The following is a 285,817-nucleotide window of genomic DNA, read 5'->3' on the forward strand; positions in this document are numbered from 1 at the left end:
GAGAAAACCCACATTTACGAAGTGAAATGTATGAAGGTTAGACCACCTACTTGCTATGAATCATTTCCCCCGCCACATCAGTCTTTTGAGGTGGAAGTATCAAGTGTAACGTGGTGTTGATCCACCAACACTCGGCATCTAAAAGTGTTTTATTACACGCTTGAGCCAAGACAATGGGCTATCTGTCCCTTGAATACTGTGTTCCATACACAGAAGTTGAAACATTATGAGCCACGGAGGTCAAGCTCGTCACGCCACTTCATAAGAAAAGAACACGGCTGGTTATCTGCGGAGAACACTGACCAATGTCATGAAAATGTGGAATTTCCACCACCGATTGAGCCCCCACCAACGTACACAATTTTTTTGTTTTGACCTAAGCATTAGGTTTTTGAAAACACGTGCGTCTTCAACTGGATGTGATCTAAAGAGGAATCTTCACCCAGCTTCCCACGGTGGCGAGCGAGGAGGGTCGGGACGATGCTACTTGTCGCGATACCACACGACGTCAATTACACGCTGCGACCACGATCGTGATTTCACGCGATGAATATATGGGGGGGGGGGGCGGGTGGGGTGTTCATAGCGTGCGTCGTGAACACGGTGCCGCCACCCTTGTGACCTCCCGCGTCGTTATTGAAGGAGGAATACTACCCACGTTTGCCCCCATCTATTTGTTTGATTTTTTTTTGGTCTTCTATCGTTGTGGAGCCAGGAAGGGGGCACGAGGCCCCGTAACAAACGGCAAGCGGTCAGCAACAAGCAGCACTGTTCGAAAGTAAATCCGGAAGATTCCATTTTTTCATCGACAGGAGTCGAACTGAAATCGCGCTTTTTGCCAGGCCCAGCTATATCATCGCCTGTCCCAATGCCGTGCGCGTTGTAAACTTACATTGTTATTACATATCTATATTTTCATATTTCAAATGTATTCAGCGAGGGCGTGTTTAAAATCCAAAAGGATGTTAGATTAACTTTTTTTTAGAAAGCACTCGGATTGACTACCCACTCCGGAGGTTAAAGTTCAAATCCAGGTCAGGGATTGACTCGGCCCATCACAGTTGTCCCCACTGGACAGCATAAAGTAAGTACCACTTTGTTATAGCTCTTGCCATAGGAATGTGGAATTTCCACTACTGACTACAGACTGCCATCTGTGCCACTGGTATATGTGCACCAATGAAGACGTCTGCCCCTACTCTCACTTGGGCAAGGAGAAACCTTGACTTTTGTAATGAATGGAATACATTTAGACCCCCTAGATTATAATGGAAAAAGTGACCTTAAATTTCCATAATTGAGACGTTTGAATCGCATTTGATCAAGTGAACATCAGAAATTCGGCAGCAGTACATTTACGTGGTTAAGTTTTCAACTTTTGACCACCACTCTGGCTTGCCAAGTCACTAATGAGTTGGGGGGGAAATAAGAAGCGTGCATTATTTATGTATTTGGCTTGCAAAAGAAAATGTAATTTTCCTTTAAAAGACAGCGACCCTGTAATGTTTAACTTTTAATTCCATTGAGAGTGCTTTTGAGGTTGTTTCAGAGGTCTGATGTGCACGCTAGATTATTTGCATAATATAAAAGAAAGTCCTATCTCCCTGGTTGACATTCATCTCCGTTGGTAGCCCTAAGCCAGCGTTGTAAATTCCACATTCCCATGCCAGTGGCCAATTTATTCATAGAGAACCAACCACTTGACTTTCCCACTCGAACCGATAATTCGTTACATCGCACGATCTTGAGAGGTGGCGGTGGCTTTGTGGAGGCCTTCATCCAGCAGTGGATTAACCATGGCTGACGACGACGATGACAACAACGACGATGATGACGACTGATAGTGATGATGATTTCAGCAGCGCAACTCTGCACGTTCGGAGTCTTTCGACTCAAACACGCATTGAGAAGTAGATACAATTCCACATTCATGACCGGCACCACGGTATTCTAAATACAGCTGCTGCTGATTTCTCACAAATTATTATTCTGTAGACATCTGGGGAATCGATGGCCTGAGGTGACCCCTAACCAGGGTTTGAACCCCCGTAACCTTTACAATTGTGAGTCAAGCATTCTGACCACAGTACCACTCAGCTCGATATTGGTGTATGTTTGTGTAAGTATATACAGTATATATATATGAAATGATTTGTATTTTCCCATTCTGGCTAACAGCGACATTTCAAAACCAACCCTTTTTTTTTCCTTTAGCAAACCACACTTCCAGCGTGCGTAGCTGCGCCGTACACAATATGAATATTTTTGTAATTAATTGTATAGGGTTATTGGATTGGCTCAGCGGGCTGAGAGAGTATCGCGGAGAATGTACGGGGGGATATTTCTGTAAAATGTATTGTTTTTTGTTCCCGTCCGCGTGTGCACTGTACGCATGTACAAACCCTCTGTTGAGCTGTGCACCGCGTCACTGGCTAGTGATGTTAGCGAGCACCTGTCATCCTGTTTATCGTGGCCGAGTGGCTGTGCAATGCTTAGCCCATTGCGCCATGGTCCCAGCGAACCCGAGTCCCGATCCATTGTCATGATGTACAATTAATCATCTGTCATTGACCATTGACCTGCGCCCTAGGTGTAGGTTAACCTGGTCTCAATTGAGGAATGCACTTGATGTGGTCTAAATCGGCAAAGGCGGGGAGACAAAGGCAGCCAGGGTCCCCATGGTCTTGGCCACGCCGCTGCAATGCAGCCGGTTTAATAGGTGCTCGCTAACAAGACTTGCCCCGGCAGGCAGAATGCTAAACAAAGGGATCTTGTCACGGATAATAATATATGGATAATATGCAAATGCAATTACTCTCAATTCATTGGCTTTTAAGTCATACATATACCATGTGCGGAGACATGTGTTATAAAGCATTTATATTAAAACTATCAATTCAGATAAATATTTCAAATTAAATGGTCCCCCTGAAGCTAAATACATAAAGGATTATTAGCTTGGTTCCAAAGGGGTTGTGTAGCAATTTACGTTTTATTTTTGCTGCAATTATCATTCAATTGTGCTCCAACTGTAATAAAATGTGATTTACATTCTGGGAAATTGCATGGGGGAAAGTTTGGCTACATATGCTCACGCAATTGGCCAGAAAAGTTTACAAACGGACCATTTATCAACTGAGAAAAACTGCAAAATGTAAAACAAAACCTCCTGAAATATAGTTTAAATTAATAATGACAAATGTCCTACGATATTTAAAAGATAACCACAATATCGCAAGAAGCTGGGAGCACAGCACATTGACTGCTGACCTGTCTGTAGGAATTGAGTTCTTTCTCCCTTCCAATGTGTTTGGGTTTTCTTCAGATAGCGAAACTCAACACATTCTTCAGTCACACGTGATCGGCAACGTTTCAAGCAATGGCCCTTCTTCATAACACAAGAGGAGGGCAATTGCCCATAAAGTCACCGAGTGTATAATTTGCATTTTAAGGCCACGTGGTGTTCTTGACGAATGTGTTGAAGTTGTCTTGTTACGTATTACAATATTTGGCAATAAAAGGCCGTCCAGGTACTCTGGTTTCCTCACTCGTGAAGCCACTCATTCATCACATTGGCCAACGCAGGACCCTCAGGAAATGCAGCCTCGAGATTCTGTGAGGCTTTCCGCTATTAATAAGGCAATGTTAAAACGAATCAGGTCTGTAATAATCCTCTAATTCGCGCAGTTCTATTAATTATCGCAATAGTTTTTGTTTTCTGTTATGGTGAATGCGGTGTATCCACGACTTCCCAAGATTTACGAATCTAAAATAAACCACTCTTCCACGCACGATTCGATGCATGTTGCTGGCGCATTAGCATCGGTGATTCTATGGATCGTCACGCCACGAATATTTAACTCCCAACGAACTGGCAAACAATGGCTAACCTTTGTCTTGTGAATCGCATCGCAGTGCTGTGCGTTGAGAGTGCTTCTGTGGTGTAACGGTTAGCAGACCGGACTTGAAATCCAGGGATCACCAGTTCGATCTTTCTGGCACGGCAGTAGAAACAACACGTTTTTTAACCCCCCACTGCCTGCCTCTGTCAACCCAGCAGCATCAATGGGTGCACTTCAGTTCGTCGATTGTCAGCTTGTGTGTGGTGGGGTAAAGTGTGGGAATACTCACACCTCTTGCAGAACACCTGGCCAGCTTTGAAGAGTAGGCCAAAGTAAAATACCCTCCCAGAGGGGGGGGGGGGGTTCTTCTGCCTACAATGGAGGGCCCCCTGTTTTCCGCCAACAGCGATCTGAAGCAAGCAATTGCAGGTGTTGCACCTTGACCTTTCTAGCGTGCACTTGGCATCCGTGTCGCAACTTTGATGGCAACGCGCACGCTGTGGTAGCCGGCAGATGGTGACCCAAAAAACCTCGCGTGCGGCCTGCCGCCCCCTGTCGAAAGGGGTCGCGCGCTAACCAAGTCCTTAACCTTTCCGAACGATCCCTGGCTGACCGCGGTAATGAACCACCTGGGACCGTTCAATAATTTTTGTACAACTGGTTCAGTGGGACTGGTTCACACTTTAGCCGTGTTTTTTTTTTCTTTTTTAAAGAAGTTTATACTGTGAATTGGTAATGGAGTCTTGCTACTTAACAGCACGCTTTGATGATGATCGTAAGGGCAAATTGAAAGCACTTTAAATGGGCATGGCTTTTCTCGTCGTTTTGACACAAGGGGACAATTTAATTGTCCGTATCGCCACAACGTTTGTGTAATAGGGTTCCCACGAGACACAAATGTGTGGACTCTAGGGTCGGATTTTCAGCGACTCGATTGGAAGCGCTTGTTTTTACGTCGTGCTTGCTTTACGGTTGTCTGCCACTTGCAAGCAAGTGCTGGTTGCATGAAGGGTGTCATTGGGAAAATATGGTCTTGCATAGAAAACGCATCGAGTGAGCCTTTACACGAGGTGCGTGTCGTCCTCCTCCTCCTCCGACGACGACGACGACGGCGTGAACGCAAAGCAACTGGGTGGTACATCGGCGTGCCGAGGTCTTCATTCGCGCCTGGAGGGGGGAGGGGTGGTTGGGCGGGGCGGCGGGATGGGTGGGGGGGGTAACCTTGGGCTTGCACTTCACGTGAGCTGTGTAACAGCACGCATCGCTTTCATTAGCCGTTCAGGAGGACTTTGCTTTCTTTGCACGGTCACCCTTCCTGTGTCGGCACATGTGGAAGGCACTGGGAGCCGCCGTGTCGAGTGAATTGTTTTTTGTTTTGTTTCTCTACACTTTTGTATTTTATACTTTCACCCCCCCCCCTCCCTCTCACACCAAAAACAATCTGTTGTTGTTTTTCTCTCTCAAATTTCATTTTTTCCGGTTAATAATAAAGGTCAATTTAAACCCCTGTAAAAAAAAATCATTAAGGTGTTGATATGATGTTTGGTACTTTTTTTATGTATTATCAGGTCACGGATTTTGTTGTTGTTGACCACTCCTTGTTTGTCAAGCCAAGTGTTAAAATGCAATTCTTTGTGTGCCCGCTACCAATGGCGTGGAATCGACGATGTTTTCGCTGAGACGTGGCCGTTGCATAAATAGGCTTCAGTGGAAACGAGCACGTGGTATATGTTGCAAGTCAAATATGCATTCCAAAATCGCTGTGTTTCTAAGTCAATTGATAAGCTTGAGTCAAGAAACCCTTCCGCAATTTAAAGACATTCGTGTGTTCGTGGCACGACCCTGACTTTTTGTTAATCAGCGTGGCCAAATAACCTGATGGGTGCATACAAAAGGGTATTTTACCCAAACACATTGAGTGAGTCTAAAGAAGTCAAAGTAAATTTTCTGCTCAAATGTGCATTGAGGCGGTGCTCATTTCCCGTTTACAGCCCTGAGAACAGCGGTGGAAAAATTCCACATTCCCAAGTCGGGGTTGAGACTGTCCTGAGGGGTCAGAAACCAAAATAACAAGAAGAGCCATATTTCGATTTAAAGCTTTCGTGACTGCAGGGATTCATCTTCTTGGTTCTTTCGGTAAAGTCACGTAGAATGTAAATAATAAAAGAATAAAAATAAAACATAATACGATAATTCTCACGACGTTTCGGCCACAACGCAAGCAGCCGTCCTCAAATGAAGAACAGGTCTATCGAGACGACAGAGTCTGAATTCAGACTCTGTCGTCTCGACAGACCTGTGAAGAAGAGCCATATTTTCAAATTCGGTAAAATAACAAAAGCCATTTTTCCAGAGGCACAATGCATTTCAATGCGAGAGACGGTGGTCCTTAATAAATAACGTCACGAAGCTCCCCGAGCCGCAGCTTGCCGTGACCCCTGGTCGATCTGAAGGCCGACCGCGGCCGATTTCATTTGAGCGACCCTGGAGGGAATCTGGGCCGAGTCAAGCGCCAGCCAGGATTTGAAGTCGCGACCTTCTGATTGTGAGCCTGCTCCTCTCCTGCCGAGCCAGAATTGGGCATTTTACATCTTCAGTCTGATCGGTAGCTTACAGGGTACCACAGCACATCTGGTTGTCACCTAAATTGTGGCGTCAGATATTAAATATATCTCATAATAATAATGATGATGCCATATTCTCTGGAATATGATATATGATGCACTTTTTCCCCTTCGTATTTGAAAGAAGGGTTGGGGAACGCGTCTCATGATCCAATAGGGGGTGTGTGAGCATAATTGTACACCATGCTGGACACCTGGTACAAGCTTTTGAGGTGCTTAAGTCCCTTTATAATCCAGAAAATATGGTGGTAGTAGTAGTAGTAATACTGGAGCTGCGGTATATTTTAATGCATGGCCAGGTTGTTGCTGTGTTTCTAGGATTTGACTCACAATTGGTGGTCGCATCGACCAACCACAAACCCTCCGGGTTCAATAAAATCATATTCTTAAGATTTTTTGGTAAAATCACATGACTTACCGAAAAAACCTAAGAATATGAATCCTTGCAGTCACGAAAGCTTCACATCTAGAATTCAATAAAATCATTTTGCAGTCATTCCAACAGTCATCGTACTAAAGAGTATCGATTTAACATGACTTTTTTTTTTTACCCTTCCATAGTAATATGGAGTTTCCACCACTGCCTTGGTGGCCACAAAGCAACGCCCCAAACTCATTCGAGCAGGGAAATAGCCGACGTTGGACATGCCGAGTTCAACCCCAAATCATTGTTTGTACACACGAACATAAAGTAGACGCGGTTGCTATTTTTCCAGCAGCATTTCTCTTTCGCATAATGTGCGGTTGTCTGGTAATGGCAACAAATGAAATTGTGAAAAGAATGTATGGCGATTGTGAAGATGTCTGTTTGTTGTTTACCTGCTGCCGTATTATTGAGCAGTCCTGCAAACTATTTATCATTTCGCTCCCATCCCCGTTTCTTTGCCGCGGGGGGTGGGTTGTTTTTTTTGTCACCCCGAGCACGTTGCTTGGCGTTTGTTGCTTTTAAACCCCGGGGCTTTCACATCAGTCACTCTTTCGTCTTGTAAGTGAAATTTGTAGTAGTATTATTAAAATTCCCCCCCCTACACACCATTCCCTGAATGTTTTCAAACGTGAAGGTTGCGGGACACTGCCGTCATAATCAAGGCCTACTTTCCGAGTCAGATGACAGCACCTCATTTGTTTTTTTCCTCACCTCGATGAAAATCACCGGTGACGTTTGCTGAAAACGTGTCTCGCGTTCCGCGTTTACAAAAAAAAACACGCAGCGACGGACTAATGTTGACCTACCACATTCGTGTACCTCCTTCAAAGTTGGCTTCCGCTTAATCCGGCGAAGAGATGCGTTTCAGAAAGCAAAACCCCCTCGTGCGTTACATTTCCATCGTGTGTATGCCCTGAACGTGGAGGTAGATGTTCAGCGTCCTTAATCTGGGCACTCATGTCCACTTTGCAGATTCACTTTCGGTGAAAAATCTTCGAAGGATTTCGTTCTGAACCGAACTGTTGTATACACAATCGAACGTTCACGTAATTGAGCCATATAATGGTGCAACCATTCCTTGACATTTCATTTCATTTAGCGCTTCCATGTGTCTTGAATGGTCTTATAGAGGGTACGTGTGTCTGTGTTATGTCAATAATATGGCTTTTTTTACATAATTGTTCTCATAGAGTATGTGTAACCAAATAACCCCAGTATTATTTAATCTTTGTAGAATGTGTTCCAAATTAATGTTAAGTGTTTCTTAAGTTAAATTGTTCCGTTAGATGATTGTTTAACGTGTGTGAGCGTGTGATAGAGATTGTACGACTGCAATAGTGCAAGCTTATGAATTTTTGCACAGCAAGCTGCCAAATTTGACCAAAGCACAGCACAGCGAATAGGAAAAAATATATATAAAATTGTCACTTGCGTTGTGCTTACAGATTTAAAAAAATACTATTTATATACGATATATTTATAGTGTTGTGAATGCTAATGATAATATTGTATTTTTCAGTTATACTTTGTGTTACAAATTACCTTTACTTAACATATACCGTATTCTCTGGAGTAAAATCACTTTTCCCCCCATTCCTCGATTTGAAAGCAAAAGATTGGGATGAGGGGGTGCATCTTATAATCTGTTAGGTGCGTGTCTGTGTGTGTGTGTCTTTGTGTGTCTCTCTGTCTGTGGGGAGTGGTAGTGTAGCGGTTAGCGCGCTGCGCTACAAACCCGGAAACCTGGGTTCGATTCCCGCTCACGGCCAACATCGGTGACGAATATCTGAACCGGTCCTGGGCCTCCCCTAAGTAGATTCAGCCTCTAATGAGTACCTGGTGCGGTGTGTAAACATCGTCACTTGGGAGACAAAGGCGGTCGGGCGTGGTGCTGGCCACCCACACCCTCGTGTACCGTTCTGGCCTTCATAGGTGCTCGCTAACAGCACTTACCCTAACAGTCTGTTAAGGCTACACGGGGATCTTTGTGTGTGTGTGTTTGCGCGCGTGCGTTACAGACCAGATTTGTTCAACTTTATAGAAACCGGGGAGAGGTGAGGAGTGCTGCTTATTTTTCGGAGGCTCTAGTAATCCAGAGAATACGGTATGCGTGTCAGTTGAGCTTGGCGCGGTACCGCTTGCATTTGCCCCATGCGATGAAACGCAGGGCACAAGCGAACGCTGATGGAACGCAGCACATTTTCTTTCTTTCTTACAGTCGAGAAGTTTCTGGCCCGTAGATCGACGTCTTGTCTAGAAAGGCACCTCCACATAGGCTGTGTGAATTTACACCGGTTGCGCGTTTGCTACTATGACGAATTAAATGAAAGTCGAATTCTGCACAAACATGATATATTTACTTAAAACATTTGAATAAAAATTACGTATTGAGTTTGTGGTTGTGCGCGTGTTTTCTGCAAAGCATCTGCATCTCGGAGTGTGGGTGTTTGGCACTATCGGTGTCAAGATCGGCCTCTGTGGAGGAGGCTCGTGAAGGACGCTACCTGGAAATTGGAGGCAGTCCCCCTCCAAAAGCAACGGAGGGCAGAGGAGCAACGCTCAGAGGAGCGACGCTCACAGCAACGAGCGGAGCGTCGGGCGGCAAAAATGCAGCAAGTTGTCACAATCGGGGGTACAGCTGTTGCATCTGCGCGTCATCTCAGTCAGCCAACCCATGTCACCTGGGTCTGTCCCGTGACCTCTTCCTGTCAGCGAGCCTTCGACACTTCACGTGGCCTCAAAGTGCACCTGGCCTGGCACGGGCGCCGTGGTGATGTCACCGTCACTGAGTGGCGAATGGTGCCGATTGGTATTGGTGAGCTTTTGATGGGGAGTAGTGGCGCAGTGGTTAGCCCGCTGCACGAAGAATCCAGCGACCTGCATTTTAATCTCAGCCCGCTACTGATGTCGGTGGCAAACGATATCCCATCTGGCTTTGGGACTCATCCTCATTGTGGAAACACCAGCACTGGTGAGACAAAGTGGGGTCGAGCGTTGGTGCTGGACACACAGCGCCTTGTGAAAGCTGACTTCGTGATTGAGAAACAACGTATCAACGTATCTTGAAGGAGAACATTGTAATGAATGTGTACACCCCGTTATGTATGTTGAATTTCGCAGGCGCCGTGCGTATTCGGAGGTGCGGGGAAGGACCACAAACTAAACACAAAGACCCAAAGAGTACAAAAAAGTAGTTCTAAAGAAATGAGTTTCCAATCTAAATTTAAAAGCGCATCGCTCTAGTGGTGTCCTCATCAGAAGGAAGAGCGTTCCAGACGGCCGCAGAAGTGCCATCTGAAAGCACGCGATGCGGTGTTTGATGACCAGGCAGTGGAACGAAGTTCAACACAACCGTAACAAAGTGGTGCATTGACAAGAGAAAGCCTCTTCTCATCCTCAAATGAGACCAACACAAGTGGTTGATTTTTTTTCTAATGGCTACGTACGGCGCGAAAGAAGTTGAACGTACACGCGTAAGGTTTACATACACAGCAAAAGCGCATTTTGTGACACTTTTGTGGTAGATGTGTACGACATCCAGTGGGGCCCCGTTCCTTAACAATTTTTTCCCGTTAATGCCACGAGAAATGCGCTAAATCCCCTCTCTCAGGCTTGCGCTATGTGTTTAATCTGTCTCAGAAGACTGAGCTCTTTATAATCACGAGCACAAGGAAGGGGATACAACTGCACACATCGCACATCGGCCGGCAAAAAAACAAAACCCTGTACTCGGAAACTTCAAAAACAAATTGGACGCACGTGACGTCGCGATTTTAATTGTTCTGCGCTGTAAATTTCCACGCCGCGAGTTAATCCGGGCAGAGGGGGACGCGGGGTGGGTGGGTGAGGGGGGGAACGTGAATAAATAAATGATTGGACTCTTAATAAAATAATAAAAACTAAGCCCAAGAAAGAAGTAAATCTCGAGCGGCGACGCTGCCAAAGCCGACACCCCCCCCCCCCTCTCTCCAATCTTCTGCGCGCACGAAATGCATTCCTCGTGCCGCTCCGTCGCGGCAAAGGAGGCGTCGGGAACGATGAGCAAAGGCGCCGCGGGGACCGCCGTGTCCTGGGGCGCACTCTTCAGGATGTGCTCCAAGCCCGGGGCCCGTCTGTTCGGAGCGGGAAGGCAGTCGCGGGCAGCCGCTGGCGGCGGCGGCGGCGGCGACGATGGCAGCCCGCACCGAGACGAGGTGAGGAGAAGTTGCGTCATCTCGGGGGGCCCCCCTCCCCAATGTGTTTTTTTTGTTGTTGCGATAAAGTTGCGTTGGTACCCAATCGGGCACGGCTTGGAGGGCCTCCCGAACCACTGCACGAGTTGTGGAGTGTGTTCATCTGCCCAGGTGGGAACTCGAGGGACCCCCCCCAGGATAGTCGCAAGAATGGCCTGGGTCTTGGGTCACCAAAATGTGTCCAAATTTAGCACGGTGCGAAAGAGGTTCAACACGCGTACAGACAACGTGCGCGGTGGAGAGTGACCGGCGCCTCTCCACTCGAGCATTTTCACAGGCCTCGGCCTCGTGACGTTGTCTGCGATATCCTGTTCGGTACTGGACAAATACTCTAATGGTTATTATTATGATTATTTGAGTATTGTTATTAGAATAGAAAGCAGAGCAACGTCGACCGATTGATTAGAAATCAAAGTTTGTTGTCCTTACACCAGCACCTACGGTTAACACGGTTTGCTAAGCACGCGTGTGAAATAACTGCTACGTACAAAGAAAATTAAACCGTGTTACAGGATAAATCTAAAAGTGCTGCTCGAACATAGGTCAATGTAAGAAACACATTTCCCTGCAGCGGACGCTGTCTGCGACAAATTACTTTTAAACCGTCCGGCGTACAATTAAGTAGGATGAACATTATGCCGACGTTTCCATAAACGCGTAGAACAGACGAGGATGTATGCCACATCCGTTCGCGGTGGTAGGAAACACTTGTTTCCATTGGCCGCCCACAACCGGTGATGGAATTCGCTTGATTTGTTGATTCGCGACACGCTCCGGTCCAGGTATCGGTGAACTCCATTGCCTGTGCCGGGCATTCGGAAACAGCGGTCAGAGCCAGTGGTGGAAGTTTCTTATTCCATAGGATGACCGCTACGGTGGCGAGATGTTAACTACCTCGCCCAGTATACAGGAGGTCATGGGTTCCATCACAACCCTGGCGAGGCCTGTTGTATATTTCGAGTTTGCATGTACTCCCCGTGGTCGCGTGGATTTTTCTCAGGGACCTCCAGCTTTTTCCCTCCACATTTAGAATCAACAACGTGCTTTTAGAATATTTGGCTGCTATAAATGTTCACGTCATGATAAGCCACTTCGTTGGGCTATCATTTGTGGTCAGGTCTCCTATGAAAAAGGGGCTCTACAGCTCCCTGGGTCTTTGCCTAGAAAAATAAAATTAGGTCGACGTCTCAAAATCAGATGATACTTTTTTTTTGTCCCACCGCCACCCAAGTCTGCCTGTCAAACCGGGATTTAAACGTTCAACCTTCCAATTGCGAGTCGAGCGCTCTGAACTCTCACAACGTCCTCGCCAGGTGTCGCATTCGGGTGGCTCCATCCCGGAGCTTCATGAAGCCAGCAAGCACGGCTGAGAGATAACGGAGCTCGCATCCAGGAAAGATGCCTGCCTACGTTACGGACGAGGATTTTTGATATTGTGGGGCGAGTGGCAATGACGGAGCTCGACTCGCAATCGGAAGGGTACAAAGGTGCAGCCCTGCAATTGCTTTGCTCAAACCTCTGCTGGTGGAAGGGCCTCCGGTAGACAGAGCTTCTAGATGGGCCTTCTGGAGGAAAGTTATCGAGTAAACACAACGAGTGGCTGTCAACTCAGACCCATCATTACTCCCGAGTGGCTTAAGCAGTGCACTTTGTACCAGATGAAACGGTGGTCACAGAGGGTGGTTAGCACTTACCATAGGAATGTGGAATTTCCGTCAATGGCTTGGGACAATCGATGGAAGTGAGCAACCACCTCATGCTCAGTGGAGCAAGGAGACCCAACTTTTGTTGCAAAGAAAAGTTGGGACCATTCATTACTATATGCATTTCATGCTGACGGTTTTGATATACATTTACATTTGTAAGGCGTATTTCATCCAAGTTATCCCAATGCGCCACCGTGTATGGAAAGCAGGGAAATAAGACCGAGCTTGCAGCGTAAACGACCAAAACTATTGGGAGAAGGCCATTTTACAGAGGTCAGTTTTCAGGGGTCAGATTTAATAGCACGAGAGATTATAATCGTCTTATTGTCAGAGGCAACGCGTTCCAAAGTCTTGGAGCTGCACTGGAAACAAGTATAACCCGTAAAAACAAAGTTTTTCATTATAAATCCTTTATATGCGTGGCGGCTAGAGTCTTCTCGTCCTCTGGCTTGAGATGGCTGCCACCTATGGGTCAGATGATTGTCTGCCAGTATTAAGCAATTGGTGATTAAATATTTAATTAGTTTTCCCTAAACAGTGTAAAATTTTGGGAATTTTTTTTCACAAACATTAATTGTCTCGCACAACGAGTCTGTGTGGAAAATGTCAGCTCGATTGGATCACGGGAAGTGGGTTAAAAAACGACCGAAAGATTTGCACGGTCGTAAGCAAGCAAGCACGCAAGCAAGCACGCAAGCAAGCAAGCAAGCGAACTTAATATAAGTATAACCCGTAAAAACAAAGTTTTTCACTATAAATCCTTTATATGCGTGGCAGCGAACTTAATATAAAGGATTTAAAAATATATTCGCCTGTGGAGGACGCGGGGATCGATCCCGCGACCTTTGGCATGGGAAGCGAGGGCACTACCAACTGCGCTACTCCGCCACGGCCTGTGGAGGCGTTACGCTCTGGGCTCTTAGACTGTTACGTTCAGCCAAAGCCAGGAATGAGTTATATTTTAATATATGTAAAATACATTTTTTTTTGCCTAAAAAGTGTAAAATTTTGGGAATTTTTTTTCACGAACATTAATTGTCACGCACAACGAGTCTGTGTGGAAAATGTCAACTCGATTGGATCACGGGAAGTGGGTTAAAAAACGACCAAAAGATTTACACGGTCGTAAGCAAGCAAGCAAGCACGCAAGCACGCAAGCAAGCAAGCGAACTTAATATAAAGGATTTAATAAAGGATTTAATAAAGGATTTTTAAAAACCCGATCACCCCAGGAACGGAATTTTGACCTGTGATGATGATGGTGCTAATTGTGATTAAACACAATCTTAATGGTGATGCTGCATTTTTGCAAATGTGCAATCTCTGCCCCGTCCTCCCATTTGTTCTGTTCTGCAGGCTTACGATGCCCTCTTGCCAATGGACCGAGACTCCCAGGACTCTGAAACCACGGCAACCGTAATTCCGGCCGAACAAGACAGCCTTGGCATGTATCTCTCCGGGACTACTGAGACGGAATCCGACTGCTAACGAAGCCTCCGTATGGACCCTTCACCGAAGGCCAACTGAGAGCCACCGCAATGCCAAGATGGACATTATCTGAGGTGGTTGAGTGGCTACCCAGGGGGCTCTGATAATGGCTCTGTCAATGCCACGGAGCCAGCACTACTGAGATCCGTGATGCAAAGGGCACCGATTCAACTTAAGATAGAAGATAGAGGTCTTGTTAGTATGTGTGTGTACACTGGTGCTTTCACGAGCCAGCATTTGCTGCTTGCCTGCTACGCCTCAATAGCCTGTGAGGTTACGCAGGGAATCTTTGCCCAAGCATGTGTGTATGTGCGTGTGTGTGCGTGTGTGTGCGTGTGTGTGCATATGGGGAGCGGTCGTGTAGCGGTTCGCGCACTGCGCTCTGAACCTGGCAACCCGGGTTCGATTCCCGCTCACGGCCAACCCCGGTGACGATTATCTGAACCGGTCCTGGGCCTCCCCTAGGTCGACTCGGCTTCAAATGAGTACCTGGTGCGACTTGTAAACATCGTCACTGGGGAGACAAAGGCGGCCGGGCGTAGTGTTGGCCACCCACCCTCTCGTGTGCCGTGCCGGCCTTTATAGGTGCTCGATAACGGAACTTGCCCCTACAGTCTGTTAAGGCTACACGGGGGATCTTTGTCTTATCTTTATCTTTGTCTTTGATAGGGAGCAGTAGGGCAGTGTCGTGGTTAGGGCCTCGCGCTATGAACCCGTCGAACCGAGTTCGATTCCCGTTCACGACCAATAACAGTGGCGAATATTTGAACTGGTGCTGGACCAGTTCAAATATTCAGGTCCATTCAGAGTACCTGGTGCAGTGTGTAAACGTTAGCACCGGGGAGACAAAGGTGGCTGTGCGTGGCGTTGTTCAACCACCCCCTCGTGTGCCGTGCTGGCCTTCTATAGGTACTCCTCGCGAACAGCACTTGGCCGAACAGTCTGTTAAATGCTACAACGGGGGGGGGGGGGGTCTTTCTATTTGTGTATGTTTGTGTGTGTATGTGTGTGTGTTGGAAGTGGTGGCGTAGAGGTTGGCGCACACTGCCACAGATGAACCAAGACACGTCGCTGATCTCGTCAAGGAGCATAAACCATCATTTGAACTCCGGTCGTCTTTGCAGCAGCAGCTTTTGTATAACCATCGAACATAGACGGTCACTACATCACGCACTCTTCTCAGATGCTCTTCCACGGCCGTCTGGAACGCTCTTCCGTCTGATATTAAGAAGCTACCGGAGCTATGCACTTATAAATGTAGATTGAAAACTAAATTTATTCAGAACTCATTTTTTCGTGTGTCGTCGTTCCCTCGCACCTCCGATGCGCACGGTTGGCTACGTACGGTGCGAAAGAAGTTCAACGTACATATGCACACGTTGCTGCGAACTTCTGTTCAAGGCTCCACGGGGGGAAGGTGGGGGGGGAGAAGTGAGAGCGGTGATCTTGTGCCTCGGTGCGTGCGTGGCAAAAGATGCCACGGCGCAGTGGGTCCCGTCGGCTTTGACGTCTCTAACGCCGAGCTCCGCTCTAAAGTCGCCTCGTGCTCAATGGGCGGGGGAGAAGGGGGGGGGGCATTGAGGACATTTTCACGTGTCGCCACATTCGGCGCACCGCTGCTCGGCGGATCGTTGCGCCCCGCGATGCCGGACCCCGCGCAGATTGTTTGTCCGCGAGGGCCTGGCTTGGAGGGGGGGGGGACTCGTAGGGGCGCTGTTGAAACGGCGCCCCCCCCCCCCGAACCCCCCACCCCCCCCCCCACTGACGACGTTCTAGCGCAGTGCGTCTTAACCTTTACTGCAGCAGCCTTGCAACCAATTTGATTCTCGATCGTAAAAACATGTTAATACACACACTAGGCTTTGATGAAACCAATCCGTTGTACGTACTGTACGTGCGCGTGCTTCATTTGTCTTTCGATGATTTACCTTCCAAACGCGTCTGGCCATGTCTCGCATCCACAGAGAGGGCATCTCGCACCCCTGGGAGGTTGCGTGCACCCCAGGTGAAGAACCACCGACTCGAGCCACTCTTGACTACCACCACTACTCTCGGTTGCTTCTGCTCAGAATGAGAGCTGACTGTGTTCGATGAATAAAAGAATAGATGTTTACCCTCTCCGGCAATAATACATGAGGCGTTAAGATGTCCAAACAGCCAATAGGCATAGGACAATAGGTTGTACTCTTTCTGGCAATAAGAAAAGGTGTTAAGATGATGACACACGGAAAAAAATCATTTTGGTGAACATGCAAAAAAAAACATCCTCTGATTTTATATACATTGTCTTAGGCTCAAAAGAAAGCTGTCTTTGGTGTGGACCAATAATTGATTTTATTATCAGAGCATGTTTTTTGTATGCATGTTCACCACGAGTACGTGTGTGTTACTGGGGACAGGATTCCTTGAAAAGGGATCCTGTTCGGTGATTTTAACACCTTCACACAACTGATTTCCTGCCAGAAAGGGTAACACCTATTGTTTTATTTTGATACTGGCAAGAAATGTCCTATATTGTAAGCTGCTCACCAAAGAGGCAACGCCTATTGTTGCAAGGCGTCAAGTCTGCATGAACCACACATGCCCTTGGCAAAACATGCACACGCACGTGCTCTGATTGTGTGCGTTCTCTTTCACACTGATTGGCCTAGAGCAGAGGCCTCGTCTCACCTGTGTTAGACCAGAGATCGCCAAAAGGGCGAACAGCGTTTTCTGACTGTGCTCGATAACAATTTTCCCGACAAGCAAACGCTGCGGCAGACAGATGTGTCAAATTGTAGTCGCTATTCATAAGTAGGTTCTCACCCGAGAAAGTACATCATTATTATCGTGTAAATCCACGTGATTTCATATTTCCCTTTTTACTGCTGCGATAGTGTCACCAAATTGATTGTTTCCCCCTCTATATCACACGGACACCTCTGCATATAATTTTTTATAAAAAATAAAATAACATGTTCACGTAATTCCAAAGTGCGAGAATCCAGGGGTTGGTTCGCTGCATCCCAATTTTTTCTAGATTTGAAGTTTTCGTGACTGCAAGGATCCATACTCTTTGGTTCTTTCGGAAAAGTCACGTAGGTTAAAAAATAAAACAAATAAATTAAATCACGACGTTTCGGAGGAAACACAAGCTTCCGTTTTCAGGTGGAACCGTCACAGCAAAATTACTGTTGATACAGCAAAATTGCTGTTGATACCGTCACAGCAAAATTGCTGTGACGGTTCCACCTGAAGACGGAAGCTTGTGTTGCCTCCGAAACTTCGTGATTTAATTTGTTTTATTTTTTAACCTACGTGACTTTACCGAAAAAAACAAAGAGTATAGTGCTTCATTTCTCGGGGCATATTCCTGCACCGCTCCAGCTGAGACAAAGCCCCATGGGGTAAAGCATTGCACAGCACAACTCCATTCGCACGCCCTTCTCTCGGCTGTAACTCATACTGCGGCCTCCAATCGATTCGCGAAAACTTACCAATAGTTTGCCCTTTTGCGGATCAGACGAGTGTCGTGGCAAATCAATATCTGTTTAATCCACGGATAAGAGGCGCAACCCTGGATGTGATCGCCACGGTGGCGTTAAATTGACCATTTTTGTTTGGGAGGGTTTCACGGATAAGGGGGAGGGTCGTCCTTTATCCGATTTTTAGCGAATAATTGTGGGTCGTACGATCTGCCCACACCGCCCCGGACGATGCGGATAAGATGCCCGTTGTGGTTTTCCCGAGGAGTTTCACCGCCATTGCAGGGACGTTTCGCAATGGACAAAAATAAATGAAACTTACCAAGCGGTGCCTATGTTCCACGGTGTTCGCTGGGAGAGAACGAGTCAGAAGTCCGAGGAATCGCAGACGAGCAGGAGTGCAGTCACGAGGTGAGCCGCTGGCAACGATTGCCCAAGTTCTGCAGTAATCTAAACATTAAGGTGTTTTTGGCAAATAATCAGCGCTTACATGTGGGAGGATACCGCAGCACCTGGTGAAGAGCCACGCATGCGAGGGGGAAACACTCTATCCCATACATATAGAACGGGTGGATTCCACATTTTGGCTGCAACGTCCCAATTCGTTACTAGTACAGCACACCGGTGTGTTGGATAGTAAACCCACAACGTTCACGATTCGAGCGAGACGTTTCTCCAGCAATTACAAGGAGCATCATTAGCCGACGGGAAGATGTGTGGAGAAATCTTCCTGTTTCGGTCTTAAATAGAGGGATGTGATGTCGTCACTTGTGAGCCAATCAGGTGCGAAGGCCCGGGGGGGGGGGTTATTATTTACGCGATCTAACCCCCCCCCCCAAAAAAAAACTCTTATGGATAATATTGCTCGCGAAAGCCTACGTGTTAAACTACACACAAAAAGCAGTTCTGCAGAAATTAGTTTCCAATCCAGATTTAAAAGTGCATAGCTCCAGTGGCTTTCTATGATATTTGAAGAGCGTTCCAGACGGCCGCAGAAGAGCATCTGGGGTATGGCACACCACCTCGAGGCCCAAGTGGAAGGAGTTTCGCAACAATTGTGCGCGATCCACATCACCCCCCGCTGCCTCCACAGCTCTGGATCACCACCGCTGGGCGGCTGGGAATAAAAGACGTACTCTCGTACAAAAAAAGAGATGCCTTTAATTAGATATTTTGTTACAGATAAGTGTCGGCAGCGAGTTTGCTATTTATTCGCACGTCAATTTATTAATGACAATCGGTCAAGCAACAACACGTGGGGCATACACAAGACAAATGACACCAGACCCAGTTGCATAGTTCAATTAGAACAGATTTGCACAGCGGTTCATATGTACACTACAAATCAGAGAGCTTTGCATTGGTGTTCAGAAATTGAAAGTCACGTACAATTCGAGTGTGTGCGATTTTAGTCACTGGTGAACCTTCACACAAACACCATTCTCTCCCTTCCTAGCGGCGTTTCCTTATTCGCTTTCATCCATGGATGAAGAGTGCTATATGAATCCAATGTATTATTACTTTTTTTCTTTTCTCGAGTAGCAGTAGTGATGTATCGAATGCATTTGCTTCGAAATAAACGGACGGCTACAGTTGGCTCAAGAATTTCCTCAGCTGCTGTTATTGATATCATTCATAGTCACGACACACCAACTTGAAATCGTGGTCGATTATAGATTGCCCACATTCTCTAACGCTGTCAAAACAAACCACTTGAATGTAGAATGTTGACGGTAAAATAACGTGTTTCTTGTAAGGTGCGTATAATTGTTTTTCAATCGCGGTGCTTCTCACAACGTTGCTTGCATGTGTATGGCATGAAAATAACAACAACAAAAAAGCTGTACGTTTGCTTGGAAATATACTTGTCAAGAGCAGTGGTCGTAACGGTTTGACGAATGTTACAACAACAACTTAAGTGAAATGGTAAAAAAATAATAATCAAAATCGCAATGAACCCCCCCCCCCCACTCCTGGACAACGTTTCAGGACACAGCGTTAGTATTGGTCGTGATTGCGATAAAGAATAACAATAGATGAAAAACGTGAGAAAAGTCACCAGAAAAGTAGTTGTTTGGACTTTGGATAACACTTGAATACTGTTGCATGGTGTTACAGATTACGCAATGCATAGTGCAGACAAAGATTTTAAAACAAACGTGTTTTATTTATTTTACCAGGTAAGGCCCACTGAGTTATCTCGCTCTTTGATAGAAGCGACATGGCCACAAATGATAGCTCAATGAAGTGGCTGATCACGTGGAAACTTATAGCAGCCAACTACTCGAAACGCACGTTGATTCTAAATGTGGAGGGAAAACCCGGAGGACCCGTAGAAAAATCCACGCGTCCACGGGGAGAACATGCACACTCCAAATATACAGCAGGCGTCAGGGTCGGGATCCAACCCACGACCTCCTGTATACCAGGCGAGGTATGTAACATCTCGCCACGGCGGCATCCTTCTATTAGAAGCCACGTTTGTTGTGTTGGATTCAAGACCCACAGCTTTGACGGGGAATTGTGGCGTCGGTCAAAGTGGGGCTAGGCATGTGGAGATCACGTGCTCTCTTCCTGTTGGGTGTTCAGCCAGACCTATCTCTGTAATGAATAAGACTACATCGATGAGTCGCATGAATGAGACTACACAGGTCAGCTTGGACTATCCCACGCAGACCTGTGTGTCATTGCTGTTAGTAACTTTCTCACCCAGCCCATAAAGGAACATCTGTGAAAAAGAGCGTCATAGTTAATCGGATTCCTCCAGTCCAAATAGACTCTGATTCTGTCTTATTCTCACGTAATGTAATCCCTTGTCTCTACCCTAAATTGATTTTTCTCAAATTAAATAGGCCCCCCCCCCCATATCATTCTCTCTAATTGAACTCGCTTTTTTTGTTTATTTAACAAGACAAGATAAACCCAATCAAATGTAATAACGAAAACCCAAAGATGATCAACTCTATACGTAACAAATGCATTTTTTTCTTCTTTGAAGTTTCATTTTCTCACAGATCTATTTATAGTTGGTGCACTCATTTGAGGAAAACTGCAAGGGCCATATATTTTCTGTCGACCTATTAAGCGGCAAAATAAAATTTGGTAGCACTCAAATTTACAATCGCAGCCCGAATACTCTGGTGTTGGCTTCCACACGCACACCACCGTTCGGGAAAAAAAGAGACAGGCATAGCCCATGGGCCAGTGCAGACATTGGTGCCAAGTCAGGTGGCAAAACTTTAGTTGTACGGATTTAAACTTGATTGTTGTGCGGATGTATTCACGTGTCCAGTGAGAGAGTGCGTTACTTGATAACTCCGCTCATTTCCAGTGGCTATCGCACGGTTCGCTGCGTTTGGCCACATTCGGAACCACTGAAGTTTCGCCAACTCGGGCGGTAGCAGGAATGGAAAGTAAAACATTGCTGGGAATGTTTTTGACAATTTGAGCTCGGATCAACGCATCACGAGCTCAAAGCCAGACGTGTGAACGTGGTGCAGCCTCAACAAACACATTGCAACACGAAGCCAGCTCCTCCAGAGGCACTGGATTAAAAATCAGGGGGTTTCAACTCTCCGTGAATGTTTTTTGTCACTTGCTCAGATTTCAGTATCATGGTTCATTCAGCATTGATGCCAAATAAAAAGGAACATAAATCCCCATTGTCTCTTTTTGCAATTGATGCAGCCAAGGAATAATATACAATCGTCTGCCACAGATCTTCAAGGTTGGGCTAATTAACTCACGCATCTAACAAGAGGTTTAATTTACAGCTCACAATGGCATTCTGCTCCGTCTCCGTGCCGCCGGAAAAAGGAGCATTAACAATGACAGTCCAAAGGTTTCGTTCTGTAATCAAATAAAACAATAATTGCTTTACAATGTAAATAATTAAGGAGAGGGGGAGGGAGAAGCTGATTTAATTATATGAAACACATCACAGTACAGCACTTTGAATAACGGCGCTTAATGCAAATGTTGTTGTGTGTGTGTGTGTTCGCAAAGTGATTTTTCATACGATATCGCCATTAGCTGTTTGGAAAAGCAAAGAAACCAGGTAATAATCCACGTAAAATAATGTTTTAAAAATGATTTTTTCCTACGCACCACGACTGTTATGGCACTAAATCACACAACCGCATGGATGCTTTCCAGACAAATGGAGTCACGTGATTTTTGATAATTATATCAGCGAATCTTGAAACGTGCGAGTCTGACAGAGATTCAAAAAGTTCTCGACTTTTTACACCAGATACATTCTCTGAAGTCGGCGGACTCCGTTTTGCAATGTGTTCACTTAATAACGTTGTCGTTAAATACATTTTGAACTCCACTCCTCTCTTACAATCGTTTCTACTCACCCCCCATCAGGGTGAATACAGAACTGTCCACATACGTGTAGGAACGTTGGAGCGTTCCATTTTCATTCAAAAGTGAGGGGGTTGGGGTTGTAATTAGGTTGGTGAGTATTTTAAAGCGTGGTGTTTGACAAGTATTTTGTATTTTTAGACAAAGCAAGCGGAACAATCGATCGTTAGATTCTCTCCGATTCCCTCTGTCGGAAACTTTTATCTCCAAATCACTGCATGCATACACACACGATATCGATGAGATGCTAATCAAATGCAATGGAATCGTCAACATCATTATTATTATTATTGTACTTGACTCAGCACGAGTGATATTTGTGTGCCCTATAATGAGCACGGATATTTATTGTCAACTCCTATTTGTATTATTTTTTGTATTCCGTGTCCTAAGGTTAGTCAATTTAAAACCAGTGGTGACAGTGTTTTTCATGTTAGTGTCTATTTGTCCTAGGGTCTTATGGGCCTAAGAGAAAATGCTGCTAGCGAGCCGAAATTCGACTGGCATGCACACGAGAGGGTGGTGTGGTATGCATAATGCCCAGGGCCGCCTTTTTCTCTCCAGTGCGTACATTTATACTCTACGCCAGATCTTCAAAATTAAGGCGAAGAATGAACCTGGGTGAGGCCAGGGCAGGTTCAGACACGTGCATGGCCAGGAATGAAACCCAGGTAACTGGGATGATTGTAACACAGTATGTGAACCGCTGCACCACTACTCCCCAAGCTATTAAAAAAAACATGCATCTCTCTTCACATTCTGTACTTGAGCACGTGTGATGTGGTGTGTATGAGATGAATAACAGATTGTGGGGGAGATGACATGGGATCTGATAAGATATCTAAACAACACAAAAATACAATTACCATTGTAATCGTTCCCTGCTTTGTAGAAAATGGCAATAACAGCTGGCTTAAAGCATTTTACAACGTACGTACACTATTGTATCTTGTACACATTGTGATGATGCCGATGTGTGCTATAAATTACCAGCTGGCCAAGCTTTATTTGCAAATTTTATCATAGATGTGTCTGTATTCTGTGATTTGCGAGTTGATGGTAGGTACAGAAAGTAGGTTGACGGCATTCCTATAGGCGTTGAGGATCATTGCCTCGTGTGTTCTCGAAGACGCGAAATATTCTCCGAGGAATTTGACCAAATATCCCAAAGCGGGAGCCTCGTGCAAAGAGTATTGAGAGTCAGCGAGGCTTCTTCTCTTTGGCCATAAAAGAAGTAAAACAAAAATGAACAGCGTGAAGGCAATTAATCTTATCAGATCCCAGAATACAATTACCTAATTCAAAATTGCATTGGGTTTCGTTCCATAGATATTAGCTGCACTGAATGTTGTAAATTCTAAAACCCATTAAAACTTCATTTGTTGATGCCGTTCTGCTTTCAAATCCTCGTTCCATGGAAGTTGATGAATGTCCAATGCGCACTATTGCACGTGTCTTTCAATATCCCAACACAACAGTCGGATCATATTTACCGTTTTGCTCTAGACGCAGCTGATCGTACAAGTCCACCTGCAAATAAGGTACAACAACAGTATTGCTTGTAGAGGAATCGATTGTAGATGTTGTCATCCTTTTTTTGTAAAATTTAATTTGCCTTTCCCGTTTATAATTATCACAAAAACACGGTAAGTGTACTGTAGAAAATGTGGCAGAATGCTTTGCTCACAATCGAAAGGCTGAGTTTGAAACCTAGATTAGGTCAACTCAGCCCATCGTTATCATCTCCGCAGGGTGCACAAAATGGGCACCACATTGTGGAAAGCCAACAGTGATTACTCAATGAAAAGACTGCTCCCTACCAGAGGAATGTGGTATTCCCACAACTGGTTACAAGATGAGAATGATTGTGAGAGGTTCACCTTTTGATTTCTGATTACGATGATGATACTGATGATGATTATTATTGTATAGCGCCAGTAAGTATTGAAGTACTTGGTTCTCATATCTTCTGCAATATGATTTCTTTGTAACAAAAAAGGAAACTGACTTCGAAGTACGCACATTTATATTACGGACACGAATACATTCCTTGAGTTAGGAGTACATAAAACAAGATATTGGTGACTTATTTTTTGTTTAACTGGATGGAACGCAACACTTTGGACAGACGATCATGCTTATTTCTCCGGGACGAACAGACGACGGAAACATAAAATATTATTTTTCAAGCAACGCACAAAGACCAAAGAAACGTCGGACAACGTGCAAAGGGGGGTGAACGGTCGACGTTGGGTTTCGATGATGGACTTGGGGGAAGGGGAGAAGGAGGGGGGGATCCGCGTACAATCGGTTAGACGTGCAAAAGTTCTGCTCATACTATAGAGATATATACGTGGCGATGTCACAACGATTGCAGTTATATATTTTTTTCTTCGAAGTTCCAAAAGCTTTCATTCATGTAAGTAATCATTCCTCATCCCGTCTAAATGCATTACTTTTACAGTAAAGCTTTAATTCTTTTTTTTATGTTCGATTCATTTTTTTTCATGTGTTTTTTTTGTATGTTTTTTTTTATTATTATTTATGTATTTAATATTTAAACGCCTCTGTATTTTCAACACGCACTTTCAGACATGCAGAAAAAGAGCATTATAGAATAGATATTGTTTTTTTTGTTAATCATGCAGCAAACGATATTTACCTTCTTCAGCAACAGGTAACAAAAACAAAGAAGACACGCAGACACACTTTATATTTTCAAGTTGTGTTCTCTCGTAGGCCCTAACATCCCTTAATTTAAGCCGCCTTAATTTCCCGTCCTCTCCTGACGCGGAACCATTCTTCCTTTTTTTGCTGCAACAACAGAAAACCTCGCACGGCAGATTCACGCTTAGCAGCAACAATACTGACAATGTGGCAGCGTCTCAAGACCCTGACCGGGGCAGATTTCCGAGCGCTGATTTTGGGCCAGCTCTGCAAAACGCGGCACAATAATTTATTATTTGACTTTATTTGACTTTCTTTTATTGTCGATGTCCTCTGAATTTGGCGATGTGTAATCTCGCCACGGCGAGGATTTTGTCCATTTCCAACATGGTGTGGCAAGCCCACAACAAGAAGGACCTCGCCCTCATTCCACAAAGAATGAGTATTGCTTTGTCTTGTTAATAAATAATGATTACAGCCGCTGTAATATATCACAAATTGTTGACCTGTTCGTTTCTTCTTCTTCTGTGGGACTATGAGACATGTTGCTTCCAGGATGCAATACTAAGAAAAAGCAGCTCCTTTTGTGTTTAAACCCAATATGCTGACGTTCGACCAGTGAGCGTGCAATTGCTTTTGCTGAATATGTGTGCATTATGCAGTTAAAAGTGAGAGCTGCCCTCCTTTGCTGCGTAGAAACCCAAAAAGTGCACGTGGTGACCGTCATTCAGGACAATTTTTACGCTAAAAAAAATCCACATAACGTAAAATTCCCCGTAGATTTCAAATTGATTTTTTTCAATGACTTAAATAGTTAAGAATAAATACTTGCAATGAATCAGTTTCCATGTTAAAATGTTATCTTTCAATTAAGACTGTAATAGGATTGCACTTGAGGCCTTGAAAGATTTTGTAATCGTAACAAATGGATTCACTGGGGATTTTTGTGTGTTTGTTTCTCTATAAGACGCACACTTTTGCATATGGTAAAACAGCATTGCGTTTGCATGGTTGTGTGCTCACGCACGCGTGTGTGTGTGTGTATACACGCGTGGACACGCGCGTTCAATTGTGTATCGCATAGCTGTTCGGCAACCAGGCAAGAATGCTAATATTAGCTAATCCAGCGTCAAAACCCATACAAATCTCAACCTTGCTGGATTCATGCCAACCAAAGAAAACCAGCGCTCCATTACAATTCCTATAATACATTTTAAATTGAACAAGTCATTCATGTCATCAAAGTGCACGGACAACGTAACTTTAAATAACTGTGTTACACTGATCAGGGAGAATCCATGATGCTAAGAATTAAAAGCGTCCGAATAAGATGCAACTGGGCAAAATTATCTACATACCCTGTGAACAAACAAATAAAATTATAGGTTCAACTTTGTAAATGCACCGCTTTGAAACAAGGCATATATCTATAAAGCATTCAAAAATTATCCGCAAGGTGCTCTGTTATTCTCCGGCCAGTAAACAATCGTAATTTTAAATCAAATTAACGTAGACGTGTATTGGTGCGTTTGTGTCTTTGCCTTTGTGTACATGTAAAGAATTCTACATTAGTTTCTCAGGTAATGATTATACGTACAAGAATAACATTTTGTAGGGAACAATGTCAGAAATGTATGTTTGGTCAGTTCCAATGTTTTCATAAGCGAAGCCCATCAACGTTAACGTCAATTTCCATGTTCAGCATTCATTTGTATTATGAACGGTTTGTTTTTATTAGTATTTACAATATATGCATATATTCGAAGTGTATCTATTCGCTGTGTATCTAAATTTATTCATCAACTAACACTTAGAAGTTTACGAGTTCTCTTTGAAGAGCCAAATATTATGCTACCATACAATGAAATTGGCCCCCTGCCATAGCAATGTGGAATTTCCACCATATGTTCAGGGGCTTTTGATAACGACGTGAATAGGCTTAACATTACGTTGGGTTGTTGTTAAAAAAATATAATAAACATGTCTACCCAATTGCATTCACACACACACACACAGGCGTGTGTATGTGTGTGGATACACCCAGGACCTCGGATTAGCACGGTTTGGCTGCGCACGGTGCAAAAAGAAGTTCTACATATTTGCACGCAAGGTGGTGCATATACCTACGTGTATGTGTGCTTGTGTGTGTGCGTTTGTGGTAGAGTGTGTGTGCGTTTGTAGTAGAGTGTGTGTGCGTTTGTAGTAGAGTGTGTGTGTTTGTAGTAGAGTGTGTGTGCGTTTGTGGTAGAGTGTGGGGTGACGGCCAAACCACCCCCCCCTCGTGTGCCGTGCTGACAGCACTTTCCCCAACAGCCTCTGCAGGCTACACGCGCGGGGGGGGGGGTGGAATCTTTGTCTTTGTGTTCATAGAAGCCCCCAAACCAAACATGAAACATAACCTCTGATGGAGAACCAAAGGGTGAACCGCGTCTATACTGAACGACCACACTATGGCAATCGAATATTTCGCCAATGTTCTCCCGTCTCAAGTTTGCTCGCGAGCGCCGCAATCGTTACGCCAGAGATCACGAACATTCCACCCGTTGTCACCGGGCGAACCTTGTTGACCACTCGATGAACTGCCCTGCCCGAAGGAAGCGTCTACTACTACGACGACGACTACCACACATGCGCCTTCGACTCCGACGTCTCGAAGATCAAGAGTCATCCGGATTGCGTCCTCCCCCAAGGGGGCGAGGCCGAATTGATCGCACGCGAGAGACGCGGGCGTGCGGGCGAGTTTCCTCCTCCGTCTCTTCCGCGAATGTTTGCCTCCAAAAGTGTCCCGGTCACTCACATGCCCCGGCAGTCACGCGGGAACGTCCGGGTGCCGGAACGTCGCGGACAAAGCAGAGAGCGCGAGCCGCCGATGCGAACGTCGCGCGGTCCCCGTCGCTCTGATTTCGACACGTGCCACGAATCGTCGAAAAATTAAACCAAAGCCATTGCTTTTTTTTCCTTACCCCCCCGCCCGCCACGTGTAACACGATACAGTATATACATACACACGCGCGCACGCGCGCACACACACACCTGTAAATGTTTATACGGGCAGTTGCACGGCAATATAATTACAAGGACAATTCGGGGCATATTAGAGACGGTAATGACGCGGGCTCATTTAAGTATCATCGTGCCGCTCGCGCGCCCGCTGTGAATTGAGAACATTTAAGAAGATTAAAAAAAAGATGTTTACGTTGGACGTTGTGATTACCAGGCTCTCTGTGCCATGCCGAAATGTCTTTGCCGTGAAATAGGCGATACGCAGACGCAGAGACATCGACAAAAGGAGTTTATGCGGGAGACATCAGGATAGTAACTTCTGGGTGTTCTTTAGAAGCAGAAAACGGCAGCCGAAAACCAGCGCTTCAATTGACTTTGCCAGTTTCTCCCTTTTGAATGATTTAGTTGTTGTTGTTGTTACCAGCCCCGCCGCATTCATCGCTAGCCCAGAGCTGCAATAACACGGAAAGGGGCTCGAACTGCGTCAATCAACGCGGGGGCCGCTACGCTCCGTGTGAGCCAATCGGAGTCATGTTCTGCCCCTTGAGTGAAGGCGGCAAGGCTTGAACGAAATCATTCTTAATTATAGGATAAAAAAAACCTATATGGGGGTCTAAATGAAGCCGCATCTCAAAACGTGGTTCCAAAAACCATTTTTGAGAGATTTGTATTTTGCAGAAAGAGGGACAGTCGTGGGCCGATGTTAAAAGCGAAGTCTTGAGCCTCCACGTGAATAGTGGCATGAATTCAACAGGACAGACGGCTGGGGGGAGGGGAATTCCAGACAGTGGGGGAAGCAGAGGAGAGTGAGCAACCCCCCATAGAGTGAAGGTTGACTGGGAGGTATTCACAGCAATCATCGGTTGCTGTAGCAGAGAGTGCCACATTGCAGGAACTAATCAGTAAAGGAAGCCTGGTGCTGGCATTTTCTCTTCTGCAGTAATCCAGAATCAACTCCGATTATGTACAAACATGTAAATGGGACATACATTAGGCACATAATCGTTCATTCTAGATTTGAAGCTTTTGTGACTGCAAGGATTCATACTCATAGGTTTTTTCGGTAAAGTCAAGTAGGTAAAAAATAATAAAAAATAATAATAGAAATAAAAATAAACGTCGTGATTTATTATTTTATTTATATTATTTGTATTATTTATTTTTACCTACGTGACTTTACCGAAAAAACCTAAGAGTACATAATCGTTCACTACCCGCCCCATGCCGCTTGTTATCAAATGTGATACCCTCTTTATAATAAAAAAATAACAACCTTAGGACACAAGTAAGGGTTTCCTGGAATAATGGACATTCGTTGAAGTCGTGTCTCATTATTACTGTCTTAGGTTTAACTCTCGTCTTGTATGGTATGGTGATTGTTAGTGTCCTGTATGGTTTCAGTTGCTCCGCAAGCCCATAGTATTGGGATAGATTGACTTAAATTGGATACATTCTTACGCACACAATTTGACGCATGTGTCTCATGCAAAGGATTCTATTTTAATCGAGTAGCCATTTCATGCCGAACATACATGTCTGTATATGTAAATACTGCATCCATGTATCGATAAATACAGCACCTTGTATGTTTGCATGCACACACATGCAAACACACATGCACATACAAGCCTGTATACTTATATATGTGTGTATACATAACATACTGCATATACATATCTATAAATATTCTGCAGGTGTGTACACGTGTGTACTTGCACACCCACATTTTAGACACACGTCCAAGCCTCGTTCAATCGCTCGCTCACTCACTCGCAAGAGGTGGACGTAATATTATTTTCAACGCATTATATTTTTTAAAGGTTGTACCAACCTGATGTTAGGCTTATCTATCGGTGCCTTTTTGACGCTTTGAATGTGGTAGCAGAGTAAAGCGCATTGATTTTAAGGATTGTGGGAAAATGCAGTGTAGAGTGAGAAAGTTGAAAGGGTGCCGTGCATTGAATATTGCATCAAAACACATCTCCACCGCCACTTACGTGTGCGCGCGTGATTGTGGCTCAGATTCAGAACATCAGACGCAACATCGAAAAACATTTTATCTCAAATTTCTAGGCCACGTTTTGCCCCACTCGTGGCAACAAGACTCCATCAAAATGCCACTCTCCCGTCGATGCTTCATGTTGTGCAGAAAGTCACGTGAGCACGCGCACGCACAAAGAGTCACTGCTCTTGACACTTTGATGCACTTTTTTCTTTCCGGGTCCACGGATGTGCATCGCCTCTGCCGACACGTGAATGTTTGCACGTATGTACGTAATGAATAGAGCTGCGGTTCTGCGTTCAATGAATTCAGCGGGCACCAACTTTTCTGATAGATGGATCGTTGATGACTTTGTAAAAACAGAAACACCACAACTATATCTGTGTGCGTGTGTACTGTTGCTATATCGGTATACATGCACACACACGGGGAGATGTGGTGCAGTGGTTAGTACACTGCGCCACGAACCCGCCCACCTAAGTTCAATTCCCACTCAAGACCAATAACAGTGGTGAATATTAGAACCGGTCCTGAGCCTTCCGTAGGTTGATTCAGCCTTAAATGGGTAACCTGGTGCAGTGTGTCAATATTAGCACTGGGGAGACAAAGGCGGTCAGATGTGGTGTTGACCACACTCCCTCTTGCACTGTGCAGGCCTCACAAAGGTGCTAACAGCACTTGCCCCAACAGTCTGTTAAGGCTGTCTTTGTAGACCATATCTCCCAGGTAATTGTCCCCTTTATATATATATGTACCTTTAAAAATTACTGAAACATTATTTTTATCGTAATATTGCGAGCTATTTTGTTGTTCGCGGACCTGCGAGTGATGGTCATAGATTCACCCAGAGTCTGAATCAATACGAGCGTAAAAAATAAATCAGAAATTGGAAACACTGAAAGCTTAAATTAGTTCAACATTATTGGCATTTGGCGATAATCGTGGCCATTCTTGATCGATGCGGTAGGCTTCCTAAGTCAAAAATTTTTTCCTTAAATGTACCCCATTACAAACATTTTATTGCCACTAAAAATCATTATAGGCGCTTCACTTATGAAACTTGGAAAGAAACGTGCTTATAGATTAAAGCGCTTACATTTCAACATTGGGTGTTACCTGGGTAATGGAAGCTATTATAGTTACTTGTGTTGTGGTAAGGAATCATTAATGGATGATTAAAGAGTGCTTGCAGTCTTATAAAAAACAAATTGAACATTAAACTTGTTTTAAAGTCTAATACATTATTTTTGCACATTTAATTGTACGCTTTTGGTTACAATAACGTCCCCCCCCCCTACAAACCGCTATTGTAATGTCAACAGCAATAAACGAATAAAAACGGCGTTCAATGGAATTGGCCAGGCTGGATTCTACAAAAAAGGTTAATAGCAAAATTTTTACTAAATTGCAACCATGATAATAAGATCCCAATTAAATTCACACGTCTGTAACAGATTTTTGCTGTTGTTAAAATCGAACATTTTCTTCGAGTGGAATTGCAAAAAATAACGATACAAACAGGAGACGAAATATCATTTTCTGAAACAAAGAAATAAAAATGGTGATGCAGATCCCCGATCTGTGATTACTAAAACATAAACTACCGTTCATGAAATGTTACGAAAGAAAAGGTTTAAACAAAATCGACGAATGCGTTGTCACCCTTCTCTTATGCTGAATCTCTCGAAACAAAAAATGATTGACAGAGCCTGGATAATCATTCTCTTTCTGCTTGTTGATTAAAGAAGCGCTCTCATGGGCGGCACGGCTAAATAAATATTAGCTCAAACGATAAATCCGCTTGTCGTGATCACTGCACTAAATTCTACCTACACTTGACTTGAGAGCAAACAAGCCGATATTTGACTTGAGATTTTTCAATTGGTCATTCCTCGCTCATCTCCATCCCCCCCCACACCTCTCCCCCGCCCTCCCCCGCCCCGTATTCTTCTGATTGAAATACCGATGGCCATCATCTCCTCCTGCCGGTGACGACGACGACGGCGATGACGACGGTGCCGCGATGGAGCGAAGCTCTTCCCGATTGCCACCGCCACACCCCCAGTAACGTATTCCGATTAATTTTTTGTCACACTTTGACGATCCTCGGCCGCTCCCCCTCCCCCCAAAAAAAATCCAAAAGCGCCCCCCCCTGCCCCCCCCCGTCACCCACCGCGCCTCTCCCTGTCTAAAGCGCCGTCTCCAGGCTGTTTTGGGGGCTCGCGGGCGCAGAAGAGAGCGACGTGTTGGTGAGCGCCACGCCGCTGTCCGTGTTCCGGTTGGTCGGCGGCGAAGACGAGGACGAGGACAGATTGGACCTCCCGGTCGCCGCGTTGGCTTTCAGGGCCGCGTTGGGGCTGGGGTTGGGGCTCGGGTAGGGGTTGGGGCAGGGGTTGGAGCAGGGGTTCACGGCCAGGCACGGCTCGGACGCAGCGGAGTCGGCGATCGGCGGAGCGACGCAGGAATTCAGAGGCGTCACTGTGGTGGTAGTTGTGGTGGTGGTGGCGGTGGCAGGCTTGAGGTGAGATTTACTGCTGCCCGTGGGACTGGCCCTGGATTTGATGTCCACGTCGCTCGCGCCGCTGTCCGACGCCGCTCCTCCATGTCCCAAAGAGGCCAGCTGCGTCTGGGAGTCGTCCATGTTGAAGCCGGGGTCGTTCATGAAGTTGTGGATGGAGGTGCGCGAATCGGGTTTTTCGAAGCCCTCGTACAGCGAGCTACGGAACGCATCCACCACTCGGAGCTGTCGAGGGGGGAGGGCAGTGGGGGTGGGTGACGGAGACAGAGAGACAAAGAGAGAGAGGCAGAGGAGGGCAGGGAGAGGGAAAGACAGGGAGACGCAGAGAAGCAAAGAGACGGGCAGAGAAACAGGCAGAGAGGCAAGGCGGGCAGATGGGGAGGGCTAGGAGATGAGGTACAGTGGGAGTGCAACGGGGATGTGGGACAGAGAGAAAGACAGAGAGGGCGAGAGTAACAACGGTCATGGGGAGAGAGAAAGACGGAGAAACGAGGGTGACAAGCGGATATGGAGATGGTTAGAGATGTAGGAGGCACAGTGACAGAGGACGAGAGCGATGGGGTGGAGATAGATCGAGAAAAGCAGAGACGGGAAGACAAACAGAGAGGGGGGATACAGAGAGACAGAGAACTCGAGAGGCAGACAGAGCAGCAGACGGCAAACACAAGCACGTGCTCGTGTTGCGTGTGTGTTGAATGTTGCACGCACACACGCGTCAGCATTTGATGTCGGTGTGTGTGTGTGTGTGCGGAGGTGTGTGTCGAAGTATGTAATGTGCGTATTTAAATACGTGTACATATTCGCGTGTATGTAAATTTAGGTTATGTTTGTAAATATGAATGTGCAAGAGTCCCAACAGTGCGAATGAGATGTGGTGGTGGTGTTAGTTGGTGGGTAAATTTACGTATATATGTGTATGTATGAATGTACATGCGCAGGTATACACACAAACAGCGAAACAAATAAGCACATATCCATGTAGTTGCAGTGATAGAGAAAGAGAAAAGGGAGAGACAGAAAGAACATTGGACATTAGTTCCGCGTGCTTTGTTGGTTCGAATATTTTAAGAAATTCCATCACACGCTCATCAAATTTAAAGAAGATGAAAATCAAAAATAATTTACCCGAGGTTAGGATCACTGCCTGCAATTGCAAAGGGGGGAAAACTGATCAAATCTTTTTTTACTGTCAAACAGTGCTTGGTGCTGTCAATTTAGCGAACGGTCCTGGAAGATGACACTGCAGAACTAATTCTGGAGTCAATTCAAGAAGCCGCTCTCATCAAACAACAGACGGCAATCCTTCGTGCTTTGTGAAGATCGGTTTCACCGTATGTGGGTCACGTGACATATTTATAAAAAAGCATAGGCAAGGATGAATTAAAATAAAAAACGAATTCCTTACAGAGTGCAGTCATTGGTGACAATTAAGTGATTAGAATTACGAATCCAGTTTAATTGTGGGCAGCTCAAACTTAAACCCAGGAGCCCGTCATTGGCGGCTCAGTGTTTCAGTCAGAGCCATTCTCAATCTCTCCTGGGAATTTTCCGGCCACAATTCGAGGGATAGGCTTTTTTTGTGCCTAAATGAATTCTCATTTTGTGTTGTTTTTTTACTAGACATTTCAATTCCCCTTTGCAATTGTCATTTTGCCGATTTCAGGTTAGTTTGCTATTAACACTGCGATGACAAATTAGGCGTCTCATCGCTCGTTCCGAAATCTCCGAACGTCATAATTTTTTACGTAGATTGATTTGCAGGTGAAACTTTCGGTATTGTTTTAAGCATATCACGTGTGTCGCAAGCTGAAGAGTGAAGGTGCGTTTGCAAATGGTCATCGATGAAAAATAATGTATTCATGTTCATGTTATAAAACGGAACCCTAATGGTTCAAATGGCACCATTTCTGCCAATGGTAAAATTATATTCAGTCATTTGAAAGGCATCTTAATAGTATGTGGCTCATGAGCAAATATTCACGACATTATTTGTATTAATAGTGTAACTTATTAAGGGTGGTTAAATTTGACACTGGCATAAAAATATATGTTCTCGTAACTGATGTCAAAAGTATTTGTGTTAAATATATGGACTGGATGGCTCTGTTCCAGCCTACGAACCCTTGCAAAAGTGTTCCATTTGCTAAACAAGAATATGGGATTAAAACTTGTGATTAAAACTGATGACATTATTGAAATTTCTGACACTTCGAAGCAAACAAATGTTTCATTTATTCTAAGACGGTGAATATTTATCAGATTTAAATGACTACAACGTTAATTTCAAACATGTTTTTAAAATAAACAAATATAAAGATACATTGGTTTGAGACCATTTGCAGCTCAATTCACGTGGAAGTAGAGGCATTTTCACCGTCAGTTGATGGAGAAAAAAAAAGGTCAAATCTTTGCCATTATCACCAAATTGACCACTTTTATTCTCCACTGAACATTTTTGGAAAGCTGCCATTAATTTCTGGTGCAGGGCCGGCCCGAGGCATAAGCGAACTAAGCGGCTGCTTGGGGCCCCCTGGCCACCTTCTAGCACAGATGAGTCTGCGTGGTGGGAGGGGGGCCCCCAAATCAAATTCTGCTTAGGGCCCCCAAGAGGCTCGGGCCGGCACTGTTCTGGTGTCTGACCATCACAGGTTGCCTCGCCACGCTAGACTCGGGCTGTGGTGGCGCGGGTCTGATGGGAGGGATATTTGCGTAAAAAAATAAAACAAAAAGCGACCCTCCTGATCGTCCATTCAAATCAAAGTTCAGCAACAGCAGCTGTGCTTTTACGGAGGCCACGCAGCGAGAGAAACGTGAGGGGGGTGGGTGTGGGGTGTGTGTTGTGCTCTGGATAAACTGTGTCGCAGAAGCTGCCTCCGCTGCTGCTAAGGCGCAGAGATTTGTGGAGGGTCGCACTGCGCTGTCCGGAGTAGCAGGGGTATCATTACGACAGCCGGTCGGCTCGAACCGGCAAGAACAAAGTAGGGGCTTAGAATATGCGTGCGGTTGCTGAGCGTGGTTGTTGTTGTTGTTGTTGATCGTTTATGAGTGCCAAATAAATGCCAAAATAATCCGGCCGGGTGGCACGATCGTATTCTTGCGTATGGCAGCGATATTTTGAGGCGACGAATGGCAATGTCGAGGTCTGCTAGCCACGAAAAGAGAGCGGGCTTCAGGAGAGAGTTTGTGTAGTTTTGCTATCCCTCCATGGATGAAGTGCAGACTACAGTGGTTTATTATATGGCCCACGGTTTGGGTTGCATGGTTCTGTAGCATCGGGTCGAGCCCTTCATCAGGTTATGAGTTAAAATAATGACTGTGGATCTGCTCAGCCCATCATCTATACTCTGGGGTCAGTAAAATTAGTCTCGCTTTGTAGGAATCCAATTTTACAATGAAGCTTGCCATGGGAATGTGAAATGTTCTCTACCAGTCCAGTGCCGACAAGGGAGGTGGAAACATCCCAATGCACGATTGAGTCGTGGACAGCAAAGAACACCGATGACTTACAAAAAGGCAATCCGGTATTTACACACCGATATTTTTGTATTCCTGTCCATTTGTGAGCAAGCATTGTGGCACTTGCCATGAATTCAAATTATTCGGTGCTCGGGTGAGTGTATCACAAAGAGATTGCCTCGTGCTTGAGACTCAAAACCACCTTTAGAAATCTTCGAGTCCATCAGCTTTCCAGATCAGCAAGGTCAAAATCGGCAGAAAGTCTGCCGCTTAAATAAATGCTGTCGAACAATAGGCCAATTGGGTGACTGCCTAAACACATTTTAGTAATATGTGGAGGCACAACACGGAGTTCTGCGTATGTTTGTTTTATGGCAAAATACTCCACGGCAATGCATAATGCGTATGAGTAAGTAAAGGTCTCAGGTTTATCCCCATGCGTACGGAGTCTCTCCAGGCAACTCTGCTATTATTTTCACACGCGCAGCATACTCAATGAGAGGCTCCCAAGCAGGTCCTTTTGATCACGTGTTTTTGGATTTCCAGGCACGTAACTAACCGTGTTGAGCTGATGATTATGTACACATAGCTTCTGTTGTGGGGATGCAATCCAAACGATGTATCATATTGTAAGCCACGTCTAATCTACGCCCCTTTAAACGGAGAAGGAACAGCAACACGACAAGAACTCTCTCCTGAAGCCCTCTCGACATTGGCCTTGACCTCCTGAAAATATCACCGTTGTGCGCAAGAATATCACCTGGCATCATTACTTAATACAATGAGTACACGACCATGATATTTGTGGGTAAACAAATCTCTGAAAATAAATAGGGCGTGCCTACAACCGTGTGTTTAAATGTTGAAATGCAAAAAAGGTCTCAACGTTTTGTTAAAAATCCCAGAAATAATTCGTGTTTCACAAAAATGGAACTGAAATGGGTGAAATCGAATAAGAACAAAGTTAAAAGAAAAGAAAAAAACGATCTTACAAATGTGTAAACAGGATAGCCTTGCTTTGAAGCCAAAATGTCCCATTTATTAACAGAGGCTGCGTGCGTGCCAAATGGTTCGTTAACTTTAAATCGACTCTGATGCCGGGGGCCCTCGAGTGTGTGGGGGTTCCGGTATCGGCAGTGAATGCGAAATGAGGCGACCAATGTGCGATCTGCGCATTCCGAATTGTTTCAAAAGAATCCGGCGCGAGACAAACAAAGAAAACCGTAAACCGCTTGGGCGGCGCGAATGGTAAAGCGTGTGCAATGCGTAAAGCAACATTGGCAGGGAAACGAAACCTGCAATAAAAAATAGGCATTATCGGGGTGTAATTCGAGCAGAGATCAGCGTGCGATAGTGTTCCGCCTTTGTGGAGTCGATTGGCTTAGTCAAAATATCGACGTAAAAAAAAATGCAATCAACGTATGATCTGGAGCGCTAATTTATGCACGTACACACACACGCAATGAAAATCATTATGATGGTTAATATCCCCCCTTTGTTTTTAGAGGTCTACTCGGGCAAGTGCTGATAGCGAGCGTCTCTGAAGGGCGGCACTGCACACGCGTGAGTAGTGTGACCAGTGCTAAGCATTCCTAGCTGCCTTTGTCTCCCCAGCGGTGATGTTCATCACCACGCCAGCTAGCCCCGGAACTGAATTATAGTCTCTCGTGAAATTCATTTGAGCTATTTAGTTCCATTAAAATGTTACTTGGTATTTGAATATATATATAATTGAGAGCGTCATGTCAACCTGTGGCTAGACGGTCTCCCCATGTGGGGTTGGCTTGACCAGACTTTACCACGCTGGTCAATGCAGCTTGGTGAAGAGAGGCCCCCATAACCAGTTGAGGTGTCACCCGCCACTGATGTGTGCCGTGATTGTTAATCAAAATCTCGTTTTCTGGATTCCTCGCGCAATTGCACTAATCACCGCCCCCGCTTAACACTTGTTCATTTCATGAAAACATTTTGCGCGGATTCACCTTTGAGTCTCACGTTCCCCTTGCCATGACCCTTGACAAACTCAATTGTGAACTGAATAACTCACATGTAAAACAAAACCAATCGAGGAAACGAATTAAACACTGGCGCCACATTTGGATGATGTCCAGGTTGTTTGTGAGAGGCTGCTGGAAAAATAAAACTAACGCTTAATCACGGGAAAAAAATATTAGTAAAAAAAAATGTTAGGTTGTTGAGCACTTCATGAAATAAAAGTGTGATATTTAATTTGTTTTGTTTCAAGGAAAAACTATTAAACGTAAACTGAAGTCCAATAATGTGAAATAGTCTCGCGCTGCATTTAAAGATAATCAATAATTCAATAAAGTGTCCCCCTGTTTTGGCCGAGATGCCTGCACATGCACATTGGGATAAAGTGTCTTCCTTTGTGGAGATGATGATGTGAACCAAAGAACAACATCATGAATCTGAATGTTATGGTCACAAAGGCACCACACTGAACGTAATTACCAAAGTCCATGAGGCTACATGTGCGTAGGGTACACCAAACTGCCTGAGTGCTTTCGTGTTGATCGGTGGGCGTAAGTATTGCCACTTGTACCCACGCGAAAGGCGCTGCAGAGCGGGTCGTAAACACGTCGGCCCAATGTGGACGTCTCTTTCAAGCGGAACGCTGCGATCGAATCTCTCGCAAAAAGTTGTCGATGCAACGCAATCGATTTCTCGCCGAAACTGCGCGCCGTGAATCACGCGTTGAAGCTCAAGTCGGGAAAATTGGGTCGAGTGGATGCAAGGGCGACGAACGCGCACGTGATTACATCTATAAATGCACATCTCGCATGGCCCAGGGTTATCTCGGGTGAACGAGAGACGCGGTGAAGTTCATTTGGAGGCGCGTGATTGGCGGTCGCGACGCGCGTGACTAGGAGCTCTGCTGTGACGGTGTCACGACCGCTGAATTGTGTCACGAGTTTCGATTTAAAGCTTTCGTGACTGCAGGGATTCATCTTCTTGGTTCTTTCGGTAAAGTCACGTAGAAGGGAGATAATAAAATAATATTATTTTATTATGTTTTATTTATATTATTTTATTATCTCCCTTCTACGTGACTTTACCGAAAGAACCAAGAAGATGTGTCACGAGTATTGGAGGTCACATGGCCGAGTGACAATAGCATCGCCCCAATAATGTGCTCTGTTAGGTAGGTGTCTACCTTCAACATGGAAATAGACTTTGATAAATACTCGTTGTGGGCCCATCATATGGCAGCATGCTCTTGCCCATGGCGTCACGGGGTGTTGGATATCACTAACCTTAGAAACATGCGTTTGGATGATTTTAATCGTTTTGCTGCTATACGTTTCCACATGATAAGCCACGTAGTTGAGCTATCAATTGTGGCCAGGTCGCTTCTGAAAAATAAGCTAATAGCTCAGTGGGCTTTACGTGGTAAAATAAAGCAATGTATATTTAGTTTAGTTTCATTTAGGTCTTTTAAAAGTAATTTATTTACCTTTCCTATACTTTGCACTCCTGTCGTGTTTTATATTGTGTGTTGTTGTAACGTTCTGATCTGGAATTAAAGCTTTATAGCTCATCGGATTCCTCCAATATAAGTCAATATTCTGATGTCTGATGACAGCGAACTGCATGCCAGGTGTTTGAATGGGAGATGAGGCCAACCGCAGGATATCTCGCCACTGTGCCTAAAGTAAAATAATGTACATTTAAATAAACATTGCACATGTGCATTCAATTTATTTAAGGATTTTAAAAAAATATATCAAATCTGTCAGTGCAATAACAACCCAACATTTAGTTGTGGTTATCAAGTAGAGCGATTGAAATGATCAATAATCATGAACAGTGCTCCAGATAAGCCTCATTCACCCCGCAGTCTACGCATAAAAAAAAAATTGACTACCTTTGAAGATTGGATTTAACGCATAAATTTTTTTTTTACGACAGTAGTCGAATCGGTTTTGTTTCGGTTGTTGCGCCACTCGAGGTCACGGGACGGGGGCAAAAAAACAATGGGGGGGGGGGAGGCCGCACGAGCGGTCAGGTGACCTTCAGGGCCCATTCGAGGGCATTTGGTGGCGTTGACGGCTAAACTACGATGTGTAGCTTTTGTTTGTTTTAGATTAGAATAAATGATTGGTGCGTGAAAACAGATTTGAAAATTTGTAATTTGCAACGTTTGTTGGGGCTCGTAAGACCATTTGTTTTTCTTTGCAGGAGCACCAGGTATTTCTACAATTTAAAATTGCAGTTAAAATATACTGCTTTAGCTATGAATGCACACCCCTCCCCCCCCACACGTTTGCATTAATTTATTGCGCAGTATTTATCGAAAGTACTCCTTGACGTCACGGCAACGTTGCGTTTCGACTGCGGCCATGCAACCCAAACTAAGGATCCGGTAGTACACCACAGTTAGTGTGCGCTACATCAACGGAGGAAGAATATCAAAGTCGCACACAACTCTCGTGAAGCTCTCTGGTGGCAAGCAGACCTCAACTTTGCCACTCATCCCCTGCACGTATTTCCATGCACAAGAATGTTGCATTTTTACCATCTCTCAAACATTGGAGAGCACATTTGAAAAAAACACCCCCCCGAAAAAACTTATTTGGAGCGCTGATCACAGATGTACCATTGGGTTGACATCGAACGGCGTTCTAATAGGATTAGCAGCGGTCTCGACAGACTAATGATGTGTCGGACAAAAAACAAAAACGAGCTGGCTCCCTCAGACACCGTTCACTAACCAGCAGGCTCCTCTCTCCTTCTCGATAAAAACAAAAAAAACACCAACTGCGTGATAGAAACCAAACAACACAGACGATGAAAGAAAAACACGCACACACAAAAAATGACAACTTTTTTTGCATTGGGCCCTCACCGCCCCTTTGCAACGCTTTGGTCGGAGTGCTCTGCTCGCTATCAGATCACGTGGTCGAATCCCCGTTGAGGTTCCATTGAGGCCCGGCCCATCAACATCCGAGCATCTATTATAGGTACCATCGCTACGCTGTGAGCTCCCGGTTGGCTGCCCCCATCATAGGAATGTGGAATGTACACCACTGGCTCACGGCTGCTCATGGGGATATGTCCGCAGCCCAACGCTCACTGGATGGAAGGAGTGGCGAACAACTTTTTTGTATCACTTGCAAAAATAATATAAGTGCCCTCTTAGCAATTATTTAACCCGTTACACAACAAGCACACACGTAAATGGCATAAAACAATAATGACATGATGACGAAAAAGCAATTAAAAGTAGACGAACAAAAAAAATGCAGCATACAACGGCTCGAATGTTGAATTCACTCCTCCACCCCGACTGATCTCGGTGTTTGGCCGTGGCTGAGAAGAGTTTCGTCATTTTCGCTGTTGCCTGCCCTTAACCGCGGGACGAGCCTCAACGCTTTAACTCCCACGGAACCTCCCCCAAGTGTCCGGCTTTCGAGCCCATTCAAGTGTCTCGTTGCACCGCCTATTAGAAATCAATCAATCGAGCGTTTTAATGCGCAACTGTAAAACGTTAGAGCAGTGCACTTTGCGAACACGTGGAGAATTAGTCCTCTGTTCTGAACTGCTCAATAAAAAAAAACTCGAATCGCGTTTTTTTTGGCGATAAATATAATTAACCGATGGACAATCACGCTTTACTTTAAATCCTGAATCACCTTGTGAACGACGAATGGTTTGCGCACTGAAGCTCTCCAAATCGAGACTTGAAATTAGACTTAGTTACTTCATTTGTTCATTCTCTCAATTCCTACTTGAGCTAAAACTGCATTGGGTAATACGTCGCGCCGAGTACTGTCTACGGTAACTGAAGGTACGCGATTGCTCTAAAGAAGGGTCATGATCCGAAACGTCAGTCAATAAAATGAGCAAAGTTACAGACCACTTTGTGGGCGGTCGGCAGTGGTTCGCATTTCGATTAATTTCCTGCCAAAGGGGATGATGAAATATCGTCTTGAGATAATACGATTGTTTTAAATTGTAAACTTTCGATGTACGGTGAACAGAATTTAAGATGTGGTTTCACGAACCCGCCATCGTTTCTATCACCGCGGCACCGAGTCTGCTGCGATACGGGGTCACGTAAGCCACCACTGGTGTTCCAGCTCATCCCGACCGTGTAGGGTTCAAATAGTTCGTGAAAATATTTAGACATAAATAGACTGACAAAATGAAAAATACAAAAAGAGTCCTGTTAATTTCATTTTGTGTTTACATTTGTTCTCAACATTAACGACCGTCAACCAATGGGCTTGCTTTGTATTGCAGCAAGTAAGGTCAAGAATGTAACTACACTGTTGCTACGTGTGAATGGAACGTGGAAATAATGAGTGGTTGAATAAAGGAGAACTTGACTGACGGTACATGCAATGTCTTGTAGTTTCACAACATTTAAATTCATATTCATGACTATTAATATAATTGTGTGTGGGGGGGGGGTGATATAAGTGGGCAAATGCAGTTTGAAAATGTAGTATGACGAGACTGAGCGAGGGAGCAGTTCATGAAAATGTTCATGACTTACTTTGAAATGTACTGATCAACGGAGATTAAAGCAGATGGCAAAGTGGTTATAATTTATCACCCACAAGCTTTAACTTTGAATCATCATGAGTGAAATCTATAATCTGTAACACGTACACTTAATGGTGGCATTTGGGTGAAAGTTACCAAATCACATCCCGATTGGGTGTTTTGCCTCGGGCACAATCTCTCCGGCATCGATGGATTGAGAACCATTCTGTGGGAAGCCAACGTGGGATATGCCATGGGTAGACTGAGCCCCGCCATAGTAATGTGGAATTTCCATCACCGATAAAAGAGACGAGAAACATCCCATGTTCATTCGAGCAGGGACATGACTTCGACTTGACTTCATCTAAACAATAGTATCGTGTGTGCGTGCGTGTATATTAAGTATTTTTATATGTATATATATATTGTTTTCATGTGAAATGAACACACCTGAAAGGGCAAAACATTTCTTTTCAAAGTATAATAATGAAACCTTGGTGCTGGTGAACCACTTACGGCAGAAAGTGGTGGTGTTTTTGTTTTAAATGTCAAGAGTAAAGCAGGAAAAATGCATTTCAAGAGGCAAATTCAAGGGACATATTGCAGCATTGACATTATAATGGCCAGGAGTGAATACACAAGAGGTGTTCGAAAATGTTTTTGAAACAAATATATCTCAGTGTTTTTTTTTAAAATATAATGGCCTGGCACCTCAGCGGTAGGGCAAGCGGCTCGCACTTGGAAGGTTGCCAGTTCAAATACTGGTTGAGGATTGACTCAGCCCATCATCCATCGGGGGCAGGGTGGGTCGATAAAATAGGTACCACTTTGTAAGGGAAGTCAACAACAGTGGTTGTCTCGAATGAAATGAGTTTGACACAGCTCAACTGCTTTCTTGTTGTTGTTGTTATTGTTGTTAAGATGTAATTTTCAAAACATTTTTGAAGCTCCCCCTCTTGTTTGATCTGCCATGCATGGAGAAAAAACATCTGTGTCATGGATGCTGTCTTGCTTATCCAGATGCAGGGAACTTGCACAGCCGTAAGAATAAAAGGGGAGAAAATGATGTTAGAGGGGTGGAACAGCAGTTGCAATGGAGAGAGAGAGAGGGGTTAGTTTGTATGTTTGTGCGAGGATGCAATGCCTTAACACCACGCTGAGACGCTCTTAAAAAAATGTTGAAGACTCGCACAATGTCGTGTTAATGATGCAGTCAGGTAAAAATAAAGACGATGATTTCCTTTTCAACATCTGTGGAGCTTGTCGAGAGGCGAGGGTTCAAGACCACCGGCGTTGCATGCACGTGCTGTGTTGTCCGTAATGGCCATGACACAATGGCAATGAGATAGAATGTGATCAACTAGCATGAGAATGGGCCGAGAATTTGCGCAATAGATACATCCAAGCTGCGGTTGTGACAGTGGGTAATGTTTCGGTTCAAAATGCACACTTGAATTTAAAGCCCGGTGGATCTGAAGGAGAGTTAAAAAAAAATTCACGCAACGTGATTTTGAATTTGGCCAATTGTTATGTTGGTTACAAAATGTCATTTGTCAAGTAATACAAATCTGTTTAAAAAAAACGAACTCGCCAAACGTCCAAACCACACTTGTCAACTCTCATCCGTGCCCCCGAGCTAAAGCAAATGTGACAAGCTTTGAAGTGATTTCAATTGGTTGAACATTAAATAAAGTTCGGTAATTGATATATCGCTTATTAAAACATGAAAGCAGTGGCCGCCTGTGTAAACCAATTTCACAAACGGCCGTGGAACTCTCTCGCAGTTGTTCGCTTGCAAACGTCGCAAGTGCAAAAGGGAACTTTTAAAACTATCTGAAATTAAAAACGGTGTGCATTGTGCGCAGCATACGTGAATTGTGCTGTAACAAGCTCGCGTGTCAAACGTGTAACGAATCAGAACTTATATCTGTAGGAGATTAAATAGCGGTACAAAAAACATTATGAAAGTGTATTTTCTGAAAGGGAATAAGAAGAATAATAAGAATAATCAGGCTTCTGACGCAACACGCCTTGGAGGGGCGTGGGTGGGAGATGCATAACGCTGGATCCAACAGAGGGACAGGGCACCGGGGGTGCCTTCGTGAGGTGGTAGAGCAAGTAGCATGCTGACCTACGTGGGTTTTGTCGGAATGTAAGCATTATCCCTTCATAGGCGTGGGGTTTTTTTATCCTGAAAACTTTGGTTTCGTCCAATTCAACAAGGAAGTGGCCGAGCATCCCATGGCAGAACCCTCCTGAAATGAGCCTCAGTGAGGCTTTTCTGGGTGGACAGAAACCGATATTAGGCATTATTGTAATAATGTTTTAATTGGCAGTTATGGAGCATGCGTCAGATTCATAATTTAAGCATTCGTTAGCAACGTTTTCAGTGCATAATGGCTGGCCGATTTTGTCTGTTTACGACAGTATCTTGGAATAGCAATCAACGATGGGCTTGCTGATGAATGCTTATAAGTGTGAAACGTGGTTTCAGTCCAGCTGTCGTGATCGATCACCTTCCAGTGGTAAATGTTCACCCTCGCAATGTGACGGCCGAAAAGCTGAGTCACTATTCCCTTCAGTGATGAACAAATTTTCATCGTCGTTATTTCTTTCATACACTCACTCACTCCCTCTTGTCAATAAAAGAATAGGGAAAAACGAACACATTTATAAAGGGGACACTTTGCACATCGTTAGCAATCAAAGGGTTAAAAAGTGAGAATCAAGTCTGGTCCGCACTTAGAGATCCTTACGGAGAGACGCATCGGGGGAGACCTCGGGGCGACAATCGCCAATACCGTCGCTCGCTGGGGGTCAGTAAATTGCCCTCGCCGTGACCTACGGTGGCATCGGCCGGGTGCTTCTGTGTGGCGTCAGGAGCTCAGCAAGTCGTGATGACTACGAGGAGGGGCTCGCCTCGTGTTTCTCTTGCACGAGGGCAATGCAGGAGGACGCTTGGAGACAGCTGCTGCCCCACAATGCCAATTCCAATGATGACATTCAACAAGTGTGCGTCAATAGCACTGTGTGGCAGTAAAAAAAAGAAACGTTTCAGCCAACGGACCTTCTTCATGGCACATCAAGTAGAGCCATTGGCCCGATTTTTTTTTCCTTTTAAGGCCACGTGGTGTTTTTGGCGAACGCGTTGGGCTTTTCGTTGTTTGCCTTCCACTGCCGACGGAGCAACAACGCCAAGCGATTAGTTTGAACTCCGATGTTCGTTTCGCTTGGTTTTATTAAGGATACAGGAACAAAGCTACGTGTCGGCGAATGTCCATTTTCGCCTCAACGTTGGTAATGCGCAGACAGATATCTCCATTACCAACAGCGGGGTGAAAATATCCACGGCGACTTGCATTGTGCCGTGCCTCTGGTGACTGCAATTGAACTGCACAGTCGACAGTGTGTGAGTTCGGGCTAAATGCCTTGGGTTGGATGGCACTTTGCGATAAGTCAATCGTGGTTCTTCGGGTAATTCTGCACCGCAAAGGGCAACTCCCAATCGATGCTTCAATAGGGGGAGGTACTCTCCGACTTTAACTTTGGCTCTTCTCAATTTACACCGTGAATATGATTAATTAAATTATCGTTTTTGGCGACGTTATTCTTCTGCCGCACTCGCCGGCACCGCAGTCAATTTGTGTGGCACTTTTCGACGATGTTGCCCGTCCTGGCTATCTTCGCTTTACAACAGCGTGGGAAGCGTGCACCAAAGACACCGTCAAAGATCTCTCTCTGGATCTCTTTCGTGCGAAAGCCCCTTCTGCCAGCAGTGGCAATGAGCAAGAAATGTCAGTGGCTGCACTTTTGCCTTTACAATTAAATGACCAATCGCCGTTGGCCACGATGTCACCTCCTGATTAAAAAAAACAAAAACCCCTCTTACAAATGTGTGCGTGGCGTGGGAACGTGTAGCACTCAACTCTGATTGGCCATTCGACAAGACCACGCCTCCGCTATCTCAGCTGTTGTGAGCCCCCCCCCCCCCTAAACCAACAGCAGAATCAGAATATTTATTCATACTGGAGGAATCCGATGAGCTGTAAAGCTCTTTTTCACATTTCTCCAGTAGGGGCCGAAACTAAATGACGCGGGTTAAACAGTTGGATGCAACTCGGTTGCATGCAATTCAATTGATCGTGCGAGGAGAAAAAATAAACCTGGCTCTAGGGCGGACCGAGAGGGCGGATTGGCCACCCTGCAAAAGCGAATCGCTAAGTGCGGACCGTTTGCTTGGAGGTAGTAGTGGCAGCGAAGGCGTGGGGGGGGGGGGTGAGGGGGGGGTCTCTTTCCGTCGGACGAAACGCCATGCAACGCGCGGAGGAGCTCTCACTCACGGGACAAGCTTGCGCTGGGTAGGGGAAGAGCCAGCGGTCAAATAGCTGCAGAGAGCGGCCGGGCAGGGCTACACATCGCTGGCGCCAAAGGCATTCTGACTACGACATGCGCAGGGGTGCAGGAGGAAGGCGCATTCATTGCCGCTGCTGATGCTGCTGCTGTTGCTGCTGCTGCTGCTGAAGCACTGATGGTTGCGGCTGCTATTACATCTTGTTGCTGTTGCTGCTGCTGCTGTTGTTGTTGCTGCTGCTGTTGCTGCTGCTGCTGCTGTGAATTTATCTGCTGCAGTTGCTGGCTTAGCACGGATGCCTGTCTGCGTAGGGTCGGGGGAGGGGGTGCTGAGCTGCCTTGAAAGGCATTTACTACGTCCATCTGTAGGGCGTCCGGAGTGGGGGCAGGGAGGGAGGGGGTGGAAGGGGGAGGGAGGAAGGACACAAAGGGGCTCCCCAACACAAGGAGAATGAAGAGAGACGGACAGACAAGGCAGGGGGACGTGCGTGCGAGGAAGATGAACGAACGCACGTGGAGCGAGAGAGACGCCAACGGAAGAACAGCGGATGGAGAAATGATTGACAAAGACGGATGGACATGGGCTCGCATGTGGAGTTAAATAAAAGACATAGGAGGAGGGCTAGACACGGGGCAACCGACAGGCACAGGGAAACAGGAGGTTGGACCGGCGTTCAGAATAAAGATTGACTTAAGCAGACAAGCACACACAGAGAGAGATCGATCGTAGAATGAAAGCAGCAGCAGAAAAGCGAGAAAACGGAAGAGGAATTATGACGCCGGCAGTGCAGGTTGCGGTCGGGCATGCCGGGAGAGATCGGAATGGACCAGGGGGTGAGAGTAAAAAACGAAAATGAAAACGGCACACACAGACGCACAAAGTCAGGACGAGCTCGACGCTGAGACGTTACATCGGGGCAGAATTCATTCGACAAAGAAACGCGCCAGAAACGGTCGAGGGTTGAATGGTGCAGTGCGGCGGTAGGATTTAAGAATTTAACTTCGAGCAAAGAGGGATCTCGTTTTTTCTTTTTTAAACCGCCCTCTCCGCTCAACTCCACAACAAACGGCGCGACCGTGAGCGTCGCGGCTCGGCGTTGCGGTGGAGGAGGAAGCCCATTTCCCCCACGGGAGCGCAACGATGCGGCGGCGGCGGTGGCATCGTCCATCTCTCAATTAAAACGCGTCAAGTGACGCGGATCGTGGTGCCATTCGGCGGGTGAAGATCCGGCGTACACGGCCATCGAGGTGTTGGCGGTGGGGACGGGTCAACACTTTGGCTGGCGTGTAAATACATAAAGGCTCAGCTTATTTTTTATTTCTCGTGCATAATCTCCGCAAATGTGTCGCAGCGAACGCGGGAGCGTGTGGTTGGGCCTATGCCGAGACCGCAGGGATTCGCCCAAAGGCGGCGGGCGCAGTGTCTCTCAGTTGCAGACTCGGCAACTCGCTGGGATGGTCGCTGCTTTCGCGGAAACGCTGGACAGCGACACGCGTTGTTGCGCTTCGCTGGGTGGCGTGTGGGGGTGTAAATTCACGAGAATGTTAAAAGAATTGACTCGTGAATCGAATCGCGATCCTGATTCGAGACAAGCCATCAGATTGAGTGTTAAGAGTACAGGACTCAGATGTGTCCTTGACCGCTGTCTGGCGTCTGCTAAGCCACCGTGGTTGGGACCGGTGAGTTGTTCGAATCCCGTTTGAGTAGTCGACTCAGACCACCACCCATTTGGGGCCGATAAAAAAATTAGGAACCGCTTTGTGAAGAATTCACCGGCGGTTTTGTCCTCTGCGGTGACTGAACCCTTGCCATATCAACGTCGAATTTCCACAACGCGCGGTGTGCTATGCACTTCTGAGCAGTGGGAAGACAACCTCGGCTTTGACCTAGCGTGTGCCCGCGTGCTACCAACTTCACCGAGCTCCGCCTAAACGTGTGAGTTTGTGCACCATTCAACCCTAAGCCCCGCGATGGCAGCGAGCGAACGTCAACGCATGGAGACATTTAGGACGCAGCGACAGTAAACGGCGTGGTTAGAAAACGCACACATGAAACGGGGTGCCCAAGGAGCGGTCAACGCGGCTAACGACCGGGCAAGATTGACCGTGCCGCTGATAAGGAGAACGCGTGAAAAGCGCACACGCGCGTGTGCATGCAACTCGGCCGTTGTTACGCTGCAAGAGAGAAGTGAACGGTTAAGAGTGACTGTGAGCTCTGCATTTAATGGGATGCACAATGCGATTACGTTAGCCCTCGTTTACATGACCAGATGTTCGTTTTTGTCGCTCAAACGACGACCCTTTAAGGGGCTCACCGCAATTGTGGTGAGTGCGAAGGGGCAGCCCCCGTAACTGCTTGTTCAAGCCACTGCTACTGGCCGAAGGGCCTACATTTTTTATGGAGATCTATAACACCTCTGAATAGAGCATTTCAGGCCTCCTCTTGCAAGCTGACCAGACGGCCTGGAAGGGGTATGATTGTCCACTCTTTTCTCTGCCACAGGCAACGACCTGCCCATTGATGAAAATCTATTCAGTACCAATTTATACAGAGGCGGGGGTGGAGGGGTATTTATGTAACTTAAACTATAACACATTTTTTACCAGGTAAGGCCCACTGAGCTTATATAGCTCTTTTTCAGAAGCGACCCGGTCGCAAATGATATCTCAACGAAGTGGCTTATGACGTGCGTGGAACTGTATAGTAACCAAATACGCGTGTTTGGAAATGTGGTGGGGAAAAATCGGAGGACCAGGGGAAAAATTAACGCGACCACGGGGAGAACACGCAAACTCCAAATATACAGCAGGCGTCAGGGTCAGGGTCAGGGTCGAACCCACGACCTCCCGTATACCAGTCGAGGTAGTTAACGTCTCACCACCGTGGCGCCCCATTGTTTTAACTGCCACGCCGGGAGATCTCTGCTTGAACCTCTGGATTGCAAGCCCGGTGGGATAGCTGTGGGGTAACCGTAACACAACGATACCATTCCAGGCATATGCAGCAAATCCTTCACTCTGGACACTTAAACGGAGATGAGTGACAGAAACTCCATTCGGCTTTTGAAATCAATATAGCCTGATGGAAAATAAATAATCATATAAACTAAATAAGGGTACGTTAAACACGAACTGGGTGCTGAAGAATACTTTTTAATCGGTCGGTCTAAATCGAGAGTGATGATAATGTTGATAAAATCGAAATGTTATATCGCTTGCTGTGGCAGTCATTTTCCAAAGGCATTAAATACAATTGGATTTGGTAGCATCTAAATGCGATAAAATAAAAAAAACAGTGGCACATGTCTAAAGATAATTTGCATCTTAAACTGCATCGAAAATAAACCGTTGTCATAAGGGCAATTTCTGTATCCAAATTGTGTCAAGAATACATTTTTGATCTATATTCAAATTTGTTTTTTTTCATCCCACAGTTTAGGGACTTTTAAATTCCAATTTGATCATGTAAATAAAAAGGGCTAAAGTATTTCATCACTGAAAATAAAATGTGGTTAACATAAAACGACAACACCGTTTATATTCACGTTCATCGTAGTTTCACACCTAAACACAAAACCGCAGTTCTTCATTAGCGAAAGTTGAGACTGTAAAACTTTACTTTCTGGAACTGTGTTTTGTTTTCAATTAAAAAGAACCAGCAAGTTATTTAAACATCCAGATAGCCAATTAAAACTTCCGGGCATACAAAAATATGTGAAGTTAAAGGCGCAGCCCTGCAATTTCATGCTCACGCCACTTGCTGACAGAAGGGGTTCAGCTCGAGGGAGCATCTAACCAACCGCTTCTAGAGGGTATTTGGCCTACTCTTCCACGCTGGTCAGATGTCTTGGAAGAGGTGGGGGTACCCAGACTTGACCCCCACCGCACGAGACCTGCTGATCGACTCACTGCGGTATACTCAGTTAGACAGCTGGGTGGACAGAGGCAAAGATGCATAAGAAACTTGCACCATCGGCCAGAGCTTAATAATTATTACAGCACTACAGCATCCATAAACACGTTTTTATTTGTCAATGGGATCCGCAGACAGAAATTTGATGTGCGATGGATGGTCACCGATTTCATAACCTCCAACCTAAAATCCTCAAATCATGCAATTTGGGAATTAAAATGCTAAATTTGGGGCTCAGTTCTTTTTTTTCAAACGCTCATGCAAACATAAAAAACAGCGGAGCGCATCTTGACGGAAAGAATGTGCAGCTTCAAAAGTGTGAGTCAGAGGTGAACACAAAAAACACACATTTAATTAGTCACTGACGCTGGGTCTGTAATGAAGAGAAATTGCAATTGTTAGTTGAATTATTTCATCCCTCCGAGATTAAAAAATAATCAGGCACGCCTCCTGTGGGCATGAGTTAATCGCCATTCACGCCCACGGCATTAATTACGAGGAATCAAAGCCTCGGTTAAAATTCCCTCAACGTTGTTGCACAGCTTCGGAGATGTGAACATCGGGCTGTAGATGACCACGGCTGGGCTGATACGCGTCTAATAGCCCCTGTCTGGAAGGAGGCTTTGAAAGGTTCACACCCTTGGTGCCCCTCTGCTCTGCTAGCGAGCACGCGGCTTAGGGCAAATGAGGCTTGATCCACACTTTATCCACACCTTGCGAGATGCCCGCCAATTATTAATCAGCTGCCTCAGCGTATGGGTTTGACGTTGGTTGTTTCGATGCAATGGCCCAGATGGAGGCAAACTGCGGATGACGAAGCGTGGGTGCGGCGTCACGCGCGCGCCGTCACAATGGATCGCCAAACGATGCGGTACAGATTTCGATTTAAAGCTTTCGTGACTGCAGGGATTCATCTTCTTGGTTCTTTCGGTAAAGTCACGTAGAAGGGAAATAATAAAATAAGAAAAATATTATTATATTATTTTATTATGATTTATTTTTATTATTTTATTATTTCCCTTCTACGTGACTTTACCGAAAGAACCAAGAAGATGGATGCGGTACAGAGTCTACGAACCTTAGCTCGCAATTTTTTGGAACTTTCGGCAAAGGCTTTGAACCGCGTGGCGCGTGTCAAGAGATGAACGTCGCGCTAAAATTCCTCGATTTATCCACTGGTGCTCTCACGCGAAATGGAAGATTTGCAGAAATGATTTAACGCGACCTCCTGTTTTTTTACGACGGATATTTGCAATGGTTTCCGTGGCAGCTAGAATTGGTGCTCGCAAGAAATATTCTAATGAGCAAATAAAAAAACGGATTAAACTTTTGCGTGTGTTCAGAACACGTAAATTTTGTTAAGTTAACAGTGACAGGGCAGCTGTAATTTTTTTGTATGCAGAGGGTAATTCAATTTCTTATTATTCGAATGACTGTTACCATCTGTTAGAACGGAAGCACCATTCTATTGTTAAACGTCGATGGTGATGATGCAATTCTACTGCTGCTGCTGATGAAGATCGTCAAGATGATGGCGATTTTTGATGGTGATGTGTGTCCGCCTGGAATCTAGGGATTTGGAGGCAGCATTTGGTGCGCGTAGCACCCAACTCAAACAGGTGGCCAGTAGATGCCAGTTTCATGAAGTGAGTCGGTGGTTCCCGTCTCTACATCTCACTGAAGTTGGGCATTTCGAATCTTATAAAAATGGTTTGTATGGTCACCACTTGCTATTCGGAGCATGCGCGCAAATGCGCACATACACAGCGGCGCACGCAGACCAACATTTCATGAGGGACCGAACTGTTTCGCTGTTAATACGAAGTTAAACGAGATTGATCGCGTACCAATTAGGCTTTCGTTACGTAACGCTGAACGCACCGACGATGGCATGCTCATCGGTGGCCACTTGCCGATGTGTTCTGGGGGTTGCGCCGCGTTAATTCGGGGACCGAATTTCAGGAACTGTTAATCGACGACTCGGTTCCTGAAAGCAGCTCCCGGGGCATGAGCGAAACGTCGGACATTAGGCCGAGCAGCGGCAAACCCCCCGAAAATACAGCGGAGAGCCAGAAAGCGCCACCGCTAAAACCTACACGGCAAAAGAGAATGGGTCAATAATGGTTCATTTGTTCAGTGTTACATTAACAAAAAATATATATTGAGCAGAAAATTGCCCATGACATACAACATTCATGTAAATATTTCAGGGTGGAGGGAGGGGGTGGGTGGGAGGGGGGCGATGGGCAGCCACCCATCACCTCTGCACGCACACAAACACAACAAAGAAAGACAAAGCTCCCCCATGTAGCCTTTCACAGACTTCTAGAGCAAGTGCTGTTAGCGAGTAGCACCGATGCAGGGCGGCACGGCAGACGAGGCGGTGGGTGGCCAGCGCCACGCCCGACCGCCTTCGCCTCCCCAGTGGCGACATTTACACCTTGCACCAGGTACACATGTCAGGCTGAGTCGACCTAGGGGAGGCCCAAGTGTTGGCCGCGAGCAGGAATTGAACCGGGGTCACGGCCGCGGCTCGTCGCGCATCACGCCAACAACCGCTATACTACCGCTCCCCACACGTGACACACATGCACGCACTCACACACGCACGGACCTGCGTCTGGATGCGGTTGAGCCCCCGGAACCAGAGGATCTGCCCGCGTCGCAGCTCGCGCTCCGCGTGGTCGATCTCGTCCACGTCGGGCGACGTGACGTCTTCGTTCAGCTCGTGCTCGGCCGGCCCGTGCCCGGCCTCCTTCAAGAACTTGAGGTGGCTCGTCGGGATGGTGACGATGAGCTGGGGGGGCGGGGGGTTGGGGGGGCGTCCCGAGATGGCAAGGGATAGGTTTGTGCCGGGACGGGGGACACACGGGCCAAAAAACAGTTCTCTCTCCCCAAACTCGTATAATCATAATAATAACCTTGCTCAATTAAAGAAACGTGTTACACTCTTTATCGATGACAACTCTAATACGAGTGCTGTTTGTTGCTGCCCGCTTGGTTATTTTGGGCCTGTGCTCGGCACAAAACAAAGGCGATAACAACGTGAGATAGAATTACAAAGTGACATCGCGATAGTTGTCCCATCATGAAATCTAATCTGGCATTGTCAAGAAAACAGACCAGGCAGCAACCCCTCGTGGCAACATCGAATGATCTCTTAGCACAAGTGCACCATCTGCTGGGGAAATTATGGGAACTACAAAATGAGCACAGGAGCATGTGCCAAGTGACCTGTGTGGGGCCAGACATTGCGCACCTTAACAAATGAATCGCTTGTTGACTATACAACGCCAGGCTTCGGGGGTGGGGGGGGGGGGGTCGCTAAAATATGTACCACTTTGTGGGGAGATGATTGTCGTGGCAACGAAAGCCTCAACAATTAATTAGCCATAAAATCAAAATAAACTCAACTAAAACTATTACTTCACCGGGTAAGGCCCACTGAGCTGTATGGCTCTTTTTCAGAAGCGACCTGGCCACAAATGATAGCTCAGCGAAGTGGCTTATCACGTGGACATTTATAGCGGCCAAATACTCTAAATGAACGCACGTTGATTCTAAATGTGAAGGGAAAAACCGGAGGACCCAGAGAAAAATCCGCGCGACCACGGCAAGAGAGAACATACAGACTCCAAATATACAACAGGCAGACGACGGATAACGTCCAGAAAGGATTTTTCGACGTCGCTGTACCTGTCCCCAGAGCAGCTCCCCGAATCCCAGGACGACGCACCACAGCCACTGGCCGATGTTGAGGCCCGAGCAACTGAAGGGTCTTCCTCCGAACTGGACGATGACAATCTATCGGAGACACAGCTCGGCGTCACGTGGCCGGACCGACGGTCCGTTATCGTTTGCATTCACAGTCGTTTCACTTTGCTGTCGCGCCTTGCGCGTCATTCGCGTGGCTAAGTGAGCTGCGCCCGAGCGGCCAGCGGATGTCGTTCATGATGACGACGTCGTGTCGAAATCCTCCACCTTCGTTTTTTTTACTTTGCTCATTTTAAATGCAATCTGGCCGTCCCATTATCTGCGGGGTCATCCATCGCGGATAACCCGAAGATGATAGGATCTCGGCCTTTTGCTTGCCCGGTTGTATGCCCCCCCCACCCCCCCACTGCGTTTCTTGTTCTGTGATCGGTGCTTTGTAGCGGGCACGTGTTTGGTTGAAATAGAAAAAATAACACCACCTACCGCATGCAACAACAACAATCGCCATTTGCCGCTAAGTCGCGGTGACGTCACCACGGCGATTGTGCCAGGCTACGTGCACTTCGAGGCCACGTGGTTGTCACGGGGGCAGAACCCAGCCGGTGCCGCGGGTCGACCGACTGAGATGACTCGGCCGATGCGGCACACGCAGAGAGGGCAACTGGGTGGAGCGCCACACCTGGATTGCGAAGGTGCCCAGGACAATGGAGCAGAAGATGGGGTTTCGGAACACGGCCTCGAAGACGTTGCGCTCGCCGTGGATCTTGCGCGCGTTGATCTCGTTGAAGAGCTGCATGAGCACGAACGTGTTGAAGATGATGGTGTAGTGCTCCGACGGCGGCGCGTGCAGGGGGACGTTGCGGCCGTTGTCGATGTCGAAGATCTGCTCACCTGCATGGGGCACGGTCGGAGAAAAGGATTCTCATTTACTTGATACAGCTATCGTGCTGTGACGGTTCCACCTGAAGACGGATGCTTGTGTTGCCTCCGAAACGTCGTGATTTTTTTTTACTTTTATTAATTGTAATTTTAATTTTTTACCTACGTGACTTTACCGAAAAAACCCAAGAATATGAATCCTTGCAGTCACGAAAGCTTCAAATCTAGAAGAAAAGGATGTTCAGTCCAGTCTTATTATTGTTGTTGTCATTATTATTAAAACAGACAGGCCAGTGGTGACCAGTGTTACCAATCAGACACACGTGTGTAGCAAGGTGAAGCACTGCAATTCCTCTCTCCTGCCATTGCTGGCAGATGTAGATTGAAAACTCAATTATTGAGAACTGTTTTTCCTGTGTTTAGTTTGTTGTCTTTCCCCCGCACCGCCGATTAGCGCGGTCGGCTACGTACGGTGAGTAAGAACTTCAACATACATACATACACACTCGTCGTCACTGTCGTTAGCCATGGCCGATAATGATCTAACTCACAGGCCGCCTGGTTTCGTATCAAAAGTGCCCTAACCACTAACCCACCACTCCCCTACACCCAGATACGACAAAGCGTGTACGCATAGAGCTCCAAGTGACGGTGAACTTCTTCTTTCGTACGGCAGCTCGTTCACATTACTTTAGCCCCGAGATGAACCTTGAGCACCATTGCTTTTCGGGCCCGGTATACCTTTGTGGGGCATTCGGCCGGCATTGTGACGTAGCCGTGAAGACCACGAGCAGGCTATCATCTTCTCCCCCACTGACATTCATTGCGCTTCCGACATACATGCATGCATACATACACATACGCACAGGCCACGTGCAAAAAAGACCGACCGGCCGACCGCGGAAGTCACTTTACCGCAGAACAAGAGCGTGAAGATGACGGTGAGCTGGTAGACGGTGTGGCCCAGGATGTTCTTCATCATGGTGCGCGAGATGAGCGGCTTGTTGCGCCCGTACGGCCGCCGCAGCAGCAGCGCCTCGGTGGGCGGTTCGGTGGCGAGCGCCAGCGACGCGAACGTGTCCATGATGAGGTTCACCCACAGCATCTGCACGGCCTTGAGCGGGGAGTCCTGGGAGGGCGGCACGTGCGGAGGAGGGGGGGTGGGTTGGAATCGTCGGTGCGTCGACTCGTCAACAGCGGAGGCAGCAGTGACCACAAAACTTTGTTTGCCCCCCCCCCCCACCGCGCTACCGGTGTCACAAGACAAAAGGATACATTTGGATCCCTCGCAGAGCAGTAGCTGCAACCCTTCGCGTTAGGAGAATGGCCCACGCAAGTGGGATATCGAGGAGCTGCTGCTGCTGCTGCCATCGAGAAATGCCTTCGAGTGACCCCTGGCCCCGCGCACAGCAAAGGGCAGCGCTTTCCACGGCTGCCCTGCACGCGAGTGCGATTGTTCACAGAATGACAGCGAAACCGTGATTTTAATTCTCAGGACTCGAATTTCGCCGCACAAAGTGCGGAACAAGATAGAATGCATTGGCCTTTTTTGTTTGTGTGTGTGTATGTATGTTGAACATCTTTCACGCAGTACGTAGCCAACCGTGTGTGCGTGTGCAGTCATTGTGACCGTGTTGAGACCATCGATGGCCCTGCGGTTGAGGACTCAGTTCTCATCTCACGCGGCCGCCTGGATTCGGAGCCCGGGATCTCGGCGGAGCCAGCTCCTGGCCGCCCGGCCACCTCTCGACCCGAAACTCTTCGTTAACCGTGGACTGGCGCGAAGGGACACGGTCGAACGAGCGAGCCGGCGACCGATCGAGTTGTGGGCTGCCCGGCAGCTCGGGCTCAGGGCACCTGCGTGATGCAGGCGCCGGTGAAGGCGACGATGACGGCCACCACGTTGACCGTGAGCTGGAACTGCAGGAACTTGGAGATGCTGTCGTAGACGTTGCGCCCCCACATCACCGCCTTGACGATGCTGCTGAAGTTGTCGTCGGTGAGGATGATGTCCGAAGCCTCCTTTGCCACGTCCGTGCCAGCAATGCCCTGAGTGCAATCGCAATGGAGGGGAGAGAGAAGATGAGAGGCGATGAGTTGTCGAGATATCAATGTGAGCGTGTTTGTGTGTGTGCGTTTGGGTCTACCGAGGCAATCGCCCATCAAGCAACAATAGAGGGCGGAGAAGCGACGCTCGCAGTGAGCAAAAGCGGCAGGCAGCTAAAAGAACGCGGCGAGTTCCCACGGTGAGGAGCCCAGGTGCTTCATTTACCCCTCATCCCAGTCACTGAACCCATCACACCTGGGTCTCTCCCGTGACCGCCTGCCAGTGAGCCTTCCACACTTCGCGTGGCCTCAAGTGCATCTAGCCTGGCAAAGTACTGTGGTGACATCCAACGTCACCAGGGGAGAAGATGATAGCCTGCTCGCGGTCTTCAGTGCCGGATGAAGCTAGTGCGGGGCCTGCTGCATATGTTATAAAGGGGCCCGAAATAAATAATAAAAACGCTTAAATATTAAAACACAAATTCTTTACTTGCATAGTAAAGTAATTGTATAATTTAATTTGCTATACAGCCAGATAATACGATAAATCGCTCACCTTAAACACCCAGTCGTTCATAATAGCTCAAGGCAGAATTGTACTATAGTAATAGAGCAAGTGCAGAATCACTGAACCGGAATTGATAGCTTGAAAGCATTTAGCGCGGGGCCCTTGAAAGTGCGGGGCCCTTGAATGTGCCGGGACCCGTAGCGACATATGTAGCTACTTTTGCTGCTAGGATAATCCGGCACTGGCGGTCTTCTCTGTGACATCAAATTCCCCCACGAAGGAATCCCGGCCTGAATAGCAACGGTGCTCAAGGTCTTTCTCAGGGCAAACGTAATGTGAACGCGCTGCCATACGAAACAAGGAGATCCCCGTCACTTGGAGCTCTACGGCGGTTTGTGTTATGCTCATCAGGTGCGGTGCTGGTCACAGACCGTGTCGGCACTCGCCCCAACAGGGTGTACACGCTATACGGGGAATATTCTTTATTCGTATCTGGGTGTAGGGGAGTGTTGGTTTAGTGCTTAGGATAGGGCACTTTTGATACGAATCAGGCCACGTGTGAGTTCGATTTTCGGCCATAGCTAACATCAGTGACGAGTATGTATATATGTATGTTGAACTTCTTTCGCACTGTACGTAGCCAACCATGCTAATCGGAGGTGCGGGGGGGAAGGACAACAAACTAAACACAAAAGGAGTTTCACAATGAATTCGTTTTCTATCTAGATTTAAAAGTTGCGCAGCTCCAGCGGCTTCCTAACATCGAAGAACTTTCCAGACGGCCACAGAAGCGCATCTGAAAACGTGCGACGCTGCGACCGCCTTTGTTCCATGACAGCCAAAAGCCGCAGCAAGGATGACCGGACTTCGCCTCGTGGTTCATGCTCCCTGACGAGCTCAGCAGCAATGCATCGTCGTTCATTTGTGGCAAGCACTTTGCGAAGTGATATCTGAACCGGTCCGAGTGCTCCCCTCGCTCCAACTTTGGCGTGCAGTCAGTGCCTGGTGCGGCGTGCCAAGACATCAAGGAATGGGATGAAAGAGGCGACCCCGAGTTTGAAGCTGGCTACCCCTGCCTCATCGTGGGCCATGCCAAACCCCAACAGCCGATAGAGTCAACCCGCACCTCCGACTAGCACGGTTGACTACGTACGGTGCGAAAGAAGTTCAACATACGTACGTACAATATCGGGGGATATTTGCCCGCTTGCGGGTGTCACGCCGAGTGTACGCATTCAGACTGGCCGTTCGACAATCCATCCTGGGCAGCTGTTAATGCATTGTTGCTGTTGGCACTGTTGTTGTTGTTGTTGTTAAGCGTTGATGAGAATACCGCAGGCGTCGGCTGCCAAGCGGCACGCCGGGACGTGCCGCTTTGTGCGACGGCGCTCACCATCGCGAATCCGACGTCCGCCTTCTTGAGAGCTGGGCCGTCGTTGGTTCCGTCGCCCGTCACGGCCACCACCTGCCGTTGTGCGCAGACGGTGCTGTCGATGATCCCTGCACGCGCGCGCGGGGACGGCGCACACACAGCCAACACGGAGATTCCACCCGTGTCGCCTTGGCAGAGTTGTTGGCGTTATAAAAAATGTGTTCCGTCATACATTCATCGCATTGTATCCAATTCACGTTATGAAAACAACACGTGGGGTTATAGCAGAACGGAGTGTATTCGACAATCAGCCAAATGCACATACAACAACAACCGTCATTCGCCATTAAGTGGCGGTTTACATCACCACGACGCTTGTGCCAGGCTATGTGCACGTTAAGGCCACGTGAAGTGTTGAACGCTCGCTGGCAGGAGGTCACAGGGTGGACCCAGTATGTGCCATGGGTCGACTGACACACGCACATAGACACATTCGTACCTTTCACGAGCGTGTGTTTGTCCGTCGGAGATGATCGTGCGAGCACCCTCAGCTTGGGCCAGATCTTGTCTATCCTCTCCTGCTCAATCTGCCAACGCAAGCACGCGTGATAGTAAGTTAGTAAAACTCAGTTTCACTTCGTGCCATTCACACGAGGCCTCGCAAGCGCTGTACAACGAACATTCCAGGAAAGACCCTTGACACTAAAACCAAGAGGAATACCCACCTCTTACGCAGACGGATACACAAGAGAGAATAAACGTGTTTTCAGACGAGCCCCAAAAAGCTCGACTGACTGAGCGCACCTCACGGTCTGGGGCCAAGGCGTTCCACAAACGGGGCGCCTGCCTTTATTTAGCGAATGCTTCTACACGTGAATGTCATACGGTTAGAGCGCCAGCTTTACAAGAAAATAAAGAACTATGCCTGTCAATGTTATATGTTGTGTGAGTGGACGTCAGCCCACGTAGCCACTGAGCCACGTGACAGCCTCCTCCTCCTCTAGCACGTGCAGGGCAACAACAACAACAACCAACACAACCACCACCACAACCACCAGTACCGCCTGGCAGGTCCTGGCGGATTTCACAGCCACAGACGATGCGAGGCGCCCGACTACTGGACACTTTATCGCCCATTGAATGCAGATCTGTCCCCCGACTGGACATCTGTGAAAAGGAGCTTCCTAGCTCAACGAACTCCTCCTGTGTAAATATTCTACACTGACTGCCAGAAAGAGTTAAAGCCTTTTCTTTGTTTGTCTCACAGTGAACTGAATTTCACGTTCAAGGGACCGCATTGGCAGGAGAGCAAGCACATGTTATGAAGGGATAAAAAACTCACCATCTCCATTATTAGCAATTCCGTATGAAGGAAAATTACATCATAAGCCCATTCTTTTGGCATTAGTCCTCTATTCTATTTCGCGGATTTATCTAGCGCCCTTTGCAGTATCCTAGAAAAGTATCCCTCGAGAAAGGCTTATATACAAAGAGTTTACCATGTATAATGTTCTGTTATAAGGCAATGCGATGGTGGCAGAAAATCACTTGACATGATACGGTCCAGACGAACAAAACCTCTCGCATTGCTCTACAGCCTGCATCGCCCACTCGCCTCTCCCTGCTCGTTGCGAATCCGTCGGTTGAAGTCTTTGCCCTCGAGACACAGAAAGTCCTCTCCCGGGTGCAGGATGCCGCACTTGACCGCGATGGCACGCGCCGTGTTGATGTTGTCTCCCGTCACCATCCGCACCGTGATGCCTGCACGCTGGCACTTGCGAATCGCTTCTGGGACCTGGTGGACGCACGCGCGGGGTGATCGCGCGATGGCGAGGCGGTTCAGGGGGCAAGCCGTGCGACCAAGTGTCACTCTCGAAAAAACAATCGCACGACTTGACCGTCGCCATCGGACTGCTTTGTCCACGTCTGAGCGGGTAGTTGTGCAGAGAGAATTAAACGGGGGGGGAGAGAGATCGTAACCACCGATCGCAGTTCGTAAATACGGCACGTGATGGCAGACGTCGCTACGAATCGCTGAGCGGGTCGCCTGAAAGCCGAGTCTGTGAAATCGGTTGCGTGCAACCGATCACTCACGTTTTGGAACCCGGCTTTAGCAGGTGTGATAGTCCACCATATATGCAGTTTTACGCGGACTTTGTAACTCAACACTTTAGATGAAAGGCCGGTCAAGCAAGGAATGACTACGAATGTAAGATGAATGTTTGGGTTGTTTTATTGGCTAATGACAGCTCGATATTGGCTTTATGATAATTAGGTGTAACATTGCCATAATTTTCGTCAACATCATCCTGTGTTGTTGTTATCTAAATCCAATCGTGACTGACATCATCTAAAATACATTCACTGTCATTCATCAATTATCGCATACGTATGTAAACCATAGTTCATCATTAAATATCCATCCATCAATCATTGTCATCAATACCCATCGTCGACCATCATCATCATCTGGTCCAACATCATCATCGTTAAACATTCAGCGGAATTATCATTCATTAGTCATCGACAACCACCCATAAATATTTTTTTCATCGTCATGAATCAATTGCGAGCCATCATTCATCATCAACATTAGTTAATCAGTCATCAACAATAACCCTTTGTTTTTGGGCAAACAATACGAACACGGCTTGCAGAGGCTGCGATTAGTAGGGTAAAAGAGGGGCAGATGCTCAATAATATTTCTACACGACGTAGCCATCTCGTTATTTAACGCAATGCTTGCATTGTGATTCATGTCATTAATGTAATTTATGTACATTTAATCAAAGCTGTCGCTCTCTGTGATTAATTTTATTTCTCAGTCCCTTGAAAATGCTCCACTGCGTTTAATCAAGAGTGGGGGGAGGTGGGGGTGGAGTCTGCAAATGCACAATGATGCAATTAGTTTTCCCCATAATTTCAAGCAAATTCCACCATCTGCGATGTCACTATTCATAAAGATTTATTTACGACACGACACAGTGTGCACCATCTGCGATTGGAAATTCAATCAGTGTCACACCCCCCGCCCCCCCCAGATAATAAAATGCCCAACACGAGCAAGCCTTTGAAAAGGGTCGGGGATGAAACGAAATCAATGTTCATTCCCAAGTTTGCCAGTGCAGCAAATTCAAAACTTTTTAACGCATTGTGAGGACCCTTTGATGTTGCGTAACGCTTAAGTATTAAAAAAAAAGAATGAGACAGATGACGTTGATTATAGCATAGATTACATTTTACATTAAAAACTCATCAAATATGTCTGGAAAATCAGTGGGCTGATGGATTTTACAAAAAAATAGTGTTATTTAAATGTGGACAGACAGATTGGCGTAATGTAAAAAAAAAACGTGCAATGCATTTTGGATGCAAAATTTATTTTTGTGCTGAACATGGCACTATTGTTCAGACAGAGTGCTCGAGACAATAACATCTGGCAACGCATCATTTTGTTTAACAAGCCTCACTGCTGATGAGACCCATAATATCGAAACCCAGTCCAGTATTCTTGTTGCTTCAACAGATTACACTGGACAACAACCAAAAACAAATTTCTGGCCTGGACTTTTGCAGCTGTTTTAGACTAAATTCAGGGTGCTGATTCCAAATCTGATCTCAGATTTGCTCTATCACATCTCATTTTAATGCTATCGGCATACCCTATTTTCATTGATTTTACCCGAAATTAATTCTGTCACTTATGATTGCGTGTTGTTGCGAGTCAGTGACTGCTTTAGTGTTAAAATATTGTGCTGTATTTTTAGGATAGTGTGTTTATAATATCATTTAATTTAGATATCCACATTTATTTAATATTTTTCTTCTGCAGTTTTTATTGAAAATGCAATATTTTATATCTCAAAAACCTGATGTGATAGACAAAAACTGATGCCAGATTTGGAATCAGCACCCCATAATTACATTAGAACCGTTGGAATACCTTATGCCAGAAAAAGTGTGTTGACCAGTGTTATTATCCTGGTAGCCCAGTTTGTTGACGGACAAGGTTTTTTTTTATGCTCATGTATTTTTTTATTTTATCATTTGAGACCTGGGGATAAGCATTGCAGCTGTACACATCTGTGGCTGTTTTATTTTAATGTTTACTAATGTATCTACTTTTTATTAAGTGTACATTTAATTGTAATATTTTAACGGTATGTTTACTTTGTGCTCTGTGACAATGTTACTTGTGAAGGGCGCTATATTAAGTAAAGTTTGATTGACTGCATCCTCATGGTACAAATCTCTATCCAGCAGTGAATAGAGAGCGGCAGACAATGGTGCCCGCAATAAAATACATCTGACACGTTTAGGGAAATGTGTTTACAGTGCAACATGGTGCAGTATCGTGTTTATCCAGTAATGGATACAAAAAACATTGCCATCCGGAGAGTCAGGCATAATTGGCATCTGTTTTTGGTGGGCATGAATCGATTTTGTACCGAGATCTGATGGCATTGTGTGAAACTTCATCACAGTCCACTGCACAGTGTTGATAGATCTAGGCCAGGGGTCGGCAACCTACGGCTCCGGAGCCGCATGCGGCTCTTTACGGGCTGCTTCTTGACGATATGTACGTATGTACATAGATGCATTGCGGCTCTTGAAATACTGAATTTTGTACCGAATTGGAAAGAAATGGCTCTTCTTGTTATTTTGGTTGCCGAGCCCTGATCTAGGCTGACTGAGAAATATTTCTCGGTCGGGTCTGATGAAAAACGATGGCTACCCGAGTGGATATACTACATCATCGTTATAAGATGTGAAACAAGGTCACCCAGGAGTTATATAGAACATGAGGATTTTTATAAAACATAGATATGTTTTTTTTCTCTCTCTCTCTCCCCCAGTGCTGTGCGCTGTGCAAAGGCACAGAGTGTAGATTGTTGTACTTGCTCGCTGAGTCAGGACAAACTGGTTTGCCATGGGGAAGTGTGACTCAAGGTGTGGCTATTGTGTTTTTGAATAATTGGAACCCAGTGGGGGAAGCTAGCTAATTGACCAGGACCCATTATTAAGGGCGCTTACCGCATTAGATGGTTTAGCGTGCCTGGATAAGTGACGGCCCCGTGTGATTGGCTAATGCCTGGGCCAGACATTATCTATAAGGTCGCAAAAACTCCTTTAAATCAATCTCTGTGTGCTCGGCTAGCATGGAGTCCACTAGGGGAGAGCCAGATGATGCCTCAGTAGGCAGATGCTTTGGTTATTCTGCCAGTGTGTCAAATAGTTGTAAGTAGGATGCTATGGTAACGGTAGAGAGATAAAATACTCTTTAAGGGCTCCAACTCCCAAAACTAAACCATTGTGGTTTGAATGAACGAGTGGACGTTGAATTTATTTGGCACCATATGTAGCCAACCGTGGTAATCGGGGGAAGGACAACAGACTAAACACAAAAATTAGTTTAAAATCTAGATTTAAAAGTGCATAGCTCCGGTGGCTTCCTAACATTGGAAGGAAGAGCGTTCCAGACGGCCGCAGAAGCGCATCTGAAAGTGCGCGACGCGGTGACGAACTTTAAAGCTCTCTCCTTACGATTGCGAACTTTCAATACGAAACTACTCCGACAGATGTAGTTTTTTCAACATGACGTCATGTACGTTCATGAACGCACATACGCGTGCGTCCGTTATAGACCACGTAACGGTCACGCTGCCCATGAAATGAAATAGGTGGTGGTGCATGGGTGAATGGGTAGTTGAGTGACTGGTTGGGTGTATCTAAAACAATAAAAAAATTACCCAACAGGACCCATTGAGCTAAACTGTATCGCTTTTTTTTCAGAAGCAACCTGACCACAAATAATACCTCGACGAAGTTGCTGATCATGTGAACATTTATAGCAGCCAAATACTATAAACGCATGTTTCCAAATGTGGAGGGTAAAACCGGAGGACCCGGAGGCAAAACCACGCGATTACGGAGTAAACATGCAAACTCAAAATATACAGGCATCGGGGTCTGGTGTGAACCCACGACCTCCTGGATACATCTTACCACCATGGCGCCCCAATTCTGCAATTCACCAATGCTGACAAAAGTAACCGATTTCGATTTTAAACTTTCGTGACTGCAGGGATTCATCTTCTTGGTTCTTTCGGTAAAGTCACGTAGAAGGGAAATAATAAAATAATAAAAATAAAACATAATACAATACAATTCTCACGACGTTTCGGCCACAATGCAAGCAGCCGTCCTCAGGTGAAGAACAGGGCTGTCGGAAAGACAGCGTCTGAATGAACACCACCAAGCTTGGCAGCGTATATTTAAGCTGGGTTAGAGGAGGAGGGCACCTTGCGTTGTGGCCGAAACGTCGTGAGAATTGTATTTTATTATGTTTTATTTTTATTATTTTATTATTTCCCTTCTACTTAACTTTACCGAAAGAACCAAGAAGAAGAAAAGTAACCGAATGGCTAAATCACTCAGAAGTGAATCCCTAATACACGATTCTCTCACAAAGCGAACCCGCATGGGATAGCTGCGTGCCGAGTAACGCGTAGGGTCCACAATGTTTTCCCACGTCCCACCGCACAGCCGCGTACGAGTGAATTCGAACCGCGTAGAGCGAATTTTGAGTGGCAAAAAGTTATCCGAAGATACAGGGTGCTTCAAAAAATGTTAACACGTACATGGGACTATCGTTTTTAATGGGAAAAAACGGATAACACACTGTAACATGATAACAAATGTACGTTGTTAATAGCTTCAAAAAGTCAGAGTCTCCACTTGTTCACCATCGTTGTCAACACGTGGCTGGAATCTTCTCCAGGTGGTCTCCAGAGCCCGGAGGGGCACATTTATTGCGGTACCATTGTTTTGAAGCGCCCTGTACGGCGTGTGAAACCGCGCAAACCGAACCGGAGTTTAACCTGTAAGTGGCTTTCCATTAGAATAATAAGAATAAGAAGACCCAAATAAAGCGGTCGGGGGGGGGGGGGTGCGTCCTTGGCTCAAAAGTGGCCAAGGAACGCCGCCATCGAGGGTCGGCAACGGGTGGCGAACCGGGCGGGCGTGACGGCAACGGGTGGCTCACCTCAGGCCGCACTGGGTCCTCGATGCCGACGACGGTGATGCAGGTGAGGTCTGTGACGATGTTGGCCTCGTCCTCCCAGTCGGGCTCGCCGGAGCTCCCCGCCGGGAAGTCGCGGTAGGCGAGGCAGATCGTGCGCAGGCCGTCGCACGCCATGGGCTCGATCACTTTGCGCACCATCTCGTCGCGGTCGCGTGGCTTGAAGGCGCGCGCCTTGCCAGACGCGTCCAGGATGTGTGAGCACCTGCGTGTGCGTGCGTGCGCGTGCGTGTGTGTTTTGTGTGTTGTTTGGTGTGTGTGTGTGGTTTGAGTGGAGTTTTCGACGTGGGTTTGACGTACGTGTGATGTTCACATGTACGTGCGTGAATTGTGTTGCGTGTATTTTTTTACGTGTTTGTGTCATTTTTTTTGTGGGTTTTGCATACGTGTAATTTTCACGTGTGGGATTTTGTGCATATATTTACGTGTGCGTGTGTTTGTGTGTGGTTGTGTGTGTGTTAAATTCGTGTGTGTAAGTTCACGTGAGTGTTGTAATTGTGTGTGCGCATTGGCATGTGTTTGTTTTGTGTAAGTTTACGCGTGTTCACACGATTGTTTGCAGTGCGTTTGTGTGATCCCGTGTATTTGTGTGTTATAATTATAATTTTGCATGAGTTTTAGCGTGTGTGTGTTTTGTGTAATTATGTGTGTGTTTACATGAGTGTTTGCATGTTTGTGCCATTGTGTTTGGGTTTTATGTTCGTGGTGGAATAAAAATTTGCTTTGAATGTGTGTGTTTTGTGTTTGCAGTTTATGTACATTTGCATATGTGCGTGTGTGTGTATAGTTTAGTTTTTGTTTGTGGCTGAATGCAAGTTGAATTGTATTTGGTGTTTGCAATGCGGTAGTTGTTTGCATGTGTTGGTGATTAAATAGTGCATGGGATTCGTGTATGTATTAAGCAATATAGGTGCGCACAATGAATTGCATTGAGTTTGTGGATACATTTATGTTCACAGATCATTTATATTAGATTTTTTAACATTTGAATTGAATGCACAATTACGTTTGCAAATGCGTCGATAATTGCGTTATATTTTTTTCGTTGAATTGTTGTTTGGGAATTTGTTGGCAAGTTGTGTTTGTGTTTTGTGTTGTTTGTGTTGAGTTTTGTCAGGAGTGAAGAGACGCGCTTTGTGCGAGTGTGCAGAAGGGCCCAAAACATCACGTTCACCATTATAATTTGTACCAAACCCTCCACGCGCAAGACCTCGCGACGCACCAAATCGGCAGACCGGTGTCCGTTTTTCGCCGCGCCATGGTGGCTGTGCAGGCAGGGATTGGTGGATCGCACAAATCTCGTGGGTTTGGCATCGAGGTCTCCATATCGTGGCTTTCCACGAGAAGGTGGTACAGCAAATTGATTCCCCTCCATCCGTTCCCATCCTTCCACATGTATAAACGCTAAATAAATAGCCGAAAACTTATTTATATATAGAGGACAACATATCTTGAAGGGGGGGCGGGGGTGGAATTTGGCACCGAAAGAAGGAATGAGCAACAAGAAGACGACAAAACTATTGATTTCCTGAATTATTGTCAAGCCACAAATACCCTCTGGAGCAGGGCTACAAAAAAACTCCCTCTCGTAGAGGCCCTTCTGCCTAATGTGGTTCTGAAAATTGTTCAATTTGTCGGCGTGCTGAAAGAACAACAACATATCATGATGTTTGCCTGTGTTGGGCGGCGGAGGCGTTCATGACGAGAAAAATAAAATTTGGTCAAAGTATTAATTTGGCACGACCCAACAAAAGCTATTGCGAACTTATACAGTTCACTTAACGGTAGTGAAATCACCGCTGGTGACATTTGCAACTAAACGGGCCCGTGGCAATTGGTGTGCGAGGCCTTGGAGCAAACAAAAGCCACTTTTTCGCCCGCCACTCTGAGTGGGCCCTGCCACTCCGCCCCCACCCCCATCCCTCATCTGCTCATGACCACAGCTGTCGTGGCTGTGACGGTTCCACCTGAAGACGGAAGCTTGTGTTGCCTCCGAAACGTCGTGATTTTTATTTTATTTTACTTTTATTAATTTTAATGTTTTACCTACGTGATTTTACCGAAAAAAAACCTAAGAATATCATGACCACCAGTTCCCCGGTGGCCCGCTTCCCATACTTCTTGAGGACGATCTCCGACGCCCCCTTGGTGTAGAGGCGGAAGCTTCCGCCCGGCTCGCTGAGCACCGTGCTCATGGACTTGCGCGTCGAGTTGAAGGTGTAGACCTTGTAGAGGGCCTCCTCAGGGAGCCGGTCGCGCACCGCCTGGTAGCTTCTCTTCATATCCAGCACGAGGCCCAGCAGGGAGCACTCCGTCTTGTTGCCCACTTGCTTGGGGAGGCCGCCCTCCTTGTCGGGTGGCTGCGTGGTGCCCGTCGACGAGACAGACGAATGGGGTAATTGATGAAGGAGTGTATGTGCGAGAGGTGCGGGGGTGGTGGGGGGGGTGATAGAATGAAATGGATTGATGGTCACATGAAGTACGTATGGCATTAGACCGGCGGTAGTTTTGTCAGGCCAAAAATACCGTCAAATAGAGGGCCCTACAGTATGGCCCGCTAGCACAGGCCCTTGCAACAACAGTGGTGCGAGTAAGTAGTTGCAGGGCTGCGTTTGTGTATTTGACACAACAGTGCAGTCCATTGTCGACTGGACTGAGACGATCAATTCACTTGCAGGCAGCTGCCTGGGTTGGAACCCAGGATTTCGGTGGTGCCAGGACTGTGATAGCTCTGAGCCACCTCATCAAACGTGATATTTCAAGGGGTTGGATATCACAAGGCGTCAGAGGAGGCCAGGAAGCTAAGACACGATGAACGGAGGTCGGCTCCAACTACAAAGAATAATATTTCTTTATGCAACGTTTGTAAAGGACGGGCCGCAATTGAATTACCAACGGGCGAACAGGCGGGCAGTAATTGCTTATTTTTAAAGGTCTCTGTGTTAAAAGTTAAAGAGAACACTGGTACTTTTATATTATTATTTTTGTGACACGCTAATTAAAAATTGAAATGTATAAATCTCTCATGACATTTTTAATCTTTGTTCATTTATGAGGAAGGCACGTTTTTGCGGTGCAGGGAAATTAAACATCACGCGCACTTTTCGACGGCATTTCCCAGGAGCCCTTGACACGACAATCTTGCCTGAGAGCAGATCACCCCAAATGCTCCCAATCTCATCACACCTCAGAAGCTCAGCAAGCGTTAAGCCTGGTTTGCAGTTAGATCCATGACAACAATGGTGACCACGATGTCACGATACGATCCACAACAATCGTATTGTCCATGATAATCTCGTCGTCTATTTTGCAATAATTAAGCATGTCTGCTGGGGCGTATGCCCTGCGGTGGCTGGGTACGCCTGCAATGCAACACTGTGGCGGCAAGGGTTGGTGGACCACACAAACATTGTGAAACTCTCCACCCGTGGACATCGAGGTGCCATACCCTGGCACGCCAGGAGAAGGTGGTACAGCAACTGTGGAATAATATCCATCTGTTCCATCTGCATGGAGTGTTGCTCCCTCGCATGCGTAGGTTTTCTCCCAGGTGTCCTCTCGTATGGGTATAAAAATACTAAAATCTTTGAAAACATCTTAATATATAGAGGACCACAGAGCATGGGCAATTGTTGGCATCGGCTCAGCACATGGCTGCTACCTTTTCGCTCGTCTGTAGAACCTCCTTGTGCCTCCGTGGATTATAAATCATATATTGTTGCTATATACAATCAACACGATTGACGCTATCTAAAAATAAACATCATTATTATTATTCCCTTGCGTATCGTTTCTCATTTAATTGTTGTGAATATTTCATTTGCTGGCACAATATTTATTAAACAACATTTTAAGTGGAAAAAATTGCATCCATTCAATTACTTCGTTGCAATTTTTTTTAATACAACTGACGAAGTTTCGAGCACATACCATAATAATCGTCTGGGTTGGCCAAATATCTTTTTATTGGAGGCCCTTCTGCCACCAGTGGAGGGAGCAGGTTAATAACTGGGTCGCATATTTACTATTTATCTTTACTGCACATAAGCCGACACAAACCAGCAAGCTCAGAAAAAAATCATAGCATTTGAGCTCATAGGGCCTCAAAAATATCTGCTTCTAGATTTGAAGTTTTCGTGACTGCAATATTCACTACAGTGATTTTGCTGTGGCTGTTCCACCTGATGACGAAGCTTGTGTTGCCTCCGAAACGTCGTGATTTAATTTAGTTATTTTAATTTTTTTTTCATCTACGTGACTTTACCGAAAGAACCAAAGAGTAAATATCTGCTTGTTTAAATATGTCTCAAACCGTGAACAAACAATATTCTTAGGTTTTTTCGGTAAAGTTACGTGACTTTACCGAAAAAAAAACCAGAAGAAAAAAAAACCTAAGAAAAAACCTAAAAAAAAATCCTAAGAATATGATGCCTTGCAGTCACGAAAGCTTCAAACCGTGAACAAACAAACCAAAAAGTAAAATCGGCTTGCCATATATTGCGGAACGAACTTTGCTCAATGACTTCATGAGATGGAAAGCGCCACAAACGCCCAGCAGTGTTTATTTGCTGTTCATACTATCGCTACTTGGGAGAAACTAACAGTCTTCTTGAGTGCCTGTCATGTTAGCGAAATATAAATACAGTTAACGCCTCCTCCCCGTATTTGTTTCTCCACATATATATATTTGTAAAAATGCAGTACTTTTCACACGTCCCATTGGCCGCATGGCCTTCTGGAAGCACATCTCATCAACGGTGTTGGATCTATACAAGCGCACTCCATACCGCTTTTGACAAAACGTATTTTATCAGCAGAGTCCAGCTACCTTGAAGCCATGCCGGTGAACTGCCCGATGTTTATAGGTGAGGAACCCTGTGTGTAAGAAATGAATCCTCGCAGTTGGGCTGGGCTCTGTACTCAAATGGCAACACTGTAAACATAATTTGATCGTTTGTGGAATAAGCTGTTGTATTGGGTCGCTTGCCTAACAAAACACCTGCTGGTTTCTGTTTTAGGTTTGTACACGATACAAATACAAAGAGCCCCCATACAGCCTAAACATACTTTTGGGGCAAGTGCTGCTAGCGAGCTGCTATGAAGGCCAGCACGGCACACAAGGGGATGCGTGACCAGCACCACGCTCGGTCCCCTTTATCTCCCCAGTGGTGATGTTTACACATCGCACGGGGTACTCATTTGAGCCCGAGTGGACCTAGGGGAGCCCCATGACCGGTTGAGATTATCGTTAGTGGTGTTGGCCCGGAGCGGGAATCGAACTCGGGTGACCCGGAGCGGGAATCGAACTCGGGTGACCCGGAGCGGGAATCGAACTCGGGTGACCCGGAGCGGGAATCGAACTCGGGTGACCCGGTTCGTGGCGCAGCGCCCTAAGCTGCTGCTCCCCACTGTGGGCTCGTACACCACCAGCGCACGCGAACACGCGCACACGCGCGCACACACACGCGCACGCGCGCACACACACACACGCGCACACACACGCGCACACGCGCGCACACACACAGACACACGCGCGCACGTGCGCACACACACACGCGCACACACACGCGCACAAACACACGCGCACGCGCGCACAAACACGCGCGCACACACACACGCACGCGCACACACACGCACACACGCACGCGGCTGCAATTACGCGGCCAATGAATAAGGTGCAAATTAACAAGTGTAAATGCTGCAATCTTTAGACGATCCATAAATCACGCGAAAAAAATGCAATCCATAACACGGTGCCAAGGAAGATAAATTGTGTTCGCTATAACGACATTTTACATTTGAATTACTCTGTCTGTTAGGCTGCATGTAGAAGTGCCTGCAAGAAGAAGGCCACCCACTATGAATAGTGTGGATCTGCCCTCTCCCAATGCTGGCCCCCATATCCCGTTCAATGGTGAAACCTCTACCGGACACACAGACCTCGACGCATGCGAGTCCTATGTTGAACTTCTTTTGCAACGTGCGTAAGCTTCAGCTTGTTTCGGGCCGGGTTAGTGCTTGGATGCGCGGCTACCCAGGGCTTACCAGGCAATTGGCTGGCGAAGGCTGTGACTGACCGCCAGATGGCAGTACACGTGCACCCCAGGAAAGCCACCGGTGTGCTATGCTAGTGACGAATTGGCACGTTCTGTTCAAGTGACAACCTTTACTAGTTGGCTGTGTCGGGTGGTGGTGGGTTTTAACGGCACAAATTTACGCGATCTAACCCAAAAAAAACTCTATTATGGATGGTATTGGTCGCGAAAGCCTGCTACGTGTTAAACTGTTAAAAATAAGTAAGTGTGTTTGGGCAGGACGATGGGAAATGGTCAATACTAATAATGGGCTGCCAGCCAAGGTATGGAACGCGTTCGCGAAAATGTCCACAGAGGAGATGGAGCGATGGGATCAGTAACATGTGCAGCTGCCAGATGGATTGTTGCATCGCAGGATCGTGAGTGGTTGCGGGTGCTTAGCGAGGCCTTCATCCAGCAGTGGACGGGTCTTGGCTGACGATGGTGATGTTCTATGTAATTGGGTCACGTGACTCCTGCATATTCAATAACCCAGACTCAATCCATTGAGCGGATGGAAACCACTGCTGTGGTCCAGAGATGGATTTGGCCCACGCGCTTTATTGACTGTGGATTTAATCCATCTGTGCAAGAACTTTGAGTGTCATCATCAGCACGGCTGGCCTCTCGGTGCTCTGGTTTACTCCCACTATCAGAGCACTCAAAGCATATCAATGCAGGATCCCACCAGAAATAAATAAATACAAATATTAAGACTCCGTGAGGCTTTCTTGGGAAAAATATTTACGCACAGTATATGTTCATGTATAATCTGTATATGGGGGCAGTGGTGGTGTCTTGGTCAGAATTCTCGGCTGTGAACTCGGTGACCTAAGTTCGATGCCCAGTCAAGGGTACCTATCGGTAGCGAGTGGTATCTGAAACTACCTCGAGTCGCCCCTCTTCACCAAACTCGCTCTGACCGGGATGGTGAAGTATGGGGAAAACAGATCCCAATAACTCACCCGGTGTGGGGAGCCTTTTATCCAGCAGAGGATCAATGTAGGGCCACGCCGTTTTATTCTTCTTATTATTGTTCATTGCACTATAAACCCAGACAACTGGGTTAAATCCCTGGCCACAGAAAAAAAAAAACATCGGTGGCGAAGTGGCGTCTGAAAACTCCAGTGGGTCTCCCCTACACCGACTCAGCCTTAACTTGGCACTTGGAGCAAATTTTCTTCGGCCTTTCATCTCACAGAAGAGGGGGTGGGGGTGGGTGGGGAGGGAGTGGCCCAGGACCAGCTCAGACATCGATCTCCACTGTCGTTAGCTCTGGCCAGGAATCGAACTTAGGTGGCCGGGTTTCATAGCACGGTGCGTTAACCAATGTCCCCGTTGCTCCCGTCGCCTGTACTGTATACTATTCGTAAACATGTGCATATGCGTGCGTGCCATTTATATGCAAGCCTCGAAAGCAATTAGTGAATATTGACAAATATGGCTTCTTTAGAGCCAGAGTGACTGTTGCAAGGGCATAGGGCAACGATATTGGTGGGTTGACCTATAGGCCTTTGAGGTATAGGGCTTGTGTTTTTTTTCCTTTCGAATGATGCATGCAAGAAACCAACTTCAAAGTGTACAGCAAACCTATTGGTACCTCAGAGCCTTGCAATTTGAAAGCGTTTTTAAATATCCGCTCGATTAACGACTCGTTTTCCATTCGGGGGTGGGGGTGTCTATTTCCGCCCCCCCATCCATCCACTCTTCGTCCATGCACAACAGCAATGCGAAATTACCCGCCTCTAAAAATAATCGAACGCATTCTGAGCTTTACCTCGACATGAAAAGTCAATGTTTCCCAAATGGCGACGACTCGAGCGAGTTTTCCTCGGCGTAGGACCGCAGCTCATGAAGATCCTCAGATCGTGCCTTGCTCACCGTCGCCACGGTCTCGGCTTCACACTTGGGGTGGGGGTGAGGGCGCCTTTTGCAAATTGGGGCACCTGAACTCTGGAACTCCGAGACACTTTAGAAATCTTCACATCTCCACTAAGAACGTGTCTGTTGTTTAAATCGGAGTTTCTCTCTCGTTATTTTCAAACGTCTTTCTCGCTTCTACTTTACCTGCTTGTTGTTAACCATGTTCCGGATTTCCATGCGTAGCGCCCTGAGAACGATTGTTTAAGGGCGCTATATGAATGATTATTATATTATTACTAGCTTGTTTGCCCTTTCAATGTCGGGTGTTTATCGCAGTTAATCTGAAATATTCAATAGAAAAATTGTTCAGCTCATGATTATTAATGAGGGAGGGGGGGTTGCCCCATGTGGAGTGACGTCACCCGCTAATGGTTATTGGGGAGGGGTGCGGGCATGTGCAGTGACGTCATCCCCTCATGGTTATTGTGGAGGGGTGCGGCATGTGGAGCGACGTCACCCGCTCATGATTATTAATGAGGGCAGGGGTGCGGCATGTGGAGTGCGCGAACTTCTTGTGCGTTAGTGGAAATTTCCACGCGTGCATGAATATTAATGAAGGGGGGGGAGCCTCTTTTGCAGTGACGTCACGTACGGATATAGCACTGTGCTGCGTAGATACATTTTTTTACCGTCACTTTCTGTAAAGAAACGTCATATTTGAAGCGACTTTGCTTAATAAATTATTTAATTAAGTTCGACCTTCCTCTGCGTTAGTGTAAAAATCCACTCACTCATGAAAATTAATGATGGGGGGGGAGTGGGCCTCATGTGGAGTGACGTCACGCGGGGTGACGGGGGCACCGAGCGGGAGGGGGCACTTGGCAGAAGTTGACAGTTCGCAGCCCAGTGGCCACCCTGGTTAATATGGCGACTTGCATAAACCGCAAGTATGCACTGTCTGCTTCACACTGTTTGAGGGTGCTTTATAAATATTAATTATTTTTAAAAGATCGCGTAACAGTACGCAAATGACAGTGGGCCTTGTGTACCTGCATCGTGGTTTTTCTTTTTAAATAAAATTTGCCATAGTTTCTAAACGACTCGCAAATTATCTCAGCAGGTAAAGCCAAAAGCAACATTTTCTCCCCACCCCCACCTCCGCCCCCACCACCGTCCCCTACTGTGACTATAATCGTCTGTGACACATGGTGTGGTCCTGAGAGCTTTGTTGTTATGATAGCGTGGATACCAAATACGCTCGTGGTTTTATTTGGTAATTCTGCTGAACGAGACGGTCGGATAAATCCAGCACTCAACTCGCAATCGCGAGCTCCAAGTTGGGCTTGACTCAGCCCATCGTTCATCCGCGGTCGATAAACGAGTACCACTCTGCACGAGCGGGGAGTTTTCATCTCTAGAACTTCCTTTCGCCGAGGCCCTTAACGCAAGCGGTGGCATCGGCTGGGCAATTGCAGGGCCGCACCTTTACCTTTCAACAGAATAAAGAAACCGCCATGCAAAGGTTTTTTTCTCTTCCGCCGGGCGCTGAACTCGTTTGCTGGACATGTGGGAAGCAAATAAAAGAGCTTTAGAGCTCATCGGATTCCTGCAGTATATCGCAAATATCCCGATTCTGTTTACCCCGGGAGGCTTTGTCGTGGTGCGTGTGTGGCAAGAGGCGGCAATCGGTGGGGGGCCGAACCGGGCAGACGAAGGGGACTCGACTAAATCACGCTGGGGCGGGGGGGGGGGTCCGTTCGGCGAACGCAAACGGGTGGGCGGCTTGGAAAAAGAGGGGCTGCTACATAAATTGCGTCGGTTCGTTCGGCTGTGTTTTTATTAAAAGCACGATGGGAGTGACACGCAGAGGGCGCTTCTGCTCCCTGATTGTGTCCGAGAGCATTGACGTGACTTCAAACCGGAAAACTGGCACTCATTCGGACACGCGTGTAGGATGGACAACAACAGCGCAATGTGAAAGTCGTCTTGTTGTTTCGGGGGTTAAAAATAGAAGGAACCGGAAAGAGAGGAAGCCCTAACAGAGGGTGTCGTGACGACGACGACGTCACAAGAGATTCGGTGCCAGAAAGATGTGGCCACGACTCGAGCGCATTGGCACAGGGCATAGGAAACGTGGAAAATAAATCACGAAATGTGCAGCGGACACCCACGGGGCTATCTGCCCCATGGATCGTGATGTAGATGATGATGAATGTCGGCGGGATGGAACGCATTCGCTGATGTGGGCAATATCGGCCTCCGGGGTGGGGGGGGGGGCATTAACGTTGGTGGGAGAGGGGGGGGAAGTCAATCGGCACAGCAAGCCAACAAACACTCGCTGGGTCCACGCCGGAGATGCAGATTCTAAGAGAGCAAATCGGCGCTTAGCCGGTCAGCTGGGCTTGGAAGGAGAGCGAGCGGCTCCCCATTGTTTTTGGCGAGTTTAAAAAAAAACTGTTTGCCAGGTCGACTGGGCCCATCATCCTTCCGGGGGCCGACAAATATAGGTACCGCTTTGTGTGGGAAGTTGTCCTAATGGACCACTGGTTGTCGGGACTGTTAAACGGGAGATGAGTGCCAATAATTGGTCATATGAGCCTTCATCCATCAGTGGATTGACCATGGCTGATGATGAAAACGATGGTGGTGATGAATTATCTTTGACCTGTGTAAGATAACGACGCCCGTGAATTCAATTCCGCAAGTCTTTTTAAATGTAATCTGTTTTTTTTTTTGTATGCGGCCTCTGCGTGTGAATGCGTGTAGGTGTGTGTGTGTGTGTGCGTGGCGCAGTGGTTAGCGCTACGCTGCGCTACCAACCCGGCGACCCGAGTTCAATTCCCGCTCATGGCCACCACCATCGGTGATGGTTTTCTGAACCGGGCCTGAGCACCTGATGCGGTGAACATCGCCACTGGGGGAGACAAAGGCGGCCGGGCGTGGTGCTGGCCACCCACCCCCTTCGTGCTCCATGCCGGCCTTCATCGGTGCTCGCTAACAGCACTTGCCCCAACAGTCTGTTGAAGGCTGTATGGGTGATCTTTGTCTCCGTGAGTTTGCATCACAGCGGGTGGGGATTGCTTCAAGTCACTCAGAACGTCGATTTGCACAAATTAAGAATTTGCGTCCGAGTTGCAAACTGGGATAACCTCCGTGCCATTTCGAACACGAGCCGCGATTGGCGGGCGGATTGGGACTCCTGTCTGGGATTCAGACGTTCTTCTGACAGCGTTGCGCCCGCCGGAGGATGAATCCCAAGAGGAATAATAATTATAATAAAGACGGAATCGCTTTTCAAACCGGAAGGTGCGATTGTGCTCATCCGTGCGTCCCGCTACAAACGAGAACGAGCCGTTCATCGTTAACGAGGCCTGCGCGAATTCTCTCCAACGCCCGCACCTCGCGGGGTTAAGCAAAAACACTGAAAAGTCAGTCGCTGCAATTAAACTCGGCGAGGATTCGCAGCAATTATCAAGTCTTGTCAGCGGGTGAGCTGATGGGACTGAGGAGGGGAGGCAAGCAGCAATCAATAAAAGCATCGGTCGGCACTCATTGCTCGTGCCGGCGCGTAAGTTCCGGCGTGTCTGTTGGAATATTATATTTTGGAGTCATCTTATTTAAAGGCTCCCTTCATCATCCAAGCGTCGCTAAATCGACACGCGCAGAGAGCTGAACGCGAGCGGCGATTATTACTATGACTCTTTATTTGTTATTTTACCAGGTAAGGTCCGCTGAGCTCTATAGCTCTTTTTCAGAATCGACCTGGCCACAAATGATTGCTTAACGAAGTGTCTTATCATCACATGGACGTTTATAGCAGCCAAATGCTCTAAAACGCCGACAATTCTAAATGTGGAGGGAAAACCCCGGAGGACCTGGAGAAAAATCCACGCGGCCACGGGGAGAGAGAGAGACGTGCAAACTCCAAATATAAACTTGGTGTCAGGGTCGGGATCGAACCCACGGCCTCCTGTGTCCCAGGCGCGGGAGTTAACATCTCCTAGCCACCGTGATTAGTGCTCGCGTTCAGCGAAACAACCCTGTACCTACGATGGGTGTTGTAGGTAGCAGGGTTGTGGTGTGTGGCCAAGAGGATGTCCTTGCCGTGTCCTGCATGAAGCCACACTCCTCAGATTAGCACGGCTGGCTACGTATGGTGCGAAAGAAGTTAAAAATACTAAAAAAAATGGAATTGGCCAAATATCTCAATGCAGGAACCTGCTTTGAGATTGTTCTAAATCAGTGGTGTTTAACCTTTACCGCAGCCTCCAATCGTTAAACACATGTATCATGTTAATACATGCATAGGTTTCATGAAACAAAGTTGTACTTACATGCCCTTGCTTAATTTGTGTTTTCGATTATCAACCTTCAAAAAAAATATGGCAATGTCTCGCACCAACAGATAGGGCATCTTGCAACCCCAGGGAGTGGCGTGCACCCCAGATGAAGAACCGCTGGCTTAGACCAAATCGGAAATAATTTGTTCGATCTCGGCCATTCTCGGACCTGGGTCCAGCATTTGCGGGAGTTACGTGGAGGGCGCCAGAGGGCAGTGCAGCGAAAGAAACAACATTCCACCTCCACGTTCCCATGGTCCCTGCCTTTGCTAACCCACATTGACCGGCGTGGTTCAAGTACGGTCATGTGACACGTGCGACCCGCACGGCATGGTTGAGGGCTTCATCCAGCAGTGGATTGACACGGGGTAGGGCTGTGCAGACCTAGGGAGTGGGTGGTGGGAGGTTTCGGGTAACACTGCCACTATTTTGTGAGTTCGTCACGGTCAGGAATTGAGAGCCTTGAATTTCAAGGATTGCGTTCGCCGGCAACAACATAGCAACTCCCTTCAACTGACGCAGACGTAATTATGTTTTTGTGCGGCTATATATATTTATTTCTACAGAATGCTAACGACCCGTACTAAATTGGTTTTAATTAATTTGCTCCTGGTATCAGCATGGGGGGGGGAGGCATTAACCAATATGCTGATCTGTGCGCGCTGCCGATCGCTGGCGCAGCCCCAGCGGAGTTGTCTAAAAAAAGTCAATTAAGTCCAAAGAAACGGTAAACGGCACACTTCAACATCTACATCAAGCTCTAGGGAATATCATAATGAATTGTAACGACCTCAAAGCCTCATGTGAGTAGGTGTTAGAGTTGCCACGGTAGTATCTCCCCTCCCCCCACCGCCCCGACTCGCGCCTCCACCTCGCGCCCACATCCCAAGTTTATTTAACGCTTTGAACTTTTTACCATCAACTTTGGAACACTGGAAACGAACGCGGCAGGTAAGCCTTGTTGCTATAGTCGCCACGTACAGAGACTCCTCTACTTACGAACATTCGCCTTACGAACTTTCAGAGATACGAACAAATCTGTCCGTATATCCAGTTGCCTGCTCAGAACGAGAGTCGTAAGTTCCTACGGAAAACCGATATTTGCAATTGCATCTTCGTACGTACAGTATGTATGTACGTATGTCATGTACGTGTATCTGTATCCTCTAGATTGACAATTCCTTTCTTGAGAACTGCTTTTTGTGTTTAGTGTGTTGTCCTTCCCCGCATTTTCAATTAGCACGATTGGCTACGTACGGTGAAAAGGAAGTTGAACATGAAAACGCGTATCCTGTATTTAACCAGGAGATGATATAAACCCAATGAGACGCATGCAAACAAAAAAAACGTAACCCATTTTCGCAAGGGATCCCCCCTGGGTACAAACTTTGACATGGCGAGACTCATCGTAACTTGCTGAGACACCTCTACTAGACATCTGCGAACAAAAGGAAGCTCCAAGGCTCATCGCATTCCTCCGGAGCGGGGCTAAATAAAGATTCGGATTCGATCGCGGCAGCACCCGCCCCGCCTGCCCCACCCCTCCCCACCCCGCCCCACCATGCCTGCATCAACCCCACCCCACTCACCCCACCCCGCCCCACCCTACCCCACTCACCCCGCCCAACCCTACCCACCCCACTCACCCCGCCCCACCCTACCCACCCCACTCACCCCACCCCACCCTACCCACCCCACTCACCCCACCCCACCCTACCCACCCCAGTCACCCCACCCCACCCTACCCACCCCACTCACCCCACCCCACCCTACCCACCCCACTCACCCCACCCCACCCTACCCGCCTTGCCCACCCGCCCCACCCCACTATGCTCGCCCCGCCCCGTCTACCGCCCCTTCCCACCTAGACGCGAGCGACCCGTGGGAGCGATCCTCACCAGGATCTTGGTGGTGTAGGCGCAGTTGACGGCGATTCCGTTGATGAGGGTTTCCACCGTGCTGGACGCCACGGAGTCGGGCTTCGGGATTCCGCGGTGGTGCACGTCGCCGATGTACACCTGCACCACCGTCATGCGGTTCGTGGTGAGCGTGCCCGTCTTGTCGGAGCAGATGGCCGTGGCGTTGCCCATCGTCTCGCACGCATCCAGGTGCCGCACCAGGTTGTTGTCCTTCATCATTTTCTGTCGAAGGGGGAGGTGGGGTGGGGGTGGCGCTATTCGTTGATGATGATCGAGAGCAATCGAGAATGCGTAAGGGCAACAGCGTTCTCTTGGTTCTTTCGGTAAAGTCACGTAGAATGGAAATAATAAAATAATAAAAATAAAACATAAACGTCGTGAGAATTATTTTATTATGTTTAATTTTTATTATTTTATTATTTCCATTCTACGTGACTTTACCGAAAGAACCAAGCAGATGAATCCCTGCAGTCACGAAAGCTTTAAATTGAAAAAGGCAACAGCGTTGTCGTTCGATCCTTGAGAGAGAGTAGAGGGAGATTCTATGGTTTTGGGAAAACCACAAAGTGGGATGGCAGCCACAGAGTCGGTGCCAACAATTGCCTACGCTCTGTGCTCCTGCATTCATTCTTTGGCCAACTCTGTCATTGCGTGAGCACCATTAGCGAGGACCTATTAAGGCCGGGACAGCACAGGAGGAGGTGGGTGGCCAGCACCACGCCCGGCAGCCTTTGTCTCCCCAATGCTGATGTTTACACACTGCACCAGGTACTCATTTACGACTGGGTCCACCTAGGGGAGGCCCAAGATCAGTCCGAAAATCGTCAACTGGTGCTGGACGTGAGAGCGAATCGAACTCAGGTTGTTGGGTTCGAAGTGCTGCTTGCTAACCTCTGAACTCCCACGCACCACACGTGACACAGACATGTTGGGTCCATGGGCATCACAACCTCTCATGCAAAGGTCACAGTTGAAGCCCAATGACATTCGACTCAGTTAGAATATGTAATAAAGTTTACAAAGGGATGGCCATTGATTTCAGTGCCGTAAGTAAAAGCCCTCGAGGGAAAAGGTAGTGCAGTTTAATCGATACGCAATCGCAGGTCCAGCAGGTGCACAGGCTTCAAAGCAACCCTGACCACAGCAGCAATCACGCTGTGGAGTGTGACTGCTACAGGGGCCATCCGAGTGCACAGCAGGACATTCGACGGCGATGTGGATACCGATGGACTCCCAAGCAAAGGTGGATTTTTACAACGCGCAAACCCTGGTGCAGAATTGCACGTGCCAGCTTGAAATAAGTGAAGGCGGGGTGTGCGATCATTTGGTCGTTTTTGAGACCACACCGACTGGGAAGAATTGAGAAAACATGGACACATCCTCACAAGAAGTGGTGAAACATGGGCACAGCTGTGGGCCGCTTTCATCACCCCCACCATTGGAACAGTGGAGTCGTCACACTCGCACCTCCGAATTAGCACGGTTGGCTACGTATGGTGCGAACAAATAGGTACACTCTGTGCTTACACAATAATGGTCCTTTACAAATCCCATTATGCCGTTGACCAACGCACTCGGAATTCACCCAAACTCATTGGATTTCGGAAGCTGTGCAGAATTAGGCCTCTGACGGTCCTTCGCTGGGCGACCACCGTGCATGACGACAGGCTATAGACTGTGGAGGTTTGTGCGGTGGTGGACAGCGGTGGCGTTGTGGTTCGCGTGCTACGAACTGGCGACCGGAGTTTGATTCCCACTCACGGCCAGCAGCAATGACGATTATCTATATCGGTTCTGTGCTCTCCCCTAGGTCGACCCAGCCTCAAATGAGTAGCTGGTGTGTTGTGCAAAGATCGCCAATGGGGAACCAAAGCGGCCGGGCGTGGTGCTGGCCAACCACTCCCTCGTGTGTTGTGCCGGCCTTCATAGGTCCTCGCTAACAGCACATGCCCCAACAGTCTCTCACTTACACACACGTGCGTGCGGGTGCACACACACGCACAAACACTCCCAGCGCGAGGGTGACTCATTTTATCTCGCGGAGGATCACTGCTGAACAAAATAGGTCCGCCGTTCTGTTTGCAAGTACGTGTTCGCGTTTTAAATCAATGTAAAATGTTTTTAATGGAAGCTGGTTCGTAAGTACGGGTGTTCGTAAGTTGGATGTGTTCATCAGTTGGATGTGTTCATAAGTACGGGTGTTCGCAAGTCGGGTGTGTTCGTAAGTCGGGTGTTCCTAAGTCTAGAACTCCACGTACACACAGACCCAGGATCCGCCATTGTTGCACGCACGCACGTGGCACACACGCGGCACGCACACGGCACGCGCGCACGAACCTTCACGGAGTAGGCGAGTGAGATGGTGACGGCCAGAGGGAGTCCCTCTGGCACAGCCACGACGAGCACGGTGACGCCGATGATGAAGAACTTTACGAAGTACTGAACGTAGACCGGCGTGCACTCGGCCAGCCAGGGCCGGCCCTCCACCCAGAACGTCTGGATGACGAAGTAGAGAATGAGGATGAGGACCGTGATGGAGGACATGACCAGGCCTGTGTGTGGACAGACGGGGTTGGGGGGGGGTTTAAGGGACACGGGTAGAGAAGGGTGAGGGTAAGAGCAACACAGTGAGCTAGTAGGCGCGTGTGCGTGAATGTAGGAGGCAGGTATAGATCTTGAGGGCACAACGAGAGGCAGAGCAAGGTGCTGAGAGGTTATTGAAGGTGAACACAGCAGACGGCAGGTATCTGTGTGGGCGATCAACAATGTCTGGAACTTCCTTCCCCTAGTCATCTGAGCTGTAGAATCCCTACCACCCGTTCAATAACAAGTTCAAGACCTTGTACTATCCTTCTGCCTATAAGTGTCTCTTTCTCTTCTATAATGTGATATCAGTATTCCTACGTTATACACTGGATGCACATGTCTGTTTAACGCGTAGGCTTTTGTGACCGGGTAAACGTCGCGTGATGGTCGCCTCCCCGTTCGTGGTCCTGAGATGTCCATGATCCTGATGAATGGACTCGGCAACCACTCACGATGGAAAGCTTCTTGACTCCCTCCAAAAGTGGTGCTCGTTTTTAAAGACCAACAGAAAAGTGATCGTAAAAGTTGTGACCCCCCCCCTCCGCCTGGGATTTGAACTCGCAACCTTCCAACCGTGAGGCTTTCATTTGGCAAAGGTCAAACCCATTGGGAAATAAAACGCTCATGTTCCATGGGGACTTGGTTGCATCGTAGAAACCTGGTCACTACAGCAACAAAACATGAACGATCCTAAAACGTGGTTCATTTACGAACGGCAAGGTCATGCATCAAGGATGGTATACCTAATACTAAAAAATACAAGGCTAATAGAACGCCAATTTAACACGGAGGCTTTAAAGCACATCGCATACAAAATCAATAACTCAAATTCTGAAAAGCAGAGCAATCGATTGCACAACTTGAACATACATCTGAGGGCCAAAAGTTATTTGAAAGTAGGACGAGCATAGTAAGGTTTTTATCAAAAAAATAGATGGTACCACGTGGTCAGATAAGTGGCCACCGTCACTGCTCTCTGCCATATGAATGTGCAATTGCCACCATCGGTTCGGGGCCACCGATGAACGGCGCCAGGTGCCACCCCACGCACATTTCACACTTTGACACTTTCAATCCTTTCTTCCCACCTTCGCATTATGTGCCATCGGCTTGACCTGCCGGCTGCTTCGCATCACAAGGCTTGAGGGGCTATCTGCGTCTCCCCTCACCCGCAGGTTACTCACCGGCTTTCCCGATCTGCACCGCGAGCTTGGTGAGCTTCCCCTGCAGCACCGATTTCTCCTTCTTGGACACGTTGGGCTTCTTTTTGACCTCCTTGTTCTCGTCACCAGCGCCGCCGTCGGCGCAGGCGACGCCTCCCTCGCCGCCGACCACGCCACCCGTGGCGGCCGGCATCGGGGATGAGGGCACTGCCCCAAAGCCGCCGATACCGCCGCCGCCACCACCGCCAGCCGTGCCACCTCCAACCACCATCACCTCCGGAGTCTTCAGCGGTTGCATTTCCATGGCCGCTCCACCTGAGGCTTTAACTAGGAGAAGGGGGGCAGCAAGCACAAGTTGAGGACATTACATTGTAGTTTTCATTAGATCCAACTAACATGGTTGTCATTTTAACACGTAGGCTTTCGCGAACCAACACACCGGTGGGCTAAAGAAGTGAATTATTTTGTCCTTTGGAAAACGTGACACATTTTTTACTGTTTGGCCGTGTCGGGTGGTGGAGGGTTGCGACACATTTATAAATAACGCGATCTGACCCAAACACCTATATTATGAATGGTTGTCATTGGTAAGGATGTTTTGCCGTAGCGCCATGGATAGCACACTGGACTTGCAATCCAGAAGCCACCGGTCCGATTCCATCTCCTGGCATGGCAGTGGAAACAATGGGGCAAGGATATATACATCGCCACACCACAATTTGTTTGGCAGGTCCCGTGTGGTGGGGTACAGTGTGAAGTTCTCCCACCTCTTCCAAGATGTCTGGTGGGCGTGGAAGAGTAGGCAAATGACCTTCTAGAGGGGTTATTTTTGAGTTCCTTCTACGAGAGGCCCCTCCTGCGAGGAGCAGCATGAGCAAGTGATTGCAGGGCTGCACCATCACCAAGAGCTCGAATTATTCGGCAGTTTGAGCTACGCCCATGAATCCACACCGACGCAGACTTGGCATTGAGAACGTTTCTCTAAAGCCTCCACGTGCAGGCCACGCCGTTGCTGGCGACAGAGCGCGTTCGCACCGAGGGGAGAAAGCGGCGGTCGCCAATGTCCCGAGTGCGATCGTCTCGAACGCTTCTACTGCGTAGGCTTTGGCGGACGTGCTGCCGCCGCTGCTGCTACTGCAACTCTGACGTGGTTGTGGGTCATGCCCCGCGTCGTTCGGAACGACGACCGACGTTTCGCTTGCCCTTGCTGGAAGAGCCTCTCACGGAACGATTCGCGGTTCCCACTGTCCTGAAGAAGCTCTCCGGTACTCGAAGCAAAACGTCGGACATATTGCGCCCAACGGCTTTGCTGTTAAACCTGGAAAACGCTGCAGAGAGCTGGACGTATTTTGTTTTGTGTATGTTTGCGTAGTTTTATGAACTGATTAACTGAGCTCAAACTGCGTTTTTATCATAATTCCTTCATAGTGGATGATACCTGATAGATGCCCTGTCAACTCAGAAAATATGGCAAAGGAAGACGCAACCCAAAAGAAAACAGATATTATTTTCTCACAAATTCAGGTGCGACAGAAAAAAAAACACATTCACAATTAATTACAATATAAATGCAACCATATCTCAAGACGCCCTACAAAATACTGGCCCATGCGTTTTATTTGGAAAGGTCAGGTGTTTAAGATAATGTTCATGTTTTCATCGTCGGTGAAAGGGAACGGAGAAGGGGGTGGGGGGGGGGGGTCACGTGTTCGCATTTGGGAAGGGAGTCCACAGCACGGATAGCTGGGGGAGCGGGAGGATGAGTGAACAATTCCAGACTACATGAGCAGCAGATGAGATGGAGCGACCTCCCACAACGAGAAGGTTGACCTTGGGGATTTTGCAGGAGACCTTGGCGGAGAAAGTGGAGAGGACACGAAGTCGACAAACGCTGCGGGATGAGCGGTGGGAGCGGTAGGTGGGGGGGGGGCGAAATCCGTGGAGGATTTTGAAGATGGCAAAGGCATGTTTGTAGTTGATCTTAGTCACTGCATTGGGAGCCGGTGGAGGGGAGAGAGCTTAGAGAGAGTCTGTTGGAGTGATGTGGCCTCGTTTTACTCGCGAGCGAGGAGTCTGGCAACTGGATCTTCAACCGTGTCTGAGCAATCGGACGTGTGGGGGGGGGGGGAGTGGAAATGCGGCAAAAAAAGTCAACCGCATTACGCGCTTGACTCTTTTTTGGGTCCTTCAGACCTCCGGGTGAAGAAATGCGTCTTGTCGCTCCGTCGCCGAGACGGCAAACGACGAGATGTCGCAGCGCAGCTTGCCGACGATGCGCGTCCTGGGCTATCTGACGTGACTCGAAAGCTTAGTGAGAAGATGCTTGAGGAGATGCTCACAAAGCTGGCTGTCACCTGATGAAGCTGGTTGTAATTACTGGCGAAACGTCGTTCTCAGATTGTAAATGTTGTGGCTTGGCTTCTCCGACACACCGGTTAGTGCTGTACGAGTGACGAATTGGCACGTTCTGTTTACGTGACAAACCTTACTAGTTGGCTGTGTCGGGTGGTGGCGGGTTTAACGACGCATTTATATATTTACGCGATTTAAGCCGAAAAAACCTCTATTATGGAGAAGATGCTTATAGCTGCTGTTGTTATGAAAATGTGACTTTCAGATGCGCACTGCCTTGGTGCCTTGTATATCAGCTTGACGTTAACGTGACTGCACTAGCACAATACAATCATCATCAGCCACGATCTGTTCACTGCTGGGTCAACTGAGACCCCAAGCCCTCATATCTCACAGCCTCGTGAAGCAGGCTATCCCATCTAGCTCCTCCACACGATCCCATTCCATCGCTCCATCTCCAAGCTGCGCGTCCTGTCGTGCGCCGCGTTCCCACCTTTGCCTGCCCACTCCATCGTTAGCCTAAACCGTCAGCCAACATCCCTTCAGACGACGTCTCCTTACCTAGCCCACTTACTTTTATTCACAACAACAAAACAAATTAAACGAGGGATTACAACGGCAAAAAAAAACATTGTTTCTTTATAACTGCTTGCTGGCCACGCACGGTGCGAAATAAGTTCAACATAGGTACTGGGCTCCCATTTTCTACGTACGCTCACGATCGTCTACCCTCGCCACCTTCAACTACCATCATCAACCAGCGTGATGAAATACGATCAAGCAAGCCCCGTGACCCGCGCACGGCATGGGGAAGGTCCTCATCCAGCAGTGGTTTGGCACAGTGCCGTGCGTGTAATTGCTTTGGTGGGGCTGTGGGTGTGCCGTGGTCGATTTGATAGGGCAATGAAATACACGTTTATAGCATGGGCGGTGTGAACGTTTTACTTATGTGCCAACATCGCAAATACACCTTTTGGGTCATACATTTTTACAAACTGCATTTTACTGTGCTTTCAGTTAAAATGTAAAAAATAACGAATATCGTTTAAAATGCAATGACATCACGAAACATGTATAACCATTCTGGTTAAATGTATGAGCAGTTTTATATCTTAATATCATGAATTAAGAATTGTACAAGCACTAGTTACAGTTTATACTGAATGTATTGACATTGAATCCAGGTTCGTAAAGCGCTGAACGCATTACTGTAACCAGACTACCAAAGGATTACCTGTAATCCGGTATTTTTACCTTACTACTGATGTAATAAAGTAATATATTACTACGAACTAGTATTTGCTAGATGAATACTCTTCATGTTTGCTTTCGTATTATCATTTTAAATTCCAAAACAATTACTCGACAATTAATTTGGGAGAATAAGCATAACCCGTAAAAACAAAGTTTTTCACTATAAATCCTTTCGTCCTCTGGCTTGAGATGGCTGCCACCTATGGGTCAGATGATTGCATTGCACCATTAAGCAATTGGTAATTAAATATAAAAAACAATTCCTAAAAAATTTAAAGTTATGGAAAACATTTTTCACGAAAATTCATTGTCACGCACAACGAGTCTGTGTGCTAAATGTCAGCTCGATTGGATCACGGGAAGTTGGTTAAAAAACGACCGAAAGATTTGCACGGTCCTAAGCAAGCAAGTGAACTTAATATAAAGGATTAAAAAATAATGGCGTCATTTTCCCTACGCGGGTTATTCCAGGACCAAGGCTTCACGTTTTGTATGCACCTGGCAGTGGTGGCGCATGCCTCCTATCCAGCACTGGAGGAAGCGTGTGTTGGTGGATCGCACAAATGTTGTGAAACTCCCCTTCCCTTGGGTCTCGAGGTGCCATAACCTGGACAGCGAGTCGACTAATCGCCATCTGTTTCCATCTGTACGGGCGATCGAGCGTTGCCCCCCCCCCCCCCCATGCGCAAGGCGTGGGGTTTTCTCCGGATGCTCCAGTTTCCTCCCACGTGGTACAATAAACACAGCTCATCATTCATTGCCAAGGACAACATCTTGACAAATAAAAGCCCCAACGTAGCAGGACCCTCCTGAAGAAGAGTCATCCAGCTCGGTGTGGCTTTCATGGATAAAATAATTAAATCAGAGGTAGTGAGATACAGCCTACAGTCGTAGCAGCGTGCCGCTATTCTGGAGGCTAGATCGATCAAAATGTTTCATTTCATTACACGTTAAGTTTGCCCCCCGTCATGAGATTATGGAATTGCCACCAAAATGTATATTTTAGCCAAGGGGGCACTTTGAGATTGTTTCATAAAAGTGTTGTCAGATTGTGAATTTTCAAATATCACGTACAGTTAAATGATATTTAAATGATATGTAACTGCACGTATTTAAAATGATGTAATCGGAGACTATTTATAAGTAAGCCTAACCCCCATTGCCGGGGAGTTTAACCTGTGTTTCCGAGATTGCCGGCTCATTGCTGAAAGTGAAGAACGGACAAACCCTGCTTTTGAATGGAGCGTTACTTTCCAATATCCTGCACAAAGTATTATTGTTATATAACCTCGATATATAAAGTGGCAGTCGTTTAGAGAAATATAACACAACTTTTTTAGTTTCTGGTTTATATGTTTTTTTCTCATTACCTTTGCCAGTCTCCACAGTTGCGTCTTGGTTTTTTCCTGAAGGCATACAAATGCATTTTGCACAACAACAAAAGGGATGGGTTTTAAATGGAAAAAGGACCGCGACTCCGATGGTGGTTAAAACAAAGTTGGAAGACGCATGCGCGAGAACATCTGAATATGTTTCGGTGCGTTATGCGACCTTTAGCAATTACCCAGACATAGCGTGCTGCAAAATACAACACAGTGATACATGCCGCCTGATACCCAATGCAAAAATTAAAGTAATATTATTGAGCACCCCCTTGCACTCAACGGGCGATGCTAATATTTGCATTTAATGGTCACCGTGTTAGATTGTGCATTGTAATGTGGTCAATGATTTAGTGTGCATATTACACGGCACTGTGTGTGTATACACTTCACTGGGGAGCGGTGGTGTAGCGGTTAGCGCGCTGCGCTACGAATCTGGCGACCCAGGTTTGATTACCGCTCACGACCAACACCGGTGACGATTATCTGAACCAGTCCTGGGCCTCTCCTAGGTCGACTCAGTCTCACATGAGTACCTGGTGCGATATGTAAATATCGCCACGAGGGAGACAAAGGCGGCCGGGCATGGTGCTGGCTACCCACCCCCTCGTGTGCCGTGCCGGCCTTCATAGGTGCTACTCGCTAACAGCACTTGCTCCTACAGTCTGTTAAGGCTATACGGGGATCTTTGGCTGCACTATCCCCTTTGTGCTGTGCTTGCCTTAATAGGTGCTCACCAACAGCACATGCACAGGGATTTTTTAAGGCCAGACATTTACCATTTATATGAGATTCATTATTTATAATGGAGCTAAACTGGTATACAATAATTGACCCAGCCAATTTATAATTGGGCTGGGATTCCATAAATAACCAAGCAGGAATTTACCATACATAATTGAAATGGCAAAATATTTGTACGTAAGACATTTTTACGTATCATCGATAGGGGAAAATTACAAAATATAAATATGCTTCAAAAAAAACAATTGAGATGTTTAAGTGCAGCACAACAATTCAACAATTAGTGCAATACATTTCATTTTGATAGCTCAAGGATAAGCAGGATAATATAGATTTCCAAGCAGTGTTCATTTGGCCAGAATTTTTTTTATTGCATTTTAGTCAAGCGTCCTAGTCTAGCCGATGACCAACACTGGCTTTGTAGTCAAGTCTGTGGCTGTGGATTTCACGTTTCATGTCGTCATTCTCTCTCGATCTCGCCGACTCGAGCAGTCAAACGCCTGTGCTACTCCTCGTTGTTAAAAGTTGGCGAGAACTATGTGTAAGTTTCAGCCTCCCCCCCCCACCGCGCTCCCCTAATACTTTCACGTCGACCTGCCCATTAACTCAGTGAATCTCTTCCTATGCAGTTGGAGCCAATCACCACGTTTGTTGTTTTTTTTTTGTTTTCTTGGCGCATTGTAGGGGTGCCACGATGGCTAGGAGATGTTAACTACCTCGCTTGGTATACAGGAGGTCGTGGGTTCGATCCCGACCCTGATGCCTGCTGTATATTTGCAGTTTGTGTGTTCTCCCTGTGGTCACGTGCATTTTTCTGCGGGTCCTCCAGTTTTTCCCTCCACATTTAGAATCAACATGCTTTTAGAGTATTTGGCTGCAATACATTTCCACGTGATAAGCCACTTCGTTGAGCTATTATTTGTGGAAATAAAACTATATTGCTCAGTGGGCCTTACCTGATGAAATAAAATAAAAAGTTTGGTTTAGCTTGGCTCTAAGAGGGCTTCTAGATCCGCCTGCATCGTTAATTTAGGCTCATCGTGGCCACGCTTGGATCGACAGTGGGCGGTCGTGGTCATCGTCATTTGCACTCCGTAGTCATCGTTGAAATAAATAAGAATCGACCTTTCGACAAATATTTTTGTCACTAGTTTCATTCACATAATTAGCACTTTAACATTTTACGAAGAAGGCTTTTGTGACCGATATTATGATTTGGTCATTGATTTTTTTTGGGGGTTGGGTCGCGTAAATAAAACTTTGTGTCGTGCACCTTTCTCCACCTGACACGGCCAATGAATAAAGTTGTCACGTGATGAACAAACGTGCCAGTTTACCGCTGCTACAGCAGCAGCACCACCGGTCTGTGTTGGAGAGAATTCTCACAACATTGAAATGGGTACGCCATTTCGCTGACAGTTACATCAAGCATCATCAGGCAGTTTCTAGAGTGATGTCGTTTTATATTATTGTAATCCCAGCACGGTGAATCACGAATCCACATGTCACACGTTCAACACGACACCTTGGATTGAAGCGAAGCGGGAGTGGAATTTGCGGGGAAGACATTCAGAGTTGGCAAAGCTTGGCATAGTTTATAACGCCTGGGCCTTTCCAGCAATAAGACGTCAACATAGGACCAAGAATGAGGAAAATCGGACTGCGAATAATGCTGACAGAAAAGTAGACAAGAGCGAAGCAGATTTTACTAAATGTGCACTACTCTACGCCACAGATCCCGGCGAATTAACAAAACCATGTCAACTCCACTGAAATTGGCCCCTTCTAATAACTTATTTACCCAGGAGAGCCTCGGGCGGAGGGAGGCCGAATGCACATTTTCAGGACGGTCCTGAATTGGGATGTTTGGCCAATTGCTCCTTGGTAAGTGTGCTTACACGTGGGCTGACATTGCAGCACCCAGGGTATGAAGAGATACAGTTTGTGTGCACCACTTCGTGGGAAGTCAACAGTGGTCATCCTATTGATAAACTAGCCTCGTCACAGGATTGTAGATATGAGTGCCATCTCATTTGCCCATTACAACAGGGAAACTCCGATTCAGATTGTCATACACACATCCCCAGTGAAACGCACTCGTCACGTGTCTTTGCTTAAAGGCAACGAGACAAACTCCCATGTTAAAGTGGCACGCGTGTGCACGTTGTATCCCGTTCCGAAGTTCACGAATTACTGGTCGGTATTTACATCGTGGGCTCATCTTTTATTTCCCAGACCCGGATTTACTTTTGAGAAAAAAATTATTCAACTTTGATTTATGTATTGCGCTGCCAACAATAATGGGCTGAGACGATCCAATCGCCATACTTGGGAACTCTGTTTGTTCAAGGGCAGCTGCAGCTCCCGATCGGAACCGCGCATTCGTCAGTGCTGACTCTCGTTTAGCCCAGACACGGCCAAATGATGAGCCTCTTTGTGCAGCTCGGCGAACTTGGGAAGGCGCGAGTGAGTTCAAGTGGCCCAGGGTGGAGTGCGGTCCCTGTGGCGATTTCCAGCGGAGTTGGCATTAATTTCGCCGGGGAGATGGGCGGAACGGCGGTGGCACGTACCGTTGGAGACACCCGGGGTTGGGTTCGCGGCGGAATTAGCGTGGCCCTGGGCACGAGGCCCGGGGCCCGGAACGCGGGCCGCTGGGGACGAACCCCTGGGGGGTTGTCCCTCCTCCAGACCATCTGGCTTTCCTGAGCGCAGGCAGTGGCGTTGGCGGTTTGGGACGGAGGTGGCGGCGAAAGGTTGTGAAGGCGACGGAGGTGATGATGGATGTGGTGACAGATTTTTGAATTCACGTGGAGTTGTTGGTGGTGATGGATTTGACAATGCAGGTAATGGTGGTTGTAGTGGTAATGGTGAAGTTAATGAGTGGCGGCGGTGGTCGTGATAGAAATGAGGCAGGTGTGGTGGAGGTCGTGGATGTGCGAACGCAGGGTGGTGGTGGAAGTTATGGAGGTGGTGAAGGTGGGGTAAGTGGGAATATGAGTGGTGAAAAAGAGGTGCGAATGGGGGTGGTGTAAATAAAGATGGCATTTGAGGTGGTTGTTATAGCGGTGAAGGTGATGGTATTCAGCATAGAGTTGGTGGTGGTGGTGGTGAGTATTGTGGTCGTGGTGGCAGGAGTTGGTAATGATGTAGCGGTGATGATTTTTAGATTAATCATTGTTGCGTAGTTAATGATGATGATGGAACAGTGGCCACAAATGATACGACAAAGGTGGTGGTGGTGATGAAGATGTTATTGAAAAATATGATGCGAGTCAAAGTATAAAATGAGCATATGCATAATTTTAACGACATGCAGTAACTTCAACTTGATAGCAACCAAACATTCCACGCCTAATTAAAGACAAATCACACGCACAATCTTTTAACAAAAGTAAAACCATGACACGGACAAATGCGAACGAGTCTAAGAGGTCCGCGGCAAAGGGGAACACTCGGAATCCAGACGGTGGCCATGGCGAGATTGAAGCGGCCTTACGGGCCTGGGTATCAGGTGCAAAACAACAGCTCAGAGATCTAGCAGAAGGAAGGCAGCAATGGCGACGGATAGGAGTACCACAGATGTTGGCCCTGATGACCTCTTGTGTATTATGTCGAGCTTCTTTCGCACCGTACGTAGCCAACCGTGCCACTTTGAACGAAAAAAATAATATAGGTCCTCTCATGTGCAAGAATAGTCTCCCCGACCACCCCTATCTACCTGCAAATTCCTCACCCGCGGAATATAATACCTCTTTCTGCTACATTACACCTTAAAGTGGATGAATATTCATCCTATTACCGGGTTGTCCACGGCACACCAATGACGCTGCTGCAGCTGCTACTGGCAACTCCTGTTTTCTGTGGCAATTTCACTGACAGGAGGAGAGTCATGCGGCAGATTCCTCTGACAATAACCGCATTCATCTACATTTCAACTTGCTGTCTTCTGAATCTAGCATTCTCATCGTGCTGCTACCGAACCTAGATTATTGATATTATTGGTGCAATTACATGATACATGTTTGTATTAAATCGGAGTACATATTTCGAATGTGTAAAAAACGTATACATTAATATTAAACTGTTCAATTTTCGCGGAATTTATATCATGTATGTTGAACTCCATTTACCTGACATGCACAGGCCAATCACCTCTTTGAGATCATCGCACCCAATCCTGATATTTTAAAATGGCAAAATAGCTTCTGAGGATTTCCATGAAGACAGTGTGGAACTTCGCGGATTGCCTGGCAGGCCTGGCCCTTTACAGAGAGAAGCAGTGCACTGAGAACATGTGCTGTCATAGGGGCTACGGGATCACGGCCTGAGCCACACTGCTGAGCTTCTCGCCTGCGATGGACGGATTGCCGAGCGTGAGTGTCTGCGACCGAGACTCACGGCGCCCGCCACCAAAAAGCCGAGAAAGCGAATCCCTCGCCACGTGACCTTCAGATGCCCTACACTGCCGAGATGGCTGACAGCGACGTGTGGTTGGTGTGAGAGTGGTGGTTTTGGGGAGCGGTGGTGCAGCAGCGGTCAGCGCGCTGCGCTACGAACCCGGCAGCCCGAGTTCGTCCCCGCTCACGGCCAACACCGGTGACGATTATTTGAACCGGTCCTGGGCCTCCACTAGGTCGACTCGGCCTCAAATGAGTAGCTTGTGCGACATGCAAATATCGCCACTAGGCAGACAAAGGCGGTCGGGGCCTGGTTCTGGCCACCCACTCCCTCGTGTGCCATTCTGGCCCATCATAGGTGCTGTCTGACAGCACTTGCCCCAACAGTCTATTCAGGCTTGAGAAGGATGTGGGTTTAAATCCCCGTTGAGGGTTGATTCAGCCCATCATCGTCGTCAGCATCCGTCGTCATCTCGAGCCTCCAATTAGCTTCGTGCAGTGTGAAAGAAGTGGGATATACATACATCATGCCTGCTGTGCATGATGATGGTGATGATGATGATGTTGTTGATGATGATGTTGATGATGATGTTGTTGATGATGATGTTGATGATGATGTTGTTGATGATGATGTTGATGTTGTTGATGATGTTGATGATGATGATGATGATAGCCACGGCTAACATCGGTGTCGAGTGACATCTGAACTGGTCCTGGGGCACCGTCCAACCCTTCACCAACCCGCACGGGATCAGCATGGTGAAGTGTGGACAAACAACCCCCATGACCGACACGATGTCGGTAAGTCCTTTATCCAATAGGGGATCGATAAAAAACATGCAAATGTAAACCATTAAGGCACCCAGGTACTTGGGATTACTCTGATGATAAAGTACCTTGATACAGCTGTCGTGGCTGTGACGGTACCACCTGAAGACGGAAGCTTGTGTTGCCTCCGAAACGTCGTGATTTTTATTTTATTTTACTTTTTAATGTTTTTTACCTACGTGACTTTACCGAAAAAACCTAAGAATATGAATCATTGCAGTCACGAAAGCTTCAAATCTAGAAATAAAGTACCAAATTCTGGTATGTGCGCACAAGAAATGTAATCAAGAGATTTCTAGCCCATGAGCATTGAGGTAAGTTCTCATCACGTATTTACAGGCCTGAGCCAGTGGTAGAAATTACATGTTCCTGTGGCAGAGGTGAGTACATCCATCTACTACTACTATATCATGGTTCCTTTTTTTACCAGTATCAAAGTATGAACTATAACAATAACAATAGGTTTCACCCGAACTGGCAATACAACAGATATTTTATTAGATATTAAGTTGTATCCATATACGTTGACTTCTGCACAAAGTTGTACCAATTTTATCGACCACCCCCCCACTCCGAAGAGATGATGGACTGCGTCAAGCCCCCTCCCCCTTCCCCAAAAAAGGATTTGATCTCACCACCTTGAGATTGCGAGCCTTTCGCCCTCCTCAAGCCCCTGGCAAGTTGTATACTCAAACAGCCCCAAGTAATCGGCATTTGGAGACTTGTGATGTATCAAAACATACCCCTTCTCAGCACCCCCTATTGATATAAAATGTTGCGTCACTTACCCACTCGGTTGTTGGGTGTAAGATGACGCTTGTTGGCATTGTTTATCAAGGCACGAGGGAGCTGAAATAAATCGCATTAACGGATTTTTAATTTGCACTCATTTACACTTCTGTTTCGAAAATAAGGAGCCAGGGACCTTGGCAGCATTTTTTCCACAATTAGTTTAAACGGAGACAGATCGCGGCTCGCAAATTGTTTTCTACTGCCTTTGTTTATTCACGCATCTCGTAAATTTTTGGCTGATTTCAAAACAAGCTATCACCCCGAGGAGCGAAGTCAAAGAGAAGACATAAAACATGCACGTTTTCTTGACACAGTCCATCCACTGCACAGCCTTCTGGGAGCTCCTAATTTCGGCAGCCATCGATGCCACACAGGCAAACTCTGGACCGGTCGTCACATCCAGCGTCTCATCGGCAGAGTCAGACTTGCTTCCACCGCCGCTGGTGAACTCCCAGGTGCTGAAGGCAAGGGCCCTCTCTTTAAGATTGTGGTTCCGAGCTCACCGAAGATGTTGAAATACATCACTCAAAATCATCACGAGCGTCACTCTGCAGACTGTAACAATGCAACGTTCCACTTGTAAAACGCATCGCACAGCGATCGCTCGCTCGCTCTCGAGAACAGGGAACGAGTCGGAGGCGCCAGGAGGAACCGGAGACGAGCGGGAAGGCAGCCACGTGGTGAACCAAAACAAAATCCACCCCTCCCCCCAAGCGCTGTGGTCCTCTGTATATGAACGTGTTTACGGCAAATGAATGAGTGCTTACATATGTGAGGAAACACATGTGTGCAAGGGGGCAACACTATATCCCATACAGAGGGAACAGATGGAGATTAGTCCACACTTGCTGTGCACCGCCTTCTCCCGACGAGCCAGGGTTATGGCACCTCGATGCCCACGGCATGAGGGTTTCGCATCGCTCGTGCGATCCACCAACGCTCGCCTCCGAAGCGATTGATTCCGGCCGTGCGCAGCCGCCACCGCCGTCCCGGCAATTGCAAGATAGGAGCGGCAAAAAATCGACGAGCGGACAGAATACTGCCTCCTCCCCTTCGTCGTCGAGCTATTTCACCGCTCCTATGCCCTCGGAGCAACGCTTGGCGGGCAGAGAGAGAGTGCGCGTCTCGAGTGGATGCGGAGAGAATCCCCAGCGTGGCATCCACGTAAACTAAACAAAGACGAAGATCCCCCCCCGCCCCGGTAAAGCCTTGACAGACTGTTGGGGCAAGTGCTATCAGCTGCCGGCACGGCACACGAGCGGGTGTGTGGCCGGTCGACGTGCAGATCAATGACCCCTTAGAACATTGAGATCGTGCACTGATAACTTCATGCACTTTGTTCGGACTGAGATCACGGGAGCCGTCTAGTTCCACTCGTGAGCGCTGACCATTAGGTCCACCCTCACAGTAGTGCAAGCAGAAAAGGATTGCATGGGTATGAGTGCACAGACACGCACGAAAGACAAAGATCCCCCATACAGCCTTAACAGACTGTTGGGGCAAGTGCCGTTTACTGGGCACTATGTAAGCCGGCACGGCACGCGATGGGGCGAGTGGCGAGCACCACGCCCGGCCGCCTTTGTCTCTCCAGTAGCGATGTTTACACACCGCACCAGGTGCTCATTTGAGGTTGAGTCGACCTCAGGGAGGCCCAGGGCCGGTTCAAAAAACCCGTCACTAGCTAGCTGTCGCAGAGCCACAACTCAGAGCCCTACGAGGGATATTTTCATTCACAAACCAGGGGGCACTGCACTTACCCCACGCGCCCCGCTTGGCATTAATTAGTCATGTTTTTTAAATGTTTTCACAGTTCGGACTGTGCTGTCACCTGTGACACCGACAACTACGGAATCCATACTCTTTGATTCTTTCGGTAAAGTAACGTAGGTTTAAAAGAAAATAAATCACGACGTTTCGATTGCAACACAAGCAATCATCATCAGGTGGGAAAACTACGGCAAGAAATTTTTTTGCTGAAGTGCAATATTTGTTTTTCTTGCTGTGGTTTTTCCCACCTGATGAAATGTCGTGATTTATTTTATTTTGTACCTACGTGACTTTACCAAAAGAACCAAAGAGTATGGATTCCTGCAGTCACGAAAGCTTCAAATCTACGTAAAATATTCCGTATCCATGACCCAGACAAGAGGAGAGGGCTGGCGCTGGTCAGCGTAATAGCTGACGGCAAAAAGATGCCAGCCTTACCCTTCATGCCTCGGTGACGGATCACTGGAATGAGCTGATCTCATTTGATGGCATCAGTCTCATCGTTATCCTGGCATGAGTTCACTCGTCACTTTTGATGTGGATTTGGTTTTTTTTTTCCCTAGACCTTTTTCTTATCACAAATTATATCAAATCATGTCACAAGAAGAAGTAGAAAAGGAAGGGCCCCGGTAGAGCCCTCGCAGTTTGCAGAGGCAAACGTTCGTCAGGCAAAATGGCCCTGCAAGGCGATGCCATGGAAACGCATCTGCAGTCAAATAAACATGCCTCTTATTCTTGGTTCTTTCGGTCAAGTCACGTAGAAGGGAAATAATAAAAGAATACAAATATAAAAAATACACATTTTTTTAATATTTGTATTATTTTATTATTTCCCTTCTACGTGACTTTACCGAAAAAACCAAGAATATGAATCCCTGCAGTCACGAAAGCTTTAAATCAAAATTTAACATTCCTCTTGATAAAAATAATAATACATATCCTTCATTTAAACCTGCAAGGTGATGCCACAGAACTGCAACTGCAGTCAATTAAATACGCATCCTTGATGATGATGATGATAATAATAACAATCATGTTCTTGCACCATTGGAACCTCCTTTACCAGTAGCAAAATATGATAATTGGCTTTTTACCCTTTTATCTGGCAACAAAACTGACACCTTTTTTTTACAAGGAGTCATGTTTGCATTGGACCAGATGACGCCAAAAGGCGCCTTTTGGCGTCATCTGGTCCAACACCATGTGAGACTAGGCTCTAAGAAAAGCTGTCTCGGGTGTGGACCAATCAAGTTCAAGGACAGTGCATACATTATCAGAGTTGTGTTTTTTGTTTGCATTCCGACCGCAGGTATTGTGGTCAGTTTTGTTGCCAGATAAAAGGGTAAAAAAACAATTATAATAATGTTCTTTATTTAAACCAGGAAAGTCTCCTTGAGTCTTAATCATCCTTTTTCAGGATGGGTCCAGCACTGGCATGCGACCACAACTCCACAGGCGACAACACTTATCGTTCTGCCGCTTTACCTCTGTGGCTGCTTCCACTGGGAAATTCCCTCCCGTCTCTCCCCTTTTCTACCCCCCGCCCCCAAGCGCCCCCCCCCCCCCCGTGTATGGCCTTACTCGGTGCAGGAAACGCGTGACGTTCATAACGCCTTTAAGAGTGCTGTTTGTCGCTGGCACCTTGGCAAATTTTAATTGCGGCCACTTGGCATGTTGGACCTTTGGGTCGACTGCAGTGCTCAGCAACTGTGATTAATAATTAAAAAAAAATTGCCCCAGTTTCATTTCAAGGGTGTGTTAGATATTAGCACGGTTGGCTACGATAAAAGTTCAACATACAGACATACGTAGGAGTGAATAAGAGTTATTGCACTCTAAGTGACTAGCATTGTGGCACAGTGGTGACATCGTAAGACATCACTCCCACGTGTTTCGACGCAACATCGGTGGGGAGGTTCCACCGCATCACGTTGACGGAGCATCCTGACCTCGACTTTGAAGTCTCTCTGCTCGTCGGCGATTGCGACGACACAGAATCATCAGAGGTTGTTTAGCGAAGCTGTCGTTTAACCCCAAGTCACGCCTCGAATTCGTCGGTGAACTATCCAAGGCTCGCGGAGTCCCGCCGCAGCATTGATAGTCGTCGTCAATTAAAAATGTAGGTGCAACTCGATTTTTTGCCATCTCGGGTGGCTCAAATTTACCAAGTCTCAGAAATGACCCGCAAATGACTGCATTTTAATTACACTGATCAACCATCGTCCCCTCCTGGCAGCCGCATGCTCACTTGGAGCCCAGTGCTGAGAGCTGTCTTGTGCCGCAGAGGAAGAAGTTGCCAGTGGAGGGTCCCCTAGGCTAAAATAACAGGCTGTGAGATAACGCATTCCATAATAGTCAAAATTTAAAACTATGAACAACTTTTTATTCTGCCAGGTAAGGCCCACGAAGCTATAGAGCTATTTTTCAGAAGCGACCTGGCCACAAATGGTAGCTCAACGAAGTGGCTTATCACGTGGGAATCTATGGCTGCCAAATGCTCTCAACGCATGTTGCTAAATGTGGAGGGGAAACCGACGGACCCGAAGAGAAATCCACGCGACCACAGGGAGATCAAGCAAACGTCAAATATACAGCAGCAGGCGTCAAGGTCAGGATCGACCCCACGACCTCCTGTATACCAGATGAGGTAGTTAACATCTTGCCACCGTGGCGAGATGAATGCAAGTGTTACATTATTTCATACACCGTCAGGGTCCCATTCTATGTACGTTTGTTGAACTTCTTTCGTACCATACGTAGCTATAGGAGGTGCAGTCCTGCAAACTCTTAACCACTCTTTGTCTCTCTGGCATCTCTCGTCATGTGCTATGGAGAAGGGACATTTCTCGAAAGGACGCTGGCTACATATTCTCACTTTCAAGGCCACAATGTTCTTGACGAACTTGTTGACTTCATTGTATCGTTCATCCCCGCGGTGACCTTTCCGACACCTCTTGCCCTCTCCTCGTGAACGAAGCTTTGAGGTCCGTGTGGGAGAGGCTGGGACACACAGCCGAGTTATTAATCTGTTTGTTTGTTTGTTTTTCGGGACGCATCTACCCGGAAGTGAGGGGATAAATTGCGCACGGAGGCTTTAGTGTTCTCATTTGGTGACCTGGTTGATGAATCCGTTCGCGACGGAACTTTTTCTTTTAAAAACTTCCAGGTGACCTCACGAGATTTTCGAGCGCTTGCTTTGTAACTTGGATATTATTGGGGGGGGGGGGGGGTGATCAATCTCCTCCGACTCTCTCAAAGCAGCAGTGCGTGTGAGATTGCTCTGACCACAGCTCACGGTTATATACATCTCAAACATTCCCTTCCATTTGGGACACTATTCAAATACAGCCCGCGAGAAAGCCAGTTCCATCACGGATGGCTGAGACCCAGGATTGAAGTCGGTGATTTAAACCGCGCTTTTTCTTTGCCCCCTGACCTGCTCATCACGAGTTCCCTGAGCCCGGCGCACCCTGGCCATGAAAGTATTGTCGAAGGCCAGCTTGTGAGGTGGCACAAACAACAATGCCATAGACAAGCAAACACTTGCTATGGTGACACAATGTGCAGCGCCTGTTCATTCATGGACGCATTGTTGCAAAATATCTAAACAAGACGAAAGAGTTGCTGCTACTAAGTTGTGGGAGTCATGAACTATTGATTCATCGATTAATATAAATTATTACGCTAATGATAGGCGCATTAAATCACGTATGTAACAATCGATATCATCTGGTTTTCATCATCGACAATTATGGTCTATTCGCTACTGGGTGAAGGCCTCTCTAAGTCGTCACCGTCTCCACATCGCCTCGCGTCGCAAATATCCATCTAAGCGCCTACACGGAGGGGGGGGGGGACCGGGTGATTCATCATCTTCTCGCGTCTGTTGCCTCCCTCGGCTCTGTGATTGATGCAAATTGTATGCACGTGATGTGAAGACATCTCGCGTGGGTTAATTAATGATGCGAACAAAACTGTGCAAACGAGACGGAACATTTTGAAATGGGAATGAGATTCTACAAACGAGACCGATCGTAATTGCTTCGTGCATTGAACAGTGGCCCTCAGTACAGAAGATTCATCCCTGGGTGGGAGGGGGGAGGAGAGAGAGGGGGGGAGCTGGATGAATACCAGCAAGTCTGGCCCATCATCTTCATCCTCGTGTCAGATTCTGCAAGTGTTTCACTGCCATGAACAAGACCTCTAAGGTCTGATTTTGCAGTGTCTATCATCATCGTGGCAGACGTCAAAGGACTACTTTTACAATCTCCATCATCACAGATCTCGGTCTGATTTTGCAGTCTCATCACCATCTTCATCACCACCATCGGGCTCTGTATATTCTACTTGTTAACCAAGTCAATAATCTAATTTGAGGACCATAGTTGCAGTCTCATCGTCACCACCACGTGGCTTCAGCTCTCCCCCCCCCCCGCCCCCCTTGGCTGCCAGCCTCTGGGTGCCACTCCGCTATTCGTCTCGGTCACCTACCCCCGTCCGCCCTGCGCCACCACCTCCTTCCCGATTTTATGTCCTCAATTCTTTCTTGCCGTTATTCTATTCCAAGCTTGCGAGCTGTTTATTCTCCCTTAACACATCACACTGTGGGTGTGTGTATATATAAAGTATAACAAAAACACACCAGACCTACATAATCTAGTGAGCAGATTAATTATAAGAGGCACGTAAAATCCCCATGGGTGTAACATTCCACATTTAGTTTAGCCCGAAGGCAAAGATATGAGATTGCTATGTGCGCGCGCTGTGTATACGCGCGCGCGTGCGCGTGTGTGGAGTTGCAGCAGTGTGGTGATTTAGGTCAACTGCGCTGCAAACCCAGCGACCCGAGTTCGATGCCCACTGTCGACCAATAACAGGGACGAATATTTCAACTGGTGTTGGGTCTCTCCAAGGTCCACTCGGCCTTAAATGTGTATCTGGCACGGTGTGTAACAATCAGCACTGAAGAGACGAAGACAGACAGACGTGGTGCTGGCCACCCGCCCCCTCGTGCGCCGCTACCGGCCTTGACAAGTGCTCGCTAACACCACTTGCCCCAAGAGCCCGTAACGGCTAGACGGGGGTCCTTTGTCTTTGTTTGCGTGTGCGGGTGAGCGCGTCTCTTTTTCATTTGATATTTGCGGTGATGAAAAGGACTGTCGCACTGTTCAAGGTGAGAACAAGCCACCCAAATTAATTTTTCACAACAGCGTTTCATTGCAGCTCAAAGGAAAAGCTATTAATGTTTTGTTGTTCGTGTTTTTTTATATATATATATAAATTATACACACCGCACCTTGGCTTAAAGCAGTCGTAGAGGTTTGAACGATGTAGAGGTCAGAACAAGTGCGATTAAAAATGGGTGTAAACACATTTGTAGTAGCGTTTATTGGTCGTGTTTTTTTCGTTGTGGTTCATTCGAGATTAATACCACGGTTTCCCAAGCGTACCGACACGTCACGACGGTTCTAAACGGGTATGTGCTATCACATGTACGTGCATTCTGGAAGTGAAATGTGGACACTGCCGCAGTGGTGGTGTAAGAGTAAGCCGACTGGATTTACAATCCAGAGGTCGCCGGATAGATCTTGCCTGTTGAAACAATGGGGTAAGTGTTTTCATATTATTGTGGCCTTGTTATGTCCTAAATGCAACATCCATAACAATAGCACACTTGTGGCCTGATCGTAACATAATTATGGTCTAATTGTGTCCTGATTGTAACATAACTGCGGACTGATTGTGTCCTGATTGTAACATAACTGCGGCCTGATGGTGTCCATGACTGTACTCATGATTGAGGATTCACTGTGACCTGCTTGTGACCAAGCGGTAACTAGACCGCGCCTTGATTGTGGCCTGGCTATTGGCTGATTTGTGGGCCCGGTGAAGGCCCTCTTACTTTGGTCTTTGTCGCCTTCTTCGGCCGCTCCCAGGAGCGTGAAGATGATTCCCGTTTGGGAGTTGACGCCAACAGCCGTCACCACCATTCGGCCCGAGCCCTCCATCACATGGGTACCTGCAGCATCATCATCGCCATGGTCAATCGCCATTAGCATTGCCACGGTCATCAACATCATCGTCATCGCCACCAGCAGCGGTATCAACAGCAGCAGTTTCACCATCATTGTCACCATCATCATAATCCTCAACAGCAATCAAAGTCACGGCGATGATGATGATGAAGATAACATTGCTGCAAAATGATTGTTGTTGATGAATACGGAATATGAAATGCAGGCGAATAATCAAAAAGTGCAAATATAATGAGAGCAAAAAAGGTGCCTGAAACAATTAGATACAAGTGCAATAACCTCTATAATTTACTATAACAGTGACATAAAGAGTTTGGGGGGGGGAGAGTGGTGCATCTATTAATCGTGCGCACGTGACCAGATTTGTATAAGTCTATCGAGCGTCTTACAATCCCGGAGAATGCGGCACTGTAGTAATTTCATCGGTTCCCGGCGGCGATGGTGAACTTAGTCCACCCCTTTCCCAGCCGTCGAGATTGTGATGGAAGTACTTGCACCTCATCACCGCAACCACCCAGCCGCATTGATGGCGAAGCATTACAACTCGTAAATAAATTAATAGGTCTGTAAATAAATAATTCAAGCGCGTTCCGACAGGAGAAATGATACGGACTGCAAACAAAAATCAATAGGGCACTCAGTCGTAATGAAAAGAAATTCTAAAATGAATGTATTATTAATCTGCGAGAAGCATATTGTGTTGTTGTTGTTGTTAAAATATGTTGCTTTTGTGCACAAAATACAAACAAAATGAGCAAAGGTGGCCATTGTGAATCGGTGATTGTGGGAGGGTTGTGATTTTATTGCACTTAGTTTACGCTTTATTTAGTTATTTATCTGGTGATAGCTCAAGTGATATTCTGGGAACCCAAAAGCCACTCGGCGACAGATTTAGTTTGTTCTTAAATGCAATATAAAATCGAAAATCAACGAGATTCTTAGTTACGCGGGAATAATACCAATTATTTGTCCAATAGAGAATCGCTGAGACTCAATAATTTTTTTTATGCAGGTCCTCCTTTGGGATGTTTGGCTTGATGGATAAAATCAGAGAAAACCCAGGAGGGGTAAGATATCCTGAAGGCTTTTGAGACGGCTAGGCCAAGCCCTGACAGTGAACACCTCACCAACAACGATCGTTAGGGCAAGAACTCCTTCTAACCGTCTCGGTCTCCCCAAAGACCTTTCTGTTGCGAATCGAGGCACAGGATCTCTCGTGCACAGTGGCTTTGGTGTTAAGGGTTGGTGTGCCACGGTGGTGGGATGTGAACTACATCGCCAGGTATACAGGAGGTCTTGGATTTAATGCCGACCCTGTCGCCTATATATTTGGAGTTTGCATGTCTCTCTCCCTGTGGTCATGTGGATTTTTCTCAGGGCCATCTTGGGTTTTCCCTTCACATTTAGAATCAATGTGCGTTTAGAGTATTTGGCAGCAACATATTTACACATGATGGGGGCAACTTCCTCGAGCTATCATTTGTGGCCAGGTCGCTTCTGAAAAAACAGCTACACAACTCAGTGGGCCTTACCTAGTAAAACAACATATATACAGTTTTAACTAGTTTGGTGCTGCGAGACTTCCAACCGACTGGGCTGCAAGGTGGCCAGTACTACAGCGAGTAGGTTCCTAACTCGTCTGCGTAAAGCTTTGAGTGTCTTCTCCCCTGACATGGATGATGCCCCCTTGCTATCCGTCCACATGGTGCCACGCGCCCATTGAAAAGGGAATTGGACAAAACGTTCTCAAAGAAAGAAACAAAACGTCTTGAGACTTGGTGAGGCTTTCCTGAACAAAAGGACACGGTTGCCTGTGGTAGTGTTTACAATAGTTATTGACAACACTTACAGAGGTTGGTAACATCTGGAAGAAAAATACTCTTGTAATTTATTAGAATACAAAATACTGTACTGTATAAGCAAACTCTATTTGCGGCCTCCAAATATATTTATCATGTATTTTAGTTGTCAGCCTATCGACTTATTTGGACCAACATTTTCAAGCAGCAATTGTTTAAGCAAGCAAACTCTGGACCAGTTTCAACATTCTGGGTCTCGTTAACAGTCTGGCTTGTTTAACAATTGCTGCTTGATAACCAGGAGTTATAGCCCATAGCACTCCATATAAAATATGGGACCCCCGTTGAAAGAAAAAAAATCGATCCTGAACCATGTACTTATTAGGTTCCATTCATATCTGTTCCGGCCACAAGGCTCCTTATTTATAAAAATGCAAATTCTGTAAATAATTTTCTACATTCCCTTTTTCATTCTGTCTTGTTCCATTAAGCTGTTGTAGTTTCACCTTTCGTCGATCCCCCCCCCCCACTAACTCCATGTCCAAACAATCCTGATTGGAGCGCAATGACAGCTCGCTGTAATGAGCTGTCACGCTATTTTTATACACGTGCATTAGAGGCGATGGGATAATTTTTTGATGGGCCATGTGTGTGTGTGCATGCATGCATACATTCATGCGTTCATGAATGTGTGTGTGTGTGAGTTTGTGTGGCTCGTGAAGGACGCTACTGGGCAGTTGGAGGCAGTCGCCCTCCCGCAAAAACGGAGGGCAGAGGAGTGATGCTCACAACAATGAGCGGAGGGCTGGGTGGCTAAAACACAGCAAGTTGGCACAGTAGGGGGCACAGATGGTGCATCGGCCAGTCATCTCGGTCAGTCAACCCATGGCACCTGGGTCTGTCCCGTGATCTGCCAGCGGGCGGTCGACACTTCAAGTGGCCTTAATGTGCACATAGCCTGGCACAAGCGCCGTGGTTACGTCACCGCCACTTTATGGCAAATGGCGGTTGTTGTGTGTGTCTGTCTTAATGGCATCCTCCAAGGGACAGAGTGGTAATCCAATCTCTGACGCCCCCCCGGCCCGAGGAACAGGTTTGCAGATTTGATGAGCATTTCTGTGAGGTCTTGGGGTCAGGAACAAAAAAAAGCCTTCGGCTCAGATGGCGCAATATGAGGTTGACTCTGCCGGGACTGTTGTTCCTCAAATATTGGTGCAGGAATCAGCCACTCACACAATGGCCTCGACATTCACCTAGCCCGGTACAAGCGCTGTGGTGACGTCACCTCTACTCTGTGGTGAATAACAGCTGTTGTTGTTGTTGCTGTTGTCGTATCTAGTTATACGCATAATGTAGTGACCTGTTAGAAGCCTACACACTGCGTCACACTGCACTAGAATTGTAGAAAACTGGGTTAAAGTCCTTTCCACGATGCACAACTGCGGTGGAAGTTTGTGTCTGAGAAAGTCATTGCCTACCCCGAAAATTGCAGGCTAACTGGCAATAATGATGACAGGGCATTTGATTCGACTGTCAGTGAGAAGAGAGGAAGACCTTGAAATGTTCTATTCTGGCCACCTTCAGAGTGTTTCCCCTAGGTGAACTCGGCCTCAAAACGAGTGCCCAATGTGGTGTGGGCCAAGAACGTGAGCACCGGGCGAGACAAAGGCATGCGTGGTCCTGTCAATAATGAGCCTCACTGGGCTCTCACATTGCTTACGTAAGAGATATCCAATGTAATAATTTGCATATTTAAACAACAGCGCGAAAGATGTAAGACCCCCCCCCCACCCCCAAGGAATGGCAGTCAAGTTATTTTTAAAACCGCAGCAGCTAAAAGTAGCGATGACACGAAATGTGACATTGGAGATATCCTTGTTGAAGTTTTAAACAAGATTTAGCCATGATTAGAACAAGTCCTCAAGTCCGGACAGATTATGGCCTCAACCCCAGTCAACAATGATTACGCCATGAACCATCACGTGAAATTAGTTTCTTTCACTTAAATTTGCTAAATTGCAACTCTGAGAAGTAAAGTATCGATTGCACTGTCATCCCACAATATGAGAGCACAGTGTGTGGGAAAATGTGACCCTTCCTAACTGCGTCAAAAGAGAATAAGGACACACCGCATGGTCGAAATAAAATGTCAATTTACGGAACTGGAGCAATTAGCAATACATTTAATTATCGAAAGTTAAAGTGGGTTTTCACTAAAACAAGTCTAGAGCAGTGCTCCTCCACTGTTTAAAAGCCTTCATTCATGGATGGAAACTCCACATTTCTCTGACAGGGATTAGTTGTGTTTTTTCACAAGGGAACACCATGCTCTCAAGTAGTATGCATTTTATTGGCCCGACTGGGTATGAAGTGCCGAGTCGATCCCTTTCACCTGGATTCGAACCTCTGCCAGCCACTGGTTTTTACAAATGAAACAAGTTGGCGATGCTGCGTTGGCAGCGGCGCGCGACCCACATGTTAACAATGAACGATTCATAATCTTGGTTCTTTCGGGAAAAGTCACGTAGAAGGGAAATAATAAAATTAAAAAAATTGAAACATAATAAAATAAAAATATAATAAAATTAAAGGACCAAGAATATGAACCCCTGCAGTCACGAAATATTTAAATCGAAAAATGAACGATTCATGTGCTGCGAAAACAAGTGCCATTGCCCGGACCGTCGACCGCCGTTACATTTTTCATTTTTAAGGCCGCAGTGTTTGTCGAGGGGTTTGTTTTTGGGGAGGGGGGAGGGAAAGGGGGTTGGGGGGCTTCTCACAAAAATCGTTTCGAAGTTTGAAGAGGGAAAAAAATCTAGTTCACCTTCACCAAGTCTTTCTCCGCCAACAATGTGTCAAAGAAACAACTTTGCCAACGCTATATATATATTTTTTTTGTTCTCACTGTTACAATCAGGCCTGTGTTTTACAAGACTTAATTAAGGTTATTTTTCCATAATTTTTCGAGAGCAATGTACTTGAAAAAATTACTTCCGCGAAATTCCGCAGACCCGTGTTGAAAGATCGGGGGTTTCAAGAAATGTAAATGCCTGCCGATGATTTATTAGGGGGATTTGCCATTCTTTACCACGTAAATAAATAGTTTATTTTAAAAGGACGGCTTTAGCGTACAGCATGTCATCGACCTCTGTTGGTTACACCTGTTAAAACAACGTTATTTATTGCAAATGAAAATTATGCTGTGGCTGGAGCCAATGACCAGATTGCAAAGAATGTTCATATTTAAGTGTATAATCTTCATATTTACGTGTATAATTTTCATACATGCATGTATAATAATCATTCACATTTATAATTTTCATATATACATGCATCATGTTCATATACACATGCATAATGTATGATCATATGCATGTGTGTGTGTGTGCCTAGGAAAGCTTTAAAATACAAATGACAAATTGATGACTTAATTGTACCAAAAGAAACGAGAACCTTTTCAGAAAACCACGCTTGGATATTAAAAGTTCCACTGAAGCATTCATGATGTCAAAAAATAATAATAACAGAGCTATTATAATTTCGCATCAAAAATGAGTTGTTGAATTTTTTTAACGTAAAAATACATTTGGGAGAAGAATAAAAAACTTAACCCCGATTTATAGAGCTGTCATTCCCCCAACGATCTTCCATTCATATCCGACGCGCGGTGCTTTTTATTACTCCTGTAATTGTTCTCTTATTTCTGCACAATTTAATGATTGCCGAGGTGTAATTATGGATGAGGGCCTGGGTTGTGGGTAAGGGTGAAGGCCTGGGGTTGTGGGTTAGGGTTTGGGGTTGTGGGTTAGGGTTTGGGGTTGTGGGTTAGGGTTTGGGGTTGTGGGTTGGGGTCTGGGGTTGAGGGTTAGGGTCTGGGGTTGTGGGTGAGGGCCTGGGGTTGTGGGTTAGGGTCTGGGGTTGTGGGTTAGGGTTTGGGGTTGTGGGTTGGGGTCTGGGGTTGAGGGTTAGGGCCTGGGGTTGTGGGTTAGGGTCTGGGGTTGTGGGTGAGGGTTAGGGTTTGGGGTTATGGTTAGGATCTGGAGTTGTGGGTTAGGGTTCGGGTCTGGGGTTGTGGGTTAGGGTCTGGGGTTGAGGTATAGGATTAGGACCTGGGATTGTGGTATAGGATCAGGGCCTAGAGTTGTGGGTTATCGTTGGGGCATGGGGTTGTGGGGTTTGTCAGATTCGTAGCACAATGCGGTAATCCACTAATCCACTTCAAATTTAGAATAAAATATGATTATCATCATCGCCATCATGATAACACCATCATCATGTTACTGCTGATGACGATGATGATAGCTGCTGTTCCTGCTGCTTCTACTGCTGGATTTTCTCCTGCTGATGATGATTTTATCTGCTGATGATGATTATATATGCTGCTGATGCTGCTGAAATGTATCCTCCTGATGATCATAGTTACTGCTGCTGCTATGATGATGATGATACTGCCTATAATTGCTTCTGATATTTCTGCTGTAACTGAGATTACTCCAGCTGTTGCTGGTGATGATTGCTGCTACCAATGATGAAGATGATCATTGCTGCTGCTGCTGCTGCTAATGAGATTTCTTCCACTGATAACGAGAGCGCCTTCTGCTTCAATCACAATCATTATGACACAATCTGCTGCTCCTGCTGCGTGGATGACGACGGCGACGACGATGATGATGATGATGATGACATCATCAGCTGATGAAGATTTTTTAAAGCCTCACCCGAGAGCAGCATTGGATCCCTGTCGATGCTTTTGCGCACGTGGTCCGATTCTCCGGTGAGAGAGCTCTCGTCGATCTTGAGATCGTTGCTCTGTATGAGCATCCCGTCGGCAGGCAAGAGGTCACCTGGGCAGAGGAGTGGGGGGGGGGGTGGGGGAGTAGTGGTGAACGAGGGCAGGAGGTCAGCGGAGGCGTCGAATCGTTACGACATTACTCTTGACAGCAACGGCCGTTTCCACTGTGAGATGAGCGCGTGCCAATGTGGGGCCCCGTGTGCTCACCGGTGTTATTTTGTCTCGTGCCGCAATTTTATTCCAGCATCGTGACGCCGAGAGATCGAAGTGGTGGCCAATTGGGACTCTCATGGGGTGGCGCATCGTGCCGTGTTCGAAAAAAAAGCCCATCCGTTGAAGGAGATGTCGGAGGAGATGCCTTTGAGTTGAGCTCTTATCAACACTTGGTGGGCGGAGCTGTTTTTCCTAAGTGCCCTGATATGAATAAGTTCGGCGCATGGAAATCAAACTATATGTATATTGTTTTCGTGCTCAAAGCTGGAATTTAGACAAATTAAATTGCAGAAAATGTAACATTATGCCGGTGGTGGTTGTGCAGTCATCGGCGGTGACCGAACCGTGACCATCAACTCACTCCACTTGAGAATTTTTTTTTTACGTATAATGGGGTGAAATCTGGATTCGAAAAACGTAAAGAAACCACGGAACTTTTCGCCGGCTCCAAACGCAACAGTTTTGCGTTTCCTCCTGCGTTGCGATTTAGAACAGAAACACGACGCCACGGTGAAGCCGTTTGCGTAGCAGCATCACTGATGGTGGATGTGGTGGTCCCGACGTTTCCGCGCAAGCCCGAAAAAAAAACACGTCGGAGAACTTTTTTTTTCTCAAGAAAAGTTCAACGGGTTCCGAAAAAAATATGTTTAACGACCTGAATAGGGCCAGGGGTTTCGAAATCACGATAAATGATGGTAATTAACGTCAGTTCGTAATTAGCATCGCTGCTCTTAGCACAATAAGTCGAGTCAATCGAGCGCAAGATCTTTTTTTATCGCAAGAGGTGCGCAAGTAATTATGAAACAGAATAAAACATTTAAATAACTCTTCTGACTAATTCAGTAATAATGGGGACTGAGGAGGGAACGAATGGAATTGTCTGTCTCTGTGCATGTCTGTCTGTTCATTTAACTGTCGGTCTCCCTACCATGTATTTGTCTGGCCTTGTCTTATCTGTCGCATGTCATCTACACATCTATCTGAATTCTCTGTTTGTCTGTCTATCAATCTGTCCATCTGTCTGTCCGTAGGTCACTCTGTCTACACGTTCATTTATGTATCCATCTGTTCTTCTGTCTGTCCATCCGTATCGATCTGCCTGACCTTGATCAGTCTGTCCACTTTTGTGTGTGTATTTGTGGTGCTGTGGTGGCATCACCGTCACTTAGTGGCGAATGGCGGGTATTGGTATTGGTGTGTTTGACTCAACAACTGTCCTTCTATACGTCTGTCCATCCATCATCGGTGGCAGTCTCTCCGTGACTCCCCCCTCCAACCGGCATTGGCGATCATTCATCGCTAATGCTGGCAGGGCGATGTCATCGGAGGTAGGGCGGTTGACGGAGCGGGCAATCGTCGGCATTGCCAGACGACATCCCGGTGTCTTGCAACAACAAATTAAGGAAGCCTCTAATGGAATGCGTTTCAGCCCATGCCAAGGTTCCACAAACTTTGTTCAAATTCAAGATATCTGCTCCAATAACCGTAGCCTTGGCCATGACCACTCACTCCACTTCTGTGGAAGGTCTCTCTCCAAGCCGCTGCGGCCTCATTGTACAATACGATGCTGCCATTGTAGCAACACAAGCAAGGATCCACAGCCGATATCACAGCCCCTTCTTCTGCGGTGCTACGGCATTTACCCATCACCGGTTGCTGCTCCATCACCAGTCTCAACCATTGGCCGAGGTTCCCTTGCCAAGCACATTCCTTTTTGTATGTTAAGAATGAAGTCTATCAATGTAAGTTGAACTTTCTTCGCACCGTACACCGCCGACTCACCATACTTGACCTGCGCGATGTCTCCCACCACGATGTCGGCCACCGGCAGCTGCAGCAGCTGCCCGGCGCGGATCACGGAGAAGCGCTGCTCCTGCTCGATGCGGCTCTGTAGGCCGCGGAACTGGCGCTCCTTGCTCCAGTCGTTGAAGGCCGTGACGAGCACCACGCACGCCACAGACAGGAGGATGGCGGCGCCCTCGATCCACCCGGCGGCCGACTCGCCCTCGTCCTCCGCCCCTCCGCTCACGTTGCCGCACACTGCGCACGCGGGCGAGTGCAAGAGGGGGCGGGCGAGCGTCGGTCGAGCGGGCGAGTGCTGGCGGATGATCGTCAGGGGACGGTGGGCGAATTGGACGGTCGACAGTTTTGATGGACGGTGGTGGTCGTTGTTGGTGAACGATGGTCAGCGATGGTGGTTGAGCGGGTGACCACCAGCGTTTGCGGATGATCGTCACGGCTTGGTGGCCGAATGGGTTCTCATCATTGTTGATGGAAGATGGTCGTCGCTGGTGGTCAATCCTCAGCGTTGGTGTACGATGGTTCAGTGTTGTGGTTGAGGCGGCAAACCAGCAGTGCTTGTGGACAATCGTCCACCAACAAGGCTGATGATCATCAATGTTGGTGGACGATCATCAGTATGGGTGGATGTTCGTTGATGGTGGTGGACGACAACGATCGGTGTTGTGGAGTGTCACATGTCGAGTTGCGTGTTCATGAAATCAGATCGCCAGTGGCCGGTACTGAGCCGGCAATCTTTTGTAATGTGATGGTCCGGTGATGGACCTCTCCTAGGTCGACTCAGCCTCAAATTAGTACCTGGTGCAGTGTGTTTCAACGTCGCCAATAGGGAGACAAAATCTGCCGTGCCGGCCTTCATAGGTCCTCACTTGCAGCACTTGCCCCAGCAGTATGTGAAGGCTATACGGGGGATCTTTGTCTTTGTTTCGGAGCAGCGGCACAGTGTCTCACATGCACTGGGCCACGGCCGTCGTCACCCAAGTTGGATTCCTGGCCACGGATCACATCAGTGGCGAGTGCTCTCTGATGCGGTTCTGGGCCCTCCCCTAGGTTGACTCAGACTTTACTGTTTATCTGGCGCATTGTATACAAATCAGAAATGATGAGACAGTGCTGATGTTGAGTGTGTTGCTCATCACAACCGCCCCCCCCCCCCCAACACCAACATTGTCCACGATTCGATCCTTAATAGGTGCTCGCTACGTTTTCAACAACAGGGCACAGGTCAAGGCTTGGAGTTCCAAACCCAAGACCGAGTTTTGTGAATTCGAAAAGCTTTGTATTAAAATTGGAATGTCTGAGGCAAGGTCATGTACATGTCCCCCCCCCCCCCAATCGCATATATTATATAAAGGTAATAAATATTACAACTGTCCCTCAGAATAATTTTTCCTATTAAATATTAATTGCAATGTCACTCTCAGCTCAGTGGTGACACAGACGTAGCGATGGCCAACTGAGCCACACATTAGCTGCTGCGTGCCAGTGGGGGGCTTTCTTTTTGTTGGGTCCTTTCTCCCGTCAGATGAATTTGATGAATTGTTGCCATTTCTCGGCTCCGACTTCCACGGCGTCTTCGCCTCAACTGGCACTGCTCAAGCGAGGTGGGTCAGCCGGCCTAACTCGGCTTCAGCCATCGCATCGTGCGTTCCGTCTCGTAGCCTCCAAACGGGCGCGAGCGGCCTCCTCCCCCCTTCTCCCTCCTACTCCTTCCCCCCTCCTCCTCGTCAAGCCCGATCGTCTGTCGAACCCTACGAGGGGAACGTTGCTTCTCTGTCGCAGCTCCGGTCGTCTGGAATTCCACTCCGCCCATAGACCAATACCCACAGAGACCCATAGACTCACAAGGAGAGCCATATACTGCCAAAGAGAACCATATACTCACACAGAGACCCATAGACTCGCACAGAGACCCATAGACTCGCACAGAGACCCATAGACTCGCACAGAGACCCATAGACTCGCACAGAGACCCATAGACTCACACAGAGACCCATAGACTCACACAGAGACCCACAGACTCACACAGAGACCCATAGACTCACACAGACACCCATAGACTAACTCGGAGACCCATATACTAACACAGAAACCCATAGACTCACACAGACACCCATAGACTAACTCAGAGACCCATATACTAACACAGAAACTCATAGACTCACACAGAGACGCATATACTCGTACAGAGGCCCATAGACTAACTCAGAGACCCTATTATAGCTGCAGTCGTCTTGAATAAATTTCCACCTCTCTCACTCCACCGCACATGGGCGTCAGTGTTGTCCTCCTTTCAGAATCTCCGGGCTTTTCTCTTCCATTAATTGATCCTCCCACGTCTCCGTCCCTTCAAAGTCCAAATTGCGCCTGCTACTAACCGTATTAATGAATGTGTAAATGGACAATATTCAGGGGGACGTGGGTCTCGCCAGAAAATTGAGGAGTGGCTGAAGTTGACGAATAATTGGAAAAGTAAAAAAAAATCGCAATGCAGCAAAACGCAGAAACAGCTTACCCAATAGATAACCTCGCGCGTAGAATTTCCCAATCTGGGATTAAAGACGAGATTAAGTCACAGACACACACAGGGGATCGTGTTACCGTATTGACACTGGGATAAAATAAGTCCGGTGTAAATTGCCGACTGCCAGCGCTCTCGTGATGAGTAACACCCACGGCGTCTGCATGCGTTGCGGGATGAGGCCGGCTAGCCAGTGCGTTAAGCGAGGATCTGTTTGGGATCTTCAAGCTTTTGCGAGAGAATTAAGCCGGATCGATCCGTGCTCTCTGTGGCTTCCTTATTAAATGTCACCGTTTATGCAAGACTACAAAGATACATGGGGTCCATTCCTAAACCTTAGAACACTCTTACATACCTGAACCTTAGACCAGTCTTAAACACCTAAACCTTAGAACACTCTTACATACCTGAACCTTAGACCAGTCTTAAACACCTAAACCTTAGAACACTCTTTAATACCTGAGCCCAGAATGGCAATTACCTGCCCCATTCCCCCAAGGAAAAGGATGAGAAATAACACATTTTGTATTTTAAAAAAAATCACCGGTTATGGAGTCAGTATCCTCCCCTCCCTCCCTCTAAGCCCCTCCTCTTCCCCCTCCCCACTCCCAACCTGAACCTTGCACACTGACCAGCGTGGTGAAGTATGGTCAATCAGTCTCTCCTGACTGGTAACGTGGGGGAAGCCTTCATCCAGCAGTCCCATGAATTATTATATTTAATCTATATGAAAAATATTCAAGGCATCTATCCGTAATTTTAATAGCGAAGTTCCTGCATCAATTAATTTCAAAAATGTTTCTTCATACAATATACATAACGGCTCAACCAGAGCTATTAATGCTTCGATATTTGCATCGCTTTTGTGCTGTTCGCCTTTGGCGTTCTCTGGTCTAACACCGCTGATGCGACAAGGCCATGATAGGAAAATGTCTCTGGTGTAGGCCAATCAAGTTTAACGAACAATGCATAATCAGAATATATATTAGTTTTGACACTGGAGGAATCTGACGAGCTATGAAGATATTTTCCACAGACGTTCGATGAGAACAATGGCCCTATTCTTGGACGCGTTTCCTCATTTGTTGAAGGCAAAGCTTTGCCGTAAGATTTCTCTTCTTTAGCCAAACAGTTGCAAAGCGTTTATTGGACGGGCGCGCTGATTGAATGAGCATCTCGGATGTAATTTTTTATCCCCCCCCTCCCCCATTTAGTTTAGCCGCATGTATTTATTTATTTATTGCATTGCCCCTTTACCCCTACCTTCCACCACCACCCCCCACCTCGCCCCTCTAACGTTCTCCCTAACCAACAACCGATTGCGCAAACAAATCACGAGAGAAGCACAAAGAAGACGGGGGGGGGGTCTATGTGCGTGTGGGAGATCGATAGCGGGGAATGAGAAAACCCGCTCCGTGCGAGATGTTTAATTTGAAAGCTGTCCCCACCGCCGCCGCCACCACCACCAAAAGATAACCCGTGCCGGCCACTGAGTTGCTGAGGGCTGGTGGGGGGGGGAGTGGTGGGGGGGGTGGGGTGTGTGGGGGTGGTGGGGGGGTAGTGAGAGGTGGTGTGGGGGTGGTTTTGGGGTGGTGTGGGGATGGTGTGGGGGTGGTGTGGGGATGGTGTGGGGGTGGTGTGGAGGTGGTGGGGGGGTGGTGGTGTGGGGGTGTGGGGAGGGTGGTGTGGGGGGTGGTGTGGGGATGGTGGCGGTGGTGTGGAGGTGGTGGGGGGGGGGGGGCTCATAATGGCCGTGTCAAAGACATGGAGGATGGCGTCACTCACATCCCAGGGTTCGAATCCCGAGTTTTGGACACTCCCGTGATTTATTTAGAGCTGCTGTTTTTGGTTTGTTGTCCTTACCCCCGCACCTCCGATGAGCACGGTTGTCTACGTACGGTGTGATAGAAGTTCACCATACATACACACGTACGGGCGTGTGGCGACGAGGCCGAGCGGTCGTGCGTTCGCCGCTTGTTGTGGAGGTTTGTGGTTCGAACCACGCGTCTCTCCCTGGTTAATACTGCCCCCCGATCTACCAACCGTAAGATGCGCCAGCATCTGCTTCACAGTGGAAATTTAAAAGGGTGTCAGAATCAGAATATGTATTTATACTGGAGGAATCCGATGAGGTTATAAAGCTCACAGACAGATGTCCAGTAGTTTCACAGACGTCCAGTTAGGGTTCTTCAAGCGTAGCAAGGAGCTGAGGGTCTTGGGCCGGTCTCCAAGTCTGTTACTTGAGTCTTATCCAACCGTGAGGTTCAGGTACTGGTAACAGTGCGGGCCCTGCAAAATATACTAGCTCATGTCAACGCTGGTGAAATGGCGTGGAGAGAGCCCCTCTGGATGGTACTTGGCCCGATTTATCCGCATCGGTTAGCCATCTGGGAAGAGGTGGGAGTTCCCACGCTACACCCCACCGCATGGGGCCTCCTGACGATCGACATAACTGTGGTGCTTGGGTGGACAGAGGCGGCGGCGGCGGCGGGAGATCCGACGGGTGACCTCTGGTGTGGTGACCTTTACGCCACCATGGCAGCGTTGAGCCTTGGAGTGCGTAAGCGCATGGCATTGCTGACACACGGCATTCCGAAGTTTTGAGGGCACGAAGGAGCGCCGCTCTCATGTCGGGGGTCAGGTACAAGTTTATTTCATTCATCGGGAAAAAACAAGGAAGAGCTTCTCGTTTTGCCCAAAGTGACCTGGCTCGCCAAAAGGGGCCGCGGTGGCGAGATGTCAACTTCCTCGCTTGATGTACAGGACGCCGTGGGCTCCATCCTGACCCTGACGACTATATTTGGAATTTGCATGTCTCTCTCTCTCCGTGGTAACGTGGGTTTTTCTCCTGGTCCTCCGGTTTTTCCCTCCACATTTAGAATCACGCGGTTAGAGTATTTGGCTGCTATAAATGTCCGCATGATAAGCCACTTTGTTGAACAATCATTTGTGGCCAGGCTGCATCTGAAAAATAGATATATAACTCAGTGGGTCTTACCTGGTAAAATAAAAAATGTTGTTTTTCATGGAATTGAAATGTAGCAAATAATCTAATGAGAAATCTAAAAATATCGCGTTGGAAATAAATCGATGTGAAATAATATTACTTCTATACTGGTGGTAGTACAATTACAAATTAAGTTTCAGAAAATAAACAACTGATTAATGCATCGCTATTGCATTCATATGTAAAAAGACAAGGAAAGTCACCCTGAATCTCAGACAGAGATTGAGGTGGCTTCCTATTGAAGTCGTTCTGTGGTGACTTTGTCTTGCGGGGCAGTTTCTCCGATGCACGTGTGTACGTCAGACTTCTTTCGCGCCGTACGTAGCCAATGACACAAGACGGAGCGCCAGGCCCCCGCGGACCGAGACGAGCCCACGAGAGGATTTCTTCACATCGCCGCAAACTGGTCGTGAACGTAGCAGCCGGGGTGAGAGGGTGGCGCCGGGGGGGGTGTTCCCCGTCGATGTAAAGCCACGCAAAAAAAAGTATCCACGCAACGTGCTCATTATTAAACAGGTTGTAGTTGTTGTTGTCGTCGTTTAAATTCCACGGCTTGTTTGTGAGCGCGGAGACCCGACGGGTGCCAACGCTTCGGCCTTCTCAAAGAGCAGGGCGTGTAATCAAGTCGTGCATCATCACGGCTGACGTTAATGTAAGTGCTCGAGGCGGACTGCATTTACGGGGGGTGGGTGGGCTAGAGGACTTCTTACCGGAATACGCATGAGGCGATGAATGACCCGCGGCCGCTCAAGGCGCCCTAGGACGGCGGGCGTCTCAACCGGCCGATAGCCAACAGCTGCTATGAAGAAGCTCTTTTAGCCACAGCCACGTGCAGCCACCCATAAGTCAATGTGGGGGGAAAACGAATGGCAGCGAATGGAGCGATTGAAACGATTTCTTCATTCATGTGTAAGTCGCGGTGTGTGGCTTGTGTGGTGTGTGAACTCCGCATTATACACTGGAGCACTCTAGGACCCGATTACTGTTGGGAAGATTGCCGTTTCGATTTACAATCGCTTGCTTTACCTTTATTAACTCGTGGCAATGGTGGTGATTGTGGTGATGATGATAATGATGGTGATGACAACAACATTAATGATGATCACCATGATGATACTCACGACAATGACGACGATGATGACACTGGTGATGGTCACCACGATGACGATGGTGATTACGACGACTGATGGCGATGATGACCGTGTAAATGATTTCAACTTGTCATGCACCACAGAGTATCCCCCCATTCTGAAAGAAAGAGAACAGCCTGGAGGCGTCAGGAACCACGGCCAAACCGGGAAGGCTGACATATGGTGAACCCGCGACAGATTCCCCACCAAGCTCTGTGGTCCTCTATCTGTTAAGATGTTATTCGCCAATTCATGACTGTTTTACTTGTGGGAGGAAACCGGAGCACTCCCGCAAAGAACCCACGCGCGCGAGGGGGCAACGCTCTATCCCATACAGCTGGAACAGGTGGAGTCCACATTTGTTATACTCCTGGCAAACACGGGCACTTCGAGGCCCACGGGAAAGGCAGTGTGACGACATCTGCGCGTGATCCACCACCCTCACTGCCTCCACGGTGCTGGATCAGAGGCCGCGTATTAGAGCCGCCACCGCCCGGCTAATGACCATGATGAAGATGATCATGATGACTCTTATGATGATGATGATGATGCCGATGACTGCGATGACGACGGTGTTTTCACGGCGCGTTAGGAAAGCTAACGGAGGGAGATCTTACTCTCGGTGTTCTGCCCGGGTGGCTGGTAGAAGGACAGGCCCAGAGAGACGATGGCAGCGATTTCTAGGATGATGAGAGTCACGTCCTGCAGGGCCTCCCACACGAGCTCCAGAAACGTCTTCGGTTTCTTCGGGGGAATGAAGTTTTGCCCGAACACCAAGCGCCGTTTCTCCAGGTCAGCCGCTGTGCCTGGCAGGCCTGCACACGCACACACACACAGGCACCACGCAATAAGACACAGATTTCCCCCCGTGTAGCATTTAACGCACACCGCACCGGGTACTCATTTGAGGCCGAATCTACCAAGGGGAGGCCCAGGATCGGTTCAGATATTCGCCTTGTTATTGGTCGTGAGAGGGAATCGAACTCGGGTCGCCGGGTTCGTAGCGCAGTGCGTAAACTACTGCAAACAGCGCTCCCCCGACACACACACAGACACACGCACATTTATACTTACACATATGCATGCTGGGATTTCCACCTCTGAGGTACATCAACTGGGACATGTCACGGCATAAAGAATATCTCAAAATACTGGAAGAGGGGAGAACTGCATTTGAATGATTTGTCTTGGGCGAGTGGCGTACTGCTAAGCATTTGACAAAAACTGGGACTTTTGATGTCACAGGAACATTTACAGATTTCCCAGGACAGCAGCTGCCTCAACAAGAAGACGTTCCTGGGAAAACCAGGACAGGTGGCAACCCGAGTTTATGCACAAGGACACTTGCGGCTGGCTGGTGTTGGCTGTGGTTAGAGAATTCTACTCGGAAGGTTGTGAGTTCAAGTCCCGGTCGTGCGGTTGATGGGGGTCTATAACACGAGGACCACTTTGCGTGAATTCAACGGGAGAAATCAACGGGAGTTATCCTCAGAAAGGACTTATTCCTGCCGCGGGGATGTGGAGTTTCCACCCAGAACCGGCCCTAGACCTTTGGGGGCCCTAAGCAAAATTTGGTTGGAGGCCCCTTTGATGTATGATTTTTTTCACCCACTAGCTAGCAGTGACTCTAGGGGGCCCTCTGCTGGCCACGGGGCCCTTTGCAATTGCAACGGTCGCTTAGTGGCTGGGCCGGCTCTGTTTCCACCCCTGCTCTTCCCAATGAAGAGATGCTCTTCCCATGAGCAATGGGGAGATGCTCTTCCCAATAGGGAGATGCTCTTCATCGGTGGCCCTGAGCCAGTGGTTGAGGGCTAGTCGACTGTTCCCTCGTAGCACGAATTGGTAAATTCCACATTCTCATGGCAGGAGTCAGACCGCCCCATTACGATACAGCCAGTTCGTTTCACTGCAAAGTGGCAGCACGCGTCAAGAGCACGAACGAGTCTTTTGTCAGGCTTTCCGCCGGCAGACGTTTTTGATTTTATATTATGTATGTATTCTCTTTTATCTAACTGATTTATTTATACTGAAGATTTTGGCTAATGTGCCCTTTGGGATTATACAACGGATTCAGCAATTCTCTCTGAATTAGTGCAATTAAGTGATTCCTGCTGTGATCTATTACAGACTCGTTCTACAACAGGGCCAACATTTGAATGTAAGTGCCTTCCGCCGCGATTTGATTACCATATACAATACCTACCGACAATACGGGGAGACATTATATTTTAGCATGCCCGTTGCATTCCAGCCTTTGCTTCTCTTTTCCTCTGCTCAGTGTAATTTCCATGATTAAGTTTGCCATCGTTCCTGTTTATTATGTTCTCAATGTAAAACATGCAAAAAAAATTGTTGTTTACGTACAAAACACAATGTCAGAGCCAAATCGCGTCCACCCCTACGAAATGCATATTTATAATCGTGACGTTCCGTTAATTACATGCCCGGAGCGGTCTCGCCGAGTCTCAGGACACTTTAACAGGGGAGGTTCCTCGAACTGCGGACGCTTGGCCAATTCCATTTCAATGAATGCCAGACAAACCTGGGAGAAAACCCGGAGAAGCCGGAGCAAACCCGTCGTGCGTGAGGGGGATAACACTCGAAGCTCTGCGCAAATGGATTCACGAAATTTAATTCCTTACTGCCGTGTCTTGAGTGTGGGGACTCCCACGTCTGGGCCGCTATGGAAGAACAGGACAACATAAATCCCCCTCCAGAGAGCTCCTTCTCGAGAGGGAGCCCTTCCTCCGGCAGTGGAGTGAGCAAGCAATTCCAAGGCTGCGCTTTTACCTCGTTTTGTTAATTTTACGATCAGCCCCGAGTTAAACTCCTGTAAGAAGCTTCAACCAAGCAGTGGATAATGGCCCTAGGGTAAATCGCCGTGCTAAATTATCACTGTGTTTCAACAACGGTGCCCATACATCCTGATAACCTCGGCACCTATCCTAACTGTTAACAAAAAAAAGGTATTAAAGAAAATGCATTCAACTATTACATCACATTCATAATCAACGTTTTTTGGTTAGATCGCGTTATTTATAAATGTGTCGTAACCCTCCACCACCCGACACGGCCAATCAGCCAAATTTACAATTTCTGAGTACACAAAAACTGTAAATGTTGTGGATTCACTCTTCAACACACCGGTGGGCTAAAGTAGTGAACTATTTGTCTTTTGTCAACGTGACACTTTTTTGCTGATTGGCCGTGTCGGGTGGTGGAGGGTTACGACACATTTATAAATAACGCGATCTAACCCAAAAACGTTGATTATGAATAATATTGGTCGCGAAAGCCTGCTACGTGTTAAACTATTACTTCGCATTTTTGTTGTTGTTGTTGTTGTATTTTACCAGGTAAGGCGCGACCTGGTCATCACGAATGAAAACTCAACGAGGTGGCCTATGATGGCGTGGGAATTTCTCGCAACCGAATAAATTACGTGAATGCCGCCTAACAATGTATGGCTGTCTTAAGGACGTCGCGAAAATGAGTAACGGACCTCCCCCCCATCCCCTCCCCCCAAACAACAACAACAACAACACGGTCTGACGTGACAACCTACTTCTCCAATCTGCTGCAAGCAAGATCCAGGCTTGTCGGGGTTGTTTTTTGAAAATAAAAAGTGGCCTTGAAATGCTCCAGACTTTTGACGTACGCTTCACGGAAGAAAAACACAATGTCCCTGCTCAATGGTGGGGGGGGGGGGCTTTGTTTCCCGATTTAACCTATGCAAGAGCGGGCCGAAATCAATCAGCGGTCCTTTCTTTCAGCAGGTGAAAGCTGTTCCCCCCCAGCCCCCAATGAGATGCATTATCTGTTTGCAACGCAGCCCTGTCATGATTTTTGTATTCAATTTACATACGGGGGGGGAGGGGGGAACTTGGTGTCCTTCTGGCAATTATCATCAACCCAATAGAGGGAAGACAATTAAGACTAATTTGTGGGAAGAATGTTTGTGCTGCATGATGACCAAGGGATAAAAACGTGCGGCGATGGATTCTTTAATCCATCCGTGCAGAGCTCCGTTGTCCTCCCTCGTGCGCACGCGGCTGCCAGTTGAATACGGGAATTATGAAGATTATAATAATAATGATAAACATTATTAACAGAAAATGTTAATGAATGCAGATAAAGCGTCCCCCTTCCATGGGAACTTGGCGTTTCCACCAGCGGCTGGCAGGCTTGCAAAACAGAGATCAGGAATAGAATCTTGATTTACCCCAGAAGAATCCGATGAGCTACAAAGCTCTATTTTTTTTAACGGATGGTCCAGAATGACCAGAAGAGCACGGCGAGCATGCGCAGTGGTCCAAGAGAGAGAGAGAGAGAGACTCTGTGGACACACTTTGAAATGTGACCCCAAGTGAAATTGGCACCGGCTCGCCGACCAACGCTAGCGAGTTTGTGTTATTTGCAGCAAAAAAAAATTAAGAGCAATAATTAACTACGCTTCGTCGATCCACTGCTGGATGAATGGCTCCCCGCGCCGGTTTCGTCACCGGCTGGGGGGGGGAGGGGGTGGAAGGTTGTTTGACTGTGCGTGGCCATGCTGCCAGGTGTCTGCGGTACACCCTTGGCCGGCAATCAAATTCGTGGTCGACGGCTTGAAATACTCACTGCGCACACCGCTGCACCACCGCTCAAGCCATCGATCGCCATTCGGTCGGAATTGGGGGTTGGTGGTACGGGTTGAAGGGTGGGTGGGGGAAAGACGCCGGAGTTTCGGTGCTGCAGAAGGGCGGGGACAGCGTGGCGGAGAAGAAACCGTCCGCTGCATATGGGGGGGAAGGGGGGGGATTGCCATCTTCTCCCATCAATTAACTAAAATCAATGCTGCCATCCCCAGAGGAGGAGAGAAAAACAATTATGGAAAATTGCAATGGCTCCAAGATGTGGTTAGAGGTTTTTTTGTTTGTTCTTTCTTTCTCAGGGAGCAGCCGAGCCGGTTGGATAGGAGGGCAAGTACATTCATAGCACGGGATGGTTTACCGGCTAATGCACTGAGTTTGATGAAGGCACAGCAGAGTGCCCAGCCTGGATGTTGTGGCTCGTTGATGGAGCGGAGCGGTGATCGTGTGAACGAATGGCGCGTTGCTCGACACTGGTGCACAGAAATGACAAACTCTCTGCTGTGAATGTCCACGTGATGATAAGCCACTGCGTTGAGTGACCATTTGCGGCCAGCTCGCTTCTGAAAAAGAACGAAATGGCTCAGTGGGCATTACCTGCAAAAATAAAAAAAGAATATTGGTTCAGTTTATAGTTTTGTCTGATTGTTTGTGAAAGCTGTTCTTATGGAATTTCATAGGTTGCCCGCTCGTATGCATGTTGGGTTTTCTCCGGTCATTCATCCCACGCTCATTAAAATGCAATTGACAAAACATCCACAACGCAGGACCCTCTGGAAAAAAATTGCCTAGAGACTCTGTGAGGCTTTCCTGGATAAATAAATTACAACCGTATTCTATATATATATTTTATTATTTACTGCCATGGGACATTTTGCATTCAGGTTCAGTGTTGTTCTCCAACAATCGCCGTATATACTTTAGTAAAAGCGTGTACCTATACACCGCGGGCATCCATGTCCATGCGCTCTTAGAGGAATGAAAACAACATATTTGAAGAACGCGGTCTCAATGGAATAAGCAGCGGGATATTAGAGGCCAACCCCTAGACAATCAAATAATACAACTTTTGCATGCCATTGTATTGAGTAAACCAATTTCAAAGATTACAAAAACACGATCATATGTTCCGAGCACTGTTTTGTTTCAAAGCTCAAGGAAAGTCCGACTATATTCTTGGTTCTTTCGGTAAAGTCACGTAGAAGGGAAATAATAAACTAATGAAAATAAAACATAATAAAATTCTCACGACGTTTCAGCCACAATGCAAGCAGCCGTCCTCAGGTGAAGAAACAGAGCTGTCGGAAAGACAGCATCCTCATTAGGACGCTGTCTTTAACCTGATGACGGCTGCTTGCGTTGTGGCCGAAACGTAGTGAGAATTGTATTTTATTATGTTTTATTTTTATTATTTTATTATTTCCCTTCTACGTGACTTTACCGAAAAAAACAAGAATATGTAATCCTTGCAGTCACGAAAGCTTTAAATCGAAAAGTCCTACTCGTGGAGGGGGGGGGGGAATGTTGCTATTTGGTTTAACCCAATAAAGTAATTTTCTAATATATACTATTTATAGTTGGTAAATTTGGACCGTGACGCCGGGGACACGTGGCTTACTCTTTGTTTTTATTAATGTCAGGGGACCTTTAAACGTCCACTGTGAAGCAGACGGTGCTCATCTTATGGTTGGTACACCGCGCGCAGTATTAACCAGGGAGAGACGCGTGGCTCGAACCACAAACCTCCACAACAAGCGGCGAACGCACGACCGCTCGGCCGCATCACCGCACTCCCGTACTTGTGTATGTATGCCGAACTTCTTTCACGCCGTACGTAGCCAACCGTGCCCATCGGAGGTTCGGAGGAAGGACAGTGAGCTGAACACTGAGCGCTTAGAAAATGCACTGCGCGGCAAGGAAGAGGAACACATGGATGAAGAAATAAACCCGTACCAGAGGAGAGTGCTCTTTGGGCTTGGGTGGGACACAACATCGCCAGGAGAGACGATGATGTATGTTGAACCTTTTTTGCACCGTGTACGTAGCCAACACAAAAAAAATCAGTTCCAAAGAAATGAGTTTTCAATCTGGATTTAAAAGTGCATAGCTCCAGTGGCTTCCTAATATCGGAAGCAAGAGCGTTCCAGACGGCCGCCGAAGGGCACCTGAGGGCGCGCGACGATGACGATGGCAAGGGTGAGAACCGCAGCCGAAGGAGGGAACATCGCCTAAGCAGACGACGACGACGACCATCATGGACAATGAGTGGCGAGATCAGTTAACGTGCGGAGGCGAGGCAGCGGTTTAGGGCACCGCAGGACCACGAGGGATGGGGATGGCCGCTTGCGGACGCTTTCATCTAGCGGTGGATAGACATTGGCTGATGACGATGATGACAATGATGATGAGAATAGGGAGTTGCTGCTTATGCTGCTGCTGATGATGATGAGTTTGCTTCTGGTGATGATGACAGCCACTGCTATGGCTAATGCTGCTGCAGATATAGCTGCTGCAGCTAATGATGTTACCTTGTCACGACTTTAATGCCTGAAGAGAGCATCGCTAAGCAGACTCCCAAGACATGTTAATATTATCATTAAATATGAGAGCGCATCGCAACTCCATAATCCGATAAACACAGTGGAGCGTGTGCAAGGAGCAAAGTGCAATGTACACGCGCGCAAGGCGCTGCGTGCCATTTGCATTCCGCTGACGAACAGAACGAGGCAGCCCGGTTTCCCAAAACCAATTTGTCAGTCATACTTCAGGAGAAATGGCCGGAAGAACTGCATTGTGGGATTTTACGACTGTGCCCATAAAGGAGAGTGGCAATAACTCACTGGCGGGCAGGGGTGGGAGGGGGCAGCGCAGGGCGTGCGTGGTACGGGAGAGGAGGCGCCGGAGGATGAGGTGAGTTGACCAATGATCTAAGGGCGGTGTGTTGCAATGGTTAAGAAACTGGGAATAATATGAAAAGGTGTTTTTTTTGCTGTATTCAATTTTTCTTTTTTACTTTATGTATCACAGCCACGGTGGTGAGAGATGGACGAGCTAGGGATTGATGGAGATAAGGCAATATCGACATAGATTCAATGTGAGAATTAAAATATATATATATACATTCTACTCTATTTTGCAATCCCCTCGCTCGGTTTAATCCGTATATACATATTGGTAAAGAACCCGTTACAGATTGGGCAAAAAAAAAATCAGCTTTCAGATGATACCGAACAATGAACGAGGAATGCATTTATTAAATCTGCTGATTCGCTTGCGATCGTGACACTCGCTGGTTTCATCGCAGAGTCACACCGTGAATTCTCACGCAACTTCAATTCCTTGGTGTCGAACAATCGATGACATTTCACGATATCGCCTTCTGGTGGCCCTTTTGCTCTCAACAGTGAAACTTACAAAGTATCGGCGGGTTTTTTTTCCTTAATTTTCGTACGAGTAGAATCATCGTTTGCGGTAATGATGGAAAGTTGAGCCAGCATCGAGGCAACGTTTGTCCAACAATCCCAACGTTTGACCAACGTTGGTATTGTTTTACTGGGTTAAACGCTCGTGTTCTATGATCGTGATCACGGTGGTCGTGATCCCTTTGGCGACGACCAACCCAATGGCATTTCACCATCATGATGCAGATGAAAGGTCAGGAAATGCATCGCTACAAGCAGCAGCAGCAGCAACAAGCATCATCAGCAGCAACAACATTATATTAATCGTCTATCAGACGTCAAACATTCATCTTCACCGTTACGATCATTGCCATCAATCAGCCATCAGGTAATCATCATCACCGTCAACAATGAACCATCACTGATGTTATCATCGTCACCACAATCATTATCCTCGCAAGCGTTAGTTGGCCATCAAGGAGCAGCAGCGTTAATTTAAACTCCTAAGGAACCCCTTCACCATCACAAACAAGCATCCGACCATCAGGATGATTATTTTATTGCTCCTGCTGCTGCTGCTCCTGCTGTTGCTGATGATGATGATCGCGGTTTGGCAATTACCAAAACGCACGCGCGCAATAAAATGACATCTCCTCCTTCCGTGCGCAATGCACCGTGGCAAGCTGCCTCCCGTAGTAGCTGACACGATTGCAAACGAAACTAATGAACAAAACGTACACGCAATTTCAACGTTTTAATTAAAATTAGGGACAAATTTGAACCAATTCAGGCTCCAGCCGAAATCATTGCATTTGTAATGTTCACCAATGCACGGCGAGATCTGCGCCCATCCCCCAACACGCAGCCAACAAATTAGTAAAACAAATAAATGAAATAAACATTTCATTACGATACAGTTCGAATTCATATCACGTGCTTGTTTATCATCATCATCACCATCACGATTATGGAAGGATTTTTTTTCTTCCTAAAACCCTTTGATCGGATCACGCGCCCCATCTGATGGCATCCCAAGAAACGTGGCCAAGGGTTCAGCCCGCGGCAGCGCTGGGATGGGGGGCGGCCGCCAAGCGTGAAACGGGGGGGTGCTCTAGCCTGATGCTGGGTGGGGGGGGGGGTCTCTATGGGGGGCTACTCTATGGGGGGGCTACTCTATGGGGGGGGGGCTACTCTTCTTAGAATGACGCCACGTGATCTTTAACGGCCAGTGCGTAGCAGGCACAGGGCGCGTGTACTTTTTTTTTTACGATGAAAAACACAAACCCGCCCTAATGACCAGGGTGGCCGCTGGGCTCGAACCTCTGCAACGAGCTGGCAAGCGCGCCCGGTCAGCCGGCCACGCCCACGGTGGCCCGAGCCGCAACTGGGACACCACCTCCGAGTCGGGCGGTGCTGGGATGCCACTGCGGGTGTCACCACGCGTCGTCACTCGCTCGCGATTCGAGCCTGAGCGCGAGGCGTCCCCGTGGATGTAATTGTAATCTATTTTGTTTGTATTATTCATTGGAAATGCAGCCCAGGGCGTTGGTGGAGGGGGGGACTTTGGAAGAGGAAAAAAAAAGCAAGACCTGTGAAATGAACCCATAAACAAGCCGGAGGTTTTTTCTTTTTATTACGGCCCCTTCTCGATAGCCTTGTAAACGTATTTGACGAATAGCTCGCTGGGACAATCAAAACCTTCCTACCAGCTGCCCCCCCCCCCCCCTTCAGAAAAGATTGGATTGGTCTGCTATCATTGCTAGCGTATGCCTGTTCACAGATATGGAACGTACCATTTATCATTTGTGATGGTGGTGGGTGGGGGGCGTAACAGGGGTGTATGATACTGGCCTAACGATGTAAATACATGTATCGAATTTGATGCGAGAATTCTTGGTTATTTTTATCAATTGAATTGTTTTGCATAATGAGTTCACGTGATCCCACCCTTCAGCCACTAGAGGCCGCTACATTCACCGCATTGTCGCAAGAAAAATATTGATTCTGGAATGGAATTTGACCTCAGGTCGTGACAATTCATCACATCACCGGGCGAATGGGGCTGGATTATTTTTTCAATCGGTATATCTCTCTCAATCATTAACACCAATCAATCAATCAATGGCCTCTTTTACAACCATTTTAATTGAAAGCGCTCGGCGTATTAAGATCAGCTCTAGGTTTAAACGAGTACATCAAAATCAGCACATTAAAAACGCATAAACTGTCTTCTTGGTTCTTTCGGTAAAGTCACGTAGAAGGGAAGTAATAAAAGAATACAAATAAAACATAATAAAATAATTCTCACGACGTTTCGGCCACAACGCAAGCAGCCGTCCTCAGGTGAAGACCAGGTCTGTCGGGGAGACAGCGTCTGTATCAAGACCAGGTCTGTCGGGGAGACAGCGTCTGAATCATTCAGACGCTGTCTTCCCTTCTACGTGACTTTACCGAAAGAACCAAGAAGATGAATCCCTGCAGTCACGAAAGCTTTAAATCGAAATTTTAGCATAAACTGGTTTACAATGAAACATGCAGCATTTGACTGCCAGCAAATTGGACAACTCCCGACTTCTCTGCGTTCTAAGACGGAGCTACGAAAGGTGAGACGCAGTCCAACTTGTGCCCGGTGTCAATAAAGTTAGACACAAGCACCTGCCGGAGTATAGGATGCACCAAATGAATGTTGTTTAAAAATAATAATGTTGTTTTAAAATACACACGGCGGAGGTGTGGGCAGGAATACGTAATACGTTATAATCCAGAGCATACGGTAGTTGCAAAAGTTTCCTGCTTGATTATTATTCTATATTTATGACACTCACGTTTTGATCGCCAAATCCTAAATATGTACAATGGCATTGGCTGGGTTGATGAGGATGGTGAATCCTCGTAATTGAGGAGACCATCATACCCTCCAGCAGACGTATCTCGCTTTAAAATAGTTAAGATCAAATTTTGAGCTCGCTAAAAAAGATCTTCCAACTCTTTGTTCCATCAGCTAAAAAAAAACTAGATGTTTCTGCCCAGTAGAAATAGATGCTCTATAATTCAAAAGAGTAGAGCTTTCCTTTGGTGTCACGATCCAGTCCTGTTAACCGTCTCATTGCTGTCAGAAACTCTGGATTGGTTGCAAGTTCGCAAATGTCCTGAATTTCATTTTTGTGCTTTTGATATAAATTTGTATATATACGCGTGTACACCGTATTGAGTATACTTCTTTTCACAAGCGTTTATGTCAACGAAATTGTAACAACAACAAAGTTGGAACTTCAAATTAGCGAGAAAACTCATGACTTGGAAAAGATAAACATTTTGTGTCGAATAGCGCCTCTATAAATCGTAATTGAATGTCTTATTACCAAGAGCTTCCCGAAGCAATACATTAAATCTTCTAGGAACGTGTCCTGGGCCAATGTTTCAAGTCACATAATATTCGCTCAAACAAGCAATTGGGTGGCCCGGACTTGAGTGGCTTCTCATGAAAATTCCACATTTCCAAGGAACGGGGCCAGCGTTGATTGTCAAGCCCTTAAATGGTAGTGATTTTACCAGCCTCAGAGTGGTGATGAGCTAAGATGACCCCCCCCCTCCCTCCACCCATTCAGGATTCAAACTCCAACTGTAAGCCAGTCGCTCTAACCACGACATAACTCTAGCAGTGTTTGTATGAGATCCGCTTATTAAAACTTACAGGGCGAGGAATGTATTTCATAATCTAAAAGAAAATGTAATATAACAGGATTAAATAAACACGTTTTTTTTAGGTGAAATTACATTTTCCCGCACACTTGCGGTTTCAAGCGCACCCCGCAAAAAATACCGTTCTTCTCCATATCGGTGTAACTTTAAGGCACCCGTGCGTCATTTTGTGTGGCGCCTAAGATTTGAAACTCCCTTCTGCCAGCCCTCAGATTGCCTCCAAGCATCAAACATTTCAGAGAACACTGCAAGACTCATTTTTGTTTCTAGATTTGAAGCTTTCGTGACTGCAAGGATTCATACTCTTAGGTTTTTTCGGTAAAGTCACGTAGGTAAAAAAATAAATAATAGAAATAAAAATCACGACGTTTCGGAGGCAACACAAGTGTCCATCATCAGGTGGGACCGTCACAGCTAAATTTTTCTATTTCTATTATTTATTTTTTATCTACGTGACTTTACCGAAAAAACCTACGAGTATTAATTTTTGCCTTTCAGCTTTTCTTCGAGTATGACCTTTTTTAAAAATCCTTTTTTTATACGCGTCTTGAATTCATAGGGAGGACCACATTAGTTTAAATTATACTGCAAAGCATTGCGATGCCCTCTTAGGCGATTCTTCGATAAAGTAAATTTAACGAATGAATCTTGTGTCGCACGTGGCAGACGATGTTTTTGTTTGTTGGCTGGTAACGCGGAATTCCGGCGTCCACTCTTTATTTACGTTTTAAAACCGCGGGCGTCGATCGACGAAGGGTGGGTTGCGGTTTGGAATTGGATGTACGTGGAGGATGAGAACAAAGGGAGTCGAAGTCGTGTTTAGAGCAATGCAGTGACCCCTGTTGAAGGGTGCGAGAAAGACAGAGAAAAATTTAACCCGTAAAAACAAAGTTTTTCACTATAAATCCTTTATATGCGTGGCGGCTAGAGTCCTCTCGTCCTCTGGCTTGAAATGGCTGCCACCTATGGGTCAGATGATTGCCTGCCACCATTAAGCAATTGGTAATTAAATATAAAAAATGTTTTCCTAAAATGTGTAAAATTTAGGAAAAAAAAATTCACGAAAATAAATTGTCACGCACAACGAGTCTATGTGGAAAATGTCAGCTCGATTGGATCACGGGAAGTGGGTTAAAAAACGACCGAAAGATTTGCACGGTCGTAAGCGCGCAAGCAAGCGAGTGAACTTAATATAAAGGATTAAAAAATCAGTCCACTGGCCACGTGACCGTCACAGTGCCTCCGGGAATGAGCTCGAGGGAGGAATGGCTCCGTCGTGAATGCGTTAATAAAATTAAATTTACGTTCATATTCCCGACACAATCGGTTCACACGAGGTGCATCTTGCGAGCTGCGTGCTCTCCGCCGCGTTAAGCCTCGACGGAACTCGACGTTTTGTTCACGCGTTTCCTTTACAAAAAGCAGAGCGTGTCCCCCACACGTGTGAGTGCATGTGTGCTTGTACGTGGTGGGGAGCGGTGGTGTAGCGGTTAGTGCGCTGCGCTACGAACCCGGCGACCCGGTGTTCGATTCCCGCTCACAGCCGATACCGGTGACGATTATCTGAACCGGTCCTGGCCCTCCCGTAGGTCGACTCAACCTCAAATGAGTGCCTTGTGCGATGTGTAAACATCGCCACAAGGGAGACAAAGGCGGCCGGGCGTGATGTTGGCCACCCACCCCCTCGTGTGCCGTGCCGGCCTTAATAGGTGCTCGCTAACAGCACTTGTCCCTACAGTCTGTTAAGGCTATACGGGGGATATTTTTTGTATCGAACTTCTTTCGCACCGTACGTAGCCCACCGTGCTCGTCGGAGGTGCGGGGAGATGGGGGTAGGACAACAAACTAAACACACACACAAAACAGTGAGAAATAAATGAGTTTTCAAGCTTGGTGATTTAAAAGTGCACAGCACACAGTGACTTCCTAAGAGCGTGTCCAGAGGGCCGCAAAAAGCGCATCTGAAAGCGCGCGACGCGGTGACCCCCCCAGTCTTTTGTTCGACGGCCAGCCAACATCCGCTGCTGCTGCTACTGCTGCTACGAGGAAGATGACCCTATTTCGCGCGATGATGCGTTCAGTTCCTTGACGAGGTTGTGTGCTGCGGTTCATATTCTTTGGGTCTTTCGGTAAAGTCACGTAGATAGGTTTTCTTTGAACCGATCTATCGGTGAAGTCACCTAGATCGGTTTTCTTTGAACCTACCTACGTGACTTTACCGAAAGACCCAATTAATATGAATTCCTGCAGTCACGAAGGCTTTAAGTCAAGATTTGAGTTGCGGTTTGTTTGTGCATGCACGTGACCTGGGGAGAGGGGGGGGGGGCAGCGTCACAGTGGGCGCCATTGCGCCCTTAGCAGGCGAGGTTCAACTGCTGGCCATGCAAAAATAAATACAAGTGGCAATTGGAAGCTGAACCTGCTGTGTTCCTCCACTGGGTCAACTCTGCCTAAAATATGTGTTTTGTAAGTTGTTATCGTCAGGGGCAGCGCTGGTGAGACTCGGGCAGCCGAGCAGGAGCATCGCTGCGCCAACAAGATGTTACTGATCAAAGGAGGGTTGAGGCGGTGTTCATCTCCCGTTCACTGCCCTGAGCCGGTGATGGACATTCCACATTCACATGGAGAGGGCGAGTCAATCCACAAGACGACAGCTCTCGACTTCCCCGCAAAGTGGTACTTGTTTGATCAACCACAGGGGGACGATGGGCTGAGTCAACCCCCCCAACCACCTCCAATCCGCACCACCGATGAGCATGGTTGGCTACGTACGGTGTGAAAGAAGTCACACGTGCATAGCGCCCCTATCATTGCCACTGACAACGACGGTCACTGTACCACGCGCTTTCATCATCTTCCTCACTGAACGCCGTCGGTTTGCATTTTAAAAATAAATCCGAAATAGAATTTAAACAAATGTATAGTTCATGTGAACTAGTATATGATTTGACTTGGTCATATCAAACAACATGAAGTTGAAGGTTTATAAATGGGCCTTTTGAAGTAAAGGTTACATGCACGAAAATGATGAATGATGTGGACTGAGTAATCCTCACAGGAATTCATGTTCACGGGACAATATTTTGATTTATACAGCATCGAAATGCGACCACATCTCAATATGCCGTACGAAACATTGCCGCGTGGGTATCCTGGGAATATAAGGCGTTGTTATTATTTATCGAGAGGAGACAATTAGATGCAGAGGAAGACGGGTAGGTCTTGAGCCAGGCCCTGGAAGTGGGCAGGGGGTCAATACCTCAGTCGGTGTGGGAAATGCGGTTTTAGACTACCAGGCCATACGTTTGTGTTTTTTTTTCACAAATCCTGCAGCAATATATCACAGTGTCGGTGCATCACGCAGGATGATATTACAGAACAGGCTAGCAGAGTGGCAGAGTGGTAACGCCTGTGTATGTTCTCCTCCTGTTCCAAGATTCTTGAAGTTCCACTCCCCATAACTCACTTGTTAACACCGTCCCCTGCTGGACATCTGTGAAAAAGTGCTTCACAGGTCATCAGATTCCTCCGGTATGGATAAAGATTCCGATTCTGAACTAAAACAAAATCAACGCAGTTTCAAATTTGGACAAGAAATAATTACAGTCTGCCCCTTTAACGCCGTTTCGCAAATACGTCGTCGCTTAATTAATACCACGTCCGGATTTACGTCGCCCTCAACCCCACACGCTTACGTCACTGACGGCATCATCTGCCTTCCTTTTACACGCTTTCTATTAACTCACTCTGTCTCTGTTGTTGTTGTCGTATCCTCAAATCGTGTAACTCAATTTTAACCCACTTCCCAATGTGGCATCGACTGCAAACTTGGTATACTTATGTCATACTGATGACAATACTATATTCTATCATAAAAAAAATATATTTTTAAACAATCTTTTTTATATGTTATGTTTCGCCTTGGGTCTAATTGTCCACGCTCAACTGACGTTGGCCGTAAATCACCACGGTCCCTTACGTTATGGCAAGCTTCGAGGCCACTTCCTGGAGTCGCGGAGTTATTCCATTACTAGTAGGGTACATTTCATTAAAGCGTGTTTAAAAAAAAGTTTTTAAAAAATATTACTTATTTCGTTGTCCCTAACCTCTCAGCCTCCACACCACCTACCATCCTCTGCATCGCTTTGTGATTTGGACCGTCTCGATATTCTCCGTCGCGAACCAGCAACTTTGGTCGCAATGACCTCTCCCCCCTCCTGGCAGATGAATGCGCGTCGTGAGTCAGGTGCCGAGTCACATTTTTTTTTGCCGCACAGAGACAGCTGCCAATGGGCGGGTGGATTTTCGCTCCCAGAACGTTTCGTTGTGCGATGGGCAGCACGAAATATGAATGCGAAGTTCATTAATTAATCCCTTGAAGTGGCCTTTTCGCGAGCTGTACTTTCCCCACGCACCCTGACATCGAGGTTTCTGTCACATTCAGACACAAGCCGCGCTCACTGCATGCAAAAGCGCTCGCCACAAATGAACCACGATGCCTCGCTGACCTCATACTCTTAGGTTTTTTCGGTAAAGTCACGTAGGTAAAAAATAAAAGTAATAATAGAAATAAAATCAAATAATAAACCACGACGTTTCGGAGCCAACACTAGTCTCCGTCATCAGGTGGGACCGTCACAGCTAGATTTACTGTATTAATCTAGCTGTGACGGTCCCACCTGATGACGGAGACTTGTGTTGCCTCCGAAACGTCGTGATTTATTATTTTATTTTATTTATATTATTACTTTTATTAATTTAAAAAAAAATACCTACGTGACTTTACCGAAAAAACCTAAGAGTATGAATCCTTGCAGTCACGAAAGCTTCAAATCTCGCTCATCTCAAGGAGCATCGACCGCCACGCAAACTCCGGTCACGCTCGCAGTGCCGTTTGGCTGGCCGTCGAACAAAGACGGCCACAGCGTCGCACGCTTTTATACGCGCTTCTGCGGCCTTCTGGAACGCTCTTCCTTCGAATATTAGGAAGCCATTGGGAGCTATGCACTTTTGCATCATCCAGATTGAAAATGCACTTCTTCAGAACTGCTCATTGTGTTTAGTTTGTTGTCCTTCTCCCACACATCCGATTAGCACGGTTGGCTACGTACGGTACGAAAGAAGTTCAACATACGTACGTACGCTCTCCGCAGCGACAGCATGTTTTGTCGCCCAACTTCGCGACGTTTCTCATTATCCAGGCCACCGCTCCTACGGTTACCCCGGCGGAGAAGTTCACTGCACGGCACTCGATAGCCCCATCGTACAAAGCTCCGGGCTGCCACGGCCGATGATCCTGGGTTCGAATCCAGGTTTCAGCCCCCTGTGATTAAACCGGGTTCCAATGACTGCTCTGAGACTTAAATGTTTTGGTTTGTGTTTGATTGGCATGTGGCAATTTCTTGTTGGTTGTACTGTAAGTACTCGAAAATGTGCCAAATGCAGTGAATAAAAAACCACAAATATACATGGTGGCCATTATTTTTCTGTGCACTAATGTTTAATATGAGGCCCATTAAACGCGTCGTCTTCCAGTTAATAACGTGGAAGGACCATCCGAGTGTGTCCTATCTCCTTCCAAGAGGAGACCTGAATGTTCACAATTGCATTTGCGACGGTCGTTGAGATACAAAAGGAAAATTGTGCCCCCGAAGGAAGGGCTATATTTCCTGAAGCTACGGCTTATTATTTCGAACGTGTCGGCTAGAGAGCCGTATGTGGCGTGAGTGAGCAGGGTGGTCAAATTTGTTTTATCTGAAATGTCAATCTCTCCACCATCTACACTGAAGGGCCCTTCGCATGCAATATCGCCCCATTGTATATTCTCCTCTAACCGGGCAGCACTAATGGCGAATGTGGCAAGTCGAAAAAAAACGCATTTCATTGCAGTTTGATAGCAGCCGATATTTAATTCATGCGCAAATGCTGTTCATCATCATCAGCAGCAGCAGCTTCATGGATGACGCCTGATGTACAGAAAGTTGTGGATTCGATCCCGGCCCTGACGCCTGTATACTGGATTTCGCGTGTTCTCCCCGATTTTGCTCCGGGTCCGCCGGTTTTTCCCGCCACATTTAGGATCAACGTCACGCGTTTTTTGGTATTTGGCTGCTAGACATTTCGTTGAGCTCTCATTTGTGATAGCCAGGTCGCGTCTGAAAAAGAGATGTACAGCCTTACCCGGTAAAATAATAAAAATAGTTTAGTTTTAGTTTACCAGCCATAGTTAATCTTCTGCTGGATGAAAGCCTCCCCATAGCCAGTTCTGATAGTTCCCACTGAAGCTAGCCGTGGCTAAGGAATTGAACTAAGTTTGCTGAGTTCATAGTGCAGTGCCCTAACCAAAGCACTACCACCCACCTTCCCACCCCACTACACATACGCACGTTCACACACACACACACCTCAGCACTTGCAACTACCGTGGTCACGTAGAGGGTACTCATGTATAAAGGATGTATCGTTTAAAAATTTAAGCACCTGGGTGCTTGTCCTCAAGAGAACTGCGGGGTTCATTTAAACAGATATGGGTTCTTTTGTTTCTCGGTCGAATTAGATCCTGAACGCTATCGCGGGAACCCATCTCTCTTAACAGACGCAGCAACAAAACAAACCCCCCAAAGAATCCCGGTATCAAAACTCTTCGAGGACGTCCAAGGACAAGTTTCCGCCGGTCGCCACTCGATTCTCACTTTGCAAGTGTGCGCCGTGCGGCTGTAATGCCTCACTAGTGGGGCAGCGGGGAGCGCAGCGGTCAGCCCGCTGTGCTACGAACCTGAAGGGACCCGAGTTCAATTCCCGCCCCAGGCACCAACGACATGGGCAAATGTCTGAAGGGTTTCTGGGCCTCCCCTGGGGCGACTCGGCCTCAAATGAGTAGCTGAAGGCGGCCGGGCGTGGTGCTACCCACACCACCCACAGGTGCACGCTGCGCCTGCCTTATGATGGGTTTGCTAACGCCTCCCGAAATCGCTTGAATGGCAAATGCATCTACACTCGGGGCACACCAACTCATGCCCTTGCGTGGTTGCCGCGTGCCAATCAAAGCGAAAGCAAAACATGTCAGTCTCGGAGGCAAAATTTGACATGAAGCTGTTGTGCACAGTCACTGGTGACCGGGCTGAGACCATGAACTCGCTGCACGTGATCATTCTGTTTAATCGCTGGTGGCTGTAACCTGGAATAGAACCCAGGGTCATCAGCAGCGGCAGCCCTATGCTTTGTGGCACGGTTGCTATCGAGTGCTGTGCAGTGAACTTTTACCGGGGTAACCGTCGGAGCGGTGGCCTGGATAATGAAAAACGCAGCAAAGTTTGGCTACAAAAGCATTCTGTCACGTACGTGTGTTGAACTTCTTTCACACCCTACGTGGCCAACCGTGCTAATCGGAGGCGCAGTCCTGCAACTATTTCTCTCTCTGGCCTCTCTAGTCATGTGCTATAGAGAAGGGCCGTTGTCCGAAACGCCACTTACTAAATTTTCTAACTTTCAAGGCCACAATTTTCTCGACAAACTTGTTGACTTCATTGTATCGTTTATCCCCTTGGTGGAATTTCCGATACCTCTTGCCCCGTCCCCATTAACGGAAAAGGACAACACACTTAACCACAGAAAGCAGTCATAAAGAAGCGAGTTGTCAATTGAGATGATTTAAAAGTGAATAGCTCCAGTGGCTTCCCAATATCGGGAAGGAAGAGCGGTCCAGACGTGTGCCGAAGCGCATCCGAGAGCGCGCGATGCGGTGAAACCGTCTTTTGGGGGCAAAGTCGTAGAAAACGTCGTCCGTTTCCAGCGCTGCTCAAAATGTATCGGTTCACGTGCCGACACACACACACATGGTCAGGTCACCTGACCACCAAGCGACCTATCCCGATGAGTGAGGAGCAGCTACATAATTCAATCTTCACGATGCACACTGGGTTTTGTTTCATTTTCTTTCCGCAAGCATAGTTAAAATCCGCAACCGGGCGAATCCACCCACGGATGATTACGCCGGAGGCAGCGACGGACGGACAGACGGACGACCGCGGTACGGACAGCCGTGCAAGCGTGAACGTTACGTTGTGAACACAAAGCCGCAAAGGCATCGCCATCCTCGTCATGAAGTACAGGGCGATATCTGGGTGGCCCGAAGGTGAGGACGCATGGGATATTTTCATCTGTTTTAACGCTGACATTAAAACTTTTACATTGTTTAATCTGTTTAACACGTGGGCTTTCTCGACCAATGCTATCCATAAGAGAGGTTTTTTAGGGTAGATCACGTAAATATAAACGTGACGTTAAACTCACCACAGCCAATTAGAAAGGTTTGTCAATTGTAGATGATGTGGGTTTACTCTCCAACACACAACCGGTGTGCTGAACTAGTAACGATGTGACACGTTTTGTTTACGTGACAAACCTTACTAATTAGCTGTGTCGAGTGGTGGCGGGTTTATTTATATTTACGCAATCTAACCCAAAAGCCTCTATTATGGTTTGCTCTTTCTTTAAGTTCATATTTTTTCTGTTCATACTTATTAATAATCTACTATTTTTCTGTAGGGGCAGAGGGGGGGGGGGGTAGCCCAAAAATCCATCGTTTACAAAACTCGACCGAAAATTCTGAAAGACTCAAGACGAAACTGAACTGATGAACGTTCGAGGATTACATCTTTGCAATCCTTAAACGACAAAAAAGTCCCGAATTGATTTCAAAGAAAGATTTCGTGCATCACGAATGACTGTTAATGGAGGTACGCTTGAGCATTTGTTAAGATAAATTAAATAACATATGCATTTGTTCAAATAATTTAAATAACTTTCGATTTAATGCTTTCGTGACTGCAGGGATTCATCTTCTTGGTTCTTTCGGTAAAGTCACGTAGAAGGGAAATAATAAAATAATAATAATAAAACATAATAAAATAATATAATAAAATAAAATAATATATAATTGTAGTATGTTTTAAAGCCTCGTAGAAGGGAAATAATAAAATACTCAAATAAAACATCATACAATTATATAATAAAATAACGTAATATATTATTTTACTTTATTATGTTTTATTTTTATTATTTTATTATTTCCCTTCTACGTGACTTTACCGAAAGAACCAAGAAGTGAAATTAAATAACCATATGCATTTGTTCAAATAAATATCAGAACCCTCCGTGTCCTGACTTTTGGGCCACCCTGCATATATAGAGATACTATATCTACACAAAAACCCACCCAACCCCGCCCGCAGAGAGTGGCTCATCAAGAAGCTGGATGTTGGCAAGGCGTGAAATTGCGACTCGCTGATATTTTACAGAGCGCCGTTAATTCGAAGAGGCATCGTCTTCGAGTTGAAACGAGTTGAGATTGGGGTTTTTAATTCATTTCTTTCTTTCTGCTAATCTGCACGTCGCCGCGATCCTTCCCGTTGCGCGATCAAACGGCGCCGTGCCGTGCGTGACAGTTTTTAAGTGACGTGTTCCGCGAGGGTTTGATCCTTGAAACATTTGTAGTAAAAAAAAAAATTGGTGGCGCGCTTTTCGCTTTTGGATGCAACGAGAAAATTCACGGCAGACGAGGTCCCGGGGCCAAAGAGATTCTCTGCGCTAAAAGAGAGTAGCCAATGGAGGAAATTCCACATTACCATGACGGGGTCGTTAAGCCCACACGACAAACATTGTGATCGGTGTAATCTTATAATATTAAGCCGCTGATCTCTTGTATACTGATATGTGTGTGTGTGTGGCAGTCACACAGTGTTTGGTACACTGTGTTATGAACCCGGTGAACTCGACTTCGATTGCCGGCCATGGCTAATATTACAGACGAGTAAAATCTAAACCAGTCTTGGGCCACTCTTAGGTAGACTCAGCCTTAAATGAGTAACTGGCGCAAGTGTGCAACTATCAGCATTGAAGAGCCAACGGTGACCGGGTGTGGTTTTGACCACATCACTCCCTCATGTACCGTTCTGGCCTGAATAAGTGTTCGCTAACAGCACGTGTCCACATGATAGAGACAGGATATGGCAAAAATGGAAAAAAATACGTTGTGTGTGTGCAAATTGCGGGGAGCGGTAGTGCAACGGTTAGCGCGCTGCGCTACGAACCCAGCGACCCGAGCTGGATTCCCGCTCACGGCCAACACCAATGACGATTTTCGGAATCGGTTCTCGACTTCTCCTAGGTCGACTCAACCTAAAATGAGTACCTGGTGCGACGCGTAAATATCGCCACTAGGGAGACAAAGGCGGCCGTGCGTGGTGCTGGTCACCCACCTCCTCGCGTGCCGTTGCAGCTTTCATAGGTGTTCGCTCACAACACTTGCCCCAACAGTCTGTTGCAGGCTATACCAGAATATTTGTCTTTGTTTGTTGTAAAATGTGTAAATAGTCTCTTGAAACCCAGGCCGGGCCTTCCCGATGTTCATCTGAGGACTAAATGACTGCACGGTGCAACGCAAATCCGCGCAGGAATTCCAAACGAGGAGCCGGTTAGATACGCAGCTGGCTAGAGCGGCAAGCGGGCCCCCACATTCTCTGCTGTCTCTGCACTCACTCACACATCATACACTGGGATTGCCATGCTGCCAGCTATGGCTGCAAGTTTGGTCGTATGTGTTATGTATATCGTTAATCATTACATTTGAATCACACTTCCTATGATTACTGTTGTTATATTGTTTTTATAGCTTTATTTTGGTGATTCGAAAACATATGGTTCATCTAAATTGTCGTATGGTTTTTTTATTGTTGACTTGCACCACATTGGGATTTTTGCACACAGCGTCTTAATACTTTTTGTAATATTTGCTGGTTTATTCCAGGATGTTTCTGTTGTGCGTCGTCACTTTAACATGTTCTGTGTTCATATTTTGTTTGTCGCGGTTGCACCCGACTTAAGAGCCGCATGGCTCACAGGGCTATACCAAATAAATGAAACTTGAAAAAAAACCGGGCAGGTCTGCGAGTGGACTGTAAGTTCCTGCTGTTGGGGGCTCTTGATGGGTCAGCCCTACAATATGTCCTGGAACCGATCCATGTATATTCTCCAACGAGGTCCCTGCGATCTTAAGATTCGCCTTCCTCTAAGGACACCAAGGTCGAGGCTCTGCCCCTGGGGTGATTGAACCGTTGCCAGTGCAGCTCCCAGACAATGTATCGTTTATGCCTTTTGCTAATCAGGCGATTAGAGTCACTGGAGGTATTTAAATCTTGAAACCTCACCTCTTTAAATTGGCCTTCACCCCACAGTTCTGGCCATTTGCCCTGGCTGTGTTTCATTTAATGATTTCTATTCATGGCACATTGGGATCTGTGGATGAAATGTGCCTTGCAAATTCAAATCATGATTATAATTGCAGTGAAATGGTGTCAGGACTTGGGAGACAATGGCAGGTTGCCTTGCCAGCCTTAATAGGTGCTCGCTAACAATATGCATTCGTATAATCTGAGGCTACGCGGGGCATATTTTGTCTTTGTGTTCGTAGGGAGTGTTTTTAGCATGCAAATATATGCGCATAAATTAGATCTCAATTTGAATAAAACAGTCGTAAAATTATGCAGAATTTATCCGATTTTGCTGAATATTGTAAAATTACAAAATTCCATTGCTCCCGTGCCACCCATTTACATTACACCTTGACATTTTTTAAATCTGATTTTGCTAAATTGTTCTTATAAATATATAGCGTTCATTTTAGGCGTTCTCTTAAACATGTCAAACTGGGCATTTTCTGAGTCATATGTCATCTGTTGCGCGTAGAATATGATACTCGGTGTAAATATTACCGAATTATATGAACGTTCTCAAGGCATTTCACCTGCTCGAGTGATCAGGTCCGTGTGCTTCTGAATAATCAAATCTGTCTCCTTACCTGCCTTTCCATGACCACTCTTTAAACAAGTGGCATTTGGCGAGGGCCTAATAAGGCCACAGCAGCACACGTGTGACCGGGCGTGGTGTCTCCCAGGTGCTGAAGTTCATGTTACACACTGTGATATGCATTCATTTTAGGCTGAGTCGACTTAGGTCAGGACGAAGCCAGGTACAGAAGCGTGAGTGCCGATGGTGAAGGGTTTGCGTCATGGACAGGAATCAAACCCGGCTCTCCGGGAGAGGGATTTCTTCCCGCCACAGGAACGTGGAATTTCCAGTAGCTGGTTTTGGACCACGAGGGCAGATGAGCACTGCCTCACGCTTACATGTGTGTGGGTGCCTTGACTTTTTAAAATATGTTTAATTAGATGGTAAATAATCATTTGGATGTCATAAACGTAGCTGGGTAGCGCTGTGATTAGAGCTCTCAATTTGTGCTTGATAGGTTGTAAGTTCAAGTCGTGGTCTGGGGACAATTCATCTCCATCATTCTATCATCATCATCATCATCATCCCTCTGGGTAATATAAAACAAACTCCACTTTGCGGGAAATTAACAGTTGTCAATCTATGAAGAGACCGGCTTCCTCCATAGAAATGCGGAATACCCCCACTGACTCGGTTACAAGTGAAGTTGACTGCTGCCTTAACATTCACTTAAACATCAATCCATTACATTTGAATACACCTTCCCGTGACTAAGACCAAATGACACAGATTGTGTACGATGGTGGCAGATCTGAAAAGCTGATCAGTGTTGAGCCGAGATGTGTGCGAACACCAAACATAACAGGTGCTATATGCTGCTACGGGGACAGCGTAGCAAAATCCAATGTTGTACTGTACTTTCTATGCTCCCGCGTTCATGCACCCACAGTGACCAGCATGGTGATGTATGGTCAAATAACTCCTACGGCCCATGTGGTGTGTGTGTGTGTGTGGGGAGGCCTGCATCCAACTGTGGATTGAGAGAGGGGCTGTAAATTGTAACGCGTTACGTATTGTTCCCTGCGTTCGTGTGCGATGTGGGTTCTCACTTTTTTTCCAGGACACCATCACAGTTTATCCCCGCACGGACACTTATAACTATTTATTAAACAATTTGTTTTATTTCACCAAGTTACTTACATTGAGTTACGAGTGGAACTCTCAGAAGCCACACGCCAATTAACTACTCACCCATGTCCCCCTCCTCTCCCCCTCCCCTTGTGTGTGCGTGTACGTATGTTGAACTTCTTTCGCACCGTACGTAGCCAACCGTGCTAATTGGAGGCGCCGGGGAAGGACAACAAACTAAGCATTAAAAGTAGTTCCAAAGAAATTAGTTTTCAATCCAGGTTTAAAAGTGCATAGCTCCCAGTGGCTTACTAATATCGGAAGGGAGAACGTTCCAGACGGCCACGGAAGCGTGCTCGCGCGATGCGGTGTGACCATCTTTGTTCGATGGCCATTCAATTGTTTATTTGTAATACCACACTCCTGATCGTTGCCTCCCCCCTCCTACGAGAGGAGTAGAGCAGTGAGCCCAGTCACCTTTTGCCGGTCCCTATCCCCCAAGGCCCCTGGCTCCTCGGCTTTGTTGCTCGCGAGGTGCCTCGTGTTCCCTTTGCCCGGCGTGCGCCGTCTGTATAGCTGCGGAAGGATGCTGCTGCAACTCTAAGCTGGACCCAAAAGAGTGAGCGATATAGAAGTACAGACAAAAAGGTTGCACCCAAAAGAAGACCTGATGATGTGGCCAGTGATGAGAAGGAAACTGACACTATTTGGACACGTATGTAGGATGGACAACAGCGCTGGAAAGCGACGGCGCTCACCGTCATTGGGCGACGTGTGCAGTCGCAGGCAGACTCCCTCCTTGCCCCCGTACACCTCCTGCACCATGGCGATCGCTTCCGGCCCCCGTAGTTCCATGAGGGCCCTGAGTTCATCCACGGAGAGGCCAAAGTCGCTCTCCGGGCTGCCTCCGGACGGCCCTGCGCCCTTCGGCCCATGTCCGACGTTGGCCGTGCTGTTGGCCATTTCTCCCATGCTTGGGCGGCTGGCCTTAGCGGAGGCTTGTGGTGGGAGCGGCCAGTTCTACGGCAATGTCAGCTTTTAATTATAATTTTTTCGCCAACGATTGTATACGTCCTGGATGTTAACGCCAGTTGAACTGAACAGACGGTAAACGCAATTTTTGTTTGCCTGTTTCGTTCGACCGAACAACAGCCGCTGTTTGAGATTTTACTCGTTTCTAATTTTTTGGATTTACTTTGTTTTTCTATCTTATTTTTTTACGGACACTATAATCTATTATTTCTGAAATTCTTATTGGCCAAGGCAGAAATTCAATTTATTATCAGTTAGCAGTCTTATAGTCGTCGTTGTTGAGACGTGTACAGCACTCGTTCAAAAAAACGTCCGTTGTCCATGCAGCACCGAAATAAAATACTCATAGCAAACAAAAACTTGATTTTTATGACTTTCGACGGCCCGACTTGACGAATGCGCAGCTGTGTATTTCTTGATGTGAGCGGTGACGTGGCTTCTGCCTCGATGGCTGTGGAAGTGGCCCCTTTCCGTCGTGTGAGGAGATGGTGGCTGTCCCTTGGCTCTCTATGACTCGAAGAATTCAGCTGCCCATGGCCGCGCAGATTCGCCCGAACTCCTTCCGTCTCTCGCTTCTCCTCGGCGCCTGAAACGGCAAACAGGTGGATTCGTCAGCAGCAGACAAAGCCTGAGCACAGGGCCCAAATGTCCACAATGCCAAGTGGCCAACAACAGACGGCCCTCTTAAAGTTATTGGTTCTTTCGGTAAAGTCACATAGAATGGAAATAATAAAATAATAAAAATAAAACATAATAAAATAATATAATAAAATAATATGATATAATAATATTTTCATTATTTTATTATTTCCATTCTACGTGACTTTACCGAAATAACCAAGAAGATGAATCCCTGCAGTCACGAAAGCTTTAAATCGAAACTGTTAAAGTTGTGTTTGCTCATTTGGTTGTTTGAGCAATCTGTCACAGGATTGGGCAAAACTTTTCCCACTTTTCACCCAGGCAACTCAAGAACAGCACAGAGTAAGTATCTAAATCACAAGAAACATGTTTAAGAATCACAGTTACGAGACAAGCAACATGTATACTTTGAAAAATAATGTAAATATATTAAAATAATAACTTTAAATCTCATCAATGTTTCCTTATACTATCCGCGACACTGTTCATGTACAAGGAGGTGAGAACTCTATAGATCCAGGATGAAAGTGTAATTTAGAAAGGGTGAACCAGGGGCATTCGTCTGTCAGTATGGGCCACATATCTACGTGCACATATAGATGCGTATGATTTACTAAACCAGGAGAACAGTGGCGAGTCATATCTGAACCAGTTCTTTCGCCCCCCACTTAAAAAAAACGTCTGCGCTGACCAGCGTGGTGAAGTATGGTGTCGCCATCACAATGAGGATCAATTCATTCAGCAGTGGATTAACAAAGGCCTGTGCAACATTGTATAATCATTATTATTATTTGCGATATCACTGTAAATGTATGCGTGCACGACATTTGCCAAACATCAACGTGAATGTCTTGAGGCTGATTATGGCTTTCCTTCATAAAAAAAATACAATAATTATTATTTATATATATATAAAACATGCATATGCCCCACACACACACGCATGTAAAAAAACAAAGACCCCCCATATACCCTTTAACAGATTATTGGAACAAGTTATGTTTGCGAGAACCCATTGAGGCCAGCACGGCACACGAGGTGGTCGTGTGGTAGCTAGCACACCCGACCACCCTTTGTCTCCCCAGTGGCGATGTCTACACACCGCACCAGGTACCCATTCAAAGCTGAGTCAACGTTATTGTCGGAACGAGCCCGTGACCCGTTCCGGCAATAACCGCTGACGTTAGCCAGGACTCGGACTCGAACTCAGCTGTTGCAGGTTCGCAGCACTCGCCACTATGCTACCACTCGCCCCTCACATTTCAAACACACACACACACGCGCGTTGCAATTATTATTAAATTGTATAATACAAACCCCCACGTCATCCATCATCTCCGCCAATCGCCCACGCTCGTGCCACGCTTCCAGGGGGCTGGCACGTAGCCAGCCCCGTGCTCCCGTGTACCATCACCCCCCCCCCCCATCACTGCCCCCCCCCCCACACACACATACACTGCAGGCTGCTGGCTATTTTACGCGCGCACGCCCACACACAGCAGCAGCACAATGTCAGAGAACGGCGGCGATCGGGGGCGGTTAAAAGTAATGGCTTTGTGTAATGAGTTTTTCCAAATGCAAGTTCCATTCAGGTTATGGCCAAGGTCAAGAGGTCATCGCGGCTAAAATGTGTCGCAGCTCTTGGCCTTCTGCGTCCTTCCTTGCTGCCTCGTGCCCCAACTGTAGCCGCAGTTGACATCCGAATCCCCACAAGGTCTTGCTCTCGAGTCGATCACGTGCTCATTATTAACATCGCCGCCTCCGCCGTCGAGCGAGAGGTCATCTTGCCCTTGGTCTCCGGAAAAAAAAAACCTGGGTTACCACTCCACTGCCCGTGCCGGTGGCCTGCCCTCCACCACCCTGCGAAACGTGTTGCCCTCATCGTGGCAACCAAACTGTGGAACGCCTTGCCACTCGGAATCAGCCAATCGGAGTCGGTAGATATAGAGGGTTATTCAAAAAAATGTGAAGACTTATATGGGACTATCGTTTTTAATGTAAAAAGAACGGATAATACACTGCAACACGATAACAAATGTATGTTAATAGCTTCAAAAAGTCAAAGAGTTTCCTCTTGTTCACCATCATTGTCGACACACGCCTGGAATCTTCTCCAGGTGGTCTCCAGAGCCCGGGGGCGCATTTTTTGTGGTATTTTTGCAAATTCTCAGAAGTGTTCACATTTTTTTGAAGCACCCTGTCTTCAAGTGTGCTTTGAAAACCCATCTCTTTAAATTTACCCTCCTTCTTAAGTTTGGTCGGTTGCCCTGGTTCTGTTATTGTTTCCTGATTTTCATGCATTGTGATCCTATGATGGGATGCACATTATCCATTTTAATTATTATGATTAATCTTGTTCACCTCATGAGATCTACAATAGCTCATTTCCGGCAAGTTGCTTGACAACAATGTCCTTCAATTAAATACCTACCATATTATTGGTTCTTTCGCTAAAGTCACGTAGAAGGGAAACAATAAAATAATAAAATATAAAACAATAAAATAATAAAATATAAAACAATACAATTCTCACGATGTCCCGATTGCAACACAAGCAATCATCATCAGGTGTGAAAACCACAGCAAGAAATTTAGAAAAAAGAAAGTGGCAGTTTTTTTCTTAACGTCAGCACCACGGACAGCGATTTGGCAGTTGGTCAGATGGACGAGTCCATCTATGTTCGGAAAAGAGGAGGGGGGAGAGGAAGAGAATGGAATGTGGTCTGAAAGTCACCGTAAGCGTGAACACAATCAATTAAGACCCGAAATGGTTGATCAAATCCTTCCAATGATTGAGAAGATTAATTCTGGATTAGCAATCAATTTCGGTTAAAGAATAACATACGACTGCTATCCCTTACATATGAAGGCACGTGATTTACAATTATTTCGTTTCCGTATTAAAAAAAATTCAACTTGCTTACCCTGTTTTGCCAGAACATTCCGGGTACCCTCTCCCCATGCACTGGTATTCAAACAAGAAGCGAACATTTGAAACCGACGGTAATGCTATAATGAAACTATTTTTTGGTGTGTAATCACATTCATCATTTTTACTTCATAACACGCATAGTTTCAGTTCACTCCCACAGAGAGAACGATTCAGAGGTGCGGGAAACCACACACAGACAACATCTGAATATGTATTTATACTGGAGGAATCTGATGAGCTATAAAGCTCTTCCACAGCTGTCCAGTAGGGGCGGGTCAGAACGTTACAACAACACGATACAAAAACACGATCGGAGTGCAAAGTATAGGAAAGGTCAGCAAATCACAAGCACATACAAATACAACGAAATTATTTTATTTTACCAGATAAAACCCACTGAGATATTAGCTTCTTTTTCAGAATCGACCTGACCACAAATGGCACTTCAACGAAGTGGCTTATCACGTGGGAATTCATCGCAGCCAAATACTCTAAACTTGGGAAGGCCAGCCAGAAAGCAGCACAATAACTGTTGTCCTATATTGCGATGCTTGGCCAACTCCCAATGAGGTTACCAAGTACCAGTTTAAGACTTTTTATTGACGTGAACGACAGTGAAAAGTCAGTGTGACTCCGCTCAAATGTTTTCCAATCCATTGCCAGTGGTACGTGAGCGGTGGAATTCCACATTCCCATGGCATGAGCCAGTCCCTCCAAAGGGTTGACCACTGTCAGTGGTGGGAATTCCTCGTTTCTATTTGCAGGGGGAAAATTCCTCTCGAGGACATCGAGTGGTAACTTCTGCAATGCGGTACTCGATTTATCAACCATGGAGAGATGATGGTACGAGTTGACCCCAATGACGATTTTGAACTCGAGATCTATCGATTCCTGATCGAGGTTAAATTATTATATTATACGCATTTGTTTTCACAAATTAGTTCATTAATTAAAAAATCAATTAAACGCAGAGAATGCCTGGTGTCAGCAGCATGGATCAACGTGATGACAGCAGCAGCCAATGTGAAAAGATCACGACAACAAAGCCCACAACCTTGGCACGTGCGGCTGCTATTTCCATTGCTGAATCAACCTAATGTGTATTGATTTCGAGAAAATAATCGTTAAGTCAAAATGTCAGGGCGGAAGTATCTCCCTGTTCGAAAGAGTGAGGAGCACTGCTCAACTCCGCTCGTGGGCAGAGTGCAAGGGAAAAAGGAGCGGCCCTGCAGTGACTTGATCGCGCCAATGCTGGCAGAAGGGTCTTCATTAGGAGGAGGGTACTTGGCCTACTCTTCCATGCTGGCCAGATCTCTTCGAAGAGTTGAGATGAACTTACACTTTACCCCACCACACGCGAACTGCCGATTGACTGTTTAGTTTGTTGTACCCCACCCACCTCCGCCACACCTCCGATTAGTACGGTTGGCTACGCACGGTAGGAAATGAGTTCAGCATGCATGCTGCGGTGATCGATACTGCCTCAGGGGTGAAGAAACTTGCCCCATTGTTGAAGCTGCCGCGCTGAGAAATCGAACCCGGCGACCTCGTCATTGCAAAATCCCGTGGCCATTCATGGAATCATCTGGGGGAGGTGAACAGTTGAAAACGCCTCCTGGTTTTGATAAAAAAGTGAGCATCCCACCTATGTAATCTACACCCCCTTCAAGCCACCAACACCCATGCTGGGTAAAGTCCACAGGGAGCACAACAGGGAATGTTCCGTGCTCTCCCTCCTCGTGTTCACTCGCGAGGAAGGATTCAGAATATTAATTGATTTATACTGGAGGAATCCGGTGAGCTGTAGAGCACTTTTTTACAAACGTCCAGTGCCCACTCCCCCTCCAATCCCCACCCACCCTCCCCTATTCTTAAACTCTTTTTTTTCACCAGGTAAGGCCCAATGAGCTACTTAGCTAATTTTCAGAAGCCAGTTGGCCACAAATGATAGCTCACTCGAGGTGGCATACCTTGAGGAAATTTATAGCAGCCAAATACTCTAAACGCATGTTGATTCCAAACGTGCAATTAACATGCGTAATTCATCATAAAGGTTTTTGGGTTAGATCGCTGTAAGTATAAATGTGTCGTAACCCTCCACCACCTGACACAGCCAGTAAGGTTAGTCACGTTATCAACGAGAAAATTAGTTACTACTTCAGTCCACCGGTGTTTACGTGACAAACCCTGCTGGCTGTGTCGGGTGGTGGAGGGTTACGACACATTTATAATCACGCAATGTAATGCAAAAGCCTTCATAAAAATTATATTCTTAGATTTTTTTCGGAAAAGTCACGTAGGTAAAATCCACCTGCAGACGGACGCTTGTGTTGCCTCCGAAACGTCGTGATTTTTATTTTATTTTTTTATTAATAAATTGTATTTTTTACCTACGTGACTTTACCGAAAAAAACCTAAGAATATGAATCCTTGCAGTCACGAAAGCATCAAATCATGAAAATGATATTAGTCACAAAAGCCTAGGTGTTAAACTAACATGCTTAAAACGCTCATTAATCGGCCGCTAACATCTTCGTACGTAGAGGACCGCAGAGCTTGGGCCATTGTTAGTGCCGGCTCATCGCGTGGCTGCCTCCCTGCTTGTCTGCAGTTCCTGCTCGCACCTCCGAGTTGTTCTCTCTCTCTCTGCCTCTACGACAGCGAGCGGACGCAGTGCGGCGACGGCGCGTTACAACTTGACTTGGTTTATATGTTTCGATTTAAAGCTTTGGTGACTGCAGGGATTCATCTTCTTGGTTCTTTCGGTAAAGTCACGTAGAATGGAAATAATAAAATAATAAAAATAAAACATAATAAAATAATTCTCACGACGTTTCGGCCACAACGCAAGCAGCCGTCATCAGGTGAAGACCAGGTCTGTCGGGGAGACGCTGGCCGAAACGTCGTGAGAATTATTTTAATATGTTTTATTTTTATTGGTTTATATGCTTAAGATCAAGAAAATGCAGACGAATTATTAAGAGTGACGATCCGTCCCATCCCAATTCTGGACGAATGCGATGGGCAAAATTGCACTCACAAAACCGCACCCCACGGAGAAACGCGTTTAATTGGTTAAAGGTTACGGGAGGGAATATGTTCGGGTGGTGTGACGCTGATGGGAAAGGGTGGGTGGCTCGTGGGGTGAAGGGTAGGTTAAACGTAATGGCTTACACTCTTCAGACCCATCTTGACGCAGGGATTAATTTTTTTCATTTTCACTCTCTCCTCTCCTGGCTTTCCTTCCACCATGCCAATCAATCAGTTTCTATGACCCGTTCTCATTTGCTATTCCTCTCTCTCTCTCTCTTTGTGTCATTCCTCACTCAGTGAACCACATAAACCTACGCTATCTCTAATATGCTCACGCTGGCTGGTGAAATGCAAGGACTTTACTCGCGGCTGCTGTGACCAGGGCTGCAAAAGCAGCAAAAAAAAAAAACAACGAAAACGACATTTTTAATTTAGCACGTAGCTTTTCATAGCCAATATTATGATTCATAATCTAGTTTTGGGTTAGGCCGAGTAATTTACAGATCAAATTCGTGTCAATAGGACCGTCAACCACCTGACACAGCCAAAACTAATACAATGTCACATGTACAAACATTCATCATGTCAAGAACATATATTATGAATCGTGTTTTTACCCCGTTCCTGATCACGTGACGCCGTTCGAGTCAATGCCGCTTGGATTTATGAAAGCTTAAAAATGCACACGGATCTCTAAAAAGCTACGCAGATTTAGCGGAGTGCTTGTGCTTTTGAGATTTTAAGGGAGAATTGTCTCTTTGTAATATTAGTGTGGTGTGACCAACTGAGGTCTACGGGACCGCTACTCGGCAGGAAGGGAGACGCTATCGAAGCAATGTGAAGCAAAGACATTCATTGGACAAGTGGGAAGTGTTAAAATCCATAATGATCATCAGCTGGGATCTATCGCTGGTCTGATGAAGGCCTCCCCCAAGCCCTCTTCACCTCACTCACTCTCTCTCACCGTCGTATGATTCTACAATCCGTCCAGCTGCTCACACAACAGTTGATTTAATCTCCCCAAGCTCTCCGGCGGATGTCCTCTCGGGCATATTCTCTATCCATAATAACAATCCATTATTTCGCGTTATTTATCTGGCCAGAGGCCACTGTGGTGATGGCACTCAAATCAAAATCGGCGGGTTACGACTCCGCATCGAAGTTGGGGGGTCAACTCATCCCATCAGCATCGCCGTGAGATGGATAATATCAGAAGCACTTCGTGTGATGTTAGCAGCGGTGGTCGCAAGGAAGAACTCGCCTCTGTCATGGGAATGTGGACTTTGTACGATTGGATCAGGGTTGTAAACGGAATTGGTGGCTGCCCAATGCTTGTTTGAGCAGAGAGAGAGAGCCTTTGCAATTAAACCTTTCATATAGAGACATCCATGTACGGGATGTTGAAGTTCTTTCGCACCGTATGAAGCCGACCCGTGCTAATCGTTTGTGTGGCCCCTTCAACATGTGCACTATTTTGACGTTTTCTTGGATCCTTCGGTGAAGTCACATAGAAGGGAAATAATAGAATAATAATAAAATAATTATAATAACATTTCCTTTCTTCGTGACTTTACCGAAAGATACAAGAATATGAATCCCTGCAGTCACGAAAGCTTTAAATCGAAATATTTAAACGTTGTTCCCAGGCTTGACAAACATTGTTTGTAGACGTATGAAAAGATGTTGAACCCCAACGTAGGATATCACTTTTTTGCTAAGCCAAAAACAATATTCAATTTAGGGCCCCTCTCCACAATAGTGGGATAAAAACATTAAATTGTAACTCAATTGTGAAGCTACGAAAGTTTGTAACGGGATGATTTGGAATGCGTACTGCATAAAAAAAAATTGCATGAAAGAATGTTTGTTGACATAAATGTATCATCCCATGAGCAATGGGCCAGGTAATTTGTATCTCGTGTTGCGACGCTCGACATGACAGAACGTTGGGAAAATTCCACTCTGTAGGCTGCTCGTGAACAATATTCACGCAGGACACTGACAAAGCGTTATGCACACACACACACACACGATTTACCTTGCTTTACATTAACTTCTTCAATCTAGAAAAGCAGAGTTTGATACCCAGCCTCAGCATCAACGGCGAGTGATGACTCAATAGTCCCTGGGTCCCCCCCCTCCCAACTTCACCGATCCACACTGCCCAGTGCGGTGAAGTATGGTCAAACAACCCATGGGAATTGAAAAGAGGGCTGAAAATAGATTTTACGGGAATTATGTTTTTGTATACGTACTCTGCAAAACCCCAGGCTTTCAGCGGGTTTGAATAAAGAGATTGATTTCACGAATTGACCGGCGCTCAATAGGCAATCACTTGCTCGTAAACAAATGCTGGATAGATTTTATCCACCAATTAATGTATGAGTTGACGACGTTGCTCATTTCGAGTTGTGATTTCCCTTTCGAGGCGTGGTGGTGGAAGGAGAAGGAGGAGAGGGAACCTGAAACAGAACTTGTTGTTCATAATAAAGGTTTTTGGGTGAGATCACGTTAAGTATAAATGTGTCGTAAGCAGCCACCACCCGACACAGCCACTAAGGTTTGTCACGTAAAGAACGCGCCAATTAGTGACTACTTCAGCCAACCGGTGTGTCGGAGAGTAAATCCACAACATTTACAATTTGAGTAACTGATGGGCATGTTTTCTTAACGCGATCAACCTTACTGACTGTGTCGGGTGGTGGAGGGTTAGGGGCCGTCCATAAATGACGTCACGCGATTTTGGACGATTTTTACCCCCCCCCCCCCCCGACTCGTCACACGGCGTCACAAAAAGTCAGACCCCCCCTAAAATATGACGTCACAAAGCCAGATTTGCTGCAAATCTGGCTGTGACGGTCCCACCTGATGACGGAGACTTGCGTTGCCTCCGAAACGTCGTGATTTTTATTTTATTTTAATTAAATTTTATTTCATTTTTTACCTACGTGACTTTACCGAAAGAACTAAGAGTATGACACATTATACTTTATGCGATCTAACCCAAAAACCTTTATTATGAATAAAGTTTGTCGCCAAAGCCTGCTACGTGTTAAACAGAAGTTGCATTTATTTCTCCAGGAAATATTGGTTGACTTCACAGGAATTGACTGCCCCTGGGTGCTCAGGTTTCCTCCCGCATTCAAAGCACTCAAGAATTGGCCGATAACACCTTCATATACAGAGAACAGCAGAGCTTGGGGAAGAATATAGTGCTGGCTCACTGTGTGGCAGCCTCTCCCTCCCGCCCGTGGTTTCTGGCACTGCCGAGTTATCTCTCATTTTCTTTAAGAGCGAGGGAATACTGCGTGGTGTAAGATGAAATCATCACCGGATCCCATCAGCCTGATTAGTGCTTGAATGGGTAAGCACAACAATAAAACTATAATATATATTTTACCAGGTAAGGCTTATCGTCCTGTGGAAATGTACAGCAGCCAAATACTCTGAAACGCCCGTTGATTATAATTGTGGAGGGGAAACCCAGAAGACCCGGAGAAAAATCCACACGACCACGGGGAGAGAGAGAGACACACAAACTCTAAATACACAGCAGCAGGCGTCAGGGTCGGGATTGAACGCCATCGCTGATCTAGTATCAGCCACGAGCGGGAATTTTACTTAGGCCGCCGGGTTCATAGTGGTGTGTGTTTAACACAGCAACATGAGTCCACCCTGAGTCGTTTTCTTAAAAACGCAAACATAAAAAAAACCACGTTGTTTTGAATTTCAGCCCCCGAAAATACATTGTCGGATGTTTTCACTGTTTCGCTGATTGCACAGCCACCTAACCATTGCACCACCACTACTTCCTCGTGTTGCATATGTGTGTATGTTTAATATATGCATGTGTACCTATGCAGGCGCTCACTTGCGCTGTGTTTGCGTGGGCGCTTTAATCTGTCACCTCCTCCTAATTTGATTGATTCGTTAAAGGGAGTCGTGCACGCGAGCGAGCGCACACGCGCGCGTGAGTGTGCGCGCGCGAGTGTGTGCGCGCGCTCATTAATTTCTACTGCGTCGGGGCGAAACATATGTTTATAGGAGGTGTCCCCCCCCCCCTTCGCCGCCCCCCTCCCTCCGAATTCGCAGAGAGTGCGCGCGGATGTATCGGCCACGTAATGGGAGCTCTCTCGCTCATTAAACTTTCAAAGGCCGCCCCGCAGTTTCCATCTGAAGAGCCCCACCCCTCTTAATTATTCAGCAGATGGCTTGCCTGGCTTGAGACCGCGCGGGATCGGGAGGGGAGGAGAGGGGAGGGGGGGGAGGGGATGGGAGAGGGGGTGAATTTTGCACGGGGCAAGCGAAGTCGACCGAAGGCGAGGCAGGAGAGGCAGCATCCTGCAACTGACCCTTGCAAATGTTTGATTTTTTTTTCATCGGCCGGTGTTGGTCGACTTTGGGTGCATTGAATGCATTGCCGCTACTGTAGCTGCTGCTGCTGCTGTTGCTGCTGCTGTTGTTGTTGTTGTTCCCCGTGGTAACTATAATTAGCAGTTGCGTTAGCATGGAAGGTGGGAGAAGTGTCATCAGATGCGAAAGCATCGGCAGCAGTCGAGGTGTTACCTCCATCATCATCATCAGCAGCAATAACAGGAGCAATAGCAGTCTCATTATCGGAATGTATTATCATCGTCGGCAGGCAGCAGTAGTAGCATCATCGTGATTAGCTTATTAATCATAAGTAGAATCTTCAACCGTGCCCACCATAACCCACCACCACTTGTGCTTTCGAGACCAATATGATCCATAATATGAGTTTTTGGGTTAGATCGCATGAACATAAATGTGTCGTTAAACCCGCCACCAACCTACACAGCCAATGAGTAAGGTGTGTTACTAGTACGGCACACCGGTGTGTTGGAGAGTAAACCCACAACATTTACAATTCGAGAACGACGTTTCGCCAGTACTGTAATTACAACGGGCATCATCAGGCGAAAGCCAGAACTAAACAGGAGGATGTATCGGTAACTCTGGCTGTCGCGTGATGGTGCCAGTTGTAATTACTGGCGAAACGCTATCCTCGAATTATAAATGTTGTGGATTTACTCTCCACCACACCGGTGTGCTGTACTAGTAACGAATTGGCACGTTTTGTTTACGTGTCAAACCTTACTCATTGGCTGTGCCGGGTGGTGGCGGGTTTTAACGACACATTCACATTTACGTGATCTAACCCAAAATCATCGATTTTGAAGAACTATCCTGTTGCTGCTACCGCTGCTTATGATGTTGATGATGACAACGACGACGACTATGATGACATGTACGGCTCATGATGATGGGGTCACCTACTGCACCCACAGCTGCTGCTCGCGAATAAGCTTCTCTCGCCGCTCAGTGATGACGGTGGCGTTGACGCTCATGACATGAACGTTCTACGTGCCGTTTAACACGTAGGCTGTCGCGACCAATATTATCCACAACAAAGGTGTTTTTGTCGTTGCAGTTGTTGTTGTTGGGTTACATCGCGTGAATATAAATGTGTCGTTAACCCCGCCACCACCCGGCACAGCCAATTATTCAGGTTTAGTGTCAGGTAAACTATTTGAGACGGAAACAGGAAGACTTCTTTGCAATGCTGGCTAATCACCTGATGAAGCTGGTTATTATACTCACCAGCGAACCGTCGCACTCGAATCGCAAATGTCGTGGGTTTACTCTCAGACACACCGGAGTGCTGAAATTGTCACTCATTCGCACGTTTTGTCTACCTGACAACCCTTAATAATTGGCGGGTCTAACGCCACATTTGTATTTTACGCGATCTCACCCAAGACACGTCGATTGTGGATTCTACACACTCAAAAATAAATTAAGCCAGCCACCACCACCACCACCACCACGCGCCACACGGGTCATAATTCTCGGTGAGGTCCCACGCACGCCGCGCCGAAATCCATGCGTGCGTAATTTTAAAGCACACGTGCGCGCGACTCGTGGGCACGTGTGCATGGGTGGGTGTGAGAGCCCGTGTCCGTGGGTCCAACCATGGTTGGCGTGCCACGTTGCCGTGGGCGGCGTTTCACACCCACTGTCCTGTGCGTGATGGAATTGCGATAATGTCCGAGGTGGCTTTGACCGCGTGGTACATTCCGGGAAACAAAAACCCGCGATCACAATCGGTATTTATACGGGAGGAATCCGATGAGCTATCAAGCTATCTTTCACAGATGTCCAGTAACACACCACCACCACCACCAGTTCCACCATCAGCCACTAACACACCAGCACAATCACCACCAAGTCTTGCACTGTCACGATCACCATCAAAGACAAAGATCCCCCGGTATAGCCTCAACAGACTGTTGGGGCAAGTGCCGTCAGCGAGTAGCACCTACGAAGGTCGGCACTGCACACGAGGGGGTGGGTGGCCAGCTCCACGCCCGACCGCCTTTATCTCCCGAGTGGCGATGTTTGCGCACCGCACCAGGTACTCATTTGAGGCCGAGTCGACCTAGGGGAGGCCCAGGACCGGTTCAGATAATCGTCACCGGTGTTGGTGGTCGTGAGCGGGAATCGAACTCAGATACACGGGTTCGCAGCGCAGCGTAGCGCTAACCGCTACAACACCGCTCCCCACGACCACTAACAGAACCACTTCCACCGACGCTATGAGCACAACCACCCAAGACAAAGGCACCCCGTATAGCCTTAAGAGCCCCCAGGACCGGTTCAAATGTTAGCCGTGAGTGAAAAACGAAGATCGGGTGAGCGGGTTCGCAGCGCAGCGTAGCGCTCACCACGACACCACGGCACAGCATGAAGCGCGCGCACATTGACACACCCCTGCGCTTGCGTCAAGTAATGCGAGAACATCATAACGCACTGCAATGTGTGCGTTAAACACAAACTTTGTTTATATTCTCAGTTTTCCGATTTGTTCTTTTTTATATATAAACAAGGCTCTATCTCTCTCAAATTACACAATGATATGTATACCACTGCAACAGTTTATTGGCTTTTGTTACACGTTAAAACAGCAGCATCTGTAGATGCACAACAGCGAGATGTAAAATGTTGGCCCGTGGGTTTTCTCACCTACATCCATGAAAGGGAAATCACGCGTTTCGCTCACTTGATTTAGCTGCACACACTCAAGACTGAAACATGCACGCACACGATACCAACACACACACACGCGCGTGCTTACATACACCAAGACAAAAATCCTCCGTATAGCCTGAGGTTGGTGCAAGTGCTGTTATGTTAGCGAGCACCTATGAAGGCCGGAACGGCACACGAGGGGGTGGGTGGCCAGCACCACGCCCGACGCCTTTGTCTCCCCAGTGGTTATGTTTACACACCACCATTTGAGGCTGAGTCGACCTAGGGGAGGACCAGAACCGGTTCAGATAAGCGTCACTGGTGTTGGCCGTGAGCGGGAATCGAACCCGGGTCGCCAAGTTCATAGCGCAGTGCGCTAAACGCTACACTACCGCTCCGCACACAGACACACACAGAGACACACACAGAGACACACACACAGACACACACACAGACACACACAGAGACACACACAGACACACACACAGACACACACAGAGACACACACAGACACACACACAAAGATCCCCCTTCGTGCTGTCGGCTAGCACATGCCGAAGGTTGGCACAGCTCACTAGCAGGAGGTGCCGACATCGCTAGGCCCAGATGACTTTATCTCCCAAGTACTCACATTGCAATCGGTACTCATTTAAGGCTGAGTCGACATAAGAGAGGCTCACGACAAGTTTACGGGTTCCCGAAAGGGGCGCTCAGGGAGAGACCGACTGAAGTGTAAGCGGTGAGTTGAGCCGTAGCCAAGAATCAAGCTAAGGTCTCAGCGTCATCGCAGCCGATGGCATTAACCAACTTAGCCACGACTACAAATGCACTTTCACACAGTTGTGCTCGCGAAGCCAAATATCAGCATTCAATCCCCGTAAACGGAGCAAACGCCGAACAAATAACTTTGCACGCGATTTCAGTCGCTGATATTCCACGGAGGGGGGGGGGGTGGAATTGGCCCCTACCATAGCAATGTGGAATTTCCACCACGAGCTCAAGGAACCTCAAACAGAAAACAAAAATGAGCACCGTCATAGAATCATTTGAGCGGGGAGACACTTCGATTTCATGAATGAAGGGGGAAAAAAACGACGCCAAGATCAATCGCCCTGAACCCTTGCTCCGATTCCGCCTTCATCCCCTAAAGGACATTGCTGCGATGCATCTTGGCCACCGGGGGGAAATTGGTGTACAGGAATATCCTGGGTAGACAGACCCCGCGTGCTTCTGCCGAGGCAGAGTGCTGCACTGTTCATTCTCCGCGAGTGGGTTTATGGATTTCCTGCTAAGAGTGCATTTGCGAATGGAAGCGCCCGCATTGCTGATTGGTATGGAGGCTGGGTGGAGTCCTTTTCTGGCCCGCTTGGTCTCCATCGAGTGGGCACGTTCTTCATCGGCGTCCAACAGTTCAGTCTGCGATGCTTCAAAATAGCACCGATAATGACAATAATAGAACTTTAAACATACAATGTACTCTAATATCCAAGCAACTTGGCAGAGTGGTGGTGTAGTTGTTAGTGCACTGCACCGTGAACGTAGTTACCAGAGTTATTTGGCTGCTATAAGTTCCCACGTGATAAGACACTTCGTTGAGCTATCGTTCGTGGCCAGGTTGTTTCTGAAAAAGAGCCGTATAGCTCAGTGGGCTTTACCTGGTAAAATAAAAATGTTCGTGTGACTTCCTTACCTTTCCTATACTCTGCACTCCTGTCGTGTTTTCGTATTGTTTGTTGCTGTAAGTCTGAGACCAGTATAAATAAAGATTCTGATTCTGAGAGTTCGATTCCCGGCCATGACTGGTATCACGACTGAAACGAGTGGCGTATCAAATTCTCCTGCCCCCCCCCCCCCACTCACCGTTCACCAACGCACACCGACCAGCGTGGTGAAGTATGGTCAAACACCCCCCCCCCCCCCCACACACACACCACCCCATTGCCAAGGCTGCCCAGAAGTTTCCAAGAAGTTCCTAAGATGTCCAGGGTAAAAAAAAAGCCAACGTCCAGGCCCCCTTTATTCATGAACAACAAACAAAACAGGCACGCTGGAAGGGCTCTTCTATCACGTGAAGTCCAGAGGCAAATGTCCTCTTTGTTGGCTGCTCGCTTCTGCGAAGCCCTGCCCATGACCAACATAGAATGGGGAGGGTTTGGTGCAGCAGTGAGTTACCAGAGAACCCTTGGATTTTAACGATAAATCACCGATCGTGAACACTTCCGAGAATTTGCAACAATACCACGAGAAATGTTCCCCCGGGCTCAAGATTCCAGGCATGTGTTTACGATGACAGCGAACAAGTGGAGACTCTTTAACTCTTTGAAGCTGAAACGTCCTTCCTTTATAACAATTTCCAAAGAGATAGCTTGATGTCTCAATGATAAAACAATGGCTGTCCTGCCACTCTTTCTGCCAGCGTGTGCACTCGGAGAGAGAGAGAGAGAGAAAAAGAGACAGGAGGGAGAGACGGCCAGGGTGTGTATGTGTGAAAGAGAGAGGCACACACAGAAAGAAAGGGGCCGCGACGTTGCTTGTGAGAATGCTAACGAGCCCCAATAGACGAAGCTGTCATCATTGTTATCATCAGAGTCGTCATCTCCCGTTGCCGTCTTTGTTAAAAATAGGACTTCAAGCTGTACAGTGCAAGTGCTTTGTAAAAGCAGCCATCTGGCCTCTCAGTGATGATACCAGCCAGATTCACGCACAGACAAACACGCACAAACGCAGATATATATTTCTGTACTCTTGTCAAAGACCCTCAAAAGTCATGGTAATAAATGACCGTAAAACCAACACAGCAGCAGTTATAGCTTTGTTTATTTTGAATTATCCAGCCTTGTGGCGCTGTGGTTAGGGCAATCGACTAAGCGATTGGAAGGTTATGAATTCAAAATGCTGATTGAGTGTTGACGCAGTACGTCATCATTCTCAGCACATTAGGGTCATTGAAAAGAGAAACACTTTGGGGGGAAAATCAACAGTGTTTTTTCTTGATTTAAAGCTTTCGTGACTGCAGGGATTCATCTTCTTGGTGCTTTCGGTAAAGTCACGTAGAATGGAAATAATAAAATAATAAAAAATAATAAATTAATTCTCACGACATGTTCTTCACCTGAGGACGGCTGCTTGCGTTGTGGCCGAAACGTCGTGAGAATTATTTTATTATTTTTTATTTTTATTTTATTACTTCCATTCTACGTGACTTTACCGAAAGAACCAAGAAGATGAGTGTTTTTTCTATGGAGAAACTGATCTTGCCTCCTCCTCATTATCAAATGATTATCATCGTCATCAGATTGGGGAGAATGTGTGAGCAGGATGAACGACGAAATGAGGTTATGCGGAGAGGCATTGAAGTGAACACCCCGTGGTTTGGCATCCAATGAGAAGATGATTCGACCCTGTGCGAGGCGTCGACTGCGAAACGAGGGGAAGACTCAAAGCCAGATGGCGACGACGATGATGGTGGTGATGCTGAGACTGCTGGAGCCGAGTTTGGAAGTCAAATGCCGACTATCACACAACATACTCTTTTGGTCTACCGAAAGACAAAAAAATGTAAATTCCTGCAGTCATGAAAGCTTTAAGTCACGATTTATCACACAACAGTTGTGGGATCTTGCGCAAGGAAGAAAGCGATGACGAAATGGGGAAACCTCAACAGCAATGGGTGGTGACCTCTTTGACCTTGCCGCTGACCTCGACCTCAATGCAATTTTTTGCTATGTACGTTGAACGCCTTTCGCGCCGTACGCAGCCAACCGTGACAATCGGAGGCGCGGCATCGAAGCAGCGGCTTGTGAGACGCCCCGCGCTCGAATCTCCCGGCAGGCGCGAACGTTGAATCTGGGGCAGGAGCAGTGCCGGCCCGAGCCTCTTGGGGGCCCTAAGCAGAATTTGATTTGGGGGCCCCCCTCCCACCATCATTTATTCATTCATTCATTAATTCATTTATATCACTTGTTTAAGTTATTTAATTGTAAAAAAAAAAACGATTCGGGGGCCCCCTGGTGGCCAGGGGGCCCCAAGCAGCCGCTTAGTTCGCTTATGCCTCGGGCCGGCCCTGGGCAGGAGAGGCACGGCGAGACTCCCGATTGAAAATGTGGGCCCGGCCGAAACCCCCAGAGGCGTTTCTTTCCCGCACTGCGCAGGGGTTAAACTGAGGGTTAAGTTCCAACATCTAATCCTTGTGCCCTTGCGAGTTCACCCGGGTCTAATTTGAGCCCCTGTGAACAAGCACAAAGTGTATCCGCAGCTCGCGAGCAGAACACTCAGCAAAGGGGGGAAATGCACTGCTATGCACTAAAGAGGGCCCGTAGAGGGTATTTTGGCCTACTCTTCCACCCTGGCCAGATGTCTTGGAAGAGGTGGGGAGCACCCACGTTTTAGCACACCGGTGGTGTATACATTCGCCCGATTGGGTGGGCAGTGGAAGGGCGATTTGAGAAACGTGTCCCATTGTTTTAGCTGTCGCGCCGCGATATGGAATCGAACCGCAACCTCTCGATTGTAAGTCCAGAGTGTGCGAACCATTGCATGAATGTGAACCCATCGACGTTCGGTTGATGGGTTTACAGTTCTCCCTCATAGTTATTTATTTTACTCATCCAAATTCAGAGCGCAGGCTCGTGTCCCGTTACGCGTGGCCGCTTGGCACGAAGGTCGGAGGGTCAACCCCGCAAATCGAAAGTCGTAAGTTCAATTCCCGAGTGTGGGTGAACGAATCCCACAAAATGTACCGTGCCTCTGGGGACGTTAAAGTAATTCAGTTCCTGCGCGATGCAATGAGCCGTCACAATGTGATTTAATGATCGATGGTTGTTGTGCTATTGTTGTTTTTTAGTCGAAGCGACTTTGCTCACTGTTTCTATACAGCACAACTCCAAATGTCATTACACTGCCCACGCACAATCGGCGTAGAGGGTGGGGGCCACGGCAGGGGGGCGTGACGTCACCGCGACGTACGAACCCGGCCCAACGCTGCCTGGGATGCAGGGGTGACGTCATCACGCAGATCTGCGCAGTGACGTCACTGCCGCGTGTCAGCCAGCCAGCAAAACTATTTTAAATTGATATATATACGTGTAGTATGACAGCTTGCGAAATCCCCGTGGAGGTTGCAAAGTTTCCATCAACCTATCATGTAGAATGTGCATTGTTCGTCACACGCACAATGGGATGAATGTTGTCATGGATTTTTAGGCTAACGATGAGATGCAGACAATTGCATGGTTAATACTATAATTCAATATTGCCGATGTACCACAAATATATTGCCGATGTTACATTTAGGCTGACGAAGCGATACAAAAACAAATTGGACAAACAAGATGGAGAAAAACAATAATTGTGACGGGAGAAATTTCATAGATTTTGCTAGATAGGGTTGGAGGCAAACGATGCCCACCCATTTTTCGATTTAAAGCTTTCGTGACTGCAAGGATTCATCGTCTTGGTTCTTTCGGTAAAGTCACGTAGAAGGGAAATGATGAAAATAAAACATATAAAATCCTCACGACGTTTCGGCCACGACGCAAGCAGCCGTCCTCAGGTGAATAAGACGCTGTCTTTCCGACAGACCTGTTCTTTACCTGAGGACGGCTGCTTGCGTTGTAGCCGAAACGTCGTGAGAATTATTTTATTTTATTATGTTTTATTGTTATTATTGTATTACTTCCCTTCTACGTGACTTTACCGAAAGAACCAAGAAGATGAATTATTTTATTGTTTTATTTTTATTATTTTATCATTTCCCTTCTACGTGACTTTACCGAAAGAACCAAGAAGATGACGCCCACCCACTTATATAAAAAAAAAACATGTGGGCAGTACTGGCTTCTGCCGTATGAATGTGGAATGTCAAACCACTGGCTTAGGATCACTAACAAGGGACGAGCGGCAAAGATTTCTCGTTTGAGAATGGGGACTGATTGTATTTCTCTTTGTTTAATTGTAATGCCATTTTGAACACGTGGGGTAGTTTCATTCATTGAGTGGAGTGTGTACCCCTGAGAGCTGCATTAAAGGATGCTCTGTCCCTTCATTAACGTTCGTTGTTGCCTGGGCTCTCCCACAGCGCTCATGTGCAGGTGGTTAATCACGAGGACAGGGGGGGGGGGTCCCTGCGGTGAGAGGCCTCGACTCGCAGTGGGAAGGTGGCGATTTAAATTCCCGGCCGGGGTGAGATGGTGGGTAGATTCATTCCACCACTCTACCACCACCGCTCCAAGTGTGTCCGAGTGGCTATCAACTTTGGGAAGCAAACGCTGCGCGTCGTATCGGACAGATATTGTCCCTGTCACCGGAATGTGGAGTTTCCACTGCTGACAATGGAGATGAGATTGCGTAAATGTTTCGTTGAGGGGGGGAGGGGAAAGTATAACACGTCGGCTGTCACGACCAATATTCATAATAAAGGTGTTTGGGTTAGATCGCATAAGTATAAATGTGTCGTTACCCTCCACCACCCGACACAGCCAATTAGTAAGGGATTTGTCACGTAAACAAAACGCCAATTAGTTTACTACTTCAGCCCACCGGTGAGTTGGAGAGTAAATCCACAACATGTACAATCTGAGTAGTAGAGCGACGTTTCGCTGGTAATACATCAACCAGCATCATCGGACGATTCGCCAGAATAGTGAAGCAATCCACCTGCTTCCGGTTTTAAATCGAGCAGCAGCAGGACAACGTTGTCACTGAACCCATCAGTGATGACGTCGAGGGGGGGGATAAGCTGCGACTTTTAAAATAATTGATCCTCATGGCAGTACCCCGGTGTACCAAATGATACAAAATGGCCGAGGCAATTAAATATTTTATTTCTGGGACACTATTTTTTCCAGGGGTGTACTTAACTCCGCGACTGGGGTACCAATCAATCCAAAATCAGTGCCACACTCCGCGATGTCGAAACGCAGCGAGGGCGATTGCACCGTAGTGGTGCATCGTGTACAGCTCGTCGAGATGAGTCGATTGGCGCATCGCCGACCATCAACAGACTCAAAATGATTGCACCACGGACATTATGCGAGAGCCGGGGTACGATGGTACACCGGGGTACCACCACAAAGTTCAAATGTCGAAGAGGTTGGTGGCTGTGCACCTCAGGCGTCAGAGCGATGAACCAGCGCTGCTAAGATCTCGGGTTCGAGTCCAGGTTTCAGCCATCAGTGCTGAAACCGCGTGGTCCCGAATATTATTTTAAACACATTGTTTTTATTTTACCAGGTAATGCCCACTGAGATATATAGTTCATTTTTTTCAGAAGCGATCTGGCCACAAATGATCGCGACCACGGGGAGAGAGGCATGGAAAATGTGTCAGGGTCGGGTTCGAACTCACGGCCTCCTGCATACCAGGCAAGGTCGTGAACATCTCGCCAATTAATGTGTACAACATTTGAAATTCAGGAATTGTATTTGACTGCCGTGCAATGCACGGTGGGCGGTCGTTGCACAACAGGAGTGTATAAAGAGGGTCACTTGAAGGCGTCTCAGAAATAGTTCTGTGAAATCTGCTTCCGCAGGCCGTTCTCTAACTCGAGGTGATGCACAACTCTCTGCGAGAGTTTCAAACGGACACTTCATGCAATGGTAGGAAAAAATTGGCAAAAAAATACAATATATTGTTGTTATTATTACCATCGTTTATATTCCAAATGGCATTCAGAGCATGTCTTGATGTGAGACTCAGGCTAGCTTCAGATACCAGTTGCCACTGGTGTTGTGCATTGTCGTTAGGAATTGTACTTGAGTTGCCATGATCACAGAACAGTGAGTTACCGTCAATACCACTATATTCCACAAAAACATAAAAATACCAGAATCGCCTTATTAGCGAGCACCTATGAAGGCTGGCACGGCACACGAAGGGGTGGGAGGGCCAGCACCACGCTCGACCACCTTTGTCTCCCCAGTGGCGAGGTCTACACACCGCATCAGGTACTCATTTACGGTTGAGTCGACCTAGAGGAGGCCCAGGACCGGTTCAGATAACTAATCGTCATTGGTGGTGGCTGTGAGCGGGAACTGAACTCGCGTCACCAGGTTCGTAGCGCAGCATGCTAACCGCTACACTACCGTTCCCCATATCTAAACACACACACACATACAATAATCATCCCCTATTTTATTCCTTATAGACCATAGGGGAAAGTGCTGTTCGCGAGCACCTATTAAGGCTGGCATGGCACACGAGGGAGTGGAGTGACAAGCTCTATTCCAAAAACACAATTGTCTCCCCAGTGTCGATGCTAACACATTGCACCATGTACTAATTTAAGGCTGAGTTGGCCTCTGGGAGGTCCAACAAATATAATTCAGGTTGCTGTGATTGAAACACAGTGCGCGATCCACTACAATTCACTTGGTCACTGCTCCAAAGACAAAGATTACCCGTATAGCTATTAACAGACCGTTGGGGCAAGTGCCGATTGCGAGCACCTATGAAGGCCGGCACGGCACACGAGCGGGTGTGTGGCCAGCACCACACCCGGCCGCCTTTGCCTCCCCAGTGATGTTTGCACACCGCACCAGCCACTCGTTTGAGGCTGAGTCGACCTAGGGGAGGCCCAGGAACCGATTCAAATAATGGTGATAGCGACCGTGAGCGGGAATCGAACCCGGGTCACCGGGCTCATAGCGCAGCGCACTCGCCGCTGTGCTGCCGCTCCAAACAAAGACAAAGACCCCCCGTGTAGCCTTAACAGACGGTTGGGGCAAGTGCTGCTAGCGAGCACCAATGAAGGCCAGCACGGCACACGAGGGGATGGGTGGCCATCACCACGCCCGGCCGCAATTGTCTTTCCCTAGTGGCGATGTTTACACACCGCACCAGGTACTCATTTCAGGCTGAGTCGACCTACGGAAGGCCCAAGACCGGTTCAGATAATCGTCAATGGTGTTGGCCGTGAGCTGGAATTGAACTTGGGTCACTGGGTTGGTAGCGCAGCGCACAAACCGCTACACTACCGCTCTCCACGTACGCACACACACATTTTTGTCGCGAGCCGGGCATTATACCACCTTGCAATAAACGAGCAAAGCATGTAAACAAAGTGGACCTCTAACCTCGTGCGATTCATTGCACGAGACCGGGAGGCTCGGCTCCTTACGCCGCCGTTGTTTAGCTCGCAGACAGGATGCACTCGCCACCATGACGATGGCCCAATTTCAGCGGGCCCCTTTGAAACGCTCGAGTGCGGACGCGACTTTGAAATTTCACGGGGGATGCCCTTTTAAGAACGCACCCTAAACGAGCTCATTCCCATATTTATTCCGGAGCTTACTTCATGGCTGCAGGAAAAGGCAAATAACGACGTCCCTTCTTCACATTGAGAGCTATCTAAATGTGTTTTTTTCCTCCAAGCAACACTGTCTTTTTTCTTCTTGGTTCTTTCGGTAAAGTCACGTAGAAGGGAAGTAATAAAATAATAAAAATAAAACATAATAAAATACAATTCGCACGACGTTTCGGCCACAACGCAAGCAGCCGTCCTCAGGCGAAGAAAATTCTTCGCCTGAGGACGGCTGCTTGCGTTGTGGCCGAAACGTCGTGCGAATTGTATTTTATTATGTTTTATTTTTATTATTTTATTACTTCCCTTCTACGTGACTTTACCGAAAGAACCAAGAAGATGAATCCCTGCAGTCACGAAAGCTTTAAATCGAAATCTTTCGGTAAAGTAACGTAGAAGGAAAAAATAATGTTTTATTTTGATCAATTTCATTAATTCCCTTCTACGTGACTTTACCGAAAGAACCAAGAAGATGAATCCCTGCAGTCACGAAAGCTTTAAATCGAAATCTTTCGGTAAAGTAACGTAGAAGGAAAAAAAGAATGTTTTATTTTAATCAATTTCATTAATTCCCTTCTACGTGACTTTACCGAAAGAACCAAGAAGATCAATCCCTGCAGTCACGAAAGCTGTAAATTGAAAAATAAAACACTGTCTTTGTTTGTGCGACGATCACCACCACGACCACCACAGCATCCGCCAGGTGGTCATTATTGTTCATTCAATTTGTGGTCAGAGGTTCTCGTTTTTTTATTTATAAGAGAGCAGATTCGCCTACTTTTTTTACGCCTGGGAAATATGTCTGTCCCGTTCGTCCGTCCGTCCATCCATCCCTCCCTCCCCCATCAAAAGACACTTCGTGTGCTTTGATGAAAGCTGGCAAAACGACTCCGGCCATTTGCAATGCCACTCAATAACACAGCTTTGCAATGCTGTTTGTTGCCTGGGTCTGTATAGCTTTCGGGCAAGTTGGGCAATGATACACTTTCAAGTTAAATGCTGGCTTCAAAACTGCGCTGTTCGTGAGCCGAGCACCGGTGTCATCGGTGACAGCTCAAGCGCATCGGCGTTTAGGCATCTCCGGAGTAGTTCTGTGGTAGCTTATTCCGCGAGCCGTTTCCTCACGCTGACAGGAGGCACTGCCCTGCGAGAGTTTACGAATGCAGTCTCATGATGCCATACATTCTGTAAGTTATAGAACAAAAGACAAAGTAGGTTGTTGAATCACGATTCGTGTTGTTACATTCTGCCGACCTTGTTTGAACATGCGTTCATCCTTAATTGTTTTAGTTAAGATTGTTAGCATCTTAAGTGAATCACTTTCGATTGGGAACAAAACACACCTGAGACAAACATAAAAAAACACGCTCATTCGCACAACTTGAACATAGCGTGGGATTCTCCTAGATCAACTCAGCCTAAAATGAGCAGCGCCTGTGTGTTTGTGGCTCACAACGAGCGCTACGAGAAAGAGGCGGGTTGGCACGTTCCTTGCTGACCTTAATGGGTGCTCGCTAACCACGCATTATATATGTGTGTGTGTAAAGAAAATACGTGGCACGCATGTCAACCAAATCACTGACACAGACTCCCGACTGAACCACACACACACCGTGGTGGGGGCGGGGGCTCCAAGAGACTGCAGCTGAACCTCAAGAAACCGAGGCACAGAAGCCTTCAGCCATCGCGCAAAGGCAAAGGGTTGAGTCTCGTAGCGGTGAACCCACACGGGTCACGCCGTATTCGTGTACAGGGACATTGAGTTTCCAGGTCCATACGGCGTACAGCCGTCTCGATCCGGGCCAAAACATTATCATACTTTTGTCTATTTGTTTTGGTTTCTCCCTTGCGATGGGACTTGATGAACGTTGAGATGTTTAAGGGCACGGGGTGACCATTAAGGTCTGAATTGGTCTGTAATAAGGTAGGGCACTGACAAGGGGTTGACACGTGTGCTATTCCAGAAAGGTGGGTTAGCTCCCACAAGCCGCAGAAGTGCAATTGTGCCCGTGAGACCAAAACTATGAACCGAATACTTAACCACTAACGCCTGCGCTCCTTCCGTGGAGGAGGAAGAACAAAACTATATCATCAGCTCTCTCTCTCTCTCTCCATCTCCTGAAGCATTGGCACTTAGCTCCTGAACACATTGCTGTTGCCACCGTGCACAAGAATAGAACCGGGCATACAACTTGTAAGCGTGAGCCATCATAAAATCCTGGCACAGAACTCACGGTTATTGGAGGGGGGGGGAGGGTTTGTTTTTGGTGCTTTCGTCCAATCGACGCGGCACACGGTGATCCGACTGCGCCCCGAGAGGGAAAAAAATAATCACTCGGAAAATTACCGGCTTGAAAGGATGCCGTGTGTCCCAATGGGTTTATAATGGCCGTGTCGGAGGCAATGAGCCGGCACCGCCAATACCCTGGGTCCGGTTCCGGGTCTCGGTTAAATTCCGCTTAAACCGGGGTTTTTTTTTTTTTTCAAGCGTATAGCGAGATTATGGTCACAGCTCGGTCGATAAGTGGCGCACGTACATTTTTTACGCGCGCTAAAGTTTCAATTTAATATAACATTCCTTTGAGAAGTGGGACAGCAAGTAAGTTTCTGAGCTTATGTACGGGCTATGAAGAAGGGTCAGTGCACATGACGTTGCCTATTATTAAAAAAATGTCCCTTCTCTTTTTATAGAGTCAACGTCGACTTCTGACAAAGTGGTGCTCATCGCTCTGAACGCGCTCAGTCTCGTCAGATATTAGAAGCTAAGCAGGCATTTGAGCCTGGCCAATGCTTGAATGGTTTCCCATCATGGATTTCCAAGTCAGCGTACAGCTGTGAATTAGCCGTGAGATGGCGGTATTGAGTGTCACCGCCACCACCACCACCTCGTACGCATGGGGTTTTCTCCAGGTTCTCCGGTGCCCTACCACGCGAAGTCAAACGCTTATTAAAGGGAAGGAATCTCTTGGAAATCAGGAGTGATACTCAGCGAGGCTATTTCTTAGACGATTGATATTATTATAATTATCATTGTTGATAATCCGGGAGGGCTGAGCCAACTCACGACTAGGATTTTAACCGGATGATGACCATATTTTTTTAAACGATATCTCTCGCCAACGTAAACAGTGCCGTGGAGGTCCAAGTTGCCACATACCCTTGAGTTTAAATGCTGTGCAAGATTACCGGCATGGAATTATTATTTTTACTTTCTGCCGATGTGATGGAATGGTGGGTTTGAGCAAAACACAGCGTTCCTTTATCCATTGTTCCACCTACGGTATAATCTCTGCCTGGTAATCCACGCCGGCATTTAATTTTTGTTTTTTTTGTTTTTAATGAACGGAGATTTTTTAAGCCACGTTTAAGCGCGCTTGGCGCAGTCGGGGAAAATCCCGATAGGGCAAATTCTGCCAAATGGCAGCAAACAAAAATGCCAGCCTCAACATCCCAACTGACCATACTCTTAGGTTTTTTCAGTAAAGTCACGTAGGTAAAAATATTTTTCTAAAAGTAATAATAGAAATAAAATGTAAAAAATATATTATTTTCTTTTATTTCTATTATTACTTGTAGTCAATTATAATTTATTTATTTTTACCTACGTGACTTCACCGAAAAAACCTAAGAGTATGAATCCTTGCAGTCACGAAAGCTTAAAATCTAGAATTCCAACTGACTGTTGATTCTCCCCACGATTCCCCAGCATCGCTGAAATTGTGACCAACAAAAGATCAAGGATGGGTGCATTAGCAGCAGTGCGCAAGTGCTGAAGAAGAGCCATTGCCTAAAACGTCAGTCTGTCATATATGTTTACATTTTTTTTATCATTGTTAGCCACAATATATCCGTCATCACGATCTCTCACAGTCGCGTCCAGCCACAGTCCATGCAGCTCCTGCACCCCAGGCCGATTTAATTGCTCCACCTCTGCGGTAGAAACGCTCTCGGGCGGGTTCCCTTCTCTAACTACCTCCCTGGTATTAGTTTCGATCACCGGGCATCACCCGTTCAAGTCCTTAAAGGTGTCTTTAACTTGTGTTGTATGTATGTATGTTGCATTTCTTTCGCACCATACGTAGCCAACCGTGCTAATTGGAGGTGTGGGGTAAGGACAACAAACTGAAAACAAAAAGCAGTTCTTAAGAAAGGAGTTTTGAATCTAGATTTAAAAGTGTATAGATCACAGCGGCTTCCTAATATCGGAAGGGAGAACGTTCCAGACGGCCACGGAAGCGCATCTGAACGCGTGCTATGCGGTGACCGTCTTTGTTCGGTGGCGAGCCTAAAAGCCGCTGCTGCTGCGAGGTTGTTGAAGGCGTGGTGCATTTAACAAACCTGTGCCCCCTCTAATCCACGCGCTTCACTTCAATAAGGCCCTGCGTTTTAACAACACCAGCGACGGCGAGGCAAAGGTGGTGGCCAGACCTGCGAATCGTTGGCCCCACCACCCTCTTGACACATTGGTCCTCATTAACCCGCAGTTCACGCCACCCGCTGGGAGTGCGAGATGCCCTTCATGGGGATGTGTCAGACCTGGCCAGATTTTTTTTGGAAAGTAAATAATCGAAAAAACAAATTAAGCCCGGGCACGTAAGTACAACTTACTTTGTTTCATCAAACCTTTCGTATTTGTTAACATTATAACATTTTTTAACGATTGAGAACCAAAGGCTGCATGTAAAGGTTTAAGAACCACTGCTCGAGCACATTCGCCATGCCAGCCTTGACGAATCCGCACTTTGTTAACAGTCGCTAACGGCGCTTGCCACTGTGGTCGCAAACCAAAATTGAAGGTCTGCCATGGCAGGTTGTTTTGCCGTGCATGTGCGTGTGTGTCTGTGCGTGCGTGCGTGCAGTCGATGTCACACAAACACACAAGCAGATCGGTATTGCATTTCATTGTTATTGCTCTACGTTTTAAAATAAGACGCGGAGTATCGCAGCAGTAGCGCGACACGAGATGCCGCACAACGCTTTACAACGGGGATCTCTCTCCCCTGCAGAGAGGTTGCGCAAGAGCCGTCGATAAAATGACGATACTGAAGCCTCCACTGCGGAGGAGTCCCACACGTGCTCGGACGCTTGGCCATGTCCACTCCCGGGCGTTTGACCTCACGCGGAAGGTCAACCGGAGCGCGGCGCCCAGAGAAGCCCCCACCGTGTGCACGAGAAGATAAAGCGGCGCAAAACGCCACACAGATAGATTCTAGAATCTATTGAGTACCGAAATCCACTGGCGGTCTCGCAGTCCAGGCCCACACCCAGTATTCCCTGGTGGGCCGCCGTTCAATGGCTGAACAGGCTCAAGAAATGCTTAGCTTTCATTTGATGCTCTCACATCCGGTGCATTCAGGGTGATATCATCGTGTGCATAACGTACCCCTACAGAAGTGCGCGTGCAATGTGAGGTATGATCACCTTGTGTTTGTAATACGGTAATGTATGGACTTAAAACGTACGGACTGAACACGAATTTGGTGAATTAATATTGCCAGTTTGGTGTCTATAGAGCCACCAAGAAGCATCATCATATCTATCGATCTGCAATCATGTCTATATCACCAATATTACAATGATCATCATCATCATCCATTCATTCTCACCTTTATCCATGTCCATCTATACCATAATAAACGTTGACTCCATAATCAGCTCGTATTAATTTCCGCATTGTAATCTCCATCATCATTTATCATCTTCAACATCATCACTGCTCATACTCGTGCATTAGCAATCATGGTCATCATTATCACCATCTCCATAATAGCCATTGATCTTCATCTCCATATCACCATCATCACCATCATCATCATCACCTTCATCAACATATATCTGGTGTCCATAAAATGATATTCCACTTCGTGGCAGTCAACAGTGCCTTGATGGAGATGGACAGGCTCCCGGTATAGGAATGTGGATTTTCCACCACCAGCTCAGCAGCACCGGGATGGGAATGGGCGTGGCCAAAATGCGTGTTTACCCATGTGCACCTCTCATTAGCACGGTCGGCTACGTACGGTGCGAAAGAAGTTCAACATACATGCCTGCTGTGACATGCAATTCGGACACAGCAAAACAGACAGAACAAAAGCTGAAAAGTGTTTTGGGTTCGATCGCGTGAATAGGAATGTGTCGTAGACCCACCTCCACCCGACGCAGCCACTCAGTGAGGTTCGCCACGAGAACAAACGCGTGCCAGTTGGTTACTATTTCAGCACACCGGTGTGTTGGAGAGTAAACCCACAACGTTTACAATTCGAGTTAAAGACGTTTCGCTGATGATTACAACCAGTTTCATGAGGCGAGATGGGTTCATGACTCAACAAAAAAAGTTATTAACAATAATATTGGTCGCGAACGCCTGCGTGGTAAAAGAAAACAATGAAAATTGCACAAAGAACCGGAGAGAGAGATGCATGTTTGGAATTACAATGATACAGAAAGAGTAACACGTGGCATTAGAGAGCACACGCAGGTCAATGGCATCATCCGAACTGTTAAGTGAAGGAAGTGGGCTTGAGAAGACGCGTCGCTAGAAACAATAGAAGCAATCACGGCCGATGCTCACGAATAACAATAATGATGAGAGCAGCAGCCAATGAATGGTAGGCGTGCGAGAGGACATGCACCCGGGAGATGGAGTAACGAAATTAGTTTATGCGGATGATGACATCGCGGAATCACGCGAGGTGGAAGTTGACGGTTTGGGGTCACCTTCATCCAGCAGTGGATTGACCCTGGCTGACGATGATAATTCTGACGGCTGCCACAGAACTGCATTGTGGGTGTTCCTTCCCATGCACCCGTGCAAGGCGACTTGAGCCGCCGTCCGCGTTGTTAGCCGCGGAGAGTTTTGTGATGCGTCCCCGTGCGCGTTCGAGTTACGACAGCAGCGTGCGGGCAAGCCGGTGGAAGAGCTCGACTCATCCCTGTATCACGTGACCGGCAAGCCAAGGGGTTCCAGGGTCACGAGCTGGCACGCGCACGTGCGGTGAGTCACAACGTTGGGGGTGGAAAGTTGCACCGAATACGCACCGCGAACCCCCTCCTACCCCCCCCCCCCCCCCGTTCATTTAACGGTAACACAAAACCTGCGAAACCAATGAGTTGGCGAGCCAGGAGATACAGAAAAAACGAGCCTCTACTTTAATCTCGGAGGGGAGGGGAGACGACACACAGCAACGCACCTCCTTTAACAAGCCTAGAGGTGTCTTGTGTCTTGGACGGGTAATATTGGACACCTCGAATTCCAATGGTGTCTTGGTCCGCCCGTCTGAGCTCTTGAGAATTCACACTGAACGCCAAAAATAATAATCACGCGTGCCTTGGATCTATGCACCTTAGACACAAGCCCCAAGAATACCGAGATATGCCCAAGTCTCGTGTGATGTGACACTGAAGCCAAATGATTAGTGCTGGGCGTCACCACTGAACCGTAATCATGCTATTGGTGCCGTATTCTGACACTCTAAACCTCGGAGTGCCAGACAATAAATATCACTGAAACTGTAAAGGATCCTAAAGATAATTGTCTGTCTGAGGGGGTCAGCATTTAGACTGAACCCTAAAAATCTTCACGATCTCAATTTAGTTATATGAGACTAAAACCCACTGTAGGAATGAGAGTACAATTGCATGCACAATAAATGTTTCTGAAAGACTTCATACAACCCTTAATGCAAATTACATCATTGTTTCGAACAAAACAAGGACATGTCTTAAGGATAAATATTAGCACCGTGTATTGGAGAGCCTCATTGACAACAATAATTCAAACAATAGTTCACAATGTTGGCGGGGGGGGGGGGCTTGCAGGGGGCTTGCGCTGTACTTGGCGATGTCGCGAGAAGGGGTCATGGACTCGTGGGTGAGAAAGCACTGAGAGAACAAAAAACTAAACTATGTTTTTATTTTACCAGGTAAGGCCCCACTGAGTTACGTAACTCTTTTATCAGAAGCGACCTGGCTATCACAAATGATAGCTCAACGAAGTGGCTTATCGTCACGTGGACATGTATAGCATCCAAATACTCTAAACGAACGTTGATTCTAAATGTGGAGGGGGGGGGGGGGGGAACCGGAGGACCGAGAGAAAAATCCACGCGGCTACAGGGAGAGAGACACACAAACTCCAAATATCCAGGCGTCAGGTTCGAGATCGAACTTACAACCTCCTGTATACCAGGCGAGGTAATTAACATCTCCTAGCCATCGTGATGATGATTATGATGAGAGAGACACACAAACTCCAAATATTCAGCAGGCGTCAGGGTCTGGATCTAACCCATGACCTCCTGTAGACCAGGCGAAGTAGTTAACGTCTCACCTCCGTGGCGCCCAAGTACGGCCACACTTGGGCCATGAGATAATTTTATGCCCAGGACTGAGATGGATCGTGGCATTGAACAATCGAAGGGGGTGGCATGGGGAGGCCTTTATCCAACGGTGGCTAGACAATGGCTGATGGTAATAATGATTGGGCAAGACTATGCCGACATTTAAGACGCGATTGAAGACTCGCATGCAGCGCAACAAAACACCCCAACACAGGACCCTCATGGAAAGTCTTGAGACTGATATTCTTAGGTTTGTTCGGTAAAGTCACGTAGGTAAAAAATTAAAATTAATAAAAGTAAAATAAAAATAAAATAAAAATCACGACGTTTCGTAGGCAACACAAGCCTCCGTCTTCAGGTGGAACCGTCACAGCACGATTGCTGTATCGTTTATCGTCACGTGAACATGTACAGCATCCTAATGCTCTAAACGCATCCGAAACGTCGTGATTTTAATTTTATTTTAATTTTACTTTTATTAATTTAAATTTAAAATTTTTACCTACGTGACTTTACCGAAAAAACCTAAGAACATGAATCCTTACAGTCACGAATGCTTCAAATCTTGAGACTGAGTGAGGTTTTCCGGGGGAAATTATTTGTGATAATTATTATTCTTACGCAATGTATTACGGCTGATTTTTTTCACATGTAAAAGGAGCTTGAAAGTGACAAATATTTCCAAAATCAGATGCATACCTACCTTATGCATTTATTGAGTGGATTTATTCTAACATAAAACAGCAATTCTCTTTAGAGGCGGTCAGCAACTTTGGATAACCTTACCCTGAATACAAATTAATTCATGCGTAAGGTTATAGCTTTTAAAGAGTTTGTGACTAAATAGCCACGAATAGGATAACTGTTCCTATGCCAACATGAGCTTGTTTATCAAAAGATTCAAAACAATACGGTTTTGGCCAGGCCCTCGATCTCACTGGCGCCTCCATCTCCCTGCTGTGAAGAAGGGCAATTGCCCGAAACGTCGCCTATTATCTTGTGGTGGTAGGGTTTTTTTACCTTTAAAGCCACTGTGCTATTGACAAATGTGCTGATTTTTTGTTGTTATTTTTTCTTCAACACAAAATGTTCAAACGCTCCCTCTTGTAAAAAAAAAACTCATTTGCTATTTTATATAAAATAAATAAGTGGACATAATGCCTCACTCACATACACTATTTGTCTCTACACATACATTTAAACAAAATGTTTTATAGATTACTTTTTGACAAATGTATCTTTCGAGCAAAAAAAATATATCAAGTTTTATAAATTTGTTCAACTGTGTTTCTTAAATATATATATGGAAGAGATGCACATGAGGCATAATGTCTCTTTTTAGTTATTTTTATTGCTTACCATCTACACAATGATGCTAGGTGATTATTATATGTTCTGTATTATTTTTCCCAACAGTTTCAAATGACACCTACACATGATTCATGTTGTTGCCCAACTCCGGCAATGAGTACAGAGGTCTGAATTTAGGACCCTCAATACTAAACCATTAACAACACCTCGACTTATAACTTTCGTGATTGCAGAAATTCATATTCTTGGTTCTTTCAGCAAAGTCACGTAGAGAGAAAACCAAAATCTAAATTAAAAGCAAAAAATCCACGACGTTTCTATCGCTTGTGTTGCGATCGAAACGTTGTGGGGTTTTTTGCTTTTAATTTAGATTTTGGTTTTCTATCTACGTGCCTTTACCGAAAGAACCAAGAACATTGACAGCACCTAAAACAAATGTGTTTACGTACACACATTTGTTCTGCTACAATAGTGGTAGTATTTATTACATACTAGTTTATGAAGCCTGTCTTCGCCAGGCAAAAGTTTTCTATAAATATAATAATTAACATGATATTATTTTTGTTACAATTTTTATCTATGATCAGACGCTAACAACTAATCCAAAAAAATATTCTTCCGAAAAAAAATGTCGTTGACGACTTGATTCAACTTGTTATATTTAAAGACCTACCCATCGCAAACCGCTCAATTTAAACATTCCATTCTTATTAGAAAAAACAAAAATGTATTAACGTAATACTCTATGAGGGGAAGCTCCTATCTTTTACCATTTTCGAATTATTCAGATTTGAACATCATAAAATGCGTATTTTGTTGTTGAAAACCGCTTGAATAACAAATATCTCAAAAACATTAAAATATAGACTGGTTCTCGCTTTAATTGTATTTGCTGTTTAACGCTCTTCCAAAGGGAATAAACGCAATCTTATATTTTGAAAGGTTTCTGAATGACACCCACAAACATGTTGATGGGGCACTTAATATCCAGATTTGCGGGCCTTAAAATGAAAAATATCAGATTTTCAGATTTATCCTATTATTTGTGTTCTAAAAGCTACATATGTACTAAATGTCAACTTAAAGTCTCGTCGGGAAGTACCCTATAAGTGTTTCAGACGTACAAATCAAGGTGTTTATTTATATTTAAAAAATGCCCTCGTGGTATATTACAATCATTTCACTCAACTAGATCACTTTAGTTGTTTTATTGCTGATCGAACAACAACGTTTGAGCATTCCCTTAATATGACGTTTTTATTATGTTTATCAAGTGGAGGTGGAGCGATGGCATGGTGGTTAGCAGACTCTACAGGGACTCCTCTACTTACGAACACTCGACTTACGAACTTTCAGAGATACGAACAAACCTGTCCGTATGTCCAGTTGCCTGTTCGGACCGAGAGTCGTAAGTTCAACCGCGCGCAATTGATGGTGGTGGTGGCATCTACATCTGCAGAACGTGAAGAACCAGTGGCATCCATGTCTACAGGACATTACACAACTTTAAAGACATTCCCCGTGTTTCGTGTACATTCCGTACAACTATTTGTAATCGACAGGAGTAAAGTTGAACTTACGAACAAATCGACTTACGAACAAACCTCTGGAACCTAACTCCTTCATAAGTAAAGGAGTCCCTGTACTTTGAACCCTGTGATCGAAGTATTGTTCCTGGCCAAGGCAAACACCATTGGTGAGTAATATCTGAACCATTCCTGGGCTGTCATTTTCACCAACTTGCACTGGCAAGTGTTTTGAAATATCGTTAAACAACCACCATGACTGACGTGGCATGTTGAAGCCTTCATCCAGCAGGATGAAGAAAGTATTTTTTTAAACAACACATCAACCGCATGGCCTTCTGGGAGAGTGCAATTTCAGCAGCATTGATTAAAAACACGCAAACCGGACCGGTTTTGACACGGGGTTTATTTTTACCAGTAAATAACTTAAACCGACATGGGCTCTTCTACAAGCTCGACTGGGTCGAGATGCCCTTACAAGTAAAATGGAGAGATATCACAATCAAACAAGTCTTGCGCGTGATCACAAAACATGCCTCAAAATAATCATTAGCATTGTTGCGGAGAATTTAAGTGACAAAATAAGTGGGCAGAAAGTGTATATCCATCTCTCCACATGAAGAAGAACGTATTTTTTTAAACAACACATCAGCCGCATGGCCTTCTGGGAGAGTGCAATTTCAGCAGCATTGATTAAAAACACGCAAACCGGACCGGTTTTGACATGCAGTGTCTCGTCAGCAGAGACAAGATTGTCTGAATGTAGATGCATGGCACAAAAGGCAAATTAAACAAATTCATTACAACGAACGATGCCGTGAGAAGAAATATAATGACGGGACAAAAGCAGCCGATGGATTGCAATAGACGGGCATACAACATCGGGTTGTAATAATTATAATATTATGTTGGACGCTTGTCGCCACTGAACTTTGTTACACTAACCAGAGATGCCACTGCGTGTATGAACCACCCCGAGCGATATTTGCAGCGGCGTCCACGCCCTGCGGTGTAAATCAACGACGTAGAACAAACCGATGAAGGGTTCTTTAAATCTTTTCGTAATGCGTACGAGTTGTACCAGAGACATTTTACTGAACAAATCTGAATTATATGTATATTTTAAGATGAACAAATTTATCTCAAGAAATGGGATTCGATAAATGAAAGCGGGTCGTTTATTATCCTCGTAGGGCGTTTTTGAGAACGGTTTTCTCCTGAGACCCGCAACTACGATCTCCCTTCTTCCTCGGCTGCCTTACCATCCAAAATTCCCTCCTGCCGCAGTAGCAAGATGTTAACTACCTCGCCTGGTATGCAGGAGGTGGTCGGTTTGATCCCAACCCTGACGCCTGTATATTTGTTTGTGTGTTCTCCCCTTGGTCGTTGGGATTTTTATCCAGATACTCCTGTTTTTTCATCCACGTTTATAATCAAAGTACGTTTAGAGTATTTGGCTGCTATACATTTCCACGCGATAAGCCACTTCATTGTGCTGTCATTTGTGGCCATGTCGCTTTTGAAAAATAACTCTATAGCTCAGTGGGCCTTACCCGGTAAAATGAATAGTTGATGTTTAAATTTTGATTTAAAGCTTTCGTGACTGCAGGGATTCATATTCTTGGTTCTTTCGGTAAAGTCACGTACAAGGCGAGGTATATTTATATAGATTTTGTATTATTTTATTATTTCCCTTCTATGTGACTTTACCGAAAGAACCAAGAATTTGATATGTTTAGTTTATAGTTTACTCCAGCCGTCTGTGCTGTCGACTCCATGCCACTGTTAAAAAGCAGGGCTCAAGTCCTTCACCGTCTACTCTGCCCCTGACTTACATCTTCTTTTTAAGACAAAAAATCGACAATATTCTACTTGCAAGTCTCCACATCCTGCAGATTTGCTGAGCTTCTTGATATGCGGTGGCATTGACATGCTATATATCTCTAAATTGCATTGCAATGTAGCACAGATTTAACGTTTTTGTTGTCGATGTCTGTGCGCGCGTGTGTGTGTGTCTAAATGTGCAATTCAACTTCGCATATCCCGCTCCCTGGATACTGAGATACTAGGAGTGTTTGTGAACATCGAGAAAACGCCAACATATTATTTCTGGGATGAACGTAGGGAAATGCTTCACTATCGCCTGTGAAGTGAGCAAATGCACGCGTGGATAAAGACCACACTACTGCTTGATGAGGTCAGATTTGTGAACTTCCATTAGAAAACTACAGTAACACCATCATGCATTTTCGCACTGGCGAGATGTTAACTCCGTCGCCTGGTTTACAGGAGATCGTGGGTTCGATTCCGACCTTAACAATGGCTGCTGCATAGTTGGAGTTGGCGTGTCTCCCCCCCCCCCCCCCCCCCCCCCGTGTTCGCGTGGATTTTTCTACCGGGTCCTCAGGTTTATCTATCCACATTTAGAATCAAAGTGCGTTTAGAGTACTTGGCCGCTATACATTTCCACGTAGAAAGTCAGTTCGTTGAGCTTTCATTTGTGGCCAGGTCGCTTCTAAAAAAGAGCTGTGTTGCTCAGCGGGCCTTATCTGGGAAAAAAAATAGTAATCGTAATTGGCCAGGGCGGATATTTGATGGTCAGTATGCAGCGTTGCACGGTATGAGTGACGTGGAGTGAATGTACCTCTATGCATCCGCGGGGGCCGTTTCATAATGAGCACCAGACTGGACTCCAATGTCACTCGCCTTGGTTCGATCCCTGGCCATGATGTGCATCGTCACCAGTGGCCAATTCGTATCTAAGCCTGGCCTGGGCCTCCTTGAGGCCGACTCAGCATGAACTGCCTACCTTGCACAGAGCCATTGTTACATTGTCTTCCTGCCCAAACGGGCATCTGCTGAGCCGACTGTGGGAATTCAAGGCTCCTCTGGTAAAAGCCAGTCGTTCCCTACAATGACTCCTCCGTGTTGACTTCCCACAAAGCCATGACTCGTGCTCTAGACTCCATGGCGATGATCGGTTGACATTTTGTCAATGTAACCGCGTGTTTTGCGTACGACCAAATCGGCCGGGACGCGACCGCCACCTGTTCGGACCTTGGAAGCCAAGCAGAGTTGAGAGCCTCGAACGGTGACGGGACGTTGAGGCCACCATGCATAACAACGTTGCTGTAGGCCGTGGGGATGGATACGCGGTGGGCGGTAGTGGAGGGGGCATCGCAGGTGAATCCCTTGGACTCATGGCCTTCACCAGCCCTCACTAAAGGAGCTGGACGAAGTTCCAAGTCTAATAACCCCCATGATCCAAACGGCATGGGGAGGTCGTCATCCAGCATTGGATTGACAGAAGGCCCAGTACGCGTGCGTCTAACTGCACGGTGGTAACAAGTGCGCCCACAGCGGCTGGATTTAAATATAAAAAAAACAGCGACTGCCATTGTCGACGCTTATTTGGAGAGCGCACAGCACGGATGTTCATCACACAAGGCACCGTGACGCAAAGCAGCCAGTCTCTTTCCTCTGGGTCTCGGGTCCGTTCATCCAAATGCAATCTCAGATGGGACGGCATTAATTACCAAAACCAGCGTGTCTAATTTGCATGGTCAGTTATTTATTTTTTATCATCATATCACGCTATTTTGTTACTTGTTAGATGCCAGATTTGCTGTAAATCTGCAGCGTTTTTTGTATAGCGGTGCGCACGCCAAATGTTATTTAGATGTATATTTTGTATATATATATCTCTCTGTGGGTAAATGTCTTCTTATTCAGAGCTAAAGTTTCTCCCTCTTCAAGCGCCAGTTGGTTGGTGGCCATCTTTGTGACTTTGAGATACTGGGTGACAACTCCACATTCACGTGGCAGAGGCCAGTCTCTCCATGGAGACATACCTTAGTAATGTGTGCTAATATAACCCAGTAGGTAGCCCACTATCATCATCATTTGCAGTCATAATGGCAGCACCATCATCAGCAGTGGCAACATCATCACCAGCGGCAGCAACAGCTGCAGCAGGAGCAACAGTGCCAAAATCAGCAGCAGCAGTATCATCAGTAGCATCTGTAACAGCTGTAGCAGTGCCAATATCAGCAGCAGCAGTATCATCAGCAGCAGTATCATCATCAGCAGCAGCAGCAACAACTGCAGCAGGAGCAGCAGTGCCAAAATCAGCAGCAGCAGTATCATAAGCAGCATCTGTAACAGCTGCAGCAGCATGATCATCATCTGCATCATCACATCATTAATAGTAAAAGCAGCAGTGGCATCATAATCCTCAACAGCAGTAGCATCATCATCACATCTTCCGCAACAGCATCAGTGTCATCATCACCATCAACGGCAGCAGGAGGATCAAACATCAGCGACAGTAACAGCAGCAGCTGTAGCAGCAGTAGTGTGTGGTTATTATTGTGAGCATCAGTAGCAGCGGTGTGATTATGAAAATCAGCGGCAGCAGTGTCGTTGTTATTATCAGCTGCAGTAGCATTGCAGTTATTATGCATTAGCAGCAGCAGTAGCAGCAGTGTAGTTATTGTGTATTAGTAGCTGTAGCAGCAGCAGTGTAGTTATTGTGTATTAGCAGCTGTAGCAGCAGCAGTGTAGTTATTGTGTATTAGCAGCTGTAGCAGCAGCAGTGTAGTTATTATGCATTAGCAGCAGCAGTAGCAGCAGTGTAGTTATTGTGTATTAGTAGCTGTAGCAGCAGCAGTGTAGTTATTGTGTATTAGCAGCTGTAGCAGCAGCAGTGTAGTTATTGTGTATTAGCAGCTGTAGCAGCAGCAGTGTAGTTATTGTGTATTAGTAGCTGTAGCAGCAGCAGTGTAGTTATTGTGTATTAGTAGCTGTAGCAGCAGCAGTGTAGTTATTGTGTATTAGCAGCTGTAGCAGCAGCAGTGTAGTTATTGTGTATTAGTAGCTGTAGCAGCAGCAGTGTAGTTATTGTGTATTAGCAGCTGTAGCAGCAGCAGTGTAGTTATTGTGTATTAGCAGCTGTAGCAGCAGCAGTGTAGTTATTGTGTATTAGCAGCTGTAGCAGCAGCAGTGTAGTTATTGTGTATTAGTAGCTGTAGCAGCAGCAGTGTAGTTATTGTGTATTAGCAGCAGCAGTAGCAGCAGTGTAGTTATTGTGTATTAGTAGCTGTAGCAGCAGCAGTGTAGTTATTGTGTATTAGTAGCTGTAGCAGCAGCAGTGTAGTTATTGTGTATTAGTAGCTGTAGCAGCAGCAGTGTAGTTATTGTGTATTAGTAGCTGTAGCAGCAGCAGTGTAGTTATTGTGTATTAGTAGCTGTAGCAGCAGCAGTGTAGTTATTGTGTATTAGTAGCTGTAGCAGCAGCAGTGTAGTTATTGTGTATTAGCAGCTGTAGCAGCAGCAGTGTAGTTATTGTGTATTAGCAGCTGTAGCAGCAGCAGTGTAGTTATTGTGTATTAGCAGCTGTAGCAGCAGCAGTGTAGTTATTGTGTATTAGCAGCTGTAGCAGCAGCAGTGTAGTTATTGTGTATTAGCAGCTGTAGCAGCAGCAGTTGAGTTATTGTGTATTAACAGCTGTAGCAGCAGCAGTTGAGTTATTGTGTATTAACAGCTGTAGCAGCAGCAGTGTAGTTATTGTGTATTAATCTTAATTTTAGAACTTTCGTGACTGCAGGAATTATTATTTGTTTCTTTCGGTTAAGTCACGTCTAAAGATAAAATAATAAATTAAATTAAATAATAGAATACGACGTTTCGATTGCAACACAAGCAATCGTCATCAGGTATAATGAAATAGCGACATAAAATCTAACCAGAAAACTATAGACAGACATATTAGCAGACAGATATCACCAAGATACATAGCGAGAGCAACACAGGTAACAGAGAGGGGTGATCGTCTCTGTGTGGTGGCCTTAAATAGACAGAGGGGGGGGGGCGGAGGCAGAGAGAGGGCGGAGGGTTAGAGAAAAAAATTAGCATATCAATGAGTGGTCAACAGATTGCTTGTGTTGCAATCGAAACGTCGTATTCTATTATTTAATTTAATTTATTATTTTATCTTTAGACGTGACTTAACCGAAAGAAACAAATAATTATTGTGTATTAGTAACTGTAGCAGCAGCAGTGTCATTATTATCAGCAGCAGCTGTAGCAACAGCATCAGCGGTAGCAGCAGCAACAGGAGAGGCAAGTGACGACTGGCATGGCATGCGCCCTACTTTGGGACGATCCTTGCCAAAAGCTTCCGCTTGTTGTCTCGGCAGTGACTCGCATTAAACACGTTGGTAGCGCAGCGATTGCACGAATATTTTGCTCACAACCCATTGAATCATCCGGCTGCTTAGAATTATGTTAAAGCATATGCTGTGTGTGTGTGTATGTATACACCGTGGCCTCCATTTTCAGCACAATTGCACAGCACATTGCCAACGGGATCGTGTGCACAAGTTCTCGTTTTAAAATGTCACCGGGCCTGCAGGCATTGTTCTATGCATTGTTATGTAATTGTTATTTCAGATTACATGCTTTTATGGTTTAATTATCAGCGGGATTTGATAGAATTCTTTCAGAATCAGTGCCTCGGGCTCAGAGTTGTTGTACTTTGTCATTCTAAACAGCAGGCCCAGATAATAATCCCTCCGTTTGCATTCGAATGACGTACACACAGTGTAAGGAGTTCCCGTGGTGCAATATGTAGGTGCTGTGTGTATGATGAACTTCTTTCGCACCGTACGTAGCCAACCGTGCTGATCGGACGTACGGAGGAAGGACAGCGAACTTCACACAACAGTTCGAGAGAAATTCGTTTTGAATCAAGATTAAAAAAACAAAATCCCTCTGGAACTGCATTTCAAAAGTCACCAGTTCGATTCAAACGCCTTGTCTCAGTCTACCCGGCAGTATAGAGGGGTGCACGGCAACCAGCCGGTAGGCACGTCATGAGCGGTGGGGCAAAGTGTGGGTGCTCACACCTCTTGCAACACGATTTGATCGACGAGGAAGAGTAGACCAAATGCCTTCGAGAAGTCGCTCCAGTGGGAAGCTCTTCTGCCCGTAACGGCGTGAGCAAGCGATTGCAGCAACGCATCTTCAGCGTTTTCGAAAGCAGAGGTGCAATGCAATTCTGCTGGCAATGCCGTGGCAGGAGGGGTAACACTGTGGCGAGATGTTAACTACCTCGCTTGGTATACAGGAGGTCGTGGGTTCGATCCCGGCCCTGACGCCTGCTGTATATTTGGAGTTTGCGTGTCTCTCTCTCCTCGTGGTCGTGTGGATTTGTCTCTGGGTTCTCCGGTTTTCTCCTCCACATTTATAATCAACGTGCGTTTTGAGTATTTGGCTGCTAGAAATTTCCACCCTGTAAGCCACTTCATTGGGCTATTATTTGTGGCCAGGTTGCTTCTGAAAAAGAGCAACGAAGTTTAGTGGGCCTTACTTGTTAAAATAAAAAAAATAGTTGAGTTTAGTTTAGATCCACCCCTTCCAGCGATTCCATGAATTTCACAGGCGTCAGGGTCAGGATCAAACCCACGATATCCTGCATACCAGGCGAGGTAGTAAACACCTCGCCACCGCGGCGACATAGCGACATGGCTCAGGCTACACACTTGTACATGTGCATACGTGCAAATGTATACAAGGTTTTTTCAATGATTAAAGGGGAATTTTTATAATAATTTTCGGTGCGATTTAAGTGCGCGTTTCGATTTGCGCGGATAGCTATGTACGGCGTGAAAGCAGTTCAACATACAGTGCATACACTTCATCGTGAACTGGGGCGTAATAATGTAATTCGTGTGCTGTAATATATTTTTTCCAATGGAAGAGCAGCCAACCGTAATTTTTTTATCCTTTAAGGGTGTAAAAACGAGCAAAATATATGGAAGGTTAAAGCTGCAATATGGTGACAATCGCAATGAATCAAAGGCAGCTTTTTACAAATAGGTGGAATGGCTTTGGACGCATAGAAACCAAAAGTTGCATTGCTTTCGTGTGAGAATGTCCGATAAGGTGTGACCCAAAGTGACTTCTGCTCGCTCTGTGGTCATTCGTACCAATATTTTTGGCACTCTTTCAGAAATCCAACTCATTGCGGGCTATTGAATGAACTGCTCCCACGCGTATCCCCGCGGCTACAGATATTCTGCGTAATTCCTTCTCGCCTGTCATCCACAATGATCGCTCTCAACGCGAGTGACGTCGGTTGGAGTTAAAACGTAAACTCACTTTGCACTTGCGTGGCCATCACAGACGCCTCACCCCCTGTGGATGCAATCGCCCCACCAGTTTGTAAACACTGTTGATACAAATTTCGTTTCATTCAAAGTGTAGACAAATATTATTTGCTATATTCTCCGGGTTAAAAGATGCTTCTTTTTTCTCCCACGTAATTTTTAAAACAAAAATACGGGGGTGTATTCTATCATCCAGTACACATACAAAGACAAAGGTCCCCCGTGTAGCCTTCACCAGACTGTTGGGGCAAGTGCTGTTAGCGAGCACCCATGAAGGACAGCACAGCGTTTGAGGGGGGTGGCTGACCAGTACCATGCCCGGCCACCTTTGTCTCCCCAATGCTGATGTTTACACACCGCACCAAGTACTCATTTTAAGGCTGAGTCAACCTCGTGGAGACCAAGGACCGGTTCAAATATTCGCCACCGATATTGCCGTGAGCGGAAATCGAACTCTGGTGGCACCTACATGTCAAATGAACATACTTATAAAAAAAGATCAATGATCATAGGAATGAACTCGGTCACAATCACGACGATGATCATGATGATGATCACGATGAGGGTGATGATTAAAATCGGTGACGGTCATAACGACAGTCAACGTCACATTGGCAGTGTCAACAGTGACTGACAGACGGAGAGAGAGAGAGACAAAGACGGCAAGCCTCGATACAGGCAATTTCTCCACCTCGCCGTATCATCTCGCGGCAGCATTATAATTTTCTCTATTGAATGATTGCGAGGTTAAACGCTAAAATTACAAGGACCTTGCGCTCTGCCGACACCCTCTAGATACGGCGTTGTGGGGAGGGGGGATTTCCGCAGAGAGAGCGAGCGAGCGAGCGAGGGGGCGAGGAACGGAGGGGAGAAGGGAAGGGATTGGAGATAGAGGCAGCAACAGCACAAATCGTTCGGTGTCATCATCGCCAGACTCTTCCCGGTGCACCCGGTGAACTCGGTGGTGTTAATGGACAAAGAAAAACACAACAACAACAACAATCTCCCGCACAGCCTTCACAGACTGCTGGGGCAAGCACCCACGAAGGCCGACATGGTACACGAGGGGTGGGGGTGGCCAGCACCACGCGCGGTCGCCTTTGTCTCCCCAGCGGCGATGTTTAACACACCACACCAGGCGCTCATTTGAGGTTGAGTAGACCTAGGGGAGGCCCAGGACCGGTTCGAATATAGTCGTTGTCACCAGGACCGGATTAAGATTTTGTAGGCCCCTGGGCTACAGGCACTGTGAGGCCCCCAGTAATATTTTCTACAGGAAAACAAAGTTCAAGAAAAATAAAATGTATTTTTACAAGGCTAACAACAAATAAAATGCAGCAATTCACGAACGAAATAACTGTTCACTTCATCTCTGGAGGGCCCCCTCCAGCTGGCGGAGTCGCCTGGGCTTGCAGCCCCTAAAGCCCCGTGCCTGAATCCGGCCCTGGGTGTCACTGGTGGTGGCCGTGAGCTGGAATCACGGACTCCGCACGGACGCCGAGAGCAGCGACGGAGGCAACGCGTACCGTCCACACCTCTGCAGTGCGCTTAATACGGCACGCGCGTTTCGATTGTAAATGGAATTAATTGCTTCGTCATAATAGTTTGCAGCTACTTGTCAAATGCAGTGCCGGTGGAAAGCCTCCCAATGTCGTTCCTGTCACGAGGGGGGAGTTGTTTAGCCATGCAGGAGAACTCATCCTTTCCGCGGCGCTGTGACCCGCGTCTCCTACTACACGTGGCAGCTGTAGGCTGTGACAAAACCCCGATTACCCGTGACCCTATTTCTTCCTATTATCCGCGATCTGTTTTACTCCGCTGATAACAAGAGTAGAATCGCGAATAACCCCCGCGGACAATATGATCCGTGATATTGGTGTCCCCCATATCATCGCGGGGACCGGGACCGGGTTTCAGACATGGTGTTAGCCATGACAGAGTGTCATGTAGCGAGACAACCATACGGAGACAGAGACCCTGGAAGCCTTGATCTGGGAATGTAACTCCGCGTGCTGGGTTTATACCGCATTGCACGAGCCACTAAGGGGCCATCCATTTGGTACGTTCGCAAAAAATCTGTCAAAACTTGACCCCTCCACCCTCTCCCTGTACACACGCGGACTTTTTACACCCCCGCACCCACCTGCGTACGTATGCCTGACGCACCCCCCGCACCCCCCGAATCCGATAGAACGGCCGATATTTAATCCACGCAGAAACGATCAAGGATTAATAATATGAATGTGTTCAAGCAAACAGATAGTCCACCGACCGGCTGCATTGTTATTATCGAGGCTTCAACCCCCCCCCCCCCCGTTTCCCTATACGTACATTGTCAGTAGACACCCCATACGAATTTGGGTTACCCCCTTCCCCCCTCCATGCGTACGGACTCAATGGATGGCCCCTAAGCCTCCACTTGAGTGTATATTGCTCTGCGTCCCTCTGTGTCTGTCCATTGCCTTGTCTCAATCTTTGCCCCGCGGTGTCTCTGTTCCTTTTCGGTGCTGGTCGGGTTTCTCTCCACCACGTCTCTCTGGCAGTAGTTCTCAAGCAATGCATCGAAATGGATAAAGTTGTCACGTCATATTAGCTTAGACATTACATTAATTTAAGCTTTCGTCACATAGTTTTTTTCCAAGCAAGCTTTTTAAATCTCAAGTCTGTATCTTAGGCCTGTATTCCAGGTTATCCTAATTATGAGACTAATCTAAAATTACAAAAGAGTATTTTACTGTTGCCCATAGCAACAGAGAAGATGTCTACATCATGGCCAACAGGGCTTCTCTGAGGAATAATTTGGTTATTTTAAGGCTCTCGTCATGAAGCCCCCCCCCCCCCCTGTTGTCAGAACAAGGCCCTATTTTTCAGGCCCGTTTGCTCATACCTCTTGGTAACAGTCAGGCTCTACAGTATTCCATGGCTTAACATCAGCGGTGAGTCATTTCGAAGCCAGTCCTGGTGAGAAAGCCTGGAGACATCAACTCTCTTTTGCAACCAACGCACAGTGCAATGGAGCCGTGACGTAACTGTTGATTAACGGCTGCCACCTGCCCTGGTTTTACCAGGAATCGCCCTCTTTCTGAGTTAGCATTCTGAGGAAATCTGTCAATTTTCCTGGGACATTAAAATTCCATTTTATTTTTGTTTGTCGGCTGCTAAATCATAATAACGTGAATACACCTCTCAAGACAACTGTAACTGTAGCTCTTTCCCCTTTTGGTCCTGTGAGATATTCTTCCCGTGATGGTAAACCCTGGGTTTAAACCATATACAGCCCTTTGCACGCAAATCTCCGTGATCCAGATCTTTGTCGGCAAGGGTTGGTGGATCATGCAGATGTGGGCTGTGTATGTATGTATGTATAAACCTCTTGCCCACCGTACGTAGGCAACCCGTGCTAATGGCGAGGTGCCAGACGTGTCCAGCCGAGGAGTGTTCGGTATCAAGCAGCACCCAGGCAAGCGTTTTGCGACAGCCGCCATTCACCACCGAGTTGCGGCGATTGTCGCCACAACGCTCGTGTCAGGCCAGGTGCACTTTGAGGCCACGTCAAGTGTCGAACGCTCACCAGCAAGAGGTCAACACGGCAGGCTCACCAGCAATAGGTCAACACGACAGCCCCAGGTACTGGCACATCGGCTAACTGGGTCTGTTCCAGGGGGATGGGCGCGGTGAATGTAGTTTTCACACAATCAATAAATCTAACTTTATTTCTCTGAAGGGGCCTTTCTTAAACCAATGCCCCCGATCTCTCTCTCTCTCTCACACACACACTCCTTATGCATTGGAAATGTCCAGTGATTAATCTGAAGTTTGGGCTCATCAGCCCAGGGGCATAATGTGACGGACTTTATCCAAGTGCTCACGAACCGGTGCCAGCAGTGGCCGCCGTAATTGCTTGATTAATGAATCCCCGTGCCATTCGTGCGCTGAAGCCCCGGGCGTCCAGAGGCCCTTTACATTTGCAAGTGCGACCGCGTCCACTGGCCGGTGCTGATGTTTCATCGCCACTGCCTTCTTCATCTGCTTCGTCTCATCTCTCCGCTGTGCGCAATTCTAACGCTGCCTTTACCACGTGACGTGCGTTATCTGAGCAGTGTCTCGGTTGGACTGCCTTCTTCGTGTGTGTTCTGTCTTACCTGTAGCTGCCTGTCTCGCCGAAACTGTGTTCTTGGTGATCGTTTTCGTCTGTAACGTGCATCTTGTTTAAACCGTCTGACATCATCATCATTATCAGTACTGCATGCCTCCTTTGTCATATTTACGTTGCACGTACTGTCTTTCTCATTTTTTACTTTGTGTTGCGTGTACAAGGTTCAACTGTACGGTCTAATATGTACTGCCTCATTATCCCAGGCTTCATCCCAACAACAACAACAACAAATGCATACCACTTTGCAAGGATCGTACACAATGGATTTCTTAGCGGCATTAATTCGATGCATGCAAACGAGGTGTAAGGATCGATTGTAGTCGCGAAAGCGTTACATTCCAAGTCCCTTGCATTCCACAAAGGGAATGTTGAGGCTCATTTAGAAGACACCTCTTGTCAAACTGCCAAAATGGATTGATTCCAGTTTAATAAGTGCATGCCAGATTTAGTTTTTTGACCACATTAGCGTGACGACGTCTGGCGCAGGTAGATGCTGGCCAGAGTAACGCAACTGATCGACGCATCTGGCTGTCGCCTGATGATGCTAGTTCTAATTGCTGGCGAAATGTCGGACTCAGATTGTAAATGTTGTGGATTTACTCTCCAACACACCGGTGTGCTGTATTAGTGACGAATTGGCATGTTCTGTTTACGTGACAAACCGTATTAATTGGCTGTGTCGGGTGGTGGCAGGTTTACCGACACATTTATATTCATGCCATCTAACCCAAAAAAACCTCTATTATGGATATTGGTCGTGAAAGCCGACTACGTGTTAAACTGTAATCAGATTACAAAGCTGCATCGTAATGATCATCAGTTGTCATCAACCAATAATCAATCAAATGCTGGATGAAGACGTCCCCAAGTCGTTTCTATGATCGTGTAATGATAACTCTATTGTCAGCGTTCAATCGGATTACCTGTTAGGTGTTGCTTAGCATGGGCCGGTTGATTACTTTTCTTCATTACGCTCATTATTACAACTGTGAACGTGGTCCCAAAAGGAATTAAGCAAAGGGACACGATGGTGGCAACAGCTTCGAGAACTCTGGGGGTGGGGGGGGGGGGCAGTCAAAGCATTCACATCACGGTGCACAGCCTGCAATCATAGCATAGCGCTGTGATTTCTGAGGTTAAATCAAGCAAATGTACATTCGTTCAAAATAATAAAGACATCAAATCTGCCGTCCAACCAAGGTGGTGTTGAGGTCAGAGCTCTCGACTCACAATCAGAAGTAAGACTGTCACCTCACCACTCAACTGCCACCACTACCACCACCCATATTCACCAACCACTATACTACCACGACCAACAACAAGCGCCATTCGCCACTAAGTGGCGGTGACGTCACCACGGCGCTTGTGCCAGGCTATGTGCACGTTGAGGCCACGTCAAGTGTTGAGTACCACTAAACCACTACCAAGACAACAACCACCCACACCCACCAACCACTATACTACCATTACAACCACCAACCACTACCACCACTACCACCTCTCACACCCACCAACTACTCTACTACCACGACCACCACTCACACCCACCAACCACTATACTACCACAACCACCACTAGCACCACCCACCAACTACTGTACTACCAGTACAACTACAACCACCAACCACTACCACCACGACCACCACTCACACCCACCAACCACTACCACCACTACCACCTCTCACACCCACCAACCACTATACTACCACGACCACCACTCACACCCACCAACCACTATACTACCACTACAACCACCAACCACTACCACCACTACCACCTCTCACACCCACCAACCACTATACTACCACGACCGCCACCCACTAACCCCTACCACCCACACACCCACCAACTTTCACCATCGCTACCACAGACGACCAGTTTCGGGTTGCCATCTGTCCTGGGTTTTTTTTATTTTTAAAGCAGTCATTCTAGGAAATCTGTACGTCTTCTCAGGAGAGATGTGTAGCACTACACCACACTCAGGTCGATGCATTGAACAAGTAGTTCTGCCCAGTGCCCGTATTGTGAGAGACGTTCTCTTTGGCGAAGTGTCCAGATGTTATTTGTACTCCCCCAGGGGGCGACAACTCCGATTGGAAGGCAGCGAGTTCAAATCCCGGTTGGGTTATCGACTCGGCCAATAATTATCACCCCTCTGGGGCAGATAAAATAGGTACCGCATTGTCGAAGACAACAGAATTACCCCCCCTCCCACCTTAGCCCTGAGCGATTAGGAAACGATGGTGGCCGGTGGCCGATGGACAAGACTGGCGACGGAATGGCAGCCGAAGGTGGAGCGCAATGCCTGCCCGGGAGGACGACTACCATGGAGGTGGTGGCGGCGACATCGCCTCCCGCGCAGGCGGAGAGGGTGTGATGGGTGGTGACGGACGGCAACGGCACGAGGAGGCCTTGATCTCGGCAGCGGATAGACACAAAGGGGCCGACGGTGACGGACAGACGCGAGCGACGGTGACGGACAGACGCGAGCGACGGTGACGGACAGTCGCGAGCGAATCAAGTGATGTCACGTTGAGGCTCCGCCGCACCGCTCGCCTCTGTCCACCCGGCAGTCTCGACGGGGTCACAGCGCAGTCGGTCGCTGGGTTGGCGCGGTAAAGTGTGGGCACTCCGGCATGTTCTAGGGCAGTGTTTCTCGACTGGGGGATACGCGGACCCCCTGGAATGGAGGGGGGGGGGGTGTACGTGGAAATGTCCCAGGGGGGTATGTGAGCTGATTTTATAAATGTGCGACATTATATGTTGCATGAGAGTCGTTGGTCAATAATGATTGTATGATTCTGTCAAATATACAATAACCACGATACAATTTAAATCCACGTGGTAACCTCGAGGGATATAAAATCCCTTCTTAACCGCGTTGATCGTCAACAATGTTGGTTTCCAAGCGTAACCAGCGATCGCGAACAAAATGGCATCACGCGTTACAGAGCGTCAATTTCAATGTTTTCTCTTCGCTTGCTGTTACTCTGCGAGTTGTGATGCCTCACAGAAATGGACAATTGGTTAACATATTGATGCTCATTATTCGTACATTCATTTCTCAGAACCACGTTGGGTCAGGCAAGTGGGGGGGGTGGGGTGCAGTAGTAGTCAAACAAATATTGAGAACCACTGCTGTAGGACATCTGCTGGCATGGAAGAAGAGGCCAAAATGCCACTTAGAGCAGTGGCTTCTTAACCTTCGCTGCAGCTTTGCTCCCCTCTGGTTCTCAATCATTAAACAAATGTATAATGTGAATAAATACACATCGGGGTTTGATGACACAAAGTGGTTGTACTTACGTGCTTGATTAGTGTTTCGATTATTTACCTTCGAAAAAAAGTCTGGCCATGTCTCGCACCCCCTGATTTAGAGAGACTCCATAGAGCTTCCTCTGGCGGAGACCCATTCACCAACAGTGACATTGGCCGGCAATTGCAAGGCTGCACCTTTACCTTTGACACGGCAAACACGAACTCATATTATACTCCTAAAACCTCGAGTAATCGGTCATTGGCGAATAATTACTTTTACACAATTAAGCTCCCGCTAGAGGATTGGTAATTGAACGGCGATGGAATTGTAACACTAAAGCAGTGTTCCTTGTGTATGTGTGCGTTGTCTGTGGGGAGCGGTGGTGCAGCGGTTATCGCGCTCCGATACTAACCCGGCGGACCTGAGTTTGATTCTCATTCACGTCCAACACCAGCGATGATTATCTGAATGAGTTCTGGGCCTCCTCGAGGGCGACACAACGTCAAACGAGTGCCTGATAGCGATGTGTAAAACATCATCAATAGGAAAATAAAAGCAGCCGGGCGTGGTGCTGGCCACCCACCGCCCCGTGTGCCTTCATAGGTGCTCGCTAACGGCACTTGCCCCAACAGTCTGTTGAGACTATACGGGGGGGGGGGGATCTTTGTCTATGTTGTCTGTACGGTGGTGGCAAGGGGTGGGTGGCTTGTGGCAGGTGGAGAGGGTAACCTTCCGGTTGTCTCTGCGTTCGTCCCGTGTGTTGTATATTCCAGCTGCATGTCCCGCCGAATTGGATGTTTAGCCCACGCAATAATTCGAGATGTTTTTGTTATGAGATCTTGCGCCGTCGGTGTAACGTTGCGTCGTCACATTACTTGGTGCGGTATTGATAGCTCGCGGCTGAGGCTTGACGGTTGGTGCCAGCCGATGGGGCAGACCCAAGAAGGGACTCAAAATTGCCACGAAATTCCAGTCTAGGACCATCCATCCTAGCTGAACTGGTCATGGCCACTATTACAAGGTAGAACAGAAGACCCTTGCGCATGAGTGTTTGTGTGTGTGCATACTTGCGTGTGTCCACACATGTGTGTGCATGTATGTGTTAATGCGTGTAGTGTAGAGTGGTGGTGCAGTGGTTTGCAAATTGCACAACAATACTGTACTTACTACTATTACTAATACTGTACTAGTAACATGGGTTTGGGTCTCGCTGGTATCTGAACCGGTCCTGGGCCTCCCCTAGGTCGAATCAGCCTCAAATGTATAGCTGGCGCGGTGTATAAAACATCACCACTAGGGAGACAAAAGCGACCGGACGATTTGCTAGCCACCCACCCCCTCGTGTGCCGTGCCGGCCTTCAAAGGTGCTTGCTTAACAGCACTTGCCCCAGCAGTCTGTCAAGGCTACACGGGGATCTTTGTATTTGTATAATTGTATGCGATGAGCAGGCCCGCGTATCCTCCAAAAAAATATTTATAAATTATAACATGTTACATTTTTCTAAATCTCTATGTGATTCAGTTTGTGCCAAGCAGTCAATCGTATAGATTTTTTTTTAAATAAAAATGTGTACGCCTGTAATGTTAAGTCAATGGCCACGGTGCCCTGACACTGTGTTAATGGTGCAATTAAACAGCCACTATATCGGTCGGAGTCCTGTAGCCAATACCAATGCAAATATCGGCAACTGCAAGTGGTCTCAAAGCCATCAAAACTCACCGAAATACGAATGTCGCGTTCGTTCAGATGCTCGGGTATTACGTCGCTTACCGCACACCACGTGCTGCATTGCTATTGTTTCGTGTCCAAGTGGCCATCTATAATCTGGTAACACCTCTCTGACAAAAGAACCATTCTGAAAACGAGTCGTGAATCTCGGAAAGGATTTCATGGATTAAAAAAATGTTATGAGGCCTGTAATGATTCACTTCCAGTCCCAAGTGATGGTATGAATTGTCATGGCGCAGGGTAATGAGTAGGGGGGGGGCGGGTTGGCGCCTTTGTTGAGAATTTTAATAACGAAATAAATAACGCCACCGTCCCTTATTTGTCTCCAACACGTAAAATGAGACGCTTCATTCTTACTTTGTTATGCGTTGTGTAGTTTTTTTTGTCGATCTACGTCTCATTTTTTCGAGACATTACCCTTGACCGGAGTATCAACATCATGCACTTCACCGGCATTTGTTCAAGCAAATCTGACTCCACTGATGAGACACTAAATGTTAAAACCGGTCCAGAGCTTTTTTATTATTATTATTGAACCAACACTACCGATTATTGACCAGACCATCAACTCGCTCCACTGGATAGCCACGTTTTAATCAAGGGCTGCTGGAAGGTGGATTCGAACCCAGGGACTCAATGGTGCAGGTTCAGTGTCCTGACGAAGCCATTATCAACCCCCCCTGAAGCCACCGTGGACACATCGCTGCACCGGACTGACGATCGTCATAATAAGCGTACACTAATTTTCAGAGAAGCACAGGATTAGGGTAAATATCAATATATATTTACATCGCGTTCCGTGAACAACCCCAATCGCCTCAAATCAGCTGAAGCTCATATGGACCACACCAAGGCGTTGCCGAAACAGAGCCAACGCAATTCAGTGAGGATCATTGACAGAACGAGATTCCTTCTTTTTTAAATCGAATTAACCACAGGGAAGTTGTTGGTCCATTCAAACCGAAATAGTGAAAAAGTTGTGACGGGGCACTTGTGATTCGTTGTGGCCTTTTGAAGGGCGAGCGATTCTGTGATTCGCTCGTCACTGGTGCGACAGAGATTGTGCGTCAAAATCCAGCCTGTATGCAACAGTAAGGTAGCACATCGGCCCGTGTCAGAACATGATTTGCCATCATGTTTTGCCAAACTCACGCCCTTCATTTTCGCTGGCCGCACTTACCAAACACTTAATTCATAAAAAAAAAAAGATATGGAAGGGTATCTCCCCCTCCTTCACTCCCCCGCAAAGTTTATTTACATCACGCTGTTGGTTTCATTTCATGAGACAGAGCCTCCATTTGGAAATCCAGTATTGTTCCAAGAATGTCAGTGGAATACATTGTTCACGGGCCATCAACGTCGTTAGCCTCTGAGTGGTAGTTTTAGGCTTCACACAGTAGGGGTCACACTTCCCCGCATACACTGCTACGAGATCGCTTGTCACGTGCGAATCAAAGTGATATTTGTAATTCTTCAGAGCTGGAATTTAGCCAAATTAAGTGACACCTTCATTTGAATCCAGATTTGTGACGAATTAATCTACATTTAAATTAGGGTTTTTTCTGCTAGATTCTGCAGCTGTTTATTATTTTGATTATGAGTGTATTTATTTGTTTTATTTACGTGTGTACTCTACGCGGTGTATACTGTATTCAAAAAGTCAAAGTATCATCCTGATAAAACTCTCAATGGGATGGCAATCCCTCCCATTGGTGGTACCGAGCAAGTGATGAAGATCAGCGACAAGGAGCAGGCGTAGCAGACAATCACCACTCTGCATTGCCTTCAACGTGATACTCCACCGAAGGTCACTTAGTCGGTTTACTAATAAAAGATAATCAGAACATTAAAGTTTTTAGCAAGGGATTTGAAGACAAATTGTGCACCCTGGGCTGGGCCCTACCTTGTATATATTTAAATTGTGCGTGGCTAACCAAGCTCTGAATCTCTTTCCTCTTCCCAGCCCCCTGTGAAAACACACACCGCTCCTCTCTCACGTCAGTCCGCCCATTTCTTCTCTCTCGCTCTCCTCCCTGCCATCTCATCCCCGACATCTTTGCCCGGTCATTCCTTCCCCCCCCCCTACTCCTCCGCCTTCCCGCCCCGGCACTCCTCCTTTCTCCCTGCTGCTCATCGTGAGCCGTGCCCTCCTGCTCTTTGTCCGTCTTGGGGACATCCGTGCTGGCATCCGTTCCCTTTTTCGCTACTTTCTCTATTTCCATTCCTTCCCTCCTTGACTCCACTCCCATTCCTGTGATGCGTCATGGGTAATAATGCTTTACGAGTGAAACTAAGCAACCTTCAGGATGTCATTTTTGGGGGTTTGGTTTTCAGGTTTTGTTGGTTATGAGCACGGGCGCGACTATGTCTGTGCCAAATTTCAGCTCTCTTGTCATTCTGCAACATTTTAACATGTAGGCTTTCGCGACCAATATTATCATACATTAATCTGGCTGTCGCCTGATGATGCTGGTTGTCATTACTGGCAAAACGTCGTACTTGAATCGTAAATATTGTGGGTTTACTCTCCAACACACCGGTGGGCTGGACTAGTAACAAATTGGCACGTTTTCTTTAGGTGGTGGCGGGTTTAACGTCACATTTATATTTACGCGATAAAACCCAAAAAACTTATCTTGTGGATTCTATAACATCATTAGAATGTACATCATTCAGTTCGTCACGATTATCTGTGCTAAGATACACACACTGGTATAATGCCCACTTTGTGTTCTCTTTTAATGAAATGTTTGCAAGTAATAAAAAAAAAATGCTATCAGACAGTGCCATGAAATGCACTTCAGAGCCAATATATTTCATCCGAAGGGAGCGAACATGCATTGGCGCGCACGTATGTGTACTACGATACCTACGCACATTGATTGAGCTCTTTATTTAACTCGCGTGCAAGCCCATTGAGAGTCATGATCTATTTCGCAACGAATACCTGCGTGACTAGAGTTACACGGGGAGAGTTATTTATGTTTTTACACTTACTTGCAAGTCAAAGTCAAAGTCTCTCCCCGCTCCAGCGAGCACGGAGTGGTGGCCACCTCCGCTCGTGGCCCTGAGCCAATGGTGGAAATTCCTCATTCCTAAGACGGAGACGAGTTCGTCCAAAAGACAACCGCCGTTTACTTCCAACGATGTGGTGTTACATTTCCACAACCTCTTAGGTATGATGATGGACTGAGTTAACTCCTGACCTGGGTTTGAACTACCGACCTGCCGCTTGTGAGTCCTGTGCTTTACCAGCAAAGTCAGCTGTTTCCCACTCAAGTGATCATCTCTAGCTAACAGCCCTGAGCAGTGGAGAAAATTCCACACGTCTATGGCAGTAATCCGTCTGTCCATAGGACAGCGAACATTGACAAACATCAAGTACACTCAGTGGTAGGGGTGGAATGATTGAGACTGCACCATTGCACGGGCGACTTAATTCATGTTCATGTAATCGGGAGTCATGGCTCGATTCAACAAAAACGAGGTTGACAATTAGCATGAACCCTCAAACAGCATTTGAACTTTTAATCTCACAGTGTCGAGTCAACCGCTCTAGCCATAACGCCAACTGGCTGGATTTTGATAATAATAGAGGTCGTCTTTTTTCTAATTTTAGTACATGAGCTATGACCAGTACATAACTTCATCCAGAACAGTCTGGAATGCGATTGCAGGAATTATTGTGGACGCACCACATCGATCTCGCCATTACAAAATCCGCACTCACAACAAGGATGAGGCCATATGCGTTTCATTTCCATAACCCTACTCATAGGATTATAATAATATCGGGTACAATACAGGATTATTATGCATAGGCATGCTTTGTCCTGTAGTGGTAGTGCCTTGTGCCGATAATCCCTACTCAGAGCCAGCCTTGCAGCATTCTGGAAAATATCGAGCGAGAGATTCAGCCCTGGCTATGACTCTTGTGAACGCATTCTCTCTTGCAAGCCATGTCACACGATCCGGCACACCGACTTTTATGTAAAAGATGTCTCATCCAGAAATTCTGTGCGGAATATTACCGAGCGGATTGCGAAGGGCAAACCGAACCATGGCCTTCTCGCGAACTGGCTCGGCATAGAGTAACACTCAGCCTAATCAGTCGCAGCCAATCTGGTTATAAACGGTGAGAATATCTACGGGCCCTGCAAGCAGCATAATCTACGGGTGGGGGTGACCTCTGATTTTGCTTAGACGGATAGCAAGGTATGCATTCTTGGAACATGTCAAACGTTACATACAAATTGGACATCGAGCCCTGAGCCAAGTATATAATGCCACATAATAGCATTAGTGTACCTGCCCGGCTATAATTAGTGCCTGAATTTCAGAATACAGTAAAGCCTTCTTTAGTAATGGCGATGCGTGCACGTGCACGCGTACATCTGCACGTGCGTCTGTACGTGCGTCTGTACGTTCCCACAACAAACACGACGGCCACCGTTCGCCGCCAAGAGGGTGGCGACGTCACCAGAGCGCTTGCGCCAGGCTAGGTGCACATGCATGCGTGCTCAATAGCGACGCGTGACAAGAACGGCAGTGTGTGTGTGTGTGTAGCGGTTAGCGCGCTGCGCTACGAACCTGACCAACCGAGTTCAATTCCCGCTCACGGCCAACACCGGTGACGAATATCTGAACCGGGCCTCAAATGAGTACCTGGTGCGGTGCGTAAACATCGCCACTGGGGAGACAAAGGCGGTCGTGCGTGGTGCTGGCCACCCACCCCCTCGTGTGCCGTTGAGGCCTTCATAGGTGCTCGCTAACAGCACTTGCCCCTACAGTCTGTTACAGGCTATACGGGGGATCTTTGTCGTTTGTTGACATAGATTCATCTACATGCGATCGCATCTCAAGAAGGTGTACAGAAACACAGGAGAATTTCCGAAATTCCTCTTTCAGCCTTACAGACAGTTGGGTCAAGCGCTGTTAGCAACCGCCGTTCAAGGTCAGCACCGGTGCTGACCTGTGACCATCGGCAGCACGTGCCCATGGCCGCCTTTGTCTCTCCAGCGCTGATGTTCACGCCCGCCATCGCCACACCAGGCGCACATTGCAGGGCGGAATGATCCCAGAGGGAGGTCCGGGGTTGGCCCCCGATACGATTTGGCGCTCGGTGATAATGTGCATCACGGCAAGGAGTTGAACGCGGGTGGATTAGATTGCAATTGTGGCACGAGCGTGTATTATAGGAGATTAATAATAACATGACCTGCCCCTTTTCGACCCTTTACAAGACTAATTCATTTATAATTAATTGGCAATGGCTATAATTTATTGCTGGCAGTGTGCGGGTCCTGCCAGGTAGTCGGCATCGAAATATCACTGCATGAAAGCAATGTGCAGAGTGTGCTGCACCTGATCAGTAATCTGAACATACATATATTTCTCGTTACAGACACATTCAATACATGTATGGCATCTTAAGTGGACCATCCCTCGTAATTCTCAGTCACGCCACACATTGCATTGCACTAATAAATGCATCGCCGGTTGGCAAATGGTCACAGAGACAAAGGCAAATATCTCCCCCATATAGCCTTCACAGACTGTTGGGGCAAGTGCTGTCAGCAAGCACCCATGAAGGCCGGCACGGCACACAAAGTGGTGCGTGGCCAGCACCATGCCCGGCCGCCTTTGTCTCCCCAGTAGGGATGTTTACACACCGAACCAGGTGTTTATATGAAGCCGAGTGGACCTAGGGGAGGCCCAGGACGAGTTCAGATAATCGTTACTGGTGTTGGCCGTGAGCAGGAATCGAACTCTGGTCGCCGGGTTCGGAGTGTCATCCGCTAACCAGTGCGCCACCGCTCCCCATGGTCACCCATGGTCACACACACTCGGACGCAAATACACAATTTCCATTGTAGCATTCAGCGAGCAACCGGTGCAATGTCCCCGTTGAACAGTTGCTTGGATGCAGCCGGTGATGTTGTGCATTTGCACGGTGCGCAATCGTCGCGGTAAAAAGTGTGCGTTCAGAAAACACGAACGGCTATATATAAAACCATATTTATAGTCATGTGTTCACTGTGTCTGTGAATACAATGATGTGCCATTCATTACGAACATGGGTAAAGGTGCAGCCCTGCAATAGGTTGCTCACGTCACTGCTGGCGGAAGGAGCCTCCACTAGAGGGAGCTCTTAGAGGCTATTTGTGGCCTATCCTTCCATGCCAGCAAGACATTTGGGAAGTGGTGGGACTACCCACACTTTACCCCACCACACAACCTGCCAATGGACTAACTGTGGTCGCACCCAATTATTTTACTTCAGAGGACAGAGGTGGGGTGTGGGGCGGGAGAGGGTATTTAAGGAGCTTGCACCATCGTTTTAAACTGCAATGCCAGGAGTTTGAACCGGTGACCTCTGCATTGCAAGGTCACTGTGCTCACCATTACACCGTGGCAGCCATCACCATTCATTACGACTCGTTTTAATTTGAATGAAAAAGCCTGGGCTGGGCTGAGTCTGAAGACTCTCTTTCAGGAGGTTCCTGCCTGGTTTGTGAGGCTTCATTCCGTAGACACAGGAGTGTTTTATGGTGTGTGGGAGGATATTGGGGAGTGCCTAAAGGAAACCCCATGAGCAGATAAGTGAGAACACTCAAACTGAAGCGCGTATAATTTTTGCAACCTACTTTCTGTACTGCATCCTACGAGTAACGTATCTTCCCTGTTGATGGATGCCATTTGTTTGAAGTCTCCATCTCTCTGTGAGCCACTAACCCCCCCCCCCCCCACACCACCACTCGTAGTCACTAGATACAGACAGATTCAACCACACATTACTTATCTTGGCGTGGGGAAGGCTTCATCCAGTCGTGGATTGAGAAAGGGCCGGACATTATTATTTTTAAATAGTTACAGTATAATCCGACCGGATGCTGCTCCCAAACGATCGAGCGCCCATCTAACATGGCCAGGAGTCACCTAATCACATCATCCATTTTGCCTTCGTCAAAAACAAGTACACTATTGCAGTTGTACCACTTTGTGAAAAATCAAAAGTGGTTGTCTATGATTACTGTCGCCTGTGGAACTTCCAATAACGGCCCCATGGCTGGCAATAGAGGTGAGCACTGCCTCGATGAGATGGTTTGTTAAGACCGTACGTAAAAAAAAAACGAATTGAAACGAAACAGAATGTCTGCATGCATATGTACAAGTCAATTTTTTTTTACATGCAAAGTATCTCCACGTTCGAATGGCGCATTGGGCAGTGCCGATCTCTCTGTCGGTTTGGTCCGTCCCACGTGCCTGGAGTGGGAATGTCACGTTTCTATGACAAGTGCCCGCCATCCAGTGCACGTGACCATACCGTGCACGTGACCATACCGTGCACGTCTTGCCAGTGACAGACCTGGCTGCCAATCTAAGGCCATTTCCAAGTCGCCGTCCCCACACAGCCCATTCTTGGAAACTGTTGATGGATAATCTGCCTTAGGGCTGGATGAAATGCTCAATTCAAACCGCGTGCAACTGTGCCAGCCGTAAGGCAAGCTGATAAATGTCCATTAGAAAGCCGCACTTGCCCAGTTGCATGTGTACGTACGCTTGGTAGAGCAAAGTTGATGTCGTAAATATTATCGCTATTTTGTGAAATGGAACTGTAATTGTTCGCGTACGGATTTATACGCCAGTACGCGTGTGCAGTGTTTGTGTGTCACGGTATGTTGTATTTCAAGCCATATAAAATAATCTGCAGGCATTACATTTACAAGGTACTGATTTGTCCCTGACTTTAAATGTTTTTTTTTATGTGGATGTGACATACAGACAATTTGCTTTTGCAAATTGATGCTGCGTGTTATATTTATCCTTTTTTGTGAAAGGATATTGTTTTTTTGTTGTTTCATTTCCGATGTTTAATTATTTAAGTTGAATGCATCATTGTTAAGTTGTACTCGTGTCGCACGTTCGTGGAGTGTTTAACGTATCTGTATGTTCTCAAATTACCAGTGCCTGAATTGTAACCCTTGTTATTCTCCCAACGAAGACGCTGTGGCACGTGATCTTGTCATCGCTGGAGGAACTGACTTACACGCGCATTTAAAAAATATAAAAAAAACATTTGTATCATCTTATCACGCGTTCTGTACTGTATTCTACTATTCTCACGACTCTACACACACACAAAACGCTCGCACAATGCTACGTGTACACACGTGTACAAAATTGTACAACCCTTAAGACAGTACCAGTAGTGATATGCAACCGACTATGCAAGGTAGGTAGATTCCACAGCGATCTATGCAGCGAAGATTGTGGCAGAGAGAGAATGTCACTCGCGAGGAGGCGCAGTTTACAGAATGACCTTGAAAATCCATACCCAATCCAACCGATCCCAAATCTTACAGGCGTACATGCCTTCCACACACTCACACACGTGTGTGAGTATGTAACACATACACACGCACGCGAGTGTGTATATTCAGTAAACCGTGCACATGCAATCCTCACGGCAATGTCGTTTCACAGGGCTTCATTTTTCCGTTGATATCAACTGGCTAGCAACCAATCCCTGCAGACATGCCGCTAAAAGCACTGCAGTTACACACACGCGCGCGCGCGTACGTACGCATTTCACATGTCAAATGTACACGTGTGTGTGCATGTGCTTTCATGAATGGAAAATGCGTTTTGTCTTCATTAAATGTTCGCTAACGTGGAATTGTATACGCATTGTATAGGACCTACGTGTACTGCGCCAACATGGATTCATTACTGCAGTGTATGGAAAGTGGTGTTTGCATTTGTGTGTGTGGGTGTATGTGTATTTCAGTCCGACGATATACACACACACAAAATAGCATGCAGAAAAAAATATAAAATACAACCGAAAAGCCAGGCAATTGTATCCGAGTGTTAAAAAATTGCTTAAGTAAGAATCTGTGCATGTGCAATTAATATGAGTTGATATGCTGCAATTGAAGAAATGTTATATTGCTTAATAATACAGTACCATTTTTGTCGTTCAATAGTTAACGCCCCCTTTCATACATAATATACACTATGTAAATACAGCTACTAAAGTGTACGCATATGTACTGTGGTACAATGTAATAGTAAAATTATATTATTATGTAATTCTATAAAATAGTGGTATAGAGGTGATGACACAGGTGATAATTGGGAGGTGGTGTGTGTGTACGTCTGTGATGTGTGTATGTACGTAACAACGGTTTTGTATATACTACACACCGTGTGTTGTCGAATGCAATTATTTATATAACCTGTGGCTACACACGTGAATACATGTAAGCAACATGTGTGTTGAGTGAAGGTGTGTGAATCCATAACATTGCATTTACAGCTCTTGGTAACAGATGGGCGGGTGTGTGTGTGTTATGAAACGCAGGTTAGTGTGTATAATGCGTGTGTGTGTGTACGCTTGTCACACACGCTGTGTGTGAACGCATGCAGCACGCATTACACACTCATTTACGTTACGCAATATCAGTATGCAATGCATGCGTCACAGTGTATCAGCATGTGCAACGTGTACCTACGCCTGTGAATATGTGTGTGTGCACGTGTGTCCATCCAGCAATCGCACACGTGCAGGTGACACACCTGCATGCACGCGGACCACACGCAATCCGCGTGTATCAGAGATGTGTGTGCGCCTTATCCTGTGTATGGCAGGGCCCCGCGCGTGTCCACTGTGTGACCATGTGGGGGCAACTGTCTATGTGCACACGTACGGCCGTGTACAACGAACAACACGCGTGCATTGCCGCCTATCAATGTCGCGTCTCACAATGTACGTTCACCTGTGCGTGTGACTGTGTCTGTGTGTGTGCGTGCCCTACATGATACCCGTGGCAATGTCGATGTGTGGTGTATGCGCGCGTGTGCGCGTGTCCGCATACACGATATGCTACGGCTCGTCTTACCGCAGTCAAGATGCAGACTGCTGCCACCTCTTGCCAGCTGCAGCGGTGGCCAAGAGCGGACGATCAAGGATGGATCAGGCAGCCGCAGCAGCTCCCTCCAAAGCGAGCCAGCCCTCTCTCCTGCGCGGCACACTGCGGCTCAGAAACACAGCTCTTGCTGGGAGCGGTGCAGGGCGCAAAGGGGAGTGGGGTTGGCGATGGAGAGAGTGGGTGGAGAGACGCGCGCACACGCGCACAAAACACGCGCACACGCGCGCGCACAGGGGATGGAGGGAAGCAAGCAAAGCGAGCAGGCGGTGGTGATGGAGAGAGAGTTTGTCGGAGGCTGACGGGGGTTGCGTTGGATGCTCTAGATGGGAAGAGCTCCTACAGGGGCTGTCCTGCACATGCAGTGAAACGCGGTGCAGCTTCGCAGCCGGAGCGTTGGCTCGTACCACTCCCGCTCTTTGGTGGAGGGGGGTGGTGGTGGGGACACGATGGCGATGCTGTAGTGGGATATTCGTGGCTTTAGTGGCTGGGGGAGCGGTGGCGGTTTAATGTGGTTGCTGCACGTTTAGTCATTCAGTGCAGCTGGGCTGGGCTGTACCACTCGAGCCAAGCGGGGGAGGAGAATAATGTCAGTGAGGTCGTCTTCGCAAGGTGGCTTGTGTGTGGGGCAATGGTTCGGTGGTGCCTTAGCTCGTTGGGGACCCTAAGCAAAATAAAAAAAATTGCTTCGGTTTCCACACTTTCAATTCATGACCGCCCAGCGAGGTGAAAGGTGTACAATTCTAGAAATGCAGTGAGATTAGATAAGGATGGGGGGGAGGGGGGGATTCATCAGAAGTGTAGTGAAATGAGAGAGATGCAGACAAGAGATGGCGTGAGCTGAGAGATATGCGGACAAGATCGGCGCGTGGAGATGATACAGGAAATGCATGTAGCGCTAAAAGAGAGTAAGATAACGTTGACATGGATATATTTGCAAAAAATAAAAATGAGAATTTCGGGAGATGTCTTCAATTGAGATTCGAGAAAGATGGTAGAACACGCATGGAGATGAACGAATAGGCGTGGGAGATATATTTTTATTATTCAGAGATAGACATGAGATATAACTTGCATTCAGATGGGTTAGAAGGGGGATATGGAAGACGATGTATAATAAATTAGAAATGTTTGTATGATATATAAGCGATGATATATGAAATAGGAAACGGATACATTCGCAATTAATAGGTAAATTTGACATTTATTCAGATTAGATATTGAAGAGAGACGCATTCATCCGTTTAGAAGGGAGAACGATTGTAGGAGAGATGCACTAAGATGACACACATCCTGATAGAAGGAGATTACTGAGAAGAAGAGTTACAGGAGCGACAGAACAGGGGGCAGGAGAGAGATGCAATGAGAAGATGGGAGATAGGAGAGACAGGAGAGAGATGCAATGAAAAGATGTGAGACGGGGGACAGCCGTGTTCAGAAGAGATGCAGCCGGAGGGGGCAGGAGAGAGATGCAATGAGAAGATGGGAGATAGGAGAGACAGGAGAGAGATGCAATGAGAAGATGTGAGACGGGGGACAGCCGTGTTCAGAAGAGATGCAGCCGGAGGGGGCAGGAGAGAGATGTTGCTCATCGTGCTGTCCGATGTTGTTGCCGTGACGAGCATTAAGCCCCCCCCCACCCCAGCCCACCACCCTCACTGATGTCACCGCCAGTGTTACGTGACCACCGGACACGTGACGTAACTTAATTACATCACACGGTTGTGTCGAATAACTTCGTCGAGCGACTCCCTGCAAATGTACCACTTCAAAAGTGTCATTTGCAATCGACGTATAATAATGCCCTCTGAATGCGGAGATGATTTTTTTTGGTTCACTCCTAATGGCCTTTTTATTTTCGCCCTCGACCCAAGGGGCTCCTTTAACCACTTGGGGGGTGGAGGGGGGTGAGGAGGAAGGGGGGGGGGCACCCCTAAGCTTTTGGGCCTAGCACCGCCACTTGGCGTGGGGCGACTTTGACGGTGGTTTCGGGCTACAATGCCCAACGCTGCGCCGTGTCGTGATGCTGCTGAGCTGCTGAGCTGGGATGTGCCACTCCTCCTCTTTCGGGGGGGGGGGGGGGGTGGTAGGCGAACGATGGGGATGTTGGTGATTGTGGGATTATCCCAGGCAGATGGCTGTGTTGGTTGGGATGGGGCTTGAGGAAGGGAGCGCGTGAGGGGGGGGGGCATAATTCCGCAACTCCGATTAGCACGGTTGGTAATACGTACGGTGCGAAAGAAGTTCAGCATGCATCATGCGGTTCTGCACTCGAAGCAGTATCATGCAGCTTGGCTGGATTGTACCACTCTGAAGTTTGAATGTGGGTGGGGGGGGGGGGTTATAGGGATAAATGTGTGAGTTCAATAGGCTGTGTGCAGTGGTGCAGTGCACGAGTGTGGTGCATTGCAGTGCCCTGAAACAAGTGACAGTGGTGGTGATGATAACAACTGTTGACATTCCGCAAAGTAGTATTATTGTTATCGCATCATGGCGAGTATCGTCTGCACTCATGCTGGTCAAGCCGTTATCAGTCCGCACTGAACCGGAATGGTGAAGTATGGTCAAGCAACCTCCACATGCAACACGACGTGCTGAAGTCTTCACACCAGCAGTGGATTGAGATCGGAGCTGTAAATTGTTACTCATACGAGAATTATAAATGCATTAGAGTGTTATTCCGCACCTCCGATTAGCGAAACAAGTTCGACATATCGTACACTCGGTAAAGTCACGTAGGTAGAAAAATAAAATAAAATAAAACAAAAAACAATACATCACGACGTTTCGATCGCAACACAAGCGGTGGAACTGCTGAATTATTTTTTCCGCCTGAGGACGACCGCTTGTGTTTGCGATCGAAACGTCGTGATGTATTATTTTTTGATTTATTTTATTTTTCTACCTACGTGACTTCACCGAAAGAACCAAAAAGTATGGATTCCTGCAGTCACGAAAGCTTCAAATCAAGATTGGCCATAATGAGTATCGTGAACAATAGCGGACAAATGTACGGCACGTGTAACACAATACAACGGAGACACGTTAAGTGATCAGGAAACAGGTGACATCATCGCATTTGTAAGCTGCCTGTGGCCAACCTACGCCGAGAACTCGGCACTCGACTCGCATTTGAAGTCCAAATTCTGGTCGGAAGTTGGCTCGGTTCATCACTCCTCTGGGGTAGATAAAATACCGTACCGGTTTTTTTTACTTTCTGGATGAGTTTAACAACAACAACCGTAATTCGCCACTAAGTGGCGGTGACTTCACCACGGCGCTTGTGCACGTTGAGGCCACGTGAAGTGTCGAACGCCCGCTGGCAGGAGGTCACGGGGCAGACCCAGGTGCCACGGGTCGACTGACTGAGATGACTGGCACCACCTGTGCCCCCTACTGTGCCAACTTGCTGTGCTTTAGCCACCCGGCGCTCCGCTCGTTGTTAACATGTAGTTTAACACACACACAAAACCTCTTTCTGAATGAGTTTGGTGTGTTTTCCTCTCAGTGTATTCCAATCGTGCAATTGCCGTCAAGTTGTGAGACAAATCCATTCGGGAAATATCGCGTACTTTGAAGAAGGGCTGTGGAAGAGATTTCGTTTTTCATCGGGGAATTGAAAAAAATCCTCCAAGTCGACTTTTCGACGTAGGGGGGCGCAATATCATCCGCACGCTACTATGGATTATTTCAATTTAACAAGTAGGCTTTCGCGACCAATATCATCCATAATATAGGGGGGAGGGGAGTTGTGTTAGATCGCGTAAATATAAACGCGTGAATTTTTGTAATAATTAGATCAGCTCCGAGAATTCACAATTGAGAGTTGTGTTAATATTGTAATCATAAATATTTACGAGATCTAACCCCCCCAATAAAAAAACTGTATTATTCATTATTACAATATTTACACAACTATCAATTGTGAATTCTCAGAGCTGATCTAACCCAAAATAAAACCTTTATTATGAATTAAAATATTCACACAACTATAAATTGTGAATTCTCAGAGCTGAAACTGTACAATACCAAGTGTAACACGATTCATTATTGATATACTGGGTTAGACCGCATACAGTATATGCTCTGGCCAAATTTGTGTCGTGAACACCTTCCGCCGCCCGACACAGCCAAACAAATGCATTTGTCACTCGATGTAGAAGCATTTAACGCTCCAATTAATATTATTATCGTTTCTGAACTCACCGGTCAGTCGAAAAATGCTCAAGACCAGATTTGGCAGCAAATTCGATGCACCGTTTTTGTTCGAAACTGTGTCAAGGATCATCAGGACAAGATCCAGAAAGTCACAGCCATCAGCTCGCTATACGTACCTAAGAAGCAGGATTAATTACAGGCAAATTGCCCGCATTTGAATCCAGGCTCTGGGCAGCATCGGTTATGTGTGTGTGCGACTGTGTGTGATGTCTGAGCTCCTCCGGCAGGCAAGGAAGGCTGCGGTGGCTGGGTCATGTAGCCCGCATGCCCAGCCACCGCATGCCTACACAGCTTTTGTTCGGCCGGATCGAGGGGGCTAAACGGGCGCGGCACGGGCTAGAGAAGAGATGGAGTGACGTGGTACAGGAGGACGTGGAGCTGAGTGGACTTGCCGATGACTGGTACCAGCGGTGTCAAGATCGGCCTCAGTGGAGGAGGCTCGTGAAGGACGCTACTGGGCAGTTGGAGGCAGTCGCCCTCCAACAACAACGGAGGGCGGAGGAGCGACGCTCACAACAACGAGCGGAGCGCCGGGTGGCTAAAGCACAGCAAGTTGGCACAGTAGGGGGCACAGGTGGTGCATCAGCCAGTCATCTCGGTCATCTCGGTCAGTCGACCCGTGGCACCTGGGTCTGCCCCGTGACCTCCTGCCAGCGGGCGTTCGACACTTCACGTGGCCTCAGGGTGCACATGGCCTGGCACAAGCGTCGTGGTGACGTCACCGCCACTTAGTGGCGAATGGCGGTTGTTGTTGATGTCTGAAGCGACCGGGTCACCGCTGTGATTACCACCTACGAGCAGTCACTCGCAACAATCACTGTTCTATGGAATTGTACATTTTGCTATGGACTCTCAGAGCATCATCAACGTTATCATCATAATCACGATCATATTAATTTTGCCGTCATCACTATAATTAACATCGCCACCGATGTTATTAACGTCAGCACCGTTACCGCTCCTTCGTTGCCTCCACAGTTAACATTATTGTCATCACCACTCACTGATTTTTTTTCGATAAAATATGGAGAAATTGACTTATCCTTTACGAACGCTGAAAATAGAACCCCCCCCGGGCTTTTCTTACACGTACTGCTGCCCGCGCACATGTAAGGGAAGCAATTGCAGATCCCATAATCTTTGAGAAATTAGACGTTCACAATGTCCTTGTATTATCCAATTAAACGACCAATTAACGTTAATGCATCCTAGCACTGACTCTGCCTGCTTTTGCCTGTGCCAATGTGTGCGCTTTCCTTTGGAGGGGAGCGGTGGTGTAGCGGTTAGCACGCTGCGTTATGAACTCGGCGACCCCAGTTCGATTCGCGCTCACGGCCAACACCAGTGACGATTATCTGAACCGGTCCTAGGCCTCCCCTAGGTCGACTCAGCCTCAAGTGAGTACCCAGTGCGGTGTGTAAACATCGCCACTGGGGAGACGAAGGCGGCCGGGCGTGGTGCTGGCCACCCAGCCCCTCGTGTTCCGTTCCGGCTTTCACAGGTGCTCGCTAACAGCACTTGCCCCAACAGTCTGTTAAGGCTATACGGGGGATCTTTGTATTTTTGCTTTCCTTTGGAAGCGGTGCGTTGCTGCGTGCTAATTGGAAAGCGTCTTCGCTGCTGTGTGCGTAGGGGCGGAACGGTGCCCGCATCGATTCTTCCACTAATATCGATTTTTGTTTTGTTTTTCAGCTCACGATACATGCAGAGAATCATGCGTGCACGAATAGATGTTTTATAGATGCTTTTCAATTTCCCATATTCGCTTGCGAGTGGGATGATTTCATGTCGCTCTTCCTTCAGCCTCTAGAGGCGCTACTATTCTCCGCAATTTAACAACTAATCAATAGCGCATAGCAACTATGTACTTATTTATACATAATAGTTTATTGCCTTTTGTTTAAAAATACAAATTATTTATATAACCCTTTTGCAGATTTTTTAAGTGTTACATGAACAGGACAGGTGACATGTAATCATGTAAAGTAACCATAAACACACGAAAAAACCTCGGTTTGCAATTCATGAGTAAAACTCTACTATCTACACAATATACATAGACGTAAAATGTAAAAACTTAAATATCTTGGGAACAGTAGCCAATCAGTTGTTTTAAATGTCATATTGAATTCAGCACATCAAAATCCACAACCAACAGCACATTTAATCTCTGAAGCAGACGACGTCTAAATAATTGTCGACCAGTGTCATCTTGAGTACAGTGGTCACAGTTGTGCTTCACGGCAACACTGACCTGGGTTCGATTATTATTGGAGGAGTTTCATTCCAGACTCGTACGGCTGTCGACGTGTAGTTTGTATGTTCTCCCGCCCCCCCCCCCCCTGTTCTGGATGGGTTTCTTCCCACCTTCGCGAGGTTTCATAAGCTAAAACATATAACATTGTATGAGTATTGACCAAACATTCCACAAATACTTAGTTGGGATTACACATAGCAATCCTCGCCCCCCCCCACCTCACTGCGAAAAAAATGTGGTAGGACCTTTCTGAAATAAAAAAAAGTTGTGAGACTCAGCGAGACTTCTCTGGGCAAACGAGCGTAATAGCAATAATAGCATGTTTTTCTCTCGATTTAAAGCTTTCGTGACTGCAGGGATTCATCTTCTTGGTTCTTTCGGTAAAGTCACGTAGAAGGGAAATAATAAAATAATAAAAATCAAACATAATAAAATACAATTCGCACGACGTTTCGGCCACAACGCAAGCAGCCGTCCTCAGGTGGAGAACAGGTCTGTCGAGAAGAATCCCTGCAGTCACGAAAGCTTTAATTTTTATTATTTTATTATTTCCATTCTACGTGACTTTACCGAAAGAACCAAGAAGTCGTGAGAATTTTATTTTATTATGTTTTATTTTTATTATTTTATTATTTCCATTCTCCGTGACTTTACCGAAAGAACCAAGAAGATGTTTTTTTCTTTCAGTCTCGCCCCCGCCGGCGAAATGTGGGATTTCCTCCACTGGTTCGGGTTGTAATCAATATATAAGTGTTCGTCATGGCAAGGCCCGCTGGCCACCGGCGGGCCCTGCTGGCCTTGATTGCGACATTCCATTGTAATAAACTTACAATACAGCTCACATTATGTTTGTCCTCATTATACTGGGGCACCACAGGGTTAAAGGAATATAGGATAACAATAATATAGGCTACAAAATATAGCAATATTATGGATAGGCGTACCTTGTATTCTAGTACTAGTGCCTTACACTAATAATCCCTACTCAAAGCCAGCCTAACAGCGTTTCCGGAAAAAAATGTGGGTGAGAAATTAAGGCCTGGTTACAATGAATGTATCGATTTACGCATATTCAGTCTCCTATTCACTGGCACATTGCGCGTGTAGTTTCATTGAGCTCAGTCAAGCGCTAAAATAAAATCTGTTCTCACCGACTGGGGAGATTTAATTGACATAATGATCGAATGCTGCCATTTGAAGGAGTTTACCGTGCTAACGAGAACACCATAATGCTATTCTGTAGGTGTGTGTGTGTGGCAGTGTGTGTGTGTGTGGAGTGGTATCTGTGTGTGTGTGGGGAGCGGTTAGTGGAGCGGCTATCGCGCTGCGCTACAAACCTGGCGACCCGGGTTCGAATCCCGCTCACGGCCAACACCAGTGGCGATTATCTGAACCGGTCCCGGGCTTCCCCTAGGTCGACTCAGCCTCAAATGAGTACTTGGTGCGATGTGTAAACACCGTCACCCGGGAGACAAAGGCGGCCGGGCGTGGTGTTGGCCACCCCACCCCCTCGTGTGCCGTGCCGGCCTTCATAGGTGCTCGCTAACAGCACTTGCCCCTACAGTCTGTGAAGGCTATACGGGGGATCTTTATCTGTGTTTGTATGTTTGTGCAATGTGTGTTTAATTATTATCGTGTGTGTTATCTTGTGTCTGTGGATGTAATTGCTTCCCATATGCATTCGTCGTACATTAGCATCATCTTCATCAGCGGGCACAGTCGAATCTCAGCTAGGGGGATAAATACTGGGGGCATCCCTGGTCTGGCGAGCTGAAACGTCTGGCTAGCCAGGATTGCAAAAATAATACTAATAATATATGGTGGGGGCAGAAACAATACACATGTGGATGTATCCATGACATACACACGAGTAAAGGTCGTGTTGGGACACGTTGGGGTCAGGCGAGGACACACTACAATATAAATTAATACAGACAACGGTAATCAGAATCTTTATTTAGACTGGAGGAGGAATCCGATGAGCTATGAAGCTCTTTCTCTATACAGATGTCCAGTATCGGGGCGGGTCAGCAGAGTTACAACGGGAAACAAGACAACAACACACACGATAGAAGTGCAACACAGAGAGAGAGTGGGCGATGGAGGAGGCCGTGTGCTCGGTGGCAGATGACGGGGAGCTCTGCGTGCTGATATGAGCTACCCGTCGGAGGCCGTCGGATTGCGAGAAGGGCTGCGTGCAGAGCGAGAGAGTGAGCGAGAGGTGGGGGTTTACATAAAGCAAAGTTATTTTTTAAAAAAATTACGAAATGATGAACGAAGCAAAGTGCCGACTACATCAAGCATCTTCTTGTTTCCACTGATCGTAAACAAAAGAGAGAACACACGTGCAAGCAAGTCACTCGATGTAATGCAGTCGGTAAGACGGATCCAAGGCGAATTGTCTGAGGACTGGAGGAGAGAGATTTGGTGGGAGGGAGAGGAGGGAGGGAGAGGAGGGAGGGGATGGGAAGGGAGGGAGGGAGAGGAGGGAGAGAGGGAGAGGAGGGAGGGAGGGAGAGGAGGGAGGGGATGGGAAGGGAGGGAGGGAGAGGAGGGAGAGAGGGAGAGGAGGGAGAGAGGGAGAGGAGGGAGGGGACGGGAAGGGAGGGAGGGAGTAGAACGCTTCCGCGGTGTCAGGAACGTCAATATAAGTCCTTACCTGAAGATGACCTGGCGTGGACTCCTTATGTCTCACGTACGAGATGAGGTCGACTGGATGTAGAGGCCAGCACACGTGTTAGGGTTGCTGAAGTTCGGATTTAGCTAATTAGTAATGAATGCCATTTGACGTCCTTAAAATATGTGTGTACGAGTTTATGTAATACGTACATGAATGTGTGTAGTGTATGTCTATTGTTAGTGTCGACCGAAACAATTAACAGTAGTAATTATGCATTATATATTATATATTAGTTCACATTCCAAAGGACATGGTATGTAAATCGTATTTTATTTTACTAAATCCTGATGGGTCTATTTTTTTCATGAGCTAACCTGGTCCGGTTAAGCGCGAAGTCTGGCTATCCATACTCTTTGGTTCTTTCGGTAAAGTCACGTAGGTATAACAATAAAAATAAATCACGACGTTTCGATCGCAACACAAGCAATCATCATCAGGTTTGAAAACCACAGCAAGAATTTCTTTTTGCTGAAGAACTACCAACACCACCACCTTTAGTACCACCCATGATTATCATAACCACTTTCAACACCACCATCATTAACACCACTACCATTATATCACTACCGTCATCACTGCAACTACTAGTAGCAGCGCCACCACCATCGTTTTCTTTAGACATGCTTTGTGTCTTTAGTTTGTTATCTTTCCCCCATACCTCCGATTAGCATGGTTGGCTACGTACGATGCAAAAGTAGTTTAGCATGCATACACATACATACATCATCTATACCACCAACACCACCACAATCTCAATCATCATCATCATCCAGACTCATATCATCCGCATCACAAGACGACCAATCAAAGTGTATTGGTTGCATACACAGTTCAGCTGATGTAATAGCGGGTATAGTGAAATGCTTCAGTTAGCAGCTCCACGGAATTGCCATTGAATGTCGAACAGATAAACAACAAAACATTTGAAAGAAAAACAAATTTGGAGAGACTTTGATTTTGACTTTTAGTTCATGCTGTTAGCTCTCATCAGCAAGCCATAGCATGATAGTGTATAACCAGTTCACACACCCGGAGGTTTGCAGATGATAATCCAGCACACTGGTACCCTGCTAGACTATCAATCGGAAATTCATGAGTTGAGTTGGGGGGGTTGAATCTATCGTCCGTCATGATTATTTGCGATGATATGAGCGCCACGTTCGGACAAGTCAACATACATCGTGATGCGGGTAAATTGACGAGTGGCATAGGAAGATTAACAAGTAGGTTTTCGCGACCAATATTATTCATAATCAACGTTTTTGGGTTTAGATCGCGTTATTTATAAATGTGTCGTAACCCTCCACCACCCGACACGGCAAATCAGTAAAAAAGTGTCACGTTGACAAAAGACAAATAGTTCACTGATGACGTCACCCTGCTGCTGCTCTATATAAGAACGGGAGACACAGCAGAGCCTCACCATTCTGGCGAATTGCCCGATGATGCTGGATGCAATTACCAGCGAAACGTCGTACTCAAATTGTAAATGTTGTGGTTTCACGCTTCAACACACCGGTGGGCTAAAGCAGTGAACTATTTGTCTTTTGTCAACGTGACACTTTTTAACTGATTGGCCGTGTCGGGTGGTGGAGGGTTGCGACACATTTATAAATAACGCGATCTAAACCCAAAAACGTTGATTATGAATGGCATAGGAATGTGGAATTTTCCATCACTCGCTCAGGGGGCTGCAATAGAAATCGGTACTTTCCCGTGGCTTGTTTGAGTCTGGAGACCATTTGACTTGAACATTTGGAAAACATATTATGCAAATATAATGCGATTCTTAACGACGCTAATTTCTTTTTTTATGCGCATATGGAGAGCGTGGGTTAATTTATTTATTCAATTATCCAGACTGCTCCACGGCAGCGTCCTGTCATGTAGACGTAGTGCTCTGACCGATTATATTTGTAAACCCAGCAGAATGTGCAAAGCAAGCCTTCCTCTGCTGATGAGACCATAGAGGTCAAAACCAGAACAGAAATGCTGATGACGACAAGCAACGTTGGGTCCAGAGGGCCACATAGCCGGATGGACTAAGACATTTTTTTTTTCATGAAGATACAGAACGGTGGTCAGTATTTATTTTATCACTTGCTAATGTATCTTCTCTTGAATGGGAAAGCAGATGGAGCTTCCTCAATGCATTAACCGGCGCAGCGTGTTTATTAATGTTGTATAAAAAAAACTACTGAAACGCTCGCTTGCAACTCTAAAACGGCTGACGGACCCGGTTTACTTTGTCCTGACATGATTCAAATATCCAGCACGAGGCACGGGCGACTTTTCTCAGATAAGGTCAAGACCCCTCTATTGAACCTGATGTGTATTGCATTGATGTATTTAAATACAAGCTAACCAACAAGGACTGTGGTAAGCATGACTCAGGCCGCTATACTTTAACCCCTAAAGCCTAACCCATTGCCTGTGACTTTAACCTCGGAATTCAATTACCACGAGGTATCTTGCAAAAGCAAACATTCGCCCATATAGCCTACCTAGATTGTCGGCAGCGAGTGCTGTTAGCGAGCACCTATTAAGGCACGGCTGAGTGGTGTGACCCCTTCGTCTCCCGAGTTACACAATGCACTCGGTATTCATTTAAGACTGAGTCTACCTAGGGGAGACCCAGTACCGGTTCAAATATTCGTCGCTGATGTGAGTGGGCATCAAACTCCAAGCCCGCGGGTTCATAGGGCCAGTGCGTTAACCACTGAGCCACTGCTCCATGCACACAAATGCAAAGACAAAGATCCCCCGTATAGCCTCAGCATACTGTTGGGGCAAGTGCTGTTAGGGAGCACCTATGAAGGCCAGAAAGGTGCACGAGGGGTTGGGTGGCCAGCACCACGCCCGGCCGCCTTTGTCTCCCCGGTGGCGATGTTTACACACCGCACCAAGTCCTCATTTGAGGCCGAGTCGACCTAGAGGAGGCCCAGGACCGGTTCACATAATCGTCACTGATGTTGGTGGCTGTGAGCGGAAATCGAACTCGGGTCGCCTGGGTCGTAGCGAAGCGTAGTGCTAACCGCGACACCACCGTGTGTGTATACATTTGCGTCACACACACACACACACCTGCTGGGTAAGGCGAAGCACGCAATCTGCACCGACAGAATGTGCAAACAAGGGAATCCCAAGAAGCGGCACGACACTCGGGTTGATGCAACTGGGTCTCGGCTTGATCCGTGGATTGCGCTTCGAGGCGATGTCGGAGACTTTGGATCGGGACTCCGCGGAATGAGTTGAGCACCCTTTAGGTCTGGGCCCTCGAAAACGTTGATGTCAACATTTAATTTCACGTGAAAGGAGCCCACGGAAGCCAGATGCTTCAAACTGAAAAAAGAGCACAAATTAGAAGAGACACTGAATTAATTATGCATTTTTCAATTGTATTTCACTTACCGGTATATGACCTTAAGAGTGGAGCATTATATAACTACGCGACGGGGGGTTTAAAGTGGCTCTCGTACGACTGAATCAGAATCAGAATATGTATTTATACCGGGGGAATCTGATGAGATACAAAGCTCCAGTTTAACAGATGTCTAGAAAGGAGCGGGTAAGAACGTTACGACACCTGGACCTGTCCCTGCCAGGGGAATGTGTCAATTCTACGACTGGTTCAATCCGACACGTACGCATTGCATTTATGCAAAGTCAACATGGAACCCCATCTCCTGAAGCTGTACAACACACAGTGGCATATGGAAACAAAGGACACGAATATCTCCCAGTATACACGTTGTGTATTTTGTTGTTATTAAGAAAATAGACATCGCCACAGCTTACTTTGCACAGAAATGCTCATGAATGTTATTGACCAAAAATGCGTGCGTGTATGTGTGTAGCGATTAGCGCACTACGCTATGAACCTGACCAACCGAGTTAAATTCCCGCTCACGGTCCTGGGCCTCCCTTAGGTCGACACAGCCTCAAATGAGTACCCGGTGCGGTGTTTAAACATCGCCACTGGGAAGACAAAGGCGGACGGGCGTGGCCTCGGCCATCTTCCCCTAGTGTGCCGTTTCGGCCTTCACTACCACTCCCCACCCACTCACCCACCCACTCACTCACCCACTCACCCACCCACCCAGTCACCCACTCACTCAACCACTCACCCACCCACCCAGTCACCCATCCCCAAACTCCCCACCCACTCACCGACCCACTCACCCACCCACCCACCCAGTCACCCACCCACTCACTCATACACCCACTCACCCACTCACCCACCCACCCACTCACCCACCCACCCACTCACCCACTCACCCACCCACTCACCCACCCACTCACCCACCCACCCACCCACTCACCCACCACCCACTCACCCACCCACCGACCCACCCACTCACTCATTCACCCACTCACTCACCCACTCACCCACCCACCCACTCACCCACCCACTCACCCACCCACTCACTCACACCCACTCACCCACCCAGTCACCCACTCACCAACCCACCCACCCACTCACTCATACACCCACTCACCCACCCACCCACTCACCCACCCACTCATACACCCACTCACCCACCCACCCCTTCACCCACCCACCCACTCACTCACCCACCACCCACCCACTCACCACACTGCACATCACAACACGTCTCTTTCTGCATTTTCCCCTCGCACCGCTCTGCTTTGAAATCCCACCCACCGCCCCCTCCTCCCCCAAAATTTTATTTTTCAAAGCCCTCACGACCCTGCTCAATTCATGTCACGCAATGAACTCTTATCTATTACACCTTAAGTGGTGCTGTTTGTTGCTGCACACTTGGAGTTTAGGCATTTGCGCACTGTGCTCACAGCAACTGCGAATACATTGTAGATAGAAAAAACCCCACCCCCTCGTATGCCAAACAAGAGTCACTTACGTAGCAACTTCGACAAAAAAATTTCGCTCGTCCATTAAGTGCCTCGCTCTTCAGCGTTGCCCATTGATGGCTGAGAAAAGCCCCACGACTCTAAATAAAGAACGGACTCGATCGCCCCGTGCCACACATTATAAAGCCACTAAATTATGCATCGCGACGACGACTACGTGGGAATTTGCTTCCTCGGTGGCCGCATTCCAGCGTACCAACAACGAGCTCGGACACTCCTCGCTCTCACCGGCGAAGATGCCACAGGGCATCGAAGACAATCCTCGTGAATGGCGATGCCCTCACACGGTGCGCGGTACCGGGCAGCTCTGTGAACTCTATGAATCCAGAGGTCGCCGATTCGATCTCCTGGCGTGGCAGTTGAAAAAAACTTAAATCCGCCCCCGACTCTGTCCAGCCACCGTCATGCATGGGTAGGTGGAGCCACGTGCGGTGGGGTCAAGTGCGGTGGGGTCAAGTGTGGTGGGGTCAAGTGTGGTGGATTCACGTGTGGTGGGGTCAAGTGTGGTGGGGTCAAGTGTGGTGGGGTCAAGTGTGGTGGGGTCACGTGTGGTGGGGTCAAGTGCGGTGGGGTCACGTGTGGTGGGGTCAAGTGTGGTGGGGTCAAGTGTGGTGGGGCTAAGTGCGGTGGGGTCAAGTGTGGTGGGGTCAAGTGTGGTGGGGCCAAGTGCGGTGGGGTCAAGTGGGGTGGGGTCAAGTGTGGTGGGGTCAAGTGTGGTGGATTCACGTGTGGTGGGGTCAAGTGTGGTGGGGTCAAGTGTGGTGGGGTCAAATGTGGTGGGGTCACGTGTGGTGGGGTCAAGTGCGGTGGGGTCACGTGTGGTGGGGTCAAGTGTGGTGGGGTCAAGTGTGGTGGGGTCAAGTGCGGTTGGGTCAAGTGCGGTGGGGTCAAGTGTGGTGGGGTCAAGTGTGGTAGATTCACGTGTGGTGGGGTCAAGTGTGGTGGGGTCAAGTGTGGTGGGGTCAAGTGCGGTGGGGTCACGTGTGGTGGGGTCAAGTGTGGTGGGGTCAAGTTCGGTGGGGTCAAGTGCGGTGGGGTAAAGTGTGGTGGGGTCAAGTGTGGTGGATTCACGTGTGGTGGGGTCAAGTGTGGTGGGGTCACGTATGGTGGGGTCAAGTGTGGTGGGGTCAAGTGTGGTGGGGTCAAGTGTGGTGGGGTCAAGTGTGGTGGGGTCAAGTGTGGTGGGGTCAAGTGCGGGTACTCTCACCATCATCGGAGTGCGCAATACATTTGCAGGGCCCTACATTTTTGTTCCCCATTTCTTCTTCGTCTTCCTTAAATTCGCATCGCTATTATCCTCCCGCCGTCACGATCAAGGCATCCGCCGCGTGGACATCGGTTCGCTGGCGAGCGTGAGGAGCCCACTTGTCAACCCCCCCCCCACCCCCACTTATCTCATCGCAAGCTGACAAGATGGTTGCGTGAGGCGGAGCCGCACTCGCGCGCTTGTAAAATCTGTGCCACTGTTCCGAAGAGGAATTCATTGATTTTATTTTTATTCCCCCCCCCCCCCATCGTATGGCGGGGGGTGGGGGGGGCGTGGGGGCAGATAAAAAGTGAAATACGATCACGCGCGTGGGTGAAGAGGTCAGACGTGTAAAGTAAATCGTTGTCTTCGGCGTACACTTCATTGTCAAAGAATGACTGTGAGTTACAATATGCAATGATTGGCAGGTCCATATATTGCTTGCATCCACCCCCCACCCCCACAAGGATAGTAAAATATAAACATCGGTAAGGGATGTTCACCGATACAAAACTTAAGAGTGCTGTTACGGTAAGGTTCGTATTAAATACAGCTAGATGGCTCAGCCAAGGGTCATCTTGCAGGATTTCAGTTTTCACTCGATATTTTCCGGAACGCCACTCGGCTGCTTTGGGATTGTTAACATCGGAATAAGGCACTACCACGAGAGTGCGTACAACAAGGCACGCCTATCCATCCTGAATAATGCTACAGAATTATTAATCCCCTGACTCCTATAATTTTACGGATAGGTTGATTCAAATTGAGTGCCACATAAGCCGAGATGGACGTGGTGTGCCAAAATAATTGCCCAGAATAGCGTCCCTGACTGTCCAGAGTGGAATGAAGGAATACAAACACCGGCCTCTTTCTGTCCAGCGTCATGTCTTTGCCAAAGCCAGGCCCGTACTGGCCATAGGGCATTCCGGGCAATTCCGAGGGCCGGTGGGCCGGGTCTGTGTGGGCAAATTGCAAATGTGAGTTTAAAAAAATATATATTTTATTACCTCTAATGTGTATGCGCTTAATTGCTTCGTGACGCCCTCAGTTTGCCATTAAGTCTCCGTATATTCGGCAGCCCCGAAAAGATTCTTCCTCACCGGCCCCATTTGTTTTCTTGGCCCAGCCCCAAATGGGGCAATGAGATCGCACGACAAAAATCACGCCGAGAAGTCGTCACATCGCCGCAGCATCTAGCTACTCCGTAGCCCGAATTTGGGGCCGGTGTGTGTTAACAAGTGTTTAACGAGTTCCTGGGCCGATTTTTTGTTCCAGTCCGTCACTCGCACAAGTCCTCTGGCTCGTCGAACCAGTTAATGTGATGTCTCTCCCTTGTGTGTGTTCCCTAGTCCACGTGTTTCCTCTTCGCTCTGCTTTATCGCCGACTGGCGAAACAAAAAACACGTGTTGCCCTGCGCTGCTCACATGGTTACGGTAACTGTCGACAAATGCTGCTCCAATTTCCATTGCTGGCCGAATTCACATTCGCCAGTGGTAGAATGTGAGACGTGGGTGCATAACCACGCGCGTGTATCCCGGCGTGCAAATGGGGATTGAGGGTTGCTCTTCTTTATTGACAAGTGGGAGCCAGTCGTGGAAATTCCACGACACTGTGGCAGGGATAGGATCCCTCTCAAGATGCCCACTTTGGACTTTCCCCAGTACGATTCAGTTGACTCTGGAGGAATGACGTTAAGGATTAATAATGATGATTACGATGATGATGATGATGATGACCTTACATTTGAATAAATTATGTTAACGAGCGGCGTAACATTGTATTCAAATACACACGTATGGTGATGCTGCCGCACAGTGTCGTGTAATGGCCAGCAGGCTGAACTTGCAAACCAGAGGTCGCCGCTTAGATCTTCCGTCGTGGCAGCTTAAACGATGGCGAAAGTTTATTGAATCCCCCCCCCCCCCACCTGCCCTACCCAGCAGTACACATGGGTGCAGCTATAGTTCATCGATCGGCAGGTCACGTGTGGTGGGGCAAAGCGTGGGTACTCCAATTATTGCACGATGCCTGGCCAGCGTATAAGAGTAGGCCAAGTGCCCTCGAGAGGAGCTATTTGGACTTCTCTCCAACGGGAAACCCCTTCCACCAGCAGTGGCATGAGTCAGGAATTGCAGGGCTGAGCCTTTCCCTGACACGCTAATGAGCGCTGCTTTCACAAAGAGCAGATGTTGGCTTTTGAGCAAACGTGCATGTAATGCCGAGGATGTTCCACATTAAATGGCAGGGAAGGGTATACACCTCGTCAGTTGGGTTGGATCTGAGGGCGGAGAAATCGCCAAGAAAGAAGGTGAGATGTTCTTAAGAACGGGGAGGTTGCGATGAGTGAGTAGCCTGCGTGAGGTAGAGCCGGGCAAGGATTCTAAAACAGACATGGGGGGGGGGGTCACCCAGAGATCAATGACTACGAGGATAAACCCAGCGTGGCATCGTAGCGACATTATCAGCTCAGGGGGTGCCGGCAATCGGTCAGATGGCGCCCGAATATTTGATTTGAACTCGCACGGTCGCACCTTCAGCTATTTATACATCGCGGCTTCGTCTTGCCCCAATCACATCGTCGTTACACTCACGGTCTCGGACGTTTAACGCCGTAGGGGCTTACACCGTCTTCGCAAAAATTGAGCCACGACTAAATAAAAAAAAATGTAAGCATTTTCACCGAACAAAAAATCGATTTTAACCGCGTTTAAAATAAGCGCTTCGTTCTTTTACGCTGTTGTTGAAAACATCTCACGGTGGTTGTCAAGGGGGGCCCGAACTCGTAGCTTTGGTCACCACGGGGGGAGGGGGGGGAGCACCCCCGGCGTGGCTCCACCATGGTCACGCTGCTGGCGCAAGGCCGAGAGCCACGTGGTGGCGATGAGACGGCAAGAGGGGGCCTCACAGGTCCGTTGTCGACCGTGTCACAGGCGCGTGAGATCGACCCACGGTTGACAGTCACAAAGCTGTCAGCCCGCACGGTTTACTACCCCGTATTCTTGTGCAGGGAGATTGAATTTGCAGGTCCATACGGCGTACAGCCGTTTCAATACGGGCAAAACAATGTTTGTGTCTATTTGTTTGTGTTTCTCCCTTGCGATGGGACTTTGTGGGATGATCGTTGAGATTTATAAGGGCACGGGTGTAACCAATAATGTCTGAATTGGTCTGTAATAAGGTAGGCAGCACTGATAAGGGGTTGACAGGTATGGAGCCATTGTGCCCCACTGTTGCCTGTCAGTGGGGCACACTCGCTCCAAGTTATTTTGATGGTGGCCGATGACAAGACGACCACAATGCTCTACTTCAGCAAATGCTGATGGGGTCCCCAGCCCACCCCCCATATGAGTGTTCTTCTTGTGTGTTGTTTGAAACTTAACAGGCGTGGGATCTTGCAGCAGGAAGGAAGCGATGGCGAGAGTGCGTGTGTGCACGCTGACGCCATCGGCCACCTTGCGAGCATCGTTCTGCGCGTAGAGCATCAATTTATCCGTTCGCGTACAGTGCCCACGACGTAAATGCGAATTATCGCCGAGCCCCGGTGGGGACACTGCGTTTGTTTGCATTGCCGCCTATTGTCAGCGGAGTTTGGGGCAGCGCGTTTCGCCCGTGGGTGAGCGACTAAATATAGCGGCGATGTTCGTCACCCCCCGCCCCCCCCCCCCCTTTTGATAACCGCCCCCCCCCCCTCGTCTTTCTGATGACAGGGCCACGCTGCAGGAAGAGAATGAAGGACGGCAGCTGGACGCGATGTCGGCACGTGCGCTGCGTGAACTTGCTTGGTTCAAATCCGAGTACGTGACTCGGGAGGTAGCAAAACACTGCTACCTCCCGCGATGCGTTCGCGAGACGTCGGGCGAACGATCGTTGAAGAAGGGCCCACCTGTTACACATGAACCCTCGTAACACTTTGATTGCTTTTGCAGCCCTTTGTCAATCCACTGCTGGATGAAGGTCACGCCGTGACGCTGCGCCGGATAAGTGTGGGCCGGTGGATGAGTTGCCGAGGGCTGATTTCAGACATCATTGCACGCCCATGTCACTCTCCGTGGCCGGGAATCACACTCAGGTTCATGCCAGATTCAAAGTGCTATTATCCCTCGACATCCCAGCACCAGGTATGCACGTGTGTACCGACGTCGTTTATTAATCCAGGAAAGCGTTGCCGAGTCACAAGGGTTGTTTCGAGAGCGGCTTGAATGGGGAAGTGTTTTTTTTCTGCTTATGGTAGGAAGCTGGAGTACCCGGAGAAAATCCTCACCACGCATGAGAGGATACAACGTTCAAAAGTCCACGCACAACGTTTTCACGAACCCACTTGCTGCCCGGCCATCTCCTGGCCACCTCGCCGTGAAACGGAGTTGGGAGTTTCGCATATGATATGCACGCTCAAGGGATGTTCCCGATGTTCCGATGTATCTGGAAAATGTGAAAATGTAGGCCTCGGTGTAAAATATCAGATGATTCCGAATTAAATGTTTTCATTCGTACACAAGTACGGTATAGGAAGTAACGTCGATTTGACGATGCCCCCTTGCGTGGTTGCCCTACCAGATGTGTTGTCACTTGGCATCGGGTGATATCACAATGGTGAGCAGGACCAATTGTTGAATTTGTACAAAATGAAAATTATCTATAACCAAAAAATATTTTTTAGAAATCTAAAAAAAAATCCTTTAATCCCAACCTCATCCCAAGCCATAATCCACCAACCCTTGTATCTAAGGTGTTGCCACACACGGCTTGTAGGCAATATTTCCTGGGCAATGTGGATGTGCAGGAGGACAGTGTGTGTGGGTGTTGTCGGGTTTAGCACGACGCTCCTAGATTGCTTTTATCCACAACCCATGCCATCGCTTCCCACCCCACAAACACTGACCATGGCTGCGGCAAGATTTATGCTTTAATCTTCCGATGACATTTTTTTTTGCCGAGTTTCATTTGGAGCCACAAAATTACCAGGGACGATGTTGGGGTCAGGGTGGGGTCGGCAGTGGAAATAAGTGGTGGGGGATATATTTACTGTACATCTCGTACCGGGTTGGTGTGTGTGTGTGTGTATACAGCACGTGTGTGGATGCATGTGTGTGTGTGTGGGGAGCGGTAGTGTAGTGGATAGCACACTGCGCTACGAACCTGGGTAGCCGAGTTCGATTCCCTCCCACGACCAATACCAGTGACGATTATCTGAATCAGTCCTGGGCCTCCCCTAGCATGATTCAGCCTCAAATGAGTGCCTGGTGCGGTGTGTAAACATCGCCACTGGGGAGACAAAGGCGGCCGGGCGTGGTTCTGGCCGGCCACCCCCTCTTGTGCCATGCCGGCCTTCATAGGTGTTCGCTGACAGCACTTGCCACAACAATCTGTTCAGGCTATACGGGGGATTGTTGTCTTTGTAGTCGATAGTACACTACCCTGCGAACTTGGGGACCTGCGTTTGATTCCTGTTCACAGCCAACATTTGGGGTGAATATCTAAACCAGTTCTGGGTCTCTCCTATGCTGACTGAGCCTCAAATGAGTACCTGGCATGGTGTGTAAACATTGGGGATACAAAGACGGCCGGGCGTGGTTATGGCCAACCAGCATTTGTCCCAACAATCTGTTAAATGCTATATGGTGGATCTTTGTCGTGTGTATATATATACATAGACACACAAAGACAAAAATCCCTCCTATAGCCTTAACAGACTGTTGAGGCAAGTGCTGTTAGCGAGCACCTATGAAGAGCGGTACGGTACACACCCCCCATATGCTTTGCTGAACATATGCACGTTGCATTGCATTGAGCCTCGCATTCGCTTCCACTCGGGCAAACTGTGCAGTGAATTAAAATGATTTGATTTAAAACAGGCCACATATTACAGGGAGGCACTGCACTGCCAAAAGGTAAAATTGAGTGCGGGCAGCGGACAAAGGAAGGCTTTTGGACATTTCAGTCATTCTGTAAAACCACCACGGGACTCATATCCATCGTGAGCACACACACACACTCCAGGACCGAGCTAGACGTTTTTTTTTTACCCCCACGGTTACGGGTGCCTGGCAAGATAAGTGCGTGATTTTCCTTGCAATGCAGTGCCTATTTCCGTGCCGCAATTGCCCGATTTGAATTCCTTAATCTTGTCCATTGGTTACCTTTTTAATTTCGCGATGATGTAATTGCTTTCCGCATCGCGGGTCGGGTCCGGTTGCCGCAGATGTCTTGGCATTTGTTGTTGTTGCTGTTGCAAGACATCGCTTCGACTGCACCAAGGTCAAGAGGTCACCATGTCCAGCGTGTCGTTAATGCCACTTGCACCTCGCCATCGCTTCCTTCCTTCTACTGAAACACGCGGCTGACGCACAAGCTCGAAGTTCTGCGCGCTAACATTGCAACTGACTCGCATCAGAATCAAGACTGGTTTCTATTTTACACGCTTGCATTTAACTCCGTCTGTTGTTGTTGTCGTTCTTGTCGTATCCTCAAATCTTGTATCTCAATTTTAACCCACTTCCCAATGTGGTATCGACTACAAACTTGGTATACTTATGTCATACTGATGACAATACTATATTTTATCATTAAAAATATATATTTTTAAACAATCTTTTGTATATGTTATGTTTCGGCTTGGGTCTAATTGTCTACGGTAAACTGACGTTGGCTGTAATTGCCCACGGTCCCTTACGTTATGACAAGCTTCGGGGCCACTTCCTGGAGTCGTGGAGTTCTTCCATTACTCGTACATTTCATAAAAGCTGAACCCAGTGAGCTGTGTTTGATTCCCAGCCATGGCGACAGATATCGGAACTGGTCTTGAGCCCTGGCTTCGCCAACCTACAATATTCATCATGTGTGCAATTATTGTTAATTACTGACGACGATGATGGCGACAATCATATATTGATAATTGAGCACGATACTTGATAGTAATAATGATTGATGATTGTCATAATGATGATAACGACTATGACTGATGATAATGGTTGATAATGATAATTGATCTAACATTTTGATGATAATGATAATAATAATGGTGACAGTATAACGATTACAAAAATTCAGATGACGATAGCAGTGAAAATGATAAGAATGATGATTTGTGATCATTATAATGACTATCATGGCTATTCTGAACCTTGACTGGAATTTAAAAATTCCACCGTTCTGTTTGGCAGTGGTGGAGTGACTGTACACAGACTATCAGTGCCGTTCGGTTGATTGAATGCCCTGCCGTGTCGAGCGTGAGTTATGGCTGGACGCTTCATAAATTCCAGTGATTCAGCAACTGCTGCTAATAAACATTCGCCTTCAATCCAAGCCTCACTCCCAACGTGACGCGAAAGCCGTGATGCTTGCTGCAAGTGGGCCATTCATGTCTGGCTGCCCAATGGAATAATGCCAACAGGTCAGCCGCGACGTCAATCATCTCCCCCCACCCCCTACCGCCGTGTTGATTTAATCCCGCTGTTGTCATCATCGTCACCATCAATGGGGACGGCGACACGGCCCAGCGGTAGCGCGTTCGCCGCTCGCCGCAGAGGTTCCGCGGTTCGATCCCAGCGGCCGCCCTGGTTAATACCGCGGTGTATTAACCACAACGTTTTAATGTTCAAGGTCCCGTCATTCAACATAGACATTGCGCCCCGGAGTCGTCCAAATTTGCCAGATTTTAAACATTGCAGTTCTCGCAAATGACCGAATTAGGTGACGCAATGAGATTGTCCCCTCCCCCCGCACGTAGAGCAAAGACGAAGCAGGACACTCCTGTAAGAGAGTCTTGAAACTCGGTGATGCTTTCCTGGGTGACACAAGCGTGATAGCATAAACAATTAATTATATTTCCACTGAACTTTCCGGACTGCGTGTTCCAGGGTTACTTGGAGAGTGCGTACTCGCAAGGCATTTATGGGTAGGTACTCAGGAATGCAAGTGTATGGATCGGTAAGTAGGTTGGGAGGGAAGGTAGGTATTTACGTATATGGGAAGGCAGGCGGGAGCTTGAGTAGGCAGTCAATTGGGTGGTTCCGAAAGTAGGTAGGCAGGTATATGCGTAGGTAGGTAAGGCAATAAATTAGGTATATGCATAGCTAGGAAAGAAGGTAGCAAGTCAAACGGGTGGGTAGGTGGGTCGATTGATAGGAATGTAGGTAGATAAGTAGGCAAGCAGTAGGTGGTTAGGTAGACAGGCCAATACTTAGGCAGACATCAAAATGTTTAATTAGGTGGGTGGGTAGGCAGGTTGGCAGAAAAATGGATGAGTGGGTGCTCTGTCATCAGATGTGCCCTTTACAACATTCAATATGCCGACTTATTTTCATATTTAATCAACCAAAGTGGAACATCCACTGCAATACAATGCAGCACAGCACAGCATTAAACAAATTCAATCTCAACAAAATTGCCGATGCATATTTGTCCCTATTTTTTGGTTATTTTTGTTTTGTTGAAACAGTGGAGCAATTTTAGCCCGACGCGGCCCTTAAACTGCCATCAAAATTAGCATTTCTTTTGTTTTACCGCACCTCCGACGTGAATGCTAACTCCTTACACCACCCACCGCGCGCCTGAAATGACTGTGATTAGCTATTGATATTGGCCACCAACACGGGCGAGATGGTACACATGCTATTGGCATGCAGTGCATTGCGTTCATTTGTACGCATACCCATGTGCCAACAGAGCCAAAGCATAGATTGTTCGTATGTATGTTGAACTTCTTTCGCACCGTACAAATCCAACCGTGCTAATCGGAGGTGCGGGCTAATCGGCGGTGTTCACATTATGCGTGCACTTACTGCAAGGTGACTGTGGGTAGAGTGTCCTAGTCACAGCTGGAAGGCTGCGAGTTCAAACTCTTGTTGGGAATCAAATTAGCTCATCGCGCCTCGGAGTTTCATGAAATGGAATCAACTTTGCGGGAGGTCAACAAGGGTTACACTATGTAGATAACGGTCCCGGATATTGTAGTTAAAATACAATCGCTGTAATATCTACATAATGCCATTTTTCCCAGGAAGGTTTTACTTCAAAAGGAGGATGTTTGTCCACTGCGATGGCGTGTGTGAAGAAAACTGGAGTGAGTTTTTACACGGTCATTTTGGTTGGCCAAGGCTTTCTACTGTACTTCTGGGAACTCATTTTCAATAGCAGGTGGCTGCAACTTGGATCTGAACCAAATGTCCTCCAGTGGTGGCAAGCTCAGTGCTGAGACTCCAAAGCCACTAGACCACATCTCCTGGACATCTGTGAAAAAGAGCTTTATATCTCTTCGGATTCCTCCAGTACGAATACCTATTCTTCTTCTTTGCATTCTTCTCAATACAAATGACCTTGAGATTGTGTTCATCTCCGTCATCGGCTCCGAGCCAGAGGTAAAAATTCCACATTGCAACAGCAGCGGTTAGAATTTCTCCGTTACGGCAACAACCGTTGACTTCCCGTGATATATTGATACTCATTTTATTGACCCCAGAGGTAAGATGATCATGATTAGAGTCAACTCCTGACCCGAATTTGAACTCTAGAGTCTTCCAAATGTGAGCCAAGTGCTCTAACCGTAACACCATCTGGCTGGATTACAACAATAAAAAAACACATGGACACCTGTATATAATCACGAACAGCAATATTAACTGTGAAAATGCCTCTAAATTATACGCGAAAAAAACCCATCAAAGCAAACGATAATTGTACATTTCGCTTAATGTGACGAACGCTGAAGATGCCCCGCAAGAGAGCGAGGCGGGCTTGCGGGGCGGACTTGTGCATATGGCGCGGCGGTTACACGTGTAATCACTGACGGAGAAGATCAATTCTCCGGCGAGCTCGCCAGCCACGTCCGCCATCATTCCGCTTGAGCCTCCGTGCCAAGCCGAGCAAAACCTTTGCGTCGCCTATCGCACTAAGTGGCGTTTGCGTGTGATGTAGAGGCCGGCCCCGCGGGTAGACCTTCAAATAGGGGCGAAGCCGCAGATTTACCAAGCTTTCAAGTCGTGCGCTGCATGTAAAGTTGAATCGCGAACGACCTGCGACTGGGCCACGCAGTTGAGTTCCATTGAATTGAATTTCCCAATTATGTAATCAGTTGACTGCCTCCTCTTGAGATTCATCGAGCACATTTAGCAAAGAGATGGCTTGCGCCAGTGCAGGGATGCATGGGCGTTTGTTGACGTTGACAGAAATCAGTTGATAGACATCTCTCAATTTTTGATTTTATTTTTGGCTGTGATGCGAGGATCTGGCTGGGTAGCAATGTTGTTAGGATCCTTGCTTGTTAAGTGGAGTTCACATCTCATTGAGCCTATCATCACCCTTATCATCATTACCACAAATACTATCATCATCATACACACGATCAACTTCATACCATTAGCAAATTGGCATCTTAACCTGGCCAAGCCCACCCTGAGGCCAACTCAGTATGAACATAGCACCTTGCTGCTATGATTGGTGTGGACATCAATAGCAGCAGCATCATCATCATTGACATTGCTCATCATAGAATAACAGGGCCGCTATGTGTGAAGTCAATAGTGGTTATCCCCATGGAGAGACTGGTCCACACCTTTAGAATTTTGAATTTCCACCACTGGCAAATTGCAATCATTGTTGCCTCATTGCTCGTTTGGGCAGAGAGAAATGTTTACTCTTTTCACGTTACAAATAGCACCTACTCTCAGAAAGAGTGCTCTTATGTTAGCAAGCACATATTAGGCCTGGTGGATGTTGTGGTCACAGCACCGCACATGCCTGACCACTATTTTCTGGCAATTGCCGATCCTGACCACTCGTATGTATGTATATGTATTATATTCTTTGTTTCTTTCGGTAAAGTCATGTAGGTATAAAATAAAACAAAACACATTCCTGCGGAGGGAGCTGGTAGGAACGTTGGGTTGCTCGGTCAATGGCCAGGGTCAACGGCGGCGTGGTGTATTCCGCAAATATGCCCGACTGTGAGGGCGGGCACAAGCCGGCGTGAGTAGGTTAAACGTTGAGTTTTATAAGGGCACCACGGGGTGACCAGCCCCTCCCCACCCAGCCCCACCCCTCCCACCCCCCACCCAGCCCCACCCTCCCCACCCATCCCCTCCCCACCCAGCCCCTCCCCACCCTCCCCACCCAGCCCTTCCCCACCCTCCCCACCCAGTCCCTCCCTCCCCACCCAGTCCCTCCCTGCACGACGGACGGACACATTAATCCCCTGTGGGCTGGTGTAACCAGGAGGTTCCTACCAGTAATACATTATTTATACCTACGTATCTTTACCGAAAGAACCAAAGAGTATGGATCCCTGCAGTCACGAAAACTTCAAATCTAGATGTATTATGTTGAACTTTTTTTGCATCGTACGTAGCCAACTGTGCTAACCGAAGATGCGGGGGAAGGACAACAGACTAAACCAAGTACTCACTTTAGGCTGCGTCAACCTAAGGGTGTCCCAAACCAGTATAAGATACCAAGTGATCACTGCTGATCATGTGCATCATGCTCAAGAATTGAACACGGACTATTGGGTTTGTAGAACACTCTGTGAATCGTTACACGACCACTCGCCGTGACACAGGCTATAATAATAACACAGATGATGTAACGAACTCTTTGACGCTGTGATTTGCCAACGGATTGTAGTTTTTAAAATTCACGTAGAGCGTGATGGAATTATAGAAACCCGGTCAATACATCAAAGTGTATAATTCACGGCAAGCAGGGCACCATTGATCAATGGAGACATTGATTTGAATCTGGGTTCAAGCCACCTATGGTACAGCTGAGTTCTCAAGCATAACAAGCTGATGACCTCAGCCCATTTACCAATGACTTTACAATAAAGCATCACCTCCGATTGTCACGATTGGCTACGTACGGTGCGAAAAAAGTGCAACATACATATTTAATTTGGTTATCTCATTCGTTCAAAAGAAAATATTTTTCTTACAATTATACATATTGTTTGACAGCAATGAAAATAACACTTCTCGGTAGCAAAGCCATTTTGGAAATGCCACATTCCCATGGCAGTCACATCCACAATGGAAAAATAAATACAATCTCTAGTTGAATATAACCACACTATATTCTGTTTGAGGTGTTATGGAAGACCTGACTCACACTTGAAAGTTTTCAAGTTCAAATTCCAGTTTGGTGTCCACTAAAGCTCATCATTGTCACTCAACGGGTGGGTAAAAATAGCATAACGCTGTGTACACGTGTTTTGATTGCTGGATAAGGGTCTTCCAATGCCATGTGGGTTGTCGGGATTATTTAACCATACTTCACCAAACCGGTCTGGGAGCACAGACGTGGGGACATGTACAGTACAGTACAATGCAATGGATATTGCTGCACTCTCCTCTATTGCCCACCACATAGCCCCGCAGCCTATGACACCCGTTACGCACAGCATTCACTCATCCAGGCACTATCCAGGCTCTCAATCCTGTTTGACTTTTTTGAGATGTGATGAGATCGGGTGCTTTCCATTTGGTTCTGTCATATCCAGGGATAAAAAATTAACCCGTAAAAACAAAGTTTTCACTATAAATCCTTTATATGCGTGGCGGCTAGAGTCCTCTCGTCCTCTGGCTTGAGATGGCTGCCACCTATGGGTCAGATGATTGCCTGCCACCATTAAGCAATTGGTAATAAAATGTAAAAAAAAAAAATTCCTAAAAAGTGTAAAAATTTGGAAAAACTATTTCACAACGAGTCTGTGTGCAAAATGTCAGCTCGATTGGATCACGGGAAGTGGGTTAAAACACGACCCAAAAGATTTGCACGGTCGTAAGCGCGCAAGCAAGCAAGCAAGTGCACTTAATATAAAGGATTTAAAAAAAAAGTTAAATTCATATTTTCCAGGTCGCCGGTAAACTGAAGTAGGCATACGACCAGCAGTCACGGCCGTGGCAAGAGCTACTTTACTGGATGTGGTGTGTGGTTGTGGAAATGTTTTCTGAGTCGCCAGCGTGGACATACCCGCCTGATGTATTAATCCACGGCCGTGCCACCGAACGAAGTCACCGATGGTCGTCCAATAAGCGAGACCCTTTTCTCACCGTAATAATGCTGTGGCATTTAAAGCCAGTGGCACAGGGCTACCAGTAGAAATGAGTGTCGTTCCCCCATGCTCAAAAGAACAGGAAGATGCTTTGACCGTGTCGTAAAAATGCTTTGTTCTTTATAGAAATGCGCATTTTTGGCTGCGACACAAAAAACACGGACACTGTTCGAGGTTGTGTAGCGAGATGTTTGACGTCACGAGCCTGCATTGCAGTAGTGACGTTTTTGCTAGCAAATCGTACCTCTTGCTGAGCAATGCAATTACTCTCCTAGTCAAATGTCCTATTGATTTTCCCCCATTGATTAGTCAATATTCAGATCAATGCAAACCTAACATATGGTTGTTTCTAGTTAGGGTATGTGTGTGTGTGTGGATATGCATGTGGCCGAGTGTGCTCGTGTAAAGAGGCACGTACATATGTGGGTGGTCGTGTTCGAGTAGGCTGTATTTCCAATCTTTTATCTTGTCCTGGTGTTGTGGGGAGCGGTGGTGCAGCAGTTAACGTGCTATGCTATGTACCCGGCCACCCGAGTTCGATTCCCGCTCACGGTGAACACCAGTTACGATTATCTGGACCTGTCCTGGGCCTCCCCTAGGTCAACTCAATCTCAAATGAGTACCTGGTGCAGTGTTTAAACATCAGCACTAGGGAGACAAAGGTGGCCTGGCGTGGTGCTGGCCACCCACCCCTCCCCCCCTATCGTGTGCCTTGCCGGCCTTCATAGGTGCTCGTGAACAGCACATTCTCCGTCAGTCTGTCGAGGCTACACGGGGGATCTTTGCTGTGCTCGTTGTAACGACGCACGCACATATGTGGGCGGTGAAGTTCGAGTGGGCTCTGCCCTTTTTTTCCTGCCATGGTATTGACCTACGTCAGTATGGTCCTTCGGGAATACAGAGGACAGTGTTGTTTTTGTATAAAAATGAGACGACGTAGCCCATGATTTTTCTTGGGTTGATAAAAAGGGGCAATTAAAATTAAAATCCAGAGTCTTAGCATACAATGAAATGAGGTATCCATTCGTATTTTTGGCAGAGTAGTACAAGCCACCGTATCAGAATACAGTCCATGGAAGTAGATATGACAGAGCTACCTCTGAAATCCCCTCAAGTGACCTCTAGTCCACACACAGTCGACAGCAGTACTTCCCACCCACTCTGCATATGAGAGTGTCACGTGATAGTCAAACATATAATTTATTCTCAGAGCTGGAATTTTGTTAAATAAAGTGCAGAACCGAATGTAATGTAACGTTGTTTTTAGACTGTCAATGATCACGGGCTACGACCATTTATTCACTTCACTTGAGAAGCCGGTTTAATCGCAGGCAACTGTTTGGATTCGAATCCAGGTGCAGTGTTGCCATCCCAGGGCTCTGACCTCTGAGCCAACTGGCCAACTCAGAAGGACTTGAAATAGGGCTGCCAATGAAAATCATTCCTGTCCCGTGCTCATTTGGACAGTGGGAAACGTTTGGCTCTTGGTTGGCCACATGCATATATGTACAGAAACCTACACCCACATACCGGCACTAACATGAACACACACAAACACTTGCATGCACACACACACACAAATACTTGCATGCACACACACACAAACACTTGCGTGCACACACACACATACATCGATGTCCTTGCTCAAATTGTTGAGGGAGGTGGTCATCTCTGTTGGTGGCCCAGGGAGTGGTGGAAATTCCATGTTCCAATGGAAAGAACCAGTTTATACAATTTGCATCTACTGTTGACTACCCACAAAGTGGTACTTATTTTATTTACTAATTTAACCGATAGGCTAAGTCAACCCCCAACTGAGATTTTAACTGCTAACCTTCCAATTTCTATGCGCTTTCAATGACAGTGCCACCTGGTCATTCCCACACACACACACCTGCACATATAATTTTGCGGACAATTAAATACTTGTCCTCCAAAGGCGTACGTACTCAGCTATGAAGGAAGCACGCTTAATTAAATATCTGTAATGGGCCAAGTTGGCATGACAGTGCACTTTACTTGAAACAATGATGTAACTCGCGTTATTGAAAAGCGCCGAGAAAGTAACTCGCTCTTATGGAGCTACAATAGAGCACTAATAGGTTTTAAAAATAGAGCAGATTGGCCAGCAAATTAACTTTTCAGCCATTCTCATAAATGTCACATACAAAACACTACCCGTTGACTGAATCAATGGCTGTGCTATTAAGACAAGTTTTTATTTTATTTTACTAATCAGTAAAGCTCTCAGCTTTGTATGAAAAATTTTAAGAGCATTTTATGTTTGCTAAAGGCTCTTAAAACTGCTCATTGTCCTCTCAAGTATCATAATTTATACGAAAGCATTGTTTCTAGCATCTGCCATCTCAATTTAATAAAATACGGCAACTATTGGGGATTTCATTGTTTGAGAAGACATAAGAATTTCAATGCACACCAGGTTAAGCACCTTGAAAATTGGGAATAGAACCTAGCAAGAAAGTGTTGTCGATATAATCAGTTCGTGGAGGTCGCAATGGGTGGGACATCTGTTCAGGATAGAGGAGGACAGGACCGGCATTGGAGTCGCACGCATCGGTCAGCAACCAAGAGGAAACCCTAAATATAGAGGGTTATATTAATCGAGGGAAGCCTCAATCAATCCAAATGGGGGGGGGGGGGGGGGGGGTTCTGGAGGGAACCATATGAGAATATTTATTCAGACCCAATAATGAGTTTTTGGTATGTCAAGGCACCTGGAGAAAACCCACACATATGATGGGTGTACACTCAGAGCACTGCACAGGTAGGTTCAAGAATCCATGACTCTAGTGCCATCTCCTGGCAGATTTAATCAACGAGAGGAGGTTGTGATGGGTGGGGCACGTGTGAATGATGGAGGAGGCCAAGGTTACCATTGCAGGCATTCGAGTTGGCAGCCACGGTCAGTAACCAAGGGGAGGACCTAAACCCAGATGGTGGTCATGGTGAGATACAAGAGGAAAATGTCTATAATTTGGCAGAAGGAATGCATAGTGAGGTGTGGTAGCATCATTAGCATCTCTTGACATTTTGTCCTTGGACTTATATTTTGCACGATATTATATTGTTGTGGAGTAATGAGTAACAAGAAATGCCTTACTGTAATCAGATAACCAAAGATAAGGCACCAGTTATTCCATATTATTAGTCCATTTGCAGCGTGTGACCAACAATCGTTACTCATCATTTGCCATTGTATTACTGTTTATGATTACTATCCAGTATTACACACCTTCGTCAGTACAAATTACATTACTCTGTTACACTCATTCTAAAACCTCGTGTAAACAGTAATCACCCACTAATTATTTTTTTCTAAAGTATCCCTCCCAACACTGATACTAGAAAACATTGTTACTCCTTATTGGGCCTGGCCACACATCCCATCGGAGCAGTTTTGGTTTTAAATGTTGAAATGCAGGCATTGAACGACTGGGTCACCTCGCCTATACTTGACCCCAACAGATTGAGTTAAATTTAGATTTTTTTGGAGGGCGGGGGATCGATGACAAAACGACATGACTTGCTCCTGTAATGACACCGAGGTGGTGGTGCCAGTGGTCAGTAATAACAATTACCGCTTCGTGTATTTTATAAACCAGTGTAAACTACGGGAAATGTTCACCGACGGTGTCTCGTGAACCTTTATTCAGAAGTGCATTGAGAATGACTGTGATGGTGGTGTTAATGGTGGGATGTTATTGATGGTGTGTCTATGCAATGGTGAATCAAGAATGGCCAATGGTGACGAATGATAATGTCTCTATTAAGCAAAGAGTCAAGAATCACGGTGATAATGCCGTTGGCTTAGATTTTTTGTTGTTGGTATTATTCTGCAGCGCATTAAAATAACACATTATAAAGAATCATGGTGGTGGAAGTGATGATATTGGTGGTGGTGGTAGTGGTGATGTTGATGGTGTTGGTGATGATAAAATCACTTTTCGGTCGGGTTCGTGAATGTATGGTGATGATGATGAGGCTGATAATTATGTTATTTATGGTGATGATGATGATGGGGCTGATAATGATGTTATTTATGGTGATTATGATAATGATAGGGCTGATAATTATGTTATTTATGGTGATATTTCTGAAGGTGGTGGTGATAATGGTAAGTCCATTATTTTGAAGTGGATTAAAGATAATGATTGGAAATTATTCCGATTATGGTGATAATTGTGCGGATGGTGATGCAGATGATAGTGACAATGACGTTCCACGAAAACTCCTGTTATCCGCAGCACATTTGCGTCCTATTATCCGCGATGACCCGCTATTTTACCCATAATTCAAAGTGAAACTGCATCCTAACATCCGCGAACTTTTAGCGGGTAAGAGGAGTCTCACTGCAAATTCATACTACGAGGTATTTTTGGATAATGGGCGTTACATCATTTGTCCTAGTATCCATTTTTTTTCACAGACATAAGGAGTTGTGCTCCAAAGTTATCATACTATCCGCGGGATTATTCGATATTTTGTTTACCATGCAGATAAGAGGAACAAAATCGCAGATAATAAGATCCGCGATATTGGTTCCCCACATTGCCACGAAGACGGCGTTCTCCTTCATTTAACTGTGAGTAAACACCACGTTAAGTTTAACGCGTGCTTGAATGAACACTACATAAACATCGAATGCATTGAGATTATTGGGATTATGTTGCTGCTATACATTTCTACGTGATAAGCAACTTTGTTGAGCTATAATTTGTGGCCCGGTCGCTTCTCAAAAATAAGTTAATTCCTCGGTGGTCATCACCTGATGAGATAAATACATTTAGCATTATTTGTATATGTAGTTTTAAGTGATTTTCTTCCCTTTCCTATAGTTTGCAATCATATCGTGTTTTTTAGTATTGTAAAAATGTTTTAACGTTCTGAACCGCTCCTACTGGTCATCTGTGAAAAAGAGTTTTACAGCTCATCGGATTCCTCCAGAACAAATAATTATTCTGATCCTGACTGGAAACCGATCCGGTTTTGCTTTTAATCCTCAAAAAGGGGCTCGAATCCTCCCGTTGCTAGGCAACATCTTGGCTGGACCCGTTACCGTGGCAACGGGGACCCCCCCCACTCTCCTCCCGACCACCACGCTCTCAAACTCCATTGGTCGAGAGGGCATCGCAGCGTCACGTGGCTACTCTCAACGGGCGGAAGCGTCTTGCAAACTTGCGATGCTACCGCGGCACGGAGTGAGATAAAACAAAGAGAGACCGTCGATATGTCGTCGATAGATCGTCGATAAGTCGTCGATATATCGTCGTACACTTTGACGATCAGGTCGGGCGGTGGGAGGGTTAACGACAACACTTTTAGCATTGCAACTTACACCCTGTCGCTCAAAAAAATTAAGAATCTACTTCTGCGGCGGCCCTCTTTGTAAGGGCCGTCGCCTCACTGGAAGTCATTGAACGTCGCGGGTTGATGACAATAGGTGGGGGAGGGAGGGAGGAGGCGCGTGTTCATACTTCCCCACATAAGATGGTCGCTTTGCGTTCAGTACAACTTCCCGTGGATCGTCAACACCACGGCAACAACTCAGTGCGACTTCAGTGCCGCCACATTCGCCGTTGTTCAACCCACGTGCCGGACCGTTCCACGTAAGCCGATGCATTCGTGTGTTGCTTCGACACAAAGCCATACACTCCCCCACCGCTTAATTGTACACACGCACATGAATGTTGTTGAATCGGCGGTGTTAATGTCCCAACAGATCGGCATCATGGTGGGGGTCTCCCTGCACGCGCTGGCGTTGTTGATGTTGGGCGCCGTATGCTGCGTTCACCTCGCCGTGTGCCCCTTCACCAAAGTGGAGGAGAGTTTCAACCTGCAGGCAACACACGACCTCCTGTACCACGGCTCCGACCTACAGCAGGTGCGTGCCGCCCCGGGTCGGTGGAAGTGATGATATTGGTGATGGTGGTGGTGATGGTGGTGGTAGTGGTGATGTTGATGGTGGTGGTAGTGGTGATGTTGATGGTGGTGGTAGTGGTGATGTTGATGGTGGTGGTAGTGGTGATGTTGATGGTGGTGGTAGTGGTGATGTTGATGGTGGTGGTAGTGGTGATGTTGATGGTGGTGGTAGTGGTGATGGTAGTGGTAGTGGTGATGTTGATGGTGGTGGTAGTGGTGATGTTGATGGTGGTAGTGGTGATGTTGATGGTGGTGGTAGTGGTGATGTTGATGGTGGTGGTAGTGGTGATGTTGATGGTGGTGGTAGTGGTGATGTTGATGGTGGTGGTAGTGGTGATGTTGATGGTGGTGGTAGTGGTGATGTTGATGGTGGTGGTAGTGGTGATGTTGATGGTGGTGGTAGTGGTGATGTTGATGGTGGTGGTAGTGGTGATGGTGGTGGTAGTGGTGATGGTGGTGGTAGTGGTGATGTTGATGGTGGTGGTAGTGGTGATGTTGATGGTGGTGGTAGTGGTGATGTTGATGGTGGTGGTAGTGGTGATGTTGATGGTGGTGGTAGTGGTGATGTTGATGGTGGTGGTAGTGTTGATGTTGATGGTGGTGGTAGTGGTGATGTTGATGGTGGTGGTAGTGGTGATGTTGATGGTGGTGGTAGTGGTGATGTTGATGGTGGTGGTAGTGGTGATGTTGATGGTGGTGGTAGTGGTGATGTTGATGGTGGTGGTAGTGGTGATGTTGATGGTGGTGGTAGTGGTGATGTTGATGGTGGTGGTAGTGGTGATGTTGATGGTGGTGGTAGTGGTGATGTTGATGGTGGTGGTAGTGGTGATGTTGATGGTGGTGGTAGTGGTGATAAAATCACTTTTCGGTCGGGTTCGTGAATGTATGGTGATGATGATGATGGGGCTGATAATGATGTTATTTATGGTGATGATGATGATGGGGCTGATAATGATGTTATTTATGGTGATGATGATGATGATGGGGCTGATAATGATGTTATTTATGGTGATGTCTCTGAAGGTGGTGGTGATAATGATAAGTCCATTATTTTCAAGTGGATTAAAGATGATTAGTGTTGTGATGCAGATTACAATGATGATTGTTACAATAATTATAATTATGATGGTAATGATTTAGATTATGGTGATGATTGTGCGGATGAGACCCGTTTAACACGTCGGCTTTCGCGACCAATGTCATATATAATACCAGGGTTTAATTCTAGATTTTAAGCTTTCGTGACTGCAAGGATTCATACTCTTAGGTTTTTTCGGTAAAGTCACGTTGGTTAAAATAAATAATAAAATAATATTAATAAAATTATCAAGTCACTTGATACAGTTAATTTAGCTGTGACGGTGCCACCTGATGACGGACACTTGTATTGCCTCCGAAACGTCGTGAATTATTATTTTATTTCCATTATTTTATATTTGTTTTTACCTACGTGACTTTACCGAAAAAACCTAAGAGTATGAATACAGGGTTTTTCTGGGGGGGGGGGGGTAGGGTTAGATCGCATAAATTTATAAAAATGTGGCTAAACAAATCTGGCTGTTGCCTGATGAAACTAGTTGTAATTTCTGGCGAAACGTCGTACTCAGATTGTAAATGTGGTTTTGCTCTCCAACACACAGGTGTGCTGTAGTAGTAACGAATTGGCATGTTCTATTTACGTGGAAAACCTTTCTAATTGGTTGTGGTGTGTTTAACGACACTTTTATATATTTACGCTACCTAATCCCAAACAAAAAATCCGTATTATAAATGAGCCCCGTGTTGTGATGATGATGGTGGTGGTGGTGTTGTGTGGGGAGCGGTAGTGTCGCGGTTAGCGGAGCTGCGCTGCAAACCTGGGCGACCCGAGTTCAATTCGCGGCCACGGCCAACACCAGTGATGATTATCTGAACCTGTTCTGAACCTCCCCTAGGTCGACTCAGCTTCAAATGAGTCACCCACCCCTTAGTGTACCGTTCTGGCCTTAATAGGTGCTCGCTAACAGCACTTTTCCCAACAGTGTTAAAGCTATACGGAGGTACAGCCTGTAACATTATTGCTTCACTCATGTATTCATAAGTGAAGCAAGAATGACTGATTAAAGAGTGGTGGTGGTAGTGCTGCTGCCTTCGATTAAGATAATGTGGTGAGATGTTTTGGACCTATCTTGGTTTACAGGAGGCTCGTGGGTTCAAGCCCGACCATGACGCCTGTATATTTGGAGTTTGCATGTTCTCTCTGACCGTAGTCGCTTGTGTTATTCCCCTAATTTAAAATCAACATACGTTTCGAGTATTTGGCTGCTATACATTTCCACATGATAAGCCACTTCATTGGGCTATCATTTGTGGCCAGGTCGCTTCTGAAAAAGAGCTATATAGCTCAGTGGGCCTTACCCGGTAAAATAAAACAAATCGTCGTATTCAGTAGTGACAAAGTGATGATGACGTTGGTAATGTATTCAGCAGTGAATCGAGAATGGCTGATCATGGCATTGTTGATGATGCAGTCCCTCTGGTAAAGGTCACGATGGGGTCCTGTTGTTGACGATCCATTTCAGCAGGTCCTGGGTTCATCCCAGATAGCTGAGCCCCAGATTTCAATCCATGATTTCAGTTGCCCAGATCCCGGATACACATCGATGAGCGAATTATTAATTGCGCACTGCAACTCTTATTGTGAATTACCTGTCAAGAGCGTATCAGTACCTACCTTATTACAGACCAATTCAGACCTTATTGGTCACCCCCGTGCCCTTATAAATCTCAACGTTCATCCTTCAAAGTCCCATCACAAGGGAGAAACACAAACAAATAAACCAATTTTTATTTGCCCGTATTGAAACGGCTGTACGCCGTATGGACCTGAAAACTAAATTTCCCTATACAGAAATACAGGTAAACCGTGTGGGTTGACAGGTATGGAATTAAACATTATAAGCAAACATGGTTATTCAACCAATTCTAACATTTACATGTAAATTATGAGAAACTAATTCGGAAAGTGAACACGTTTGACTCTGTGGTCGTAAAACCAGGCCGTGTGCATTATACACGCAGTATGGTGATGGCACGTGACATGTTCGGCACGATGGGAGGATCCATGCAGTGGCTACATTTGAGCCTTTTGTTGTCCACACATGACTGTACTGTAATTTGTTTACACATTCCTGCGGAGGGAGCTGGTAGGAACGTTGGGTTGCTCGGTCAATGGCCAGGGTCAACGGCGGCGTGATGTATTCCGCAAATATGCCCGACTGTGAGGGCGGGCACAAGCCGGCGTGAGTAGGTTAAACGTTGAGTTTTATAAGGGCACCACGAGGTGACCAGCCCCTCCCCACCCCTCCCACCCTCCCCACCCAGCCCCTCCCCACCCTCCCCTCGCCACCCAGCCCCTCCCTCCCCACCCAGCCCCTCCCTGCACGACGGACACAATAATCTCCTGTGGGCTGGTGTAACCAGGAGGTTCCTACCAGTATTAAATACTGTAGTTTAATTGTTTTGGGTGGCTCTGTGCCTTGTAATATGACTGATAGCCACGCGGGGGCGTCACAGTGTCAACCAATATGGCTGATGCGGATATATCTTTCAAGTAGAAAGCTGTGATCGAATTTCGAGCTGAATAATATTAAACAGTGATTTAAATGAACTATTTATCTTTTCATTGTTTGTATTGACCCAGAAACCACGATCGTGACCGAGGGCATTTAAACCTACATGCAGTTGTGCTCTCTGGGTAGCGTGAATGATTACTTTTAACGATGAATGATGATGGCGATGTTGATTTATTTTTGCTGTGCAGTACGATCACCATGAGTTCCCGGGCGTCGTTCCTCGATCTTTCCTGGGCCCCCTCGTCATTGCTGTGATGGCTGCCCCATGGGTGCACCTCTCCCACGCCCTTGGTGCTAGCAAGTTCGTCTCCCAGTACATCGGTAAGTTGCATTCTAAAAATTTTGTGAATCGTGTCATGTTGAATCCCATGCATGTAAATATGTGTTCATTAAAAGTAATATTTCCCTTCGTGCTCGGATTGTGCGCGTACGTGTGGAGGAGCAGTGTGCGGCTGCCTGGTCATGTGCATCCATTATTGTGGACGGACGTACGTACGTGTTAACATACACAACCATTCAGTAGTGCACTTGGTGTCGTGTGCATGCTGAATGTTCTTGTGCACTGTTAGCGTGTAAGTGCGCTCATGTTAGTATGTGCATGGGTTATTTGCACGACTGCCTGGACACGGGTGCACCTGTTACGGTGTGTGACATTTCACGTGACCAAAAGGTGCACCTAACTTGCCACAGGAGCCGCGGTGAAGTCACCGCCACTGTGTGTCAAACGTCGTTGCTCTCACGTGTACGTCTTTGTCCGTGCGTGCAGTGCGCGGCTGCCTGGGCGTGTGCGTGCTGCTCGCGCTCTGCCGCTACATTGGGGCTGTGCGCGTGGCGTTCGGACACCGCGTGTCTGTGTTCACGGCGCTCGTGACGGCGAGCCAGTTCCACCTGCTCTTCTACAGCTCGCGCAGCCTCCCCAACTCCATGGCGCTGCCCCTCGGTGAGTCGCCCCCCTCCCACGTCCTCCCCGTCTCTGCATCTCTCCCCTTAACATTCTCTTTCCAACGTATCCCTCTCCCAGTTAATCTGCCCTTCTGCTGCATCTCTCCCCTACCTAGCCCTTCAGCTGTCACTCTCTTTCCTGTCTGTCCATTTTCCTAAAATTGTATTAACACTTCACTTAAAGCTTTCGTGACTACAGGAATGCATATTCTTTGGGTCTTTCAGTAAAGCCACGTAGATAGAAAAAAATACTAATAACAATATCACGACGTTTCGATCGCAACACAAGCAATCACCTGATGACGATTTCTTGTGTTGCGATCGAAACGTCGTGATATTATTATTTGTATTATTTTTTCTATCTACGTGGCTTTACCGAAAGACCCAAATAATATGTAATTACACTGTCTTCCTATCCCATCCTGCCTGTTCACCTTCTGCTCTCTTTCTTTCATATTCCTACAAACTACTCTCTCCACTACCTCACTCTGCACCTCTCCGATCTCTCTTTTATCACCCATCTATTCATACTCACGTCAGGACCTGTTCATTCTTTAATCTCTCCCCTTCATCTCCTCTCCGCTCCCTCTGTCTCTCACCTGTTCGTCTTGAATTATCCCACGAGGCGCTTTGATGCGGTTCTCCGCTAAAGGTGCTATGTGTGCAAAGTCAAACAGCTGTTATTTTGTAAATACACAACTGGGCTATGTGTCTTGGGCTGTCACAACACGAGTTGAAGTTTCGTTAATGGGGACTGAATCTCAAATTCATACACGCCACCACAGCGCCATCTAGTGATATCTCAGGAGTGCATTTAGTACGTTTAACACGTAGGCTTTCGTGACCAATATGATCCACAATACAGGTTTTTTTTTAGTTATATCGCGTAAATATATAAATGTGTCGTTAAACCCACCACCACCCGACACAGCCAACTAGTAAGGTTTGTCACGTAAACAGAACGTGCCAATTCGTTACGAGTACAGCACACCGGTGTATTGGAGAGCCAAGCCACAACATTTACAATCTGATTACGATGTTTCGCCAGTAATTACAACTAGCTTCATCAGTCGACAGCTTCATCCTCCTACATGACAAACCTTACGAATTTGCTGTGTCGGGTGGTGGCGGGTTTAACAACACATTTATATGTTTACGCGATCTTACCCAAAACACCTGTATTATGCCTTTAGTACGTCTACGAAAGGCTCTGGATTATGAGAAGCACCAGAAAGTAAAAGGTAAACCAAACTATGGGATCGTTTTGAAAAAAAGTGTTTCATAATCGAGAGCATGCATTACTCTGGAGAGCTAGAAGATCATTATGGATGCTTTAAAATGGTGTGTTCTGGATTTTTTTTGGTATAAACAATGAGACTAAAACATGTCTTCTAGAAGATAATGTTTTATTCTGTAGAGGTGTCTTCCTGAAAATGGTTTTGAATGCGCTCATTAAAAATGAGGAGAGATGTTGTGCAGGAAGACTATTCTAAATCACGGTTTGTAGTCGTCTGACCTCTGAGTGGTATTGTATTGCTTTAGAGAAATGTCTTCCGGAAGACAATCTATTCTCTGCATTAAAAGACACCCCCCCTCCCCAACATTTGCTTTCAAATGTAGTGATACAATTCCATCTTATAATCTCGAGAATACGGTAAGTCGCGACACGCGGTGCACGCTGGGAGCTGTCCACGTTCACCCAATGGAGGTCATCACGCGCCGTGAACATTTGAAACCCCTTGACAGCCGCGCTCTGTGTCTGTGACTGATTAACCGTGGTTACGGATATAAATGAGCACATTACAATTCGCAGCGGCGCATTAAACCATTGCTTCAGCCGTAGATGTTGTTTCGATGGTGAAATGAAATACCCCAGCTGTAACACCTCCAATTTTTTTCCTACCAATAGTTGTATTGCATTAATGTCTGAACTGGAGCTGGGCCTCACCTAGGCCGACTGAGCTTTAAGTGAGTATTTGTACGGTTTATTAACACGAGCCCTCCTGATGTTGTGTGCCGTGCCGGATCTCATAGGTGGTCGCTGACAGCACTTGCCCAACTGTCTGTGTAGGCTTCACGGGATGTCTCCCCACGAGCGTGTCTCTGCTTGACGGCAGTGTTGGAAGAAGTGGCTGCGTGGCTTACCACCTCCACGACGCAATGACCAAACCACACGTCTCTCCCCTGACTCACTTGCCACGTCTCTCTGCTTGTGTCTTTCTCTGGGTTCTGCATCTGTCTCTCTGCTTGTTTGTTTATCCCTGCGCGTGTCATTCTGTGTCTTGTCTCTCTGTGTTTTTCTCGCTGCGTGCGTCTCCCTGCCTGTGTCTCCCTGTGGGGTTATCTCTGCGTCTGTCTCTCAGTACTTGTGTCTCCCTGTTTGTTTATACTTGTGTGTGTGTGTTTGTCCTGCATTTGCTTCCCTGCGTGTGTGTCCCTGTGCGTCTCCCTCTCGGTTAATCTCTGCGTTTGTCTCTGTGCTTGTGTCTCCCTGTTTGTTTAAACCTGTGTGTGTGTGCATTGTCCTGTGTTTGTCTCCCTGCGCGTGTCTCCCTGTGGGATTATCTCTGCGCAACGACAGTATTGGAGGCGATGGCTGCGTGGCTGGGGAGCCGGCACGCCACGTTCGTGCGGTGTTCGGCGTGTGCCGTGCTGGTCTTCCGCGTAGAGATCGCGCTGCTCGTCGGGCCCATGCTGCTGCTGTCGCTGTGGAGACGGCAGCTGAGCGTGACCGACGCGCTACGCCTCGCTGTGCCCGCTGGGCTCTTTTTTCTCGGTGTGTGCGACTCTTTGTGGGGTCAAAGTTAACATCGTCACATTCATCGTCAGCGATGCCATCACTGGCATTGACTCCGTTGTGGTATTTGTTGATATCATCACCTTGGTCTCCATTAAATCCATCAAATTCAAATATTCTTTTCACCTCCCTCAGTCTGTTGCTTATCCAATGATAATTTCAGCTTCCAATGCGACAAACATTCGCACAGTGTATCAGGGTTCACCATCTAAAATCGGATAAGTGGGCCAATGAAGTGACTGCAAGAATATTTAAAACATCTTATCTTGCAAGGCCATTCCCTGGCCGGATGTGATCTTAGACAACCCACTGTGAGAGTCCCGAATGATAATTTCTTTAAAACTAATCGCACAATGCCGCCGATGACCACAATGGAAATGTAATTTTAGAGGATTTTCTATTTTATTAACGACGGAATGCAATGATGATCCTCATCTTTTCATTTCAGGGCTGACTGTGGCTGTGGACTCTTTGTTTTGGCGCCGACCATTGTGGCCAGAAGGAGAAGTGTTTTGGTTCAATGCCATCCTCAACAAGAGCTCCCAGTGGGGCGTATCCTTTGTTCCCTTGTGTTCGATAATTGATAATTATTCTCTTTACATGAATAATAATAATGATGTGATATATATTTCTTTTTAAACCTCACGGGATCTCAGACTCGAATTTTTTTCAGGAGAATCCTTAATTGGGATGTACGGCCAATTCATTTTATTGAATGAAAGTTTTGAACGTGCGATTGAACCACGCTACCCAGAGAAATCCACGCTTTAGGGGTGGCTAACAGCCCAGGGTCCACAACTGCGTGGGTTTTTCATGGCCATGCCTTTTTGGGTTGTACCTCGTGTCGTTCGCCACAGCGTCCTGACGTTTTGCTCCACTTGCTTGGGGGGCTTCTTCAGTTTCTGAAGAAGCCTCCCAGCGTGTCAAACTACCCACTGGACCGTGAAAACTTACACGGCAAGTGTGGAATCTTGCAGAAGGAAGGAAGCGATCAGCGTCGACCTCTCAACTTTAACGGTTGGTGAGATGGCGAGGGGCGCCACGGTGGCATGTTGTTGACTACATCGCCTGGTATGCAGGAGGTCGTGGGATCGATCCCGACACTGACTCCTGTTGTATATTTGGAGTTGGCATTTTTCTCTCCCCCTGGTCACGTAGATTTTTCTCCGAGTCTTCCGGTTTTTCCCTCCACATTTAGAAACATGCGTTTAGAGTATTTGGCCGCTATACATTTCCACGTGATACGTCGCTTGTCGTTGGGATCTCATTTTTGGCCAGGTGGCTTTTGAAAATGAGCCATATAGCTCAGTGGGCATTACCCAGTTAAATAAAATGAGTTTATTTTAAAACTTGAAAAGCGTTGCGTTTCTCGACGTATTTACCCTTGACCCTGACTCGCCCGCCCGTCGCGTCGCGCAGACGCAACCTCTGCCCTGGTACTTTGTGTCGGCTCTGCCACGAGCCCTCGCAAGCAGCGCCCCGCTCGTAGCGGTGGGCGCGTGGTGTGACCGGCGCGTGCTTCCCATGCTGCTGCTGTCGCCGCTCATCTTCGTTTCGGCGTACTCGGCACTGCCGCACAAGGAGCTGCGCTTCGTCATCTACGTCGTTCCCGCGCTTAACGCGGCGGCGGCACGAGCCTGCGCCCTCGTGTGAGTAAGACCGCCCCCGCCCCATCGACGCTACACCGTGCTGATGATCCTTAACCCTTTCCCCTTCTGATGACGTATGTGTACGTTTGTCCATCTATCAACGTTGCGCAACAATCTTCTCGTAAACGGCCTGTATCTGAGCTGGGTGTCCCCGCCACCTTTGTGCACAGCTTGAATTTCAGTCTCTCTCTCCATACATCGCTCTGTTTCTATCTCCGTGCAGCTTTAACACCGCGCACAAGTCGGCGTGGCGCAAGCTGGCGGCGCTGGCCGTGTGCGGGCACCTGGCGCTGAACGGCGCGTACAGCGCGTGCCTCCTGTACGCGTCGTCCCACAACTACCCCGGTGGAGACGCCATAACACGGCTGCACGAGCTGGTGCCACCGTCTCAGAGTAAGGGGAACGCGGGGGGAGGGGGGGAGGAGGACCACGGAGGGGACGTGGGTGTGTGTGTTTTTTCGTGAGTACCTAGTGCAGTGCGTAAACATTGCCACTGGGGAGATAAAGGCGGTTGGGCGTGGTGCTGGTCACCCCACTGCTCTGTGTATAGTGCCAGCCTTCACGGGTGACCACTAACAGCACTGCCCCAAGTCTGTTAAGGCTATACGGGGGATCTTTGTGTGTGTGTGAGTGGGGAGCTGTCGTGTAATGGTTAATGCACCGCACTACGAACCGGGAGACCCGAGTTCGATTCCTGCTCGTGGCAAACACCAGTGACGATTATCTGAACTGGTCCTGGGCCACCCCTAGGTCGACTCGGCTTCAAATGAGTACCTGGTGTGGTGTATAAACATCGCCACTGTGGAGACAAAGGTGGCTGGTTGTGGTGCTGGTCACCCACCCCTTCGTGTGCTATGCCGGCTTTCATACATGCTCGTTAGCAGTACTTGCCAAAAGAGTCTGTTAAGGCTTCATATGTAGGTTGAACTTCATTCGCACCGTACGTAACCAACAGTGCTAATGGGAGGTGCTTCACGAGGTGTCTTTGTGCGTGCCTATCGCGATGTTGCAGCTTGTGGCGAGAGTGGAAGGATGGTGGTGCTAGTGAGTGATGGTGGAGATGGAGTTGGTGGTGCCATTGTGGTGGTAAGGGATGGTGGTTGTGAGGTGTGGTGGTAGTGGTGACTTGTGGTGGTGAGGGATTGGTGGTTGTTGTGAGGGTGGTGGTTAGAGTTGAGTGGTGATGGTGGTAAGGTGTAGCAGTTGTGTGGAGGGATGGTAGTGGTGGTGATGGGGTTGAGGGGTGATTGTGGTGGTTAGTGCGGTTTGTGATGGTTATTTACATTGCTTCTCAGTTCAGGATAATTGTTCTTGATGATGATGCACTTTGTCTCTCCTTCCACCAGATGTCTCCATTCACATGGATGTAGCAGCAGTACAGACTGGCGTTTCAAGGTTCACGCAAATTCATGATCACTGGAGGTATGGTTATCACTGACACACAAAGATCCCCCATGTAGCCTTTGACAGACTGTTGGGGGCATTTGCTGTTAGTGAGTACAAGCCACACCACACTAGGGTGTGGTGTGGCTTTCCCACTGCTGATGTTTTTACACACTGCACCAGGTATTAATTTAAGGCTGAGTACATTTAGAGACCCCTCCACGCATGTTAGCCATGGCTGGGTGCAATTACTCGCGCACACGGAGACAAACGTACACAATGCACATACAAACTCGTACACAAACACAAAAATACGTACACCCACATAAACCAAATATACTCACACAGTCAATCCTGCACGCGTGTATCAGCCGTAAAACATGCATCTGCCTTGAAGCAGACGGCGTTCAAAGATGCCGTGACTTTATTAGGGTGCCGGTGTCACTCTCAAATTTGCCAAATTACCCGCAAAACATTTGGTGAACCGTGGCGCCCTGGTGATAGCCTCGTCGCGATGAGAACGGAGCAAGTACCCGGCCTCCCCGACTATAGCGTGCTGCCGAACGGCGCTTTGCCTGCCGCAGGTATGACAAGCGGGAAGACCTGGACCCGAGCGATGTGGACGGATCCCTTGCGTACACGCATCTGCTGCGGTCGGCCGAGGTGGCCCTGGCGGGGCTGAAGGAAGGCCCCTTCTCCAGGACCCACCGCATCCTGCATGTCGCGCGCGGCTTCGTCGGGGTCTCGTTCGATCGCCGCCGATTTCCGCCGTTCGCCGTCGAGCTGCGTCCCGCCGTGGTGCTTCTCGCGCGGAATCCATACGTGGAGTCGGTGGAACTTCCCGGTGGTGGCCTAGTTGCCTGAGATCGTGGCCGGGGCATGGATTCGAGGCAAAGGAAGGGTGAAAAAAAGAAGAATAAGCTCGACTCTGTGTGTATGCTTGAAATATCTTTCGTTGCACAGACTGCCTGAAAGACAATCAAAAGAGACCGTTACAATGAGTGCCACTACTTCCTTCTGCCAGGTTCCACAATTGTACCGGTGACACCCGACCTCCAAAGCTCTGCTCTGACAGTTTCATTATTGCCACCATCTGGCTTTCGTCTTCCCCTTGGGCACTGACCTGTGGTTGCCACTCCACTGCCTGTCTCATTAACCTGCACTCCTCCCTCACGCACACACGTCCCACTCACCACGGCCTCCCCTGTCTAATTATATCAGCAGTGCTTACCTGCTGCATCGCATTGGATGGTTGTCTCCCATCGTAGTCGACGATGACAGCCCATCGATTTATCTTTGTGTTTACAGTGCAGGAGGCCAGTAGGGGGCACAGGTGGTGCATCGGCCAGTCGTCTCAGTCGATCCGTAGCACCTGGGTCTGCCCCGTGACCTCCTGCCACCGGGCATTCGACACTTCACGTGGCCTCAACGTGCACATGGCCTGGCACAAGCGTCTTGGTGACGTCACCACCAGTCCAGGGCTGCGTTCAATGGGGCAGAGCACTCCAGAGCACTCTTCTATTGTCGACCCAGAGTGCGGCACAGCAGGAGCCAACGGTCCGACGGGCCGCCTTGCCGAGCGATAGGTGGCTCGGGTCAAAGTCAAGCCAATCGGATGAAGCGCCCTATCTTCCTGCGTGACGCGCGTGCGCCCCCATTGCCTGAGCTGGCGCGTGATGTCACCCGCCGTTGCGAGGGACTCGGCATCCTTTTAAATCGTCTCGATTGAAAACTCATTTGCTGTTAGAACTGCTCTTTGTGTTTAGTTTGTTGTCCCACCCCGCACATCCGATTAGCACAATTGGCTACGTGCGGTGAAGTTGAACGTACATACATCCTAACAAACAAACGCGCCGTTCGCGAAGAGCTAACGTCCGCCTCGTGGCTCCACGACAGAGCCCTCTGCCCATTGAACGCACCCCTGATGTCATCCGAGCTTCCAAGTAGCCGCTTACCTTATGCTACTATTACATTTCTATTATGCTCCATGCACCCAAAAACCCATAAGATTTTTTTTTACTTGCTCCTTTGTTTCCAAACAGGCTCATAATGACAACGTCAGACCAATCGGCCGGCACCTGTGAGGTGTGGGATATAAATCCGAGGCACGGTTGTACAGTCTCCCTGCGCCAAATATATTTTTGAAACAAGCGCAGCTCTCCCATTGACAGCTTTGAGCCAGTGGTGGAGAGTCCACATTCGCTCACCAGGAGTCAAACCTCCTCTACTCCACAGAGCAAACTCTTTACCTTGCATGAAGTGATGCTCATTTAATCTTTCCCGGAGGGATGATGGGCTAAGATGATAGAAATGCGAATAACAACGCTTGTTTATCCAGGGAAGTCTTGTTTAAGTCTCATGGAGCATTAATTGCATTTGGAGTCGGCATTATTACCCAGTGAAAACCCACACATACAAGGGGTGATGTCACCACCGTGTAATCAATACATATGGGTCTGCATTCTTGCACTGCCATCTGCTGGTCACCCCACTGCACCTGCATTCATCATCATCACCCTTGGTTACCGACCTCTGGGTTCCACGCCAATGCCTGTGTCGATAACCTGCCCCCTTTTAACCCACCACAGCCTCTTCACTGCTATCGCTCTTGCGTGTGACTGTTTTTGCAAGGTTCACCAGGTCCGCCTAAAAATTCCTGAATTGCAGTCTCATGTCGCTACCACCAGCACCGCCGCCATGTTCACCACTCCAGACTGACCGTCTCTGAGCGCGCAGCTGGCCTGGAAAGGAACCCTGCGTGGATTCTCCCCATTGAGCAGCGAGCGTCTCTTCTGAGCCTGTCGAACTCCGCAGTAAACGAGTGGCGGCCGAAGAATTGTCCTCGTAGCCCCCCCCCCCCCCCCCAAAGGCTCGTGCCGTCCCATCCCATTCCATCCCACGCCGCCACACCTTACTCCCCTCCTTCCCTTCCTCCCAGGTAATGTCTGAAATGCGATACCCGCGATAATGGAAGTGTTGTGGGAGGTGAAGACAAGCACCGTGTTTTACAACTGCCGGGCGTCTGCAGAAGGCACCCACCCTGAACCGTGTAATGCGACACTTCTGGCGGAGGGGAATGACTGGTTATTTGCCACTAAAGTTATCTCGCGTCGTTAATTGCGGATTGAGTTGGTCTTCCCACACTTTGGTTGTGGTCCGGGTGCGCGATTGCCGCCTTTCTGTGCCGTGTTATTGGCCTGGTGGTGTTGTGGTTGGAGCGCACTACTCGCAATCAAAAGGGTGCAAGTTCAAACACGGGTCGGTCTTACTTGGGCCCATCATTAACATCACCATCGTCCTCCATGAAATCAGAACGTTGCCCTTTCGTTACCCATGGAAGCTCCCACCGAGTCCAAAGGACATTTCTTTCGTAGGGTCCTGCTTTGTGATGTTTGGTACATTCCGTTGATGGGCGTTTGGCTTCATGTGGCGAGATATAACCAGAGTGCCTCAAGAGAAACCCACGCCTGTGAAAGGGATAGGGGGGGTTAACGTTTTTTTTACTTGCAGACCTCAGGTCGTGAGTCATGCACTCTTAACCACGGCTCTACACGGTGGAATGATCGCCATGCAATGTGATGAAGGTTAACGCAACACTTCGCCGTTAACTTTTTTACACATGATCTTTTTGAGCATAATGTGCTCACCTCAATCGGTTGTCCTGAGCCACTGGAGGAAGCTCCACGTTCTTGTGGCGAGGGGGCCAATTTATCCGCAGGATTATTCGCACAATTGCCACCATGCGATGTTGCCTCAACACGTGTGTGTGTGTACACATGTACAACACTTCGTCATTTCACTGCTGGGTGAGGGCCTCCTCCCCATGCCATGAGGATCATGGGAATTGTTTGGCCATACTTCACTATGCTGGTCAATGCATGTTGATGAAGGCGGGGGGGGGAGCATAGATGTATGGATGTGTGAGCATATAAAGTACATAGCAACAATGTATTCATCTGCACTGCTTGCCACCCACTACGTCACCCCCAAGCAGCCTATGACAACCTGCTGTGCATGGTGATTGCCCATCCAAGCTCTGTCCAAATTGGAACCTGCTTAGCTTCCGAGATCTGATGCGCTCGTTTGCATTCCAGGTGATGTGGTAAAAAGCGTTGTCTCTGCAAGTAGCGCTCATTTAAATCTCCCAGACGGATGGTGATGAGAATGATGGCGACTGGATTTGAACCCGAGTAATAGTAATGCTCTTTTTGCATTGTCTTATGCATTATGGCCAGGATTTTAACCCTTCAGTTTAATACCTTGGAGCCCTATTGCTCGCTCAGTAAAACTATATTCCAACCTGGAATGTATTTTATGGCAAAAGTGCATTAGCAATTCATTGTGGACTAATAGAATAATCATGAAATTTAAATATATTGGTTTAAAGGTCAAATGGCCATGTTCTCCCTGCTGTGTAAAGGATTAAAAAAGGCCACTTGAAAGTTTTTTAAAAAGATAAATCCTTTGAATGATATTTTCCACAGCCATTCTGACGAAAGGGCAGACCGTGGGATTTCCAAATGGATTCTTCATTTCATGACATGATGCTGATAGCAAAATACTTTAAAAATTGTATATAAACAAAATATAATCATGAAACCAGACCAAGCGAATATGTATATATAAGGGTTAGTTCACTGTGTCACGACCTCGCTCCCGTTGGTTGAATCAGCCCTAAACGAGTTTGTGGTGCAACATATAAACGGCAGCACTGGGGAGACAAAGGTGGCCAGACACGTGTGGTGCTGGCCACCTAACTATGTCGTGCCACCCTTAAGTGCCCTCTAGGCTTATGAATATGTTTGTTGACTCAGGAAAGTCTCATCGAGTCTCGGGATTATTTTTATAAGGGTCCTGCTAATTTTTTGTTTTACAGCAGAGGCCGATGTTTGCCATGTCTAATCCCAATTGAGTGATTTTGTGGTGTAATTTATCAAACTTGTATCGTGGTGCCGGTAGCACACAATGGATTTATCTTGCGAATTACGTCATGGCATCTTTAAATCCACTGTGAGCAAAGCAGACGGACCGTAGTATTTGTATGGTTCAAACTCACCGCAGTATTGACCAGGGGCGGCCATTGGATTCGAACCGCGAACCTCTGCTACAGCGTCAAACGCGCTCCTGATGGGCATTGTCACCTCCCTATAATGCTTGTACCTACAGTCAATAAGGCTTAATCGGGGATCTTAGTAGAGGTGTGGGCGTGGTGCTGGCCACCTACCCCCTCGTGTGCCGTTCCGGCCTTCATCAGTTAAAGCTACACGGGGGATCTTTGTAGGTGTGCGTTGGTGCGTCGGTGTCACCTTTCAACCGAAGAATATTCCCACTGAGAGGCATCCCTTAATCCGTGACGGAATGTAACCGCTGATCATTTCCAATCATGTTTTTGAAGTAAAAATGACGAAACCAACACTGGAGCGCTTTGGGCTGTGAAAATTCGAATTTCAAAAGGGGCACGCTTTCATTTCATCACTTTGAATATAGTGACAGATTTTTGAACATCCACGATATCGCTGTGCTCGATGTTTTTTCATTACACTTGTGTCCTTTTAATGATACATCTCATTGCTGGGCATGTTAAGTAATAATAATTATTCGCGTTTGAAAACCTCGCTCTGCGTACTAATTTTATAAGAGGGTCCTTCTGATGTTTGGTCATTTCCTTATTCGTTTTTTCTAGTGGGCGTAGAAACTAGAGGGCACAGAGAAACCCCGCATAGAAAAGAGAAAATTGTTTGCAAAGGTAAGCTAGCAACTTACTTGCTTGCACTGCCGTTTGTGGGCAGTCCAAGCATCTTACATACATGGTGACACCATCTTTGTATGATCCACTAACCCCCCACCTAGCATGCATCCACGACATCTGGCCAAATGTATTCACAGTGTCTCCTGCTGAACAGGCAGTGTTCTCTACCACAGGTGACCGCGAACAAGTGGTGGAAAGTTCACATGACGAGGGGCGAGTCTTTGCAAAAGACCACTATAGTCTGTTCTATCACGTGGTAGTTGCATTCCTGAAGAACACCGCGTTATGGAAAAATCGCGTTATAATAAATAATGTAGGGTAAAGCACAGTCGGCGATAACACGTGAGATGCGTATGCAGGCTAAACAAAGACTGGGGCGCGTGGGTAGCATCTAGAAGCATCCAGCAGCATCCGGCCTTGTTCGATGCTAAGCCAAGGCAGCCATATGACCGCACATCTTTGCATGTCGGTTTTCCCCCCTTCCAGAATGTCCACAGGCCAATTGACATTATATTTCTAAGCGATGTGTTCTGTGACTCGTATACTTAAAACCTTGTCCTCTCCCCACACCTCCGATTTGCACGGTTGGCTACATACAGAGCGACAGAAATTCATACAATAATACTTAAGACACACTGACTTAATCTGTCAAACGTTGCATTCCTGTTGGGTGTCTTATGAGCTGTTGAGTATCTTCATTTTTTTTTACTTATCCATTTGCATCCAAGAGCCACCAATAATTGGATCTCTGACAATCGCCCACATCGTCAGACAAAGTCTTTGAACCTGCAGGTTGTGGAAAAACGTCCATTCATGCGTCAAGTGATGGCATTGAGGTATTTCTGGTTTAGGGACAATTGCCAGACACTTGAGTCACCTGACAGATACTGACAACAGCTGTCGTGAAAATACGAGGCAAGCGTTTACAGGTAGGGTACCTTGATTGTATGTTTGAACTTCTTCTTACTAGCAGGTGGGAACTCATTGAGGCAGCAAGTCTCTTCTGCAAGGCAGACTTTTTTGGGATGGTCAAGTCAAAGTGGTGTTTTTGTTGCTCAAGTGAGCATTTCGAGTGTTGGAAATGCCATATTACCACCCATCGAGCAGCTTCCTATTGACTTCCCCATCGAACAGAAGCAGTTCGGTGGCAGCAGTCGCTTTTTTTGGCAGGACTCTCAACATCTTTCAGAGTCTTGGGGCGCCACGGTGGTGAGATGTTAGCTCCATCGCCTGGTATGCAGGAGGTCGTGGGTTCAATCCCGACCCTGGTGACGCCTGTATATTTGGAGTTTGCGTGTTCTCTCTCCCCGTGGTCGCGTGGATTATACTCCGGGTGCTCCGGGTTTTTCCTCCACATTTAGAAACATGCGTTTAGAGCATTTGGCTGCTGTAAATGTCCACACGATAAGCCACTTCGTTGAGCTATCATTTGTGGCCAGGTCGCTTATGAAAACATGCTACATAGCTCAAATAAAAGAAATTGTTTCGTAATGTTCACTTAGAGGCCGGTGGGCCAGACTTGCGTTGGAGGCTGCTGTCCGGTCCAGCAAAGCTGCCCCCTGTTATTTTGGAAACCCGATCTGGATGAACGTAGTTCAGCCCCGACCCTTGACTGCGTGTAGTTGTGACCTCGCCAGAAGCCAGCCAGGTCGATGCTGGACATGTGAGGGCTTCAGAATCATTAAGCACTTTTAAAATAAATCTAAAAACTTGTTTTTTTTAAACTGGCTTTTAATTAGGATATTCTTAATGTGTTATTTTTATTGTCTTTGCTGGAATTTGGTACGTGATTTTATTTTGCGTGCAATTTCACTTGTTATCGTTCATGCCTGTAAAACACTATGTATTGCATTTTTTTGCACGAATAGTGCTATAGAAATAAAGTTTGTGTGATATCGCGTCGTGGCTCATCGGATTCATCCACTCTGTGTGTGTTTAGTGTGTTGTCCTTCCCCCCCCGCACCTCCGATTAGCACGGTTGGCTACGTACGGTGCGAAAGAATTTCGACGTGCACACACACGGACGTTCTGATTCTAATGTGTTCCAGTTCTGGCGATGTACGTCGGAGGATCAAATGTTATGTGCCTTGCTTCCCCTAACCCTTCCCCATCATCCCCCAGGACGACGAGAGATGATGACACCTCGCGGAGGCCTTCATCCACATGTATATAGATCGTGGATGATGATTATAATCATGGTGATTCCCTAAATATACGGTTGATGTCAATTGTAGGTACTGGCCCACATCATAGGAGTATGGAATGTTTTGAACTGGCGCTCTCCGCTGCCAAAGGAGATGAACCTTTCGATCACAGAAATGCAGACTTTGAAATGTCTTCATCTGGAGGCAGTCCAGGGCACGTTCTAATGTGAGCAAGCGAACTAAAGACTAATACACTCTTGTTGTATTTGTGTTGTAAATATAGCACTGCGCATTCGTGCCTTGTGCATTTTTCCACTCTCTGTAGCAGTAGTACATGTTTGTTCTAAACCACAGTTTGGACGTAATATCCTGGACCCTGCATCATGGACAGACAGTGGCAAGAGAACACATTTTTCTGTTCTCTTTAATACCACACATGTGTGTGAACTTTTACATTTCCAAGCGGTTGTCGAGCGTGATTCTATTTATATTGTGAATGAGCAGTGATGAGTGTGTGTTTGTAAGACCAGGTCATTATGTAACCATCATTCATTGTCAGCCATGCTCTATGCACAGCTGGATGAAGGCATCCCCACTTTCTGTAGATGATGAGAAACTCGTCCTACCAAAACGTGTGTGCAGCTTGGAAATAAATAAGATCAATTATGAACGTAAAAGGTAATTTCTATAGACTGCAAGGGTGGCTATTGGGGCCAGGGGATTGGTCCTCCCATCGTGACCAATGTGTCACGTGATCTCAACATATGACTGGACATATTTAGATAAAGAGTTTCATAGCTCATCGGATTCCTACAGTATAAATACATTCTGATTCTGAACATACAGTGTGTGTAATGCACTCGCCGTTGATTTAGACCACCAACTCAAAAAGGGTCAAGAGTGCGTTGGTGGGAATCATCAGTCTAGTGCAATCGTATTGACAAGTCAATATGGGGAAAAAAAGAGGTATGGTGATATCACGTGACATGCAAGGCATGATGGGAAAACTGATCTTATGATCACAATTATGCATTTTTTGCCGTCTAAAAGTCGCACTGTACGTGCGTGTACAAATAACTTCATTATTTGGCGGAGCACATTGCCACGGAACATCGCTGAAAGTTACACGGGGACGCTGCAGTTGTGAACAAGATGGCCCAAGCGGACGCGTCTCTCAAGCTCGAAGCTGTGATCGTATGTCAAGAGAAAGGAGACGCTTGGGCCGCCAACGTTCATGGCAGAGCGTGTGCTGTCTACAGCGACACATGCGCAAGCAGCAATGTTACGAAGCTGGTCAAGCGATTCGCCTCTTGACGAAGTGCACATCGCTGAGAAGCCTCGGAGCGGCATACCAAGAAGAGCAGTGACCCCCCCCCCCCCATCAGCAGCAGGGGAGAGTGGACGTAACGATTCGGACTGACGGATGAGTCGTGAGTTTTTTGGCCACTGCAGGTTTCGCGCAACTGTGCTAGAGATATCACCTGTACCGGATGATCATGATCATGACCGGCGTGTGCTCTCGGTGTTGACAGGTGTCAGCACAGCAGATGCCGTTGGCACTTTGTTGTGACGATGCAAGAAGCGAGACGATCGTGCTGGCGATTGCGTGAAGTGACCGACATGGAAACTCAATTCTAGATTTGAAGCTTTCGTGACTGCAAGGAATCATCTTCTTAGGTTTTTTCGGTAAAGTCACGTAGAAAGTAAAATAAAATAAAAACAAAAATCACGACGTTTCGGAGGCAACACAAGTCTCCGTCATCAGGTGGGACCGTCACAGCCAGATTAGCTGTATCAAGTGAGGCAATGATTCAAGATGTAATCCCTTAAAAGCGAGTTGAGGGGGGAGGGAGAGGGAGGGGGGAGCTCATCAGACTATGGTAGCCAATGAAAGGAACGTATCGGGAGGGAGGGGGGGGCGAGGCCATCGCGCACCCTTTTGGCCTCGCCCCCCCTCCCTCCCGATACGTTCCTTTCATTGGCTACCATAGTCTGATGAGCTCCCCCCTCCCTCTCCCTCCCCCCTCAACTCGCTTTTAAGGGATTACATCTTGAATCATTGCCTCACTTGATACAGCTAATCTGGCTGTGACGGTCCCACCTGATGACGGAGACTTGTGTTGCCTCCGAAACGTCGTGATTTTTGTTTTTATTTTATTTTACTTTCTACGTGACTTTACCGAAAAAACCTAAGAAGATGGAAACTCAACTTCTTCTTTTTGGCCAGGTAGGGCCCGCTGAGCTACCTGGCTATTTTTCAGAAGTGACCGAGCCACACAAATGTTAACATCACGCGTTTAGAGCCACATACTCTAAACGCGTGACGTTGTTTCGAAATGTGGAGGGGAAAACCGGAGGACCCGGAGAACGATCCACGTGATCACGGGGAGAGACGCCGCAAACTCCAAATATACAGCAGCAGCAGGCGTCAGGGTCGGGATCGAACTCACGACCTCCTGTAGACCTGGCGAGGTAGTTAACATCTCCTAGACACCGCTGCGTGCCTACTCAAACGCAGGACGATGTCAGCTCCAATGGAAACGAAGTCATTATGAAGAATGAATGTGTTCCCCCGAATAAATGAATGAAAGCCGTGCCGCTCAAAGGCCCCGCAGTGATTTGTTGTCATCTTTGAAGTTGGTAATAAACTCCACGCATTTTCATTTAAAATAAAAAAAAATCTAATTTCCTACGTTATAAAGTTAACCAACAAAGATATTTTTTCCCATGACTGGCAATGCATGTTTTTTTGTTTGCAGTGAGACAGCATGAGTGTTAACTCGTTTGTGTAGGATAATTATGATGTGTGTACCCACAGAGAAAGAGAGAGAGATCGTTTAATGTAACGATTGCTCACGCACTCCCAACGTGATACCAAAGCCACACACACACACAGTCAGTCTCCGCGTGGGAGGGCGCACTTGGGATATATCAAACAAAATTAAAACGCCGAAAATATTTTTCATTTACATTGGCAACGCCCCCGCTCTCTTATGTGGTTCTGGAGGCTTTCGCGCCGGCCACAATAACCAGTAGAGTTGTACTGTACAGCGGAAGCAATCTGACCAATGTTCCGCACTTGAGCTTTTGTTGGGAACAAAAATGAGATGATGGCGATGGTCTACTGCGTTAAGTAAGACCCCGTTAAACTGCTTCAGAAAGCAGTTTAATGGAGACCCTTTTACTCTGCTAAGTTGAAAATTCATTGATTTGGAACTGGGGTTTTGTCTGTGTGTTTATTTTGTCCTTCAACCCCCACAGTGCCTTCGAACAGCGCGGTTGACTACGTACGGTGCAAAAGAAGCTCAGCATACCTTTCATATTGTCGTCGTTTATATTGAAGCTGCATGAAACCCCACTGAGTTTAATCATTTTTGTCGTAATTAATAAATGAAAATGTACTTACCTTTTTTTCTTACAAATCACAATGTTTGCTCACAGACTTTAAATTAAAAACACGTGGCCTTCACAAACGCACACAATGGGTTTTTTTTTACAATTATGCCACGGGGTATTCAATGGATCTTTGGCAGCAGAGGGCATGGATTGATAATTTGGTGGAAAATGTCAGGGAAAAAAAACCCTTTGTACGAGGGGCTGACATTCAAAAATATGTACTGACAGTTCAGCATCGCACGCAATTACTCTACGCACGTATGTTGAACTTCTTTCGCACCGTACGTAGCAAATCGTGCTAATCGGAGGTGCGGGAAATTATTAAGTACTGGGAAATAGCATGTTTCGAGTGAGATATTACTTTAGATTACTCAAAGGCAGAAATCAGTAATCTGGCTTTATTTTGTTGGCACTGTCTTAATTGTAATTTCACTGCTTAGCATGTACAAGTTGAGTACTCTTTATGATTACTCTCATTTTAACGAAGATATAGAAATTAATTTTTAAAAATAAAGGTGCGGGGAGAAATTGCATCACCAGCTTGGATTAATTATCACAACACAAAGCCGGCAATCCTAGCATCATCAAAGTTTTTGTCCATTAAATAGCTTCCTTTATAAATGTAACTTAACGTGTATAACCTTCCAAATAATCAGATCTCAATGCTTTGAAAATACCTCTTATGGGATTTACGTTACATCACTTTCTATAACCTCAAGTAATCAGTCATGAGGCATGACCGTTGAACAATAAACCCTTCCCACTGCTCCATCTCCCAACCACCTCACAGCCCAGAGACGGCTTTGGCGTCTGGCAGCGCGCGATGATCTTTCCACGATCCACCAACCCCCCCCCCCCCCCACGAGCGCCACGCCCGTCTCGAAGCGGGCCACGTCTTTCCCCCGCCTCAAGAGTCGAATCCCTTCCACAGACATCGCGTGTGGAATACGACTCGGGGGGGGATCGCCTCAACCGCATTGCCCAAACTGGGCCGGTGCCCGAAGCCGCCGAACTCAGGAGGAAGAGGAGCCGACGCTTTGATGCGATGCCCCCGTGGCAAGGCGGAGGGGCAGAGATCCCGGCGTGTCTGTGGTGCGAGTCTCAGAGTTCTTGTCTGAGTTTCCAGTGGAATGTTGTTCGTGATCCAGACGTACAGACACTCTTTTTTTTTGGGTTAAGACAAATGACGTTTCGGGTAGTGACCCCTTCGTCATAGCACATGTTCTCAGACCAGTGGCTCTTTACTGCAGCCTTGCACCCCTTTGGTTTGCAATCGTTAAACCAATGTATTAATTGTTTTAACAAAGTAGTTGTACAAAGTAAGGTGTAACTTACCTGTCCCGTGCTTAAATTTGGGCTTCGATGATTTACCTTCTACAAAAACGATCTGCCCACGTCTCGCACCCCCAGAGAGGGCATCTCACACCCCCAGAAAGGGCATCTCACACCCCCAGACAGGGCATCTCGCACCCCCAGAGAGGGCATCTCGCACCCCCAGCGTGCGCTCCACGTTAAGAACCGCCGGCTCAGACGAAGGGCCCATCGCGACTTCATTTGTTGTTCCTTTTAAGCCCGCGGTGTTGTCGACGAACGTGTCGAGCTCGCTGTTGTTGTTGTTTGTGCACAACTGCGAACGGCGCATCATCGTCGACGAAGCCGCCGTCGAAGCTCTAGCCTGGCACAAGCGCCGTGGTGACGAACGTCGCTTGTTGTTGTTGGTGGTGGTGGTGTGTTTGCTGTGTGTGTGTGCAAACCGCGTTCAAGTCTCGGTGGCGCGATGTCGTGTGCTCGATCCCGACCCTGACGCCTGTTCTTCTTGCTGCTGCTGCTGCTTCTGTGTGTGTCTGAAATGTATCCGGGAGTGATTGAGGTCTGAGTGCGACCACCCGTCTGTGGGTGCCCTCTCGTGTCTGTGCACGCCGGGCGGACACGCCACCTCGCACATCGAGTGACAAGGGCCAGATTCACGCCACGACGAGATTGTCTTTTTGGATGAAGCACAACATGTCCGTAGCGACGTGCCCAGTTGTCCACGAAGATCGGGCGATAAGGGCACGTGCTCCGACACCAGCTGTGTCCCCCAATGTGTCGTCTCCCCGGCTCATTGTCGTGAGGGTTCCATGCCGACTGTGGAGATTGTACATTCATGTGGCAGTCATCAATGTCTCCGTAGGATCCTCCATGGACTCACCCCAGCCTACCACTCCCCTCTCATCTCACTCCCCTCCACGCACTCTCCTACCTCTCCCCTCTCATCTCATCTCACTCCCCTACATCTCTTCTCTCGCTCTACTCCCCTCCACGCACTCTCCTACCTCTCCCCCTCTCATCTCACTCGCACACACACAAAGACACACACACACTCAATCTTGCGCGAGACAAAGATCCCCTGTATAGCCTTTAACATACCATGGGAGCAAGTGCTGTTAGCGAGTAGCACCTATGAAGGCTGGCACGGCACACAAAGGGGTGAGTGGCCTTTACCACGCCCGACCGCCTTTGTCTCCATAGTGGCGATGTTTACACATCACACCAGGTACTCATTTGAGGTTGAGTCGACCTAGGGGAGGCCCTGGACTGATTCAGATAATCGTCACCGGTGTTGGCCGTGAGCGGGAATCGAACTCGGGCTGCCGGGTTCGTAGCGCAGCGCCCTAACCGCTACACTACCACTCCCCACAACGCACACACCCCCAGTGTCTGGGTGAAAGTGTGAGTGGCTGGGGTCAACTTGACTTGAACACATGTTAACAGTGGACTTGCATAGGCTGAGACGTTGTTTTAGGTGCCAACAGATGTCCAGGGCAGGTTGAGCGAGGAGGACTGACCTCTTTCACCTCTCTGTGTCACCTTTTGCTCCCAAACACAAAAAAACCGCCTCCTAAGCTAAATCACGTTGCTCGTAATTGCGGTGTTCCGCCGGCTTCTACTGGGGCTCGGGGGAGATCCCATCACGACAGTTGTGTAATTAATTCTAGATTTGAAGCTTTCGTGACTGCAAGGATTCACATTCTTAGGTTTTTTTCGGTAAAGTCACGTAGGTAAAAAATTAATAAAAGTAAAATAAAGTAAAAATCACGACGTTTCGGAGGCAACACAAGCTTCCTTCTTCAGGTGGAACCGTCACAGCCGTCACAGTTGTGTAATTGCAAGCTCTGCGTCAGGAGCGTCACTCGCGTGGGGCAGGCAGCCGTGGGCAAAGCTGCGAGTTGGGCCCCCTCTTTGACAACCAGTGTGAGATATTTTTCAACAACTGTTGTAAAAAGAACAAAAACACGTATTTAAAACGCGGTTTGAATTTATTTTGGTTTCAATATGAACACGCTTTCGTTGACGTGCCACGTTCTTATTTAAAATGTTAATTACAGTGGGAAACATTTGGGAAATTAAATATTAGGGGGGGGGGGGGTTTCCCACCTGACCTATTACCGCACCCCCGAGTTGACAATGTAAGCTACTATGCTACGATTGGTCGACTACTACTGTATACATATGAACATGTTTACGTATAAATCGATTTTAACAATTTGATAGCATTCCAGCGCAGTCCTGCAATTCGCTTGTTCACTCCATTGCTGGTCTGCTTTTTTTGTAGCCTGGCCAGACGTCTTGTGTCTCGGAGGAGTTTGAGTTCCCAACACTTCATCCCCACCAACAACACGGATCTGCCGCTCAACTGCGTAGCGGGGCAGGGGGGGGGCATTTAATGAACTTCAAACATCGTTTCAAATGCCGCGCCGGATGGTCGACTTGGTGACCTCCAGGATTTGAGAGTCCAGTGGGCTAACCACTCCACCACAGCAGCATGGATAAGAGACGGAGGATTACGTGCGGATGAATTTAGATCACGTGATCCATCCGTGTCGTGCCGTTCCCTCTCTCGGCATGGATATGGGGATGCGACAGAACTGGATCTGGAGTCACTTAAGTCGAGCTAACGCACCCAACCCAACAATTCACACTTTACAAAAAAATTGCTTCCCCACAAGTCAGTCATCCAATTAATTTAACATTGTTTTCCCTCCAGGCTAGGCCAAGCCACATTAAGAGAAAGCCCACATTTATACGACGATGTTATTTTGTTCAGGCCCATACCTTCATCTCATTACAATTGGGGTCCCGCATTTAACCACACGTGGTTGGATTTCCAAATTCAAACCGAGGGTACAGTGGTGCCGACAGCGGTAAAAATGTCAAGCCGAGAAAAATCATAAACATCCGACAACAACCACCTCATTGGCGAGCTTGCAGACTGCGTTTGGTTGACCTGCCGCTAAATCGGCAGAAATGCCAGTGATTCAAAATATTCCGTCGGCCCCACGATGTCCTCTCGGTCTGGTATTTCCCTAGGCTATCGTGAACAAAATGTGTTCTGTTATCGACAAGCATCTCTTCGCCTACCATTTAAACAGCAAAACAATCTCCACCAAGGCGCTACCCCTGGGCAAAGGGAAAGCAGATCCCTTTTCATTAACAGTCTCATTCCAAAGGCGTTTGCTTCTTTTTTTATAACCCTCTCACCCTTTTCACCTCTCTCAACACTTACAGCTTCGAGCGTGTTCCTTTTTAGACGTGGCTATGTTTATGTTTTGAATTGTGGCGCTGGTGCTGCTGGTGGAGATAGCAGCGAGCCCCTTGATATTCTAACCAGTAATGTCCTACTGTAGTTCAGAATGTTTCGTGTTCAGCCACGCGGCGACATTTTTTTTTCACTAAATGTTTCTGGGACGATTAATGGCAGGAAGACGCGCCTTATTGTGGACACAACAAAACAGGAAACACAAAAGGTCGAGGTGCAGCCCGCAAGTGTCTTGCTCATGCCCCTGTTGGCAGAAGGGCCTCCGCTTGAGGGCGCTCTGGACAGCCTCTCTGAAGAGTATTTTTTTAGTATGTTTTTGCCTACTCTTCCCCACTGGCCGAACCTTTTGGAAGAGGTGGTGGGTGCCCACGTTTTACGAAATGTGGGCACTCACCACGAAACACCACCTGGGTGGGTAGATTTCCAACAGAGACTTGCTCCGATGTTTCAGCTGCCGCATCAGGAGAATGGATCGGCGACCTCTGGATTTGAAGTCCACTGCGTCAACCGCGACAGCATCACAATATAGAACACAAACAACAATTTACTTGGAAAATGCCCCTGAAATGTCACGGTTTAACCCCCTCGCCAAGCCCACCTGCCCTGTACCCAAAGGCTCAATGTTTCCCCAACATGCTAGCAGGGCTTATTTCTCATACTCTTTGCTTCACCTACGTGACTTTACCGAAAGAACCAAAGAGTATGGATTCCTGCAGTCACGAAAGCTTCTTATTTATCATTTTACGAACTCGGTGCGGCCGATAAGAGACACGTACTGACCCACTGCTCGTTTGACCAGAGAGACAGTCGCTGCGCAGACGCAGCCGCTACATCTCATTGTAAATGATGCGATTAATAACGTACAGCTTCTTTGCCAATCCACTGCTGGATGAAGGTCTCCCCCATGCCGTACGATAGTCGTCGGATTTGTCTCACCGTGCTTCCCTACGTTGGTCAGCATGGGTTTTGGTGAAGTGAGGGAGCCACAGGGACCAGTTCCGATATCGCTCGCCGCTGCCGATAGCCGTCGCTGGCCGGGGAATAGAATTCGGGTCCCCCGGGCGTCGAGTGCAGCGTGTGCTGTAAACCGCTCGCCACCTTTGCGTCTATCATCTGGGAAACACTGGACAGCCCTCAGCTCAAAGGCACGACAACAACAACAACAAAAACAACCGCACAGCTACGGCTACCACCTGTGGAATCCGCCTAATTAGTAGGTCTGGAATGAGGCTTCATCGCCAACAACATAAAATGATGCCCAAAGCACACAAAGGGGAAATTTTACTGCTCCCCCAGCCCACCCAGTTAAGTGTTTTGAGATTCTGAGACAGCTGAAAGCAAATGTGCGTTTTTCAATTTCTCGCTGGCCTTGCATCTCGGCGCCAAGTCACCCCTCCCTCTACGCCAGCCTCAACTTTAACAACCCCATCGCGCTCGACTACGTGTCCACATACACTGTACACATTGTTGGCCTGTTGCTGCTGCTGCTGCTGCTAGGTTCTTTACAAGGCGATACGGGAGCAGAGCGTAAAACATTCGTGGTGCGCCTGGGGGTTTTAATGGGTTAGGGTTTCGCGTTTGAGCTCACGGGAGCAGTGGAGCGAAGTGTTGAGGTCAAGCCCGGACTGGCCACAGAGCAGCAGTCCGTAGGGCAAATGCCCAGGTGGGCCGGTCTGTCCTGAGGGTCAATAGGCTGGGCTGTTCTGAGGGTCAGTAGGCAGGTCTGTCCTGAGGGTCAATAGGCCGGTCTGTTCTGGGGGTCAGTAGGCCGGTCTGTTCTGAGGGTCAGTAGGCCGGTCTGTTCTGGGGGTCAGTAGGCCGGTCTGTTCTGGGGGTCAGTAGGCCGGGCTGTTCTGAGGGTCAATAGGCCGGTCTGTTCTGGGGGTCAATAGGCCGGTCTGTTCTGAGGATCAGTAGGCCGGTCTGTTCTGGGGGTCAATAGGCCGGTCTGTTCTGAGGGTTAATAGGCCGGTCTGTTCTGGGGGTCAGTAGGGCGGTCTGTCCTGAGGGTTAGTGGGCCGTTCAGTTCTGAGGGTCAGTAGGCCGGTCTGTCCTGAGGGTCAGTAGGCCGGTCTGTTCTGAGGGTCAGTAGGCCGGTCTGTTCTGAGGGTTAATAGGCCGGTCTGTTCTGGGGGTCAGTAGGGCGGTCTGTCCTGAGGGTTAGTGGGCCGTTCAGTTCTGAGGGTCAGTAGGCCGGTCTGTCCTGAGGGTCAGTAGGCCGGTCTGTTCTGGGGGTCAATAGGCCGGTCTGTTCTGAGGGTTAATAGGCCGGTCTGTTCTGGGGGTCAGTAGGGCGGTCTGTCCTGAGGGTTAGTGGGCCGTTCAGTTCTGAGGGTCAGTAGGCCGGTCTGTCCTGAGGGTCAGTAGGCCGGTCTGTCCTGAGGGTCAGTGGGCCGGTCTGTTCTGAGGGTCAGTGGGCCGGTCTGTTCTGAGGGTCAGTGGGCCGGTCTGTTCTGAGGGTCAGTAGGCCGGTCTGTCCTGAGGGTCAGTAGGCCGGTCTGTCCTGAGGGTCAGTGGGCCGGTCTGTTCTGAGGGTCAGTGGGCCGGTCTGTTCTGAGGGTCAGTAGGCCGGTCTGTTCTGAGGGTCAATAGGCCGGTCTGTCCTGAGGCGAGATGTTACATCCCTCGCCTGGTGTACAGGAGATCGTGGGTTCGATCCTGACCCTGACGCCTGCGTTTCTCTCTCTCTCCCCGTCGTCGCGTGGATTTTTCTCCGGGTTCTCTTCTTCTTTTCCCCTCCACATTTAGACTCGGCAACACATTTAAGAGAATTTGGCTGCTATAAATGTCCACACGATGATGATGAGCCACTTCGCTGAGCTGTCATTTGTGGCCATGTCGCTTCTGACAACGACGCGAATAGCTCAGTGGGATTTACCTGGTAAAAAAAATTAAAAGTTTGGTTGAGTATTTAAAAGGTTGGGACCGCCCAAATCCTCCATGTCGACTGATAACCGAATGTCCATTGAATGTGCCCGGTCTCATCCGATCGCACAGGCTGAGGAGGCTTCATCGTGGCTAGTTCCTCCGCGGGAGACTGCGTGTGAATTCCAGGGGTTTTGGGCTCGGCATGGGAGCTGGCAGTACGGCACAGCAGTGGTTTGGTCTGTGACATTGGGAGTGTGACCCAGTAGCGTCACTCGCAAGGCCTCCCCCCGCCCCCCGGTGGCTGAAGCTGCGAGTTTGGGCCCTCTTGATAACAACCATGAGGTCTGTATTCAACGACATTGTAAAAAAAAAAATTGTCTAAAACGCGGTTCAATCTTTTTTATTTTTTAATGAAAATCCTTAATGATGCGATTAGACAAGATGAGCCGCGATTTATATAGCGAGGTGCGACCGTCCGAGACAAATCAAATATTGGGGCCACATCTGACCGATTGCCGAACCCCCTGAGCTGATAATGTCGTTACGGCACTGGTGTGACCTCTATCTGTATGCTGTTTGATTGTCTCCGGGTATTCTGGTCCCCCCCCCCCCAAAGACAAAGATCCCCCGTATAACCTTGACAGACTGTTGGGGCAGGTGCTGTGAGTGAGCACCTATGAAGGTCGGTCCGCACCACGAGAGTGGCCAACACCACGCCCGGCCGCCTTTGTCTCGCCAGTGGCGATGTTTACACATCGCGCCAGGTACTCATTTGAGGCTGAGTCGACCCAGGGGAGGCCCACGACCAGTTTAGATAATCGTCACTGGTGTTTGCCTGAGCGCGAATCGATCTCGGGTCGCCGGGTTCGTGACGCAGCGTAGCGCTAACCGCTACACTACCGCTCCCCACTGGTTCCCCACCACCACCACCACACACACACATGCCAAGCACGTGTTCATGGAATTGCCACACATTGTCTTGAAACTCAAGAGAGGCTTTCCTCGGTAAATAAATGCATCATTATTATCATAATCAATATACATCGATGCCAAAACAAAGCATGCATTGAAACGACCGAAAGTGACTTCACACCATGTTTAAGGAATATCCTTCAAGGGTTTGTCTTTTCAAAACCTCCGAGAAGTAGTAGTGCATCTCTCCGCCACGCTCGAATCGTAAAGTTAACCATCCATTATACAAACCTGTCAACCCATACGGTGTACCCGTATTCTTGTACAGGGAAGTTGAGTTTTCAGGTCCATACGGCGTACAGCCGTTTCAATATGGGCGCAAAAAAAGTGTTTGTCTACTTGTTTGTGTTTCTCCCTTGTGATGGTACTTTGCAGGGTGAACGTTGAGATTTAGAAGGGCACAGGGTGACCAATAAGGTATGACTTGGTCTGTAATGAGGTTGGCACTGATAAGGGGTTGACAGGTATGATTATACCATGGGTGCATGATATCGGGGTTGTGCATTGAACATGCTTGCGAATAAATAAATATGTATTGATACATCTGTGAAACCGCTGGTTTAATATTATCAGCTGATCCTCTGTGCCCACGTGACCACAAACATATCAGCAAGTAAACCCGATTAAACCTTAATAAACACTAAAAACCGGTGTCGCATCTATACCCCCCCCCCACACACACACACTCGTCTTACATCGGTAAATACATTGTTGTGTGGTTTAATTTTCAATATCCCTGTGTTTTGTTTTATTATCCCAACGGCCGTGGATATTCGACGACTGCTGACCGAACAAGTGCGCTGACCACCAGCCAACCCCCCTCGCCTTTCTGACTCTGAGAGGCATCTTCCCTGACAAGGCGCGCATGTTCATGACCACCCCCGACAGCGCCTCCCATGCCGCAGTTATATAACCAACTCGTGCCTGCAATGCGCGACACCAGCCGCTTCTGCGACCACGTGCTGTTCACGTTTGCCACGACCGCCACACGGAAATCCTCGCGTGTTTCCGCGTGCGGCGTACGACCGACACCATCGAGGAAACGAGGCCGTTTTAGTGACGTTCATAGCCGGTGCTTCGGGAGGGATAAAGGCCTCCTTGCTGCGCCATCTCGGTCATGGGGCGGGGGGGGCAGTTCCGGATTAGGCTGGTGCGGGGCCTGTAGCATATGTTTTAAAGGGGCCCTAAATAGAAGAAAAAAAACACGTAAATGTTAAAACACAATTTTTGTACTTGCATAGTAAAGTAATTGTACTTTTTTCATTTGCTATACAGCCAGATAATACGACAAATCGCTATCCTTAAACACGCAGTCGTTCGTAAAAGTTGAAGGCGGTATAGTACTTAAGTAATAGAGCAAGTGCAGAATCACTGAGCCGGAATTTATAGCTTTAAAGAATTTAGCGCAGGGCCCTTGAAAGTGCGGGGCCCGTAGCTACATTTGTAGCTTCCTTTTCTACTCGGATAATCCGCCACTGGGGGGGGGGGGCGTTTGACCATACTTCACCCATGCTGGTCAGTGTGGGTTGATGCTTATTTTGCTGCTATACGTTTCCGCACAAGAAGCCACTTTGTTGAGCTCTCATTTGTGGCAAGGTCACTTATGAAAAATAAGTAACTGGTAAGATAATATACAGGGTGCTTCAAAACAATGGTAACACTTCTGAAAATTTGCAACAACGCCACAATAAATGTGCCTCCGGGCTCTGGAGACCACCTGGAGATTATTCCAGGCACGCGTTGACAATGATGGCGAACAAGTGTAGACTCTGACTTTTTGAAGCTATTAACATACATTTATTATCATGTTATAGAGTATTATCTATTCTTTTTTTCCATTAAAAACGATAGTCCCATATGAGTGTTAACATGTTTTGAAGCACCCTATATATAGTTTCGTTTTATTTCTTTTTTTTTAAGTAATTTATTTACCTTTCCCATACTCTGCAGTTCTATCGTGTTTTTGTAATGTTTGTTGTTGTAACGTTCTGACCTGCCCCGACTGGACATCTGTGAAAAATAGCTTCATAGCTCATCGGATTCCTCCTCCAGTATAAATACCTTTTCCGATTCTGATCCTGAGATTTCGCTTGCTACAGATGTCAGCTGTGGCCACGAATCGAACTGAAATACCCTGGTTCGTGTGGAATTGCACTAACCTCTGTGCCACTGCTCAATCCTGAGTAAGTGTAGCTGTGTGTGAGTTGGCGAGGGTGTAAGTGAGTGAACGAGTGGATGGGTGGGTGAGTTAGGGGACACGCGGTTGAGTGATGTGGGTTGGTGATTGAAGGAGTGAGTGGGTGATGGAGCAAGCGATTGATAGATTTACCACTCTACCTTGTCTGTAAAGTTCCGGAATTAATTGGAAATTCTTTGGAGAGAAAGAAATGCCCGGTAGAAACGTCTGAGATGTAATTGAGGGATATAATAGTTGGAGGTAGCCTGGGGGAGTGGGTGGGTGGTTTGGCTGGCTGGGAGGGTGAGTCAGCGGAAGATGGAAAATGTTGCAGGGAATGTGCCTGTAATTTTGCTATAACGGAGAAAAAAGTAATCGCTACATGGAATTCAATATCGGTCTCATAATCATGATTTCCAAATACAATTCCACTAATATGACCCGGTATGTATAACTGACACTCACACGTACCTTCTTGGTCAAGGCTATTGACAATGTTTATGCTATGGGCTGTCTATGTAAAGAAAAAAGACAAGTAAATAACAGAGTGTCTACGTAGCAATCAGATTTTGGGCAGTGTTCATATCCAGCGGCAGCTTTCAAAAATCATAACTTCCCATGGCAGGACCAGTATGCCTATGAGATCACAATGTTGACTTCCTCCAATTTCATTCCATTGTGTGCACGACGCTCAGGCCACTCTTTTATTTACAGAACCTTATCATCTACGCCAACGTTTTGAATAATCAGAGATGGATTAAATAGCGTTAAATATAATTCCAAATTTAACATGATGGGCTTTTTTTTATTGTGTCGTGCAGTCATTGGTGACCAATTTGGCCACCCAAGTATAGTCATCAACGGCGTCTGGATTCGAACCCAGGTTATCAGCAGTTTGCACCGGTGCTCGCAAGAGATTTGAACGAGTCGACACTGAACCGCATCACGAATCCTGAAACTGACCTGCACATCCGACCGTGTCCATGCAGAGCTCGCCGAGTTGCATTGGCTTCCAGTTGCCGAACGAACACGTTGATGAGGTCGCACTGAGCACCACACAAAGTGCTTCCCACAAATGAACCACGACACCTCGCTGATTTCGTCAAGTAGCATAAACCATCTCGCAAGCTCCGGTCATTCTCGCAGCGGCTTTTGACTAACCATCGAACGAAGACCGTCACCACGGTGAGCACTTTCAGATGCGCTGCTTCTGCGACCGTCTGGAACGCTCTTCCTTCCGATATTAGGAAGCCAGTGGGAGATATGCACTTTCAAATCCACATGGCAAATGTATTTATTTAGAACTGCTTTTTGTGTTTAGGTTTGTTGCACGTACGGTGCAAAATAAAATCAGCATTCAAAGACAAAGACCCCCGTATAGCCTTAACAGACTGTTGGGGCAAGTGCTGTTAGCGAGCAGCACCTATGAAGGCCGGCACTGCACACGAGGGGGTGGGTGACCAGCACCACGCCCGGCCGCCTTTGTCTCCCCAGTGGCGATGTTTACGCATTGCACAGGGTACTCATTTGAGGCCGAGTCGACCTAGGGGAGGCCCATAACCGGTTCAAATAATCGTCACCAGTGTTGGCCATGAGCGGGAATCGAACTCGGTTCACCGGGTTCGTACCACAGCACGCTAACCCCTCCATCACATATATACACGTACATACATATACATATGTAGTGACTGACTCATAGGCACTACGAGCAGGAGGCACTCTGGTTTAGTAACACGGCCTGACAGTAACACTTAGTCACTCAAGTTCCCAGTCAGGACGGCTGGTAGACTGCCTGACTGGCGACGCCGAGATGGTGAAGACTCCAGCAGCAGCATGACGGTGACCCCCCCACTCCACACGACAGCCCCGAGCTCCCCTCCCGGGGCCTCTCTTATACAGCCAGCGTGGCCTGGCTCCGCCCCCGGCCACGCCCCCCTTCTGGAACCTACTCGCGAGTTCTCGATGTGCCCCGTCCATGACCTTTCACCTACATCCCTCTCTCTGGTCTATCACGTGACCTGCTGTCAGTCAGGGCTGCTGTAGCTGCAGATCCCCTTCCCTGCCAGCAGCCAGCGCTATGCTGCTAAGTGACCGATTCTATGTCACTACACATATATACACACACAAACATACACAGACATACACACACATATAGAAACACACACAAACATACACATACATACACACACATACACACACACATACACACACGTAACTAAAGCTTTGGAGGAACGGAAGAGGCCGTGTGGTTGAAAGTGGAAAGTGAAATATTGCCATGTTTTTATTGTGCTCTCTGTTTCCACCCTCGGGCAGATGAAACCCCGAGTGTGCGACTCAGGAATCTGGTCGTATCAGGTATCTCTGATCCACGTGTGCGCCTGTGTCAACCCAACACCCGTTGGCAAATGAAACACGTGGCAATGAAACACGTGGCGGGGGGGGGGGCCTCTGTGGACCCTGTCCCCTGATCATGATTTGCCTATCCGATCATTATGACGCCACTTTATCTACAACATATTCATCAACACCCGCCCTTTGGGATGTGCAGGTGTGGGCTTGGCAAGTGCTTGGTGCTTGGACAAACCCCAATGTGTGTTGTGTGTGCGAGTTGTGCTGCTTAAGGGGCCGTCCATAAATGACGTCACGCGATTTTGGACGATTTTTGACCCCCCCCCCCCACTAGTCACGCGGCGTCACAAAAAGTCAGACCCCCCCCTTAAATATGACGTCAAAAAGCTCTGCCCCCCCCCCTCAAAAAAATAAAACATGCTTCAAATCGCTTTAAACTATTGTCATTGTAGTGCGTAGTTAATGTGGCGCTGCACTCTGATGTTATTGGAGAAAACATTTATTAAAAAGTCAATTTTATTAAGTAGAACGTGTTGTCTATATTTATTTAAAAGTTGTGCATTTTGATGTGACGTCACATTTCTCAAACCCCCCCTCCCCTCGTCACAAATGTCTGACCTCCCCCCAGGTGCGTGACGTCATTTATGGACGGCCCCTAGCGCATTATACACGTGTGTACATGCCACATTATTAACAGTAATCAATCTTTTTTTTTAAACACCGGTGCAATTCATCTTCTTGGTTCTTTCAGTAAAGTCACGTAGAAGGGAAATAATAAAATAATAATACATATTTTATTATTTCATCATAATTCGCGTCTGACGCTGTCTTTCCGACAGCCCCGTTCGTCACCTGAGGACGGCTGCTTGCGTTGTGGCCGAAACGTCGTGAGAATTGTATTTTATTATGTTTAATTTTTATTATTTTATTATTTCCCTTCTACGTGACTTTACCGAAAGAACCAAGAAGATGAATCCCTGCAGTCACGAAAGCTTTAAATCGAAATTTAACCAGTGCAATTTTCATGTTGCTGGGCAGTTGCTGGATTTATTGCAGGTTTCATTGCCTTGGTGGTCCACACCGAAAATATCAGTGGCGAATTCTCTTCACGGGTGATGAATTGGTCTCGGGCCTCCACCCTCAGGTTGACTCGGCCCTTAATTGAGTACCTGGTGCGGTGTGTAAATGTCGGGCGTTCGCTTACAGCACTTGATCCATCAGCCATAGAAGGCTTCACGGGGATTGGGAGTCTTTGGGGAATGTACGTGCATGTGTGTGAGTGTGTGTACGTGCGTGTGTGTGTGACGCGTGTGAGTGTACGTGTGAGTGTGTGCACGTGTATGTGCACGTGAGTGTGTGCACGTGTGTGTGTACGTGAGTGTGTGTAGGGTGTGAGTGTGTGTACGTATGAGTGCGTGTGTCCGTGTCAGTTTGTGTACGTGTGAGTGTGTGTGAGTTTGTGTACGTGTGTGTGTGTACATCTGTGTGTACGTGTGTGTGTGTACTTAAGTGAGTGTGTGTGAGTGTGTGTACATGTGTGTATGTGCGTGTGGGGAGCGATAGTGTAGCGGTTCGAACCAGGCGACCCGAGTTCGATTCCCGCTCACGGCCAAGACAAGTGGCGATTATCTGAACCAGTCATGGGCCTCCCCTAAATCGACTCAGCCTCAAATGAACACCTTGTGCGATGTGTAAACATCGCGACTGGGAATACAAAGGCGATCTGGCGTCGTGTTCACCACCCACTTCCTCGTCTACCGTTCGGGCCTTTATAGGTGCTCCCTAACAGCACTTTCCCCCACAGTCTGGTACAGGCTATACGGGGGTTATTTGTCTGTGTACGTGTATGTACACAGCCAGTTCACGGTGTTTACTCTATAAAAAATAAATATTAATTCAAAGATCTTAATTCCTAGACGATTGATATCATCATGCCCACTTCTCGTCCCTTGCACAGCAGAAACAACCGCATGAGTGAGGGGCAAGCCTTGAGAACAATGGTGGGAGTGTTCGTATGGGCGTAGCCATGCCAGACTCTGCAAAGCCTCTTTGGGATTACAGCCAAAATCCACTCCGGCCTGGCATGCATGTCAGCCCAGGTTATCCCGCGGGTGCTTAACGTTTCGCTGAAACACCACGCTCATCCTATCGCAGTCGTCATGATGGTCAGCCGCCACGATTACCTGCGCGACTATCGTCATGGTAATTTCATCATCGTGGTGGGGGGTGGTAGGTACACTGACTACCCAGCTATTGCCGGTGCGTCACCTGGTGCATTGAAAAGAAGCGGACAATTTGAACGTCCAGATCGGGGAGATGGAGTGACGAGGTGACCTCGTGTGTAGGCGCTGCGTGGATTGTGGCATCGCAGGATCTTGAGAGGTTTGTACGTATGTTGAACGTCTTTCGCACCGTACGTAGCCACACGTGCTAATCGGAGGTGCAGGGGGAAGGACAACAAACACAAAGCAGTTTTAATGAAACGAGTGTTCAATCTAGGTGATTAACAAGTGCATAGCTCCAGTGGCTTCCTAATATCGGAAGCAGGAGCGTTCCAGACGGCCGCAGAAGCGCATGTGAAAGCGACCGTCTTTGTTGCGAGGTGGCAAGGGCTTGGGGGAAGCCTTCATCCAGCAGTGGATTGATCATAGCTGACGATTACGATGACACAGAGAGAGAGAGTGCAGCAATTAAAGCGTTTGCCGATAATACATTAAAACTAAAACAAAAGAGACGCTAAAAACAACAAATCTCGTGGCGTAGAAACACGAACACTGCGTTGGCGTGCGTGCAAGACGCGTGACACAGAAGGCGAGAGACGGCATCGCCCCTTTCACTGAATATGGGGGCACATTGTGACGTTTTAATTAAAACACCCCCACCACCACCATCCCCTCGTCCTCCCCCTTCCCACACGTTCAGTACAAACCAACCCCTGTAGCACGACAGCCTCTCTCTCTCTCTTCCTGGCTCAACCTCGCTTGGCTTTCACCGACATCTCGTGACATTTGGCCCCATTCCGGGTGATTTGGTTCCTCGGCTCACGTTGCGTGGAGGGCAGCACACACACACACCCGTCGTGTGAAGGGCAGCACACATACACATACTACACGTGTAGTAGCCACACGTGAAGTAGCTACAACACGTGTAGTAGATGCTACACGTGTAGTAGCCACAACACGTGTAGTAGCTACACCACGTGTAGTAGCTGCTACACCTGTAGTAGCCGCTACACGTGTTGTAGCCGCTACACGTGTAGTAGCTGCTACACGTGCCAGGGGCCCCGTACTTTCAAGGGCCCCGCGCTAAATGCTTTTAAGCTATCAATTCCGGTTCAGTGATTCTGCACTTGCTCTGTTACTATAGTACTATACTGCCTTCAACTTTTACGAACGACTGGGTGTTTGAGGATAGCGATTTGTCGTATTATCTGGCTGTATAGCAAATGAAAAAAGTACAATTACTTTACTATGCAAGTTAAACATGTGTGTTTTGATATTTACGTGTTTATTGCTATTTAGGGCCCCTCCATAACGTATGCTAGAGGCCCCGCACTCGCTTAGTCCGGCACTGCGCGTGCGCTTGCGGCACGGGGAAAGACACACACCACGTCAACCTCCACCACCACCACACCGACACGGACCGGCAACACCTACTTGCTGTACTGCCAGATGACTTCCCCGCCGCCAGCCGTTCGTCGGGCTGCCCGTGTGAGTGTGTTTGTGTGTGTGTGTTTGTGTTCTGTGTGAGTGTTTTGTGTGTGTGTGTTTGTGTGTGTTTGTGTGTATGTGTGTTTGTGTGTGAGTGTGTGTGTTTGTGTGTGTGCGTTTGTGTGTATGTGTGTTTGTGTGTGAACGTGTGTGTGTGTATGTGTGTGTGTTTGTGTGTGAGTGTGTGTGTCTGTGTGTGTGTGAGTGTGTGTTTGTGTGTGTTTGTGTGTGTATGCGTGTTTGTGTGTGTTGTGTGTGTGTGTGTATGTGTGTGGGTTTGTGTGTGTGTGTGCTTGTGTTCTGTGTGAGTGTGTTTGTGTGTGTGTCTGTGTGTTTGTGTGTGTGTGTGTGTTTTGGTTTCCGAAGCGCCGCGGTTGTTTAGAGTTGTCGCGCGCACGCGGGGGGGGGGGGGTCACCCAACAGAGACACAGCGGTGACCCCCCCCCTTCTCTCTCTCGTGCTATTGACACGCGCGTGTCCCGCCGTATGAAACCACTTAAGGGCTTGGACGTGGATGAGAGAGGGTCGTTAAAGACGTGGCCCTTCCACCACAGGGTCGTGCCCCCCCCCCCCGGTCCTCCCCCTCGACCACGCTCGGTTTCGTTAATTGCACCGCGGTGCAACGCGCCCCTTAACCCCCCCCTCCCCTTCACCGGGGGGGGGGCAGTACTGTGATATATATATACTCTTAGTTTTTTCGGTAAAGTCACGTAGGTAAAAAAAATGAAATTTAAATTAATAAAAATAAAATAATAAAAATCACGACGTTTCGGAGGCAACACAAGTCTCCGTCATCAGGTGGGACCGTCACAGCCAGATTAAGGGTACAGCAAATCTGTGTGTTTACTACGGCTCGAACTGAGCGGGAATAGACACAATTAATCGCGATCAACGATCCACAATGGCTAAATATTTGGGGGGAGGCAAGGCCACATCTCTGATAGGTGATTTTGTCGCTCCATCGATTCCAGCTCCGCGGTGGTGTAGCAGCGCCGCGATTGTTTACAAGTTGTCGTGCACACGGGGGGGGGGGCAAAACAGAGCCCTGGAAGTGCCCCCCCCCTCTCTCTCTCGTGTTATTGACACGTGCGTCCCGCCGTATGAAATCACTTAAGGGCTTGGACGTGGATGAGAGAGGGTCCTTAAAGACGCGGTCCTTCCACCACAGGGTCCGGTCCCCCAGTTTCTCCCGTCGCCCCCCCCACCACCCCTAACCACCCCACCCACCCCACCCACCCACCACATCCACCCGCCACACCCACCCACCCCACCCACCCCACCCACCCACCCCACCCACCCCTACCCACGACACCCAACCCCCTCGAGCACGCCCGGGCTTCGTCAAATTGCACCGCGGTGCCACGCGCCGGGTACCCCCCCCCCCCCACAGGGGGGCCCAGTGCTGTGATAGCCACCACTGGGCCAAGCCGCCAGCCATCCCCAAAGGCAAAGATCCCTCCCCCCGAGTAGCCTCGACAGGCGCTCGTTTTGGGGGCAAGTGCTGGTAGGCGAGCAGCACCTATGAATGGCCGGCACTGCAAATACGATGGGTGGGGTGGTCAGCACGACGCCCGGCCGCCTTTGTCTCCATAGTGGTGATGTTTGCGCATCGCACCAGGTACTCATTTGATGCCGAGTCGACCTAGGGGAGGCCCTAGGACCGGTTCAGATAATCGCTATTGCTGGTGTTGGCTGCCGTGAGCGAGAATCGAACCCGGGTCACAAGTTCGTTTTCAATCTAGATGTTAAAGTGCTTAGCTCTAGTAGCTTCCTTATTTCGGAAGGAAAGAGCGTTCCAGACGGACACAGAAGCGCATCTGAAAGCGCGCGATGCGGCGACTGTCTTTGTTAGTTTGTTGATGCAGGAATTCCTCTTCTGCTTGTGTTGTTGTTTAGCTGGAGCTTCCTGCATTGTTGGGACGTACGGCCAATTCCATTTATTCTATTATCACAGTTGCTAAGCGCAAGCTCGATGTTTTGTGATTCAAATTCGTGCGTGTATATAGTGAGTTGGGAGCGGTGGTGCAGCGGTTAGCGCGGTCCTGCGCTACGAACTCGGCTACCCGAGTTCGATTCCCGCTCATGGCCACCAACACCAATGACGATTATCTAAACCGGTTCTGGGCTTCCCCTAGGCTGACTCAGCCTCAAAATTAGTACTTGGTCTAGTGTGTAAAATATCTCCGCTAGGAAAGACAAAAGTGGCCGGGCGTGGTGCTGGCCACCCACCCCCGCGTGTGCCGTGCCGGCCTTCATAAGTGGTTGGCTAACAGCACTTGCCCCAACAGTCTGTTAAGACTATACGGTGGATATTTGTCTTTGTGTACTGCATAGTGAAGAGACTGAGCTGCCAGGCATGTGTGGTTGTAGCCACACCACTTACTCGTGTACCGTTTCAACCTCAGCTGGTGCTAACAAAACATTTCCCCAATGTCTATATTCAACCTTAAAGACGAATCGTGTTCCTTCCCTTCATACAATGCTCACATTGTTGGTTATTTCGTACATACGAGCTTAAGCTTTGTTTGACAGACACGGCATTTACTGTGGACTTAGCACGCGTAAACACATCTCGCTCGCGAGCAGCTACTAAGGCTCACGCGTGGCATACACCAGGTAGAGGTGGTGTGGCCAGCACCACGCCCAGTTTCCGTTGTATTCTCCCGGATGATGTTTGCACACCACACCAGGTACCATTTCAGACTGAGCCTAACTTGGGGAAGCTCAGGAGAGGTTCAGGAACCCGATTTGCCACCAATGTTCGTAGTGACCTGGAATCCGGCCAAGGTCACGGGGAGTGTAGCGCGTGGCGGTGGCGTCACCACGGCGCTTGTGCCAGGCTATGTGCACTTTGAGGCCACGTGCAGTGTCGAACGCCCGCTGGCAAGAGGTCACGGGACAGACCCAGGTGGCATGGGTTGACTGACTACGATGACTCGCAGATGCACCAGATGTGTCCCCTTCTGTGCCAACTTGCTGTTTGAGCCACCCGCTCGCTGTGGTGAATGTCGCTCAAATGCACTGCTACACACACACACACGTATCTTTTTACAGGCGACATTCCTGCCTTGCTCCACTCTAATCATAAAAAAAAATCCATAGTTAATCATTCGTGTGGTCGCCTGCAAATATTCTCTCCATCTCGTCGTTTACACAAAATCACACGCACACGGGTAATCAGTGCCGGATTATCCCAATAGCAAAAGTAGCTGCATTTTCAAGGGCCCCGCACTAAATGCTTTCAAGCTATCAGTTCAGGTTCAATGATTCTGCACTTGCTCTATTACTATAGTACTATACCGCCTTCAACTTTTAGAACGACTGGGTGTTTAAGGTTAGCGATTAGTCTTCTCTGGCTGTAAAGCAAATGAAAAAATAAAATTACTTTACTATGCAAGTTACAAATTTGTGCTTAAATATGTACGTGTTTTTATTTTATAATTTAGGGGCCCTCTATAACATATGCTACAGGCCCCACACTAGCTTAATCCGGCACTGTGGGAAATGCAACCATTGTCGGGACGGTAGACTTTCCAAGGCAGTTAATCAGATCTTGACAATGATGTACATCTCATGTCGCGATCGACTTTGGGGGTCGAGCGAATGCCACGCGGTACGAGCGCACTGCGCTCGTGACGCTGGCGGTGATTCGAGTTGACCGCTCGTGCGAGTGGCGACGGCGGCGAGTGTGTGGACAGGTCCGGGGGGGGGGGGGGGCGTTCACACTGCACCAACCCGCACTGCCCAGCAGCTAGTGCGGTCAAGTATGGCAAACGACGCCGCAACTAAAACACCGACCCAGCAACCGGCAGGCCTTCATCCAACAGTGTCCGGTATCGACGGAAGGCAGTGAATTTAATTAAAATGTGGGATTGCTTTATTCAGACAAAATAACATTCAGGTTGAGTTAACCTAAAAAACCGACAGCACCGTGCCTCTGCAAGGATTTGTATCCCTATCTTAATACATGCGTTTAGATTATTTACATGAGTTTGCGGCTACACGTTTCCAAATGATATCCACTTCGTTGAGCTATCATTTTGTGGCCATTTCGCTTCTGAAAAAGAAGCGAACAGCTCAGTGATCCTTACCTGGTAAGATAAACGTTGTTTAGTTGTATTTAAATTAATATTTTAAAGTGATGTGTTGACCTTTCTCATACTTTGCGCTCCTATCGTATTGTTGTATTGTTTGTTGTTCTAACGTTATGACCCACCCCTACTGGAGACCTGTGCAAAAGAGCTTGATAGCGCATCGGATTCCTCCAGCATTAATACATCTTCTGATTCCGTGTGCATTGGCTGCTGATATCCTTACTTTAACCCAAGCTGCGGACACCCCCCACCACCCCCCTTTTAAATTGCTATTACGATAACAAAAAAAGCAACAGGTAAGAAATGAAACATAGAAATTAATCACACTGCACATGCTAAGTAATGCCACTCAGTCAGCTGTTGCAGTTATGGTTTACTTTCACCTGGAGGCTCAACCAGGACACATGTTGAGCTGGCAGCTCCTCCCTCTTGTTAACCACGCCTTCTTTTATAATTGCTCCGCCCACTGCTCGTGTAACCAGGCCCACTGCCCACGTAGCCCCGCCTACTGTCCCACGTAGACCCGCCCACTCTTCACGGAGCCCCGCACATTTCCCACGTTGCCCCGCCTACTGCCCACGTAGCCCCGCCTACTGCCTGCGTAGCCCCACTCGCAACTCGCGTAGTCCCTCCCACTCTCCACGTACCCCCCCCCCACTCCGTACGTGCCCCGCCTACTGCCTGCGTAGCCCGGCCCACTGCTCAGGGAGCTCTGCTCACCACCCCTATTGCCACGCCCACTACTCTGGTAGCCCCCCCCCCCCTTTGCCCAAACAATGAGCTGGACTTGAAAACTAAAATAATTTGAACTGGGACAAATCATAATATTCGCAAATTCAGGACATTTGTAAATAAGAATGTCTCACGACACCAGAAGAAGGAAGAGCTATCTGGACACGCACTGGCTTCATTTGTGTATTGTTACGCAACTTACAAAACACAGGATTTGTTTTATATGCTAGGAAAACTTACAGAAATTGAAGGACAATCACGTGAAAAGCAGATGATCCTGGGGAAATCATGGCAGCTGTTAACCATATTCAGCACACTGGGACAGCCTCTCTGAAACCAGGGACCATCCTGGGCAAACCAGGACATTTACCGTGTCGATAGTATTGGAACTTATTTACCCATGATAAGCTCAATGAGTCTCAAGACTCTTTATTGGGAGGGTCCTGCAAAGTTTACACGGTGGGGGTGGCGACGATTGCTATGCATTTCCCAATTAAATAATTAGCAAAGCATTTTTTTACGCGGAAAATGTTGAGCCGTGACGCTTGCACTTATATTGGCCTAGTCTTCTTCGAATCACGTCGACTGCGAAGCGGACGGTTTAATGTTATGGTTATTACGCTCGCATTATTAACTAGGATGGCCTGCCAGATACCGACCGTGCATCTCTGTAATGAGCAGCAAGTGGCGCTACAACTGGGTCACGCTACACTTGTAACCTGTTACTTCCCAGCATTGCAAATTTACTGAAGCTGCCTGGCACGCGTCCATTATGTCCCAGGGAATTTGTCAATGTAATGCATTTTTTTTACTTTGGCAGCAACGAAACTGAACAACGCTCATTCAAAAACGTGTGGCAATGCGCTGGGCATGATGTCGCTTGCATCTAATACCATGCTTTGAATGTGGGGTTATTGGATCACAAAGAGATCATCCCGAGTTTGTTAGATATTTAAATCTTTCTTCTCCAACAAAGGTGTGCTTATGTAGTGTCTATATGCGGCTCATTAGGAACCGTGGACATATCTTTTAGAGAGAGGCAGTCAGTCGTAGGCAGAGGGGGGGGGGAAGTAAGGAAGGTCTCAATAATAATTTAGTTCATAATGATATTCATGCCACTCTTGTAGCGCAGGGCTGTGAATCACGAAGGCGCTGTGGGTTTTCAAGACAGATATAGCCTGCACTTGAACAGGGGCAAGGGATTCGACAGCACGGGCGGCTGGGGATATTAGTTGAAGGCTATGCAGGTAAGAAAGGAGAATTAGCAATAGTCTGGGTTGTAATGCGGATTCATAGGATAGCATAACTCGTATCATTCCTTATTTGCTGACATTTTTGTTTCGTTACACAGAAGTGGAAATTAGATATAAGGAGGGAACCAAGGCGTGTCGGCCACATGTGGAGGGGGTGGGGAGGGGGGTGATGCTCACAAGTCCGCACAGATTGCTGGTGAACACACTTGACAAAATCCAAAGCTGGTCCAGAACTTACCTGCTCTAACGTGCACTGGTGGAAAAGATTGCTCCGCAGATCCCATAGGTCATTGCACCACAATGTTATTTTACGTGAATTAATCAGACGAGAGCATGTTGTGATGATGATAATAATGAAACAAAAATCGCACGTTGTAAAACTGTGAGAGATGGGCATGGTTTGGGGAGGCCTTCATCCAGCAGTGGATTGGTCATGGATGATGATGATTATACTTCCACCACCAGCACACATAGAAACTTGTGTATACGGTATATATACCTTGAAATGATGAGAACATTCTGCTGCGGTGTGATGGTTAACACACTGGACTTGCAACCCAGCGGTGGCTGCTTTCATCCTCTTGCGGCAGTGGAAACAATTAATTCCTGACGAACAGAACCTTCAGGGGGTAACGCCACAGTCGAGCGACAGGCCACGGTTCTTGGGTTTAAAGTGTCGGTAATCCCAACTCATCCAAAACGTCTGGCCGGTGTGGAAGAGTAGGCCAACAACAACAGAGGGTCCTGATCTAGAGGGGCTTTCTTAAGCTTTCAATTTAGTCCATGAACCCAGACCAGATGTTTCACTTACCATCTGAGGTGGCATATATTTAGTGGCGGTTCCAATTTCTCCACGTGGCCGATACCATTCACTGATTTGCCAATCGTTTGAAATCAGGTAATCGGTTTCCCCTCTAGCTCATGGACTACGAGAGCGGGCTTTCTGCCAGGAGTGTCATACGCAAACAATTACAGAAGTCCTGCACCATTATCTTGTTGTGAACAAAAAGTGACTGGAGGAAATTCCAATTATTTGGTTCAATTAACTACAATAATCCTCATACGAATGTAAACTTACACTGACAGGAACTAAATAATTAATTTCACGTAACGAAAAAAATCCCAAGGTTCAGCTACAGTGGTTTC

The 285,817-nt window shown here is 47.2% G+C and overlaps 2 protein-coding genes across 2 annotated transcripts; one reads left to right on the forward strand and one right to left on the reverse strand.

Moving 5' to 3' along the window:
* Nucleotides 1-32,002: 32,002 nt before the first annotated feature.
* LOC144731739 (plasma membrane calcium-transporting ATPase 2-like) lies at nt 32,003-206,490 on the reverse strand. The gene is made up of 23 exons (XM_078612947.1): nt 205,961-206,490; nt 144,339-145,198; nt 119,549-119,746; nt 112,256-112,513; nt 110,187-110,312; nt 103,534-103,650; nt 92,418-92,549; nt 89,092-89,127; nt 84,137-84,442; nt 82,704-82,918; nt 80,346-80,588; nt 68,289-68,530; nt 66,135-66,375; nt 60,705-60,884; nt 59,589-59,676; nt 59,111-59,217; nt 57,021-57,212; nt 56,079-56,292; nt 54,964-55,175; nt 54,267-54,374; nt 53,185-53,367; nt 46,856-47,020; nt 32,003-32,566 (listed from the first exon to the last, which is right to left on the reverse strand). The coding sequence occupies exons 2-23, from the start codon at nt 144,550-144,552 to the stop codon at nt 32,012-32,014; spliced, it is 4,332 nt and encodes a 1,443-aa protein (XP_078469073.1). The 5' UTR covers nt 144,553-145,198; nt 205,961-206,490; the 3' UTR covers nt 32,003-32,011.
* Nucleotides 206,491-239,814: 33,324 nt separating this feature from the next.
* Nucleotides 239,815-252,398, forward strand: ALG12 (ALG12 alpha-1,6-mannosyltransferase). The gene is made up of 10 exons (XM_078612948.1): nt 239,815-239,951; nt 240,065-240,226; nt 244,067-244,199; nt 244,645-244,818; nt 247,402-247,596; nt 248,066-248,169; nt 249,037-249,266; nt 249,490-249,659; nt 250,613-250,688; nt 251,234-252,398. Exons 2-10 carry the CDS (start codon nt 240,074-240,076, stop codon nt 251,511-251,513), a joined length of 1,515 nt encoding a protein of 504 aa, XP_078469074.1. The 5' UTR covers nt 239,815-239,951; nt 240,065-240,073; the 3' UTR covers nt 251,514-252,398.
* Nucleotides 252,399-285,817: the final 33,419 nt, after the last annotated feature.

Source organism: Lampetra planeri, chromosome 40 (genome assembly GCF_965212315.1).
Source record: "Lampetra planeri chromosome 40, kcLamPlan1.2.h2, whole genome shotgun sequence".
Classification (NCBI taxonomy): Eukaryota; Metazoa; Chordata; class Hyperoartia; order Petromyzontiformes; family Petromyzontidae; genus Lampetra; species Lampetra planeri.

What these genes read in the sequence shown, in the direction of transcription:
- LOC144731739 (XM_078612947.1), bottom strand. Translation starts at nt 144,552, where the DNA reads ATGGGAGAAATGGCCAACAGCACGGCCAACGTCGGACATGGGCCGAAG. An exon ending in AGAAGGCGACAAAGACCAAA is followed by an intron (nt 92,550 to 103,533) that starts GTAAGAGGGCCT and finishes GCCTGCGCTCAG; the next exon opens with GAAAGCCAGATGGTCTGGAG. An exon ending in AGCAGCAACAGCAACAAGAT is followed by an intron (nt 32,567 to 46,855) that starts GTAATAGCAGCC and finishes CCCCCTCGACAG; the next exon opens with CTCCGAGTGGTGGATGCGTT.
- ALG12 (XM_078612948.1), top strand. Translation starts at nt 240,074, where the DNA reads ATGGTGGGGGTCTCCCTGCACGCGCTGGCGTTGTTGATGTTGGGCGCC. An exon ending in ACGGCTCCGACCTACAGCAG is followed by an intron (nt 240,227 to 244,066) that starts GTGCGTGCCGCC and finishes TTTGCTGTGCAG; the next exon opens with TACGATCACCATGAGTTCCC. An exon ending in GTTCGTCTCCCAGTACATCG is followed by an intron (nt 244,200 to 244,644) that starts GTAAGTTGCATT and finishes CCGTGCGTGCAG; the next exon opens with TGCGCGGCTGCCTGGGCGTG.